The following is a 286,457-nucleotide window of genomic DNA, read 5'->3' as shown; positions in this document are numbered from 1 at the left end:
TATAAAGAAAGATATAGCGACAATGCCCCGCAGAGAACAAAACAGAGTGCTTCAGTGCAACCAGCCGAGCTGATTGTGAGAGTTGCAGAGGAGAGGAGAGCCGAGGTTCATATTGTGGCAATGCTGCCATAAGATTAGGTGGTTGACACTTTGACACTGCTCTGATGGTAGCGATGAGGTCTCAGGGGAATGGGTTAGGCCAAGAGAAGAGAAAAAATAAACACAAATGAAAGGAGAAAAAAATCAGCACAGCACCCACGGTATCTGATGTTGATAGCTGTGGCGAAAGACAGTCTTTGAAAGGCTTGAGGGAAGTGACAATACAGTATGTTTTTTTTCTTGTTGATGCTCTTCCAGGCGGCTAACAAAAATACAAAAAAAAATAAAAGAAGAAAAAAAACTCGTCTGATTGGTCTGAAAAGACTGTCAAATGTCAAGCAGTTATCAAACAGAAGACTTGTTTTCTTTTAAAAAGATACCAGCAGAAGGAAAAGCCTAACCTTTCAGCAAGTGAGTGGAAGTCACTCAACCCATCATGTGCGGTACTCTATACAAGCAAAAGCCCTCGCTCTTTACAAGGCTTACACTTTCCCCTCTGATTCAAATCCATAGCTGCTGACACAAGTTGTCGATGGCTGAAATAAATGGAACTCTAAAAATACCCGGTTCTGGGGAATTATTTATCGGTAGCTCACAACCGAGCAAAAGAAAAAAGAAGCCAAACTAACATTCACGCACAAAAAAGGGTGTTTTCTATAGATGTGGGCACATAAAATTAAGTAATTTTACAGTAAGTAACCCACCCAGAACTCGTGTTTTCCCTCAATTCACGGTCACATTTAGATCTCAGATTTCAAGGTCCTTACTGCAGGTCCTTGCTCTTCCGTCTCATGTTTACATCTCAATAGGGCCCGTGCAGGATTTCACAGCACCGTCGACGACCCAGGCTGACAGAAACAGCTTGCTTAACACTGCACATACAGTTGTATTTCGGTGTTCCAGTTCCTGCAGCTGACGTTGTTCAACTCCCTTCACGCCGAGCCGCTCTTGCGTGAAAAGAGAGATGGGACGTTTTTTTTCTTTTTTTTGTCCTTGATTTTCAAAGCGCTGAGACTTGTTAATGCCCTCGTTTTTATGTAAACCACTGAATCAATCATCACCGCTCCATTGTACCGTTCAAACAAACTTCTGCACAACTTTCACATGAACCTGCGCTTCTGCTCTCATTATTTTTTGATTTTATTCGGAGGAAGTCTGCAGCTTTGTGCTCGCTGCACGGGGAGGTCAGAGATCAGGCTGGAGCTGGCAGCAATTCAGTGTCTTGCTCAAAGACACTCGAGCAGACTGGGTGCTCTGCTACTGTGGGCCCCGAGCTCAGCTACGCTGCCCTGCAACTCCAGCACTGGCAGTTGATATGAATCTCAAAGACTGAATATTTTTATCCTAGACTTTTATTCTTGGGCTGTCTAGAGAGGCAGAGCGTAATCAGTGACTTTTATCTCAGAATAGGAAATTACAACATCCCTAGAAATGCTTAATCTGACCTGCAATTCAGCTACACAACAGCTCGAGTGAGGTAATTACCTAAGAAAGCAAACAGAAGCATCTTGTGTATCTGCCAAGTTTAAAAAAAGAATACTTTTTACTGCCGATAGAAATAGAGGTGAGGAAAATATCGGAGGCTTGTTGTCACACTCTTCTCCATCTATTAACTGGTGCATCACATCAGGTGAAGAGTTTTCTTCCTGAAGATGCTATTGTTAAGAACTGAGTTGACTCATATCCATTATTCCAGTTATCAACACTCTAAAGAAAGAGGATTTTTGTATTCTTCCACCAGATCTTGGCACTATCGAGCTTTTATTTAAAGGGAAAAAAACTACCACAGACAAGGCCACAAGCATCACATCTTCAGTTTCAAACAAAGGTGAGTCCAGGACAAACTGTGTACTTTGGAATTTCTCTGCATTGAAGGGAGGTGAAAATGAACATTAATATGTACAGCTGGCTCTTTATATCACTCGTGCTGTGCTGCCTTTGGTGTCCTGTTGAGAGAGTGTCTAAGCAGTGTACCATCAATAGCAGGGAACAAACCCAGAGAAAATATCAAGTCTTTTTCCACAACTGCCTCCCTGCCTTGCTCTGCCTTAAGATTAATCTAATTTGGTCTTTATTGAGAAATGGGTAAGAGCAGTTTTGTTTTATTTATGTATGTTTTTTTCCCCTCCTCTGCTCCTTTCCTTTGTTGCTTCTCCTCGGCTGCCTCTGACAAAAGACAACCAGCCTGCCAAGCCCGGTGTTGCTCTGGGACGGACCTGTCAATCACTCCTGACGGCACCCTGACAACATGTACGTTAAAATTTCAAACGGGACTCAAAGGCGGCGCGTGACAGCCGAGCCTTTGAAAGTGGCTGTAGCGCTCGGCGACAGCCAGAGGAGTACGGATGGAAAACAAACTAGAAAACAACAGTGCGGAGGGAAAAGAGAAATAGAGTCAGAGACTGAGAGGGAGAGGGGAGAGAGGAAAAAAACAAACCAAAAGTTAAAAGCAAAACAGTGAAGAATGTGGGTCTTGATGATGGGAACTGGCATTAGTTTCTCCCTTAGTGTATCATTGTTTTTTAATTTGGTTGAAACTCCCCTGAGTGGAGCTTTCGGTCTTCCAGGGAATGTGCCGAGGGCCCGTTCTCTCCGCAGTCCAGGGACAGCAGCATCTCTCTCCTGCTCCTCCGAGGCCTCACTCAGATCAAGTCAAGCCTCACGTGCGTCTCGCTGCTACCCTTCAACGCAAAACAACTGTGCACCGATCTTAATAATATTCTTGATTCCACCTCGCATACATGCGCTTCATGGCTGCAATTAATTCCCAGTAGGAAAGGGAAAAACCAGCAGTTTTCACAGAGATAGGTATAGAATTTATAACTCTAAAACCTATAGTCTTCAATACCAAATAGAAAAAGGAGAACTCAATTTGGATTCTTTCCTTGCTATCCCAGAATGACAAAACACTTTTAAAGCAACATATCTGTGAAAAGCCTCTGCGGTTGCCATATGGAGTAAAATGCGCACGCACGAGCTTGAGGATGCACTTTTAAATGATCACCTGCCACAAAACAGAGAGAGAGAGCACCACCAGTCTCTTTACTGTGGCTAAATGAACAGTGTAAATGGTGTACGACACAAAAGGCCTGGGCTGTGCCAGACCCTATGGGAGAACTGCCATCTCTGCAGTCCTGCAGTTTGTGCACTGATCCTTCAGTCAGCATCCACATCTGCAGTTCAAAAACACACAGTGGCTTGAAACTGCTACAAAGCTAACTGTTCATTGTCTATCCGAGACTTTGTTTGACCATGCTGTGTGGGTGTGTGTGCGCATGCAAGTGTGTGCCCGTCTAGTCAAAGTTTGTTTGAAACTAGCATTGTAAAACCAACTCTAGAGCGTGTGTGTTTGTGTGTACAGCGTGTGTGTTTGACTTCTACAAACAAGTGGACAAGCAGTGTGTGCTGAGGGACACAGGTCATGTCAGCCTGTTAGTGATTTTATAAAGTTCTCCCCGGTGGAGCCATGTTGGACCACTGATAGGCGTCAGTACAGACACGAGTCGTGGCACTGACTTACACGGAGCCGTACCACATGAAATTGTGCCATTGTCTAACTCGTGTCTATATACATGTGAGTCCAAGCTTACCTACTAATGTATAGATGCAAGCAAACAAACACACATCGAAGCAGCTCTGAGATATGGCTGTTGTATAAAGGACTTAAAAACAGCCACCAGGCAGCCAGATAATGCTTTAGCTTCCAGTGCCCTCTAGTGCTTGGAGCTGATTGGCAAATATCTTCTGAAACTGGCCAACTATCAAGACAAACTGAGCCCCACTGAAAAGTCCCAGTATAACAGAAAAACAAATCTGTGTGTGTCTATAGATTTAATAGTAAAGTTTGATATTATGTAGTCTTTTAGTGGATTAGAACAAAGAAGCAGCTGTTGGAAATTTCCTAATAAGTACACTGGCATTAATACAGGGAGTAAAGCAGAGTTTTCAAATAACAATAAATATTTGTATAAATATGTTCGCTGTGCAATAATATAAAATCTAATTATCACGTTTCAGGCAAACAACTGATTATTAATAGATTCAGATCATGAAGCAATCAATCGTTTAACTGGTTGTTAGTGTGTAAAATATTCTTAAACTTTAAAATAATCATTTCTTTCTCACTAAATTGCTGCTAATAATAAATATTTGTCTAAAAATTATTTGGAAATTTTAAATCAAAATCAGTTTAAAAAATATACAATGTTATTTAAACGAAAAAAGTCTGTTTCATCTGTTCACTTTGTGATATTGATCTAATTTTTTTAAAAACCACATAGCTTTTAGTTTGTATTTACCTTTCTAAAAGGTCAGATTTGGGGCTTTTTTTTAAATTTGACATTAGAACATAAAATAATCAAAATAAGCTCTCACTTTCTTTTATATGTTAAGGTGGGAAAATCTTGAAATCAAATGAGCCAAAATCTTGTTTAGTTTTTAGTAACTTAGATGCTTCTCAAAGCTGAGATGTAGGGAGTAACATAATAATACACATAAAATAAAAAGGCTTTATTAGCTATAACAGTTTGTTTAAATTGAGTGTAATAGAAGGGAGTCATCTAGGACTTTAGGTTATTTTAAACCATGGGCCCGTAAGTATACGCGTAAGTCGCGACAGAAAATAGACCCTGTTATTATGCTCTTTGTTGTCTATTATTCATGTGCTGTGCGCACACACGCACACGCACACACACACACACACACACACACACACACACACACACACACACACACACACACACACCAAAATACAAAAAAAAAACCTAAAAGAAGATTGGAGTGTCCAAAGATGTAATGTTGTTTGCTTAATCATGAAACTCATAGTTTTATTGTTTTTCTTTATAGCTTTATTATAGAGTTAAATAGTTATAATACACTTAAATCTCACTTTTTGTCTTTAATTTCTTTATTCCTTCAAATGATTGAATTCCCTCACCTTTCCTCATTTTTGACACATTTGACATGTAAATATAGTCAATTATACTAAGGTCAAGTGGGCCAGTCACTTTTCAGCAACTGGATCCTCCACGTGAAGATATTAACGTAGTTTTATATATACTGCCTAATTTAATATAGTAATGACAGGGTTTAGTAAATGATATGCATGTATTTTTGTGCATGCATGACAAAGCTGGCAGAGGTGGGATTTGAGAGGCACCTCAAAGATATGATTATCCTGAGTGTCTCTGCCCAATAATGTTACCTGCTGGGACAGCAGCACTGCTCCTCTAAATAAATTGCAAGTGGCCTTGGGCAATAAGAGGAACCCTCCTTTGATCTGCCTGACTGCCAACGAGGAAAATGTGCAGGCAGTCAATCAAGCTCTTAAGGCTTTGCAACAATGAAGCTGACCCCACTTTATTATTTATTTTCTAAATTGATGTATTTCATTATCACAAGGTGTCTACTTGGTGGGGTAGCGGGGTGGAGGAGAGTGTGTGTGTGTGTGTGTGAGTGTGTGTGTGTGGGGGGGCAACATGATCAATAATTGATATGCGGTGTGAAAAAGCTGATTTGCTGCCTCTCCTCTGGTGCACTTGTCACTAGCTGTTGTCAGAACACATTTGCTTTGATGACAAATTTGAAGAAGTGAACAACAGCATCACATCTTATTATAAATTTAGTGAGTTGGTGAAAGGCACGGGGCCCTTCTCGCTGAGGCTCTGTTTGTTCAGGGCGCTCTGGAGGAATGACTACCAAGCTCTGAGGTGAGTTACAGTCTTGTAAGCAAAGAGATGAGAGGGGGGTTGAACTTTTTTGTCATGTGTCAGTAAACAGCGTGACTTGTTTGAAAGGCACCTGGATTACAGGGTGAAAAGTTGCTCTTTAAACCTTTAAAGCTCTGGGATACGGGAGACACGCCACGTCAAAAACAAAGTGTGAAGATGAGGAGTGAGAGCAACTAAAAGCCATCACTCCCCAAAGTGCGTCTGCTGAGAGACGAAGGAGTCGTCCTGCTTTTCACAGAGTTTGGGTCATGGCGGAGCATCTCAAACTGATCACGTCAAATAAAGAAAGATGCTCGGTTCATTCGATCGACACAGATTTGTAAAAAAAACAAACACACAAAAAACAAATATACAGATAAGGGAAATCAAACACTGAAGAGTGCTGCGAGTAACCTCTAAGCTTAAATTTAATGTGTAAGCACAACGCAGAAAGGAAGACCTGACATAAAGGTTGGAAAGTGTGGCCCAGGTATGAGAAAACTGCCACCTCAGATACAACAGAGGTCATAAAAAAGTCATAAAAAGGTATAAACCAACATTAACAGTTGTATCTTTCAAATCACCTGTGGGCCATCAGCATCGCACTAAAACAAAATCTTTATGGTGATTTCATTGCTAAGAGAAGTTCTTAATTAGCCTACATATATTTTTTTTAATTACATGTAGAGTCTGAAGATTTACTGCAAACTTTAAAACTAAATCCTGATGGAGAACAGTTCAACACAAAATCTCAGAGAAAGGAAAACAAACATATCAACAATTCAACATAATTGACAGCTGCATCCATTTGCTCATTCCAAGCCCCCGGCCCCTCCCTCCTCTCCTGCTTTTCCACTCTGTTCTTCCAACACCATTTCCTCTTTTAATTATCCCCCAGCAAAAAAGATGGAGCACATCAGACGCATCGCGGTAAATCCTGGCCCTGGCACGGGCTCACAGTGGCTCCTGCGTCTGGCAATCCCGATAGAGCCTGTGCGCTGGCAGTGACAAGACAGGGAGGATGCCTGGAGATTTTCTGACAGAAAGAATGGAGAGGATGATCTCTCAGCAAAAGAGAGGTCCTCATTCTACTCCCGGCGTGGGAGGCTTTTTGGCAAGCGCTTTCCCATCATACCACATTTTCAGCACCAGATTAGCCAGTTCTCAGGAGCAAAACTCACATAGAACCCTTGTTTACACCTCAGTACATAGTGTTTTTGTAATGACTGCACACTGCACACAAGCACGGCTGCTCTCCTATCTCCACCAGCAACATTTTAGGGGTGACACTTATTGTATGTATCAGGGTCAGAGAGACTATGGTCTGGATTAAGGGAATAGGATTTGTTTCATACTGAAAGAAGTCTCCTCTGACCAAAAAAACTGTGTTTTACTGACTGAATTGCTCATTCAGATTCTAATTAGGTATCAGCAACACGAATGGGTTTTGCTTTGGGAAGCCGGATAGATGAAAAAGGTTGCAAGTTAACTAGTGTTGGGCTGCTATCTGTCAGAGTTTCTCCTCTATTCGTGGAGTGTGCATCAATCACTGACGTCCCCAACTGACAGTCGTTCTGTGGGCTAATAGTGTCGTCATCTCCCATGCGATTACACAGATTGCGCAACGAGATCCTCGGACACAATGGAGCAGCGAATACAGCCCCCCCGTCTCCACCCCCATTCTGTTCCCCTCTACTTTCCTTTTCTTCCATCATTCTAAGATGAAGAGTGGAAAGCTCCGCAGCGGGTAGCTTTCTTCTCCTCCGGGGGGAACTAAGAAAGCAGGCAAGGGTCTCTGTGATGTTAGTTTCCCTTCAGGGTGGGGAGGAGATGTCTTGTAGCACAGCTAAAGATGATCATTTGAGAGCCCGTGAAACAAGGTGCCAAAGAGACATGGCGAGGTCCCGACTAATGAGTTAGGGTTAGCTGATGTTCCTCAATGATGAAAATGAGAACAATGACAGTAATGACAGTGGCAATCACTTTTTTCCCTCAGTTTAGACACTGTATTGCACCACAGTTACACGCTTCTCTCTGCAAATAGGTCAGGGGTCAGGCTTAGCTGTAGCCCAACTCAAAGACACCTCAGCACAAAAAAAGAATAAATTCTAGCAAATGCATCACGGTCTTAAAGCTTAAACGAGCGTTTGACGGAGTACAATTTCTTGCCCTCTTGAAGCTAAAAAGGCTTTACGTTTAATTAGCGTGATGAAAGAAATGATTAATCTGTGAACATATGAGAAAAATCTAAACATGTTTCTTATGCATTCCGATAAAAACCTTTCTCCCAAAGTAAACATTTGCTCCAGAAACTCACAAAACAAAACAACATCCCATCTGATAATCCGCCACAATTACGCTACACAGCATGATGAAAGGATATCAATGGTCTACTTATGTCACAGAAAAAGAGAGGAGCTTCAAACATGAAACCTATTGAAGCCTATGAGAGTTTCGAGTCGATCAGTGATCAAAGGAGCAAAAGCTTATCAGTGCCGTTTCTTAGCATTGAAATAGTGTCATGTGGCTTTGGATATACTACCAGGGTAGGAGTGTTTATGCCTAAAAACATAATGGCTATTGTGTTTTCTGAAAACATTAGCCCTTTTTTTTCCAGAGTTAAAGCTGTAAAAAGCATACAGAGTGGAGAGGGGGCACGAGCTCTTTATCCCCATGAAAGGCTAAAGGATGGAACTGACCTTTCTGGCATCAGCTGGGCTTTGGGAGCACAATACATGGCGGCAACTCTTTCTGGCCTTTTCCCCTTCGGCTCTGGGCTATGCTTACAAGCCAAAGACTCAAGTCCAAACATCTATCATTTTATACAAAGACTCAAACGCACACATGCCCCGAACCCCTTCTTTTATATCATAAAAACACACACACACATACAAAAACAGACACACACTGAGCAGTCCTGTCTGTTCATCTGCAAACAGACCAGTCCCGTCTGACATCACAGTACAACTGCAGGCTATGGAAGCAAAAAGAGACAACAAATCACTTTAGATTACATCAACTCAAAAGCCCAACTCAGTATCAACATCAACTCCCTTTAATGGAAACTGAGCAACAGTTAAATTAGAACCTAAACCTCGTCGGTAATGCCCCGATCTAAACTTGAGCTGGGACCGGATGAAAAGCAACCGTTACAATGTGACATCCAAGCAAGACAAAATGAAAAGCATGACCTCATTGAGTACAACTTCAGCGAGTGCTCCGCAAAAATGACCTGAGCTGCTGTACACTTTAGACGCTTTGTTGTCAGGGGGGCCTCACACCCAAAGAGCCTTTGTGTTATATTTGAAAAGGCTACATCACAAGGTCATGGCGGAACAGGGGTCACGCAAATACAGAATAGCACTTGTGTGGTGGTCATTTTTGTGAGCGAGGGGGGGTTGCCAATTCTATAGGTAAACTCTAGCAGTTTGGAGATAAGTTACCCATAGGATATGAGACAAAAGAGAACAGTAGCTGGCATCTGAAAAGGTAAAGATAGTAGTCCCCAATGTGTCAGAGGCCTCATGGTCAGCAGGAGAGTATAAAAGGACCTGTAAGTGTGTCTAACTCTACGGTGCGCAAACATCCACAGTCCTACAACCATGGGAAAGGTATGAGCTCACCTGCAGTAAGGCAACAGCTTTGGACAGGTGGTGAAGGAGAAAATAGCATTAATTGAAAACATGCAGTCATGTATAGGAAGGAGTTTCAGTGAAGGAGAAGACAGGGCAGCAGAAATACTCTTTTGTCTTTGTTTTGATGTGTTTGGATGGGACAAGCAGACACCCCCCCCCCCCCCCCCCTTCCAGCTCAAACAGTGGTTTTAGTTACCTTGATTTTCATCTGTTAAGCAGTGCAAATAAATGTGTAAAGAAGAGAGGGTTGGTAAAGAGAGCCTATTCACGAGTCTATGAGATAGCATTTCTTTATGCCGAACATAAACTGTATTCTCTCTCTCTCCCTTCTCTCCTCGAGATCGTCTTCTACGAGGGCCGCAACTTCCAGGGCCGCCACTGGGAGTGCAGCAGTGACTGCATGGACACCTTTAGGCACTTCAACTACTGCAACTCCCTCCGTGTCAGCGGCGGCCACTGCGTGCTCTACGAGAAACCTCACTATATGGGATACCAGTATATTCTCAGCCCTGGCGAGTACCCTGACTACCACTGGTGGATGGGCTTCAACAACTGCATCCGCTCCTGCCAGATGTTCCCTCCTGTAAGTCAATCAAACAGACAGATAGAATTGGTAGCACCCTCCCACCCTCCCACCCCCCGTTACACTCACCTTGTACATCAAAAGCTGCTTTGGATATGGATGTCAATCACTGGCTTTTTGATGTCATTTACAGATACGCACACAGGTCATAGCATAAAAGTCTCTGCTGCAAGGCCCACAAAGGAGACCGAGTCAGCCTTTAAAAAGAATATGACATACCCCCCATAAGACTTGGTGCCTTCACTCTAATTCTGTTTGTCACATTGAGTGTTTCTGGCAGTTCAGGGAGGAGGAAAAAAAAATCTAATTCTGTCATGCTCCGAAAGAGTTGTTGCTCAATCTCGTTTGTAGTTAAAGAAACCGAGTAGTGCGAGTACTGAATTAAAAAGTTAGCTCGTTGTGGAAAGAGTTCTCTAGAGATTACACCTATTGAAAATAACATAATAGTCATGATTACCCTGTTTTCTTTCACAATGCAGTATAGGGGATCCTACAGGATGAGGATCTACAACAGGCCAGACATGATGGGACACTCAATGGAGTTTATGGATGACTGCCCCAACGTGTATGACCGCTTCCGCTACCGTGATATTTTCTCCTGCAACATCATGGAGGGTTACTGGATCTTCTACGAGCACCCCAACTACAGGGGACGCCAGTATTTCCTTCGCCCTGGAGAGTACAGGGCCTGTGGCGACTGGGGCTGCCACAATCCCATGGTGGGCTCATTCAGGAGAATGAGGACTCTCATGTAAACTGCACCCGTGTGCATCTCAAATGAACATTAAACACAAAACTTTAAAATAATGATGTCCTTTGTGAGCTTTCTTTTTTGAACGTAGACATGAATGCAACGTGCAGTGACACTCTAGCAAGGCAGCATATTTGCTTCCTGATTATATTCAACCAACAAAGGCTGCTGCTTGAATGGGTTTAAAATACAAGTCAGATCTCAGACTGTTTGCTGCTCTGTCTAGCTTCACAGTCTGCATGCAGGTTTCAAACATTCATGCCATTAAAGGCAGATGTTTGCAACTCTTATTGTAGGCCTTTGAGAAAATGCAGTTGGACAGTATTTTCCATAGACAGACAGAGCTTTGACAGAGACAAAGCGGCTGCGGTGGCTCAACAGTGCCATAGTGTTGTGCAGTCTATAGAGCGCACTGTGCTGACACGACAAAGCTTTGTTTCACTATTGCAAAGCCCTGATCTAAGCAGGGTCTATAAAGAGGTCTGGGAGAGCCCCGCATCTGGTCTGGTCTGAACTTAACGCAGTTACAATGGGCAAGGTAAGGAAGAAATTTAACAAATGTAATGTTTCACTGATATTTGATGTGCGGTATACCGATTTGTGTAGTAAATATAGTGCTTTACAAATTTGTTAGATCACCTGTTATATATATATATATATATATATATATATATATATATATATATGTAAAAGAAAACACAAATATTTAAAAAGCATATTTTTATTTATTAGGAAATACCAAACTAAATTCACTTTTTCCCACTGGACTTCAAGCATAACATTTAACCACTAAAACAAAAGTTTCTTTTCAGGAATGCAAGTAAATACCTACAATTTGGTAAAAAAATAAGACGTAATTTGGCTTTTTAGTAAGACTGTAGATTTAAAAATTAATGGAGAATAACAATAACTATATTTGAGCATAAAAATATAATTTTATCATTACCAAAACTGCCAATTTAGGGTAGCTGTGACAAAAAACTTACTTTGAGTCGTGATCTAATATATCTGTTAAGCACTATAGATAAATAATTAAGTTGAACTAATATATTCTGATAACGAGCAGTAAAAATATATACATTTTTTGGTCATATGAAACGTAAAAGACCTTTAAAGAGTAACAACGTATCGCTCTCTGGGTTAAACATACCATTAGTTCTTTAGGACTATTTACCATATTTACATAACCTATAAATTAATGTAAGAAATGCTAAAAGTGCAGGGAAATGTAATTCTTCTCTCAAGGATAGTAGAAGCCTCAAATATTTAATTGATCTTATAGTCCTATTTCCTGTGAAAACAGACAAAGAACTTGTGAAAAGTATTACACAGTTCATTCATTAAAATGTACCAAATGCTATACTTTATTTTATTCGGCTTTGCTTCTAGCACATCTTTTGGGACTTTTTTGTACTCCCTTAAGCTTATCTTTTTTTCAAATTTCTCCACTTACAAATTTTCTACTCAGAAACTTTTGTTAGATAAAACTAACTTTAAAAGTCTGGCTCAGAATACTGAACAGTGAACACTAAGCGTTCATGTTATTAGTGTTTAAGAGCCTGAAAACCTGACAGGTAACTACACGGTTACATTTCTGCTGTGGTCTTTGGAACATCTCTGTGGTGATACACTAATGCTGAGCCATCTGTTCTGTGCAGATTATCTTCTATGAAGACAGGAACTTCCAGGGTCGTCACTACGAGTGCAGTACTGACTGCCCTGAGATGCAAAACTACTTCAGCCGCTGTAACTCGATAAGAGTTGAGAGCGGTTGCTGGGTGGCCTACGAAAAGCCAAATTATGGCGGCTACCAGTACATGCTGCACAAGGGAGAGTACCCCGACTACCAGCGCTGGGCAGGCTTCAATGACTGTATCCGCTCCTGTCGTATGGTGCCTCCTGTGAGTTTAAACTCATTTTCTCTTCAGGATCATTTGGTTCTTATGTCTACTGCTGTTACTTGAAGCATCAATGCCAGTAGCCAGGATTATTTTAACACATGTAGTGTAGACTGGGTAACTAGTCAGGATAATTTATCCTGGCTGACTGCAACAAAAAAGACATTTTTACCTTAATTTGTGGTATTATCTTATTCTCTTATTTCTTCCCTAGTATAATGGGAACTACAGGATGAAGATCTTCGAGCGATCTGACTTTGGCGGTCAAAACATGGAGCTAATGGAAGACTGCCCAGACCTGCACGAGCGTTTCCACACCCGTGATATCTCCTCCGTCAATGTCATGGAGGGCTACTGGATGCTGCACGAACACCCCAACTATAGGGGACGCCAGTACTTCTTGCGTCCTGGAGAATACAGGAGGCACAGCGAGTGGGGAAGCGCCAGTCCCACCATTGGCTCTCTGAGACGTGTCACTGAGCTCAACTGATTCCCATTACTTTTATTTTTAACCCTTATTTAATCCCATCATTAAGAATACCTCCCTCTTGTTCCCTTAATGGCTGTACTGTTTCAGTGTGGTCTCAACACTGTGATGTTCAAACCTGAAATCATACATTTTAATGATGCGGGTTTGGATGCGTCGGATGTTGGGGTTCCCGTTTTGTTGTGTTGCTTTGCATTGTTGGGTAAAATTACTACCCAACTTAGTGCTCAGGCAATGCTTTGGTCGTTCCATAGCAGAATGTTTTGCCTCGCCGGTCCCTAACCTCCTGTCCTCCTGGAATCACAATAAATGAAAACTTGATGAAAGTCAACTAAAGGAAGCCTTTGTTAATTTTCTATTGACTGCTACAGCTGTCACTGTCAAAAGATCAGGGGGATATAGCTTGTCATAAATCTGAGGGGTATTTTTCTCTTTAATATGGTGATTGAACTTTAGTTTCATCAGGCCACAGAGTTAGACACTAGTGGAATCACTGAGGTCCTAACAATACCAAGAGTTTCTACAGTTTTTTATGATATTACAGATCCACATACACAAAGAAAAATTATCAAGGAAACAGAAGCTTATTCTTTGAAGTTCACTATTAAAGACCATAAAAAAGGGTATCTGAGGATGGGCATGTTGGAGTCTTTATGAGATCACATGGTACAGAGTAAGCGCTTTGGGTCCATGAAAGATGCCCATATTAGATCCACATCACAAGGCCAGTGCCAACTCAAAGAGTTGGAGTCAAAGTGGCCTGGTATTAGCCCCGAGCATCAAGCTCTCTCAGAACAAAAAACAAAACCCAGTCCATATCCCTGCTCATGCATTTTTCATCAGCCCAAGATACTGAACCCTTTCAGAAATAAATATCAATTATTGAAATTGTTAATTAGACACAACGTAATTGGCGAAGATACACATGAATAAATAACACTGACCATTAATTATTGATTCAAAAAAAAATTGAACCCCAGCAGAGAGTGCATTTGAGAATCTCTTAAGATCAAGCACAACAAGAAATATGAGTTTTGGCCTTGAGTAATGTCCAATTAAAGGACTGTCAGCTTTGCTGTTCAAGTCCAGTGATTTGCCCTTATCACATTTTTTTTATATCTGTGGACAACAATGCCCAGCAGACAACACAACATCAACAGAGTGCAACATGGGATCAGATCACCCGGGGTCTCAGGGCAAAGCCAGATAAGAGATGAGAGGAAATCTTACAGGCTGCCTAGCCTGACACATAACTGGAAGTTAATCCAAGGTCAAAAGGAACATCGACATCAGATATTTACAAAATTCAGTAAGGAAAGCATTTCAGGCATACACAGAACTACAGAAATAGCTCTGCATATAATGTTGCAGTTAAAAAAAAGGGTGCATGCTAACCCCCCCCCCCCCCCTCCCCAAAACAAACAAACCCAAAACAATCATGCAAACAAACAAACAAAAAATACTGAAAATGATCTTGCATAATATTCCATATAGTAAATTTTACTTCACTGTCCACTTTTAACATAACTGAAAAATCTACTTGGTAGATAAGGACAAAAGTTACAATACTTTTTCTATTTTTCCATATTTTCATCCATCCTTTTTCTTCCACTTTTCCAGTTCGGCGATATCACAGTATTTTCATTGTTGGTCATCCCAATATTTCTTCCTTTGAAAGCTTCAACCAAGTCAAAGCTTGAATTCAAAAACAAACCGTACTGTGGAAACATTTCAACCAGGTATCTGTAAAGGGCAAAGTTTTATCCATCCATGCATTCTTTGCCATTTATTTGGGTTTGGGTCGTAGGGGCAGCAGTCAAACTAGAGATTTATGCTTCAGTGGGAAATCTAAACCGTAGGTATGTTATAACGGCAAACCCTCTGGGCACCCTACTGCCTGATTTAAACTCCTGGGGTGAATCTTTGCAGAATCTACGATGTAACCTACACATAGTCAGGCTGACCAACCTAATCAGACCTTTTCTACAGCCTGACAGCTCCTTTGACTTCCAGTGTGACTGGAATTACTGCTACAATTGGCACCAGTGATCTTGCAGTTGCAGCTCCTGATGACACGATCACAAAACTCAATTACTGACTTGCACCTTAGCGTGTCTTGCTGCAACGTGCACTAATTGACATCTTATGCTTGATCAGTAATGGAAGGCAGTAACTCCCAATCATACCCTGAAGTCAATCAGCAAGACAACGAAATTGTATCATATCTATCTAATAGACTCCAGTTTGTGCATGTAAATGGAGAGTCCTCTTCACACACTGAGGTTAATTATGGAGTTCCACAGGGTTCAGTGCTAGGACCAATTCTGTTTACATTATACATGCTTCCCCTAGGCAGCATCATTAGAAGACATAGCATACATTTTCACTGCTATGCAGATGACACCCAGCTCTATCTGTCCATGAAGCCAGATAACACACACCAATTAGTTAAACTGCAGGAATGTCTTAAAGACATAAAGACCTGGATGGCCACTAACTTTCTGCTTCTTAACTCAGATAAAACTGAGGTCATTGTACTCGGCGCTGAAAAGCTTAGAAATATGGTATCTAACCAGATTCTTACTCTGGATGGCATTACCTTGGCCTCCAGTAACACTGTGAGGAACCTTGGAGTCATTTTTGACCAGGATATGTCCTTCAACGCACATATTAAACAAATATGTAAGACTGCGTTCTTCCATTTGCGCAACATCTCTAAAATTAGAAATATCCTGTCTCAGAGTGACGCTGAAAAACTAGTTCATGCATTTATTACTTCCAGGCTGGACTACTGCAATTCATTATTATCAGGATGTCCAAAAAACTCACTGAAAAACCTTCAGTTAATCCAAAATGCTGCAGCAAGAGTACTGACAGGGACTAGAAAGAGAGAGCATATTTCTCCTGTTTTGGCTTCCCTTCATTGGCTTCCTGTTAAATCCAGAATTGAATTCAAAATCCTGCTCCTCACATACAAGGTCTTAAATAATCAGGCCCCATCTTATCTTAATGACCTTGTAGTACCATATCACCCTATTAGAGCACTTCGCTCCCGCTCTGCAGGCCTACTTGTTGTTCCTAGAGTATTTAAAAGTAGAATGGGAGGGAGAGTCTTCAGTTTTCAGGCCCCTCTTCTGTGGAACCAGCTTCCAGTTTGGATTCGGGAGACAGACACTATCTCTACTTTTAAGATTAGGCTTAAAACTTTCCTTTTTGCTAAGGCATATAGTTAGGGCTGGACCAGGTGACCCTGAATCCTCCCTTAGTTATGCTGCAATAGATGTAGGCTGCCGGGGGATTCCCATGATGCATTGAGTTTTTCCTTTCCAGTCACCTTTCTCACTCACTATGTGTTAATAGACCTCTCTGTATTGAATCGTATCTGTTATTAATCTCTGTCTCTCTTCCACAGCATGTCTTTCATCCTGTCTTCCTTCTCTCACCCCAACCGGTCGCAGCAGATGGCCGCCCCTCCCTGAGCCTGGTTCTGCCGGAGGTTTCTTCCTGTTAAAAGGGAGTTTTTCCTTCCCACTGTCGCCAAAGTGCTTGCTCATAGGGGGTCATATGATTGTTGGGTTTTTCTCTGTATCTATGAAGCGCCTTGAGGCGACTTTTGTTGTGATTTGGCGCTATATAAATAAAATTGAATTGAATTGAATTGAATTGAAATCCCCACATTAAACACTCTGACACCCCACCAAAGCTGGGTACTCTGAACTGTCATTTGGTAGGTACACAAGAAAAACAATCAGGACCAGTCCTCTGACCTGAAGGTACAGGGAAGCAACCATCTTGTCCACTGGAAAAAATCTTAATGTGCTGGCACCAAATTGGGGGGATACAAGTATACTCTGCCAGTCGAATTACGCTTGGAGCAAGTCCAACCCCTCTCCACAAAACTGATTCCAGAGCCTAAATTGTGCGTTGAGCCAATATTGGATTAATATTGAATTAATATCCCTCAACCTCACGTACTGCACCAGGGAAGTGACATTGCATGCGTCACAATCCTGCCCTCCTGTAGGTAGTGGGCCCACAGGAGGGCAGACCCATATAGCTGCTTCAGGCTAAGGCCCAGCAACCAGACGTCTCTCCCATGTTAACCCTGTCTCAGGAAGGGTAAACTGGTCCTGCAAAGGTTTATGTCAATGCAAAATGGAAATTATATTTAAAATAGCAGTTTCAGTTAGTAACCTCCCTGGTTCATAATAAAAACACTCCTCGGTGTTCCGTTACGTAGAAAACTCCTGTTACTACGTGAACTAGATGCACACACCTGCACTTCAATAGCTACTGTAACAAACAACTCTTTACACTTAAGAGATGGTAAAATACAATTCTATCAAACATTATGTATCAAAGAAGCAATACTGAATGTCCCTAGATTGTTCCTTCTCTACCTCCAGTCATTTAGATGATATTTTCAATCGCTCCACACATAACAAGGACAAAAGAGTGAGATCCGAGTTTTGTCTCCCTCTTCATCTCTGAACCCTTTGGACTTGATGATGGGAAGCTGATTGAAGGGTAAGTAGTGCGTTTTGGAGAATGAATTCTTTAGATGATAGAAAAGAAAAAAGGAAAAAAAGAAGAAACGGAGAAACCCAGAACATAAGACTGTGATTCCATTATTAGTCTCAGTTCTCCTTTTCTCCCTTTTCATTTCTGATGGCTGGATAATTAAACCTCTATAGTATTGTCTTCCATGTTACTTGCCCCACTTCCAGCAATGCGAATTCCCCTATGGGCAACTTTAAAAAGGGCCTTTTTAGACATCTGTTTTTCAGATCAGTATGACTTTTTTCCCCATTAATTTGTGTTCTTTGTGAAAGTAGAAAGACTAGTGCCAGGACAGAGATGAACATACATGTGAAAATGCTCAACATTTCATCTGCCAAAAAAAAGAAAAAAGACAAAAGAAAGAAAAATATCCAAATATTCTTTTTCAACTTTTTATTCCACAATACTGCTATTAAATAACCCGAACTAATCCTTAAGTGTGCATTGCAAGACATCTGATAGCAGCTCAGAGGCTGGAATGTTACAAAGCTTAATTTAAAGGCAGTCGCATTCTCCCCTCCAGCTTGAAGGAGGCAGCTTGTCAATTACGATTCCCGCTCTGACAGAAGCTTTGGGCGCTAAAAGGAACAAGCAGGAAAGCAACAAAGCATGGAAAAATGAACACAACATGCAACAATAATCAAATAAATAAAAAAAATATGGGAATAAATGGATGCATGTAAATTGGAGTGTATTTAAGTGTCATTATTGCAGAGAAAATCTCATTTTCTGATGTCCTAGAATTGCATATTTTTAATCCTATTAGGTAAGATTTTACGAATACATTTACAAGCTGCATGTCTGATAATGTCACGGGTATTTTCAAAAGACAATATATCAGAAACATACAGAAAGTTCATCCCAGAATTAAAGCGGGGGGGTACAGATATTGTTTGAACAAAGAAAGCACTTACAGTACAGTCAGTGTGAACCTCGTGGGTAATGAACCGATGTAATCCACTGAGCCCTTAGTCACTGAGAGGTTACAATATTAAATGTAAATTTAATTTTGATCAAACTGAAAAATCATGTTTTGTGATTGTTTAAAACACACTGCTAGGGGTTCTTTTTGATATATCAATTATAGCAATGAAGTGTTTTTCATAGGTTATTAGAGTAATGTGTAACTGTGAAGGTACTTAGAGTCCATTACTAATGTGTGCTTAGAAAGATTCTTAGTTTGCACAGTTACTGTCAGAGTAATTAAACAGGGGCTCTGGCTTCTTGGTACCAGACATATGTTAGCTAATCAGAGTCACTGCAGACAGATGCATGCTAGTTATCTGTAATCAGCATACAGCCACACTTTTCATATAGAGAGAGACAGGGACCATATGACCTGTCAGCTTAACCTCCTAAGACCCGAACTCTTCCACGACATGCATTTTTAATTTCTCTTTGATATATGGACATATTGGGGCCCGATGAATGTAAAAACAAAGAATTACCAGATTTTTTTTAACCTTATTTTATTTCTAAGAAAAATAAGAGCCACATATAAGGATATTCGTTTAAAATTTTGATATAACAGTGGCAGTATAATGTCCTCATAAGTGGATATCAGGCCCATGTAGAGCAAAATTGAGTATTTTGGTCTAAGTAACCCAAAATGTGATGTCCACATATGTGGACGCCAGGTCCTAGGAGGTTAAAGTGGGAGAATAGTCAGACAACCATTATTAAAGTGAGATATTACCAGGAAATAAAGGAAAAAGAAATGACATCAAGCAAGGAATTTAAAGTTATTAAATAGATGTGTAAATAAATGAGCAGTTTTAATATTGTTTTCTACCAAAATCTTTAAAAAAATAAATAAAGTAATTTAATTAAAAGATACCATTACTAAAATTAGTTTGCCCAGTACAAATTCAAATGAGAAAATAATGACGAATCTCAATCTGTGTGAAGTATTTTTTTTTGCATGGTTTAAACACCATTTGGGGTTTTTGCATAGTTTAATATTGGGACTTATTGACTTACCCAACCTAAGCTGAGGTAGAATATTTTCAGACTCTTAGTCCTTAAATAGGAACATCTTTTTAAATGTAGTAATAAAACGAACCATTGCTGTTTTGAGCAGCTATGTGCTTCAAAGGTTGAAGATAGTGAAAACAATCAACCATCATCTTGAGAAAAATCCGAGGGAGCTTCTGGATGGTGATGCAAACAACGTTCGTAATAAGGCCAAAGGAATGCTGTCAGACTCTCTGGCCTAGTTGCTGTCTCTCTGTCCAGCTAAAGGCTGCCCAGCAGGCAGGTTTTCATGCAGGTACTTCATGGTACCATGCTCCGAGAAGTCGGCTACTGTGTGTCCATCACCTCTCAGGACCCACTTGGTTGTGAGCAGGCCCTCCAGGCCTACAGGGCCTCGGGCATGTATACGAGCTGTGCTGATACCTACCTCTGCTCCTAGAGAAAAGTACAGAAAGAGTGCAAATAATGAGGACTACATGAAGAGAACATATCAGTGAAATATGAATAAAAATACTCAGGCAGGTTTAGAGAAAACAACACAGAGGATGTCAACACAAGACCACCACATACCCAGTCCAAAGCGGTAGCCATCTGCAAAACGTGAACTAGCGTTCCAGAAAACACAGGCGCTGTCCAGCTGCTGAAGAAACTTCTCTGCTGTGTCCTCTGACAGAACAAAACATCTCATTAGTGCTATTGTGTCTGTAAACACTTTTGGGGCTTAATTTAAAGAAATGAGAATAGAAACTGAGCTAAACTGACACATTAATGCACTGAATGAGACTGAAAGCTTATATAAAACCTAAACCTATCATTTAAAGCAGGGGTGGAGAACTCCAGGGCTCAAGGTGTCCTGCAGGTTTTAAATATCACCTTGTGTCAGCACACCTGAATCAAATGATTACTTCATTGCCATGCCGCTGGAGAACTTCAAGACATGTTGAGGAGGTAATTTAGCCATTTAAATCACCTGCGTTGGATCAAGGACACATTTAAAACCTGCAGGACACCGGCCCTTGAGGCCTGGAGTTCCCCCATCTCTGATTTAAAGGCTTTCCTGAAAACAAAGATATGTCCTCTGACATAATCTTTGAAATTCACGTGAACTGTGCACATCCATCCAAAAATATATCTACAAGCAGGTTAATGAAGACAGCGTATTCACCATTTTTATCAATCTTCCTCTCTTATAATATCCGACTTTGATACAAACCGATTAGTCCGGAATTCACTGAGGTTCCTTCTGTAGTCACTAGATGGCAGCAACACATCCTCCACTGCACGTGAGATCATCCTCAAGGTGGAAATCTTACCAGTAAACACTTTGCTTTATTTTTTAAAAGTTAATTCTGACTGCCAGAATAAAAGCACATAATGTTTTTAATATTTATATTTTCAAAGGAACGTGAACCTGAGTTTCTTTGCCTTACTGAAAAACTTAAGCTCCCACCATTCAAACGATACTCATAAAATAGTGTCCACGTGTGAATAGAAAATTGTAAAATATATGAGACATCAGTTTTGTCCACATGGTAATGACCACAGCCTTAAAGTGAGAGAACACACTGGAAACTGCACAGGATAGCTTCTTTCAAAATGAGTTAAGGACACACAGCATGACGGCTCACTTCAAAGACAGAAGTGTGTCTGAGCATGTTTCAAAGTTATGAGAAGTCTTTTAAACTGTTAATCAGCTGCTCTACATTTTAAATGGGCTCCGTCCACAATCTAGAGTCACAAAGGGAGGATGTGCACTCATCCTGACAACACCTTGTCACTGCTCATTAATCGCTGTGGCAGAAAGTGAGACGTAAGGTGGACTGAATCCAACAGAGAGAGAAGGAAAACTTGATGAATATTAAGACATGGAACAAAAAAAGAATGACCAAACTGACAGGTGCTACTCAGTCATGGTGTGACAGAAATTGTGAAACTACAAGGCAAAGGAATTAAAAAGCAAATTGGCAGAATGTATTTAAAAAGAGGGAGAGAGAAAGAGACTGGGCAAGAACAAAGTACTAACAGCAAGATATTGCATCACCTACCATTTTCCGTGATTATAACATCTGTGTGGGAGCTGCCATACTTATGTATGTGCTCTACGGCCTCCTGCATGCTGTCCACCACCTCCATGCAGCACTCCAGCTCACCATACTCTGTCCGCATAGACTTTGCCTCTGAGGGGCTGAAGGTCAGGTAGGAGGCAAACCGAGGGCCTGCGTGAATCTTCACCTAGTCACATCAGACAGAAATAAATTTCTAACTTTAATATATTATGACAAAAAACGTTTTCATTTTGTTGGATGACTGGTGATGTATCTAAAAATGAGTAACATTGAAAGTCAGCCGCAGTTTTCCTTAATTTATCAATCAGAATATTGACTTAGTGCGTGTATTTGGCATTTTACCCGTTCAGTGCGAAGCATGTCGATAATTTGGTCGAACATAGGGGTCCTGAGGATGTCCCGGTGAATCAGCAGAGTTTCCATAGCATTACATGCAGCTGGGTAGTCACACTTGGAGTCTCTCACTAGAAGAGGAAAGCATTAGTCAGTCACTGGCATGTTATGACTGACAGGCATTTATATGGGGGGGAACTGTTCTAACGGACCGATTTTTATGACTTTGTCAATGCTGGCTTCTGAGTCCACATAGACGTGACAGATTCCCTCGCTGTGACCCAGCACAGGAATGCCCTTGGCCGCTCGCTGAATGTCCCGCACCAGCTGGGATGAACCTCGGGGGACGATCAAGTCTATCATCTTATCCAGTCGGCAGAGATCCTCCACTTCCTCACGGGTGCTCACCTGGGAAGAAATACGGGTTTGTGAATCACATCAGATAGAAGAGTGTACTGTAAAGTGCTATAAAGATGACACAAGGTTCTCACTGCTTTTTAATAAATATATAGGAAATCAGTTTTACCATCTGCACAGCCTCCTTGACTCCATGCATGGAAAGAGCTTCCTGGGTGAGCTGGTGGAGGACATGGTTGGTGTTGGCTGCCTCTTTTCCTCCTTTCAGCAGGAGGGCATTGCCACTGGCTATTGCCAGTGTTGATACCTAGTTATTACAGGTGTTCCAAGAAAGTGACAAAGTACATTTATAAAAATGGAAACCAAAAAGTTAGCTAAGCATATAAACCACAGAATGTGTTATGGTAAGTTCTGCAGAAATACAAGGTGTTATTATTTATTCATATGTTAATCTCCTATTCATAGTAACTTCCCCAAATATCCATTAACCTCTAACATTTTAGTTTTATCCCAGTCTAATACATGTGTGTGATGAAATACAAGGACATTAAGAGGTCAAATATCAGCCTTGTCTTGATATTGTCCCATATGTAATTTTTTTCAACAATGTTCAAGTGATTTATATGTTTTTGTTAAGATTTAAGTTCTTCTGCAGCAATACCTGCGGCAGGCAGTCAGGTCGGGCCTCAAATATGACCAGAAGCAACCCGATGGGTACAGTAATCTGCTCCAGCTCTAAATTATGAGCCACTCTGGTCCTGCGCAGCACTCGACCCACACTGTCCTGGGCGGCCATGGCTATCTGGCGGAGACCTACTGCCAAGCTGTTAAGTTTGGCCGGTGACAGACTGAGACGCTTCAGCATGGCTGGAGGCAAATGGCCTACAGAAAGAAGGCATAGCAGAGTTACACTTTGATAGCAGGTAGTGAGGTATAAAACTCATATGTACAGAAAGGGAAAGTCGCCCTCTGGTGGCAACACACGAGAATGTCATCCCTTAGGTTCAATGTTGAAGTTATTGTAGCAATATACATGCAAAAGCTGCTGAAGTCTGGAGATCAGTTACATACATGGCACATGAATTTATTATCCTTGTTTTTTTAAGAGAATGTGAAAGCACTAGCACTACAATAGCAACATAAAACATCAAACAAAGAAAATGTCTCTGCAAGTCTAGTTTATATTTCAAAAACCAGACAGACTTGATGTGGTGTCCTGTTACCTGCACTGACAGCCAGGTCCATATCCATCTTGTTTGCAGCCAGAATCTCTTCCTTCCTTTCAGTCAGCAGATCTGCTAGATGGCAGATGATCTCACTCCTCTGACAAGTAAACAAAATAATTCAGGTTTTCTCTTTAAGTGATAAAGCACCCAAAGAGCTGTTTACATTTTTAATGTTTATAAAAGATATTGCCCGAGTCCTTTATCTAAAAACACTGTGTCACCTGGACTGGATGCAGAGATGCAAGGGTTCTTCCAGAACGGCGCGCTATTTCTGTCTGTTCCTCCACAGATGGGCCTGAAGGAGAGTCAGGACAGAATTAAACATCAGAGCCTGCAGATGCAGTTTTACAGCAATAAAAAAAAAAGATTCAGCTCAGGTAAACTCACCGGCAGGTTTAAATTCAGAGAAGAAGGTTCCTACTTTCTTGCCCTCCACAATGTCAGTGATGACATGGCCTGTTACTTTGGGGTTGGTGCCATTTGCAATAACCACTGAGGTGCCACCATGCAAGGCCCAAAGGGCAGCTTTGACCTGCAGCCAAGCAGAGATTAAAAAAAATATTTTGTATAAGATTTACTTAATTTTAATACTCAATCCAATCAAACGTACAATCTTTTATATGACATGCAAGCATTATCATATTGGAAGACACCATCTGAGAGTTGGGTGATTCCAACACGTTACATGTAATAACAAGCACAATCTGACCTCTTATTGTTCATCTTATTTTATATATCACCACTCATACTTTAAGGATTTTTGCCCCCAGTCTGTGATAGCTGCCCTGAGTTTTGTTGGTTGCTTGTATTTCTCATTTAGGTTTATGTAAAAGAATTTTCTGAAGAAAACTGATGCAAAAAAAAAAGAAGAAGAAATGTACAGGAAAAGCCTGAACTTTTCCTTATTGTAATGAGTTGATGGGCAACTTCACCAACCTTGGCCTCCATGCCTCCGATCCCAACTCTAGACTTTGTACCATAGGTGATGGACTGCTGGTCTCCAGGGTAGAAGATGTCAATGAGCTTGGCATCATCTGTTCCAGGGGGGCTGTTGTATAGTCCTACAATATAAACATTACGGATATGACTTATTTGTTCGAGATGAAAATAACCAGCGTTTACACATCAGCCTAAATTGTTCCCACATCCATTTTATTGCTAATGTTACTAAAGCCATAAACAAAGCTGGTGAATATAGTTTAGTTAGCAACAACAAAGCAAAGGTTGCATCCTCAGAAACATCCCAAACACGTAATAATACAGATATAGAAAGAAACTGCAAGATCTCTGTTGATAAGAAAGCCCTATGATGATTGAAAGGTACTATTTTTGCACAAGTCAACCCCTTTTAAAAGGAAAATCCTGGATAGTACCCTTTTATTGTGCATAATCATATGATAATTTACTATGATCACTCTTCTCTGCTGAAGTTTTGTTTTATTTAATATTCTAAAAGCCATCCAGATGATGCTGAATGACTACAGCCGTGATTCTGTGTGCGCATGGACGCCATGTGTCACCTCCATCAGCATTAGTTTCAAACACGAAGGCAGAAGGTGTGTGTTTGTCTTTCTCATATGGCTCTCCATTGACCCTGAGAGGGATGTTTTTTTCCCCCGTCAGCAAAGTGAGCAGACAGATGGTGTTGTTACCTAACAGCTGACCCAGAGTGTTGTTGCAGTGACACACATACCCTCCACATCAGAGAGTGCGATGAGCAGGTCAGCCTTCATCTCTACAGCTAGCCGTGCTGCCAGGCTGTCGTTGTCCTTAATGCTGATCACCTGCAGAAACAGAAAATTGCTCATGTAAGCTCCTGAAGGCAGAAAAGCGGCAGCAGAGAGTAACCCATAAGCTTATTTTTTAAAGACAGAACTAAGCAGATAAACTGAAACACAAATATGTTAATACATATGACTCTGCAACACTGTTGGCAGCAACATCTGGAAAATGTTAAACAGAGCTGATCAACTCAGAGATAAGCTTGTGAAGAGCTGTTTGATGCTTGAGGTTTGGCCTTTTTTGTTGTTTTTTTCCATCAGATGTGACTGTATTTGGACAGAGCTGTGAAGTTAACACTGACTCCTTTCAGGACAACCTAAAGTTAAACGATACAAAAGTAGGTGTGGCCACTCTAATAGCTGATTTAGACATTGGAGAGGAATCTTTGTAGAGATTTTGGAAATCTCCCACCAGAAAATTTGTGTCCTTACATTGATGCTAAGATTATTATTCCTTACACTGAGGTAATGATTGTTATTTTCTCACTGATAAATTCAAAAACTGCAGCGGAAATGTAACGAAAAATGCACAAAATGAATCACAAGCACTGAACAGGCCAAACATTGTGATTACTAGGGAGGTGCACGCCAGGTTTCAATGTAAGATTTGTAGTTGTGGCATACATAGAGTGTAGATTTCTCACCACGGCATAAATTTAAGCAGATAAATTACATAAAATAGGTAGTTATTTTTATTAAAATATCGATTTTGCTAGAAAGTTTTTTTTTCCGAAACAACTGTTTTCTGTTAATTAAAAAAAACCTAAAGTTATACCACTGACTTATAAGTAGTAGTCTTCTAGCTGCCTAAGTCAATAATTAGTAATATTAATAATACAAATTCAACGCAGTAGAAAGTGAAGCTAAATAATCTGATAAAAAGAGGTAAGTTATCCTCACAGGATGCCCGGTGATCACACGCACTGCTGTCTATCCCCTCCCTGCATACACATGCCTTTATGGTTGATTGCAGAGCTGACAAGGTAAGGTAGGGTGGCAGAGGTGTTTCAGCGTGCGTGTGTGTGTGTAAGATAGAAAATGTTGTAGTTAATGAATAGTGGATGTTAAAAAAAAACAACAACACCGTCTGCCACCCCTGCTGCCACCATCACTACAACCAGTGGTGCCCCCATGCTGTCTGTACCCACATTTACCCCCTGCAGGTCGCTGTTGGGCTCCGGAGGGGGCACCACAGCATCATTGGTGTTGATGATTGGCACGATGTTCATGTGCAGCAGCTCCCGCAGTGTGCTGTTCAGGTTCTGCCTCTTTTGGTCATCGTGGAAATCCAGATTTGTCACCAGGACCTGACGGCACAAAATCAGAAAATGTAGTGAGGGAGAAATTTAAACAGTAGTAATTAATTAAGCAAGAATTTTGCAAAGCACCTGTGCTGTACAAGTGCTGTACTGGGTGAACATGGCTTCATACAGGGCCATCAGGCCGCTCTGTCCAGCTGCAGCACAGGCTCGGGCCTCCAGCACCGGTAAAGACTGAAACACAAACAAACACAAAGACAAATTACACCACACCGACCAAGTGCAATTTATAAGCTAGACAGAAAGGTGTGACCTACAAACTCTTTACACAAAGAAGAATAAATGTAAGCTAGTGCAACATATGATAGTATTTGCACTGAAGTGCACGTGTTTGTTCAAGTGAACTGTGTGATAAAGCTAACTTATTGTGGGATTATATTGGGGTGATATTTCATTGTATTTTCACACTGAAGAAATTTCTAAAGCATTTGGTGAAGACTTGACTTACCTTGTCAGCAAAGTTTTCAGCTAACATCAGCATCTTGATTTTCTGAGATACCCTAAGTTCCCATCTTTTCTCACCATGTCATTGAGTTGACTGTGTCCAGAGTGCAGCGCCTGCCGAACACTCTGGGACAGCAGGATCTCATGTCTCAGTCTTTGCTTGCCGAAGGCCACAGCTCCACTGGTGACAATCATCATCTCCCTGCCTTGATTCTGCAACATAGCCACCTGCGCAACAACGGACCCATTTAGTTTCACTGCTGGGGCTATTTTCTTCCTCTTCAGGCTCACTAATGATTTTGATTTAAAGCTCAGTTTTAACCAATTATGAACCCATACATTCTGTAACTTGGTGATAAATGTCCATTTGTACTATCTGTAGCAAGTACTACAGTACATGTGTCTACAGATAGATAGAAAATGAGTTGAAGCAAAGGAAAAAGGGACATTAAAACATCATCAGTAGATGGGAAACATCATGAAAACCCACAGATTGGTTTACACGTCACTGAATTTTAAAACAGTTAGGTCAAAGCTTGTGTTACCTGATTTTTTCCCCCCGTGTCAAGAATATTCTACACAATAATCTCTAAAATGTATAGAGTGCATCATTTTATTTGGTTTTTCACCTGCTCCACAATCGAGGCCAGCCTCCCAAGAGCCAAGCCACACTCATCTCCACGTGTAACGACGGCACTGCCGAGCTTAACTACGATCCTCTTGGCCTGCCGCAGCTCACTGCGGTGTGCGAAGGAGCTGCTATGGGCCCTGCCCTGGCCACCTGGAAGATATTTTTCTGATTATTAATCACACTTAACTTTTCAGTACTGTGCTTAATAAGAGCCAGCTTCCAACATAATGTTCATGATGCTGCCCACTAGACTAAATACTAAGATGATCTCATAACACCTGATTACATTCACTCAGCATTCACTTTGCAAGGTACAGCTAGCAAAATGCAGTTACCTAATCAGCCAGTCACATGGCAGCAACTAAATGCATTTAGGCATATAGACATGGTCATGATGACCTGCTGGAGTTTAAAGTGAATATCAGGTGATTAAAGTGGCTTTCAATGTTGCATAGTTGTTGGCGATGGATGAGCTGGTTTGAGTATTTCAAAAACTGCTGATCTAGTTGACAGAGAATGGTCAGAAAAAGAGAAAATATCCGGTGAGTGGCGAGTTGCCTGGGAAAAAAAATCTCTTGTTAATGTCAGAGATCAGAGCAGAATATCCAGACAGATTTGAGCTGAAAGGAAGGCATGCAGAAGAGCATCATGAATGTGGAGCGGACAAATCTGCAGCAATTGCATGATGCTATCTATGCCACAAAGAATTAAGGCAGATCTGAAGGTAAGGAGTCCAACTCAGTAGAAGCACGGTGTAACAAATATGTGGCAAGTGAGTGTACATCTCTTTACTTATTGTAGTTTAAAAATGTCTCCCTTCCACATTTGCTGATGTAACACTATCTGGGTAAATATTTTTCCTTTAACTGACCACTTCAAACAACCATTTTTTTTTTTTTGCTGGGTTTCCGTTTCATTGATTACATGAATGAAGCAAACAGTGTGAGGCCCTTCCACACATCCATTTGCAACCTGGGAAACAGATAATCACAGCCTTCAAACTGCCACATCAGCAGGACACTCAGAGAAAGCCTGTGCTGACATTACACATCTCTGTGGAGCAATCAGGCGCGTGAGAGAGGTGGGCAGAGAGAGTACATCAAAAAGAAAAAAGAAAAGAAAGAAAAAGGAGGGAAAAAAAAGGAGAAAGAGAGCAGCCGGTGACATCTTTTACAGAGTAGAGCAGGTCAGAAACTGCCCTGACCTACAAAAGCACATCGTTTAATGTTTGAGCATGTGACCAATACACTATAAAAACTTTTTATCTTGCTAAGATCACTTTAATTATCATTTCATTGGTGATTATTTGTTTAATTCTGGATCAATCGCTGGTCTATATGTGTGATGATTAACCGAAACAACAGTCACAATATATAGTTATTGTCTTTAAAATGTCTGTTTTCGTAACCAATTCTTAGACAGTCCTCTGGGAAAAAAGGTTTGCATGAAGAATTATTATTTTGAAGTGATTTACCACATATCAAAAAGTTTCTGTCCTGGGATTAATTAAAACAATTGGCATATTACATTTACTTGCTGGTGTTCGACTGCCAAAAAGAGATTTTTAATGTTTCTGTGTGTTTTCTATGTGTAACAGCTTTGCTTATATTAGTAAATAGATAGTCAACAGGTTTTACAGAGGGGTTATAAATAAAATGAGGAAAACTATTTGTTATACAAGTTTTTTTCATGACTCTGTGTTATTGTACCTTCATTATAATCAATCCAGTCCTTTTTGGTCACTTAAAATATCTTTATAGCACTGTGATGGTATATCTGATGTCATTTGCCCTGTTTTTATGGATGGATTTCCATTGAAAAAATACATTTTATATGTCAATTTACACGTTTTACCCCCCAAAATAAAGGATATATAAAAGTGACTTTGCCAAAAACCAGTTGAGGCTTCTATATTGAGACAAAAATGTTCTTTCTGGCTCAAAATGCTTTTCATCATTCATTAGAGATAAATATGTTTCACATATGTTTGATAGATTACAGACCATCAAGACACAAGTTTAAATTTGTTTTGGTTTTTTGGGGGGCAAATACCAGAAATAACTTTTTTGATACAGCCCAGACTGCCACAATATTATCATAACACATAGAATAATCTATTCCTTTAACTGTCCCACAAGGGGAAATTTGGTTAAGGCACACAAAGCACTGGATTACTTGCCTTGTGTCAGTTTTCTGGAGAGCAGCTGGCTTAAGTGTCTTGGTGAATCCGGGGGGATCTTTGAACACAGGGTGAGCCTCAGCAGCAGCATGGTCATTTTTATGGTCTTTAATAGAGACAGAAACACCAGTGCACATTAGGACAAATACATCAACTTTTTCCATCCACCTAAGACGTCTTCTTGCATAGCAGCATGAAACCTGATTCCTTGCATCCTTGCAAAATATAAATAAACCTCCTGCTCCATGCATATTAACATGTTTCTTCTTACTTAACCTCCTGAAGTCCCGGTATATGTTGTCCTGCGTGCGAACCAGCCCCTGTCTTCTGTTAATTCTTGTTCACCTCCTTCTTCTTCTTTAAGCTTTGATTCCTTCATTTATCACAGCAGTGCTCTGAACACAGACGGACACGGCTCCTCCCCTAAGTGATGAAACTTTTGCTGCAGCTTTCAGCAAAGAGAATGAACACGGAGCGTTTCGCTAACGTTTAAAAAATATTCGTTAAAAATATTATACTGATAACTACAATAAACTAACAACTCTCACTCTGTAGTCTAATATTTAAAAATAAAAACCGACGCCTTGTACATTGGCTGTGAAGTGGTAGGAGATGACGTCAGGCCGGCCGGCGAAATGCGGAAGAAGAACGGAAGACGGTAATTTTTTTCACTTTTCAAAATAAACCCCTGCCACCCGACAGTCATGCTCTCGTACAATGCTGTTAGTCACTACTGTAATACTGACAGTGCTCTACTCCAGTGGCATTGGTGGAGGAGCACCAGAGGTAAGGGGTGATGAATAGGTGAGAGTTTCTAGTAAAACAAAAGAGATCATAAAAAAATTGTGTTGTTTAATAAAAATCCTGACTTGTGTGTTGATGGTTACTTAAGGAATCTATATATTCTAAATGCTTTTCCAACCCATAACCTCACATTAGGACATGTAATGATACAGAGGGCCACAGCAGTTTGAAACAAAAATATTTTTCATTAAATGCTTCCTTTATTATTCACATTTAGTCAATTTAAAAGTAACTGGAAGTGGTGGATGCAGAAATCATGTCCTGCACTTCTATAATTACCTTGTCACCTATGTTTCAGTTACTCCATATAGTTAAAAAATATCAAAACATGACTTTATTTTGCTTTTGTATTTTTGTAATTACACTATCGTGCTCCGACAAAATAGAGTAACCCAGAGGAGACTTGACTCACACTGTTGAACCCCCACTGCCCCTGGGACTATAGATAACAAAATTGACTCCTGTTGTTCTGGCTAAGTGTTTATTATTCCATTATACCTGACCTGTTCTTTTCTCTGTTGTCTGTTTTATCCCTTTTATCTGTTCTTCCATGTTCCTCCTCTCCTTTGCTCTATTATCTGTCTATCTGACTCAGGGGAAGGAACTGACCCTTACCGTACTCCTGCCTGCACTAATCCACAATTAGTTCTTCACAATGATTTCATGGAATTATTAGGACATACACATTCACGTCTCCCTCTTGATAACTACTAGGGTATATCAACCTCAGGTGTACTTTGTGTTCAGTTCTTGTTAGAAGTGTTAGCATCGTGAAATATTTAACAGTTTTGAGCAGACTGCACATTATACCTGCATAACATCAATGTGTTTTTATTTGAACTGTGAGCAGTGTACCGATATTCACATTTACCTCTAAACATTGAGTACAGCCCGAGTAAAAGTACACAGTGACATGGTTGAATCTTGTCATGTTCAGAATACAAAGCAATAGACCCTCTCCTCCAAAACTTATACAGACATATACAGTGGTGTTAGTGAATAAACACTGGTCAAAAAAATTAAAGAACACATTTTAATCAGTGATCAGTGTAGCATCAACTCTGTGTTTCCATCTGTCTGACACCAACAGGTGGCATTAAAAAAAAAGCCTGGTACATCTTATTTTCACTTTGTTTTTCAAGCTATCTTTTAACTAGGATAATCATTTTTATTTCCTTTAAACGTCTTAACACGTTACCCAGTCCATATCTGTACATGTGAAAGACTTTACTTTTTGAATCTTTGACTTCCTATGTGAGGCATACGTAAAGAGGCAGTCTTCCCCACCTTTACTTTGCAACCACTTGATATTCCTTATCTCTGCAGCTCAGTACCAAAATCACAAAGTGAAATGGCCAACGAAGACAGACACAAACTTGTTTGTCTTTGAGACAGACCTGTTTGTATTTTCGAAAGGGGTTGCTTAAGAACAAACCTGCTCAGTGCCATTTAACTCCAAAAGGCCCTTTAGAATGATTGTGTAGATATGAGAGGCTTTTGAAAGGTGGGCGAAGGAGCTAAAAGCCATATGAGGAGTCCATTATTGGGTCTAGTGTTGGAGGAAGCCCCCTGATCTGATGGTATCAGTGCCTTAGGGCAGGGAAAGTGAACGGAACAAATGCTATCAGGCAGCATCGACTAAAAAAAGAGGATCTCTATCTCTGCCCATGAAACTCAGAGTAGCCCAAAGCAAAAGCACACGCATAATACCACAGATACACCCACACAGAGACACACAGACACAAGTATATAATTCAGCTCAAGGGGTTTCAGCAGCTTACCTGAAGACTGACCAGCCAAAACAGACGTGCAAGGTATCGCAGCAGAGAAAGCAGGATGATGGAAGAAAAAGGAAGAGAGAATGGAGTGGCAGCCATGAAAGCCTGCTACCGGAGATTTGATCCTGCTGCTTATCTGCAGTACAACTACACTCCACCACGGGCTGACTTCACAAGAAAAGACAGTATTGTGCCGTGGAAACTGGCATGCCTGCACAGAGCTTTTACTGAAGGTAAGGAAGTTCTGGTGTATTTTGTTTCTGAAATGCAATAAAAATTTGCTTCATCACTCATTTGCTTTTTCATCTCCCCATTTTTCCTTCTCCTAGTTTGTAGCAGAAAACAAATAGAGCCTTGGGTGGGTCCAAGCACCGCTGAAGAGCTTTTCCCTAATAAAAATAATAGTTTTTAAAAAGGCAACTAAACCTCTTTTTCTTTTCCTGCAAGGCTACTTAATGAATGATCACTTTTATTTTACTGAGTGATTCGGAGTCAGGATCTTTACATCTAATATGATAATGTTTTAACCAAGAAAACTTTCCTTCATGATCTCACTTTGCTCTTTTTTTTCTCCCCTCTTCCCAGGTGATATGAGTGGTGAGCTCCTCGTGGACATAGGTTCAGGTCCCACCTTGTACCAGGTGATGAGTGGCTGTGAGGTTTTTAGTAAAGTGCTCCTGACAGACTTCCTGGAGGTGAACCGGCAGGAGCTGAGGCGCTGGCTGCAGGATGAGGGACAATGCAGTCTTGACTGGACACCATACCTACAGCACGTCTGCAAACTGGAGGGACGACGGTATGGAAAAGATCACTTTGAACTATAGCTAAAGACTTGGTACAGCTTAAAATGATGGTTACTAAGATTCAGTGAACGTTAGATACCTGGTATATTGTATGGCTAACCAAAGACAGAGAGAGAGAGAAAAACAAGATCACATAGATCACATATTTTCCTCTTTCTTTTTGATTTTCTTGAAGCAACACTCTTTTCTTGCACAGTCCTCAGAATGAAGTTGCCTTCTGTGTCATAACAATTTATTTTGGGTTCTATCATGGAGCGTTCTTCTTAATAACAAGACAAGAAAAAAGTGTCTAAGTTAGAATAAAATACTCGCCAGTTTAATGATAATGATAAAAAAATCATGCACTGATTAGAATATGGTGCCAGTCTGAAAGAGCTGTTTTATACAGTTTGATGATTCACTCAAACAGGCCCTCAGCGTGGACTGAGAAAGCTGCAAAGCTACGTCAGGTCGTCGCGGACATCCTCCCCATTGACGTGCACTGCTCTCAGCCCCTGGCTCCTGATGCCCTTCCTTCGGCAGGGGCCGACTGTCTGGTGTCCTGCTTCTGCCTGGAGAGTGTCAGCCCTGACCTCGCTGCCTTCACCAGGGCCCTTGGCCACATTGGGAAGCTCCTGCGCCCTGGTGGGCACCTCATGCTCATCGGAGCCCTCGGGGAGAGTTATTATTTTGCGGGGCCTGGGGTGAGGATCCCAGTGGTCCCGCTGAATGAGGCCCAGGTCTGTACTAGTTTGAAGGAGAGTGGATACACTCTGATCCGACTTGAGGTTTACACACTGACTCAGGATATGAGGGTGGGGGTTGATGATGTGACTGGAGTGTTTTTTGTAAAGGCAAAGAAGGATTAACAAGGGAGAAAGTAAACAAGTGAGAGAAAAGCAAAGAAGGCAGATAAAAAAAAATCTCAAAGAAGAAATTAAATAAGTCACTATTCAGACTGAAATAATATAGATTAAGCCTGGGTAAATGTGTCAGCCCTGACCTCGCTGGGTAAATGTGTAGCAGTTATTTAGAAAGTGGATTGCTGATAATGCTGAGAATAAAATGCACACATATTTCTGTTTTGAGTTAGAGCCTGTGCTTTAGTCATTTTAAGGTATTCCAGTTTCCACACAAATGACATGTTTCACTTTATTCCACTGCATTTTCATCATGTTACTCTGGACCTCTGCCTGTCTTTCTAAGAGGGAAAGTAAATGAGAGACTATTTTGCTGCAGAAGCACTTATTGGTTTAGTAAAGGCAGCCACCTCCTGCAGTTCCTACAGCATCAAGAATGTAAACATTAGTACTACAGTAGGCATATCACATAAAATCCCCACAGGAATTACCCAGCTGTATGTAAACAGCATGTGCTTATCTTCGTTCAGCTGCTAATTACTCAAAAGGTTGAGATGATTTTTGATTGTATGAATAAAAATTCAATGCTTATTTATTAATTTTTTCCTTGGTACTATGTGCTATTTTAAGGAATCATTTTATATTGCCATCTAGAAACGTCTTTGTGTAATTAGCAGGATTGAACACAAGGTGTCGCTACTTGATCATCTTGAGTTGCTCCTCAAATCTCATCACGGGCCTTAACACATCTCTTTAGTAAAGAGATATCATTGTTGTTGTTATTATTATTATCATTATTCTTGCTGCAAAACGGTTACTAATTGTACTCTAAATTAATTACAATGTGTAAAGACACTATTAACAGCTTATTTTGTGTTCCCCTAACATTAAAAAAAGCTTGACAAAACTAACTTGTTGCCTTGGGTAATATGTATTACACTCACATGTTCATTTTGCCTTGAGAACTGTTTTAATTTGTCATAGTAAAGATTCAACAGGATGCTGGAAACATTCTTCAGAGATTTTGGTTTTATGTGTGAGGCAAATCTTCTGTTTTAACATATACACAGGACCTAACACAGAACTCTGGGCCCTATACACCACATTTAATAATAATCTAGGATATATATATATATATATATATATATATATATATATATATATATATATATATATATATATATGCAGTTTGAAATCTCCATCTTCAACCCTTGTTTCTCAGCAAATTCTGTTGTTTGCATCACATTGTCACTATCAGCAACAAAATAAGTGTCCAAACTTATTTGTGTTTATGAAACACTAAATTAGAGGCACCTTAGTTGAGAGCAACTAATAATAGTAATTAATTTTATGAAAATACACTTAAAAGTCCAAAGTTCTGGGCCCTGGCCTTAAGTTTGATACCCTTGTTTTAAATGTTATCACAACACAAATGTTAGTGATGCCATATAGTAGCAGTAACATTTATAATCCAGAAATTCAATTTGCCCCTTTGGGCAGCTTTCAGATAAACAGAACCACAACAATAAAAATGTCACAGTTACAAACATCACAGATATTAACAAGATGGACCTGCAACATCTCCCAGAATCAAAGCACAGCTATGTGCAAATGACACTCTCGACGTTACACCTGGATTTATTCAACAATTACACTGCAAAGCATAAAAAACTTCTGGCACAAGAAGTTTGCAGAGGTGGAACCCCATACATTTGTCTTGATGGTAGGAAGTTATACTCACTATAAAAAAAGTGCGTCACTGAGGATGTCTCTCCACGTTTATACCTCTTAGGACTCACTAACTTTTGTCATACCGTGTTGCTACTGACTTGCAATCGGACTGCCCATGTTCACAATGTTATTGAATTTGCTCTTGTTGACTATAGAGTGAAGAATGCTAGACAATATAGCAGAAATTAGAATTACTCTCCACCACTGAATAATAAAGACAAACCAGAATGTGTCAAAAGTCAAAAGCATATAAATCAAAAAGGGACAAATGTGCACATTTTGGTACATTTATCCACTTTTGAAATATTATGCAGGGATCTGCTGCACTGTAATGCTGCCCCTACTATTTGAAGTTTAATAAATGATACCTTGGCGATTAGAAGATATAACTGACTACCTACAACCTTTTCTTTCCGTTTAATTCATAAGAAGTGTCATTTTAGTATTTTAAAATGCTGTTTTATCAGCATGAAACGCGGTGGCTTCCTTAAAATACCTCACAGTTAAGAACTGGTGGTCCAACATACAGTAAAGCGTAGTGCTAAGCTTTTGGTTGAGACTGCACTCGATATAGATGAGAACACAAGCTCCCACTGCTTCACTTTTTGGCTGTTCCTGGAATTAAGGACCTTGAGTTTCCTGGAGTTAAGTTGTTTTTAACAACTGCTAATAGCTAAACCATTCTTAACCCATTAGTTATGGTCTGGTCACACCTGTTTTGAAAGAGCTGGCTTCCTTCAGCTTGTTTGTAAGTGACGAACGTTTGAGGAATCAAAGTTCATTCACCTAACTAATTTATTCAAGCAATTTAATTGTAGCACATATTTATTAGGGGCAAAAAATTGCAAGCAAAAGCTTTTCATTCTGGGTTTACACGCTCTCTTCTACTACTGGGGCTCTGTGTAGTCGGTACCACTTTTCCTCCCACATCTGGTGACTGTCGAGATTATTTTAGTACAGGAAACTCATTGTCATGTCAACAAACCAGGCTTGGAATATTTGAGCTTTGTGACATGACACTTTATCCTACTGAAAGGAGCCAGATGATGGGTACACTGTGGGTACACAGAAAAGGATGGATATAGTCAAAAACATTATTCAGGTAGGCTCTGGCTTTAAACAAGGATTCATTGATACTAAAGTGGCAAGAAATATGACCCATACTATTACACCACCACACCAGCCTGAACCATCAACAGGTTGGATACAGGCTTGTTTACACTAAAATATGAAAAATCAGTACTCATCAGATCAGACAGCATTTTTCCATGGTGAGCAAATTTTTGCCTCAGTTTCTTGTTCTTAGCTGACAGTAACAGCACAGGTGTGGTCTTCTGCTGCTGTAAGCCATCTGATTCAAGTTTTAACCTGTTGTGCACTCAGAGATGTTCTTCTATAAACTTTGTTTGACAACAACAAGGCATTTTCACCCAGAGCTGCAGGTCAGTGAATATTTTCTCTTTTTCAGACCATGACTGTATCCTCTTGAGATGGTTGCATGGGACAGTTCCAGTAGATCAGCAGTTTATGAAATATCCAGATTCACTTATAATCAACCATCTTTCCTCCTCATTGATGCTCAGTTTGAACTTCAGCAGGTCTTCGCGATTATGTCTACATGCCTAAATGTATTTAGTTACTGCATTGTGATTGGCTAGTCAGATATTTGCATTAATAAGCAGTTGAGCAGGTGAACGCAATAAACTGGCAGGGGAGTGTGTACTGATAAAGAACACAAATACTCTTGGTTAAATCCCACAAACATTAAAAAAAAATGTTTGAGCTTAAGCTACATATGACCTAAATATGGTGACATGGTTTGGTTTGAATAAAAATCAAATGAAATATGTCTTTCAAGGAAAAGAAATGTTTGAAGCATTAGGCATACACAAATACACAAACACCAACAGCCTCATAAATGATTTATTATCAACCGGCACGAAACAGTGTTTATGTACAGGGTCATGAATGAACCTTCATATGTGATGTTTCTGAAAATCAGGTAATTTTATTTCAGTATCAAGCTAACATGCGTGGCATCCCAAACATATCATGTCTGCTAATCTCCATGTTACAAAAAAACCCAGTTTAAAATATCTAGCCTGAAACAGTTTGCTGCATTATCGTGATTAGTTGGATTAATCTGTTAGGATATAATCTGGTCTACTGTGACTGCGCTGAATTCGTCTGTAATCCTCCGTCTTTTGATTTCTTGACCTTGCAGACAAATGTCTGAAAGACTGAGGAAAGCACTTCAGAGATGGACATAACTTTGAAAGCAGTGTCACAGTTTCTGAGCTAAATTCCAGTTGAAACTGGCTATGGTCATCGCACTGCAGTCTGTTACTGTCTGCACTGATACTACATACAAAATATAATCTTGTGCATTTGTACAACACACACGTTAGCTGCAGATGTATCTTGTGTATCCTTTGGCATTTGATTTTTTTATGTACTTCTTTTGCTTCTAATCGGACATGAACTGTAAATTTAGCACCCGTGTCACTTCAGCTCATGCCCCTTTTACATGATGTCAACAAAGGCTATTTAAATTCTAATTCTTCAAACTCAGATGTCTCACAGTATTCCCAGACCTTCAAAGTGAATAAAACAAAACAAAAACAAAACACCTTTTTGAACTAATGAATGCTTTGTGAAAATACGAGAGTTCTGAGCTATTCTTATATTTCATGCGCAGCGTCCTTGGCTGATTGGAATTTAGCCCTCGTTTCTTTGGCTGACGGAGACGCAGTTTCCTTCACAAGTCTCCAGCTAAAGATTTCCTCCGTCAGCTCAATGATATTCTGACCTTCATCATATAATCTCTGTTGTGTTTCTCTTTTTTCCCCACATTCCTCTTTTACACTGTATGTTTCCACAAACCCACAGACCCAATTAATACACACTCATACACATATCCATACACGCATATGTACGGCACACACATGTGCTATGCATATTGATTCATCATAAAACTGTCTCGATTCAGGGCTCTCTTCATTTGTCATTCTGCATTTCCTTCCTCTCTTTCTTTGGCATCCTCTTTGTCTTTGTGGCGATGACCTTCTGTCAGACTGTCCAGGAGACCACGCTGATCCCTCTGTGCCTTGCTTTCTTCTTTTAGATCCAACATGAAAAGAAATTTCCAAAGTGTAAGTGTCCATACTTGGTATAGGTGCCAGCGAAAATCCAAAAATGGGAATGCCTATCCTAGCTTACCCACCTGAGGCTTTCTGCTGCCTTTCCTCATCATGTTGCTCCTCTTCTTCCCCTGAAGAGGACTCTGTGTCTACAGACTTCATGTCAAGTGAGGACAAATGGGCCTGTGCCATCTTCTGGACAGCTGAAAATACAAATCAGTTATGATGAATGAAGTTACACTGCAAACATTTTACTAACAAAAATACCAATTTTTCCAATCATCTGTCCATTGTCCTCTAGAGGACAAAGAATAGGTTGATAAAAGAGATTATTGTGTTTGGATTTGTATATCTAGAGTTGTAATGTTACACATCAACTGTGTGCAATGCGTGTGAAATCTAACACTTGCTCTTTACTAATTTTGGCTTTGATTGATTGACTTAACAAATGATATCCCCTTTGCTCTATTACCACTATAACAGGATCCTTTGCTTATTTTGATATGAAACTGGGTGAACAGAACCAGCCATGTGGACCTCATTTAGTTGAGCAGGGTGTGTGTTGTAATTCTACTAAGGGGAAGAGGCTGGGGTTTTGGTATTCCAGTGGTATATAGGGAGTCACAGAGTCATTTTGATGACTACCACTGTTTAGTTAATATTTCTGGATGAACTTCCAAAACTAAATCATCTATCAGTTGCCTTAACCTCCCATCTACAATAAGACCTGTACCATGTTTAAATGAAATACCCTCTCTGATTTTTATTGGGTTAGTTGATGAGGAAGAAGATCTCATGATGTTTTGTCTCCAGATGCAGATTCAGACTTTGAAGATCCATTATCCAGTAGTTCATTTGTCCTCCAGTTATTCACTAAGCCAGAGTTTAATGATTTAGTAAGAGATTTGGATATGCCAAAGGACGCACTTGAGTTGTTTGTGTCTATGCTTTTTCTTTTAATAAGAATCATGAAAAGGATCCTATTCGATTCTTTGAAATGTTCTTTAGATAGAAATAGAATAGCCATTCATTGCAAATGTATGAGAAATTCTGGAAAATGTGCTTTGGCAGCGGTGGGATTTGAACCCACGCCCCCGAAGAGACTGGAGCCTTAATCCAGCGCCTTAGACCACTCGGCCATGCTACCACTGCTGTCTGAGTGGAGGCTATTCATTGACAGCTCGAAACAGAACCTATAATGTGTCCACGGGTGATCGTGGCTCAAGAGTTGGGAGTTCGCCTTGTAATCGGAAGGTTGCTGGTTCGAGCCCCAGTTTGGACAGTCTTGGTCGTTGTGTCCTTGGACAGACACTTCACCCGTTCCCTACTGGTAGTGGTGCAATGTAGCTTGCCATCATCAGTGTGTGAATGGGTGGATGACTGGTTGTGTAAAGTGCCTTGGGGTCCTTAGGGACTAGTAAAGCGCTAAACAAATACAGACCATTTAGTGCATGCATGCCAAATGGCTGTTTCTTGTTAAAAGAAACATATGAAAATTTGCAAAATGTTTTGGAGAAGCAGAAATACAATTAGCACAAATGGACCAAATGTGAAAAAAGGTGACAAAAAAGATTTATTATTTAAACGGATATTTTTGAACTCAGCATCACTGATCAGGTCAGAATTGTTTTTAATTTTTTTATACGGGTTAGTATAATCATTTTGGAGTTAGGTTTCTAATCGCCTGTCTGGTCATTTATCTAATAATCAATATCCACAGGAAAGCACTATGTCATCTGCATATAGAGACAACAAGTTAATGCCAAGGTAAAGATAAATAATGTTCTATGAAGCAATGAGAATATAACAAACTCATGAAGCTGTTGAGCTATTAAAATAAAGTAAAAATCAATCTTAAAATTTTGTTACATTTTTTTAATGTGGATTTTCAATTTTAAAATATACATGCATGTCTTATGAAAGGAAATTTTTTTTGTTATATAAAATTATAAATGCTAAACATCACTCAAATAAAATGAGCAAAACCCAGTTAATATTATGAGTGGCAACTGTCATGACTGCAGGTGCCAAAGCCACAATTTCCACAAAATAGAAGACGCATAAAAACGTATGTTGTATAGATATTTATAACAACATAGTTGGTTTTTTTGTGTGTATTTAAGTCTGTGTGACTCTGGTTGCATCTGATAGTGTGTGTGCATGTGTCAGCGAGTGGGTGAGACCATGTTACAGCTGTGCAGCCATTCTATAATCCAGGATGATCCAGAACAGACTCACAGCTGCCACTGCTCCTAATCTTACATGACACACACACACACACTCTCATTGTGGTTTTTGGATATGTGCGTAGTCCAGACAGATAGAGACCACATGGTGGTTGCCACAGCAGAATTAGGTCTCCCAAATTCTTTCATTTGGTGTCATTTGTTATATAAACAAGAAAAACCAGTGTGTGGGTACAAGGGAAAAACACACACAAAATGATTTGAGTCAGGGTTCATTTACCTTTAAGAGATGGCGGCTGGTAGGTTGACATGTGAACCAGTTTGGCTTTCAAAGCTCCATTTTCCCCAAGAACCCACTGCTGAAATAAAAAAAATGCAAACCAGGGTTTAAAGCTAAAAGTGTACGCAACACTTTTTTGTCTTATTGTTGCCTCAAACAAATGATACAATATAAGAAATCTAATAATCGCTCCTTTCCAGTTGCAAGGATTAGAGCAGAAAGGCAGTAATGCACAATGTGCAGGTTTGTCAGCAAAAGTCAATGAAAAGATAAAACAAAATGTTAAAGCACTTTCATACTTGTAACAGGTAAATTATGGAGTAAAACATAAATAAAAACGTCATCACTTATTCACATATTTGTTGCGTTATTAAGTGAAGTTGCAGAATTAGTTGTCACTGTAATGTACATAATGTAAATAATCGAATTTGACATTTCCTATGAAAGCTTTTCTGCAGCTGTTTTAGAAACAGCTTGAAAATGTAGAAGCTGGTTTTAAAACAGAAAAAAAATATTTTTCCTCATCAATAAGTCAAAATTTCAAGTTATTATTTCAATTTAATAACTTGGAAATTAAAGTTATTTTTTCAGTCTCTAATTCTTTTCTCAGACGTTTGAGTTAGGAAGTGACATGTTTGAGATACCTATCTGGAAATTTTGATATAATAACCTGAAACTTTGACTTAAATAGCAAAATGTGGGCTTAATGATAACAAAAAAAACTAAAGAGACATTCAAATTGCACATAGAAAGTCAAAACACCACCTTTCCAATTATTTCATGATTGCATTGTACTGTGGTCTTTTGGAACTTATGACGACTGTATCGTTGAAATTTGATTCAAACCTTTTACTTCTGGATCTTTAACTTGTATAATTCACATGCATATCTACCTGATGTGGGCTGCTGTCTTCTTCTGGTGATGGTGGGTCCGTCAATCTGAACAGCGTGGCAGGTGTCGGCCTCCGACGACGAATCTGCAGAAAGAGAGAGATACAAGAGGTTTTTTTCTTTAGGGCTTCACTGCTTCAATAATCAGCATTCATTTATTCTAAACTGTGGTTTATGGCATGTATGCAGAGGACTTGTTCTTTGAAAGTTAGATGCATTAAAAAATAAATGCATATCATTATGCAACAACATTCAAGAGACTGTCCAGCTTGTTTGTGAATGAGGATTACGTTTTATGATAGAAGGCAGAAGGATTATTTAAATTATAAATAAATTTAAATAAGGATTATTTAAATGTATTTCCTTTTCTGCTACAAGTTCCTATCGCGTGGATGACATCATTTTGATTTTTCTAGTTCTTTTGTAACATGTTTACAGTATGTCTCCATCATACAAAGCAGCCGGTACTTCTTCATCTCCTTGTCTTTTATGTGTGAAGCAGAGAGAGTCAAAGTAGCCACAAAACACACAAAACATTAAATATACACCCAACTGCCAAATTGTTAGGCACACCTGTTCAACTGCTAGTTAATGCAAATATTTAATCAGGAAATCACATGACAGCGCATTTATGCATAAAAGCATACATAAAAAAAGTTCAAGCCTTTCTTTACGTTTCTTGAAGAAAGATGATTTAATTTACTATGAATGCAGCATGGTTGTTTGTTAGGAAGTCTGGTCTAAGTATCTCAGAAACTGCTGACCTACTGTGATTTTCCTACACAGCTATCAATAGAGTTTACAGAGAATATGAAAAGAAAATCAGGTCAGAGCAGAATAGTCAGACTGCCTTGAGCTGAAAGGAATGCAGCAGTAACTCAAGTGAAAACTTGCTACAACCAAGGCAGCATTGAAGAGCAGAAGAAGAACATGTTGAACCTCGAAGCAGATCGGCTGCAGCAGCAGACCACACCAGGTGCCACTCCTGTCAGCTAAGAACAGGAAACTGAGGCTACAGTTTGCACAGGCTCACCAAAATTGGACAACAGAAGTTTGGAAAAATGTAGCCTAATCTGGTCGGTCTTAATTTTAGCAGCAGCAACATGAAGCTGCTTTTCTAAGTTTACCTTTTTGTGTTTGAGTCCTGCATTTGGGCCCACTTCCTACCTGCCACAGCAGTCATGACACTGCTGGAGTGTAATGGTGGGGGAATATTTTCTTGGCACACTTTGGGCACTTTAGTACCAACTGAGTATTGTTCAAACACCAGTGTGTCTGTCCCTTTATGACCACATGTGTTTTCCAGCACCTTGTAGGGTCTATTCAATGAAAAATGAAGGCAGTTCTGAAGGTATAAGAGGGCCCAACTCAGTACTAGCAAGTGTCCGATGAGTGTTTATCTACAGCATATCCCGACCTGTCACATTCCTCTGATAGTTGGGCATGGCAAAACTAAGCCTGTCAGTAATATGACTTGTAAACGAACTCTCTAACTTTTAATTCGGTTCAAAAAGAGGCAATTTGAGGCCACGGGGCAAAATTTTGCTGTATTCGTCACCTCCTGTGACACGTGAATACATTGTATTAGTAATGCTCTTGTATTCTTGGACCTTCAGTTTATATTTTACTTTCCCATAACATTTCAAAGTGAAATAATGTACTTTTTCATGCACTATTTCTGGATAGTTTTCAGATTAAGATTTTAAAGCAGAGTTGTTAAGGTCATTTCCAGGTTTCAAAGTCCCAAAAGCAAAATACATAACAACTGGGTAAATAAATTACTGAATGAAAATACCATATTTACAAATCAATTAATTTCCTCCACACTAAATAAAGTAGGCACAATTAAGAATTTATTTTATAAAAACAGCAAAAATCCAATAATATAACACTGTTACGATCCTTATTGTGTCCTTTCATAGAATTTTTACTTTTATTAGATTGATTACATTTTCTCACCATTATTTTTATAACTTGTTATTTATGGAAAACACACACTATACTCATCGCCGGCTCTATTTTGTGATGTGTGATGGTGATAACATTGTTATGAGATACAAGTGGCTGCCAAGCCAATCACAGCGAAGAGTGTAGGCATTGAAATGTGTGGGCAGCTTTCACTCTGGAGTAACTCTCACATCTTCTGCTTCCCTTTGTGCACTGCATTCATCCATATTCATGAGTCACACACTAGAATTAAATATGCAGCCCCTTTTTGGGGGGAGCATCCTATTAGAGGTTAAAGATGTGTTAACATGAAAATATGAGTGTGGCAATCCAATAAACACATGAAACATGTGCACACAGCACTCAGGAGGGGAAAAAAGGCATGTGGGGCCAAAGGACCAAACCACATTTTGAGCACCTGTCTGAGAGCCTCTTCAGACATAGTGGCCTGTGTTTTGTTAACACTGTAGCCGGAAGGTCAAGCACCTGCAGAGAACATATTTTATTTTCATCAGATCCTTGTTGTGCATGTCTGAAATTCCTGTAAATACCACTGATTGCTCAGTGTGGCTGCAGTGGAAGTTTGATTTCACTGGAAACAAATTAATGTTTCATAGTTCCTCCTCACATGCTGGGCTTATTGTGTTTGTTATTTTAGAATAATAAATAAATAAATAATTTTAACATTGTATTTTATAATATGGACCTTATTATTTAGGTGATATTCTATTCTTCAGGTTTTTAAAAACTGTATTACCCAAAGCGTTTTTTGAAAATGCATTTTATTGGTCCAATAATGTCTCAAACCAGTGAGGTCTAAGTTATCATGTTATCATTGATGATAAGAAGTAACCTTAACCCTAAAAAATGTAAAGTTTGTTTTTGACATCGGCTGTTGGTTTTACTATATTTATCTTTTATCCCCTGATTGCTTTTTGAGACTTCTGAGGAGATTTTTCAGGGGACAAAGTCCCTCTGCCATGTTCTGATAGCATAGGGTTAAGGCTGAGGATTAGGATACTGATAGAGGGACAATAAAGATAGCAACACACAAAACTGAGTGAGGGGTCTGAGAAAAATTTGGAAAACAAAAAGCAGGAGAGTTCTTTAAAGAAGTTTGGGCTATTGTTTAAAACATAACAGAAACCTCTCTAAATGAATTATGTCTAACATTTCCTTTTAATAGCTAACTCTTTACTCTGTACTTATCAATATCCAGAAAGGTCAACTTATTGATCATATTTTACCATCCACTTAGAAATGTAATGTGTTTTAAATGTTACTGGAACTCGTTGATCGATGCTTTGGGGTTATAAGAAGCCATGCAAAATAGCTCTTTTTATGTTGCAGCTACCATCAAAACACAGACACGTCTAGAAAGGCAAATTTAAGCAGCAGCATGGGTTCTAAGTTTAGTGGTCATGTAGTAAATCATTAATCCCACACCCCATTTTTTTGTAGGTCAGATGACCTTTAGTTGCATAACATTCAACTCCAATGCGTCATACTGGATGTTTAAATGAACAATGACAACACTGGGTGGGGGGTAGTGACCTAAAAAGCCTTTTACGCAAAAATAACTTATGTGCTTAATGATTAAATGCATGCAGTAAAAGTATAAAACTGTGTACACAAAACACTTTTCAGGGAATAATCCTTTGCAGAACTTGATTTGACCACAACATGACTCATGACTCATGACTTCGGACTTTTGACCTGTTTTTCTTTTTTTTCTTTCTTTCTTTGTAAATAAACTTTAAATGCTGTAATCTTGGTGTAGCGTTGGCCTGGATAGTGGAGAACAGGAGCTTAACCCACACAAATTAAAGGAAACATAATTAATGCACTTGAAAATAGAAACTTCTCATTGGAAGACTGGAACTGTCTTGTTTATTTTATTCTCCTGCTACCACCTCCCTTTGTCAGCTACAGTCACTTCATCTAGGTCTGAAGATTTACCAATATTAAGCCATCAGCCCACTCTGTAAATAGCATTAATGATTAACAGGGGTGCGTATGCTGAGTTTGTAAGAATAAGACCCTATTAGACTTTAGAGCTTTTTATTTATGCTCTTGGCAATAGCTGTCCTCGCCCTTGATTCATTCCTCAGTCATCCACAGCTAATCTCTTTCTTTTTAATCAGTCGTCTCCTTGGCTGATGATTTTCCTCCTTTTGCTTGTCTTGTTCGGCTTCCGTCAGCTATCTTTGTCTCTTTTCTTCTGCCGTTTTTCCCTTTCCAGCTCAATGTGTTCCATTTATTCCTGCCTTTATTTTGATTTATTCTAGACGTTTCAGCCGCTATCGGTGGGCGGCATTTCTCAAGGACCACAAAAGGACAAGAAACTCTTGATGAGACCTCACAAGACAGTAAGAGAAGGTGGCTATCAAAAGTGAAAACAACCTTCTGGAACCTAAAACCTCAGTAAACCGAAATTTCAAGGACAGAAAAGAAAAAATACATTTCAGCACTGCTCCTGCAGCTCTCCACTTGTTTTTTGAAGCAAATTCCACCACTGGACGGAAACAGAAGTATTACAAGACAGATCGTATTAATTAGTCATGCTGTTGCACTCACACATGCATACAGTAGAGGCTCAAGACTGTTTGGTGGCAGCTCATCTACTTGTTATAGTAGAAAGATTTAGGTAAGCAAGCTGATATTGTCCATAACATGAATTAGCATGGTGTGCGTGCTCTGATGTGCTCTGTTGGCACACTGGAAGAGCTGTTAATGATGCCAAAATATCATGTGACTTTGTGCATTTGTAGCTCAGGTGTAACTTATAATCAAAACCCTTTTAAAATCAAAGTAAGCACAATTTATTTTTAAGCATTAAAAAAAGAAATCAGCTCTGACTGCTTATTATGCTCTTGCAATTTTTATGTGCCGAGAACTATTGGATTTAAAGTTATTACTCTCTCCTCTTTCACTCATGGGACCGTAAAAAAAACCTGCCAAAATAACTGTCTGAGTCATTACTAGGATCGCTGCCAGGGTACAAGACTTCCTTACAGAGGAAATTTGCTGAATATAAGTCATTGCTGAGGTCTGGCCTCACAGGATTTGAATCTCCTTTTTTTCTACTTGTTGTTGTGCCACTTTTACTGTATGTATGAATTTGAAATCACTTCCTTTTACGTGTGTGTACACTGATGCCGAAGATGGTCATTTCTAGTTGGGCTTTTTAAAAAGTGATCAAGAAATTCAGCCGATGAGGTGCTATCAAGGTCTTTCGAGCTAGGAACCCATTCCCAGAAGGACTTGCTACATGTTGGGTTAAGTTATCGATGAGAGTTGTGGTTTTAAGCATTCCTACAAGTCTCGTTCCACATGATATGACCACAGGGCATTTTTGGTCAGTTAGAAAGAAGAAATTCGAAGATCATGATACAGTTTTCCAAAACTATAGATCACAAAGATCTTTTTGCAGGTGAATATTTATCTCCTCAGACTGTTTCCTTGTATCTCTTGTACATTGCAGGACTTCCTTAGTTTGATCCCGTCCCTCTTATTTTCATCAACAGATGCCTGAGGATTATTATTTTGTGCACACTGTTCCAGCAGACTTATGGTCACTTTGGTGACGTGATGGCTTCAGAAACACAAAAAATGAAGCCCTGTAACCTTATGTAGCTCCTACTTTGAAGGAAATGTGCTTCTTCAGGGTCCTCCTGATATATAATGTCTCTGGCTTCTTGCAGTCTTATTTAATCAGTGGAGGAAGATTGCCATAATCTTACTAAGATCTGAGCTGATAAAACTGCCAGAGCATCTTATAGACAAAACGAGTGAAGAAGTGAACAAGTCTATCAGGTAGAGTATAGCAACTAATTAGCATCAGACTGTATTTAAATTAAAATATCGCTCAGAATTGTGCCATTCTAATCAGTTAAATGCATGGGTTTGCTTAGAAAAGCAAATAAATGATCCCTTCTGTACTGGACAGGATATGAATCAAGCAAACAGAAAACCCAGAGACCAAGAGTGGGCTGTAAACAGCAGATGCAGCAGAAAATATCTGCCCAGAACTTATTGATTTATTAGGCTGAAACAAGCTTTCCAAACAGATGCCATTTGAAATTTTTCCAAATCTCCTACTAAGAACATTTCTTACTCTGCACCTGGTCTCCAGTGAAACTTCCCTTAAGGGAGCGACTGAAGAGATGAACATCTCCTGCAGAAGGAATAGATAAGCCTGTCATTTGCTGCTTTTTATGTCCAAATATTACCTCATTGGCAACTTTGTGACCTTTATGGGCTCTTGTCTTTAACACCACCAATAGCATATGCACATCTCTGCTCATACTGTACAGCATAATACCTTCCCTCTTCACCCTGCCCTGCACTGTTTGCATTGACCAGCGCTCGCTTTAGGATGATTCAGCATAAGCAACAGATAACAGATCTGACTTTACATAATATGCTCACCACCTCCACGAGTGTATGAGTAATACCTTCTACATTTTGCTTCTTGTGTGTGGTAAAGGATTTATTACTCAGGCGCAACTAATTTTTAATGCCACAAATGGTGCTTTATCCCTCACTTCCTCCTCCTCCTCTTCCTCCTCCATTCAGATAGAAGGGCAAAGATATCTCATCAACTTTAAGGACTCCAAAAAAATCTGTAGCTGCAGAGCTCTGCTTAATTCCAGCACTGCCCATACCCTGCTGCCCACAGAGTAACATACAAACATCCAAACATAGTTTTGCAAAGTCTTGCTAGAGCAGTCTGTCAGCCTCCGTGTTAAGCACTGATGCCCCTGAAGAAGCATTAATGATGGAGCTAAAGGCCAGCATGTCTTAGATATTTACTTTTAAAATGTATAGATGCAGTTACCCAGCCTGAGCTTAACAATCCTTCCACACACTCACTCCATCTCCACAACCACTGTCATCATCCGTGTAGGCTACAGCCACACTCCCTCAGATCTCACCATCTCCACCTGTCGCGGGTCCAGCTGGGTGGGCACGGAGGAAGGCACGGAAAATTGGATCTTCCTCCTTGCATCCGCGTCTGCCTCTCGGTCCATCACCTCCGTCTCTGCGGGGAACAGCACCAGCAGCAGCAGCAACGAGTCCCGCCTGTCGCCTCCGCAGCCGAGCGCACAAACCTAGAGTCCAGACGAGGTCAGCTTCAGTGGAACCGCCTGTGGAAAAACTGCAGTAAAGTGCTTATACTTGACAAAAACTCGCCGTTAGTGAGTAAACAGCGGCATCTCTCTCTGTCCCGGCGATCCTCTGGTCTCTGGAGTTCCGTTTAACAGCAGCGTTCAGCTCCTCTTCCCCGCCTCCCCGCCAGTCTCCCCTCCCTCTCACACTTTGTCCGCTGACCTTAATGCGTGAGGAGGAAAGAAGAGCAGTGAAGGTTTTGTTGCCTTTACTGGAGCTGGAAACTTTGCGTATTTGCATTTTGAAGTTGCCCGATAAAGAAATCTACCCGAATGAAGGGGAAATTGAAAAAAAAAAAAAAAAGCAGAGATGACGAGGATGTTACACAACTTCAAAGAATTTCACAAACTAATAAACAACTAAAGTCAGCAAGGAGTCATAGTGAACTAAAAGAAACGAATATTAAGATATTAAGAAGATGCCACTCACTGCTATCTTAGCAAAAATGTGCTGAATCCTGGTTGGGAAGAAATCGATTTTTTTTTATTTTAATGAATTAACGAATTAATTAATTTTAGGTAGGCACTTAAGGTCGTATTTTATTGCACTGACGTTGTGTGTGCAAATTTGCGTGCTCACTTTGAGGACGAGCAACAAACTGGAAATATAAATAAATAAAGATCTAATCGCTCCCCCCTTCCACAGGCAAAAGTATTAACCTCTGCTTTCGCCGGTGCCCACCTTGGCTTTACCATATGCACAGCGAATATATGCGAGGCACACAGTTGCCATGACAACAGCTTTTCTTCTTAGAGAGCTGGCAGTGCAGGAAGTGTGTTGGAGTGTGTGCTTCGGCGTAAGTTCGAGGAGAGGAGAGGCAGGGCAAGAGAGGACAAATGCATTTGTCAGCGCGCAACACAATCAGCGGCCAAGCTGTCACGAACTGTCATTTATTTGTAAGTGGGATCTCCCCGAGCATGTATGCTATTTCAGGCGGAAGTGTCCTATTTTTCATGTGTCATACAATTCGAAAAGAAGTGGAAAAAGGAAAACTTTCACCCCAATCATTATGTTTTCCTAAAACTCAAATAACAGAATACATTTGGTGACTAAATATAACCAAAAGGAGATTGAAAAACAAACTTTTCTAAAAGCTTTCTCCTTGTGGTGTATATTGTGTGTATATTGGAAAACGAGCCAGATGCCCCTGTAAGCAGAGGGCCCCATGCTTGTTCCCACTTGCCACAAGCCCAAGGGTTCACCCTCTACTGAAGTACTGGACTTGAGAAAAGCTCTGGACATCTGCCAGCTTCAGAAAGAGTTGCTAATGACAGCAAACTCAGGCCTGCTGGGCGAGGTCCGCAGATAAAAGAGCTCGCCACCTTGGACATTTTAAAAGAGCCCATCTGTGGCTCAGCTCCGTTTCAGTTCGTCTGTCGTCCTTGAAAACATAATGTATGTTTGCGAGCACTTTCAACAACACGTGACAGCAAGCAACACTGGGATGACAAGTCAGCACCATCTTATGGCCAAAAGTAAAGAAATCACTTCACTGAGGGGAGGTTTGAATGCAAGTAAATATATGATAGTCCAAACTCACGACACAGCACAAAAATGAGCAGAGCTGAAGGTGAAATATTTATAAGATTATTGTGTTATTATAAATGTAAAGTAGAATCCACTACAGATCATATATGTAAGCGTTCCTGTGTGGCACTGTGTAGTTCCTAAAACCACCAGAAGGTGGCGACAAACTGCTAAGAAAAAGCAGCCATTTCTAATTTCTTATGACTGACATTTGCACACAGCAATATTTAAATTTTTAAGTATTGAAATAACAAGAATATTTATTTACAATATTTAAAAATATGAATATTTTAATATATTTCACAAAACCTCAAAGCAATAAAACATGATGCAAATATCCAAAGAAGACTGATGTTTTTACTTCTGCTGAAGAAGGTAATTACTTGGCTGTGTTTATTTACAACACACTCTAAATTAAAAACGTCATTCCATCCTCTTTTGGAAAAGCTGAAAATGCGTAATTTTATTTTATTTTACCGAGGACGTCGTGTATTTGCTTTCTATTTCCAGCAGGTGTCACCCACACATAACTGTGGAAAGAGTAGTAACTGAGAATTTCAGTGATATGTGAACCGAGCCGTAAAATATAGATGTTTATAAGATTGATAAAACCAAAGGCTTAGCAGTTCAGGACATATGAGGCCAAATTAACTTAAAAGCTTCTCCTAATCTCTTCATTTTCCTCTTTAAATATAATAACTCAAGGCAGATATAGAATAAACAATACTTTACAATACTCTTCTCCAGGTTTTAAACCTTTTCAATCATAGCAGAGGGGAAAATGCATTTATTTGTTCATTTAGTTCTTACTTTTAATCTGAGCTGTGACATGACGCCTTTGGTGACTCCTGAAACCGAGAATTTCGAACTCTCCTTTTGCCTGTAGGATAATGTAATGATATGATGATATACATGACATGTCTTCATTATTTAAATGTCCATTTGATGTAAGTGTATGTTTGGCATTTAATAGTGAAAGAAAAATAGCATGAAATTGTTCTTATTGGGTTTGAGCTTTTGTTACGAACCTAAAGGACTCCTGAAAATGGCACATAATATCTCTCATTAACCTCCATTCACATCTGTGCCCGTGTATGACTTTTATCAGAGATTTAAATGTGTGAAACAATAAAAAATAAAGATACTTGTCTGTCAGGCACTTTGGTTTTTTCCACTGAGAATGCACAAATTACACAGCGGTCAGTCGAGTGAGGCTCAATAGCATGATGATGATGATGATGATGATGCTGATAAGCCTCCCCATCACCCACCCCGCCTTTCGTTTTTAGTTGCTTCTAAAAACGAAAGCCTCTTGCCTTGCCCCATCTTCTGGCCCCTCTCTGCAATCTGTGCCTTCGCCACCTTTGGCGTCAGTCCGGCCGCTGGCACCTGTGCCGGTCCTGGCAACCCAAACCAAGACGCCTTGCTAAGCTCAGTTCAACTGATTCGTTTAGGCAATTGCACTCTGACTCTGATCTGTATGAACGGCAACTTACTCATCCCAGACCTTTGTGTGGGGTGTGGACACGCTGGTTTGCTCAAGTTTCTGTTGTTGGAATCGGGGATGAGTTCAGTTGCTGTTTGTTTCTTTGGGCCAATATACTGTTTCACTGAAATACTTCCAAAATTTTCCCATATGTGGATGATTTCCATCATCATGATTTTCTTATCCTATACAGTTAGCTCATTTTAGATCTCCGCGCTGGGGATATTTGTTGTGGCGTAGCCAACTATATGAATGCTATTACATATATATTACAATTAATGCTATAAGGGGATTTTCCTACATCTTCTATACGAGATTTACCCAATTTTCCCCATAGATGGAGGTTAAGAGAAGCAGCCTGAATCCTACGTTTCTTTTTTTTTTTGTGCCATCCTCTCCTTATTCCATTTTCTCTTTCAGCTCAGTGACAGATGGCGAGTCCCTCTCCCCCAGGGGAAGCCAGTCTCTGTGAATGCGGCCGCATGTCAATCACCGGCTCTCATGTGATGGCTCTTGCCAATGACGTGCCAGCCATATGGGCCTGGCATCAGAGCTGGTATGTAACCCACCCAGTCCTGCCTCTGAGGTGCCACACGGCTCCCTCCTCGCGTTTGGGCTGAGGATAGCAGCAGCAGACAGAGTAGGGTGGCAGGAGAGGAGAGAGAGGTGTGAGAGCAGAACGCAGCGCCTTGCTCGCACAAGCATCCGTGCAGGGCGTGTGGATGTGATGCCCACCCGGAGAGAGATGGTGTAAACAAACCCGCTTTGCCCCGTCACTGAGCTCCACCACGGAGGTAGGTTGCACAATTCTAGTCAGTAGACTATCAGATAATGATCCAGATTTGTTTTTGTCTTTGTGCTGATGTCTCTTACAGCCACGGTTAGGGGAGGGTAATTTGGGTTTCGATGCCAGATTGAGATAATGTAATGCTTTAAACCTGTTTTGGAAGAAGGGTGCAGTTTTCCTGGCTCTTTTTGATCATTTTATCGCAAGCGATATGATCAGATTGGGCTTGTAATCTTTTTTAAGGCTTTTTAATTTTTGTTATATATATATATTAATGTTTTTATTACCGGAGGACATCGATCATTCTGTGTTTCATAGATTTCGTTTAAATAAATCCACACTGACCTCAAGAGATAGGTTCTACTTGTCACTTTTGCATTCATAATTTGCATTTTATTGTCTTAGAAAATGAGCAGCATGTGTGTGTGTGTGTGTGTGTGTTTGTGTGTGCTCTTGCATGATTCACGTCAGAGCACTGTGGGGGTAGTATTCTCCACAGAGATACATAGGCTAATTGACAAGGTATTGGTAGGCATTAATTACATTGTGCTTACAAGATTAGATAAAAATACGCCCTTGGACACCAAACGCACAGCTGAGCTCAGGGTAGTGAGAATCTGAGGAGATCTGTGGATGTGGCAGCTTTTATAATATCTTTAAATTTAATTTTAGCACAGAACTTGTCTATTTAACCCGTGTCGTCGGTGAATGTGGTGACATGAATTCGAAGAGGATTTACATTTTGACTAAGTTGGTTTCAGAAAAAAAAAAGATTATGAGGAGAAATTTAATTAAAAGCTAGATTTGTGTAACTTAACAAGAGCTTTGATCGGGCTGGAATCTCTGACGGAAAAGAAAGGTATTGATGGAATTATTTAAAAAACAAACAGTCAAGGTCAGTATGAAGACATACTCTAATTTTCGCTCACAAATCTATTATTTATTTATTTATTAAGTCCAGACAACCTAAAGTCCTCAGATGAGGATTTATCTGTGGCCTGCGTGATCTGTGCCAAACAGGGTTCATGAACCCGCAGAGTTTACTGAGGTTCTGGTGCATTTCATTTTTACACTATCTGGATGTTATAAGTTAGACGCATATATCTGATTTTTTTTCACGATTAAGAAAAAAAATAGAAAAAGGTGTATTTTAAAAATGTAAATTTTAACAAAAATCTGTTTGCTCTCTTGGTCCTGTGTGCGGCCTGTGTGTAATGGAATTCCTCCAAGTTGGTAATTTATTGGACAGAGGAGGGACCCGCACCCCAGTGAGCCCCTTGGGGGTTCAGCTGAATCAGGCCAGTCTGCGCCGTGCTGCTGGAGGGAACAGATCGAAGCGCATGCTGAGGCCGAACAGTGGCCTACACTGTTACTTCATGCCTGAAGAAAAAAAACAAATGCATCTGATTTTCTTGAAAAAAAGAAAGTACTAAATTATAAAGTTTTTATTAAGAGAATGTCCCATAAATATGTTTTTGCTATATATTTTTTAAAAGGTGGGAACATTAAGTGCATTAAGAGCAATTTTATACGACCAATTTGGTTAAGCACAATATGAAACTAAATTGATTCAAATTGAACTAAATATTAAATTAAATATGTTTTACACAAAAGATGACCGGGTTTTTTTGTTTTTAGCAATTGAACAATATTTCATGGCATATAGATAACCTGACTTGTAGAATTTTGAACCCTAGGTGATGGGATAATTTTACAAACTCTAGGTTGTCTCATGCGACTATTTTTCAAACAAAGATGTAACCCACTGTGGAACAGCTGGGATACCCTGCTTGGTGGATTTCAGTCTGAAGAAGTCTTGACGTTCAACGCATAACTCGGTGATATAAGCCACAGGGCACTCTCACTGCTTATAAAATAATTAGCGAATAATAACTGGGTTTTTTTTGTTTCTTTCTGAAGATTAGGGACGTCTATAAGCTACGACCCTATGAGGGCTCACCGGAGATTTTTTGCAATGCGTGCTTGTGGGTGCGTAAAAAGCAGGGCGTCCAACAGCCAGGCTGAAGCGCTGTTTGTCTGTCTTGCAGGTTGCATGCCACAATGTTGAGCCGTCTGTTCAGCGAGGTGCTGCCAGACGTCCAGAGGCTCGCAGCCGACTGGGTGGAGGACAATGAGGTCGAGGACGGCAAAGCCAAGGAAGATGACCACGAGCCCTGCCACCTCGAGGAGGATGAGCTGGACGAGCCACAGGAAGGCAGCAGTCGAGCTGAGTCTGAGATGGCCGGCGACGATGATGAGGACGAGGAGGCCGAGGAAGAGGAGTGTGGGGATGAGAACAGCGAGGACAAACCCAAGAAGCGCGGCCCAAAGAAACGTAAGATGACGGCAGCTCGCGTGGAGCGCTCCAAGATGCGTCGGGTAAAGGCAAACGCTCGGGAGCGCATGCGCATGCACGACTTGAATTCCGCGCTGGACAACCTGCGCAAGGTGGTGCCCTGCTATTCAAAAACCCAAAAACTCTCCAAGATCGAGACTCTGAGGCTGGCCAAGAATTACATATTAGCCCTCGGGGAGATTTTACGCAACGGAAAGCGTCCAGATGTGGTGACCTACGTGCAGATGTTGTGCAAAGGCCTGTCCCAGCCCACCACCAATCTGGTGGCAGGCTGCCTGCAGCTCAACACCAGGAACTTCCTAACTGAACAGTGTTCAGACGGAGCCCGATTCCACATGCCGAGTTCTCCTTTCTCGGTCCATCCCTACTCGTACCGGTGTTCGCGCCTCTCCAGCCCTCATTACCAGCCCGGAACCGGTGCTCTCAACTTGCGAAGCCACTCCTACGGCTCTGGATACGAGGCCGTGTACCCGCCTGGAGGCACGTCCCCTGACTACAGCAGCCCGGACTACGAAGGCCAGCACAGCCCTCCCGTGTGCCTGAACGGCGGACTCTCCGGGAGGCAGCAGGAGTCCTCTGAGACTGACAGGAACTATCATTACTCTGTGCACTACTCTGGACTGACCACTTCTCGACCCAGCCACAGCATACCCTTTGGGCCCTCGGGTACGCGCAGTGGTGGTGCGCACTCAGAAAACATTCCACCATTCCACGACGTACACTTGCACCACGACAGGGCGCCCCCATACGAGGATCTCAATGCCTTTTTCCACAATTGATTCCATACTACGGTCCAATCAGGCTTATTGACATTCTAATGACAATCCTATAATGTTTAATATTGTTTGGGAAACAAGAAGAGTCTCTAAAGGGAGGTGATGGAGGTGGCAGAAAGAGTCTTTTGATTATCTTCTGTATTCTACTGATGTCATCCCTATACTGTTGTACATCATATCAAAGTGTGTCCAGTATTATCCTGTATGCAGAATGAGTGCAACTGACATAAACAATGTATAGGCCAACATGAAACATGTTATGACTCAAACGACTTAAAATAAAAAAGTGTTTTCTAATCGTCTGAAATGAGCGAACAAATCTTCTTTCTTCACTAGGGGAGCTTTCATTCAGTTACTGCAATATATCATGAAAATAATTCATAAAAAAATGTTCCTTGAAAATAAAAAACATAAAAAATAGCACTTAACGGTTGTAATTCAGTAATATTTTTTAATATAACTGGGTGCAAATTTTCCCTGTGGTCAGCAGTCGTGACTAAACACATTCTTGCTGTAAACAACACATTAAAGTCGCTTTTTGCAGGATACACACGTCCTACAGCTCACTCGCTCTCAGGGCAGTGAAAGATTTACAGTAGACAGATTAGAGCAGTAGGCTAAAAGCCTTTTATCTCTGCTCAATGCCAATATGTACTTGATCTCTGCTTTATGAATTAAAAATTTATGTACGTTGCTAGACAACAGCTTATTAGAATCAAACGCAGAAAGGAAAATCATTAAATTTTGGAGTGAAGTCTGTGACCCTGGCTTTTAGGTCCCAAAATATCCAACGAACAAAAACATTTTGAACACAGCTGATAGTTAGAAAATCTGGACTGCTGAAGGCGTGGGTTAATTAGGTTAACAACCACTTGTAACAGCCTCTACGCATGCGCACTGTAAAGTAAAGGCTACGATAAACAAGTATAGAAATCAAACAAACCTGTTACACAAACTGAAACAGCACTTTGAGTAAAAAGAAAAAGAAATTGGGCTGTATTTCACTGTGCCATAATGTGCACTCATTAAAGGCACATTCTCCTGCTTCCTAGCAGGATGCATCCTTGAACTTTGAAGAGGCCTGGAACAGAATTATCATCCATAAGGAGTGATGTACCCTGCTAAATGGCAAGTATGTAATGCTAAATCTGAGGCCAATTCTTTGAGGCGATATGTAACCCAGCCACAGGGGAGGGGGGCACAAGCCAGTGTAATCCTAGTGCCGCTCACAAGCCCAGAAAACGGGGAGAGTTGCGCTAGGAAAAGACGTCGTTGCCAAATCAAATATGCGGATAATATACTTGCGATGTGTTGCTTTTAAAACACATTTTATTTTAATTTATTTTTAGCAGTTCGCACGGCAACCTTAACGAAACCCTCAAGTGTTTGGCGATAAAATCGTGCCATATCTTTTTTGGCTTCCATCTTTTTATTTTGTGGGTTGCGTTTTTTCCTCCTTATTCTTCTTTTTTTAACTCCACGGTTTTAAATTCTCAACAATGGAATGCATGAGATCCGTTCAAGATGGGTATAGTTTAAAGGCCCCTGAATGCAGAGCGTAGGAGGAAGAACAAGTGGTCTGCAGAAGCTGGGCGCCTGGCATTCAGATTCAGATTCTCTTTTCCAGCACACCGCGCATGGATCTGGGCCCTGTCACGCCACCGTGGTTTGATTCTCAGGTGAGTGTATTTGTCCAACAGCTTAAATAATAGAATGACCTCATTAAAGATTCACAACACTTACTTAATGCAAAACAATAATATTAATATTAACACTGACCACAAATAAGTTATTGGTAAAGTTTTTAATGCTCGCTTTAAACCACGTTTTGGCAAGAGCTGAAGTTAAACTCCTCCTTTTGAGCGAATAGTTCACAGTTTAATCATGTGTGGTCGAGATCGTATTTTTGGTGATTTCTCATATCACTGGAGAAAGCAGCCACCATCTTTGGACCAGTGCCCTGGGTCCCATATGTTGCTCTGGACATCCAGGGGAAATCAGTACCGGGCACCGCAGGGTGGAAACGGTCCCATCCAAGCACTAACACAAGCAAAAAAGAAAAAAATGTCAGCAAAAATGTACGTAAAAAAGATTTGCACTGCAAAAACATCGATTCGGTACTGTAAGAATTTTATTTTTGCATTTTAATTTAATTACATTTTACCATTAAAAAAAAGCCCATCTGACGCCCTAAAACGGTGAAAGAGATGTGCAGGTGCAAAATCAGGTGAGTCAGTGGCCCGTTCCCCTGAAGATCAAGTCCGTGCCAGAATAGACATGCACGCACACCTGCACCGTAAAGTCTAAACCACCAACATAAATGATACATAGTAGTAACATATATCCTGTATAAATACAGAAAATGCACAGTTTTGAAAGGTTTTGGCAGGGCCGCAGTTTTGGTGATCGTGGAAGGGCAGACAAGCAAACATGGGTTAAAAGGCCATTTTTGGTCCGAGAAAGTTCTCAGATAACGAGCTTGATGTCTTTTAGGAATTTAAATGATTAATTTATTGTAATTTATTTTACTTTAATATTTACTAAACGGATCTAACCCTTAAACATAATTTTATTTTTTCATTTATTTATTTCTACTTTTGAAGGGAAAATCACGCAGTTTTGTATTATGCGTGCACTCAACTATAAACTGACTTAACCTAAACATGGTTAAAAGCATTTGCACGCTAAGAAATATTTGATATTAAAGTGATTTTAAAAAATCGTAATTTGGGGTTTACATCTTTTCTTTTGCATCCGGCGTCTAATATTTATTATGTGGTGTTGCCCACGAGTGCGTAAAAAAACCGCAAAAACAATTTCCAGAAAACAATTTTGATTAATTCAAGTAACGAAAAGCTTCTTAATTTTGGAAACTCTTAGATTATATATTAATTAGCCAGCATTAGAAAGAAAAGGAAAACTTTATGTCCCTTGAACGCTTGTATCCTACAAGTGGCTGTATGCCTGAAAGCGAGTGTGGCCACACAGACGTATATTTTTAACGTTTTGCATAAGATAAAATTAGGTTGCATAAAACAATCTTGGGAAAATAAAGTGATCACCACCTGATATTTCCGGTATCCCCTCTCACCAGGCCACTATTCTGTCCCGGGTGAAGGGCAGGTCTCAGAGGGCAAGGTGAGAGGGTACATTTTTCACTTTATTTTCCGCTGTAACCTGACAGTTCGGTGGTGGACTTCTTTTAGCGAGGAGGGTGCCGGTTGGCAGTGGATTTGATGGCTGAGCTCAGTGCCAAGTCGCTAAATGTCTGAGCACCAGTAAAGCCAGAGACTACTAGAGCCCACCATCACCAACCCGGGTGCCAGCTGCGCCACGTGGCAGCCAGGCGGCCCCTGCCAAAGTGGCCCTTGTGGGAGGGACCCAGTATTTCTTTCCTAATTCACTCAGCATCTGTTCATTATTCTCCGCCGTTAAAGGAGGCTGTGTGCCCCGGCCCCGCGCAGAAAGGGACCCTTTTTCCCCCGGTCGTGCACTTTTGAAGGAGACTGCAGAGAGACCGAGCGTGAAACTAATCGGACACTGAACTGGGTTAAAGAGGTGTCCGTTTCACCTCCCGTTAGTCCCTCCTGCAGCACTCTTTTAAATGGTGCATGACTTTTAACCCTTTAAACTCACCTGTGGGTCCAGGGGCATTCAGAAAATAAAAACAAATAATAATAATATTATTATTATAATCATTATAAATGTCAAATTAGCCCTTGAACAGTGTTCCACTGACACCCATACGTCTATGGGCCTCGGTCTAAAACAATTACCCGATTAATTATTTATCATTACGGGTTTCAAGTTAGATTTGCCAGATCTTAATAAAATATATATTTACATCTTACATTATCGTAGCTACACGTGGTATTTCTGGATATCTATGACAAATCGGGTTAAGTGACATTACTAATGACCAAAAAAAAACAATTTCTCTGGTATCGCGTTTAGGCGTAATTGTTCAAATGAGTGTTTATAAAATACCGTGCAATTACTGTAATTAAATAATCCAGCTCAGAGCTACAATTTGGCGATTCGCTAAAGTCGCCGGACACCACACAACACTCGCGACACTGCAAACAGGTCACAAGGTAGTCACAGGCTTACGGGAGCCTACACAGATCTCCATCTGGACCGCTTTACTCCCATTTATCAGATTAGGTAAACATTTGCCGGATTAATTGTATTGGGATTAATCTCGAAAATGTATTTAATGGTTTAATGGGACTAATCAGTGTCATAGCATAGAGTGTTTGTGCGTTAGAGGAGAGAGAGAGAGAGAGACAGGCGGAAGGCACAAATAAATCAGGCTTAAAATAACTTAGTGCTATTAAAAGAAGAGTGACAAAGTCCCAATGCAGCACCAGGATCACTCACTGGAGAGCTTCTGTGGGGCCCAGTGTGTGTGTGTGTGTGTGACACATAGAGAGAGAGCTCTATATAATATGCAACATGTTTTGTCACTTACTCCCCAACAGTTGAAGAGAAGGCACAAGAACAAAAAAAATTTGTCTTTTAATTTTTCATCCTTGATCTTTTTATTCCTGGCTAAATTCTGCACTCACCTCCACTGCAGTGGGCACTGCATCATATTTAGCCACCGTGCCCCCTCCCACCATTACCACCCTGCCAGCCTGAGCGCCACGCCCAGCTCTGTGAAAAGAGATGAAGCTGGCATGGGGTGAAATTCCACTGCATCTGCAGAACAATAGTGTTGTGTGCAAGTCTGTGTGATTGGGTACAGTCACACAGACATGTGCATGGCTGACTGTCTTTGTGTGTTGCAGGGTTATTACATTTATTATTTTTCTTTTTAAAATGCAAGTGTAAAAGTATCAGACCTCAAAAAAAAAGATGCACACACAACTCAAACACACTGATACCCACCACTCACACACTTGATGGTGAGTATGAAAGCACACAGAGCCCATCAGTGAGGATTTGTCATGTTTGATGTGTGTGTTTGCCCCAAGTGCCTGTGTGTGTGTGTGTCTGTGTGTGCAGTGTACAGTCTGTGTTGTGCATGGTAGGCTATAGAGGTTGTTGTCACTCTGCACAGATGGTGGGAGTGTTTTTTATTTATTTTTTGGGGGAGTGTGAGGAAATGAGAAGGGGAGGAGGGGGGCAGAGGAAGAGGGAAAGGAGAGGCGAGGAGGAGGGTTGCGTCTCTGATGCTGCCATGCCACGGTCACACGGGCAGCAGTAATTGGCCTCCATATTGAGGGGTTTTGCGGTGCTGCAGGGTGGGCAAACTCCCAGCTGGACCTGTCAGATGGTATTCAATCCAGCTCATTGCCCTCGCTCCTCTGCTCCTTTCTCCTCTCTTTCCCTCCATCTCCTCTCCTACTCTGGCATGTTCACTTCTTTTTGTTCTTCTCCTCTCCTCCCTGCCTTTTTACCCATCTTTACTTCATCCCACACACAAACTTACACAAACTCTCCCTCACAGCTCCTATTTTCTTTAATCACACACTCATCGCATATTTCTTTCTCTCTCTCCTTTTTTTTCTTCCACACAGCACTTTCTCCTCCCGGCATATCACTTTTTTCCTCACCTTTCTCTTCTCTTTACTTTTTTTCGCCTCGGTTTTTCGCACTAATGGCACATGGTCACTTCTATCTAACACGTTCAGTATCTAAAAGTACATCACACCCTTGCCTATCTCCTCCGTCACTGGTCACCCACATTCACAAACACACGCACACATGCAAAGTCGTGTTTTCATAACTTCGGAGGACATTACAACTCACAGCGAGCACTCACTTCCAGAAGATTTACCCTAAATTGAACCAGAACTCCTACTTGCCGAACAACGTGTGAATGCAAATTTATGTCCCCACAACATGAACAACACAAGTACACTTTTTCATACATGTACACACCTCATGCAAGCATTCCTTCTAAGATACTCAATATAGTTCCCACCCTCACAGTTGTGTCTCTCTTGCTAAACATTGACTTTCTATTAAAGAAGTCCTTTCTTGAAATTTTATCAGATGCTGATGCAGCCAATAGTGTCTAAAAATTTAGAGCTAGGCAGCTTCATTTAACGGTGTAGTAATAACTAGCAATTTTAAGTGAGAGGACATCAGGGCTGCTTTACAGGACATAGAGAGTGACATGACAGGAGTATGAAGTAGCTACCCATACACTGTACTGGATTTGTTGAGTTTAATATTCACATTATAATTTCCAGGCTTTCTGCTGAGGTTAAAGTGAGACAATCAACCATATGGATGATGCTTTACGCAGGTTCAGTTCTAAAGAGGTGATAGACTTAAGATTAGAGGTCAAATCTCTTCCCAGCTGAGGAAATCTGGGCCTGGATCCAACAAATAGCATCCAAGTGTCCTAACTTAACCGACCTCTGCAGTTTGTCTTTGTGGCTCCTGCCTCTCCCACATAATAACATGATATTCAGGAAGATTAATTGTATTATTATGATCAATATTATAATAAACAGCAGAATTTGGATAAATGGAAATCACAAATTATATTTAATGTTAAATATCCACAACATGTAAAACGATGTAAGATGTAAATTTCCTCTATTCTGAAATGTTTTGAGCATTTAATTCAATTACAAATGATAATGTGGTTGTATTGTAGCTGTTAGCTGTCAGTGTGGCTAAATCATCTGTGTATGGTGAGGTCACAGTGACAGTGCTTGGGTGTCTCTGTGCACATGTGTGTGTGTTTTATATTTCCATATTACACAGACTAATATTTTAATATTTAACCGTAACATCAGTGTATCGCTGATTTTATAAAACCTGAAATATGCTGCACAAACTGTCATTAACACAGACAAAAAAAATCCAGTGTCTTTAGTGGATTCCTATATATTAAAATGTGTAAATGCAACTACCAAAGACCTGATTTTAGATACAGTAAGACGAGAATCTGCCAGGTGTGCAGATTTCATTTAAAGTTCAGTGAAATAGACCCGTGCTGGCCGCTGTCCATATGTTTCTGCATTCTCCCACTCACACATTAGACATCCCCCAGATGTACACGCAGCATAACACAGCAAACACACCATAACAGAAGGAAAACTATTTGCATGTCCACAGGAGAAGCTCAGACACTCAGCACTCGCTCACGAGGATGCAATTAGGTAGGGGGTCAATTTTTTAAATAAAACATACGTTTGTTGTATGCATGCATTTGAAACACTGATGCATTAAGAATTACACCTTTTATTTCAAAAGAAGCAGTTTCAACTATTATTAAATGCTCTTTTTTTAAGTGAAGGGTGATTAGGTTACAAAAAAGGGAAAAAGGGAAATTAAAATAACACCAATGGAGATTGTTATCAGTGAGTAATATTATGGTGGCCTGAAAAAATCAATCAAGATAAAAATGAAGACAAAGAAAAGATAGAAGGAAAAGAAAATTAAAGAAGAAGCTTTAATATTTACCTAAAATTTAGATTTGTCAAAAACAGCAATGTATAAAATTTCCCTCTTTTAATACATAAACCTGTATGAAATATAACGCCAGAGGAAAGACAGGTATCATAAGAACACACACACACAACAACAATTAAGATGTATGTATATGAAATGTGGCCCGTCCTTCCTGTTGTGTCTTTCTGCTTGTATGTGCTGCTTCGAGGAATCAGCAGTGTGGGGTTGTAATGGACTAATGAACAGCTGTCACTGAATTTAAACACTCTCTCACACATACTGAGACTACCACAGTGTCTCTCATGCATGCAGATGCTCACAACACACACACACACACGCACATACACATATGTGCAGACATGTATACACACACAACCTCTTCTCTCTCTTTAGTCGCTGGCCTTGACTTAGCAGCCACCCACAGGTTTCGACTTTGTGTGGCTCTGACCTCTAAGTGTGCATTTGTACCTGAGTTTATTGCTTGATGTGCATATAAAACACTTGTTTTCCCCTGGTTTGAAAAAAAAAGCCTTTGATCAGAACAGCCCAGATGTTAAATTTGAAAGAGTCCTCTGTCTTGTTGTAGACCTGCTCCTGATTTTATTTTACTGTAAATACGAGGCTTAGATTTACAGGGAAATCATGCTGTGTACAATGATTTCAAAATCAGCGGTATGATGAGCTGTCTTTACATATTCTTATGTCCTCAGAATCACATTTAAAGGAATGCATATTTCAGAATTTTGAATTTTTTTACATGCTGTCAGCACTTTTACCATTAGCATCAGTAATCAGTTTCAGTGTAGTATTTGGCAAAAAGAAAAATATACAGTAAAGAAATGTCAAAATCTAGCTTTGGTGGGTTGGAACATACTGAAATTATTAACATTAAGTTAAAAATGTTCAGACTCAAAACAACAGATTTACACAACACAATCAGATATTAAGACAGTAAAAACACATTCAGTTATTTCCAACAAACAACGTGCTTTCAATCCCTTTTGAGAAAACAATAGCTTTTAATTAAATATCTACTATGTTCCACCGAACAAGAGATTTATAATCCCACTTGTTGTGATAAAGAGGAAAATTCAAGACAGTTTCTACCTTTAATTTTAAATGCTATACTTCTTTTTCGTCAAACATAAAGACACATAACAGCCCAATGAAGCAAAGAGTGTATTTGTTCACATTGTTAAGGAAAGAAACAAGAGTTTAGTATTTGGATCAACATAAGCGGGTTTTTTGTGAACTTACTGAAGATTAATAAAGGTTTCTGCTCTTGGTCCTCAGAAAAATGTACATAGTAATATCACATTGATACATGACTGGAAATACTTACTGAGCTGACACAACATACAGATGCTTTGATTTACAGTTTCACTATTTTGTGTGTTAAGGTAATTGGTAATTTAGTTTCACATTGCACCCAGAGTTATGTAAGATCCACAGTGTTTATTGTGTTTACTTGGTGTAGCAGCTTACCATGTGTGAAATGTCAAGAGTGTGAAGTGTTGCATGTTCTGGCTTTGCATGAAACAGTTGCATTTCGCTCTATCCTTGTTTTGATTTTATGATCCTCCATATAGACATGGAGCACTCTGAGGTAAGTGCTCTTCACTTTCATGCTGATTATGATGAGTTTGCCAAAGCTTTATAATTTGAGCTGTTCGGCATTATGTAAAGCAACAACTGGCAATCATGTCCTGATAATTACTGTGTATTGTTGACCTTTATTAACATAATCTCAAATCTCTCAGGCTGTTTTGCACAAGTCAAATACCACGATTTGAGGCTGAAGCCAGTGCAGAAGTGCAGTGCAACCAACACTCGCTGGGTGCTGGATTCAAATAAAATCTCAATCTGATTTAAAAAGTGTAAAATTTTCAAACCAATTAGTCATTTCGACAGTCGGTTTCATTGTGGTTTCAACAGCTAAATTTAGAGCTTTGATTAATGTGCTGGTGATCATATAATATTGACTTCTTGCAAATGAGCAAAATGACAGACTTCATTACGCTCTTCGGCTTTTACAATGTGTTTGATTTCATTAGGAAGATGGCATCAGCTAGCACTTTCTAGGAAATGAATGCAATGGATTCCAGCAGTAGCTGGAGTTTGTAAGGGTGCCATTTGTGAGTAGCTAATATCCACCGAAGGGATGTTCGACTAATGCCACTCTCCAGTGATATGTGGCGAGTGCTACGCTGTGGGCTCTTGCTGAATGAAGCTAGGACAGCCACTGATGTTTCTTCATTAGTGACAGTTTTCTTGCGTCCACATTTTGGCAAATCCAACACTGAACCAGTTTCACGAAACTTAGCAAGCAGTTTGCTAACTGTAGCATGGGAGATGGGTGGTCTTGTAGGGTGTCTTGCATTGAAATCTGCTGCAATGACCCGGTTACTGCGTTCACCAGATACACAATTTCGATCCGCTCCTCACGTGTTAACCTCTTCGACATGTCAATGGCTGTGAACAAAGAGAAACTTGTAAATAACTCATGAAAGAATAAAGTTACGTTGAAACCAAGCACACCATTGTTTTTCTTGTGACATTACCAATAAGTTTGATGAGTCACATGGCCCTCTTCCTATCGAAAAAAAAAAGTTGTATCCAAGATGGCCGACTTCTAAATGGCCACCATGGTCACCACCCATCTTGAGGAGTTTGCCCCCTCACATATACTAATGTGCCACAAACAGGACTTTGATATCACCAACCATTCCCATGTTATTACGGTGTATCCATATAAATGTCCCACCCTGTACAATAGGATTGACGTGGTGTTCATGATAGTGGCTGTTTTGTGTTGCTCCCTGTTGTAGTTCACCTAGCTACACCAGCAGATTCCTCTTTATTACCCCTGAAAGGCTGACAATGAACACTTTTCAACTTATTAGAAAATGCTAACATGCTAATCTGCCTTTTGGAGTTCCAGATACGGCATCGGTTTGTGTCCATTATGACACATGTTGCAAGATAAAGTTGTCATGTCAGTTGTCATGCACGACACCCATTTTTGTTTCTGACCCCAACCAAACCTCTTTGTCATCTTGAATCTAGCCTTTACTGGGATAATTTCTACGGAAGCGTAGAGCTGCCACCCAGGCAAAAGAAAAATACAAGTGTATCACGTTATAACGTGAAAAGTTTATTGTTCTAACAAGATACTTTTCCTGTTTGTACAATATACTATCATGTTTGTACAATATACCTTTCATGTTTGAACAACATAATATCACGTTATTACAATATACATAATTATCACGTTCGTACAATATAATTATCACGTTCGTACAATATAATTATCACGTTCGTACAATATAATTATCACGTTCGTACAATATAAATATATTGTACGAACGTGATAATTATGTATATTAGAATAACGTGATATTATGTTGTTCAAACGTGAAAAGTATATTGTACAAACATGATAGTATATTGTACAAACAGGAAAAGTATCTTGTTAGAACAATAAACTTTTCACGTTATAACGTGATACACTTGTATTTTTCTTTTGCCTGGGTGGCAGCTCTACGCTTCCGTAAATTTCAAGACGTTGGCGTGATAAAAATCTCTTTGGGAGTCTTCCTGTTCAGGCTAACAAGCTAATATGCTTTGTCTCAGGCTTTTGAAACTTTTTGTGGTTGATGTGTGATTTTTTTCACTTTCACTTTCACTTAAGTAAAGCAGTTGAATTTTTTTAACACTAGTTTTTGTACTTAAGTATAGAATATATTGGCCACCTCTGCTTAAGAGAAGGCAGCAGCAGGGAGAATTTCATGGTTTGATTTAGGAGTTGAAGCTGTATCACGACTGTTTTAGTGCATAGTTCAGGAGGTTAGATTGAGTTGGGACTACATCTGAGGAGGCAGAGAAATCATTTCAGAGAGCTGATTGACCTGGAGCAGTATCTGTCTCTTACTACTATTTTAATATTTCCATATCAATGTATATCCAGCAGCTGTGCACATTTGGAGCTTTTAGTGCACTTGTTGCCAAATGCAGTGGTCTGATTGGTCAGATCTGTTTATCGAGTTTGGTTTGAAAAGAATAAATGACGCAAATTCATCCAAACTCATGCAAAATGATGTGGCCTATCTGAACAGCTATGTAGAAAACAGTCTGAAAAATATTTTAACGCACTTAATATTGGCACGGATTTTATGGTTCTGGTGTGTAAAGGCCTCTCGTGCAGTAGCTGACTGTGATATTATTATTATTATTATTATTATTATTATTATTATTATTATTATTATTATTATTATTATTATTATTATTATTACTAAGAATTCCTCATGTTAGTGTTTCCATTTGAGCTAGGGGTAACTCTAAACTTTGATAGTTAGGAATGTTTTTTTGTGGAGGGTGAAGGGTAAAACCTCAGGTGGAAATTCATGGTTTCAAACAGATGAGACCAGCACCAGCTGAAAACTGAGCCCATCTGGCTCCAATGTAAACCAATCCATTAGGTTACACCTTGTTACAGCCATCTTTCCTCTACATGTGTACATAGACTATGGCACTGACATGGCCTCTCTGAATATTTGCAACCATCTCTCATAGGTCAATGTCACCTTTCTCTGCTCTTCCCTCTAGTTCTATATCTCTTTTCTTTTTCTGTTGATCCATAGCCCCCATTCCCTCATCCTTCATTCTCTCCCCACATGCTAAAAACAAGATGGAGTGCGTATCCCAGTGGAAGCCTTGAGACAAGGTAATGCCATAGCCATCCATGCTTTTTCAGATTAAAAGAGATTATGAGGAGAGGAATGAACAGATTAGCTCTCACGTCACATCACAGCATGTGGGAAGGGGTGTGGGTGAGGGGCTCGATGGGGAATTCCATTGAATAAAAGAAAGACATGAGGGTCGCAATGAGACATGCTGGTATTAAACACATGTCCATGCATATGCACACATGGATGCATACTAAATGTAAACAATAGCACAGACCTTACATTAAATTCAATTGCGAGTGACGTATCAATTTCAACTAAAATATGGGTTTATCTCTGCTGTGTATATTAATGCGTCTTTTCACTACATCTATTCTCATGCTAGGAAGTGGTATTAACAAAAGGTAATAAGTGCTTCCTATCAAAACTACAGATGAAAGACTTGTGTTGAGCACCTGGAAAAAATACACATTTATAAAGCCGCTTTGTTAAAAAGAAGATTTCAGTGTGCAACAGCTGTTTGTGAAATGATGAATATTAAAATCTTTGAAGGGCAGTACCCCCCACCACCACAACTTTTTTTTTACACCATGTGTCACTCAGTCCCAACTCAGTTAATTCCCATAAATGATAGTGAATATAATTTAAACATTATGTAAATTGTATGTTTTTAGTTGACTGTTTCGAGTGCAAATTAGTATACATTTGATGCTCCAGTGAGCATTTATTGCAGATTTATGGCAGGAGAAGAGCAGAAATCTCACTCGATTAAGCAAGTGCATCAAATAATATTTCTTTAGGCTCAGACAAACAAAATGAGGAGATGGAGTTGTGGCGTGATAAATAGTTACGGGGGAGTTTGGGGCGCAAGCATGGGTCAACAAAACATCTGACTTTTTCACAGGGGTCTTCTGCTTGCTTCCTATTTTCTACTTATCAAAATATTTGGTTTTGAAATGTTTTTTTCTTCTTATCTGTGTTTTGTAATGGTTTATGACTGCAGTGAAAGAAGCGCTGAGAATGAGATTTCACATCGAATGAGATTTCACATCGAATGAGATTTCACATCGAATGAGACATGTCTATGTGTCATTCTTAGGCTGCGACTGCAGGGAATGAAAAAATGAAGCTAATATGGAAGTAATAAAAGCTTACATTTTATAAATGGCTCCAAAAATGAGCCATTCCTCATGGATTTCCACTTTACAGCAGAAATAAGTATGCTTGCAGCCTGCAACTTCATGACAACTGCATTCTAATCCTCCTGTTTAAAAGGTATTAACTCTTACAGGCATGCATTATTAGGAAGCTCGCTTATGTGATTAATAAGTAGTAATAGTAGATGTCTGCAAGCCTCACCTAATTTGACTTATTGAATGTCCTTGTGGTTTTGGTGCATTTTGGAGCATTTTAAATCTAACAATCTAATAACTAGCAGGTCACCTGTGCTTAAGTTCTTTGTTTGTGCTTTGTACCTAAATAGGCTAGATCAGGGGTTTCAAACATGTGTCCCCAGGGCCAGAACTGGCCTGCTGAAAAGTCCAGTTTGACCCCACTGGTAGGCTTTTCATAGTGTGAAAATTGCAGTGAAATCACCAGTTACTCCATATGTGGATTGACCTGAAAGCAGGCCTGCCTCAGCTAAGCATGACAGAACCTGACATTGTTCCCCAAAATGACAGGTCATGCCAATAGCTCTGAATAGATCTTCTGTTATACATGATGATACTAACCCCACGGTACTACGATGGTTGCTCACTGGCCAGTGAAACTCTAACCTCCCTTTATTGAGCAATTTGAAACCTGCTTCATCCACAAAAATACATTATAATGGTTTTCACCAGCATCCAAAAAGGACATGTTAGCAAGAGAAACACTGATTACAGTACAATGATAAGGACTCTCACAAACAGGTTTCTTGAAAATGAACATACCTGTGCAGTTGTTTTACTCTGTCTACAGTTTTTTAAAAAAATGCACACTGCGTAGCTGTTTTAGGGGCATTTGTTGTATTTTAAGGATCTGTGCAGTGGGTGGCAAACCTATTGTTTCCACATTGTTAAAGATGTCTTTATTGAATCCTCCTGTAGTTACGCTGCAGTAAGTCTAGGCTGCAGGGGGCTTCCCGTGACGCGGAGCGATTCTTCTTCACTCACTATGTGTTTATTCACCACTCTGCATTTAATCATTAGTTATTATTAATCTCTGGCTCTCTTCCACAGTGGGCCTATTGTCCTGTCTTCCTCCCCTCACCCTCAACCAGTCATGGCAGATGGCTGCCCCTCGTTGAACCTGGTCCTGCCAGATGTTTCTTCCTGTTTAAAGGGAGTTTTTCCTTGCCACTGTCGCCAAAGTGCTTGCTGACAGGGGAGTCATGTGATTGTTGGCTTTTTCTCTGTATTATTGTAGGGTCTTTATCTTACAATATAAAGCACCTTGAGGAGACAGTAGTTGTGATTTGATAAATAAATAAAATTTCACTGAAAAATTGAATTGAAATGTCAGGGACATAAAAGGTAAGGATTTTGCTAAATTGAATCATAAAGTGTAAAATAAGTAAAAACTTGACGTGTGAAGGTTTTGTGTTTTTGATGAACCACTGTGACGCGCTAGTCACATATCACATAGAACATAATGCTTATGCTGGACTTTTTTTTAAAAACATATCTCAGGCTGTTCATCATCTGATTTGGAAATGTGGTGGTTCATTAAAAGAGAATGTTTGCTTGCACATCTTTAAATTAAAAAGATATGATTATTATGCAACTCTTTCACTATTTCAGCTCACTTGAGATCAGATTGGACTCAAGTAAGGCCCAGTAACTTAAGTGAGTTTGACACTCCTGGTCTAGCTGCACCATGCTCACAGCTTCACAACAACCTTCAACGACTGTTGCCATCTTTTATATACATACATGTTGCAGTATATATGGGGATTTTTTTAAAATGGCACATTATGAAGAATTAGCAGGTTGGCATATTTTATACTGGCTTAACATAAAATACAGTGACCATGTGCTTTGTAATGAAATAAGACATCATCCAGCTTAAAGGTGACATATGAATGTGTTTGTTTCTCCAACAAGAGAGCTCAACTGCTATAAAGAGCAACTCTTTGATCTGTTGGCTTAAAAAATGCGATGATTACAAGACACACTGAAAATATCATTAGACTTAGCCTTTGTCTTATCTGATGATGAAGGTGGAAAAGCCCATCAGCAGGCCCAGCAGCCACGTTTCAGCTGTGGTACGGTTGAAAAATCAAAACCAGTCAGAAAATGGGCAGCCATCAGAGCTGAACATCAGAGCGAATGAGGAAGTGCATCAGTAGCCACAAGGATGAATAAATCAACACTTTCCCCTAAATTAATCTCTCTCAAGTTGAAATTTTATTATAGGCGAGCTTGGACATCTCCATGGTAACAGGAATTCCACCGCCATTCCCAAGTGGATTCACAATCAGCACGTACGGACTGACAGCGTGACATGCTGTGCACACTGCGTACGCTGTACACCTGTGCACAGAAAAGGAGGCAAAAGGCACGCAAACTCACAAATGATCACACACGCGCACAGTTCCATCTCCCATCAAACTGTACAAGACGTCAGAGCCGTTGTTACGTCGCTTGAAAGTAAAAATCAATTCTTCAGTTTTACAAAACTTATTGCTTCAAAAAACTGACAGTATAAGTTTTCTGCAGGTAGAAACAAATGCACGCACACACTCTCCCAGACAGCACACAAAGAAAGAGTGCACTTTGAGTCTGCTGTTTTCTTAGTCTTTCCAGTTGGCGGCGGCCAGACGCGGCAGAGTTGGCACAGCCAGAGTCAGAGTGCCAGGGGGAATGGAGCGCCACATGGCATGTTCATGGCAGGGCCAGCTGGGGGGAGGGAAAGTGAGGGTTGTGTGTGTGTGTATATATACATGCATGTGTGAGTTGCATGGGGGGTGATGGAGGGGTGGTTTTGCATCTTAAATTCCACAACATCTGTTCAATAGGCAGAGCCATATATACCACTGAAGCTGGTGTGCTCACAGGCAACCATTGTAATTGGGGGGTTGGTGTGTACATGTGTGTGGGCATGTGCGCCTTCTGTGCTTGCCTAGGTGTTGTAGAAGAGGGGAGATGAGGATGGGAGAAAGAGATGATGGGTAGGGATGCAGAATATTGAGGGTAAGTTTCAATTGTTCTCTTCTTGGCTCAGCAGCTTTCAATGAAATAAAGGCTGGCCCAACAAAAAAAAAAGGAAAAAGCACAAAAATCAAACGAGCGCTATTAAATTCCCCTCACATATGGCCGTTTTGCTCGAGGCTGATTTATGGTGTCTGACGTGAGGATCACAATTTGTAGTTCATCACAACAACTGGGTTACGAGTAATTTCAGCATCTTCTTCATCCAGCCTTGATGCCAGCAAGCTAGCTGTGTACTGGCACGTGGGGAGTCATCACTCTTCTCCAACGCTGGAAGTCCACAGACAGACACTGAGTGGGCACAAGGCACTGGGGCAGTGGCTCCTCACCCAGCTCGATGAGAAGCGGGAGTCTGAATATGGCCCTTGCTTCACACATGCAAGGCGGGCACACACATGGAGACGCAGGCACACTCGTACAAGCACGCTAACATACATCTAGTCCCCCTCCTCGTCATCCCTGCTGGCACTTTGGGGAAAAAGTACCTCCTCCCACTCCCATTTATCTGCCCCCACTCCACACCCCCACCCCCACCCGTGGCAGCCGACGTCCCTCGCAGCGTGGCGTACCATCTGTTGCCCCCCCTCCACCCCGCCCACCCCCAATATCTCCCTCCAACACCATCCCAACCTACTCCCCCAAACTTCCTCCGCCTTCCTGCGCCATCTTAGCCGTACGACACCTCTCTAGACCGGATCTGGGAACCACCAAAACAGGAGGACTTTTACTATACGCATGTATGGATGCACCACGACTGAGGAAACACCTTCATGTACTATGTTTCAAAAGGCAAATAATTACAAAGTCATTGCATAAAAAGAGTGCACACGCCACCCAGGCGGATAATTCAGCGACATAAACCTTGACATGCAACACTATATTGCAAACTACAGATGAAGTTGTACAGCAGGAGAGAACACATAGGGTTTCCTGATTGCTCTCATGAATGTTTAATCGGTGAGGCTCTAATAGGGATGAAGTCTGTAAAACCTCCTCCAGCACCTCCAGGCGAAAAGTGAAGCCATGCCAAAAGCCTAATTAAATGTTTTTTAAACCTTTCCCCTTGGAGAGGACACAGAGTAGTTTCACCCCAGAGTGTGCCTGTGCTTCAAAGAGGTGGGTTAGTATGGGCTGTATGTAGCCTACCAACTACATAAGGGCAGTCTGTGGTAAGCTTGTGCACCCAGGGTGAGACCAACACTCACAAAAACATTTTAAGAGTCAGTCTTTCTATAATGCACCAGAACTAAACTTGTATTCATGACATTGAATTCCACTGTGTCTGAAGGGTATTGATCACATGACAAACGTGTTGGCATTTTGCCTCTCTTGCCTTTTTAACAGAGTGCAGAACACACAAAATATTAAATGCAGTTACTGTTATAACTGCTGATATCCTACTATCCTAACCACAAGGTCACCTAATGTCCTAACAGCATTAATTTACAGTATTATTTGATTAATTCTCCCTAACCAAAATAATTAAAAATGAAAATTCATGTAATTTTGTTAGCACCTAATGCATTGCAATGAAAGTTAAATGAAAAAATCAGTTAAAACCTTCCACTTTGTGGTATAATTTCCACAGTGTAAAGAGCTCTGGTTATCTCTGGTAAAATGCTGGCACTCGGGCTAAGGGTCATTCCAGCTGATTCCACAGATTAACGCAACAAATTCAAATTTATACGCCACATTTGCCAAATCAGAAAGTGGCATGACTCCTGACCTCAGTGACCAGTCCACCCTATTTCTACGAGAGCTGGAAAAATGGGCTGGAATTTAATATGCATGTTTCGGTAAACCATTTAGATTGACATACTGATTTGGCACAGATCTGATATTGGCTTTTTAACATACACATTCCAGTCAGTGTGCTAACATGCTGTGTTGCAGGTTCTTTGAAAGCTTTGTATGAACAATTTCTACAATGTCTGTTTTTTTTTTTTTAAATAAATAAAACAAAAATCCAACTGTTACATTTCTTGCACTTTTGAATTATTTTCATCATTCCAGCAACAAGCTTGGCAAACACACAAGTATTGTCTTCTCGAGTCTATAATTAGACATTCATTTTGAAAAACCAATATCTGAAAAGCCCTTTGCATGGGCGGATGCAGGGGACAAGTGTGGACAGCAGAAGGTACCTAAACAGAGGAAGATGGATAGACGAGGAAAGAGCCACTGCTGTTTGTCCATTCATCTCAGGTGTATGTAGAAGAACTCAACTATGACAACTCATCCATCAGCCACAGGGAGACTACTGAGCCTCCTGGAACGGAACCAAAAACCACCTCTATCCATCATGCTTCTCTTCTCTTCTCTTCTCTTCTCTTCTCTTCTCTTCTCTTCTAAAAAACAAAATCAGGTTATTTTTACTTTTGACTGAGATTGTGTCCGGTGCTGAACAAGCGGCCAAAGCGCAGCTCTCGTGTGGGGTGAAAAGATTAAATATGGAAGGGGAGCCAGAGAGACAGGGCAACAAAAAGTGACAGGCCAGGAGGACATGTACAAAACAATGACTAAGGAAAAAGCCTTTGAGCATAAAGAGTGAAATAAAAAGGAGAATGACAATAAGAGTGTGAAAAACGTGTGTACATATACGAGGAAAGGAGAACGCGGGAGCAAGGTAAGCAGCTAAACAGCAGCTGTCGACCTAATTCCTTCTTAACGCAGTGCTTGTGCTCTGATTAAGAAAGCGATCTGGCCTTTAATTTTCTCCTGACACTGGCTAATGCTCTGTATCTCAATTGCCCATCCTGGCTCTCCCTCTCACAACTATATGAACACAACAGCTTGCACCGCTTGTCGGCATCCTCCAAGCTGACTTAAAAAGTGTAAGAGATATTTTACAAAAAGAAATCTAAAACTCTCTTGCAACTGTGTTCAATCTTTAATCAAAAGGGAGTAATTGTATTATATCAAGATAATGTTTTCCCCCAGAGAGTTATAATGCACAAAATGAAGAAACATAACTTAACTATATGCCCCAGCAAAAAAAATATCTGTGTGTGGTATCAGCTCCAGTAAAAGACATATAGCATAGAGTAAACAACAACAGAGATAACTGCACGCGTTGCTCTATGCAGGAGAAACCCAACACAAAGCAGCAAAATTTAAACAATGTCAAAAACAAGTAAATATGACACAAGCAAAATAAAAATAAATAAATGGAAATGTTTCCTCAGTCAGAGGACGTCATCCGTGACGCTTTGCATATGAACAGAGCACTGAAGTGACTGAGAGTACTGAAAATTAAAAGGTGGAAATAAACCCTAAATTTCTGTCAACACAAAAGAATAGATCTACCGTTATGACACACATATTAATTTGATTAATTACATGCTTCACAGAGAGACATGTTAGAGTGTTCGAATACAAGAAAGAAACTTGTCAGCTTCCAAAACAATCCCAAATGGAACTAGGAGCTTTCTAAATTTATGTGTACGCACATTTGTGCATGCTCATATAAATGCTAAGGAGAGCAGACGGAAGAGAAGCCAGAGAATTACATGCAAGCAGCATCAGAGCATAATGTGGCGAATACAAAAAAATAAAACTGACAATAAATAAATAAAGTAAAATCCCACAAATTTTGTGGAAAAGTAGTTTGTTGCATGTTGCAATCTAACAGTGATGCGTCATGTGATATCAGACACTGATTTCTCCTCAGTGTCTGATGTGAAATCAGGTGCTTTAGATTTGTTTGAAGTGAAATCACACAGAAACGTGAAACTCCTCTTAACGGTCTCTGTTACCATAAGAAGTGACTGAGTGACAAATCAATTTCCAAGTACACAAAATTAATGTGCTGGAGGTGAAAAAAAAACCTGAATAACATTTTAAAAAGACTAAAAAAGGCTAAGTTTAGGATGAAGCTGTAAACAGTAAAGCATCATGCAACCTGTAGAAATGTCAGTAAGTCATCATGATTAAAAATATTATGCTATTGAAAAGGTAAAATGATTGTAATCATTGAGAAGTAATAGAGTTGTCTCACATGATTTAGTAAAGAACACTGTTCAAGACGGCATGTGCTTAAAACAAGCTCAATGATTCCAAACCGGCAGCCAATCAGAAGTCGAGAGAGAAAGAGGGTTTATTGAAATTGACATTTTTAATTTTGTTTTCTTTTGAAGTGGCAGAATAAACAGTGAGCTTTCACACTGTGGACAAAGGATTTACGATACGACAAACAAACATAAGAGCGGCGATAAACCTTCGTCAAACACGAGGTGTGTGTGTGCGTGCTTGGTGCAAACACACATGCCAATCGGACTGCCATGTGGAGTGTATGCGAGAGAGGTGGCGTTGCTAGGAGCACCAGGTTGTGTGCAGACAGTGGTAGCAGAGTAGAGACGGCAGCAGCAGCCTGGCAGTGGAGAAGAAAGGAGTGGAGCAATGCCAAGAAGATTCCCCCAGAGAGACCGTAGCAAGGAGAGAATGAGGCAGACAGAGAGGAAGAGAGGCACGGAGAGGGCATGCTGATATGATCATGTGTTTCCACCGAATGACGGACGAGCAGTTCACTATCAGCAGATAAACATCTGAACCCTAGTATTAGTGTACTTTGACTTCACTATGAGGCTAAGAGGGTCATTAAAAAGCAAAAGCGCACTCGCTGCAGCTTTGAGGAGATATAATGTTAAGGCATTGATGCTAGGAAGTGGTGATGATAAAACAGCAGGAGAGGGAAGCTACAAGGTTGACTGGAGGGATGAGAAAGCCCCTTCATCTGGGCTCATTTTTGTCACCGCTCCTCATGTCACCTATCAGTCAAAATATAAATGTTTGCCTATTTCCAACCAGGCTGCATCGCTGCCTCACCTCTGTGTGTTACCCTGCTGAGCCTCTCCCTTGTTTTCTACGTGTCATCTCCTTTTCCAGTTTCTCTCTTCCTTCTTCCTCCCGCGCTCTTCCTTTCCTTATTTTGTCTTTAAACGGAGAGTCGTGTGAACAGGCTATGCAAATGAGATGGTTATTACCCCACTGCTCATCAAGCCGCACAGAGGAGACATTAATAGGCTGATGAATATGCATGTGAATTTGTTAATTAAGTTAATTATTCTGCTGAAAATGCATTCGTCTTCCAAGGACATCTTCCCCAGGATTTCAACCTGCTCCACTCATTAGTCATGCGATATTTCATACACAGAGTGAGAATGAGAGAGAGGGAGGCAGACAGTGGGAGGGAGAATGAAGGGGAGAGGAGACAATGCTGTTTTTGGAAAGTGGGTGCCATTAACATGTGGGGTTATAAAAGTATGGGGTAAAAATAATGTATTTTAATGTCATCAGCGCTCACAATGGGATGCGTCATAACTACCCATACTAGCAAACCACATCCTGCTTTCCAGATATGGCACATTATTCCCAAAAAGACCTAGTTGGAAGTTTATACATTTAGAGTTTTTTACGTCTATTTTTTGCGCTTGCTTCTACCTCACTGGTTACTTCTCCCTAATTGCTTATTAAAACCCTCTTAAATGAACTTTTTGTGCCAACTTTCCAACACATTAATTAATTGTTGTAGCCAATTAAGTGCCGTTGTGCAAATGAGCCTCATCACAAATGGTCCTATAGGGCTAACCCCTCCTTTCTCTCTCCCGCTCCTTGTCTCTTACTCTTCCCTCACCACCCTCCCCCCTCCAGTCTTCCCAGCTGCCCGAGCACTTCAAGGCACTCGGTGCCAAAGAAGCAGAAACTGTGTCCTGATAATGCTTCACTGTTTTCTGGACTGCTTCCAGCCTTCAGGCTCACTGATCTCAAACTTGTACGATAGGTGGAAAGCAAAAAGCTCAGTTGATTCCTTTTTTGTCTGGCACATTTGTACAAGAGCATCTTAATAAGGCCACTTCTAAACCCACCGCCAAACCATATAGAAAGTGCGCTGAATGCATTGTATGCTTAATTTGTCTGGTGGCTATGAATTTTCAAGAAGGCATGCATGCATCAAATAATTTATCTTTATTCATTGCAGGTAATATGAGAGTTCACCAAGAGAGGCTGTGGGGAAAAAAAGAAGGAGGGTAGTTAACTTCAAAGCGCTCAATAAGGTTGCCAAGCTGTTCACACATCTTCATCCCCTGTGTTAAAGCTGGAATCATGCAGAGGAAATCAAATACATGTGTATAAGGAGATGTTCTACACAACAACACTGTGAAAATATACAAAATGTAAAAACACTGAAAATTAGTGGTTGACGCAAGCAAAATATGTATATGTATGGTGTATATGTTCACCACCCCACACATACAGCTTATATATGTAGGTGTATGCATACATATAATGTGTATATTATATGTATGCACACACACATATTATGCAAATATTTTGTGTACTGGATGTAAAATCAGGTTTCTTTTAAAATAATGACACATCTTTGCACCGAATGCAGAAAGCAGAAAAAAGCTGAATCGGATCAATGGGTATGTCTAACATTTGCCTTTAAGCATGTGCCAAGGTAAGTATCTTCTGTTGATTTAGGCTGTCTCATTAGCTTCTGCTTCTTTATTCAGTTCCACCCTGACTCAGTGATGTTGAGACCAGTGTTTTGTGGAGGTCATACCATCTGTTGCAGGACTCCTTGTTTGTCTTGCTGAAAAAAGTTCTTCGTGACTTTGGTTGTATATTCTGTGTAGTTGTCAAGCTGCGAAATGATTTTGGGGCTCTGTTAGGCTACACCCTAATGGTGCCATATGATGAACGAGCATCTAAACATTTAAAGTGTGTAGAAATGTTGCATAGCAGTGCACTTGGAGCGTATATATGTGTTCACATGTGTGTGTGTGTGTATGTTTTATCTATTCATAAAATAATAAAATGTGATAATAAATGGATCGGAGGACTCAAGATGTGCAAAGAAGCAATGTAAATTTGGCCTAAATGTAAAATTTGTAATGTGTAATAATGCGTCAAAAATGTACTGCCAATAATGCCTCATGAGATAATACCTTTTCTGATTAATGTGACAGTTCTTAGATTATTATTATTTTTTTACTGCTGTTGTTGTTGTTTTACTTTGGGTTTTTTTTAGCCACTGTGGCATTCATTTTGTAGTTGAGACAATGCGAACATTTTTCCATCATGTTAACAACATGCAGAGAAGCGTTTCTCAGCACAGGGGTTGAACTTTCTCTTTTTTTCTCATGCCTGACTCTGCCCACTCTGCTGCCATTCGAACGTGGCACTGATACACCCACCAGGAGGATTAGGGAAGGTTTAACACCGGTGCCAGCCTCACTCCCTGTGCCACGCCATCCCTCGGCACAGAGGGGGGTCCCGCTTGGCATGGCAAGGTGAACTAGCCTCTGATTGATGGGCATGGTTTCAGCCTGCTACTGTGCTCCCTAAGGCCCGTGCCTCCTTTTCCTTTTTCCTACTGCTGTCTTGGCAGCAGTGCCCAACTCCTCTTCCATGCCAGGCAGCCAGCTAAAGCTCCTGGTGGGCACATCAATTACATAGCGGCACCTCCCCTCTTTTCTCATGTCTATCTGTGGGTCTGTCTACTGTCTCAGACGATGCCAATCTGGTCCCACTCCATTTCCACTGCTGTCTATAGCTATCTCCTGTGTTTGTGTGCGTACTGCTTTATAGCCTACCCATGTTCACAAATACATCTTTGCATATGCACAAATGCACATGAATCCTATTCATGCACACACCCCGTGCTTTCCTCTTAGGCAGGTCATAATGGTTGGTGGGAAAATCCTCCCTAGAGAGCACTCTGCCACAGGCTCAGCTGTACAATAGGCTCAGGTGTGTGCCTGTAGTATGTGCTTGTGTGTGCAAGGCATGGATGCTTTTGCTCTTTAATCTTTTTTTTTTTTTTTAATCTACTGCTTGATTAAACAGCCTATTTCTCTGACTGCTTTATAGTAGAGGGCATAAAACAGTAGAAAAAACAAACAAACAAAAAACATTAGTAATGTAGTGCATTATTTACATGATTATTTCAACCTTCCTTTGGATTTTGCCTGTTAGTTGCTGTTGGCAAATCATGAATCATTTACTCACAGCGACCGTACGCCATCTGCAGTATTAATTTTGCCACTGTCTTACTATAAGCTGAAAAGGCTTTTATTTTTGAAGCGATAAAGGCAACTGTTTCGTTTCTCCTGGAAACGTTGTGATAAATAACCCAAAGTAATTGTTACAACGTGCAAAATGGTAAGTCGGAACCTTAAAATGTTTATACTATTTTAAATGTGCTCGTGTATGTTATATATACACACAAGCATGCAAAAAAAAATTGATACATAAAATTAAAAAAAAAAAAAATAGTCTGGAGAATACACACAAATAGAGAAAGGACTCACCCAGGAGAAAAAAAATCGCTGTCCCTCGCTTGCTATGACGAGTTTATAGTAGTACGGAAGCCCGGAAGGGATGCTGGGAACCTGAAGCGGGGAAGTCGAAGTGCACCAGGGGGGTACAATGGCGGCGGGGCCTGGTGTTTCTATGCAGAGCTGCAGCCCTGCGAGGGAACTTTCTGTTTCAGTTCAGCAGGGAGGAAATCAGACTCATGGTGATCGAGTTAAAACCGAAGAAGTAACGGGTAAGAACGCGACTCGTGCTTTATTTTTCGTTGCTTTACTGATAATTTATTTTGGGACTTGGGCTATCAATGGCTAACTGCTAAATCAGCCCACTATGTTGGCGAGTACTGCTGCTTTTTGTGTATGTTTTATAGATTTGAAATCCATCTGTGGGTAACATATACAAACAATAGCTCTAGATTGATAAATGCGGCTTATCTGTACAAGGATTGGTGTTATTTTTTGGTGCGCTTAAAGTCACGTTAGTTGCTGATCTGTAATCAGCTAACGGCTAACTTTAGCAACTTGCTAACGTCAACTTTCTGCAAACACTGATGATAGGTAGGTCGTGCAAAACAAGGCTCTGAAAATATAAACACCACAGAAGTTTTGCTTACTTATTCAGTGTGTAGAGCAAAAAATGCCAGTCTGTCCATCAGTTTGGCAAACTGTGTAATAAGCTGCAACATTGTAATAGCTCATTATCGACATGTTTTGACAACACTAGACATCCTAGACTAACAGCCTGGTAAAAGGATCCCAACACTTTTATTAAAAGTTGTTTTTTTTTTTTTTTTGTTTTATTTGTTATTTTTCCAAAGAGCTGACAAATCCTACCACCCAGCTAATGTATAAAAATCATGCCAGTCGCCTACCTACGTGAGACATCTGCCTGGAACACAAATAGTACAAGTGGGAGATAGATGATGATAATGATGTTGTTGTCATGCTCTCAGGTCACTCTTGAAAATATCGAGGAAAGAAAGTATTTTTATACTTATATTTGTTACAGTACACATTTGGCTTCCAGTTTGTTTGGAATACGTAAATGATGATAAGACCTACAACACTATTAGACCTCGGGCCACCAGGATCGGCTGAGCTATATCTATCTATCTATCTATCTATCTATCTATCTATCATTGATCAATGGTCTTTGATTAGTGGTCATGTTATTAAACAAATGTACTATTTGTAAGGTTGAGGAACCCTGCAGTCAGCTGAGACTGAAGAAGTCAATTGTGACAAACTGTTTCTCCCGCTGAAAACGCTACATTCAGAACAGAATCCACTTTTTGGGATTCCTGCTGATCTACATTCAAAAACACACACAAAACTTTTTTTTCTCATAGTGTTACACTAAAAAATGTGTTTGTGCGTGTTAAGTTGATATTTTATTTCTTTAAGTTTTGTTTTGTTGTTTTTATTGCCTTAAAACATTGAAGTTACCACATGTAGCTTTACAATGTTTACCACTTCTTAGACAAATGCCACATAGAAGTTTGAACGGGAAGTTTTTGTATAGCCTTTTGACACAGGTGTTGATTAACCTAAATTATTTCTAAACAGTATAGTTTGTGGTTGTGTTTTTCTCAGAATAACAAGGATAATAGAAACGCCCATAAAGATATACAATATAGCTTAACAGCAACTCAAACTGCAGCTGTTAAACTGACAAAAAAATGTGTTTGTTTGATGAAATTAGTTTTTGCTTAGAGGAATAGTAAAAACTTTGTCTTGTTCTAGTTTAAGTACTTTTATTACATAAATATGGTTATTCTGGGTGGCAAAAAAGATCATAAACCTCTCCTTTAAAATGCAGAACAGAATAAGTGTATGAAATTTGCTTAAAAGTTATCTAAATGCATGTATTTCTTTTTTATTTAGAAGCAGAGAAGCAGAGTCGCATGGCTGCTCTGCTGGAGAGGCTTCATGCCAAACACAATGCTTCCCGGCCATGGCAGGAGACCTGCAAGGTTGTTCGTCAGGCTATGGTGAGAGAGAGAGACCTTTCTATAAGTGATTTGTACAAATTTCAAAAGCATTATTTTACATCAGTAAAGGCAGGAAAGAGGCATCTGCAGCAAGGCCCTTATGATAAAATCTGTGGTGCCTTTGTGAATAGAAAGCCAAAAACATCCTCAACTCCATTTCTTGAAACAGTAAGAGGCACCACCTTGTGGTGCAGTTTAGCTCTGCAGAAAAACCAAGACTTAGAAAGACTTTAAGGGGAAAGTCATACAATATATTCTCTACAGTTGTGTAATATACCAGTTTTAGAAGGCCTTAACAACATTATAGACACACACAATACCCATCATGACCCATCTGTTTACTTAACAATCCCACATCAGGTCACAATGTAACAAGTATTCACAACAGAGAACACATTTAATGTCATTAAACATATAATTGCATAAAAGGTATTTTCTTCAGTAACTTAGCTTCTGGATAAGTAAAGCTGTAATGGTGGTGGAATTTACATTCTTGAACCCAGTGGAGCAGGTGGAAAACAAATTTTAGATCTTGTTGATTAAGCACATGTTTTGTTTTATGAACTGTTTCTCTTTCTTTCCACATAATGTGTCCCAGGAGAAACGTGGTGTGATGAATGCAGCAGGTCACCAGCTCCTGCTCAACTGTCTGGAGACCCTGCAGAGAGCTTTGAAAGGTGAGGACGTCAGTTGATTGAAACACAAGGGAGAGCGAGTTGACCTTTTTGTTTAGTAAAACAAACTGCTTTCTTTTTCAGTCTCATCACTTCCCTCCATGACAGATCGTCTGGAATCCATTGCTCGACAAAACATGTGAGTCTCTTACGGTTACAGAGGTTACATGAGAATGAGCTTCTTCATTGGTTGGGAGGGCTACATACAACACATTGCATGATGTTCTTTATTTTACAGTTTTGATGGCATTTATCCATTGTGAACGTAGTCAGCAACAATATTTACATTTTTGCCAATATACTAAAACTGTTTTTAGCTAAAGCACAACAGGAAATTGAGTATAGAAACGTGATAGCATTATTTTGTCAATTTTTTCGCCTTGTTTGTGCAGGCTGGGTTCCCACCTGAGTCCCTCTGGAACAGAGTGTTACATCACAATGGACATGTTTTACGTGGAGGTGCAGCTAGACACCAGTGGCCAGCTAGTGGATGTTAAAGTGGCTCATCAAGGAGAAAGCCCCACGGTCAGTCTAATCACTATGTAGTTGCATAAATTAGTAATAGAAGGCCTTGGTGACACAGGCCTAGAGACCATTCAGTGCACCTTTGCAACCTCCACCTGCTGGGAAAAAAACTAACCAATCACAAGGAGGTTTCCAATAAAGCGCAGTACCAGGAATCTTTGGCAACCGTTTGGAATACACGTATTTTCCCTTACAACCAGTGGTTGCCGGGGGTTGCCAACTGGTCTCTAGGCTTGTGTGACTGGGAGAGGCAAATTACATTAATCTAATTCCACTAGTGAAGATTCAGTAATCTTTTTTTGTATTTAATTCTTGGTCACAGAGTTGTCCTGAGCTTTTTCAGCATTTAAGGTGAGTAGAAAGCACATGTGTAATTGAAACTCTTGTGGATGATAAGAGACAAACCTGTAGTGCATGGTGTTTCATTTCTGTTAATGATTAAAAGTTAAAATTGCAGTTACCTGTTAGAGATTCCTGTTTAATTGCTGATTGAGCCACTTTTGTTTTCTTTTTAACAGGGAAAAGAACTTTGAAGAGTTTTCTAAACATCTCAAGGGACTTGTTGATTTATACAAGCTTCCTGGAGACAAGTAAGTAGGCTTGCAGGCTTTGACGTTTGGTTTAGGCTTATCTAAAAGCACGAGTAGATATTTCGTTCCACGTATAAAATTGAATTTACACGTGCTGTCTTACAGATTATGAAAAATTATCTTTTATTAAATTGTTGAGTTATAAATATGTAATGTATTACTTGGTTTAGGCTTTTTAACTGCTGAGAGACAGGAGAGCTGAAAAGAAAGCAATCAAAGACTAGATTAGTGATATTATTTTTTTATAAGATGCATATGCCATACATCTCTGAATATTGTTTTCATATGTCTAATAATATTTCATTTCTGTGTATTAGTAAACTGAAAACCAAGATGTACATAGCACTCCAGTCTTTGGAGCTAGATCTTACAAAGATGATGCACATGTTTAGGTAAGTTCAATAAGTCTTTGATTTACTGTTCAAGTTGCCTTTGGGATCTTTGGACTTTTCATATTCATCACATTTCTGAGGACTTTGGTTGTATGCTATATGTATGTGCTTCTAGAAAATGTCAAAGCATGTTAAATAATAAATCCCTGAAGATTTAATCAGTTTGAATCTGAATTTGATCATCTCTATTTTAATGCAGTCTTCTTTGTTTTTATGTTTTCTAGGTTAGCTACCAATGCTAATACAGTAGAAACTATTCTGCATGGGAGTGTGGGCTTGCTGACAGCCAGAAGTGGTGGTCACCTTGTTTCTCTCCAGTGCTATGTGTCCCCTTATGACATATTTGAAGAGGGAACAGGCACACAGGTCAACCTAATGGACAACAATGGCAAGTGCATGCAGGACATTGATGACCTTATCAAGAATCATCTACCAGTCACGACCTATGTAACTTACTGGATGCTTGTTGTTACAGTGCCGCGCTCTCTGGGTGTCAGTGTCTCTGTTACAATTGAAGGAACCTCCTCTGTCTATAAGCTTCCAATTGCTCCACTGATCACAGGATCCCACCCTGTTGACAACAAGGGGTAAGAACATGTTCACCAGTGTTTACAAAGTCCTCCAGTGAGCAACACTAATCTGTGTAAAACCTGCAATTATGCTATACTGGGAATTGTTTACAAATTCACCACTCTTGCAAATATTTGGCAGTTATCATGGGTAATTGATTTATTTCTCTTTATTTTAGGACACCATCCTTTTCAACTGTGACCAACTCCAACTGTGTGGACCTGCCAGCTTGTTTTTTCCTTAAGATGAACCAACCCACGCCCTTTTCACTCTCTTTTATCCAGAGGATGGGCAATGCTACTTGTGAGTTTACCTAATGCATGTTGTATTCACTATTCATTAACACACATGGAAAATATCATTCTTTATTTGAAAGGTTTAACCTTAATCTCTGTCAATTTTTTCCCAGCCATCCCAGTGTTTGAGACCCCACCCACCTTGTCACCTCTCTACCAGTTAATTGTCCAGAGCCAGCTCCAACGTCTTGAGGAGGGCAGCTCCCAGCCTCCACCCCCACACAACATGCACTTTTATTCTGTGAGCAGACATTACGTGCCTCCACAAATATCAGCGATGTGTTGTAAATCTCTATAATCTTTTAACTTGCACGTTATTTGGTTTAGTTAAAGGTCTGTCCACCTTCGGTGGTTACCCCCAACCTCTTCTTTTGGCTTTAGAATTGTCTCCGTTACTTGTATTTATATATCACAATTATCACAATTTCTGTCATTGGAAGTATCTGAAAACTTCTATTTTGCTGTCTAAGGTGTTACCTGATCAGCAGCACTGTTACTTCCTGAATGGCGATGCTCCAGTGCAAGATGGTCGATCTCTTCAAGGAGCACTGGTGTCCAAGATCCCCTTCCGCCACCCGGCACAAGTACCATTCTTGTTGGATATCATTCGGCATCAGGCAGCCTATAACACCTTGATTGGCAGCTGTGTGAAGCGGACTTCTATCAAAGAAGGTAGATGGCTTCTGATTTCCTGTATTTATTTCCTGTTATTAACATGTGCTCTGTTTTCTATCATATTACATTACTTATAATAAGTGTCATTGTTATTTCAGACAGTGCAGGCCTGCTGCAGTTTGAGGTGTGTCCTCTTACCGACTCAAGTTTCAGCGTTTCTTTCCAGCATCCAGTGAATGAGTCCCTGGTCTGTGGTAAGCACATACTTTTGCTCTTTTTTTCTGGGAGGTTTTGGGGAATAAAGTTGTTTCACTAAAATAGATACATTTAAAAAACCTCACAGCAAACATGATGTTTTGTAACAAGTGGATTTGACACAAATGTCTTTATACAACTTTTTTTTTCTCCCCAGTAGTCACTTGCTACAAATACTTGAAATCCTGATAGAGAGCTTGACGTTGAACTTTAATTTGTTTATATTTCATATATTCATTTTTAAGTCAGAGGTTCTGACTACTGAAATTGATGTGACACTGTTGGAGTGGTTGATATTAATTAATTATGTGGGAAATTGGTCTTCTCTGATTGTATAGTGGTTTTACAGAGAACTGTTTTTTTACATGGTAAATTATCTTAGGTTGAGTATTTAAAGGTTTCCCCAACTCATTGCCCAGAAACACAAAACCAACAATTGCAAAGTTTTTATAAAATTGCCATTGGGTTAAAGTTCAGCTAAACTGGTATTTATTATTTTAACTGGGGGACTCAACACATGACTGCAGCATGTTGAACCTTTATCTCAAACCTATGTTTGCTGTCTGTCTTTTCACTGTTGGCTGATATAAAATGTTGACTGAAAAAAAAAACATCCTTGCAGTCACTTCACGGTTGATTAGCAGGCAGCCACTTTGCACTTTTAGCTTTGGAGTAGATTGCAGTCTACAGGGGTTCATGGGTTAATCTGCTGGAATATCTTTTGTTTTTTGTGTAACTCTATTCTATGTGGTCTTTTTCCTTTAGTGGTGATGGAGGTGATTGACTCCAGACAGGTATCCTGCAAGCTATATAAAGGAGTGTCAGATGCTCTAATCTGCACTGATGAATTCATCACCAAAGTGGTCCAGAGGTGAGATACTCACCATAACACCATAACTGTGTGGTTATGCACGGTTTAGTACATGGTTGGTAATTGTTTCCTTCCTCTTGTAGATGCATGTCCATCCCTGTAACCATGAGGGCAATTCGAAGGAAAGCAGAAACCATTCAAGCAGACACTCCAGCCCTTTCACTAATTGCACAAACCGTGGAGACTATGGTGAAAAACAACCTTCCACCCTCTGGTAGTCCCACCTATAACATGGTAACAGCTGATGGATCTAATCCCATGGGACTGCCTGGGCTTACAGGGGGCAACACACCTACTGGAGGAGGGCCCAATTTTACAGGTCCAATCACTTCTCTGTATGGGATGTCCCGAACTGACAGGCAAGCTCAAGGAGGAGAGTGCCTAACCCCAGGAGCTGTGGCTAGCCAGCAACAGATGCAGCAACAACAGCAGCAAGGTCAAGGCCATTCAGATGACTATAGCAAAGTCACACAAAATCCCATACTAACAAGTCTGTTACAGATAACTGGAAGTGTGGGTTCTAGTCCCAGCTCCCAGAATGCACCACAGCCCCACCAAACTCCACCTCCAACATCTTCCCCTGCCAGCAACACCAAGAATCACCCCATGCTGATGAACTTGTTGAAAGACAATCCCACTCAAGATTTTGCTTCCCTGTATGGGTCTAGTCCATTAGAGAGACAGAATTCTTCTGGTTCTCCACGGACAGAAGGCATGGGCGGAACCTGCCCTGGAGGTAACACGAAGGGAAAAAAGAAGCGCCCACGGGGGAATGAAAAGGGTGGCATGCTGCCTGGAACAGCTGCTGGTGTTGGAGGCGGTAGCTTAGGCATGAAATCTCAACAGTCATCTTCCATGCCACAGCACCACCAGCACCATCAAGTCACTCACGAGGATGATTTCCACCGTGAGCTCCTCTCTATGGATGTGGACGCATCTCAGAATTCTATCTATGATGTTAACCTGACTAGTGATGGCTTAGACACGCCCCATAGCATTACTCCTGCACCAAGCCAGTGTGGAACACCACCATCTGGTCCCAGCATGCCTTATTCACAGTCTCATGTCCAGTCTCAGCAACAGCAGCCACCAGGTACCGTACCACCTCGTATGGTCCGTCTCTCCAGCTCTGATAGTATTGGACCTGATATCACAGAAATCTTGTCAGATTTACCTGAACAAACTGGCAAAGGCAGTGGTGGGAGCCATGGGCAGCATCCAATGGGCAGCGGTGGGGAGGATGGAGGCGCACTAGGTACCCCTATCCGTGACTCTTCGAGTTCAGGTCAGGGTAGTGCAGTGTTTGACTCAGCAGATATATTCAATACCAACAGCAATGAGAATCCCTTCACAGACCCCGCTGACCTGATTGCTGAGGCGGCCGGAACTGTTACCACTCCCACCAGTGACTCTTCTTCTACCAACTTCTTCCCTGATGCCGCGGACTTTAACCCTGACCTTCTTACCTCAGGCCATGGTTTCTCCCAGAGTTACTTTGATGACAGTTCTCCAAGTGCTGATGGAGACATGGACCTTGTCAAGGGTTTTGGGGGAGGTAGCCAGCAGAATACCCCATCAGGAACGCCTCAAAATCCTACTCCACATGGACAGAGCACTCCAGAGCCTTCACTAAAGGACCCTTTTGATATTGGGATGGTGTTTGGAGGCAACAGTGGTAGTGGTAAACCACTTCTGGGACAAGCTCCTGATTTAGGAGACACACATGGTGGAGGGTCCCAGAGCCCCCTTTTGAGCATGGGCCTTGGAGGAGCATCTGGTGAACCAAAAGTTAAACAACAACAGGTTCTCATGCGGCCAAAAGATGAGAATGGGGGCAGCGGTGGGAGCAGTTCTGGGATGGGAATGGGGAGCAGCTCAACAGAGGGAAAACAGGTGAAGCGTAGCAGGACGCCATCCAGTGAGGGAAAATCTAAAGATAAACCTCCCAAACGCAAAAAGCTCGATCCTGATGGAAAATCCCCTTCTCACAGCTCAGGGGGACGACCTTATACACCACCTAGTGGTGGCTCAGGCTCTGGTAGCAGCATAAGTGGAGGCGGTTCCAAGTCTCCTGGTAGCTCAGGACGGTCACAAACCCCCCCTGGAGGTGCCACACCTCCAATTCCCAAAATCACTATTCAGATCCCCAAAGGGACCATAACTGGGGGCAAAACCTCTTCCCATAGTGGATACACCTCCAGCAGTTCAGCCACAAGCAGCACAGGAGGAACTGGAGGAACCAGCAGCAGCAAAAGCCATCATTCACACTCCTCGTCCTCTGGAAAGATCAAATCCAAGGAAGGCTCCATGACACAAGGCAACAGCTCCAAACCAGGGAGTGGAGGAAGTGGGCCATCCCAGTCTAAAGGCTCCTCCCAAGGGATGGGTGTTGGCAAGCCAGGATCTTCACCAATCACCAAACATGGCCTGTCTGGGCCTGGTACTGGCGGAGGAATAGGAAGTGGTAATAAAGTTAAGCCTCAGGGGGGCAAGCCTCCTGGTTCACTTATGAATCCCAACATAAAGCCCAACATTTCACCTTCCCATTCTCGTTCCAGTAGCTCTGGTGAAAAATTATCCTCCCCTATGAAGATGCAGCAGTCCCAGGTTCCAGGAACTCCACCTTCTTCCAAGGCCAAATCCCCCATGGGCTCAGGAGGTGGCAGCTCCGGAGGGTCCAAGTCTTCTTCCGGTGGAGGCATGAGCTCACAGAAACCAGCTGGGGGAAGCTCTTCATCTGGTTCTTCATCTTCTTCATCATCCTCCAGTTCCTCGTCATCTTCAGGTTCAGTTGGCTTCTCAGGAGGCTCTCAGTCTCAGTATGGCAGTGGTGGAGGGGGAAGTGGTGGAGGTGGTGGAGGAGGCAGTGCAAGTGGGGGTGGAGGTGGCAGTGGTGGAGGGGCTGGCCAGAATAATGCAAATAACCCAAACGCCAAAGGAAAGTCTCCTAGCCGTAACAAGAAACCCTCTCTAATAGCAGTCATAGACAAGCTGAAGAGTGTTGGAGGAGGAGGAGTAGGGGAGGATGGTTGTGAGGTAGGGCCACCAGTAGGGGGAACTGGTTTGTCATCTACTCCTGGCGGTGGGTCTGGAAATGTTCCCAGTGGGCCTTCAAACATGGCACCGTCCAAGCATGTCTCATCCTCTCAAAGTAGTGACTATAAGCGGGAAAAGTCTGATAAAGAGGCAAAGGCAAAAGTGTCAGTGTCGGGGGGGAGCAGTGGGGATAAAAAGTTGATGGACCCAAAAACAGGTGGGGTAGGTTCGACTGCTTTGGCCAAGATTATAATTAGCAAACCAGACGGTGGCTCTCCAAGTATCAAGGCTAAAGTGACCCTACAGAAAGCAGGAGAAGGATCTAGTGACAATATGCGTCCTCAGATTTCTAGCCTGAAAGCTTCTCCACTCTTCAGTGGCTCGACTCCCAAACATGACCGCTCCTCCCCCAGTCACAGCCGCTCACCAGGATACACCCCACTTAACCAAGATAGTGAGAGTGAGTCAGGAAGCAGCTCAGTGGCTGAAAAGTCTCACCAGAACAGCCCCAGCTCGGACGATGACCAGACCATGCGCCCACTTCCTCCCCAGGACTACATGAGCTCTATTCCCCTTAGCTCAGGTGAGAAACATAAGAAACACAAGAAGGAGAAAAAGAAGCAGAAGGAGAGGGAACGGGAGAGGGACAGAGACCGAGAACGGGACAGGGACAAAGAGAAAAAGAAATCTATGTCCATGGGGCCGTCTTCTCATCCAATAAAATCGGACAGTTGGTCAAGGTCTCCCATCTCAGCTTCAGATTCATCTTTGTCCATGTTAAGTTCAGATCGGCCTTCCCGGCCGAGCCCAATGTATATGAGAAATGAAGATGATGACCTCATGGACTCAGCCCTCACCGGCAACCTTTAATTTGATGTAGAAAGTGCTTTGATTTTACTCATTTGTTGTCAAATTTTAACCCATTCCTTTTAAAACGTAAAGTAAACTTCTATTTATTTTAATCAAGCTGCAGATTAGAGCTGGATATAGGAATATTAAAGCTCTGTAGCTGATCATTGAACTGTTAAAGCTGTATTTTAGTTTTGTATTTTACTGTATGAATACCGATGTATGATGTCGGGGAGGTTAGGATGCCAGGTGTATGTGAATGTGAACACTACACATAAAAAGCCACCTCCGAATTGAGAAGTTAACCATTTTTGTCTTTCCTGTGATGTCAGATGTTTTTATTTTTTTTTAGTACATGTTTCCCCATTTCTTTATCCATGTAATCCATCTACATTCTGCTTCTGTCATAAAAAACAATGTGTTGCTATTATACAGTATGACATCTATTGGAAGTTATTGTAAAGACCGAAGGGTACAGCATTTACTTGCCTTGTTTTTCACAAAACCTTCAAATTTGTAGATTTTTGATACATTTTAAATTGTTAACGAGTAAATTAGTGAAGGTAAAAAGACTGTAACTGATAATGATGATGATGCCGATGGTGGAGTAAAAGAGACATGCAGTTATTTTTTATAACTGGAATTGTTTTTGAAGGTTGGAATAAAAATTTTACATGTGAACCAATTTCCTCATATTAATGTGTTTTGGGAGATTTGATTACTATAAGTTTCTGTCAAACAAAAACACCAGTCGCAACCATTTAGAGAAAGCGAGGAAAGTGTCCGTGGCACTAGATGGCAGCAGTGTATCAGGCTCTATTTCTGGCTGCAGAATTACAGGGTGCGTTATAATGAGTCATTTTCCCAAAGGTGTTGAGGTTAAATGGATTTTCACATCTTTATTCACAGGTATTATAAAGGATGATTTGTAGATTCAGAGTGCAACTAAAGGGTTTTTCTTTGCTCACAATGGGCTCATTTTGAGCCTCCAAATTGACAGAACTAAGAGATGTTTATACTGTCATGTTTAATATCAGCAAAATACTTGTGTTGAGGCAATCTTTCTAGGAAACTAACCGGCATTAAGACCTAACAGTACAGATATACCAGAATGAGTTTGTGTAGTTTTTTGGTTTGGTGCTTTAAAGAAGTATGACTTTGTAGCACCAGATACATACCTTTAAATCAAAGCAACGTCTGTGTATCACTGTATGCACATGGCCACTGTGCGTTCTTTTTTCCGTCATTGCATTTTCTGCATTGTCTTTGTGAAATGATTGGATGTAAGACATACAGTCTTTAACAAGCAGCTGAGGTGTACTTAGTAAAGCAAATATCTAATCAACCAATAAGATGACAGCTCAACTCCATGAACTTATGCATGTAGATGCCCTGCTGAAGTTCAAACTGAGCATCAGAATGAGGAAGAATAGTGACTGAAGGGACTTTGAATGTGGCACAGTTGTTGGTCTCGAGGGTTTAAAGTGAATGGTCTGAAAAAGAGGGTGGTGTAATGGTGTGGGAAATATTTTCTTGGCACACTTTGGGCCCCTTATTATCAACTGAGCATTACTTAAACACAGCCTAGCTGAGTATTGTTGCTGACCATGTCTGTCTCTTTATAATCACAATGTACCCATTTTCTGATGGAGTCATGATGGAGCTACACATAAAGCAAGGTGATCACCCAAGAAGACTAAAGTTGTGGTCAGACCAACATCACCATCCATAGTAGCAAACTTCCAGCACAGCTCAAAAATGTGTTCGCTAAATTAGACTTTAAAAAATGGGGCAGTCTGAAATGTTGGGTTGCTGAGTACTCTGTAATAAAATTTGAAATTGTCAGGACTTTAAATTTGTATCTACATTGCAAGGAAGAATGGGATTATTCATGCCAAAGTAATCAATTAATAGAGGAGAAATATAAATAAATATTATGTGTCACGTGACCAGTTCTAAACTTTCCAGTAACACTGCAGTCAAAGGAGCTTGGAAAAACTGACTGAGAACCTTCACAGAGATATTCCAGTAACATCACACGGACCTTTAGTCAACATCAGGCTTGTGCCCGAGAGACGATAAAAGACTTTGCACAGAATGAGAGGATTATGGGAAGAAAAGGAAATATGTGGGTATATTCCAAGCAGTCAGAAAGTGTGAGTGACAGGGTCAACAATAGAGAAATTAGCTGTGCTGGAGAAAAAAGGCAGATCAGCAGTTTCAAAAGGTTGGCAGGGAATATAAAGTCAAAGAGCCACAAAGGGAGGAATGGAGAGAAGCTCGCAGCTGGAGGATGGCGAAAAGATGGCCTGGTAGAAATGAGAATATTGATTATAAAAACTTTGGCTGAAAATGCCACTTTAGAGGCTCAAAAAGGAGTTCAGCTCTGGGCTACTGTCCCCATAATGAGGGCACACATTCAACATATCGTTTTAGGATGCTGTTTTTTTGGTGTAAATGCTATGATTTACATTGATTCCCATGACTAAATATATCAACTGTGTTTAAGGCTATCAGCAAACTGTCTCTACAACATGTCTCTACATATACTGAATTAAATAACGTGAAAATAAATGCATCTCACAGTTTTGTTTAGTTTTGAAGCCAAAATGTAAAAAAAAAACCCACAAGTCAAATTCCTAGCAGTCATGAAGAAAAGATGCAAATAGGTGCTTCTGAAAGCTGAGACAGAAGAGGAACAGACTGTGCTGCAGCTCAATAGCAGAAAGACTTGATTCCTTTATTATTCACAAGGACATGATAAACCACAATGGCAGTAATGACATTCAAGCAACCTCCTGCTGTGGTGGCGTAGGGTACTTAGCTGCATATGACACTCTGCATTTATCCTTTGCAAATATACAGTACAAAGGATCAGATGACTTCGCTTTGGGGCCCTTCAGATGGGGCACTGGGGACATAGACAGGAATGTGAAGCCAATCAAGGTGCACATGGTTGACAATGGCGTTTTTTCTTATTCTTTTTCTAAATCATTTTTTTAAATCATAAAATAACCCTATTAATTTGTGGAAGCTATAAAGTTTAGCACTGGCTTCTGGGGGGAAAAAACCCTTCAAAAAACAGCCAAGTCAGCAAACCCAAGGAAAAGTGAGGTAATGTTTCAGAGGATCAGCTTGCTAAAAGGTTTGTATCAAAACTTGGTTTCATGTGTTGTCATTTGAGACATGAGAGGAGGCAAAGGTTAAAAAGATATTTTTTCCATCCATACAGGAATATGTCTCATTGATTTTGTAGAATATCAGCAAAATGATGAAGTGATTTGATTCATCAAAGTGCTGAAACTTACTGAAACTTACTGCAGATTTGTTGGCTGCACATCTGTGATGTGAATCTCCTATTCACCACATCCCAAAGGTGATCTATTGGATTGAGATCTGGTGACTGTGGAGGTCATTTGAGTACATTGAACTCATAGTCATGTTCAAGAAACCAGTTTGAGATTATTTGAGCTTTGTGACATGGTGTGTTACCCTGCTGAAGATCGGTACAGAGTGGTCATAAAGGGACAGACGCGGTCAGCAACAATACTCAGATAGACTGTGGTGTTTAACAAATGCTTAATCGTGACAAGATTAAGCATTTGTTAATTGTGACAAGAAACTATCCACCACACCATCAAAACACCTGGAGCCTGAACCACTGATACAAACTAGAATGGATCCACGCTTTCATCTTGTTAACACTAGATTCTTACCCTACCGACTAAATATTAGACACTGAGGTAGACCAGGCAATGTTTTTCCAGTCTTTTGTTCTTAAATTTGGTGAGGCTTCAATATGCATACCATTCTTTCTCCTTTGAGATTATTATGTGGAAAAATCTCAGCAGCAGTTTCTGAAAAATTAAACCATGCTACATTTAACATCACTAAAATCACCCTTTTTTATCCATTTTGATGCTCAGTTTGAACTTCAGCAGGTTATCCTGACCGAATCTATATGCTAAAAGGCTCATTTACACCACTGAACCCTGCTCTCAAAAACTGACATAGACATAACACTAACTTTCACCACTTATTTCTCAAATCCAGATACACAACGTTTTAAAAACATGTTTAGTGACTTCTTCTGTAAGTTTGGAACTTTACGTCACCGTCTTGGTTGGTTGGTTGCGGTCAATAGACTTAGCTAGCTTCTGTTACCTACCTAGTAACAGAACCAATAACTTGGGGGAATATAAGGACACTAAAACTAAAAATCAGCTTAAGGGGATCACTTTTGTGCTGTCCCTGGCTGCAACAATGAGTTTTATATATAACCAAGGTTAAATATAACCTTGGTTATATATAACCTTGGTGTCCACTTTGACACTCTGTCTCCTAAGCAGTAAGTGTTGTTTCGTTGTTTGGCTAGATGCACTGACGGGAAAATTCACCTGGATGATTAGATACTATTTTGTGTCCCCTGGAGCTTTATTCTTTTACTCTGCAGCACCACCAGCCAAAAGCTTAATGACAAGATACAAATTACCTGCCAATTGTTAGCATCTGATGTTGTTGTTAAGCTAGTGCCACTGTAGCTGATTGCAGCCTGGGGTGCTAAGAATCTTTGCAGCCCAGAAAGGATGCTGGCCAGATTTCATGTTCTGCTGATTCTCTTCACTATGATCCTGTAGTACTCATAATTAATTTCATTTCTAATTCCACCATTATTCTGTTCTACATAATATGATTAAGAATTCACTCTCCTCTCCTTTAGAGTTCCCATGTCTGTTTTGTTTCTTCCTGTAGCTCATCCTACACCATCCCTCTCTCCTTCAGTGGCTCTACTTTTGGTTTCTTTTGGACTCCTTGCCTGTCTTCGTGTGCTGCAGTCAGGCTCATCTGTCTCACTTGCTGTTATGCAGCACTGTGCATCATTTTCTTTCCTTCCCAGTTGTAGCAGATTCCTTCAATTTCAGGTGTGTAAGACACACAAGGTGCAGCTAGGGAGATGACTTCAGCAAACTGCGGTTTACCCTCGAGCACACAAGGAAGAGCTGCAGTTCACGACTGTTGATGAGCTGTATAGCATGGAAATAACCTCCCAGCTTATCCTGTAGATAAGCAAGCAAGAGGGAAGCAGTCATTTGCCAGTTAGTTAAGCTTTATAGCTGCACACAGTCAGCTTTTGGAGGCAATGGAGGAGGAGAAGGGGTTAGAAGAGGGTGAAAAGAAGTAAGAAGTCAAAGGAAAGATGGAGGAGAAGAGAGAGATTTATTTATGCTGCATCCTTAACTTGGGATGTTATTATAGCACAATAAGAGCTGCAGACAAAGTCCAGATTATACTGTTTGGAGTATGCAGCAGCTTATAGGCTGAATCATTTTATCAGTACTGAGCGTAACCCGCCAAAAAAAAGAGTTTTATATTTATCAAGAATATTTTTAATTTTTCTCCATGTTGCTGTGGTTTCACTGTGCCAGTAATTAACATATTTGTGTGTGCAGACATGTAGATCAGCATCACTGAATATTAATTGTTCTGTTGAGAAATGGTAACTGAATGGGCTGCAAGTGAAATTGAATTTAACCGCTTTTCTTAGGCAAGTTGCTGCAACTGAAGCATGAAAGCTGTGGATTAATTTGTTGATGCGAATTCCATTATTCAAACCGCTTATGCAAGTTCATCAGCAGTTTGCAATTTCATTTTCCGTCCGATAGTAAAGTAATCATTCTTGCTTTAACCGAAAAACAACGGCGAGCAGAATCACGTTTCCTTCATGGCATAACATGCTTTGAGGGAAAAATTTATGGTTGTGTAGCTTTGCAGGTCTTTTTAAAATGCTGTGCTGAGGAAATTTTCCCTAACTGCATCAAGTTTTCAAGTAATGCTGAGGCAAACTGAAGCAAGCGGCTGTAAAACTGTGTCGCTTGTGAAACATCAGCAAAAAGGAAGGAAGTGAAGGTACATCTACAGTTCATAGCCACCGTGTCACTATGCATTTCACTGTGTGCTTTCCCTTTTTAAGAGCTGTTTACTGTGAGAAATCAGAATGAAATATGCACATGACTCAGTTAAGTGACTGTAATACTAGTCTATACTGTCATGAGTGGCAGAAGAGGACCTAAATGTAGACTTCTGAGGCAAAAAGAAATAAACAAACAAACAAAACCAACATTTATTTAGCTGGACTATTGAGTCCATAGCAGAAAATTAATTGCAGAATCCAAAGAAGCCTGACAAACAATAAGACAAAGGCAGACAACTCTGCAGACACAGAATAGCAATTGGGGCAGAGTGGAGACATCTGAGAGACACAGCTGAACTAAATCAGATAAGACGTGGTGAGGTAAAACTAAAACATGGCACCGGAGACAAATGACTATCAAAACAAAAACAGGAAGTAACAAGACAGAAAAACACCACACGGAGACTCTAAGACTTCACAGGGAACAGAGCGCAGGTAAAACACAATGTAGCCTCAAGGACTTAAATCTATCTTATGATAACACAAAAAACCCCCAAAATGGATAATCCAGAAACACAATTACACAAATCACAAATAAGAAAACTCTTAACAAAGGACTAAAAACAGCCCAAAAACCCAAAGCGCTGAGTCAAAGAACCCAGGACCACATAAACACACAGAATCATTAACAAGCTCTAAGAGTCAGACTCATTATACTTTTTCTCTTGTATAGTGCTTAACAAATTTGTTTGACCACCACACAGTGGAAGGCTTATATCACATCGGCCCCAAATGAAAATTTGAATGATTCTGTGATGGTTAATCCTATACTATGTGCTGAGCACATACTAATGCACTAATACTAAAATCTAATAATTAGCCGTAACCACAAATGTTCAAATTTACTGTTTTACAAAATCCTAAAAAATGGTAAAGCACATTATTTTTTTTAGTAAGATACTTGCATTTCTGAATAGATGAACTAGTTCTACTGGCTAAATGTTGTGCTTGAAGTCCAGTGTGCTGTCTCAAATTTGGGAATCAACACGTGAATTCAGATTGTTTTTTATTTAATAAATAGCAATATGTGTCTTAGTTCTGAACACAAATGTTCAGAAACCTCTGCAAATGTTTGCATTTCCCGTTTTTATTACAGGTGGTCTAATAAATGAATTAAGCAAATGTATATATGCAGCATTATATCTCTCTATCTCTATCTCTTTCTCAAAACCTAAAGAGCTGTGGGCACCTGTTTAAACTAAAAGGCAGGTATTTGTGTCAGAGCGGGTCACTTGGCCCTTACACCACTTGTTTGGGAGTCTATTGTCTCTATACTCCCAGTGAGGCTGGGGTGTGAGTCAGCAAGTGGCAGTGCCAACCCTTTTTGGCATGTTGAACACAAATCTCAGTGTCATTCTGGCCAGCTGCCTATCCTCTCCACCTAGTCTTTTCTTTAGCCATCTCATCCCTGACTCGCTCACAGAATCACTGCTGCTGACAATCTGGTTTTTCTTTCAGTTACTCTATTGCTGTGTACTGCAGACGCATAATGTACTGTGTCCTGCTCCAGAGTGAGTTCGATCGACTTTACAAGAAGACATCTTTTGAAAGTCTATCATATTAGTTATATTTTGCTCTCATGAGAAAGAAAATATTGCTAAATTGTAAAGATATATTAAAGACTCTCTCCACTTAAAATTAAGTTTATAACTTTTCACTAACATAGTGATACCAAAAGCTTGTGTTACCTACAGTTAGCGGTGCTTTTTAGGTACACAGCAAGTATATCATGTATTTTAAAAAGCTGTTGTGATTGCATCTCATAATGTCTTCTGCCAGCATTTATCAGACTCATGGCTAAAATGATAAAGATTCCTACCTTCCACTGCCAACATCACCTCAAAACGCAAAAAGGAGTTTGCATCATTATCCAAAGTAAGAAACCGAGTGGGTGTAATTGTGGACGTGACAAATTTTCACTTAGTTATGACCTTACTCAGTATGAGCAAATGACATTTTGTTACTGTTGACACACACACACACACACACACTGTAAACACTTTCATTCCACATCTCTAAAATGTTTTCTTGAACCCTCAGCCTTAAAGCTGTAATGACCAAACAAAATAGCTTTCATACTGGGCTGGATCTCACAGGGAAAGAAAAACACATGTAATCATTGGCACAGAGTAAATTGAGTAAATCTTTAGGCAACAGCAGTCTGTGAAGAGACACTGTTTGGCACAGTAGAACTGCCTGTGAAGCTAAATATAGCTGCCACAATTATTCCTATGCAGCATCAGCAATCGAATCTAGTTTTGTATGTCACATCTTCTTCTTCTTCTTCTCCCCCCTTTAGGGATCACCACCATGGATGATCTGCCTCTGTCTCACTCTGTCTCTCTGTCTCACTCTGCATATCCTCCTTCAGTCCATCCATGAACCTTCTCTGATTTTTTCATCTCTCCGCTGCTCCATATTCAATCTATCCTTTGTCCAGTATATCCACTACCCCTCTTCTGCACATGTCCAAACCATCTTAACCTTGTCTTCAAACTAGTCAACCTGAGCTGTCCCTCTGAAATATTGATTTGTAAACTTGTCCATCCTGATCACTACCAATAACAATCTGAGCATCTTCAGCTCTGCCACCTTTAGCTCCAAACTCCTGTCTTGTTAGCGCCACCGTCACTAAACCATACATCCAAGCAGGGCTGAATTGGGTTTGAATTATATTTGATCCCCTGTCTTTTCACCACTATCAACACCATTAGGTCAAATTGTAGATAATATAAGTTATTGACAATAAATACTTTACTGTATGTTTATCTCGCAGCCATCATGTAATGGCAGTTCATTTCTTTTTCATGTCCTGCTCCCTGAGCTTGTAGTGAGCTGTTACTCAGCAGGTAATATGCTTTCTTGCTCCAATTAGGTCAGAATCATTTTCACATAATCAGATTATAGTCAGACAATTTAATTTCTTGTTGTTAATAACTTCTAAAATTGTTATTAAATTATACCGTAGTTAAAGACAGGTCTGCGTTTGCTCCACATGTCACCGTGTCTGTTTGCTTCTGCCTCGTAACACAAGAAAGGATGAGTGTGAGTCTTTGATTCATCTTACAGTCAGTTACCTGAATAGTGTCGCACTGATGTTCACAACAGCTTTTTACTGCAGGGAAAATGACACATTCCTTGTGACTTCATGACAGTTGCGGTGTATAAATAAATCATACTGTTTTTAGCAAAGTTTGACATCTTTTTTTTTATATTTATATTAAAATTTTTTTTTAGAGGACCGCATCTACAGTGTGATCATTCTGAATGAAATAAGATTTCATTCTCTACACTTGAGTTGGTTCCTTCTCTCATTTCACCATCGCTACTCTCTCACCCCGAAAGTCTCACTTGGATCCTTTTTTTTCATGATAGCTCACACTTATATATTTCATAGTTCACACCTGACCTGGTAGAGCAAACACTGGGGACTCTGTGTTTTCACATTGTCATTAAATACTGTCACTTTGTGAATAGAATGAAAATAGAGAACCACACATGAAGTTGGACTAAAAGAAAGGAAATAGATCCGCTACAAGGCAAAGAAAATTTAAAAAATAAAATAAAATCCACACAGAAAAAGTGGGCCATGTATTCCATGTGGATCAAGCTAGCAATGAAAAACTCTTCAAAGTGATAAATAAAAAAAACAAGGCTGTTTCACACATGAGCAAACGTTTGCTTGTTATATCATGAAAGAGATTTGTCTCCTATCAAGAATTAGTAGGTTAACATTTGACCCAGATACAGCAGAGATCTGAGGTTGTTCATTACATCAAAGACTTTAAATTAAGCTTTCTCATTTAAATAGAAAATGATCTTTAAAATAACACACTTTTTCACTGAGTGGCTTTAAGGCTGAGTTGGCCTCATGAGACAACTGAAATATGCAGCTATTCAGATTCTTAATAATCTTCCTAAGCTTGTTGCACTTGGCAACTTTTTGTGCTACAGTGTCCAGCATTGTTATTTCCGTCTCTTCATAGAGAACCTTTAGAACTGTATGACATGTTTTTATTCTGTGAGCAGTTTTCTAAAGATACCAAATCCTACATACTCCCCATTACACAAAACCATTTAAAACTACAGCATCTCTTAGAGATTAGTTTAGTTTCCAAGAAGTAAGTTTGTGTTGTGATAGCTATTTCTGCTCTCAGGCTGTGTTGGCAGCAAAGAGATTTGCACTGTGTGCAGCACACGAGATAACATGTGACTGTCCTTAGTGACCTGCACAGGCTGGCAGATACTCTCAGACTTTGCTATGTAACTGCTGAAAGTGTCTGTTAATCTATGCTTAGTCTGATCAACGAATTTAGCATTTCAATCCTACTGTCATCGCTTTTATAATTGTCACACTCACAGTGGTAAGGTTTTATTTAAAGGAACAAGCAGACCCAAAGGAACTAGAGATACTTTCTTTCTATATTTATATTAGGGCCACAAGGCGATGCAGTGGTTAGTACTGCCATTTCACAGCAAGAAGGTCCTGGATTTGAATCCAGCCTTGAGCCTTTCTGTGAGGAGTTTGCATGTTCTCCCCGTGTCTGGGTTGTCTCCAGGTACTCTGGCTTTGTCCTACAATCCAAAGTAATGCATGGGGTTATCTAAACCGGCTAAAGGTATTAATGTGGATTTAAATATTTGTCTGTCTCTATGTGTTAGCCTTGTGACAGATTGGGATAGTGATCATTGGGTTACAAAAGAAATCTGATAAAAAATCCCTGCAGTCAGTCACCAGCCAGTGGTTTTTTGTGGTCCCTCACAGTTGTTGACATATTTTTTTTCCTTCTGTGACTGGGACCTAAATGGGATGCTTATTTGAGACAATCGGTCAGGTTTTCTGTTGCATCATTTAAGGTTTTTTTAAAGGCTTTATACAGATTTTCCTTTTTTACATATGCAATACACTTTTGCTGCTGAGAATACGAATAAATAGACTTCAGTATGAATGAAGTGCAGCTGAACAAATACATAATGTAGTTCAATCATATTATTTATTCTTATAATCATATTTGATTTCTTTAATATGACATGGATGAGGCAGAGTGATAAAATAGATATTGGTGTTGCATTTATCTTGTGTGATTCCTTGGTTTTGAAGATAGAAGCAGCGTTTAAAAACTGTGGGTGTATAATGGATGCAAGTGGGTGACAATGATAATTAATCTTTTGGTCTACACTGACATGCACAGCTGCTGTAGATTCATGATGTGTTTGAACTTCACCAGGTTATCTCGACCATGTGTACATGAAAGAATGGTGAATGAACTGGTACTTTTACAACACATTTTAAGTCAGGTAAGCAATCAAAGCACCTTCTACTACAAGTTTAATTCACCCAATCACTCATATATTCATACAGACCTTTGTGACTTTTATGTCTTTGAAAAGCACTATATAAATAAACCTTACTTACTTGAGCCACAGCTGACCCATACATTGATGCATCCAGTGGCTGGTTGGATATTTGCATTATCAAGCAGTACTTAATATAGAGGCCGGTAAGTGTATATCACTTTTTCAAAATGTAAGTTCTTTTTGCTTCTGAGACCAATAAAAATGTTTTAGCTGACAAGGTCAGCAGATGACTAATGCATTCATTACAACTCAATGTTACCCAGATGAATTCTGGGGTATAATGCTTGTTTAATGCTTAATAAAATCTGTTGGCCACATACAGAGAAACCCCCCCGGCCTGAGCAATGTGTGCATTCTTTTGAAGTCGAGGGTCTAATGATAGAAAGATAAAACTTGCATCAGGAAGGTCATATGCAGCATAATCTTCCACTAATGGCATATAAGGACAATGACTAAAGAATTTTGATTGTGCTTTACAATGACAGCAACCCAGCAAACTTACAGTAATCCTCCTGAGGATTATGATAATGTTGACATTATTATCCATGAGTTGAATAAAGTCCATAAAGTGGATTGAAGAGCAGATAAAAACACAAGGTTGAGTGGTAGGTGTTACAAGAAAAAGTGCTTTAACTGAAAACATACCTAACAAATCTTTAATCTAAAACAGGGAGCTAGCAATGACCTGATAAAGACAGAGGGAGAAGAAAAGGCTAAATACAGATTAACACAAAGTCAGTGATAGAGAGAATGAGAACCCCGACTAAAACCAATCCAGTTCTTCATCTGTTTCTTACTATATGGAATAAATTGTACTTATTGGTGGCTGAATGTCACCACAAGCTCTGGAGGCAACGAACACAGCCCAAGCAGAGCCCAACTGAAGCATTTCAGAGCAAAACCAAAACTGTCTGGCCACCCAGTGCTGGGAAGCAGCTGAAGTCAGCTGTCTCTCCAGACTGTCTGCTGGGAAAATACAGTTTTTCTCCTGGAAACAGATGAGAATCAAAGTTGGCATAGATGACAAATGATAATTTGGAAATGAGAGGGAGCGTGCGGATTGACAGATTTAAAAATGGGAGAGGAGAAGGAAGGAGGCTAGATAGAGGGGAAGCAAAAGAGAAAATAGGGTTATGCTAATTTGAATGGATGGGGAGATTAAATAGAGGCATATCAGGTCATGTGCCTTCTAGAGACAGGGCCCTAATCCCCTTCTCCTGCTTCTTGCAGCTCTACTTCGCAAACATACAGTACAAATGCACACACTCACACATATTCACATACACAAGATGACGTAAAAAGACTGGTGCACTGTGCAGAGCATTTTAGATGACAGTCGTGAAAATGGAGTAAGACATCTGGAACTGCAGGGAAAAGAAGAAAGAGTGAAGAAACAACGTGTAAAATATTTTATTTTACTTATTTCTTCTGTTACCAATGCACGCTGTCAGTCCTACTGGAATATTTACTTTGAGCAAACTTCACATGTGATAAGGATTTTTTATTTTTTTTTATTTTTTGCAAAGTCAAGGCTTGTAATCAAACACATATTTACCTTTAAACCTGAATTAGACATCAAAAATACACACTGAGAGACAGAGAATCAGTAAGCATATAGAAGATAAGATAAGTAGAGTGAAAAAGTACTTCCTTAAGCAAATATTAAAAGATGATGCTCCAAAATAGATATCAGCAAGAATCCTGCCATGACATGACCGCAAAGGACATCAACTTTCTCTAATAATAATTATTTGGCAACCAAGTGTTTTCAGTGGCTAATAAATGTAGCAAAAATATGCATACAAATGTGGACATTCAGTTGTACATACTTATCTGATGCTCAGCTGATGATATTTGCAAAGCAAGAAATAGATAAAAAGCACAGATGAGTTCTGTGACATGTAAAAGGGCAAAAAAATTGTAATCATCGGGAAAGGATTACATATACCTATGCAGTATCAAAATGTATGCACGAAGGTCATAACCTCACTCTGTTCATTTCTAGAGCCGATACTAGCTCACACACACAGTTACGCAGAGGAGCCCTTAAGAGTCCTTATCAGCTTTTTCATGCATTTAAGATAAGATAATATGGTCTTCAATTTACATAATTTCCTGCTCCAAAATAACACAACATTGTAGCAGAAATTGACAAAGGCAGGCTCTGTCAGTATGCTGTTAAACTGCTCAAGGCCAGCTATGATTATTTCAGACAACTGCCACTAAAAAAACTGGGACATGGTGTACAAACATCATCTGCCTCAGATAGAATATTTTGGTGAAGATAGATAAATGGGTAAAAAATGTTGTATAAAAACATTTCATTGTGTATATTTTTAAATGTGCACATAAATAAAACTAGACAGGGCAGCATCACAGCGTGATATGTTTCCCCTATGCTCATTGTCAAAGTGTTTAGTTTTCAGTACAGTATCTAAATATTAATGAATCATTAGCAGTCGGTGCCACTGCTTTGTTCTGAGTCCTTTCTATAATTAGCTTGTTTTTATGGAATACATTACACGCTGTATACAGGTTGTTGCAACAAACACAAACGACCTTGCATGATAAGAGAAGTTCTATTATTGGAATGAAAAGAACTTGTCAACTATAAAACCAGCCAGTTTCACGTGTAAGGCAGATAATAAGTGACAGACACACACACATAGAGGCAGGCAAGAGAGGGGAGGAGCTGTCCTTGGTGCTGAATCAGCCACCTGTGCTTTGCTGCTGGTGCTCTTTGTGAACTGTCTACGCATATAGTATTGTATTGTTTTAAAATATACTCTTATTTTCTTCTTGTTCATTTCAATTTTTTTAATTAGACTTAATTTTAAATACATAAGATAAAATTTATAAAATCAAATACTTGTACATATTTATGAGAAATAACTTGGTATAAGAATAGTATGCAAGTACAAGATAAATCAGTCCTGGATATGCATCAGATAATTTGCTGATTTGTATCCATACACATGTGCAGACACCTGCTCACAAAATTTAGAAGTACAAACCTTTTATAAACACGGTTGTATTTGCCTCCATACCTCCACTATACTACTTAAGTGTCCATTTAGCTTTAACCGTTGTTCTTGTGGTGTACAAATAAACATTGTACTGCACGAAATTCAGCCTTATTGCCTTTCATTTTTCACCAACCCCTGCATATTGCCCCAGTAGTGAATGCAGTCTTGCTTTCAGGAAACTGAATGAGATCATATTGTACGCAAATGTTTTCAGTGGGGGAAGAAGTTTAATTTCACTAATGAAGTAATAATATTTGCAGGCTTGCTACCAATATCCTGTGCATCAGGAGAAGTGTATTAGCATCGCACCGCACTTAAACATCAACAACATAATCATGCTATTTTTATATGCGATATATTGGAATTTTCTACCTGGTGCAATATTGTGGAGGTAATCTACTGTTTGCTTGAGCAAATTTAAACAAATCAAAGTGAACAAAGTTTAATTCCAAATAATAAAACCACTTTTTATAAACACAGTTAGCTAAGAAATCTTTCACTGAAGTAAAATAAGCTGTCGAAACACATCATTACAATGTTGACCGACCATTCGAAACGTTTTGTTTTATTTATTTATTTTATTGGCCCTTACTCTCCACTGTAGGCAAAGCGTAACAACAACATAGACGCTGAATATCTAAATACGATGCTTATAAGGAGAATTCAACAGCTCTCACCCGAATCTGGTACTGCCCCTTCATCATCATCATTTTCCAGCCTATACAATTCAGCTCCTCTGCTGCTTTTGGCGTAGTTTCGTTGGTCTTGACCAATCAGGACGAGCGGAGCACTTGTGACGGTGAAATCAAAGTTGTTGTAGGAGCGCGTGTGCGAGTGAGCGAGCGAGCGGAGAAAAACTGGCCGGTGTGAAAGAGAGGAGAGAGGCGGCGGAGGAAAGTGGACGAACCGGCTGGCTGCAGGTGTTGGATATTTTTCCCACCGTGTTTTTAGAGCGAAAAAAAGGACGGAGACAGCTTTAAAGCGTATTCCTAGATGGCTGCTGTCGACAAGTTAGCAGTCAGAATTGGTCCAGGGTCGCTGCACGAGAGACCGTAGGGATGCTTGCACCTCTGCATGCGTAGTTTCCAGATTCCTCTGTCGCTGTGGACTTGCCAGTTTGGTTGAGTTTTCCTGAGGAAGGAAGATTTTTTTAAACAGAAAATGACAGAAATAAGCGAAAAGGAGAACGAACCTCAAAACCGGGACCTTCACCGACCACAGGCTACTGTGCCTAGTCAACAAGAATCAAAGGTAACGGAACACACCTGTGTAAAAACTGCAGGATTTTTTTTTTTTAAAAGCAATAATCTGTAACTGATAGAGGAATGTTTTTTATATCCTTTTCTTTACTGTTTTATTTAGCGGTCTTTCAGTTTAAGATAAATAATTTTTAATATGTAAATTGGGACTAAGTGCGAGTATTTACTTTCCCACGAGGCTAATTCTGTGGCGGCTTGCATAACAACCCTAACCCGCTTTAATTCAGGTAATTAGCTTGGTCTCAGAGTTGGAGAGCAGAGATTACACAGAGGGGTGTAAGCTTTGTCTGGTATGTGTGCACAAAATATCAAAAGCTGCAAGTAAACAAAGAAGAAAGGTTCTTATTGCTTGTTTAGCTTAGGTCAGAGAAGGATGTCCACAGTCGTTTTGTGTACATGCTGTAAATATTAGAAGTACAGTGTCCCAGAAGAGGAGTCCTCCCTGCTGCCAAACATGGAATCCAGTCGCCCTTTTATAACGCCTCGTGTCTAGTTAAATGGATGTGCCAACACTTCTTCTGTGCTTTATCTGCTAATGTTGGCAGTTAGTTGATTAAGTACATTAATTTAGGCATTGGCAGTTTGCAGACATATGCGATTACTAGACGTACAGTGCATTAGTTATCACTAATGTACACATGGAGGCTGGGAAGAGAGACTGCAGCAGCCAGCTTTAACAGTCTGCAAATAGAATTAAACAAGTCTCCCCTTGTAGTAGGTTTAATTTTGGTTCCACTCATTTGTGCTCCAGTTCTTTCACTTAAATATATGCCCTGAGAATACCTGAACAAGGTTTGGATGCTAATGCTTGTTTTCAGGGACCCTGCTTGTTTTGAGGTTAAATTGATGAGTCCAATATCCTTGGCTAAATTCAGAACCATTGTCATTGCCATTACTACTGCTCCTGCGATTAGCCTTATTTTAATCTTGTAATATGCGTTAATTGTAGTTCATTCTGACATAGTGTTTTGGTTTTCAGCCTTGTATACTGCCATCTTGGCTAAACTTCCAACCTCAGTAGGATTTTCCCAAATAAGTGGGAAAAAAGTGAAAATAGAAAATTTAAGGTCAGCCTTTTATGGCAAATGGCCTTTCGGATGCAACCCTGAAGGCTTGTGTGTCCTCCAGGGTAATAATATTAATATTAATATTAATATTGATATTGATATTGATATTGATATTAATATCAATAATAATAATTATAATAATAATAGTAACTAAGAACAACTAATTTTTTTTTTTGATAAAGGTCATGGAAAACCCTCTTTAAAATAGGACCAAATGATCTGGAAAACAGAGTGGTGCTCACATCAAGGCATCGAAAGCATGGAGGAGACAAACATCTGATGACATGAAGACTCTAGTGACACTTAAAGTACAGGGTGGGCCATTTATATGGATACACCGTAATAAAATGGGAATGGTTGGTGATATTAAAATCCTGTTTGTGGCACATTAGTATATGTGAGGGGGCAAACTCCTCCAGATAGGTGGTGACCATGGTGGCCATTTAGAAATCGGCCATCTTGGATACAACTTTTGTTTTTTCAATAGGAAGAGGGCCATGTGACACATCAAACTTATTGGTAATGTCACAAGGAAAACAATGGTGTGCTTGGTTTCAATGTAACTTTATTCTTTCATGAGTTATTTACAAGTTTCTGACCACTTATAAAATGTGTTCAATGTGCTGCCCATTGTGTTGGATTGTCAATGCAACCCTCTTCTCCCACTCTTCACACACTGATAGCAACACCACAGGAAAAATGCCAGCACAGGCATCCAGTATCCGTAGTTTCAGGTGCTGCACATCTCGTATCTTCACACCATAGACAATTGCCTTCAGATGACCCCAAAGATAAAAGTCTATGGGGGTCAGATCGGGAGACCTTGGGGGCCAATTAACTGGCTCACGATGACCAGTCCACTTTCCAGGAAACTGTTCATCTAGGAATGCTCGGACCTTTCACCCATAATGTGGTGGTGCACCATCTTGCTGGAAAAACTCAGGGAACGTGCCAGCTTCAGTGCATGAAGAGGGAAACACATCATCATGTAGCAATTTCAAATATCCAGTGGCCTTGAGGTTTCCATTGATGAAGAATGGACCCACTATCGTTGTACCCCATATACCACACCAAACCATCACTTTTGTTGTTCCAACAGTCTTGGAGGGATCCATCCAATGTGGGTTAGTGTCAGACCAATAGCGGTGGTTTTGTTTGTTAACTTCACCATCACATAAAAGTTTGCCTCATCACTGAACAAAATCTTCTGCGTGAACTGAGGGTCCTGTTCCAATTTTTGTTTTGCCCATTCTGCAAATTCTGTGCGCCGATCTGGGTCATTCTCGTTGAGATGCTGCAGTAGCTGGAGTTTGTAAGGGTGCCATTTGTGAGTAGCTAATATCTGCCGAAGGGATGTTTCACTAATGCCACTCTGCAGTGACGTGCGGCAAGTGCTACGCTGTGGGCTCTTGCTGAATGAAGCTAGGACAGCCACTGATGTTTCTTCATTAGTGACAGACTAGTTGGCAAATCCAACTCTAAACCAGTTTCATGAAACTTAGCAAGCAGTTTGCTAACTGTAGCATGGGAGATCTGTGGTCTCGTAGGGTGTCTTGCATTGAAATCTGCTGCAATGACCCTCTTCGACATGGCCCATCCTGTATTATAGAACAACTTTATTACGCACATCTATTTACACATCAAGGCATCTGCCATTTTTCATTTTTCACTAACTAGACTTCAACCAAATTTGCTCTGACTAGTATTTCTTAAACCTTTGCCCTGGAGTGCTAATGTATACTTACCTACAACATTAAAATCTAGTTTATGGTCTCTGCACTGGTAATGTCACACCAAACGTGACATTACTACAGCACCGTATCCATATATGCTGGTGCTTGAGGCACTGGACTTGCTGCAGTCTTAAAATGAAGGTGTTACCATTCAGAAGAAAGCTCTGCACCAGCTCTGGTGCAGGAGTAAAAGTTGGGAGGCAAGTTTTCCCTAGAAAGTCTTTTTAAGCTGTATACAGGGTAACAACAGCGAGCATAAACTAGGTGTCATGCTTCTGCCTGCCTTGCTCTGCAGTTTTGTAACCAAAGTTGTGTCGTTGTGAGGTGTAGTTACATTTTTTTTCATGTAAGGTAAAGTGGAGGGTTTCAGAAGAGTTTGTTGTGTTTGCTTGTGTTGTACCTCTTGTTTAGATTTAACAGAGGGTTGTTGCCTGCTTTGTAACTCCAAAATTTTATTTTATTTTTAAATGGACTTGCCAATCCGTTTTTCTCTGAATTGAATCTGAGTAAATTTCCAGTGACTAAACCAGCTTAAACCCCTCACCAACATGGATCTAAATCTCCAACAACAGCTTTAATTGCAGCAAATATCACAATAACAAATCACATTATACTCGTCTTTTATTGGTCATCACCACAAGGACCTGAAACAGGCCTGGCAGGAAGGGCTCTTTGTTGTTGTTACTTGACTACAGACGGCACAATGGATGGTGGGCAGTGAGGTGCGGCGTGAATTTATGAGACAATCAGCTAGCATATGTTTGCTGTGTCCTGCTAGTGGCTGGGTCATAATTCATGCGAATGCTTGTCCAGACAAAACAGAAATGGGAGGAAACAATCCTCTGAGCTACGTCAGCCATGTCGCCCCGTTGTTTGCAAAACCAGCTGCTGGCACCGTGACCTATTCCCATCTCACAGAAGAATAAGGAAGAGGAAAGGGGAGGGGAAAGATTAAATATGTGTTACAACTGGGGTCTCTTTAAGAGTAATCTACTTGAGAGTATCTCTAGAGATTTACTTGCTTTTTTTCTTCTGTCACTCTGAATATTTTTACTTAAATCTTTTAATTTCATAACAGTTTCTTCCTTCTGCTCTCGCCCTGTTTCCCCCGTTCTGACTTCTAACAACCAATCTTTGTATTCTTTCTCATCTCTTTAGCAGCTCTCCCTTATGTCTCACTCATTTCCCCCTCTCTCGCTCTCTCTCTCCTCACTGTCCCTCAGCTCTCAGAGTATTTATTGCACCGCTAAGTGGGCCCACTGGCTTTCTTGAGTGCTTCTAATAGAGCTAGTGACAGAGAATGAGTAGTTATTCCACCTCCTCCACCTACGGGCAAGGTGATTGCTCCAAAAATATTATTATTCCTCTCTACTCACTTGGAGCACATGTTGTACAAGTTTATTCAATATTGTATTTGCTTTTGCTTTTGGCTTGTTGTGTCATGTAAATGCACTTTACATTAAGCTTAGTTTAAAATTAAGACTAAAAACAGGGAACTCTACATCCTGGCGCTGTCCAGAAGCAGCAAAATCAATCCTTCTAGCACCTCTAGGAAGACCAACAACTCAACAATTATGGCACACAACAGTCTCATCGCGGCACTAGTTGTTAAAAACTGTAGTTTATCATGTCTGTAAGGTTGCACGTAGTTATAAGGCTCCAGGCATTTTTTGCCAACCTTTGTATAAAAGGCACCTTTAAGGTTTTCCACTCCTGTTTTGTAGCATCACAGATTCTGGAAGCAGCTGAATTTAACAACCAATTTAGTAACCTTTTAACAAAAGTACGCTAGCAATTTGCTCCATATTTAGTTATTGTGCTCATTCTATAGCACATTTGATCATGCACACACAGGTATGGAGAGGTCCAAAAGTTGAAGTCCATCCCAGTGTGTAAATGTCTTCCCAATAACAGGAAAATCCTTAATGTTAGCATATAGCTCATAATCTAAAATTCTAATCTGATTATTATCTGATATTCCCATGTAGTATCATTATGTAGTGTTGGCTTTGGCCCATCAGCTGACCCGTCCATTCATCCATCCATGGTGGCCATAGCTCAGTAGGTAGAGCAGGTTGTCTATTAATCGGAAGGTTGATTGACTGGCTGTTCTAGTCTGCATGCCAAAGTATTCTTGTGCAAGATGCTGACCCTCAAGTTGCTCTGCAATGTGTTCATTGGAGTGTGAATGTGTGACTGTTAAATAGAAGGTGCATAGGAAGAAAAAAGCTGCTTGTATGAATGGGTGAATGAGGCATGTTGTATAAAGCGCTTTGTACTCAAGTAGAATAGAAACGTGCTCTTTAAGCACCAGTCCATTATTGTTATGACTGCTTATTACCTCTTATTTGAATCCAGGTTACTGGGGCAGCAGTTTAAGCAGAGATGTCCAGACCTCCCTCTCCTTGGACACTTCCTCTAGATTTCTGGGGAAGCACTGAGGTCTTCCAACACTAGCTGAAAAATAATTTCCCTGGCTTGTTCTAGGACTGCCCCGGGACCCCTCCCTGTAGGACATGCTGAAAATGCCTCATGCAGGACATACTTAGGAGGCATCCTTGTCAGATGCCTGAACCAATTCAGTTGGCTCCTTTCAATGTGGAGTAGTGGCTCTATTCTGAGCTGTAATGAACTCCTCACCCTTTCTTAGCCCAGAATACTCTACAGAGGAAGCTTGATTCTGCGATTGTAACCATGATCTTTCAGTATCTACCCTCTGCTTGTGACTATTAAATGTTAAATACCTAACTACAAACCATAAATTATAAATGCCAGTTGAATATGTAATGATTTACACAAAGTGGGTGTCGTGCAGTATTGTGCATCTGCAGTTGAGACTTATTATTATTATAATTATTATTATCATTATTATTATATTAACTTCATGCAGACTTCTGTCACTCTTTGTAGTTTTTTCTTTTTTGCACTTTTTACTGGACTTTTTGGATGTGGGGGGGGGGCTTAAAATATCACAGGAGAGAAAAACGGTGTCACAAGTACAATATGAAAAAAAGAATGTATTTTTTTAATATCAGAGCATGTAAACCTATTGCTGTAGAAAAATAACATTTAAAACATGTAACTGTTCATAATATGGGTTCTTTAAAACACCACTTTTGTTAAGTAGTGGATAAAATGAGAGCTGTGCTCAGAATCAGCTGCTACATAAAGTTTAATATTCACATTAGACTTTGCGTGTAAATGCTGACAGTGCTAGGTGCCCCGGTCCATAGGGAGTTACACAGACCACCAAATTTTCAGCCAACACAGAAGACATTTTTATGGAGGTAAAGTTATAGCGCAATTTCTGTCTGACTTTGCCCTTCAGTCACTTCTCAGAGCTCTCCTCCTTCTGCTGTTCCTCTCACTAACTTGCTTATCAGCTTTTTTCCCTCCTCTTTAACTAATTAATTCTTTGCTTTCATCTTAGAATATCACTTTTCTTTCTCTTTCCTAATTACTCTGGGCAATTTAAATAAACTTGTAGTTGAAGTTCATCTGTATATCTTTCTCTTTTAGCGTTTCCTGTGCCATAGCTCCCTATTTCTGTACATGGTGACTTTTTCCAAAGTTCAGAGTGGGTAGATAGATAGTTATGGGTGGTTGGAAGGATAAAGATGAATTAGGGACTGGATTTCAAGCCAGAGTTAGCAGAATTGACTGAACAAGAGGAAAAGCAAAAAAGAGAAGCGTGACAGTGATCATCATATTATCAATAGCCAGAATTTAGATGGTTAAACTAAACTATAGGTTGCACTTATTTTTGATCAAGACTTTCTTTAAAGTGTTCATTAGAAACATGAATTTTAAGATTAGCAATATTTCCACTTCATGAAACAAACCGCACATAAATGTACTGCAGCAAATTGGATAATGATGATCTTCTTCAATAACATTTTGTATAACTAAACTCCTTTTAATGAGCACTCAGTTCATACAGCCTGATTATACTGTGTAGATGATGTTTCTGGACAAAGTGTATTCCGTCTCCTTGTGTTTGTTTCAGCTGCATTGCTGCTGGAACTATCATTCAATTAAAAGTGAGTGAATGATGCATCTTCCTCCTGACAGTATGTGATGTGTTGTTTTTTGTCTGTAAGATAGATGGATTTGTCCTTCTGACCTTGGAAAATAACTAGAGAAAAGCTTGCAGGGAAGGCAGATAAATGGTTGGGAGACACAGATATTTACAACAGCAGGATTCTCCACAAACTGCAAACTAATAAAACAACTTCTCATTCTTTACAGCCTCACTGTTGTACTTATGTATCTCGCATTGTTTTGATTGATGATGAAGTCAGTAAATTACTGTCCTTGATTGAGTTCAGAAATGCTGCTGATTCAGCAGAGTCCTGTGTACAATGTCAGGGTGGAGCCAGCGAGGAATAAGCAGGGACTTTGTTTAGTACTGACCTTAGGTTATTGCTTTAGGGATAGGGAACTTCTAGGTTATTTTCTCTTTTCAAATATAAAGCTAATGTAATGTTAATGTAATGAGATGGAAGAATTGAAAGTTCATAATGGATAGTTTTCATCTTCAGCTCTAAATGGCAGACTTGCCATGACCAAATGTGGGGACAAAAAGTACATGTGTGATGTAAAATAAGATGAATTTATAACAATTACTTATCCTTAAGTTGCTTGTGTTGCTTGGCAACTATGATGTAACTTAGTCATCTACCGAAGAGGGTACTTCTAGTACTGCATTGACATTAAATTAATAAAAATACAGCCTTGACTTTTTCTCCAAGACTGAGACAAGTTTATCAGAGTAGGATGTTTCTCTTTCCATGTACAACCCCAATTCCAATAAAGTTGATGCTGTGTAAACAAAAACAGAATTCAATGATTTGCAAATCCCATAAACTTGCATTTGGTCAAATTAGAACATATGAAATTTATCAAAGGCTTAAACTTTGAAATTTCACTATTACATGCCAAACAGTTTGACTCAGTTTAAATTTAATGCAGCAACATATCTTAGGACATAATTAGGACAGGGGCAACAAAAGGCTGCAAATATGGTGGCCCTGAGAGGTCAAGTGCACTGCAGCCTAAGAAAACGCCAACAAATAGAAAAATACCGCAAAGGCACACAAAGCACAATCCAAGTTGAATAAAACACAACAGAAGTAGAAAATATCAAAACCTCACAAAATATATGGAAGTAATTTAGGGGAAATGATGTGTTGATAAGAAGTGGAGGCCTCGTTGGTGTTCAGCAATCCACACAAAACTGGATCTTGGAGATTCTAGAGCAACTTTTAAAGCAAGTGGGCAATAATTTGTTGACAGGTGTATATGCAGCTATTTTGGCTGCAACCCCAAAATTATAACGACTAGATCCTGATGGGCTCTTTCTTTCATGATCCTTGTTATGAATATTGATCTTGTACAACAAGCTAATGGAACAGGACTGTAGAGGCTTCAAAACGTGACTTTGAATCCTTTAAGATTTCTTTAGCATTAAAGCAATCCAGCGCTAGTTGTCAATACTTCCACATGTACACAGAAAAAAAACTTTTAATGGTTCATTCAGCTTTTTTATCTTCCAGTAGCTTATGTTGCTATCACAGTATAACTTGGTTTACCACATTCAGATGAACCTGTCAGTCACAGAGGTTGTGTGTGCACTGAATCTGACAAATCACTTTAGGGCCCCTTCTTTCTTTGGACTTTGCTCTCCTAAACTGTCAAAAGTCTGAGTAATTTGTGTAAACAGAATTCAGCTTTCAAAGCAGAGCTGCCTGCGAGAGCACGAATCTGCTGCAGCGTTAACCAAGCAGAAGCTCTCACCAGCGTGATGGCTATTTTGTGTGCTTGGGCTGCTGAGTTCTACATGTGCAGAACTTAACTACGTAAGTGGCGACGAAAACCTGTACCCGTGTAATTAAATTATTTGCTCATGATTACATTTAATCTTACGTGGGACTTTTGACACAATATAACTCCACAGTCTGCAAAGAAGATGAACAGAAATGTAGAAAATACAGGTTTTCCAAGATCCCATCAGCCTTACTTTCCATCTAGCTGGTTTAAAAAGGCTGAATAATAGCAGAGAGGTGGTTAGACTGCATATTAATTATTGCTTTAACCAATTAGTTCTTCTTGTGGTTACTGTTTATTTAATGAACTAATTGTGCATATGCCCACCTACAGTGGTGGCTTAGTGTTAAGAGGCTTATGTTTGGCCTTTTTCTTTTTTTTTGCACATAAATACTGTCACACGCGATGTACCTCAGTGAAATGATAGGAAAGTATTGGAGAAAAGTAATGAACATATAATTATAAATATAATTGTAAAGAAAACTGCGTGACTTCATTGTCAGAAATGGTGTAATTTTAAAATGAAGCATCTTTTGGAAACCTGTGCTTTGGATTTGACAAGTGTCAAGAAAAGTGCAGTTTTGTATTGACGTTACATCAAAGTAACACCTTGCGATAAGTGTTTTTCTTTAGCATTGTGTGAACATCAAAGAGCCATTGTGATTGTCACCTCATACTAACTACAAAGCTGCTTGTGCAGTTAAGCCCTTTAAATGGCTGGATTTGGAGATGCAAGCTGCTTTTGCTGCACAGTTTGGCAGACAGGCTTGTGGGCTCGTGGAGTCTGCTTGCATGGATTGCTAAAACATAGGACTTCAAACAATAGCCAGATATTTTGAAGCCACACACAGAGCTGTGAATGTCACGAAAATGAAAAGACGGGAGAATTTGCCTTGAGTCTGGCCTATTTCTAATCTTTACTGTCTTATTTCTTATTAGTTGATCGACACAGCCAAATGCCTAATACAGTCAAAATAACTTGAGTAATGTCTGGAAAACTTATAAGCCCTCCAATTTTAACAACTTTCTTTTCTTTCCCATGATTTCCTCTTTTTTTGTGGATGTGTGAGTGTGTGTCTTTCTCCAATTTTGGCAGGTCAGCTACATAACCCTTTTACTACCACTTATAGGGTGATAATGCGGATCAGGGCAGATTACTTATCGGATTATAACCACTCTTTTAAAAAAGAAAATAATTACTAGGATGGATTCAACACCTAGCCCTGGAAACAGGTTTGATCTGTAAGCTTATTATAAAGGTCATTTTAGGGAACTTTAAATTTATCTGCGTCTGACTCAAAATTATATCATGATTCTTCAAGAAAATTTGTAATACTATTTCTGACATTATAGCTAAAAAAATAATGAGCTTTTAGTTGATGCTTGCTCGCAGCAGCATTTATAAATGTAAGTAAATGAAGGGAATTTTCCATCCTCCTTTTTCAGTGAGATTCTGTCACTGATGACACGCTCCCTAATTAGAAGTGTGAATCTACCCAAACAAGGTGCCAGCACCAGCATTATAGTGCAATAGTAGTGACACAGCATGAGTCAAATGTAAGCACAAAAGTCACCTATGTTGTGTTTTCCTTGGGTATTTTAACTGAAAGTATGAAATGACTTCTTCATGCTTTAATTTAACAATGACTAATGTAAATTAATCTTTCAGTTCTACAGGAGCTGAACAATATTATCACATAATAAAACTGAAAACTATTTTCTACCTGGGATGTTGCATCTTGGGTTGAGCTTTTTAAACCAGCTGCATACAGCTCTTCTTTTCCATCATGCAGCTGCATCAGTCACTTCCATTCATCGTTTGCTCTTCCTGTCATGTGGAGTGTAACTGCTCTACCAATGCTCAGTGGAGTCATTTGGTTACTTTTGGGTGGCACGTCATCGGCTGCTAGTATCTCCGCTTCATAGTCTGGCTATGCTTGTTTTATGATTGTTGTTGTTGATGTTTTTGTTTTATTTTTTCCATTTTTAGCAGGTACTAAAGGTACCAAATCATTATTGGAAGCTGACATGCCGATCTTGCTCTCAGACATTTCCAACCTTTTCTGGTTGTGTGCACTAGAGAATGTAAGCAATGATAGCAATTATCTTGCAAGATGACACTAAAAATAAAAAATCTATACTGTTACTACTGTGAGCAATATGTCATGGTACTGCCATACTACATACATTTTGTGATGCATCACACTGAACTGTGAAAGGTGGGAAAGTTTAAGGTCCTATGGCAGGCAGGTTGAAAATTGCAGCCCTGGTATAAATGTGAATGTGTGAGGGGAAGTGAGGGTCTCCACTGATGTCAAAAGGAGTCAGGTAGGGAGAAATAAGCAGGACACAGGCAATAATTTATGACACATTGAGATAAAAGTAAATGCTGTTTCATCTAAATAGGACTCTTGATTATAAACAATGGGCATCAACAACAAAACCGACAATTTTACCTCTCGGGGTGTTTTTTGAATAAAGTGACAGAACTTTAACTGAAGGCTCCTTACACATATACACATGGAAAAACTAGAGTTTGGACTTGTTTGCGAAGTTTGTTCTAATCAATGTGACCTGTGCTGTGGTTTGTTCTGGGAGGCATTTCCATTTGCACAAAAGGTTGTTTGAGTAGATGCATTTTTCCCTAATAAGGGCCAACTAATGGAGTGCCTAATGAGGTCACCTTTAATTCACATCTCAGGTCACTGCAAGAGCGCCAAACATCAGACCCCACTGTGTTTAATGAGACTTTGAGAATCACAAGCAGGCAGAGATCTCCTGAGAACAACACTGCAGTGGGCTTGAGATGCGCAAAGGCTACAAGACACTACAACTGTACTCGTTTGTACAGACAGAAACGATACCAGACCACATTAAACAAGCATTTCTACATAAATAAAATGGTGTGCAGTTATAAAGTGTGACTACTGAAAATTGTATGTTTGTCAAGATAACAAGAAGACTAAAGACCGGGGAATGAATTGCTTATCATAATGTAATTGAGCTACTTGGGGTTCAGTCATTAGTCAGCTGTTAGCGAGAAAGAGAAAGAATTTAATAACCAAACCAGGCTCATAAACCTGATCTAATAAATGCCTATGGATATATTTAGGACCAAATCACATAGTTTTATGTATTTGCACCCAGTTCACACTGGGACAGCTTCTTGTCAGAGGAGACCAGCCAGATTTAAGGCAGCTAAAACTGAATGGGCGGATGTACTGAAATGCTTTCATCTACTTTCTTAGTAAAATAAATATCAGCTTTATACATGCTAGATGACCTGGGGCATATTATGTAATCTGCCACCAGCTGCTGGTTCAGTTGAATAATCTGTTACTAGAAGTTTTTTACAAACAAATGATGACACCCAGCAGGGATTTTGTCTTCAAAAAAAGCTATCAAAGTTATTTTGAGGCATTACATATACCTAGCTTAAATTTCAATGTCAATAAAAACAGTTTTAAAAACTGTCATATAATGTATCCCAATCATTTCAGATTTTAAAAAAGTGCATAAAAGTTCTGCTTGTTTTCTGCAAAATAAGAATTTAAGAGCCTTTTTCCCCCTTTATTAATAATTATTCTGCCGTCTTCGTTGGTGCGTGAGTAATAAATACATTTAACTTTATATTTGACTAAATATTCACTTGATGCTGTGTTGCGGGGGTAATTAACTGACAGTCATAGACTTTGCATCAGGATTGGAGGACAAGCTTATAGACAGATGCAGATGCTCTTTGTAACTATAAAAATGGAATTTAAGCTAACATCTTACCTACCAGTCTTCCCAGATGAATAGATGTCCCCACAAAAAATGTAAAGTATAAAAAGAAAAAGAAAAATCAGACACTGCCTCAGTGTGTGTGCAAATGCAATATAAGGTCAGCAAGTGCAAACAGCTTCATACAGAACAATGAAATTGTGAAACTGTTTGCAGCTGATGCAGAAAAAGTCGAGGAATAAGATTTAAAGTTGCATTTAATTATTTATTTATAGCACTCATCATCTAGGAAATGCAGAGACTTTAAATGCTGAAAAATGTCTTAGTGTTTTTCACAAACTTTAGACGCTCTTACACTCTGAACAAAGGTTCAGAGGATATTCCAGGAATGGCGCTATTTTCCAGAGAACTTACTGGTCAGTAGGTAGTAATTTCATACCTGTTTATCTGTAATCTAGAATCAATAGGTAATGTGTCCAAAACATTTTTAGCTGTTTGCCAGTAAGTTAAAGCTTATCTCAATTATGATAAACCTTTCTCTCTGAAGTTGATTGGTGTCAGATTTAGGACCACGGTCATAAAATTCACATTAAAATACCATGTTTTTGTAAGGAACCAAGATAAATGATTTATGATTTTTTTTTTCACCTTTGTGACCTTTAACCTGCACAATGAAACTGACAAAACAAAAATAAATGTAACTAATATCCTGTAACTAATAGGTAATTTCAGAATTAACCCAACCTAAACAGTAGTCAGTACACACCTGTCATCGGTTAAAGTGACTCTGTTTAAAGTTAAATGAATTCCAGTTGTTCTAGTTGGACTTTGACATTTATTTAGCTGCATCTTACAATTTCAAATGGATCTCACGTTTAAAACGTATCAGTGAGGAGGAGGGTACAAAAGAAGGTTAGATAAAGTCTTTTAAAGTAACTGTGATCCAGGGAATCAGGTGATGGCAACTTTTTGAAAAGAATCAGGAGACTCTTTGCTGTTATTGTGCCAGATTTCAGTTTTTTACCGTAAGGTATAGCAGAGGAAGAAAAGCATTGCATAAGAAAAGGTTGAAATATTGTTCCTTTTCTGCTCAGCCCCACAAAAAGCGCAGGAGCATCAACTCCATCTTGGTGGCAGCAGGATGACTTTACCTCACACAGGCATCTTGTCTGAACGCCCACACCTCCCTTCTTAATAATTAATTTATCCAAGTATTCCCTACAACAGCCTATTTATAGAAGGCTTCACCAAACATCTCTGTGCTCATTTTCAAAGTGCAGCTGAAATACAAAGCAGAGTCTAAGTGGTGGTGCAATATTTTCTTCTCTTAACATGTTCTTTCCTCCATTTCTTGCTTCTGTTTCACTCATTCTTTCAGTTTCTTTGACTACACACATAGTTTACATGTGTTCTTTCACAGACCGCAGCCTGTTCTAATACACTACATCATAAATGCTGTGATAAAGTAATTGCTGTCAGCTGTGTAGTGTGATAGCTTTCCAGTTCTGTGATCTAAAAATAGACTTTTCACCACCTTACGGAGAGTAATTACAGAGAGTAACTGTAATTAATAGGATATTGCTTTTGAATTGTTCTTTCAGAGGGTTGTTATAAGATGTATAAAATCTGTAAAACAGCAGCTGTTCTAACATTATTCAATAATAGATAATAAGAGTTATAAAGGAGATCATGAGGATAGTGGTGCATATCCAGCAGAATGCACTGCAGACCCCTAATTTCAGAGGGTTAGGCAGCTGTAATTTTTTAAAATTACTTGATGTATAGATACATTCATTAAATAATTATTTATACTAATTTAATCAGTCTTTTTGTCAGCATGCTTGAATATTCACAGAGCATGATCAATGCCCCCTGACATGTATTATAAAATCAGCAGAGCTTAAATCAGACTGAACCCAGTGTGCATCTCAGGTAATGATTGTTCACACTGTGTGGCTGTGGTGCATAAATACACACTGCCCATGTGCATGTGGACTGAATATTTATGGACCAGCACTGACCTGGGCCTTGAAAGTCAGTTTGATATATTCGAGTATGTGGAGAACCAAATATTAAATGCATATGTGATTAGTGTGCTGGTTTCACAGCCTCCACTCTTCAGATGGCTTTTGACAAGATTTTATAACCTTGCTGCCAAAATGCGATTAGTGAGGTCAGCCCCTGATGTTTGACAATAGGGTCATACCTTGATGGGATTTAAGTCAGGCCAGTAAAATTTCTCTTCAGCAAACTGGAAAAAACATTTTGTTATGGGCTTTGCTTAAACCGTGAGGACACTGAAGCAGGAGAAAGTATTCCTCAAACCGTTGCTGTATGTCATAGTGTTTACATTTCCCTTAGCCGCAAGGGTAAATTTGTTGTATTTGTAATGATTTGACTTGTTATTTCAATGAAATACGTGTTTGAGGGAGTTATAAGTAGCTTCTTTCATGTGAAAGAACAGAAGGATTAAATCTTGAGTGTCTGTTTTAATCATGTGCAATCAAAAAAAATGCAGAAAAATGGATGTGTTGACAACTAGATCAGCAAATGTGGAACATGCAGTCTTTATCATTTCTTAGATAAAAGATAATCACATTTTTTTCAGGCCACATAATGTATTGCCATTTTTTTAGATGTGAAATTGATAAGACAATGGAATTGAAATTTGGATGAACAACATTATGATTTTTCTTTTTTGTTTTATTCAGGCAGATCTATAACCAGACTCTTGTCAATATGCTGTTGTAATTTGGAGTACTAATGCCCAGATTTCATGATTATTCAACCATGTAAAGCTACGTACCAGATATGTTTGGCAGTCAACTAGCTATTCTTTCACTTTTTAAAATTGGCTCTGAATCCCAGCTTTTGTCTGTTTTTATTTAATCTCTTTAAAAGCTTGGGGAGATAAATAAAGCCATTGATTATCGGACATATGTTGTCTAGTTTGTGCTCGAAGAAGTTGTTGCTTTTCCTTGGATGTGAAGCAAAGACAGGCATTCACTACAAAGAAGATTAACAAAGTCAGACAAGTTAAAAATCTAATAGAGAGGAACATCCATTACTGAATGGGCCACCAGTCATGCCAAGAAAAGGCCATTAAGGAAAGCATGGACTCAGCTCCCTGTAGAAAACATTTGCGAGAGGAGCTCAGTAATGGGTCAACAGAGAGGACTGTTTTCATCACTCAAACTAATTGGCATCTGTGAATCTGTAGCTTGAAGAAGGAAAAAAGGAACATGCTCAATGATATTGATTGGGTTTTCTGTGAAGGAGTGCAGCTGGATGATTTCAAAGCTCAGAGATGCAATAAACCTGATGAAGAGCCTCTCCACATATGAACATAAAGAGGTCCAGTGAAGCTGCAATGCTGGTCTTACTGGCTTTGAAGAAATGTCTCGCCTTTTGCTGGAAATGGTTACACAGGAAGAAAACTAATGCTTAGAAGTAACAAGAATCCAGAATTTAATATAAATCTGGATAGGCTTCAAGTTTGAGGCACTGCTCTGTATATCACAATGGTATCTTCAACCAAGTCACAAACACAGACCGCTAATGAGCTCTGTGCAAATTGAGGAGGTCTCACGGATCCATTATGTCCTTGCTCCCATTCTCCAGGCCGTTCTCTGTATGAATCCATATCAGTTATTATTTTCCATAAATTGAGTTCCATCACTCCCAAGTCCCTGTAATTATTTGTCATTCTCAGTTCCACTTTATTGTGGCCAAAAGCGCTGGATGGCAAGCATGCAAGAAATTGAGGAAAGTGAAGCCAAAGATGAATACAGTGCTTGCCATGCATCACTGACTGCATCAAATGCATAGCTGCAGTCTGCTCAATAAAACTAATCAAACATGAATTTTAAAGGGTATTGACTTGGGTGGATTTGCAAGGGAAAGCATATTTGCCATCTAAGGAAAAGAGAATAGCGGAGTGGGGTGGGCTGAATATGGAAGATCAGAAGTCAGCCTAGCAGTGCAAGGACAGAAAGGGTACAACTATTTTTAACAGACTAATATTTAAACAAGGCACATACACTTTAGCTGGTTGCCTGTTTGTTGTATCAAAACCCACTGCTATTGTTCCTACTTTAAATCTGCTGCCACCGCACAACATACACGATCCTCAATTAAATACAAGGTGGGTGTTTTAACATTTGAAGTTGCAGTCATTGTTCTAAAAGCCCTTGGAAAAAGTATAATAGTCCTTACCTAATCTTTAGTAAGGACATAGAAGTCCATATTAAAGAAGAAATGATTGAAATTATGAATACATTCAAAGATGAAATGGATTGCATTTACATTTTGAAAGAAGTTGTGTTGTTAGCAAATCTCAGCTCTAGGCATCTTTTTAGGATGTTTTAGCTCACTGTTTTTGGTCCATCGTGTTACTGTTTTGGTTCCACACTGCTCACCACCGACCAGCAAACGACCACCAAAAGCCTAGTGGATGCTAGTGACTGCATGATCAGTATAGGACATTAGCATTACAGGCACAAATATATACATATACATTAAACCCCACAAATATTTGGTTAAATGTCACTTAGCAAGTTGCACCTCAACCAGACACTTTTGGTAGTCATCAGCAAGCTTCTGAAAGGATTCTGTCTGGATATTTGGCCACTCTTCTTTTCAGAATTGAGTAGGGTCGTAGGGTTTCCTTTCTTTGTTGGTAGCCCCTTAGTCCATGGTGATTTAAAACTCCCTTCATTGTGGACAATGATGCTGGTTTTCCAGCACTCCCAGTTCATAGCAGGCTTGAACCTTGGGGGTTTCCTGGGTTGTTCCTAAACATCCTAACCAATTTCCTCAATCATGATAACTAATGAACCTAACAGAGAGTGGCCTTGTCAAATTAAAACACTGTATAATCTTCAGAATCACTTACTAAATGATGTTAAGTGCATGAATGTCTATATTTGAGACGTGTATGATTTTGACCCCATGTGGATTATCGAAAAATTTAGATTGTGTACTCAGTTCTTGTTTTAGCATGTATGCTGTGCAGTCATTCCACTCTGGGCCTTTTAGTACTTTTGTCGCTTGCTTTCTCAGTTTTCTTGAAAACAGTTATAATTTTTCGTGCTGTTGAAGCCTGACTAAATATCTTTAATGTTTTTTGTTCTAGCTGCAGCGGCTGAAACGCTCCCTCTCCTTCAAATCGGTCATACGCAGCAAGAGTGTGGACAACTTTTTCCAGCGCAGCAACGGTGAATCACAGCCACCTTTATGCCTAACTGCCACACCGGCACCACCGGCATCTCCTCCCCCCATGTCTGAGTCCCCCCTGGCCTATGAACACTCTCCCTCTCTCTCTCCATCTATCAGTCCTAACCCTTCGTTGTCATCACACTCTCCGTCTGTCAGTCCTTCAATATATGGGACTTCCAACATCCAGCCAAAGTGTCAGGCCCAGCCAGTGCAGCCAGTCAAGACCCACTGTTTCCAGGAGCATGTCTTCCGTAGGCCTACCAGCTGCCAGCGATGCAAACATACAATCCAAGGTAGGTCAGTTGTTCCACTTCAAGAACATCGTATTCCCAGCAAAAAGATGCAACCATGTTGGCTCAGGGTGTAGGAATTAGATTGTTATCAATCTGTTTTCTGATGTTTACCTTGATTTATAATGTTAGGGGCTTTTTTTTTTTTTTTTTTTTTTTTGTTATTTGTATCTGTCCATGGTGGAAATAAACGTGACAAAGAAAAAAGGCAAATGCCACTTGAAATTCAAAGACAAACTGATATTCTTGAGTGTTAGAATTTGAATTGTAGAATTTCTTTACCGTCCCTGTCATGATAATTCATAAAATATCTGAATGATCTGTTTCAACAGATATTCTACCTTTGTGTCAATGTGTGTGAGCAAATATTCCTAAAATGGTCATCTCAGACACAAGCCACACTCAGGACAGGCAGCCAGTCGTAAGAAAGCTGGATTAAAGTCAGGAGACTGAGAGTTAAAGTGGCTTGTTTTAGACAGAGTATGATGTGGAGGAGTGCCAGGATAAATAAGGATTAGTTTGAACTGCTATCATGCAAAGTTATCTGTCTAGATATAAAAACATGAAACTGGGAATGAGCATAATAGGTACCCTGTAATGGACTATAGCTCATTTCTTATTATTGCCCAGTCACTGTGGGCAGTTTGCAGTCTATTTGCTCATTGGTCCCAATGAAACCATCCGACAGCAGGCTTTATGGACCTCTGTACATGCTTCCACTGGGAGTTGTTTTGCCTTCTTGTTCTGTTGGCATGCTGACCTTTCTCAGCAGTGCTGTTTGTGTAAAATGGGATTACCAGTAACATCCACCAAACTGGTGTCTTTGTGTCCCTTTGTCTTTGGATGGTCATCAGTGTAGACCAATTTAAAACCATGTCAGTTTATGCACAAAGGCCATTTCTGAAGGTGGATATACTAACTGTGCCTAATATGTAACATTAGTTTTCTGTAATATTTTGCACACAAACTACAATGTATGTGAGTGACAGAGCTGGTTTATTTTATACTTGATACAGGAACCACAAATGAGGCACACATCTGGCACACCTCATCTTTGCTACCATTAGAATACCATCGCTAGCTAAGGATCGATTTAAAGCTACAGAAATATTTCCTGACAGGCTTATGGTAACACATGTAATGTTTGGTGTTAATGCAGGAAACTCCAAGCAGGGCCTACGTTGTAAATCTTGCAAGATGGCCACCCACCTCTGGTGCTCCTCCGAGCTCTCCCAGCAGCCCTGTAATGGCAAGGTAAGGCTCTTTGCACCTTCATCAGATTGTTACACTTTAAGGATTGATTGAATGATAGCATACAATTTCAGTGGAAGTGTCTGAAATACCAAGATTTAAATATTTCACAGTTATAAAGCACTACTCAGTTTGTTGGCTTTGTCTGAATATTAATTTCAGTGTACCTTAGTTGCTTTGCTTTTTACTGCCATCATCTCCCAACAGCTCTGCTTGATGTGGCCAAAAATTCTTGTCACTTAGTTAATTACCTTTCTATATGATGTGTTCTTGCATAGAGAATTTACTGAAAACGAGCACGTTCTCTGTAGAATGGAGACTAACACAGATTGCATTGTGCCAGCAGCTTTAAACAGCATCTGGATGCTGTAATTGTCTCTGTCACCTGGCATAGTGTTTTGTCTTGGTAATATGCCTCAGATCCCTCCGTCTTGTTAAAAGAGGATAAAAGCCTTTTTCAAGCCAAACCACCAAAGACAAAAAGGTATGGGTTATAATTGGAATCTTTATTGATGATGTTTTCACAGTAGACTGAGACTAAGTGTGAAGCCCGAGGGGAATAAAAGCTGTGGATGACACCTAGAATATACATGGCCAGGTCCAAATATTTTTCACTCTGCCTCTTTGCCCTTCCTCACACATGTGCTGCTCTTCTCACATGACGTCCTCTTCTCTCCCTCTCTCTTGTCTGGATGCTACATTTCCTTCCTCCCTTCTCAACTCAGTTGGAAAATCAATATCTCTCTGTACCAGCTGGTCTGGCTAATTCAGTGTGAAATTCAGTGTGTTTGAGGCATACAATCCCTTGAGGATATGACACGGTAGGCTTTCGCCAAGCCTTCGGCAGTGTCCTTTTCGATCACTGCGCGGTCATCAAATCGGGGATTAGGCATTTTACTGAAACTGAATGGAGTTCAAGGCTACATCGACATACATTAAGGGGTTCACTGACTCCGAACCAAAGCATGCCACCCAAAAGTTTTGTGTACAAAACATACTCTTCAATGTAAATTGCAGTTGGATTACAATTACTGTGTGTCAATTTCTCAGGTACAATTCATAAATGATTTAAAATTGGAGAAAAAATGTAAAGGGAACAAATTAAAGTCGGAAAAACTTACATGTGTGGCAATTCATGTAAAGTAGCCAGGTTTCCAATTTTGTATACATGTTACTAAAGTTAAGTCCCCAAAAACAGGAGCTCTAGTGCAATCATAAGTCCTCCCAGGCTTGAACTCCACTGTCTTTTAAGGACATTTAAAATAATAAATCTGTTTAAAAAAATCACTTAACATATTCTGTGTTTTGGGTTTGTTTGTTTTTTTTAATTCATTTTTACACTTTAAAATGTTTCATTTATATTTATGCCCAAGTCTTCAGTGTGTTTATCTGTTCTAGGGCAGCAGCCAGAACAGTAATAACTAACAGAGTCTAACGATACCACCATGGAAATTTATAGTTACTGCTTTTTAATCCTTCTTGACTGGAAATGAATCATAAGTGATCCCAGAAGTATTATTTTTTTATTTGTTTATTTTTTTTGTATGAGCCTCTGTCAGATTATATTCAGGTTATATACTTTTTTTTACTCTTATAACAATGTCATATGATTGTTATAAGAGTTACGTGACCCAGAAGAAGAAAGGAAAAAAATTCAAATCTTAACAAATGAACAGTATATTTTTTTCCTTTGAAATTTATTCTCTTGGGTTTGAGTAATGAAAAAAAATCTTAAACAAGCATTATTACATGAGGAGAATGGTCAAACAAAAAAATCTGAGTGGCTTAGAACTTAGAAAGCACAAGAGAGATATTGATGACTGCGCTCTTCTTGGCTCACTCTCAACCCATTTGCTGAGTGCACCGATATATGACCAATTACTTTAAAACGTCTCCAGAATCAAGCAGCTTTAAATTGGCTTGGAATCATGACAATTTTTTGCTAATCAATGCTAATTTGAATTAAAGATGAATTACAGTATTATTAGAACTAGGCCTGCTGCATTGCACAAAATCGTTGCTTCTGTGTGAAGTCTTTATACAGTTCAGAAATCTGAATCCAGTTTTGATCTTAAATAAGTGTGAACTTTCAGCTTGTCTGCTCCCCTAAAGACTAAGCCATTCCAGTAATACTGTCACAATAGTAAGATATTGTGATACTTAAACAAAAACCTGTTTTCAGTTAAAAGAAAATATGATAAGGGTTAAATACAAATAAATAAAGGCTGGGTAAAAATTTAAAACATCTGGGGTTGACAGCTGTCCTTGTCTTAGAGACAGTAGGTATGTGTAAAGTGATGGCCTGCTTGCTTTTGAAATAAGGAGAACTGCATAGAAATTTAAGCTACTGAGTGATCCGGGTTCTGGATAAATAAAGTTACCACTCACTCTTTAATGTGAAAGAAAGGTTTGTGTGCTTAAGAACATTTTCTACCTACAGTTTTGAGCACAGTTTATTTTAATTGGCATTTGCTGAATAGTTGAGCCCAGTTGTCTCTCAATAATTAGCAAAAGTGTGAGAGTGAAGCATTTGCTATATTTATTTACTGAGTTGTGTGTGTGTGTGTGTGAGTGTGTGTGTGTGTGTGTGTGTGTGTGTGTGTGTGTGTGTGTGTATCCAAAATCCTGTAAAGAACCTTGTGATAAACAGATTAAAAAAAGGATGGTATTTAAAATATTCAGTGAAAAAAGACAGCATTAATACCAGGACTTGGCTTTAGTTGCTTATCTGTGTCTCTATGCTAAAGGTACAACAATGCATAAAAAGAAGATTAATGGCATAGACTTAAAAAAACAAATTGTGAAATGAATAATTTAGGCAGTTTATGGAGGAGATGGCGCGCAGATTAATTAATAATAAAAATACAAAAAGTACAAATGTAACGCTTTTATTGAGAACTTATGACTTAGCCTTATTAAAGCACATAAGGACAGAGATAATCTGTTAACCTGTATTTAGTACTAGCAACAGGAAGTACTAATAAGTACTACAAATGATATAATTCTGGGAGTAAAACTATATATTATTGTTGTTAATAAGGAGGTTTGGTAATAATTTTTTTTTCATCAGTCTATGATCATCTGATCTATAGAAGTCTATAGGAGACTATCCAGGGTAAGCTCATTAGCTAATGAGCAATTCAATGAGCAGTTTCACATTCAGATGTGAATCCGACCCAGATTCAAAACAAAACACTGGGTGACATCATGGTAGCTACATCCATCTTTTATCCTGTCTATGGTGCACTTTTATGCTGAATACAGCACGAGTCTATGACTAATAGCAGGGCATAGTGGACGAAGTCACCTCACCGAGAAGGTGTGCATCCGCAGCATTCTGCTCCTTTTTTGTTCCTGTAACGTCTGATCAACTTTCAGAAAGTGCAGTAATGATCATTGTTTAGTTTTGTAGACGCACCGATAGCTGTGCACACTGTCAAACAGGTTTCATTTCGTTATAAAAGTCAACTAATATTTTGCCAGTCAAATGCCATCAATGGCCGTAGTGTTAAAATACAGTGAGAGTAAACATTTGATTTGCATCCCCCCCCCCCGTAACTGTTACCACATGCATTCAGTCTGTAATACTTCAAATACACAAACTGCAGTACTCTCATTAGTGGGTTTGATTAGGCAGATACAGTGGGGCAAAAAAGTATTTAGTCAGCCACCGATTGTGCAAGTTCCCCCACTTAAAATGATGACAGAGGTCAGTAATTTGCACCAGAGGTACACTTCAACTGTGAGAGACAGAATGTGAAAAAAAAATCCATGAATTCACATGGTAGGATTTGTAAAGAATTTATTCGTAAATCAGGGTGGAAAATAAGTATTTGGTCAATAACAAAAATACAACTCAATACTTTCTAACATAACCTTTGTTGGCAATAACAGAGGTCAAACGTTTACTATAGGCTCTTTACCAGGTTTGCACACACAGTAGCTGGTATTTTGGCCCATTCCTCCATGCAGATCTTCTCAAGAGCAGTGATGTTTTGGGGCTGTCGCCGAGCAACACGGACTTTCAACTCCCGCCACAGATTTTCTATGGGGTTGAGGTCTGGAGACTGGCTAGGCCACTCCAGGACTTTCAAATGCTTCTTACGGAGCCACTCCTTTGTTGCCCGGGCGGTGTGTTTTGGATCATTGTCATGTTGGAAGACCCAGCCTCGTTTCATCTTCAAAGTTCTCACTGATGGAAGGAGGTTTTGGCTCAAAATCTCACGATACTTGGCCCCATTCATTCTGTCCTTAACACGGATCAGTCGTCCTGTCCCCTTGGCAGAAAAACAGCCCCATAGCATGATGTTTCCACCCCCATGCTTCACAGTAGGTATGGTGTTCTTGGGATGCAACTCAGTATTCTTCTTCCTCCAAACACGACGAGTTGAGTTTATACCAAAAAGTTCTACTTTGGTTTCATCTGACCACATGACATTCTCCCAATCCTCTGCTGTATCATCCATGTGCTCTCTGGCAAACTTCAGACGGGCCTGGACATGCACTGGCTTCAGCAGCGGAACACGTCTGGCACTGCGGGATTTGATTCCCTGCCGTTGTAGTGTGTTACTGATGGTGACCTTTGTTACTTTGGTCCCAGCTCTCTGCAGGTCATTCACCAGGTCCCCCCGTGTGGTTCTGGGATCTTTGCTCACCGTTCTCATGATCATTTTGACCCCACGGGATGAGATCTTGCGTGGAGCCCCAGATCGAGGGAGATTATCAGTGGTCTTGTATGTCTTCCATTTTCTGATGATTGCTCCCACAGTTGATTTTTTCACACCAAGCTGCTTGCCTATTGTAGATTCACTCTTCCCAGTCTGGTGCAGGTCTACAATTCTTTTCCTGGTGTCCTTCGAAAGCTCTTTGGTCTTGGCCATGGCGGAGTTTGGAGTCTGACTGGTTGAGGCTGTGGACAGGTGTCTTTTATACAGATGATGAGGTCAAACAGGTGCCATTCATACAGGTAACGAGTGGGGGACAGAAAAGCTTCTTACAGAAGACGTTTCAGGTCTGTGAGAGCCAGGGATTTTCCTGGTTTGAGGTGACCAAATACTTATTTTCCACCCTGATTTACGAATAAATTCTTTACAAATCCTACCATGTGAATTCATGGATTTTTTTTTCACATTCTGTCTCTCACAGTTGAAGTGTACCTCTGGTGCAAATTACTGACCTCTGTCATCATTTTAAGTGGGGGAACTTGTACAATCGGTGGCTGACTAAATACTTTTTTGCCCCACTGTATGTTCAGATATTCATATCAAGATATATGTTATCTGAATGTGTATTTCTGATATTGTCCCTTTTAACAAAAAGCTTCACTGTTCAGTTTTATGCAGTCATTTCTGTCTAGATGTGAAGGTTATTTTCTGGAACAAGCAGATTAAAAAAGACATCTTGTCTGTCTGGCCTGAAAATAGCCATCATCTCCTTCTGTACCTTAAAACAGCATTTCACTTTTGAATGATTTCTGTACTTTTTAGATGATCTACAATCAGATATATTAGATAATCACAGCTGCCAGTTTCTTTTATTATTTTTAAAATTGTAGGTCCTGGAATAAATCATTTGGTGATCATTGGGGTTGGTAGATGGCAATTGTTTATCAGTAATTTCTGGTATGGTTTGCTTTGACCTTGTGAAATATTTTTGTATAGAAAAACATCTCATGAATTTTCATGAGATTGTTTTAATCTAAAAATAAAACACAACCTTGAAAGTGTTGTTTTTTTTTTTTTAAGTACAACTGTACTAAAAGTAATTCAGAGATTAAAGCCCTTTACCTGATATGTTATTTTCAGCATATATCACAAAAAGATGAAAGAAGAAAACAATCTAAGAGCTTAAATAAAGCTGAGATTCTTTAGAAACTGTTTCTATTTTGCGTCCCTTTCATGAAAAACAAGGCTTTGGAATTTATCTCTGAGTCACGTCCTGTAGCTAAACATGTTTCTCTTACTAAATAAAGAAACACAATCAGATATCAAAGGAGTACAGTATCAGATCTGTACTGGCGAGCTTCAGTTTGACAGTGACAAACCTTTGTGGCGAATTAATGCAGACACCACGTGATTAAATCTTCCTGAAGGCAGGCATATAAAAGGTACAGCAGTGTTTTTGGACATTTCTCCAACAAATCATCTAATGCTTAGTGTAGCGCTAACACACTTTGCTTGTAAACATCATGCTAACAAAAGTTAACACCTTGTCAGATGTTGACTGCCACTGGTTACTCAAGGGGGGGTCAGTACTGAACCACTGCCTGCTCATTCATCAGGAATGCATTCCTTCATGCTACAATCCATAAAATTAAAGCCTCTGATGGAAAAATATGGACAATATTTTGCATTTATTGCGTTCAAGACACATGAACTACCTTAGTATGTGCTTTGATAAATATCCCTTCATTTTTGCCATATTTTAAGGTGCACCTTTATAGTCTGATGTTGTCTCACATCCCAGCAGTAATATTTTGCCTGTGTTACTTTGGACCACTATGCTTTCAGTCACCAGATATGTGTGCATATCTCTGTGATGCTAGTGTCATCTGACAGAAGAGTTGTATTTGATTGCCTGGATGCAAATGTGCTGCAGCAGCAGAAGAAGACCACAGCCAGTGCCACTAGAGGGGTTCACCAAAATTGAACAATAGAGGACTGGAAGACATTGTCTGTTCTGTTGAGCACAAACAACATGAAAGCATGGAGCTATCCTGCCTTCAGCTTTTGGTGGTTTATGAAGATGGCGGTGATGGTGTGGGGGAAGTTTTCTTGGCACATTTGGGCCCCTCAGTACAAAGTGAGCATCATTTAAACCCCACAGCCTGCCTGAGTATTGGTGCTGACCGTGTCCATCCCTATTAAGACCATAGTGTACGCATCTTTTGATGGCTGCTTCCAGCAGGATGACACACCATCTCACAAAGCTCAAATAATGTCAAAGTGGTTCCCTGAATATGACAATGACTTTGGTCTGCGTAAATCGCTTCCAGAGCCACCACATCTGAATCCAATAGAGCACCTCTGGGATGTCGTGTAACAAGAGATTTGTATCACAGATGAGCAGCAACTGTGGGAGGCTGTCATGTCAATATAGACCAAAATCTCTGAGGAATGTTTCCAGCACCTTGTTGAATCTAAGCCTTGAAGCGCTTCTGAAGGCTAAAGGGGTCTCGTAGGTGTAATAAAACACGTTTTGCGTTTTATTTACTGCAGTATGTTTTAGTATTTTTCACATGGGTAAAAATTAGTTTTATTTAATTTGAATAAAACTCAAAGGAAATATATAATTTGCAGTTTTGAAAAACACAAACAAGATTATTTTGAGTGCATTCACATTTGAACCTTTTCAATTACTCAGAGTTCATGAGTATTTTCTGTAAGTATGTATAAGTATGTTCTGCTTTTCCTTACAAAAGCATTTTTCCTCTTCACGTAACATTCCTCCCTTTCTCTTTCCTTCTCTGCTGTCTCTCTCCTGGTATGTCAGACAGGAGCTTTTAAAAGAAACTTCAGCTCTCCTCTTCTTACCACTGATCCACTGGGTGTGGTTAGAGAGGCTCCTGCTGCGCAGGGTGAGTGATGGAAGCACAGACTGATTTATCTCAGCAGCAAATAACTAGACTCCGAGGATGACTAATCACCATGTCTGCGGCCTTTAATGCTTTATACATGAGAGGCGTGCGTGCGTGCGTGTGTGTGTCTCAGTATAGTATCATCTATAAAACTGCACATATGATGATCTTTTCCTTTTTGTCTGGTCATATGTAGAAGCAGATAATAGCACTGTTGATCCTGTGTATGAGGCCTTGCGCTACGGCATGACACTGGCTCAGTTGAGTCAATCCAGCTTCAGCAGTATCTCAGAATCACCCTGTCATGAGGTATAAATGCACACAGGCAGACACACACACATAAAATACACTGACAACCCTCATCATTCAGAAAAATCTATGTTGATATAATTTTTTGCAAGAATATTGTTCTTCCTGTCTTTATCATAGGAAGAAAAACTGCAAGACAAACTAGAAAACCAGCCTATAGCTGAAGAGGATCACATCCCAGGAAGTAAGTCAAATATTTTCTTGAATACAGGAAATGCATTTTGTTATGTTGTCATGCTAAAATTCCTTGAGGATTATTCTTAACATAACATCAGATCTCAATAGAGGAAAACAATCATGCTGGGAATCTGTTTTAATTGTAATGAAAAGTATCAACTTACAGAGGACTTGATTCAAAAACACACTGAAAATCAAAGTGAAAAAAATGATGTTCATTTTGCCAAAATTTAATTTCAGCAACTAATTTAATTGTATAGCCTCCTCAACATTGTCAGGCATGCTTCTAATGAGATAATGGATGGTGTTCTGGAGGTTCTCCTCCCAGATCTGGACCAGGACATCACTGAGCTCCTGGACAGTCTGAGTCAGGGTGCTGTTGCCTGGGCTGTATACGTTTGTGCCTCCCTCTCAAACCATCACTGACCCACCACCAAAACTGATCATGCTGCATTATGTGTTACAGGCAGCACAACATTCTCCATCTCTTCTCCAGATCTTTTGACATCTCTCACGTGTGCTCAGTATGAACATGCTTATTTCTTTGAAAACCACAAGGCAGTGGACCTGCTTTTATTCTATGGCAAATGCCGGTCGAGCTCCGTAGGTAATGAGCACAGGGCAACTAGGATACTGGGTTCTCAGGAACAGACTTAATGAGGGTGGCCTGACTGTTTGGTCAGAAGCATTCACACCAGCGTCCTGCTGGAGGTCATTTTTTTTAGCTCTGGCATCATGCTGTTCCTCTTTGCACAAAGGAACAGATACCGGTCTTTCTGATGGGTTAAGGACCTTCTACCACCCTGTCCAGCTCTCCTAACTGCCAGTCTCCTGGAATCTCTTCCAAGCTCTTGAGACTGCGCTGGGAGACACGGTGAACCTCCTGGAAAATGGTGCATATTAATGTGCCATCCTAGTGGAGTTGGACTACCTGTGCATACTCTGTAGGATGCAGGTATTGTCTCATGCTACCAGTAGTTTCTTATTCAGTAACAATTTCCCTTTAAAAAAAAAGACTTGGTAAACTCTCATGCTGGACAGATATAGACATTAGTTGAGTATTTGTTCATCACTGTTGGGTAACTGGTCCAGAGTCCAGGGACATCACTGTGCTTAGCCAAGAAATAGTCCCTTGCATAACCCACCTTCTTTTCTTTTAAAGCTATTTTTAATTTCAAGCTAACACTAAACAAATGAGACAGAGCATGTCCATGTGTGAGCTTTAGAGCTTCTGGTAAATGTAGTTTACTCTTTTTTTTTTGTTTGTTTTAAGGTTTGACATTTTTCCTTGCTTCTGGCAGCTGGGCTCTAGTTTCAGATTGCGTTGCTTCAGACTCATACTGATTGTTTACAAAAACAAACAAAAAAAACCCAAAGTATTCCTTGTGTAGGGTCTTTATGTAACATTTTCTGACTACATACTGACAAAAGAAAAAACATGCACCAGTACATTGGTCCTGAAAGTGATACTGTACAGGTATTGATTAATCTAGAATTTGTCATTAAAACAACTTTATAGAATATCTGAATACTGAGTGAAAAAATGTGTAATGCATAAAAAACACTTTTTGAAACAATACGTTACACAGTTTGAGTATTTAAAGAACAAATGTTCAGCTCTAATACATTGTGATATGTTTCTGGTAAAGGACAATTGCTAAATAAATGTCAAAGAGTTAAAGGACCACATTAACATAATATACAGTACAGTGTAGAGGTGGTAGTGTGTGTCTTCTGCACTTTTCCTCTTTGACTTTAGTCCCAGGAGAAGAGATCATCTCTGTTTGTACTGCTGCCACTTTATAGTGAATGACCTTCCCTTCTGCCTTACTTGTTTGCCACAAAGTGACAAGAGCTCTCCCTCTTCCTATGTCTTGTCTGTTCTTTCTTTCTCTTACACCACCACTCTTTCTTGATTTTTTTCCTTTTTTTCTATGTGACCTTTCTTTGTCTCATGTATATTATCTGTCTTTGGTTTCTGTGTCTGTCTCTCCAGTGCTCACCCCTCCTGAAAGCGAGAAGGCTGATTCAGAAGAACGGGTCAGTCTAAAGGTGTGTAGTCAGCATTGCTCTGTTATTTCAGCTTCTTTTTTTTTTAATTAGTACAAATGCATTCTGTCAAAAAATATTTTTATGTTTGATGATTCCACAAGAGAAGCATGCAAAAAAGCAATCTTGATTTTCCATCTGGTTTTTGTTTTGTTAGACTCCAAAACGAATGGAGGTTCGCTCTATTCACACGTATGTGGCGCTCTACAAGTTTCTGCCTCAGGAGAAGAACGATTTGGAGCTGCAGTTAGTAAAATTCCTTTGTTTATGGTTTGTTTGTGTGTCATTTGTTGTCAATATTGTTCAGTTCCGAGAGATGAGAAAGTGTGTACCTGGACAAAATTTTACTGACATTCACCCACCATCTGCTTCCCCAGCAGGATGATTGTAGGGGGTTGCATGGTTCGGTTGGAAAGGGAGAGCATGCTGGGAGGTCAGGAAGGACAAACAGCTGCACTGTGTGTTAAAAAAGGAGTGTTTGTATGTCAGTAGGTGCAGGAATCTTCTGAGTGTAGAATTACACCCAACAGTAATCTGGAGGATAATTCTGTGCAAGAAGACAGCACATCAGGAATTTCTTTACATGGACAACAGTCCACTAAGAAAGCTCAGTAATGTTATAAGTGTTCAGACATAGCTGGATTCATCAGTCTGGTACATTTATGGCATTCACTTACATTTCACTTAAATGTTATGTTTCTTATGGCTTTATATAGACAAAGTGGTTTTGTTTCTATTAATGAATATTATCTGAATAAACTCTAATTAACTGCACTTTTCTTGGGATTTCAGCACACATGTCTATATTTGTACTGTACTGCATCAGCCACTCACAGAAAAAGCTCAGACAAACCGATATCTCTACTAGGTTGGGAATACCAGAACTATATGATAGACAAGTATTCTAATCTTTTTTTAAAAATAGCAACAGTTTATTAGACATCAGAGACTGCTGACTGTGCTGTTGTAATTTTATTTGATAAGTGTGCAGACACTTATCACAAGTGTGCAGACACTTGTGATAAGTAAATGTTGGTTCGGAATAAAATAGCCCTTTATTGTTATTGTATATGTAAGGTGAAATTATGGGTGCTTAGTGCCAACTGTGCCGGAGTTTAAAAAAAATCAGGAATAAATGGCAAACAGAAGAAATATATACAAACTAGAAGAATACATATACAAAACAAGAGAAAGGCACACTTTGGAGAGCAAAGTGTTTGGAAGCAGTGAAAAGGACTGTCTGAGTATAGAGTCTGTGTGTGAGCGGCCTGAGTGATGAGGGTTACTCAGACCATGGCTCAGATTAATGAGATGGGTGGGCAGGGGTGGGGTGTGGGGGGTTAGTGTTTTTTAACAGTCTGAATGACCCAGGGGAAGAAGCTGTTGGTGAGTCTGGAGGTGTGGGACCTGATTGACCTGAGGCGCCAACCAGAGGGCAGCAGGTCAAACAGGTGGTGGGCGGGGTCACCTGTGATGGCCCTGGGTGTTCTGAGACAGAAGGATCTGGCGATGGCCTCCAGGGGTGGCAGAGAGCAGTCAATGATTTTTTTAGGGGGGGGGCCTTGTTAATTACCCTATGTGCAGCCTTCCTGTTCTCATTTGTGGCCTCTGCGTACCAAACACCAAGGCAGTAGTAGAGCACACTCTCCACTGAGGAGCCAGTAGAAGGCCAGCAGCATCTTCTGGTCCAGGTTATTCTTTCTAAGGACACGGAGGAAGTTTAGCCACTGTTGGGCCTTAATAAGGTCAGCTCATTAAAGTTAGGTCAGCCTATTAAGATTGCTGTTGTGACTTTAATGGAAAACTGACCAAAGTACACAGTCCAGCATGAAGCCAGCTATTTCAGTTGCCTTCAGACTAATGGAAAGAAGCGTCTCAGGCTGCTGTGATATTTACAGGATTATACATAATAGAAGAGGGAACAAATACATAGTGAAGTCCATTTTCGTTATGTAGCACATTAAAAAAAACCCACCAAGACACAAATGGTTGATCAAGTGTTCCAGTTCAGGCAAACCCCTTAACACACACACTAGCCTGAAAATGGTCAGTGTTATTCTGCTGCTGTATACTTACTGCCATTATTAGTATTTTAAATGACATTTGAAAAACTCTAAATGGTTTACATCAATGTAAAAATACCACCTCCACAGTTCTTACTTTGTAATAAGGGTTGATAGACAGCAGAAGTATTGTATCTTGTATTTCCTGTTGTCTATAGGTGCAAATATGCGTCGAATTAGTTTTCACTGTATGCCTCTGTGTGTTGGCCCTGCGACAGACTGGTGACCTGTCCAGGGTGTACCCAACCTCTCGCCCTATGACAGCTGGGATAGGCTCCAGCACCCCCCGCGACCCTAAAAAGGATAAGCGGAAGCGAATGGATTGATGGATGGATGTATATCTAACACTGCCAACTGTTTAGTCTTTTTTTTTTTTTTTTTTTTTTTTGGTAAAAATAGAATAAAATTACAAGGGAACATCAAACCTGACACTATTGCTTTTAAAGTGGTAAAAATCCTCTTCAAAGGATACTCAGCTCACTGCACTCTGGTCTATATTCTGTTTTCTCTGCAGGCCTGGTGACAGAATTCAAGTGACAGATGATTCTAATGAAGACTGGTGGAAGGTAGGCTTTATAAAACAGACTTTATATTTAAATGCACCGAAGTGTTATCTATTCACTAAGTCATTCGGAAGCATTACATTTTCTTTCTTTTTAACTGAGCCAGTGCTTTTGTAAATAACATATTTACTTATCCAGGACCCTCAGCTCGACATCTGAACTTCCTTTCAAAGCAGGGCTGTTTGGTCACAGTAACAGAGTTGATAGTTGAGCCCTGAAGTAAGGCAGGTATGACTGTTAGCAGAGCTAGTTAACATGAAGAGGAAGAGGACAGATTGCTATCTGTGTTTTAATGAGACAGCAGGCGATTTTAACCTTGACCAGCAGAAGGACAGACGAGTCTTCACATAACAAAACATCAGGGAAAAGTAAAAGCTTGTCTTACCCGACACGGTGGCAGCAAAGGAACTATTTTTCTGCAGCTAATTTTAGTTAACGAAGAAGCCTCAATTAAATGAATGAAAAGATCATCAAGGGGCTCATTTAAAATTGACTGTAAATAAATATTTTTGTTGAATTTTTCTATTTTCCTTCTTAAAGAGTACAAACCAAATTACTTCAGAAAACAATATTTGTGACTTGATTTCAACGCAGTACAATTCTTCATTCAGAATGTGTTTAAAGTGATGAAGGACAGTCTAGTGACTTCAGCTACAAATGCACAAACAGTGCTACTGTTATTTCAACAAAAATAACAAAAAAACATACAAACCACCTTCCAAAAGAGATACTTACACTCTGCAGAAATCTGCTGTTTCCCTTTTATATATTCTTTCAGTTTAAGCAAGGACTCAGCCAAGCCAGCAAAATGGGTAAATTTTGAGTTGTGCAACTCCAGCATTCCTGGGTTTTGTATGCTTGTGTGCCAGAGTCTCTGAAGAGAATAGCAGGGGATTAGGGCTTCACAAATACAAAAATGCTTTTTGGTCTAGTGGCTGTGTTGCTAATTAGGGAACAAAAACTCAGAAATCTCTTTTTAATTCCAGATTTCTTGCTAATTGTGACGGTTCATTCTCATTCATTTCTCTTATTGTGGTACAAATGTGATGCTTATTTGAGGGCTGCAGAGGAAGCATACTCATGTTGGAACATAAGCGGACATGATATGAAATAATTTACCTTAAGCGAGTGAGCAAAGTTGAGTGAAAACCCAGTGAGTGAGATCTATTTTTATACTACAACCAGTGCAGACCTTTTTTTCCTCTCTGTTTAGACTAACGGGCTAAATGTTTGTGTATGTGTGTGTCCTTGGTTGGGTGTGTTTGCCAGGGGAAAAGCAGAAACAAGGTGGGATTTTTTCCAGCCAACTTTGTGCAGCGTATCCGCCCTGGTGAGAGGGTGTGGAAGGTCACTACTGGTTTCCACGGCAACCGAGACAAAGGCCAGATGACTGTGAAAGAGTCCCAGGTGAGACTGTAAAATACACACAGTTTCTCTTGCACGCTGAAAGCCTTTTCAAAATCTATGCAAAGGAATGCAAAAAGCTGCTGTGATTACCGAGGACTGCATGTTATGACTGTTTTTTGTTTTTTTTACCTCAGTCCAGAAAGTCACATATTTATTTTTTTTATTTCACTTGCCCTTCCACCTGCTCCATTGTCCTCTCTTCTTGCCTTTCCTCACCGTCTGACTCTCCCTCTGCAGATCTGTATCGGGAAGAACGAGGAGATTGACGGCTTCCTCCGGCTGAGCAGCGGGAAGAAGAGGGGCCTGGTTCCTGTGAAGTGTCTGCTAGAAATATGACGGCGCTGCTTTCGCCTTGACCCTCATTTTGTTACAGTGATGGAGGAATACTCAGGAGTGTTTAGCCAACACCTCACTGACCACCAACCACCCGCCTCCATCTCAAAAATGTGGCAGTGAAAGCAGTGTGAGTGGAAGATAACTCACAACTTTGCTTTTTACCGCAGTTTAAGACCTAAAGGATGCAGGGGCTTCCTTGCAATTATTTAGAGCTACTTTTCTTGTAGCACAGCTTTCCTTTTTTATACCCTCACAAATGAAATGTAGCATTATGTGGAAGAGGATAAGTGTGCAGGAAGTCTGGCTACCTCAATAGCCATCTCCATTGGCCATCTGTTTGTGAGAAAGAAGAGAGGACTTTTTAATTATGATGTCGAGGCTTGTCCAAGCCTAAAGAGATATTGTAAGCAAACTGTCTTAATGTCATTGTTTTTGTAGAGGAAACGAGACATTGTGAAAGTCTGTAGCTGTTTATTGTGATGCGTTGTGCAAACACACTGTCTGGCTGTTTGTTTGAAACCCTGTTAAACCGCCTGGATTTGATAGATTTAGCTGAGAATTTAAACCATATTTGGATGTCCGCACTGCAGCTCTATATGAGCACATTTTACATCATGATATGAATTGATGATATGGATATGTGTCACTCCTGCTCCGAGTAGAAAAAGATTCAGGTATTACATAATATATAAAAGTAAGTCTTCTCGGCTACATCTTTTATTAATGACACACACAGATGCTGAGGTTTTTACATTTCAGACTGCTCTCCGGTGATTGGAATATCGTAGATTTGTGCTCTTCACAGCTCTGATGTGACAAATGCTTTGCGTGCACCTCGGGGAGTTTCTTTGTCAGTGTGCCCTTCAGTCGCACTTTCTTTACACACACAGATTTCATAATTCACTCTGTTCAGTGTAGCATTAAAAACCATCCACTAGAATCTGCTTTCTTCATCAAATAAACACCAAGCCATGTCTATCTGTATGTAATGTCCTGTAATATTCGCGGTCATATCTAGTTGTGTACTTCAGCATGAGGATGGTGTCAATGTTAGGACTTTTTGATGTGCTTGCTTTTCCTCCTGGACAGAGCAGAGCAAAGAAATAATCCAGGATGATTTATTAAACTCTTCCAACTTTTAGTCTCTCAGACACTCAAAAGTTTATGTTATTTTAAATCAATGGCAAGTTTCTCCCAGCACACATAAGTGATAAGTATTAAAGAGAGACCAGGGTTAGGAAAAAGACTAAATCACCTCACGACACTTGGTTTATTGCTCTGTCATTTGAAAACAATAAGGCAGTCATGGGCTGCCTTTGTTGTGGCAATAACTGTAAATACAATTATGACAGTATTTGTAAATAGCCTTAAAAATATTGTATATAGCGGCTCTGAATAGCACTCTGGTTAAGAGGTTTGCAGCTATCCAGGACCCAACTAAGGGCATTAATTTCACAGTTACAACTTACAGGAAATTACTATTTATTGTCTTACTTACCTATGTATGCATCTCTTTGCTCAATTAACAACTACCCCTGTCAGCACAAGTCTTTTCAGATACTATGCACAACAGTTCTAGTCACTCACCTTATTTTATACTCGGCTTATTTCCAGTGTATCCACACGTGTGTCGGTGTGCTTTTGCAAGGATTTGAATTTGGACTTGCTTTTACATCTTGAATTAGTCTGTACCATGCTACTCTTAAACATTATCCTCACTGACTAGAACCAAAATTGGCTCAGGATCAGTATTACCAGGTGAATCTCAAATCTAAATGCGCACTACCAGGCTAGTTCTCTGCATGGCTAGCTGCTCTGTGATCTTCACAGCTCTCAATAAAGTTAAATGAACTCTAAAATGCTGTCTTTTTGTCTTTGTTATCCAATTTTGTGCTTTCAGTTTGAAGTCAGCAATAGTTGTGGAGAGTAAAGATTTAGTAGTATAACCTATTTCTCTGCGACTCTTTGGTTTTATCACTAAAGGTGGAAAATTGCTGCTTTAATTTAGTGCTTTTAAAAACCAAACCAAAATTTTGAGTCTTCTCATTGCACTTATATTTATCACTAAATATCAGGGACCCTTATGTTGACATAAAGATTAAATCTAGCTGTTTTTTTAACTCATAAATGTTCACTTTTACAAGAGGGCTAGTGCTTTAGGAAGGATTTGGGTCATTTCCTGAAGAAGTAGCATGGACTGCACATGAAAAATTGATTCAGCGCTGTTGCAAAGAGGCATCAACATCACAGGCGTGTTGGACTGGTCCTCTTCCTTGTCTTGAATTTCTGGAATGTAAGTGTAGCTCATCTGACTGTGTTGTTCAATAATTTATAAATAATCGAATGAATATTAGCTAAAGGTTTATAGTAAACTGTAATTGTCTTTGCTAGCAGCTCTGTGAGGCCTTGAGCAACGATTTTAAGAAAATGCTAACAAGCTTGTGTTTATAATGGATAGCCTTAGCATGCTACATTAGCTAATTTCTACAAAGCTAAAGCCAGTGGGAATGCTGCCAATTTTGAAGAAATTTTGTAAAAAATTCAAGAACTGGACAGTTTTGCCTGTCGAAGCTGCTACGGCTGCTATTAGGAGAAGAAGGCAGGAGTAAATCCCTTTTTCTAAGTAACACTCCTATAAAATATAAGAGTGTTACTTAGAAAAAGCAACCTAACAGTCATTAGATTAGCTTACATGCTCTGGTGACCACAAGTACTTGCTGAGATATTTCACTCAAGCCATCTACAAAGACAATATTACTAAAAAAGAGAGAAGAAAAAATGTCTATGCTGCTGTTTAATATATAGCATTTATTTAAAGCTGAAAGTATTCGCTATAACTTTATATATACTGAGTAATCTTGCACATAAAATTGATACCATTCACCCAAATAGAATGTCTCCATTCATGGCCACATCACTGAAGTACATTGAGAGCTTTGATTTAAAGTGACGACTGCTTGTTCTTAAAGACCATGAATGATGTGATTAACTCCCAATAAAATTAATTGGTGACGGAGGGGCTGCTGGCCAACTATATACTAAGCAGGCATAGAGAGTGTTGTGTGTCTATGAATGTGTTACGGTTGTGCGTGTGTCCCTGCTGTAGAGCCAGGAACATTTCTCAAACCATGACCCAGTTCTGTTATCAAACTGGATCAAATGTGATTTTCATCTCTGCAGAGAAGGAGACTGAAAAGTGTGCGACTGGCAGTACATCAAGCCGCACATACATTTCATAAAAATTGCTGACTGTGGTGCTCCGACACTGCTCTCCGCTTACTGTACTGCTCTGCTCTCTCTCTTTCATTATAATGAGCTGAGGAAGTTGAAGCCTTTTTTAAAATTCTCTTTGTGTGGCTCAAGCAGCAACAACAAACAGCTTAGTGGCCGTGTCTTCCTTAACAAATCATTTTCACTCTGCTTTCACGCAACATCCATCAACATCAATGCTGAAGTGTTCAGTTTGGGCGGCCATAATTCTACACCATGTACATAAAAGAGGCTGCTCCTAGCCCCAGAAAATGATATGAAATGGCTCATTAAATGTGTGATAGGTTATACAATCATGTCTCATCCTGTAGATTTCACACTTACTTCTATGCATCTTTAAAAAATGAGCAGCAGCAGCTGGGCAGATGCACAGCAGGGGCAATGAACACAGCACACGGGGCGTTGACGGGAAGAAGGAATATAACACTCATGCCAATTTTAGAAGAAAATCCAAGCTCAAAATAGCAATTGATAATAAAGGCAGGCAGGAGAAAAGGAATGCACTGTCAGTGGAAAATAAAGCTTTCTGGCGCTTCCTGACACCTTACAAACCCCTGCATCAAAAACACAAAATAAAAATAATCTCCAATCCCTCACTTCCACTAAGTCTACAGGCGAGGATATTAACATATGAATCTGTGGAAGGTTTGCACCATGAAATTATCACTTCAGTTTATGAATTACACATTTTAACAGCCCACCTTGTGGATGTAGTTCAGCCAGTCAGCTCAAATGGTGCAGATATATTATGTAAAAATTACACAAAGTGGTTTCTTGAGCTGGGGATCAAGTGCTGAGCATCACTGGCAGCGTAGCACAGAAACAAAGTGGCCAAAGTGCTCACACCTATATTCCCTTAAAAAAGAAAGTTTCTGGAAAGCTCTATGTACAGAACTGTGAAAAAGTAAGTACACCCCATGATCCATGATTCAGTAGCTTGTAGAACCACCTTTAGCAGCAATAATGTAAAGTAGTTGTTTTCTGTATGACTTCATCAGTCTCTCACTTTGCTGTAGAGGAATTTTGGCCCATTCGTCTTTGCAGCATTGCTGCAGTTCATTGAGATGTATGGAGATGCATCATGCACAGCACCGCAGCATTTCAGTTGGGTTAATGTCTGGACTTTGACTCGGCCATTGCACTGCCTTGGTTCTGCTGTAGATTTGCTTGTTTGCTTAGGATCATTGTCCCGTTGTGTGACCCAATTTGCTTCAGTTGTCCAGCACATGGCTTCGCATTTGATTCTGTAAATACTTTGATATACAGAGGAAATCCAGTGATCGGAAAGTGCCCAGGTCATGTGGCTAGAAAACAAACCCAAATCATCACCCCTCCACCACCGTACTTGACAGTTGATATTGGCCAGAAATCTCCACTTTGGTCTCGTCTGTCCAAAGGATGTTGTTCCTGAGGTATTGCTGTTTGTTAAGATGCAGCTTTGCAAACTTGATCCATGCTTCCATGTTTTTCAGAGAGAAGAGGATTACTCCTGACAGCAGTTCTAAATAAGCTATACTTTTTCTGTCTTCTTCTAATTCTGTCTTGAACTTTAATATTTAACAGGCTAACTCAGGCCTGTATAGACTGAGGTGTAGCTCTTTTTTTTCTGAGCATTGTACTCTTTGACCTTCGGATTAATTTGTTGGGAATTCTTTTTTAGAGGATGCAAGACACTTGCTCATGATCGGTTAATCATATACATTTGATTAGGAGGGTCTGGCTGTTACCCTCTTTAATTCCTATGGAAGCAGTAAAGGTGTACTTAATGTTTCATATAACTGCACAGAGTTTAGTATCCACTGAGCAAACGCTACATGTATGTTTGCAACTAGTAGGAGTAGCCTGTTTTTGACTGTTATCAGCTTTAGACTAGGATGTTGACTAGGAAGACATTGGAACCTCCTTCACATAAACCTTTTTAGCAGTTTACAGACAGCAAAAAGAGTTAGCTTACTGTATGAACCTTTAAATTAGTGTGTGAAACGCCTTCACAAACAGTGGCTTACGTTATAATTTGATCACTATTTATACTCACTAATGCACTGTGGTTACAAGTGATGGCATCTCTCGTATTTGGCTTTGCTAGGAATACAGTGTGCACCAAGTTCTGAGGAATTTCCATTTAAACATCTGCAACTGCAAAGTTGGTGATCTTTGTTTTCTGATAGCTTGCCATTAAAAGCAGTGTGCTTGTAGTTATGTGAATAACAAAATAAGCTGCAGAATATAGCAATTTTAAATAAAAGGAGAACTATCCTTGGTTTAAGCATGTGCTTAAATCTCAACTCATCCTTTATCATAAAACTTCTTGTTCTCAAAGAAGTACACAAAATAAAAATATGTACAGCAGTCTTACAAATCATTAAAAATGTAATAACAGCATGTCTGTCGTGTGTGTTATGTTTCTCTCCTCCTGTCTGTCATATGCAGTCAACACCCCATTGTTAAAATCGTGTTTACATTCAGACCCACAGCCAACTGCACCATTAAAAATGGAGGAGATACACGGAGGCTGCATGTTTAATGCATGGTCTCATCTCCTGGCACTGAGGCTACCTCCGCTTTTTCGGGATGCTGCTTGCACAAACACACTTTTAGTGACAGGAATAAGCATCACATGGCAAAGTCCTGAGGTAAAAGATGGCACAATGAGTTCAAGGGCTTTAAGTCTAGTCGAAAGTCTCGGAGTAGATCTCAGAGGTTGAACAGGACAGACAACGTAGGCCTGGGGGGTGACACATGAAAGCTGTCTTTGAAGCACGCTACACTGGGAATGGTAGATTTAAGGAATCACATATGCCTCTTTGCCTCTATTGACGAACTATTTCAGGGAGGCCCTGGGTGATTTACTCGTTATTCTTGTACATAATAAAAAGGAGATCAAGCAAGTTTTATGTATGAGGAATGGATTAAGCATTAAACCAACGCACTGTGAACAGTTTCCATAATGGTCCACGGCATATAATCCCGAAATGACCGCCTACCAGCCCCTCACAGCCAGACTACATGAATGATTATATTTATAGTTACATCGTTTAAATGTAATGATAATAAGGAATGCATAAGCTGTTTAAACTAAAAGAATTTACTATTGAAAAAATATTTTCTGGTTGTAGGTGTGGTTACCTATCTCCCCCAGTCCTGTGAGCTGGGGTAAATATCTACGCCGGATGCCGGTTTGTATTCCAGATGGCTGTTTCTTTGCCTATGACAGATGTTTCTCTGAATTAAGCCCATGACACCAAATGAAAACACAACACCGTGTTCCACTCTTGCAGATCCACCCCACCTCCACACCTGCTCTCAGGCTCTTGCTCCACACTGTCACTCCACAGCTGCATGGTGTAAGAGGATTAAACTCCACAGCACTTCACCCAATGCACTCTTTAATCAGCGATGACAATCTCTTTTTTCTCTCCCTCTCTTACCTCTCTGTGTTTAGCCTTCAGGCTGTAATTTAGCTTTGATATGACTGATGGCTTCATGACTTGTATAGAAAAGGAAAATCTTGGGAGGTCAAGCAGGGCATGAGGACATGGACTGGAAGGACAGTGTTTTTATTTATCAATTTCTTTTGATCAAAAAGGTTATATTCCAACACTACAGCAGCAGCTCTGCATTCGTTACTCATTCATTTAAAATTGAGTTTCCATCTCCATAATCACTGTGTAAACACACTTTTTGTCACTTAAGTGTCCTGTTTTCCCAGTTACTTATTTCTATCCAGTTACAAAATTCTGCATTTATTTAACCATTGACATTCTGCTGTATAACATAACTATCAAAAAGCAAAAAGTGTCTCAGTGTAATCATATTTATCCCAAATCTAAAAAGGCAGGCTATTCAGTAAATTTAGAAAGTTTGACATTTAAACCAACAGAGTGGTGCCTTGAAATAAAAACCTTTTTAAATACATATTTCTGCACAACTACATTGGAGGAAATAATCATTTGATCTCTTGCCAAATTTGTTTAGTCACATTTAATAGATACAGAAAATCAACTACAAATCCAGAAAAAACGCATTTCATAAAAGTTATAAATTGAATTGTGTGTCATTGAGTGAAATAAATATTTAATAGTCCATTAAAGGGAAACTACCATAAAAAAATAGAGACTCACAAATTCAGGAGGGAATCAAATCATTATTTCCCCTCACTGTATGACCTAAAACAAAACTAGATTTTAACATAGATAGACAAAGAGAAACCAGTTAAACCAGAGTGACAAAAAAATTGTACTTTCATTCATTTATTTGGGAAAATATTTCAAAACATTGATTTTATTCTGGTTTGCATAATTTTTTGTTATTAGTAGAAACATGGCCTACTTTTAAAATTATGGAAATTTGTTTTTTAATTTCTTGACATAATTTAAAATAAATTGTTCCTGTAATTATGACAGCTCAGATGCAGTAAATGCTGAAAGCATCTCTTTTGGTCTCAACAACAACGACTTGGACAGGAAGCGGCGTTCTTTCTCCTTACAGTCCTGCACAAACACCGTTGTTGATTAGTGTTCCTGTGATTGTAAAACTCATAAACATGAACATTAACCAATGTGAGAAAGAAACTCAGGTGTTTCTATGTGTTCCTTTGTGACATCCCAGACTGTTATACCGCTCACTCTTAGCGTGTTCTTTGTTGGTCGACCACTTCTGTGGAGAATCAATGCATTGAATTTCTGCATTTCAGTCTGTCTGACTGTGAACTGACAGAGATCGAACTTTTTAGAGAACAAAATAAAAAAAATGTTTGGAGATGGTTCTGTAAAGCCAACAACCCTTTTTCTGAAGACTGACTTGTGTTAAAGTGGGATTTTTGTGTTTATGCAGCAAACTTCCATCCACCACTAAAAACTTAATTTTAATTTAATTTTACACTATTTATTCAAACAGTCATAAAGACATGATAAAAAAAATAAATAAAGGAAACCCTCTGTTGAATTTCAAGTTTTCACCACCGTGTCTTAAAATATAATAAATAAAATAATCTTAAAATTAAGTAAAATTAAGTAAATAGAGCTGCCAATAAACAGCAAGACATGACATATTACATTTATTCTCCAAAAGTGGAGATTTTTGTCCATAATGCATAGAAGCATGTTTGGAGTAAACCAAATGCAGCGTATCAGCACAAGCACCTTCACCAACTGTGAAGCACGTTGGTGGAGGGGTCATGATTTGGGTGACAGTCACTGAATTGAACATGAATTCCTCTGTATATCCTAGAGTCAGATGTGAGACCATCTGTCTGACAACTAAAGTTTGGTCAAAATTGGGTCATGCAACAGGACAATCATCCCAGTCACAGCATCAAACCTACAGCAGAAATCCATAAATGAACACCAGCAAACCTCAATGACTTGAAGGAATGTTGTAGGCGTATTAGGTTACCAGGTGCTACTTCTTCCTCTTCACTGTGTCTATATTTCGCTACTACTAAATTTATGTTATATCACAAAGTGGAGCACTGACATTGTTGATTTACAGTTTACAGCCCTTGAAACCCACAAGCTGTCTGTTGTGGGTTTCAAGGGCTGGATTAGAGTAGAAACTGTTTCCTTTATGTATTTATTTATTTAGTTTTTGATTAATTAACTGTTGCTCTGTAATTTTATATGCTGTTCGTAGCTATTAAAGGTTTCCAAGGCATATGAATCTTTTATGTGATAAAACATGTCAGGGTTTGGGTTTAACCAGTTGCTGTGCTGTGCTTGCAGCACTACGACTTAAGAGCCTTTTGATCTAAGATGTTTCCTGCAGTCTTGTCATCTCAGCTGGACAGCTGTAATGTTTCTCTCAGCCAAACATGAGTGCGTTGCCACAGGTCCTCTTTATACCTCAAGTCCTAACCTCAGCCCTCTCTGCCTTTAAATGTTTTCCTAATCCAGCATGCTCTGAAATCTTAAAAGCATACTTCAAAATCCATTAAGTCGCTGAGAAAAGGATTTGAAATCCACAGGACGAGTTTTCTTTGTGCTTTCCCTCTCCATGCTCTCACTCACAGTGCATTTGTGCATCTGAAAATATAAATTTTTTATCTACTCCGCCTCAGCGCTTTCCTGTGCCTATATATATATATATATATATATATATATATATATATATATATATATATATATATATATATGTGTGTGTGTGTGTGTGTGTGTGTGTGTGTGTGTGTGTATATATATATATATATATATATATTTATATGGCATTCTGTAACGTTTGTCTGGGTCTATACTTTCATCTGAAAATATAGACCCAGACAAACGTCACAGAAACATCTATTGTTTACGTTACAACAGGCTTATTACAGTCAAACACTCAGTTTATTGCTGTTCCCACAAAAGATGCTGTAAAATGTTCGGTCCTGCTACAAATAGGATAGAAAAATTTATTCCATTCAGTTTAATGTGTGTCACAGACTTTGGGGTGTGTAGCATCACAGAGCAGGGATGAGAGGATAAGTGGGACTGCTCTGTTTTGTTAATGATGCTTTGCTTGCTATCTGTTGCAGCTTTTTCCCTCTCCTTATCCAAGTCAAAAACTCTGTTATGACAAACAGAAAGACGAAAAAGGAGAAGCTATTCAGCAGGCTGAAGAATCAGCTATACGGGGAAAGAGCTGGAGATAGGGCTAGCCTTACCTGGTATGTGTTTGGAAAGCTTCTAAGAAACAAGAGGACAGGAATGACAAATAAGGATCTAGTGAGAGGGCAAAGCAGGAATGCCAGGAGAAAAGCTAACTAGATTCAAACCATAAAAGACTCAGAACTCTTTGACTTTCATCAGTCATCACTTCCAAACAAACTCTTTCCTGAACTGCAGTCATCACTTTCAAATGAATGACTAAGCTGTGCTCACTTCCATGAGTTGACATGTTCTCTAATGACTAAAACCGATTTTCTCCAGCATTCAGATTTATAAAATTTACTTTACTAATGTTCCCCGGCTGGTGTTTTCTGAGTCAGCTTGCTTTGCGTTCTTATGTTTTTTCTTCTTCTTTTTCTAATGAGTCCATCTGGCCCTACAGCTCATGAACACAAATGATTTTCATACTTGGAAAAATTTGCTCAAAAATGATTTTGATGCTTTAAGTTTTTTTGTGTGTGAATCTCATCATTTGATCTTTTCTGCAGCAAACCTTATTCGCTCATCTGAGCCAGTGTTGTCACTGGCCTGTTGTTCACCTCATGATTTTAACCAGTTCCCACTTCAAAGACTTCTTTTCTTCCCATCCTTAATTGCGTTTATTCCTAAAGTGTAACACGTAACATATGTTTCTTCTGTAGATACTGTATCTCCTCTGGGGGCTCCAGGTACATATTGCTAAATGGGTTTAGGGCAGCAACAAATCCCTGTTAACAGTTTTGTGTTTTTAACTAAACACCGAATTCATTAAATTGCACAGATTTCTTGCCAAATGTGAGAAGATGAATCATCTGAACACTCAGCAGAAAACAGTTCCATTTTGCATTTTAATCAGTTATTGATAAATGACTTTATCTGACTCATTTATCATCAAATGAAGCTTTTAGTTTACTGCAGCTCAGATTCATTTTCCTCAGTTTTGCTATTAAGCTCTGTTTTTACTTAACCTGTCCATGTTTTTTTTTCCAGATTATAATTGACAATTATATTTGTGCCTGATTGAGTCCTAAGAAGAGACTGACTCCTAAGGGCTAGTAGGGGAGCTGCAGGGGAATGACATAAAAGCATACACTCAGTGACCACTTTATTAGGTATACTTTGTTATGCTAGTGTAAGGTTGGACCCATTTTTGTCATCAGAATTGCCTTAAATCTCCAAGGAATAGATTCAGCAAGATACTACAAATATTCCTTAGAGACTTTGGTTCATGTTGACATGCAAAGCAATAAGAAAATATCCCTCGCACCATTATACCAACAGTAGCCTGACCTGTTGATATAAGGCAGGATGGAGCCATGCTTTCACGTAGAACAGGAAACATTTTTCCATTCTTCTGCTGTCCGATCTTGTAGCCTCAGATTCCTGTTCTTAGCTAACAAGAGTGACAACCGGTGCAATCCTCTGCTGCTGTAGCCCATCAGCTTCAAAGTCATAGATGCACTTCTGCATCTCTTTGTTATAACCACTGCTTATTTAAGTTACTGTCACCTTCCTATCAGTTTGATGCAGTCTAGCCTTAATTCTCCTCAACAAGGCTTTTCTCCCCAAAGAAGTGCAGCTCACTGGATATTTTCTCATTCTTGGACCATTCACTGTAAACCCTAGATATGGTTATTTGGGGGAAATCCCAGCAGAATAGCAGTTTCTGAAATAACATCCTGATCCTTGGTTTGAACTTCAGCAGGTTGTGCTTCAAAAAGATGAGCTGATTAGATATTTGCATCAACAAGCATTTGAACAGCTGTACCTAAAAACGTGGCCGGTGAGTGTATAATATAATGTATATGTTTTTCTTGTAGACTAGCATTTGACTTTAATCCAGGTTTTCCACAAGATAAGAAACATACAAGGAATAAAAACAGAGAAGAAGAGTGTAAGTGTGTAAGAACTAAGAAAAGGGCAGCTAATGGTTTTGTCACAACAGCAGTGGTGTCAGTTAACACCACTGAGATTTCTCTCTCATATTTGAATCTAATTTCTTATCAAATTACAGACTGCAGCCTACAGTCTGCTTGATATGATGTACCCTGACCTCTAACTGGACACCTGAGAACCCAGTCTCCGTATGTAATCCCACACTTTGGTTCACAGAGCAAGAAAACCAATAGATTAGTTAGAAGGCAAATAGAGGACATCCTCAGGTTAAAACAACTACAGTGTTCAAGGTGAGTCAGATGCCAGAGCAGTAAAATTATATAAAGGTTTTAGTAAAAGTTTTCTTGCACACAAATTAAATACAGCCTCTGTTTTTAAAGGTAAGCATGCTGGCGTTCCTGTTTCTGAAAACTGAAGAAAATAAATCATGATCTCTCCGTTGTTTGCAGGTCTGCCCTTGGTCTGATTGCGCCTAAGACATTTGGAAGTGTTTGATTAGAGCGGTCATAGATTTGAGTCTTCACACAGAAATAATTTAGAGGAGACATGAGCTGTCATATATCTGGTGTAAACGAAACAACAGAACACTTGTGATGATGCCGCCTGGCACACACCAAAAAATTAAAGGCAAACTTTTCAACCTGTTCTTTTCAGGAGCAGCATTTGACTGCTTTCTAGTAGTACTGCTAATTTGTACACACAGGATCCCAGTGGATCATCAGCACAATCACTCTCATCATATTATATTGCAATTTCTTTGATTCCTAGTACATTTTGATATTGAGCTTTGACTGGATGTCACTAAATGAGTGTGCGGCAGTGTGAAAGCGTAAAAGAGCAACCCCTGGTGTTAAGAAGACAGGCCTGAGGCGTATCTGTATAAGATCAGAGCGACTGCCTGTCTGATTGATCTATATCAGTGAGCACTGTTACAGTAATCCCTCCTATCAGTCAGCGAACGAGAATGAGAGAATTAGAGTTCCTGAATTCTTCCCTCGTGCTTTGTGTCTCTGTCAGTCTATAAGCCAGAGTGATTAGGTAATAGAGTCCACTGAACATGTGGGAAGAGAAAATAAAAAATAATGTTGGAAAGGATTAAAAAGATTGACAGAGGACGATGACTCGAACATTTTATATGTGACAGTGTTAATGTGTGGACTAACAGTCATTGTCTATGTGATACAGAGGCTGACCAACAGTTTAGTACGCAGCAAAGAAGAGAACCAGTCCTACAGACGGTGGAAAGAGGGTAATCAAACAGGCGAAAGCAAAGTAATTTGTTTAGTCGTTACATAACTGTTTTTATATTTAAAAATAATCTTACTTTAATCACTTTCATCTCCTCACTTCATTTGTTATGAAAGCCCTCCTGAACTCTTGAGTGTGCTCCATTTGTTTTGCCTGGGTTGAAGGCCAACTGTAATAAAGAGTGCTGCTTGGTTTCAGCTCATATTCCTCTCCTTATCTAATCCCATTAAGGCTCACGCTTCAGGAAATAGGAGTGCCTCCTGGTAATGAAGAAATACATTAACGGAGCTGCAAAATGGCCTCGCTGTACAAAGGCTGTTTTCTCCTTCAGTAATCCCTGCGACATATTCCTGCAGAGCTCTCGTTTATTTATAAAGATCGTTTTGACTGTGCGGAGCAATTTGGTAATGACCGCATACAGCTGAAGTGCATTTTAAGCGAAAGTGTTGTGCATAACGCTGCTTTGTGAGAAAATTAAATCAGGATATCAAGGTAAGCAAGTGAATTATGCTGTATAAACCTTTATTCCAGCTACTCAAGGCCTTTGAAACCCAGACTGTAGATGTGAGGGCTCTTCACTGCCAGCTTCAAAAGCTTGAGTGTCCCATTGTTTATGCATGACTGTCAGTCACAGACATAGCAGCTTAAGAATAAGGAGGAGGTGGCAGAAAATTTTAAGTGACGAGTTTACACTCCAATAAAGTGTACAGGGATTATTTCTTGTTTTCCAGATTGCTGTATTTACAATGATCTGAAATGCTGAATGTGCTTTGGATAGTAAAAACTCCCCTTTCTCTCATGCACACACACTTGCACAGCACAGCAGCAGCCTGTCTGTCCCAGTTACCACTGGATGCATCTGCACACACCTGTCACACCTTCTTCTGCATGCATGAAAAATGAAATCCTTCAAGGCTCAAGCAAGAAATAAGTGGATGTCTGGAGTGTCAGTAGCACAGGTTTAATGGGGCTAACGGTGGTTGTCTGAGCTTCTGCTACTTTGGTGCCTGCTTTCAGGAAAAACGAAGCAGGGAAAATAATTCAAAATAAGAAGCTTTTACGGAGCAGAAAATTGAGCATTTAATAATGCATGACGTGCACAAGTTGCTTTACAAAATTAATAGACTTTGTTATAGAATTACAGCCAGTTAATGCAAACACATTCCTTACAGACCATCTTCAGAAAAATCCTGTATGGTGAGGGCTTCCTGTTGCGTAACACTCCTCCGATCAGCTGAGTCTGCATGGAATCCAACCCAAACTTCAGATGCCCATACTCTAAGGACGAATATTACCTAGATGGTACATCCGTTTGTTTCATTTTGATTACTTGTTTTTGTTTATTTGTGTTCTTATAGGTTGTTTTATATTACGTTCCTTATTTTAAAAATGTATTTTCTTTGTTTCTGGGAAATTCTTTAAAAATAAATAAATAAATCAAATGAATATGACTTGAGAACATTTGCCTCAGCAAGGAAGTTACTATTATATTTATAGATGTTTCAGGAGTTGCCTTATAAAATATGTAATTCAACACAGGCTAAATTGTTGCTACTTCTACCTTCCTAAGTGCTTTTGCTGAATGAACACAAATTGAACTGTAAGCTGTATGTGGAAAAAGTGAAAGATCTTTATGTTTGTTGTTACTAAGTTGCTTATCTACCATTTTTAATAATACCAGTCAGGAATACTGCGCTGCATGATCAAGTTGCTGATTGAAAATAACTATTTTTACCAAACAGTTCTCTTTCTAGTTTAATTTCCTCTGGCTAAAATGAGTAGACATACACATAGATGTATTTGGCACTCTGCTGCCACCTGTTGTAGTGTTCAGAACATTACCTCAGAAGTATAGTTTGCTGTCTTTTCATAGCCATATTACAATATCTATGGCCATGTTAAAAGAAGAAAAGGGCTTCTCTCACCTCTGTTTATTCAGGTATATACAAATCATAATCAAAATGAAATGTTTTCCAAAGTATTCTTTTCATGTCAAATCATTTTTAATATCAAGGCAAGAACATTACTGATGATATTTTCTCTTATCCACATTTATTCACAACCAAAAGCTGATCCTAACAAGATTTTAATACATTTTAGATTCACTTTTTTGTAGTTTCCTCCTCCTTTGATAAGTTCTTGATGATCTCTTCTTTCTTGGCCTGGAGACGCTCTTCTCTGCGTTTGCGGGCTTCTCTTGTCTTTGTGCGCCGGGCCTCGGCCTGGTCACTGCAGGACAGAAACAAATTAATTTCAGTGTATAAATGTTGCTGCGCTTGGAGTGAAATAATACAGGAAAAGAAGAAGTGGAGACGTACGCCAGGAGCTTCTTGCGAGCCTTGTCAGCCTTTAATTTGTGGATGTGCTCCATCAGGATGCGTTTGTTTTTGAAGACATTACCCTTGGCTCTTAGGTAGAGACTGTGGTACCTGGAGGACACAAAACATTACTCATCTATCAATGAAACTGACATAAAACCTTATTCATGATCAGTGAGTACATCAGTGATGACATTCACTCTTACATGTGCCTGTCAATTTTTTTGGACTCCCTGTAGCGACGAAGAAGACGTCGCAGAATTCTCATGCGCCGCATCCATGACAACTTCTCCGGCATACGAGCATTGGCTGTGCCCTTTCTCTTACCTGGAAAGAAAATTATATTACTGAAATAAAACTCTTATCTTACTCCAAGTTCATACTGAAACCACCACTACTTGCAGTTTCTATAAGCAGTCGTTAACATTTACACACCGCTTGATTTTCTTTTCCCAAATAAGCAATTATTAGCCACATTATTAGTGAAGGAAAATTTGGGGAAAGATAACGATAACCTAACTACTCACCATAACCCGTGTGACGTCCCTTGCGGCGTGCCAGTGTGTTCTTTCGGCAGCGTGCACGGGAATGAACAGTCACAGGTTTTCTGATGATCAGTCCATCCTTTACCAGTTTTCGTATCTGCTGGCCTGTAGCCCAAATAAAATTCATTTAAATAAAAGCGTAAATTTAAGGAGCCCAGAGCCTACTACATAAATCCACAAAGGAAACAACTCACGAGAGTTTGCGTTGGCAATTTCATTGGTCTCGTTGGGGTCCAGCCACACTTTCTTTTTACCACAGCGCAAGACACTGGAGGCCAAGCGCTTCTGGAGCCTGAGCATGCTGGAAGAGCAAAATCATTATATAAGTACTATAGGAAATAGTTTTTATTAAACTAAATTAAAAACAAACAAACAAACAAACAAAACCCCCAATATTACAGCAACAAGAAGTGTATCATTTGATTTAGTTTAATCTAGTTTAGTCCAGTGTGGATATAATTTAGTAATAGAAATTATAATTATATTACTAATTCACCCTGGCAGTTACACATACATGAAAAAAATGTCACATTCTACGTTTCTGTAGTACAATCTTATTTGTTAGGATGGAATAAACTTTGCCTACCCATCACCATTCAATTAAAAAGCACTCTCGATTGTGTTCATAAGCCATTTTTACTTCATACCTAATTTTTTATGCCTATACAAGAAGGTGTGACCTTGACCAGTTGAGCGCCTAACGCCAATATATCATTTAAATTATTTTCTTCGAGTGTCATAAACTAACTGTTACATAAATGGACAAATCAGCTACTGAACTCCCATTTGAGTGTTTTTTGATGAAAGGCTGTAAAGATTGAAACGTCAATGACGTTTGCTGACTTTTAGATGTGCAGTAAACTTGTTTGCTTACTGGTTGGTTTTCCACTTGGGAGAAGGAGACTGTAGCCCAAGTACCAAAACACATGACAACAAGTAACACCTCTACTTTGCCGAGATAATTGACTTTCATTATTAAATCTGTTTTATTTCACTCAATCCATTCGTCAGCTTGTTGAAAAAAAGTCAAAACACTGCAGTCTTTACAGCTGATGCCTGGCTCAATAGACGGGCTGTCTTCTAACATGTTGTGACATGTCTCACTATATTAGCACGGTGTGCTTACCAACAAAGGCCATAAACGCTTTCTAGTAGAAATGGGCGAATTCACTCAAAGTCATCTAGACAGTTCTCCCCGGTGTTTTAAATAAAAAAAAATCTCTAACACTTCCGACACTCTGCTTGGAAATGAAAAGCTTAATTAAATTGCAAATATACAGCTTACCTCATGGCTGCCGCTAGCTTGACAGAAACGAAGGAAATAGAATGTTTGTGACACTACCATTATAGCCATTGCCATGGGTGAGACAACTGTGGCTGTAATATATAGAAATGTAAATACAGCCAATGTTTATGAAGTGACAGAATAGTTAAATAATTAACTAATAATTAATAACATATAATTAATAATCTTAATCTTTTGGCTTTGGTTTACTGCGCCTTAAAATAAGTCACAGTAACCCTATTGATGCAGCACAGTGGTACGGTCCGATAAAATGCTTGTATCAATCCGCCCACTGGAGGGCGCGTTAACCCAATGTTTCAAAGACTGCATTTTAAAAACAGCTTAAAAAAAAAAAAAAAAAAAAAAAAAAGCTTTGTCAAGATGATACATTTCCACATCAAATAAAAAATGGACCAAAAAAAAAAAATAGAAATACTAACGCACCTTTATATTAAGTGTTTAATGTTGTCAAATTGCAACGCAAAGTGGTCAAAGTGGCGTCGTGCTGCCCTCTTCTGGCTGGTGGCAGATCGGCGCCGCTGCTTGTACCAAAACAAAACCACCGCAAGTGGTCCTCCCTCCTGTCACACATCCCCGAGTGTCAGAGCTGTGTTGTCCGGTGTACCAAGGACAGTGGAGCTAGTGTGTTACAAAAGAAGCGCACCGAAATACTCAGCGGCCGGCTGTTTGTCGATAAGCTTACATTTTAGATATGACTCAGCGTAACACTGTTGTCAAGGTAAGTGAGAGTCCATTCTCGCGAGCGTGGCTGGAGAGCTAATGCTAACAGCTACATCGTTGCATTATTAGTAACTGTTACTAACGCCGGTCCTGTCCTGTCATAGAAACAGTAACTGTGTCGTTAATATGGACTTGTTGACACGGTTGTGAGAGATAATTACTTATCATTTAGAGCCGTTTTTCACAGTAAAACACGATATAGTCGGTCAACTTTACACTGACATTGAGTTCGAGACGACCCCCGACAATGTGGGATTTGACATTTTTTCATGTCTCACCCGCACTGAGGTAAACCGGGCTAATGCTCATCATTTAAGATTCAGACTAGATTAAGACATCGAGTGGAGGACAGGTTAAAGTCACCCCTGTCTTGGAGACCATCGTGAGTACCGGCGTTAGCTGTAAGATGAGATGTGCCTCATGAAGCTCGGAAGCATGCCATGCAGCGTGCCACAGACGGTCACGGAAGCTGCTCACATCACGTTTTATCAACTTTACGCAACACCATCAAATTGCACAAACTGGAGACTTTTTAATAATGTGTTTCTAGGAGGTGTCGGCTGTACCTGAACAGTACCGCGTTTCCGTGGCCAAGCTAGACATGGGCATGGCTGGTTGGTGCTATTGTTGTCTGATCAGCTAGTTATCTGAACTGACCATCTGTCACAAAGAGATCTCTCCTGTTTGACCTGCTTATTGCAAGGCAGGTCTGAGCCTGTCTACCGGATTAACCCAGTGGTTTTCAGTGTGCATGAACAGGCATGATTTTGCTAAAGGTAAATAAAACGTGATTGTGTGGCAGATGGCCCGGGCTATACTTTGCCAGTGTATTTCGATAGTAGCGCCTCAGCGTGTTGTTTTTTTTAAATAATTTCTTGATGATACTTAATTTTGAAATTACTGATTGAATCAAATATTTAACAACGTTATAACAGATAGTGGAAGTTGCTACAAACTAATGTAGATATATCCCATGAAAATTATTCAAATTAGTTTATAGGATTTGCATACGTTGAATTGTATTATCCGTGTACTCATTAAACTTTAATGCAGTGTAAGGGCTACCTTCACCTGTTATCTAATCCCTCTAGCTCCTCATTCTTGGAGGTCTTTGTTTTTCTGGAGTACTCTCGGCCGTTGACCCCTTTGAAATCTCTGCTTCCCTCATCTGTGTGCACATCACCCACTACAACCATGACACCACAGGAGGACAATGTCACAATGTTCATTCATTCATTGAAGCTTGTTAGGCAGGGACATTTTTGTGAAGAGGACAGTCTGCTGACAGTCAGACGTATTATTCAGAGAAAGATGGAGCGACAGTGTCCTTAACTGACACACGTACTGTACAGTCTGTGTAAGCATTCATTCATAAATTGACTCATTTCCAGGCTAATCAGAGACATTCTCTTAATTACCTTTGTGCGTTCTCTTCACATCTTCTCTCTTTCCTCACTGATGTCTAGCTATCCCCTTACTGATGTCTAGCTATCCCCTTACCTTGTTTCTTCAGGAAGGTTTAGTGGTTATGCTATGTTTGGTTCATTGTAAAATCCTCCAGCATTGTGTGTTTACTGTAAATTTTGACTTTGTTTCAGGACGCTTACCAGTGTTATGCAGGACAACTGGTGTGTAACAAAAGCAAAGTGTCATTTGAGGCACATTAGACAAATTATGTTTAAAATGCCAAACAAAAGCTTCCCACTATGTTATTTTTAGATTTCTATTTTGTATAGTGACTATTTCTACATAGTGACTGATAGGGACGCTCCAGTTGTGTAACTGCAAATGAAACTCATGTTATAATGTCAGTTTGGGCAATACTGGCGTTTTACTTTTGTTTGTTTTGTTGTTGTTTGCCAATGGGCAAGAGCAGTGTAGTTTGGCTGCATATATCTGAGTTTGTGCATTTAATTTAAGGTTCTTGTCAGCTGGAGTTGAGTACGACAGCTGTGTCTTGAGGGCAGATGATGATCTTAATTAACATCTTTAGAAGTGCATTGTTTGGTGTTTGAAAATGTTTTTGTTTTCTAAAATGAGGAAGTCTTTGCCCTATCTGTGGTCACAGTGCTATTTAAAATGGCTTACTCGCATATCAGTTAAAGAAGTAAAACTTCGACTTCTCTGTTAACTAGTCCCACCAGACTGCATTCAGTCTGAGATGTTAGGGTGATTAATATACATTATTATCTGCTGCATCTTGTTGGTTTTTCCAGTATGACTTCCGACTTTTCTTAGAAAATCAGGTCTAACAGCATGCCAGCGTTGACTGAATCTGAATAGCACAGCGATGCCTCATGTGGGAGGTGCTGACTTTTGGCTTTAAAGTTGAAAGGAAGCTGTTAACATCTGGTTGTTCACCATCATTGCTCATGCAGTCAAAATGCTGAGCAGAGGCAGCTTGTGAAGGCGATATAAGCTATGTCGCCCACTGTAGCTTAATACATTGCTGCAGTGAGTGTTGTATTTTTCCACCAGCTGGATTTAAACGCTGTGCATTTTCTTTGTGCTACTCACTAATATTCATTGATCACTTAAATTAAAAAATATAACTGTATTGTATTTGTGTGTGCTGTCAGCTTGCCAGCTAGTGGTGTGTGACCAGGAGGGAGAGGAAGGAGACAGCAGAGAGCATGGAGCTGTCAGATGGCTTGCTGCTGCAGGTCAGCAATGGAGAGCAGTGGTGTAACCGCTGGAAACATCCCAATGAAGACTCGGTAAGCCACAATTAATTTGTTTTCTTTTTGTTGTTGTTGTTTTTTTCATTGTACATTCAGAACAGCTCCATGCATCCCCCCAAGATCAAAGGCGATAAATCTCATCTCAGCACACACGGTCCTTTCATGTGATGCTTTTGCTTCATCCTAATCAATCTTTTTTTTTATGCATTTCAAGGACCGCAGCACCAGCCCTTCAGTCCTGCGTAATGTCGCCAGCACGTGGAAGGAGGGTCTGCTGAACAGAAAGAGGCCCTTTGTGGGGCGCTGCTGTCACTCCTGTACACCACAGAGCTGGGTAAAATTACATCACGGCTAATTAACTGTGGCTTGAGTTCATTTGCTGATTTCTGGTTTTTGTAAAGAAATTGGCCAGCATGGAATCGAATAGTTCCTGCTAACTCAATCTATCCTGGCTGTTCGAAAAAACAAGCAGTCCTCTTAAAAAAATCATAATTAAAATTAATTTGAAATAAGTCATTATTATTCATATAATACATTCAAATCTAATTTGATTATTTAATTTGCTAATGTGGGATCTCAGGTTGTCTTCCTGTGTTTATATGATAAGGGTGAAAATCTGAAAAGTGGTTGCAAGGAATTTTCAAGGAATGTTTTTTTAGACCTAAAGCAATTCTTAAAACACCTCATTATTGAGTTTAGTGCAGTAATATAAAAATTAGCTGTTAAAAGGTTCAATTCTATTTAAATTTATTTTCTTATCGAGAATTAAAGCATAACAAGCTGTAAAGTAACACGAAACAAAACTGATTCGAGTTACTTTCTCATTTTTTATCTTTTTTGTTCCTTACAGGAGAGACTGTTCAATCCCAGTATTCCATCTCTGGGTCTGCGAAACGTCATCTACATAAACGAGACCCACACTAGGTAAACAGAGCTTTTCACTTCCCTTCCACTTTAGGAACATTCTTCAACTGAAACTTCACGTCGTGCTTTGGCAGAACAGGAAAGTCTCTACTTGCCTTGTCAGTCCTCTGATTTCCAATCAGTCCCATTGAATGCAGTTCAGATTAAGGGTGAAATTCTTAACAACCAGTGTAAAATAACTGGATTTAAGTCAAGAGGATGACTCTCTGAAATTGTGGAAAGGTCGACAGATGAATAATTTACAGTGTTTGTCAGTGGACACCAGACACATGCACCCAGTGGTTGGCTTTTGTTGACAATACTCAGTAAGATATATGCCACCATGCTCCAAACTGAATGGGGAAAAACAGAAATAAGTTAATATCTAGTTCTATGAGCATGGAAACAGAGATGGTGATGTACCGTACTCAGCATGGTTGGGTTAGCATCGTTTGCTTTGTCCTGACACAGTCAGTATTATGTTACTTGAAAGCTCATCAAGGTATAGCAAACCTGACCTGTAACACAGCTGTTGATGATGAAGCTGTGTGTTTGGGTTATGCAGATGCATTGTTCTGCAGTTCCTGGAAATGTGATATTACCATGAAAAGTCGTCCAAGTATTCCTGACTGTCCCTTATCTGGATGTTGATTCATATCTTTAATTTATGTATTTTTGTGCGAAAAGCAAGGCTCATGTTTATAACACAGCTTACAGCATATATCTGAGTATATTTGAGAATCTCTTCTCGTATGTAAATATGTATCGTTTATGTGGTTTTATGCAAGCGTTTTTCTGTGTGTGCTCATCTAGACAGCGGGGCTGGCTGGCACGCAGACTGAGTTATGTGCTTTTCGTTGTGGAGAGAGATGTCCACAAGGACATGTTCACCAGGAACGTGGTGGATAACGTACTCAACAACAGCAGGTAAAAGTCAGGATACAGGGAATTCAGCCCACATCAAACTTTATTGTCCAATCATAGCTAAATTTGTGATATGGTGGACATAAAGAAACCATTTTATTAGAGAAATGGAGACAATGCGTTGAATGTTAGAAGAGGCAGCTTTATGTTTGTGTTCTTCTTTTGTTGATTGCAGGGTGGAGGATGCTATTGTGACAGTAGCAACAGACTTGGATGCTGCAGCCAGCCAGCCTGGCCAGGAGCACAAAGCTGTCAGCAAAGTAAAGCAGAAAGCCAGGGCCTTCCTTCAAGAGATGGTTGCTAACATTTCCCCAGCCTTCATTAGGTATTTATACTTTTTAGTTTATGACAATATTGTAATGCCTTAAGCAATCCCGCTATGTTGTGTTCTGTTCTACATCTTAATTTTTCTTTTGGATCAGGCTAACTGGTTGGGTGCTTTTGAGGCTGTTTAATGGCTTCTTCTGGAGCATCCAGATCCACAAAGGACAACTGGAAATGGTGAAGAAAGCTGCTACAGAGGTGAGGGGCAAAGACACACATGAGAAACTGTCTCAGCACAATCTGCTACCCAAAATGAGTAAGACTGTTTTTTCCATTAATATTGAAATCTTGTTTGTGATTGCTGAAAACGGTAACAGCTAAACCGATAAAGCTGATGTAGTATTTCATGTACCTAGTCTTCTTCACTGATTGCTGTGTCTCGATTAACTAGCGAAACTTCAGTACTGCTTTAATTCTCTGTGGCACAGATTCAGATTTTGTGTTGACATGATAACATCATGCTGCAGATTTTTTGGCTGCACATCTGAGATACAAATCTGTCGTTCCACGACTCTGTAAAGGTGCTTCACTTGATTGAGATTTGGTGACTGTTGAGGCCATCTGAGTATAGTGAACTTGCTGTCATGTTCAGGAAACCAGTTTGAGATCATTTAAGCTTTGTTACATGGCGTGATATTCACACTGGAAGATGGGTACAGTGTGGCAATAAAGGGATGAGTAGCAATACTCGAAGCTAGGTTCTAGTGTTTAAATGATGCTCAGTTTCTACTATGGGATCTTAAGTTTGCTACGGAAATTTGCCCCACCACCACCATTAGCCCGAACAATGCAGGATGGATCCCTACCTTATGTTGTTTATGTCTGATTTTGACCTTACCATCCAAATCTTGCAGCCGTAATCAAGTGTTCAGTTCAACTCAAAGCAGTCTGCTCATTTTTCTCTGGCCTCTGACATCACCAAGGTATTCTCACTCAAAGAACTGCTGGATGTTTTCTCCTTTACAGGAAAGTCCCAGTAGATCAGCAGTGTCTGAAATACTTAGATCAGCTTATCTGGCACCAACACTCAAGCCACATTCAAAATCACTTAAATGACCTTTCTTCCCCATTCTGATGCTCGGTTTAAACCTCAGCAGTTCATCATGGCTGTGTTTACACACCTAAATGCATTCAGGTCCTGGGCTGTTATTGGGATTGGCTGATTAGACTTGTGAGTTAACAAGCAGTTGAACAAGTGTACCTAATAAACTGGCTGTTTAGTTTCTTGCTTGTAATATTTACAAGGTGTTTTCTGTCATTGTACATTTCTTATTGATAATAAAAGTGCTCAACATTGATCACATACAGAGTTCTTAAAAACGTGTTAGGAGAAATTGCTTATTTCTCTTTTCTTTGCAGCAAAATGTGCCGATGGTCTTCCTCCCAGTTCACAAATCCCACATCGACTACCTACTCATCACATTGATTCTGTTCTGTCATAACATCAAAGCCCCGCACATCGCTGCTGGAAACAACTTAAGCATCCCCATCCTCAGGTAAACATGAGGCCTTGTGTGAAGATTGATCTGGAAATAAGGTGTACTTATGTTTAACTCAAACAATAAAGAATTCCCTGGAAATATGTTCGATAGTTAAATCTTTTTTTTATCCTGCTTCAAGTAGCATTTGATGGTTCAGCACTGATCCTTTTGTACTACATGGGTATTTACAACATGGGTCCCTGAAGTGTCAGGATGAGTCATCATTATATTTTAAGTGCTTCGGTATCAAACTGTCCTCCTTTTTCATCATAGTCACACCTTAATCCAAATTAGTACCTTGAGGAAATTACTGATTAAAACTGTATTTGCTGACAGCTGTGGAGTTTGTGCTCGCTGTTGCTGCCCATTGAAAAGCTTGGAAACTACTTCATAAAGCTTTTTTGTTTTCAGCACCCTGATCCGTAAACTTGGAGGTTTCTTCATACGACGAAGAATGGAAGAGTCTGCAGATGGAAAGAAAGACATTTTGTACCGATCGCTTTTGCACGCAGTAAGTCTGCAGAGCGGGTTTTCTTCATGTTTTCTGCTCTGTGTGTTCTTTTCTATTGAATAATGAGAGAGTGAAATGTTTTTGTTATTCAAGCCTTGTCTTTGTTTCCAGTTTTACTTTGTAATTAGCATTATATCTCCCAAAGAACTTATTTTGACTCTGCTACAGTCCTGTCATTTATAAAAGCCCAAACTAAATGTTTGGGTAGATATGCTCCTTTCCTTTATTGTAGTGACCCATGTGTCATCGGTTTTGCTCTCTAAGCATATTGGGTCGGCTTATACCTCATCTAACCTTTTATTTACCGGTTGTAACCCAGTATTAGTGATTATAGGTTTTTCTGTATCACATGACGAGTAGATGTTCAGGCTTGTGTTGCAGATTCATAGGTTTTTGTTAGTGTTTCGCCATCAAAAACTACTTGGAAGATTTTCAGTGTGTTTTCTACAAAATAGCGTGGAAACTTAGGTGGTTTATTTAATTGCATGGGTTGATGTGAGTGGCAGATTTTCTTTGTATCTTCAGAAGGGGTTGGCAATAAGTAACAGTGTATTGTGCTTGTAAGATAGGTTTGTATTGTGTCCTTAAGATAAGAATTATCAGCCCAACACATGAGCAGCTAGTAGAAATGATGAGCTGAAATTCAATCCTGTTATACAAACCATATTTTACCTCTTTTTCTTAAGATAAGATAACCTTTATTAGTCCCACACGTGGGAAATTTGTTTTGTCACAGCAGGAAGTGGACAGTGCAAAAGTTATGAAGCAAAATTTAGAATACAATAAGAATAAATACAGTACACAACTGTACAGAATAGAATAAAATAAAATACTATATACAGTAGAATAAAATAGAATAAAATATACAATAGGATAAAAATAGAATACAAATGCTGTATACAACTGAGTAAAAATACAACGATGCCAGAAAAGAGTATTGCACTTAGTGTTATTGCACATGTCAAAGAGTGCACAAGTTGCAGCTGTAATTATTCAAAGTGGTCAAAGTAATTTAATTTGCTAAAAAGTGAGATTTTAATCTGGCACGCATGTGTCACTTGCCAGAATGGAATTAGCTTTCACAGGCAAGCTGTAGAAAAAGGTCACATGCTGCTCTAACTCCAGTTGCTCCCATGAAAACTGAACCTAGACGTCCCGGCTTACTTTGAATGCCACGGCGTGGAGTTTATTTCAGGACAAAGCTTCTATTCTCAAAAGTGTCTGCATAGCTAAGACAGCTGTGTACACACTGTACTCAGGAGGATATCATTATACAGCAAAGTTACCTCAGCATGCACCCGATTTCCTACACTTTGAGTCTCATGTTTAACCTGCATACTACAGTACTGGCATGGCCTTGACTTTACTCGACTGTCAGCTTGTAATTAAGTGAATTTCCTGCTTCAGGACGTCAGCAAATTACATTTTCACCAAAAATACTGCGACCTTTACATGCAGTATTTTCTCATTTGTCTGACACACACCTTTCTGTATTCACCTGATCATTTCCCTGTTTCGTCATTGTCGTAGTACACAGAGGAATTGTTGCGGCAGCAGCAGTTTTTGGAGGTCTTTCTGGAGGGGACCCGGTCGCGCAGTGGTAAGCCATCTCCAGCACGTGCAGGCATGCTGTCTATCGTGGTTGACACAATGTGCACGGGGGCCATCGGAGACGTGCTGGTGGTGCCAGTTGGCATCTCCTATGACCGCATTATTGAGGGAAACTACAATAGTGAGCAGCTGGTGAGTGTCTGGATGACGTCGGTGGCAACAAAGGTGTTTTTTGTTGTTGTTTTTTTTAATCATGCACAGAAAAAGAAAAATACATAGAAAAATTAATTACTTGGATTTTGAATTTGTGACTGAAGAAAATTATTTGTATTCCTGGTGGTAGAGCCAAGCATGTTTTGACACAAACTGCTTCAGCTGTGTCCTTATAGCTATATTTTTGGTAACTTTCAAATCTGTCTTGTTCTAGGGAAAGCCGAAGAAGAACGAAAGCTGGTGGGGAATAGCATGTGGTGTGTTCAGGATGTTGAGGAAGAACTACGGTTGTGTCCGTGTTGATTTCAACCAGCCCTTCTCCCTGAAGGTGATTAGTCACACTAAAAAGAGCTGAAAATCTTCCATGTTTGTTTTTTATATTGAATATGTATTTATGAGTACATATGTCCCATTTATGTCAATTATAGGAGTACTTGGACACCCAGAGAAGCCGTCATAGTCCACCACCTGTATCTCTGGAACATGCTTTGATGCCCACCATTATTTCTGCAGAGTTAGTACAAATATACACACACGCTCACTCCATAGTCTCACATGTCATGACCTTCCTGGACAATCTTCATGTCCAAGCTCTATACCTCCCTCCTGCTACTTCATGGCAGGCTCTGTGACATTTGAGAACGGGTCGTTAGTTAGCCCTGGCAGGGGTCAGATCAGTTCAAAGCTGTCTCTTCATAGTAAAAACGAGTGATAAAGCACTGTCACTGGGATGATTGCAGTCTGCCCCAGCTGGTCTACAGTCAGTTTCAAAACTTGTGCCAACAGTGGTGATTAACAACCTTCTCAACTCTTTGGAGACAAATATTATGGAAGACTCTTTTCAACACTCTCGTGAAATAGTGGCATATCACGTTTTGCTAATGGCACGGATGGATGAGACATGCAATGACTTTGGTAAAAGCCAAAGTAAACGAGTAAGATAACCACCCTGAGGTCATGTTAGATAAATGATGACAAATAATTGGTAAACTATTAACTTGAGATCTTGAACTTGAGTACTTTTTAACAGCAGGCGCAGATTGTTTGTAGAGAAGTCAGACACAGGGCACTCTCATGCCACTTTGTTCCTCTTTTGTCTGTTTATTCATCTATGTTTATTTTGGTTTTAAATACTGTATCCCTGTGTAGTGGTTGTATATTCTAATGTGTATTACATTTTACAGTACCTAATATTATTATATTCTAACATTATTGGGGGTTACACTGCAAGCTCCCAAGAAAGGAGTGAAAGATGAGCTGGTGTGTGTTTGGACGTGACAACTGCCATCTTAAATTATGCATACTGTGTGTTACACAGTAAAAACACATTGGCTTGTTGTTATTATCCTTCCAGGCCTGATGCTCAGCTGTTTGATGGACAGGAGGAAGAGCAGGTGAACAGAGAGCTGCCCGAGGACATCTCTAGACGACAACTTATCAACAACCTGGCCAAGCACGTTCTCTTTAGTAAGAAAATCACAACCCGCAGATGGTGGGTTTACTACATGCATGATGACTAGGAATCATAATTGAAAGTCTTCAGTAAGCCCCCTGTCCCTTAAATAAGCACATAAGTCTCCTTTTCATCCTGTGCTAAAGGTGCACCTGCTCACAAAGGCAGCACTCATGAAATACAGCACAGCATCAGTCCATCCGCTTTACATCACTCGGGGTGTTTTGCCCTGGGATAGCACTCCAGAAACCGGTTCTCCCCAGCTCATTCAGCTGCATTCTCCTACACTAGCTTTTTTTTTTTTTTTTTAAACCAACAGCCTATCACAGAACCACCAGCTGGATGGCATGTTGTTTTTAGCCAATAAGGTGAAGGGGAGGATGGAAGCACAGGGGAGGGGGAAGAATGCAGTACCAGCTTAGCTGTTCATAAATGTCCTGCACCTCTAGGCTTGATTACTACTTTAGGTGATCTGTAGTAACCCTTGTCTTTACACACTCCCTCACATACTCTTTCTTTCTGCCTTTGAGTGCTATCAATATAATCAGCTCTTTTGGGCCTATTTAATATTTTATTTTTAGTAAGTCAAACTCTGATGAATTAATTAAAATTATATATAACAAAACACAGGTATATAGCTTTTTTTTAACATCCTTTCTTCCCAGCCTATTAAATCAGACAGCCACCCACCTTGAGTTGGGTTCTGTCTGAGGTTTCTTTATGTTAGAAGACTTTTTTTTTTTTTTGTCCACACTTAATCACACTCAAGGTTGAATCATCTCTGTAATACTCTGTAAACTTTCCTGACTTGATATCTGCTATGATTGGATGCTATACATATATACACATATATACATATATAAAAAGGAACTGAACACAGCTTAGTTTGGGGCTTACAGCACTGTAGTCTTGCTTTAAGGGTGTCTCAATGAATTACAAGTACTTCTGCTACTTCTGCTTTTTTTTGTTCTCTTTCTGTTGTGTGTTGCTCATTATACCCTTTTGTATCTCCTCCTCATAGCGGCCAATAAATCGTCAGCAATCATGTCGACCCACATTGTGGCCTGTCTACTGCTGTATAGACACAGACAGGTATGTGTAGCTGTTGCCTCCTCTTTCCTCGTGTTCTGTCACTGCCAGATACACCAGCTCACATTTTTTAAAATCCTGCTATTATTACCCCGTCTGGTATGTTTTTTCCCCTTGTTCCTCTTCCGTTTAGCAGGTATGCACCTTCCTGGGCATGACACTTAAGTCATTAGACTCCATACTTGAAATGTGCAATTCACTTGTATTTTTTTTTTTTTTTTTTTATTCCTATTTATTCTATTTATCCCCTTTGTATATTTTATCTATATATGTCTTTGTATTTATATATGTGTATATATATATATATATATAGATATAGATATAGATATATATAGATATAGATATAGATATAGATAGATATAGATATAGATATATAGATATAGATATATAGATATATATAGATATAGATATAGATATATAGATATATAGATATATAGATATAGATATATAGATATATAGATATATATATATATATATATATATATATATATATATATATAATATTCTTAACTCTGTAACTTCTGTCGGTGCTGTGCTTTTTGGAAAACAAATTTCCCAGAGGAACCTACCCGAGGGATTAATAAAGTTTTATCTAATCTAATAAATATAGGAATAGATAACTCTGTTGGAAAATTGTATTTCTTCCTGCATTCTCTTTCATCGCCTCTTGCATTAATTGTGAGACTCTGCCCTCTACAGACACACTAATGTCATGACAACTGCTCAGTGCTGCATGCAACCCCAAAAGCCCTTTTGTAGTTTTTTTCTTCGTTTCTTGACTTTTATTATTTTGAAGTGGGCTTATTAAAATTCACCAATATACTTTTTTTTTTTTTTTTTAAGTTTCTGATGTTGTTGTTTGTTTTTTCTGCTCATTTTGTGTCAGGGGGTGGTGTTGTCCAAGCTAGTGGAAGACTTCTTCAACATGAAGGAGGAGATCCTGTCACGGGACTTTGACTTGGGCTTTTCGGGGAACTCAGAGGACGTGGTCATGCGTGCTCTCCACCTCCTGGGGAACTGCCTCAATGTGACCAGCAGTTCTAATCGCAATGGAGAGTTTACCATCGCACCTAGTCAAACTGTACCTGCTCTTTTTGAGCTCAACTTCTACAGCAACGGCCTTTTCCATGTATTCATTTCTGATGCAATCATTGGTAAGTTATGCCAACAGTATTATGTGCTGTTTTGGTTCATCATTGTGGTTATTATTTAAGAAAATATACTGAACATGTAAGCTTGAATAATACATTTTTTTTAAAATAGTTAGTTTAAATTGCTGTTTGAAGTTAAACAAGTGACAGTAAATCTAAGTTCAGCAGTCCTAAACACACAGGTTTTCCTCTACCTCTCCAGCCTGTAGTGTCCTGTCGCTGCAGCGAGAGCTGGTCATGGAATCAGAGTCTGCTCGCCAGCCTGGCAATCCCAGTAGTCATCTTCTAAGTCAAGAGAGACTCATCCGCAAGGCCGCTGGTCTCTCCCACTTCCTTATCAATGAGGTGGCTGTAGCACCAGTAAGTCCTGCATATTCCATCTTTATCACTCCAAATGTCTGCACATATTTTACATACGCGTCTATGATATTATGACTACTGCTGTCATCCATCTCATGTCCACTGCCCCATTTCTTCAGCAGTGGACATGTTTACAGTCAGAGTCCTTTTTTATTCCCCAGACATTGTTTTGTGCAATTGTAACAAGATAATTAACCTTGACTTCATCTCTGTGTGATCATAGTCTCATTGTTCATCTGAATATATGACATTCCTGTCACCGTAATTAGTAACTCTAAACTAGGCTGTAAATGAAGATTTTTTACAATGTTTGCATATTAGTTTACACTAGTAATGATGGAACAAGTTTGTTGACAAGTAGTTGTTTATAAAATTACATTTTCAACTCCTATGTGGTTTCATGTTTTAGCATGTCTACATCTCTCCTGTCTGTCCCACAGCCTTGCCAGACTATTTACCAGGTTTTCCATGACACAGTAACCAGGCTGATCCAGTATGGAGTTCTTTATGTGGCAGAGGTGAGTTTACAGGCCGTCAGCCACTGGACAAAAATAACAGATCATGGCGGTTAATGTCAGAAGTTTAATGTTTTGGGAAGGACTCTTAGCGATAGTTGCTATTGGGTAATGAAACTTTCAGATCCTCTGATCTGTTTTTGTACGTCAGGAGGACCAGGAGGAACTGAGCCCAAGCCCCACAGATGAGCCATGGCCCAAAAAGTTTGCTGAGCCCCTTTCCTGGAGAAGTGACGAAGAGGATGAGGACAGCGATTTTGGAGAGGAGCAGAGAGATCGCTACCTTAAGGTATACTTGGACCATTTGGAATTTTGCAGCCAACACAATCGCCACAACATTCACATCCAAACATCCACTGTTCACCATCAAAAATGACTTTATTTGACTTTTGGTCTGTTTGTGTTGTCTTTCAGGTGAGTGTTTCTGCAGAGCACCAGGAGTTCTTTGTCTTCCTTCAGCGGCTGCTCAGCCCGGTGCTGGAGGCCTACAGCGGGGCTGCGATCTTCGTCCACAGTCTGAGCCAGCCCATGGTCGAGTCCGACTACACCCAGAGGCTCTTCAGATACCTGCTCACACGCACAGAAAGAGGAGTGGCTGGTTATGGTAATATCCTAATATCGCCCACATACTGCATAATGTATTTAAAAAATAATTTAAAACTTCTCTAGTGTTACATCGCACTTGGAATTGAGAAAATTGCTAAAAATGAGAAAATGGTTTTTCCAGTCATGATTTTTTTTAGGTGCTTGGAATAAAGTCCAAAAGTATAAGTAGTATTCACAAGAAAAATAAGAAATTACCATCAGATTAAAGAAGGATTTAGCTAGTGAAAATTTTTAAAAGTAAGATCCTGTCTCTGTTTTATGTATTTCAAGCACTTCTCTTTTCATTCAGGTGAAAGTGCAACTCATTATCTGGTTAAGAACACCGTGAGGACATTCAAGGAGCTCGGGGTAAGCATGTGTGCATTTGTATGTGTGTATTTGGGTGATGTGCAGAGTCCTCCAGCTGAACCTCCTGTTTTCTGTTTATTCTCCAGGTCCTAAAGGAAAGGAGAGAAAACAAGGTGACAACTCTGGAGCTAAGCAGCACCTTTCTACCTCAGGAAAATCGGAACAAACTCCTGCAGTACATCTTAGGTTTCACTCTGCTGTGACCGCGACGCGCGTCACCCAGCTCGGACCCCAGGCTCCTTCCAATAAAGGGCTTCTACTGGTTACTTCTAAACAGTCCCAGGTGCTACTCTGTGGAAAGCTTTACCAGGAAGTGCCTTCACGTAAAAGCAGCTAACTATCAGCTGTTAGTCGGAAGAGACTTGAAGCCAGTCTTCCCTTTCTTCTTCTTTTTTTTTTTTTTGGTTTCAGTCTCTGACTTCCTGTGTTAGAACCGCGCAGTTGATTTAACACGTGTATTGAAGGGGTCCCTCTAGGAATCATTCGTTGTGAACTTTGCAGGAGAAGTCAAAAGGTTTTAATATAGGAAAAAAAATTTAACCGTGCAGTCTGAACAAAGCAAAGCTGCCTTTTGTCTATACAAGTGAACAAGTAAAATATGCATATAAAATAACTGTAAACATAACCAACAACAGAGGCATTTTTATGTTAACTCTTTGTGCTTGTTTATAAAGTTGCCGTATTCTCTCCAGTGCACTCTAATATCTTACAGTTTAAAATGTGTTGCCTGTACATAGAGCGTAGAACAACTTCGTTTATAGTGCACTGAAATTATTACACTCTGGTGTAATTAAAGAGAAGAGTTCGCTGTACTCCGAGAGATACAGTGCACCTGCAAATTGTGTACATATCCAAGGTTTCAGTGGCAAAATGTATGAATTTAAATCTCCATACAGTGAAGGTCAGTTATTTCTAGTTGCTGGTTTTTTTTTTTTTTTAGATAAAAACAATCAGTGTGCAGTTTGGCCCATGAACAATATTTACTTAGCGAATGCAATACGTACCTGTTGAAAGTCTGGCGTAGTCAAGGCCTAAAACAATGTCCACCTACAGTTAAGTGCTTTCAAACCACTAATATCTAAGTGCATTCACTTACACTTTTCATATGAAAAGTGACTTTGATCTCTTTTCTTTTTGCAGAGCACCTCACTTTTCGATGAATGTTACACAGCACAGCACTTAAAGTAATGAATACCAGCCATCACACCCACTTTTATTCTAATAACAACACGCTCAGACACTCTGTGACATGCCTTTCAGGGAAAGCAGATATTTGGGATTTCCACCTTTTTTTCCTTCTTCTTCTTCTATCATAAACACGCTGTATAGCCTTTATAGCATTGCTGCTGAAAGAGCAATAGTTGGGCATTTGTGAGTTAAAATTGCTGCATAGTGTGGTAAAATAGTGCAGTTCTTTTGAACAGTTGGCTAATTATGAGTGCAGTATAGTGTTCTCTTTACAGACCTCTGCAAGGTCAAAAACAAACAGGAAACAGAAAAAATGCAGTCATCCAAAACTTCCGGGTTAAATTATTATTTTTTCATGTTAGATATAGCAATGGAATTTTAAATTCCATCATTAGTTACATTCTTTAATAAAATCAATCTTACACTGACTTACATTATGATAGAGTTTAGGCTACTAGTAACTAGATATTACCTATTCTTCTTCTTCTTCTCATTATTATTGTTATAGTTGCATTTACACATTTAAGTGTTTCAGTGTTGGAATCAAAAAGTCAGATTATGTCTGACTGTGAAATTTTAAAAACATGAACAAAAAGCGAAGTGGCTGAAGTTAAAGTACAATGGTGAAACAACACAGCATTGTGCATTTGGCTGCGAGTTTCTAATTCTGTTGTAAAGTAACTTGATAACACAAAGTCGATCAAGTCAATATTTAGTGTGTCTTTCAGTTTCAGTTTGCAGTGAACATGAATATAAACGTACACCGCTCCTCTTCTTGATGGAAAAAAAAGAGGAAGCAGCAAGTTTGAAACGAAGTGTAATGAATTGCCATCATTATTGAATGATCGTGAGGACATTGTTGATGCGTCAGGGCAATACAAGAATTGGGACCTTTAAATAAATATTTCTATTGGGAAATACGTGTGATAATTCAACACTTCTTGTTACAGGTCATTGTAATGTTTATTTTTCATATTTTTCTAAACTTGTAAATGAAAAAAAAGTTACATTTTGGTGAAAGACACCTAAAGCATGTGGAAGAACAGAAGAGTATGTTACTGAAACAAGAATGTGCTCTGAGAGTGTCACGAGCTTTCTAGCATTTCTGAGCCCTCGGTCTGTACAAGTCTCCTCACCAGGGGACCCATCTGCCATGATCCAACCACTATACGTACTGTACTGCATGTTTCCTCTGGTCGCCTTTAATCATCGGCACTTCAATGTGAACTCTGCTCAACCTGATAATAATGGTCTTTTACAGCCTTACCGCTGTGTATGTCGTGTAAGTTGTGTTGATGAAAGCGAGCTGTATGTGTAGAAGATTAATTGTGTTACCTCTTGAATGTTATCTAAAAAGGTCATTGTGGTATTGTCAAATACTCGATGGACGTGGTACAGATTTATAGTTTTTAATGAACTGCTTGTGGGATACTGAAGCTGCATTAACCACATCCCACTACTCTGTATAATGTAGGATAAATGCCTGTATCTGGGAAGCAGGTGCCTTTTTAATGCACTGTAGTATTCTTTTGTTGTTTGTTTTTCTTGTTGTTTTTTTTTGTGCATGTTAATAATTTTGGGAATCCAAAAGAACACTGTAGATGGTAACTTGGAAAAAAAAAATACACAAGTTGAGAGAAGTTAGGATCACCAGCTACTAAAAATATGTCACTTTTCTTTTTGCTTTATTGAAGCAAAGCACAATTGGCATTGTTAGATTTTGTTTTTAAATAAATTAATGATAGATTAGTGATGGTGTTGCCTTTTTATTTCTTCTATCTAAAAAGCATTTTGTGAGTGGATTATTTTTCTGGTGTGTGAAAGGGGCAAAAGGTTATTATAGTTAACTAATGCTTAAATAAAAGTGAGTTAGGAATGGTAACTTATCAGTAACTGCAATGAAAAATTAAATAAGAATAAACTATAGTCGTGTTAAAGAGAGAATACACCATATTTTAGTTTCAAAGTTCAACAGGTCAATTATTTAAATACAACCTCAGATGAACAACAGTGTGACTTATTACACTGTGCATGAAACACTAAGTACATCCCATCACTCAGTAGCTTGTAGAACAAACTATTATTACCAGGACAGATTTTAAAAAGCTGACTATATTCAGTACATACGGGAACATAAACCCAAAGATAAACAAGCAGACACAGTTAACTGTAGGTGGTAGAATATTGTTCATTACTGTACTTCTAACAGCTGCTTCTGACATGACAATTTCTCTCTGCAAAACATTAATATCTTTCAGTTTTCTGTAGTATTTGGACTGAAAATAACTCACAGTATGTCCAAAAGAAGTAAAAGGCGATCAAATGATGCAAACACATTATTAGCACATTAGAGCTAATTTTGTTTATTTATTTCTAAAGAGATCAAACTGCTAACTAAATAAATAAATACATTAAATTCTCTGGTTGCAGATCTGGTAATGTGGCAACTTTTGATGCATCTGTCTGTTTGTACAGACGACATTATGTGTCAGGCTGAAGAAGGAGGGAGGCTTGCTTTGTTAGGCCCATGGGAGGATGCGAGGAGGATATATAGTGGATCGAGACCATGCGAAGCCTTAGTGGCAATGAGGACCAAACAGAGGCGACAGGTGTGCATTCTTCTACCGAACAAGCAGCACCTGGATTGTGCTGTCACGGTGAGTGACCACAGGTCCTTTCTGTAGCATATTTTCTTGTTTGGTATTTTACTGTGACACGTCACATGGACACACAGAAACCTAAATTACATTCATGTTAAGATTGCATTGATCTGTCAGTAGGGTATATTTATTTTTAAAACAGTGGAAGAGCTAAAACTGTATTTTATTAGAAAAAAACATTTGCAAGAAAGCCAAAACACTGAAAGCCCGGACTCTCAGTATGTTTTATGTTTTCTTTCTTCTTCCTGTGTGTTTATAGGTAAAAGCCAGAGGCCGTGAGGTGTTGAACAGTGTGTTGAAGCATCTTGGTGTCAGTGATCTCCAAGTGTTTGGTCTAGCTGTTATGAAAGGTCAGTTAGTTTCTGCGCGGGAGTTCAGGAGCAAATGTTTTTTATTCATTAACTGTGGAACGCTGAGATTCTGGGAGGCTGCTGATAGTGAGTGAACCTGCTGTAAGATATGATAAATGGAAAGCCATCTCCTATCAGCCATAAACAACATTACTGAGGGATAACACGTGTTAAATGGACTCATTGTGTCGATTTCATGCAGCGCCGTCAAGCATATGGTTTGCAGGACAAATATGGCCAAAACTGAGTTACTTTACTTGAGCGTGCAAGTTATGTCGAATTTTTTCTTCCTATTTTTTCACTCTTTCCTGTACAGCATGAAGTGTTGTGTCAGGAGCTAACCTACCTCAACTGTTAATTTTGCCGCCCTACCGAGAAGTGTGAAATATGGTCGGTTTCATGGCTGTTCATAGATGCGGTTCTTTGATTAAGACAGTTGCAGTTCTTTTTAAGGACAGCAGATTTATTGAATGTGGAAAAACTGAGACATATTGTTCAAATTGCACTCACTATCTAAGACACACCAGCTAGTTTGTGATCCCATAAGTGTGAATGTTTTAAAAATGTATTTGTTCTTCTTCAGAGCAAACGCAATGGAAACAATAGGCCTTAGTACTGCTAGGTTGTTAGTCAATATTTTTACTTTTCTGGGCCACATGGTGCGAAACTGAGCTGTATGTAGACCCTAAAGTGAGCCTGACATCTCTGATTGAATGTGTGCTTTTTTTTCCTTTTTTTAAGATAATGATTACCTGTTTCTTGATTTGGATCAAAAGCTGAGCAAGTACTTTGGGAAACGATGGAACAAAGGATCTTTAATGGTTAGTTTTCCATTTCTTTTTTTGGTGTAGTGTTTGCACTGTTGAAACAGAAATCACCAGATCTACAAACATCTCCATGCTGTAATGGGAACACTCTAAAAGCTGAATTTAGTGATCTCACTTAAAACTTCATGTTTTCCTGGTTTAATTGGCAGTTATGATGATTTGCATATCAATGATCTCAAGTAGATCTTGTGGCTCATTGTTATGCACTGGTGCTGATTTCAGTAGTTGTGCAACTTTGCTGTTTACAAGACTGGGGAAACCTGCAACAGATAAGACTGAAGGTGTTGCTTGTATGAGTACTAAGATGTTTCTCCCAGTGAAAACACTGTATCCAGATAAAGTCCACCAATGGACTAGAAAGATCTGGCTTATTTTAAAAATTATTTTCATGTTCATGTTTTTTGTTTGTTTTAATGATTTATCATATTGGTCAAATATTAACTAGACTGTGTAATAGCAGAAACGATAAACTGAGTACTCTCTTTACTCATTCCACCTTTCCAGGTCCCGTTTATCTTATTTCTAAGAGTCCAGTATTATGTAGAAAGTGGGCTGCTGATTTTGTAAGTTTGTTTTCCATTACCTTCTTTTTCCAAGATTAATAATTTCCACTATAAGTGTTGTTAAAGTTTATGAAAATATTTGTGGAAAATCTGACTCAACCTGACAGACTTCATAACAGGAAAAGAAAACCTCCCTGTTTCTTGCAGGAGCACCACAATGCAGCAGCTCTACTACACTGAGCTGAGGCAGAAGGTGCTGCGTTCACAGAGCCACCATCAGGAGGCTTTGTTCTTCCAGCTGGCAGCCTCTGCCCTCCAAGCTGACATTGGCGATCTGGCACAGGGAGAGGAGACTGAGGAAGATGGAGAAGAGAAGAAGCAGGAGAGAAAACACAGATGCTACTTTCTCCCTGAAGATTACTTCCCCTCATGGGTAAAAAAAGAAAAGAAAGAAAAAGAAGTGTAGTCTAACCTTGACAGAAATACTATTATATATATATCTGTGTGTTCATCTTCTCAGCTCATAAAGCGCAGAGGGAGAGAGTACTTACTTCAGCACAGCCCAGTGCTGCATGGTGAGCTGAGGGGGGTGTCCCGCAGGCAAGCCATCCTGCACTTTATAAAGGAAGCCAACGGGCTGCAGGATGGACCTGTCACATTCTACAGGATGAGAGAGGTCAGACAGTGTTACAGTTAAACAAGGACGAACTCTGTGTGAGGATGTCTGTTTCTTAATTAGTTTAAGAGAGACTGACTAAGAAACTTCTGTCCTGAGATGTTGAATATGGAGCTACCAGGCAGTTAAAAGGAAAAGGAAAAGAGGTCACATATATCAGACACTCCATAAACGTGTACATTTCAGAAAATCTTCAGAAAAATATCCTACAGGGTGTGAAAACTGTTACAGATCTCGTAAAAAGCCCCAGTAATAATCCTTTGGCATGCTCTTGTATTATTTGTCTCCCTTGGTCATTTTAGAGAACTCTTTTTGAGTCATGTTTGTTATATGAGCCCATGGCTTAAAAAACAACAACAAAAAAACTGCTTTATCAACTATTATTTTACACACAGGAGGACAAACAGCCGAGGAGTTTAATCCTCCTCGGTGTGACAGTGAAAGGAGTCCATATTTGCCAGGTGAGTCGTTTTCAATGACAGTCTCACACATAATTTTAAATAAAGTTTATGAACTTATTTTCACATGTACATATAGATTCTTGATCTGAATTTGTGTTTTTTAAGGAGGTGGAAGAGAAACAATCTTTGTTGTACGATTTCTCCTGGACAGGTATTGATCGCTTCACCTTTCAGGTTAGGTTCTAAAGACTGGACTATAATCAAAATATACATACAATAAAGGTCACATTGACCTGCATGTAGCTTTAACCGTAACACACGAGATCATCCTCTTTATGTATGCCTCTTACTTTTCAGGGCAACAGGTTTGAAATCACTGCTGTGGGCTCTTTGTGCCTTCCTAAACTGGTTTATTACACTAAATCAGCTTTCCACTCTAAACACATCCTGAGGCACCTCCGTGACAGTCACCAACTCCACATGAACATCAGAAATGCAGTCAGTTACATCCAACAGCTGGAAAACATGGGTAGTACGTAAGGCTTTACTTTACCACAACCTATCTAAGACACGACTGAGTCAGTTGTCTTGGTCTGAAACCAATATCATGTAATAGTAATAACAATAAGTCTTTTAAGTGATTTTAAAAGATTTCACACTCCGAAGGTGTTCTCTTTTCTGTCTTTCTTCAGCCAAAGAAGCCTACATCTGCGACACAGCGTGCCTAAGAAAGAGTCTCCAGTGCAGCAACCTCACATCTTCAATGTCCAATTGCAGTGATGCACTGGAAACAGCTACTGCCTGGTTTAAAGAGGAAAAGGAAGAGGACGGAGGCTCTACAACAGGTCTGCTTTTGGGAGGAAATGTTTGTGTAGATGGTGCAACATTTGCCTCTCAAACAAATTGTGCATTTATGTTTGGAAACTGGTAAAAATACGTTTAATTCTACCCAGCAATGGTTGACAGCAGTAGGTCTGCAGACCTAATTAAGGAAGAAAACAGCTGATGTTGCTGAAGTGGCAGAGAGGGAAAGTTTAAAAGCTCATTAGGCAAATGAAAGCAGAACTGCTTTCTTAACTTACCTGTCGTACCGTTGCCTTGAACTCAAAATCAGTTGTTTGTTTGCACTGATGCCAGAGTCTGAGCTGTGGTTGGATGAATCAGAGGAGTTGTTTGTTGATGATCCAGCTGAGGTGTCCTGGCTGGCTGAGCTGCTCCATGGTGTGTCTGTCGACGCTCCTTTGATGTTACCCTCTTTTTGCTGGGCAGGTTAGTCCAAAAACCACTAAGACCATTCTAAAATAACAGTTTAATCATGTGTTAGTTCTGTGTAGCATGTGATATTGTGTCCTCTTTTATCAGCTGTCACCATGGAAATGAAACAGGTGAGCAAACTGCAGGTCTGTCTGTTTGAACATTTCCAGCATGATCCTGCATCAAAGGCAACATCATTCTCTGTGATCTTCAGGTTCTGTGGAAAAAAACGGATGAAGGGATGTCTGTGGACTAATTTAGATTCAGAGGATGCAGGGATTCATCACCCGTTCTTCATCTCAAGACAAGGAGACACCTGTTGGAGTTTGTTGTTATGGAGCTAAAATGCTGAAAGGATACAGCTATATTTTGTTTGCTTAGAGGAAACCTTATTATATGTGCTAAAACAGAAGTCATATAGTGACCTGAGTAGTTATAACTTGCTCTAAACTTTACAGCCTAAAGTTGCAGTAATTACACTTCCGAACGATGTATACAGACTAAATCTTGCCCACAAAGAGGTATAATAGTGTTTTAATGCATATTTACAAAACTAAACTAAATGTATTAAAATATCAATAACATAATAAATACAACACTTGGGACATTTTTGTCATTCTTTGAACAGTGCTATTACAATCAGTGCTGACTTCTGTTCATTTGCCATTATTAATGTTACCATTATAAAAATGTTTAAGTTAATATGTCAGATTTTATTCTTTTTTATGATTCAGGTGAAATTATGTTGTCAGGCTTCCACAGTGTGGTAGTATTTCCAAACAATCAGACCAGAGCCCATGCTATGATGCGAGAGGTCTAAGATGCTGTGTTAAGGGTGCACTCTCCTCTGGAGGTGTGGGTTCAAGGCACACTCCTATTGTTGCGTTAAACCAAACAAATATAAATGAGCTTTTCTGAAAATAAAGTAAAGATCTGTGTACAATATCAGAAGGTTGGTAGCAAAATCGGAGAGCAATGCACTGTGTAGGACACATGGAAGTACAGTGCTGAGGACTGATCTCCTTCAAAAACACAATGATAAAACCCTAATACTAAGCACTCAGAAGATTGTTTCACTGTCAGTGTTGACAGCTCTGCACATTGGCTGCTGGGTGAATCCTGTCTAGGGCTCTCCTTGGCTCTCTTTTAGTTGGGTGTCACGATTGCCCCTGCGGTGATCCTCCTGGGCCTCTCGTGCTCTGGGGGGCCTCTTGATATTTGGGGCCCAGGTCTCCTCCATGCCTGCTTCATGTCCTTGGGGGCAAGCTGTGGCTCCCCACACCTACCTGTTAAATAGTTAAATTGAGTAACCTTATGAACACAAGTGTGCTCACACACACAAGTGTACAAACAGGTATCCACAGACACACTATCTTGGTCGGCTGCTGCCTCTAAACATGTATCATTAATACCGTGTGCTGCTCAGTGTTTTTTTCTCTCTCTTCTTTTCTATTTTTATCTCCCTCTTCTTCTGTTAACTTTCTCCTCAACTCCACTCCCCTCTTTCTTTCTTCTCCCCTGTTCCCCCCATCTTGTCTGTTCTGAGTCTACTAACTCAAAATAAAAAAAAAATCCTAATCAAATTCTAATAAAATATGACTATAAAGTGGACCAGTATAACAAAAGCTGTAATGGTCCACTTGGCAAATCTGTTGGGCCTTTTGTTTTGCCTTCTGACAATATTTCTGATTGCTACATTGAAAAAAAGAAAAAAATACAACAAAAATACTATATCAGCATTTTACCATTAAAATATATTTTAATCACTTGTTAAAACTAGAGTGTTTTAGTTTGCTTTCATCCAAAGCATCTTACAGTGTTATGCAGAATTTCATTTGATGAGATCACATTGTGTGGCTTCCAAAATCTGTCTGTAAACCGTTTATGGTGTGGGTGTAATCATTAGCACTCTGGACTTTGAATCGAGTGATCTGAGTTCAAGTCTCGGTGGGACCTCGTGCTTGTTATTTGTTAACTTTCCTTTCCTTCTTCACATCACCTGCTACATGTTCAGTGGCAGTTGATTCATTTAGGTGGTGAGAGGATCCACTTGTTAGTACCTTAAAACATCCAATGACAGTTCTATTCTAGTCCTGAGCGCACAGGAGGCACACATGTTGTCAGGAGTGCAGTTTTGTCAGCATTTGTAAAGAACTGAGGATAATACTACAGAGTATGTGTTCATTACATACCCAACATGGATTCCAGTACCCAACACTCCTGGATACGCTAGTATTCACTGACAGCAGTTGTATAGAGGTATTTTAGCATGAGTATGAGTATTACATGTCATTCAAACACTTACTGTCATAAAATAAAACGGTTTCCTCTACAATATCTTGAACAAAGGTGACATCTTAACTAACTGTTGGCTGTTACCTTCTCGACTTAAGCTGTTTTGTGAATCGTTCAGTCTTAGGCATCAGCTCATTCAAATGCTTTTTTTTTTTTGTTTAGTTAGGATGGCCAAGTGTTCTAAGGCACTGTGTTAAAGTTGGAGTTCAACTCCAACTCCTGACAGTTGGATTTTATCTTCGATAAAGAAAAGTTTTCATCCAAATCTGCTTCCAAAATCTGTCTGTAAACCCTTTCCTTCGTGGGTCCCATGGCGTAATGACTAGCACTCTGGACATGGAATCCAATAATCCAAGTTCAAATCTCGGTGGGACCTCATGCATGTTATTTGTCAACTACTAAATGTTCAGTGGTAGTTGATTCATTTAGGTGGTGAAGGGATCCACTTGTTAGTTAAATAAAATTACCAATTTTAACAACAGTTGTCTTCTTGTCCTGAGCACACAGGAAGCACACATAATATAAACATTGAACTGAAACTTATTTCTGACTGGTATACAGCAGTGACAATTGCTCAACACAAAGAAACAAAGTACAAAACTAGAAATAATGGGTTCTCCAAGGAAACCCACTGAAGAACAGTAACACTAAGAAACAACAGAAAGCTGAAAGCCATCCTGACACATTTTCGCTTGTTGATACAGAATCCACATGACAGGCTAGCAGATCAAGACACCTTTACAACTGATCAGATTGGCAGACTATAGCTGTGTCCCAATTCAGGGTCTGCACGCTTGAAGTACGCATTTTAAGTGCGATTACGTCACCGCCATGCGACGACGGCTGTCCCAATTCGAAGTGTACTTCAAATGCATACTCCAAATGCGCCGTCGATTTCCCCAAATATCAAGCGTGGTCCGGTGCACGCTTCGTGGTCCCATATATCCCACAATTCATAGCGCGGCTGTAGGTGTGGATAATTTTGCCGCAAAATGCGGAAGAAGGGAGCGGCCAAGAGTGAACTGTCAAAAGTAAGTACTGAATATGACAACACTTATTCATGTGCAAATGTTTAATAATGAAGAACATTAAAACATTGCTGTTGGCCACATGTCGGCAAAGTTTTGTGACACTAGTGATGTTTGTACTTTCAGCATTAGCTTGGTTTTAAAGCCTCTACTTCTAAATATATATATAGTCGACCCTTAATCTTAAAGAGAATCTGATGACTTTATGGATAATTAAACCCATGCCTCCAGGAGAGACTGGTAGCAACTCCTTTATTGAAGGAAGACATCACATAACATTTCAGTCTTGAGTTTAATAAGCAAGGGATGTCAGGAGTGGGATTTGAACCCACGCCTCCAGGAGAGACTGCGACCTGAACGCAGCGCCTTAGACCGCTCGGCCATCCTGACACATTTTCCCTTGTTGATACAGAATCCACATGACAGACTACCAGATCAAGACACCTTTACAACTCATCAGATTGGCAGACTATTACACCTCTGCTTTACCAACACATATTGAGCTGAGATTCAAGAAGTCACTTGGATGAGTGATGAGACATTTCTTCAACTATGTGATAAATGAATGTGACCAAGTTGCCGTACAGAAAGGAACTGACTTCTACTTCACATCTAAAGCACATTTGTGAGATTTGAGGTTTAGAGCTATGGATTTTTGCAGGCTGAGATCCAGTTGGTGAAGGAACCTGTAATGGATGTCTGTGAAGGTTCTCAGTCATCCAGGTCATTGTAGTCTAAGGAGCTTGGAAACTTTTTTAAACTTCTTTAAGTTGCTGGAAGACGTTTCACCTCTCATCCGAGAAACTTCTTCAGTTCTAGGGTCAAATGGTGGAGTGTCCCAGATTTAAGGCCTGTGGGAGTGTCCGCCCAAGAGGGACTATGGACCCTCTAATGATCCTCTCCCTAATGACACGAGCCAAGCTGTGAAAACGGGTGTAGGTCACAAGCAACCAAGGATTTGGGTGAGCTCATTGTGAAACCTAGCCCAAACCTATCATGTGATTTCCTGAGGTCAAATGGCCCAGGATGAGAGTGGGCGTTAAGGCTTCTGGGAAGGTATCTCATTACTGGATTATAGATGTCAGACAGTTGGTGCCCTATGCCACCACCTCTGTTCAAAGATGGTCATTCACAGTGGACATAGATGTAACGGAGCAGTCTGTATCTGCAGTGAATTTGGCTGTGTGGAACAATTGATTTTGCAAAACATTCGGACTCCGGTAGACGCATGAGAGAGGTACTTGAGGTCAGTATCTTGCACAAGGATATTTGGCATGTAGATTAAAGCATCCCATCACCAACCTGGTAGGTGACCTGCACTACAGCACCCCCTACACTAACTAAACCAGATTTCAAGTTCATAACTTATCAAAGCAGTTGCCATTTGGTGGCAACTCCTTTATTGAAGGAAGACATGACATAACATTTCAGTCTTGAGTTTAATAAGCAAGGGATGTCAGGAGTGGGATTTGAACCCACGCCTCCAGGAGAGACTGCGACCTGAACGCAGCGCCTTAGACCGCTCGGCCATCCTGACACATTTTCCCTTGTTGATACAGAATCCACATGACAGACTACCAGATCAAGACACCTTTACAACTCATCAGATTGGCAGACTATTACACCTCTGCTTTACCAGCACATATTGAGCTGAGATTCAAGAAGTCACTTGGATGAGTGATGAGACATTTCTTCAACTATGTGATAAGTGAATGTGACCAAGTTGCCGTACAGAAAGGAACTGACTTCTACTTCACATCTAAAACACATTTGTGAGATTTGAGGTTTAGAGCTATGGATTTTTGCAGGCTGAGATCCAGTTGGTGAAGGAACCTGTAATGGATGTCTGTGAAGGTTCTCAGTCATCCAGGTCATTGTAGTCTAAGGAGCTTGGAAACTTCTTTAAACTTCTTTAAGTTGCTAGAAGACGTTTCACCTCTCATCCGAGAAGCTTCTTCAGTTCTAGGGTCAAATGGTGGAGTGTCCCAGATTAAAGGCCTGTGGGAGTGTCCGCCCAAGAGGGACTATGGACCCTCTAATGATCCTCTCCCTAATGACACGAGCCAAGCTGTGAAAACGGGTGTAGGTCACAAGCAACCAAGGATTCGGGTGAGCTCATTGTGAAACCTAGCCCAAACCTATCATGTGATTTCCTGAGGTCAAATGGCCCAGGATGAGAGTGGGCGTTAAGGCTTCTGGGAAGGTATCTCAACGCTGGATTATAGATGTCAGACAGTTGGTGCCCTATGCCACCACCTCTGTTCAAAGATGGTCATTCACAGTGGACATAGATGTAACGGAGCAGTCTGTATCTGCAGTGAATTTGGCTGTCTGGTATCTCAACAACATTCAGACTCCGATAGACGCATGAGAGAGGTACTTGAGGTCAGTATATTACACAAGGATATTTGGCATGTCGATTAAAGCATACAATGACCAAGCAGGTAGGTGACACCCCCGACACTAAGTAAACCAGATTTCAAGTTCATAACTTATCAAAGCAGTTGCCATCTAGTGGCAACTTCTTTATTGAAGGAAGACATCACATAACATTTCAGTCTCATGTTTAATAAGCAAGTGATGTCAGGAGTGGGATTGGAACCCACGCCTCCAGTCAGCTTGGCGCAAATGCCCACCTTGTGTCCACCTATGGGCCCCCGGCACGACCCAACACAATCCGCATCTTAACCCATCTACACAACTGGGCCACCGCTCCAGAGAGCAGGTGGCAAAACCGCTGTCGTTGGTTCTGTCACACATTAGGCACTGGGTTTTTCTGTCAACTTTCAAAAGAACTTGCTAATCCTGAATCAGCATATTTCTTTTCATTGGTTTAGAAATATGCTCGTTTTCAAGCTGCGAACGTTTGTTTGAGCACAGAGGGGCAGCATTTCATCGCTGCCTTGTTCAGTTTCAGCTGGGATCCAGATTGCATTTCCAAATGATATGATGATGCTTGTCAGGCATGATGGCAACTATGATCATTGTAGTGCCACTAGGACTTTCAAATTTCACAAGGTTACATTCACACAAAGTTGTTATTTTTTTCATATTACTATTTATTAGCTATGCATCCCATTTTGCCTTTGAATACATTTTAGATTTTCATATACATCTATATTTTGTTTTGTTTTTACAACTAGAGCAATGTCACAGGCACACCGAATGACAACCCTGAATTCCAAAAGTTTCCAGAGGAAAAACAAAAATATACTCAACTGTTCAAGCTAGAAGTGGCTTATAATCACTAACTGTATATAAAAAGAGACTGATGTCATCCATTAGTTCAGTTCTATTTAGAAATCTTAAGCTGAGCAGTTCCACAGTTGCCCTGACCTCTTTATCACCCAAAGCCTCTTTGCAACCACAGTAGTTGCCTCCTTATGGTCAGCAATTCTGCCAAACGACCGAATCAATATCTATTGTAGTCATATACACATCAAGGTCTTTCTTTTTTTTTTACACATTTATGTTGTCATGTTTTTATCTCTTTAGCATCTCCTTCCACTATCTCTATAAATCACAATTAAAGTAATTTATTTGATTTTTGTGTGTTTTTAACATAGTGTAAGCTGATGAACTTTCTCTGCAAGAAGTTGTCATAATTTATGTTAACAGTACATTACATTCACTGCCCTGGAAAATGAAATAAAACCCCACATCATGCATTGTCTCTGCAGTACGGTGTACATTTTTAGGACATCCTAAGGTCTCAGACAAAAAAATGTCAGATCTCAGGTCTCAGACTAAAAGTCGTCAGGTCTCAGGTCTCATAAATTCAGGTGTCAGGTCTCAGAACACAAGCTATCAGACAGAGAGAAGCCTCCTTCAGGTGGCGCTGTTGTCAGGTTCCAGCCAATGACTGTAGCAAACATGGACGACGCGACAGTGTCACTAGTTTCCCGGATATCTGATGAACTTGGGTGTTTACACAAAAGCTGAATTCTTTACAAAGGACTTGTTACTAAGAATTAGAGAATTGCAAATTTTCTATTTTTATTGCAAGAAGTCAGATCAAACGATTCTAAGTACAAAATATTATAACTGTTTTAAATTAAAACAGCTTGCACAGTTTACTCTATAATAAATGTTTTTTTGTTGTTCTTAAAAAGAACTTCTTTATTGAACATTACCGTAACAATTCACACACAATTTCTGGTGATGTCAATAAGAAATATAACTGCATCTTTAAATGTTGCATAGTTATGATGAACCACATTTTTGGTACAGTGACCACAAATTAAAATGAGACCCAAACTCAGTTTCAGTCCACCGTTTGGGTTCTGAGGCCTAATTTTGGAATAGAGCCTTTCACAAAAGCATAATTCTAAAACTGCAGTCTTTTTGCAAAGCTGATCCTACAAGTCAGTCCTAATACAAGTCAGCTGCAGCAGCACCAGTGGGGAAAAGAACCTCGGGGATTTTTATAGGGCCCGCCCATTAATCAGTTCATTTGGTATTCCTTTTCATTCAAGACACAAAAGCGTTTTTAAAGAAGTAACAAATGCATGACTTACAATTTACCTATTTAAATATGAGTATCATGTATAATGAAGTATAGAGATTGAAAATGTGACGCCATTCAGGGGTAAAACCGCAAAGGATTCTGGGAACCCGTGGCAAGAGGTACTAGCGCACCCAGGCTTGAAATCAGTTACACAGCAATAAAAAGAAACACAAAAAATGGCAATAAGCTGTTGTATTATTAACTGCAATAGCCGGTCGCATGACAGCCACAGGAAGCCGACGGGTAAAGAGATTGGTTGTTATCGGATTACGTCGTTGAAGAGAAATTGTTCGAGCCATGTTTCCGAAGTAACAAAGAGCCGACGGATGGCCTGGATTGCAGCCATTCAAAGACCAAATATAACTTCCCAGTCTGCTCCAAGCATTCCCAAAAAGGTCAGTGTTTTGTAGTAGTTGATACGTCATTTTTCATAACATAATTGGTGATATGGGTTACAAGCAATTCTGGCGCTGAACAGAAATTGTCGCGCTATGCTCCTTTGTTTATTGTGTATAAATAATGAATTGTCCTGACAGAATATTGCGTTTCGCTTCTGTTATTACCATGGTACATTGACAAAAACATACTTTTATTCACAGGATAAAACAGGTTTTTTTTGTATCACTAATTGCCCAGTACGATTACAACATACAATATTATTGTCACTGCTACATTTCTGTAAGGCCTACCAGAAATTATTTCCACTACTAATTAATTACCAAAGGTCCTGTTAATAAACGGTTAACATATGTGTATTTATGAAGACGATTTGTGAGGTAAATCTTTGTTCGTACGATGGTCTTTCGTTCTACACGGTGCATTTCAAGGTCCTGTACCCATCCGTCGGTAAACTGTACCCGGGCTTGTGTATGTGTATGTACTCACTCCAAGAACCGTATAATTATAAATATGAGCGTGGTGAAAGTTGGGCAGCACGCTAACGTTTTTTGTCCACTCTGTGTGCTCGTAAGGGTCTAACACTCCTCCTCCTCTTGTATCTTTTCTTTGCCTTTTCGTCGAGTCTGTCTTTGTACGGTCCGGCATTATTCTCTTTAGTTTTGGGGGGGCAAAGAAAAACCAAGAGGGTATTGGAACGGGAGAATGAACATTTTGCGGTGCTGCAAATGCTTGCGTTTGATGCGGTACTTGGATTGTTTTGACGTGGGTTCCCGGCATGCAATGCGCGAAAGTCACGTGGTCTGTCAATCTGTATAACAGTCCAATTAGGCTTCGCCTCACATGGGATTTTTTTCCCACTGGTTTTGTTTTATTCACCAAAAATAAGATAACATGCCAAAGACCACCCTATAAAAAAACTGTAGAAATCACATGTCCTGACTAGTTAATCTTTGAGTATTTGCTACCTCGCTATTGACGGTCTCATCAATAAAATATGAATCATAGAAAAGACATGATAGATGACATAATAGGATGTTAAGAACAAAATGTATTGTCCCTTAATAATCCTATTTAATCTGATCAGCATTTAGCATTTGACAAGGAAGTTGCTGATGAATGTAAACCTTGAGTAAAAGGACCTCTAGTGGTCAATCCCTGTACAGGTAAACGCTGCATTTGTGTTAATGACCAGTAAGAGCTTTAAATTTATTTTTAAAATCAGAGCAACCCATAAAAATAGATCCAAGACTTAAAAATAAACTTTAAAGTAAATTATCACAGAAAAAGAAGACCAAACCAGTGTCTTCTAATCACAGATGTTACTTAAGTGCAATCTTTGTCCTGAATGTACTTCTTCATGACACTAAAATCAAGAAGTTTTATCCTGTGCGCAATGCCACGGCCACTCAGCACATGTCCGTATACCATGTTAATGTCCAAACATAAACTTCTCAAACTTGAACAACTTAACTTTTGTCGTAGGTTTTGTCATAACATCTGCTACCATCTCTTCTGTTGAACAATAATCCAGAGTTATTTTTCCTGCACTCACAGTTGACCTTACAAAGTGGTACTTTATGTCAACATGTTTACATCTCTCTCTCGTCACAGGATTCTTCGCCAACACAATTGCACCCTGATTATCTTCATAAACCTTTGGCGGTGCATATTTTTGTCCATCGATACCTTGTAACAGTTGCATTAGGTACAAAACCTCTTGTAGGGTTGCAGCTAAAGCCATGTACTCAGCTTCACAGGTAGATAATGCAACAGTAGGTTGCCTTTTGGTTTTCCATGTAATTAAAGGACCATCTACAGACAAGCTTATGCAATAACCAGTTGTACTCCGTCTGTCTTTTACATCAGCTGCCCAATCAGCATCACTGTATGCCCACAGCCTCAGTTCTTTGTTGTCACATTTCCTGTAACACAGTTCTTTCTCGGTTGTCCCTTTCAGATATCTCAGTACATGTTTTACTGTAGTCCATTGGTCTTCAGTTGGCTCAGTAAAATACTGTGAAAGTTTACTGACTATAAATCTCAAGTCTGGTCTTGTGCATGTAGCCAAATAGATCAGACTACCAACTGCTTCTCTGTACCTTTTGACATCACTCATCTTTTCTGCATCATCACCATAGTTCAGTTTTTGCTCACAAGGTGTCAGTCTTTCTTTACAATCCTGCATGTTGAACCTTTCAAGTATTTTTTCCACATATTGTTTTTGTGACATTTTTACACAGTTATCATCATATATTTCACCTTATAACCCTCAGGTTGTTCCATGAATACCTCACAATCTATTGGTGCGTGAAGATACACTTCACAATGCAAGACAGATTTATCTGTTTTCCCTTTTATTGCCATACCATCAACAACACCCTTTAATTTCTGAATGTCATCATAATGACAGTGCCCAAGAATTTCATGCCATAGCTACCCTTACACTGGTCTTTACCTTCAGTGTTTACTGTTTGCAGGTAGTACAGTCTGTTGTATTCATATATTGGGAACCATGTGCCGTCTTTGTGTCGCAGAGTGTCTTTTCCTTGCTTGAAGATCACAGTTGCTTCCTTGGAGGTAGCTGCTTTTACAGAGAAGATGTCTTATGGATATGATGGAATGTACAGTGCCTGTTTCAAGGTTGTTTTGTGACACTGCCCCCTGCTGTCCATCAAGCAAAACTCTGCCTCCCCTCTTTGCTCTGCAACTCCAGTGCACTTAGTGCCGTCAGCCAACTCTACGTAGTGTGTCTTGGGTTGGAAGCTGTCGTCGAATTTTCTGAACTTCATAATATCTGCAACAATATGCAAAGTTGCCCCTGTGTCCACCATTAGACCCTTTTTGTTGACGCCATGCTCTGACTGGAACTCTGCATCCTCGCTGCTTATCCGTTGATATCATTAAAGTCACTGCTATCCATCCTCCTGCTGGTGAGGAGACGTACCTTTCGGGCCTTCAACACCTGTCATCCTGCTGGTGCTTCTGAGAGGAGCAACCAACTGCTGCCACAATCTCTGCTGGATGATTAAGTGTTTGGATCAAAGTACTCAGACACTTTACACATAGAGCTCTATATGGATACACTTTTGTTTGTTTGCTGGTCAGCTTCTCCAATTTAATTTTAAGGACTGTTTAGAGACATTTTCCTTGCAATTTGTTTTTAACATTATAGTTTTGTTCTCAGTAACTGAAGTGGAATATGCATGTGGCCCAGGATTAAGCACAAATGGGTTGTAACGCATCATCAGTGGGAGTGTTGTAACTGATACAAACATTTCTTTCCATTTCAGTTCTATTCATAAGTTAAAGTGGGAAGAAATTCAGACTTCAACATATGAGCACACCCTGTTCTCAGCAAGATCCTTCCAAAGGTTAGTTGTTCAATATTCAACCTGTCTTTACTAGTACAATATTTTTACAACCATACATGGAGTGTTGTTTTGTTTTTAATAATCTGCTTTAACAGGTTGGTACACATTGCCGAAATAGTGATTGATAAGCTCAGCATTTACAAAACAGTCATCATTGGCTTTTTGGAAGTGGGAGCTGCCGTGGGGACCTCGCCCGTGCCAAAGCACTCACAGGCGGCCGTCCTAATGCAGCAGTCGCCCCCAGCTGCTACCTCGCTTTCGACGGTCTCATCAATAAAATATGAATCATAGAAAAGACATTATAGATTAAATAATATGATATTAAGAAGAGAATGTATTGTCCCTTGATAATCCTATTTAATCTGATCAGCATTTAGCATTTGACACGGAAGTTGCTGATGAATGTAAACCTTGAGTTAAAGGACCTCTAGTGGTCAATCCCTGTACAAGTAAATGCTGCATTTGTGTTAATGACCAGTAAGAGCTTTAAATTTGTTTTTAAAACCAGAGCGACCCATAAAAATAAATCCAAGACTTAAAAATAAACTATAAAATAAACTAATCAGGAAAAAAAGAAGACTAAAACACTGGCTTCCAATCACCAATATCACTTAAGTGCGCACAGTGCCACGGCCACTCAGCACAGTCACATTTGAAACAACAATAATCTTTTAAAAGCTACATAAATTATAACCCACTAAGTTTTAGCGCTTACCCTGGTATAGAAAAATGAAACAAACACACACACCATTATTTATTGATTTATTTATTTTTATTAAGTAATGTTTTTTCAGTTGAAGCCATTTAAAGTCTATTTAATAATGCTGTGTTAGAACAGGCACTTTAAAGCTCTTTGTACTGTAAGGTTAAAACCCCACAGTATTAGAGAGAAAACCCCAGCGATCAAATGATCCCCTATGAGCAAGCACTAAGGCGACGGTGGGAAGGAAAAACTCCCGTTAATAGGAAGAAACCTCCAGCAGAACCAGACTCAGGGAGGGGCAGCCTTCTGCTGTGACTGGCTGGGGGCATAACTGTGATGTCATTTTATGCTAAGGATACTGAATTTCATGTTTGTTTGTTAGAATTAGTGAATTACCATGATGACTATTTTAAGTATGATTATAAGTAAAACTAAAAGTGCAAGTGCACCAATTACTGAAGTCATCCAAGAAATTACATCTAACCATCTTCTGATTGTAGGAATCAGGTCTGAATTAGCTCTGTGGGGAATGGGAAACATACGCTGAATAATTGCTGAAAAATGATTGAACAATAAGGTAAATGGTGCTCCACAAATATTAAGGATGTGCCTGGTGACAAAAATGACTCCTTGGCCCGCAAGCACAACTGGAGCTGTAATAAGGGAATTAAAACCTGAAAGATTTCGGTGAAGTCTGGAAACAGTAGGGTCTCTGTCCTCTCTTTGAAGAGTTCCTTGGACAATATTTGGTTCATTCTCTGAAGATGCAGGGAGACCAACATTGAATAAATCAATGCTGTAACTCTCACTGGTGGGAGAATCTTCATGTCCAAAGTTGTTTATAGAAACAGTGGTTTTAAGAACCTTAGCTGTTTCAGAAGTCTCACTAGTGGGTGTGGTAACTGAGGTAAATGGTGCTCGACCCATATTAAGGATGTGCCTGGTGATGAAATCTTCTCTAAGGCCCACAGGCACATCTGGAACTCTACAAGAGGAATAGAGATTTGGAATATTTGAGGTAAATGGTGCTCGACCAATATTAAGGAGGTGCCTGGTGATGAAATCTTCTCTAAGGCCCACAGGCACATCTGGAACTCTACAAGAGGAATAGAGATTTGGAATATTTGAGGTAAATGGTGCTCGACCAATATTAAGGAGGTGCCTGGTGATGAATTCTTCTCTAAGGCCCACAGGCACATCTGGAACTCTACAAGAGGAATAGAGATTTGGAATATTTGAGGTAAATGGTGCTCGACCAATATTAAGGAGGTGCCTGGTGATGAAATCTTCTCTAAGGCCCACAGGCACATCTGGAACTCTACAAGAGGAATAGAGATTTGGAATATTTGAGTTAAATGGTGCTAGACCCATATTAAGGAGGAGCCTGGTGATGAAAGCTTGTCTAAGGCCCACAGGCACATCTGGAACTCTACAAGAGGAATAAAGATTTGGAACATTTGTTTGAACTCCAGAAGAAATAGTTTCTTCTTCCTTTGTTTGAAGACTGCCTGGGACAACATTTTGTTCATTATCTTCGGGTCCGTTATCTGAAGGTTCAGGAAGAATGGCATTTAATAAATCAGTATTGTAACTCTCGCTGGCTGAAGACTTTTCATCTTCAGCGTTGTTCATATTAACACTGGTTGTAGGAATCTTAGTTGTTTCACTGGAGGGTGACTGTTCGTATTCAAAGTTGTTTACAGAAACACTCGGTGAAGGAACCTCAGTTGTTTCACAGGTGGGTGACTTTTCCGTTTCACTAATGGGTGAGGTAAATGGTGCTCGACCAATAAAAATGTGCCTGGTGACAAAAATGACTCCTCGCCCAACTGACTCAACTGGAGCTGTAATAATGGAAGACAGAGCTGAAAGATTTGTTTGAACTCTGGGAAAAAAAGTTTCTTTGTCCTCTCTTTGAAAACTTCCTTGGTCAGCGTTTTGTTCCTTCTCTTCAGATTTGTTCATATCTGAAGGTTTGGGGAGGACACCATTGAATAAATCAGTGCTGTAATTCTCACTGGTGGGAGACTCTTCATTTTCAAAGTTGTTTATACTGGTTTTAGGAGCCTCATCTATTTCAGAGGTGGTTGCCTGTTCATTTTCATATGTGTTTACAGAAACACTGGTTTTAGGAACCTCAGACTGTTCATCTCTAGAAATAGATATTGGTAAGAAGAACCCATCAGGCTCTAAATAATATCTATCAAGCTCCTCAAAGCCATCAGTGTCTGAAGAATTTTTATGACTGAAGACTGAGCGCCACATATTTGCAGACGACTATCGATTCAGCGTTAATTTAGTTAAAATGTGTTTTCAACACTAGGTGCAGTAAAGTAGAGTGCCTTACCTTGGGGGTATTTATGAGCTCGCGTTCACAGGCTTCAAAGGCACACGTGCCGTGACGTCACAGTACACTTACTCTTTGAAATTCATTCGGTCACAAAACGTCTTGAACCTTCACCTCCCTGTAGTGATGTGACGTTCTGTATCGAGGCTTCGAAGCTTGTGTCGAGTAATGGAGGGGGCGTTTCCGCGATGCGCGTATCGAGGCTTGCTTCATTTATGGGAGGAGCTGAAAATGATGACGTTCGAAGCCTCGCTGCCCGGCTGTACCACGTGACTGGTTCATGAAGCGGTTCGAACTTTGCCGCGAGCTATGACAGCGATACAAACCCCTCAGACTTCATTCAAAAATGTAGGTGTTTGATGGAGAGTTGCAGTTAGTGAGAGTTTGGAGACAGTTTGGAGGTTTAGGAGAGTGAGGAGAGAATATCAGGAGAGAATGGAGCCAGCTAAGAAGAGGAGGATGTCCTCCCCTGTGTGGGAACATTTTGATTTTATTCCTCCCAACAAGGTATGTAAATTTCTACAGAAGATGTATTTTCATAATAGTGATGGTGCAATATAATTTATGTTAAGCTGTCTTTACTTTTGTACAAGGTGAAGTGTTTGCTATGTGCCAGGGAGCTGGGATATAACAACAACACCTTATCCATGCTTAGGCACTACAGAGCTTTGCATGAGAATAGGGGAACACCGATTGTGGAGCAAGACCAGGTGAACCATCAAATGCCATGATAATATAGCATGCAGTAATGTAACTAAATGATATAACAATATTATACAGTTGTAATAAGTTACGTGTGTGATATTTATATTTGTGCTTTGTTTTTATTGTCTTTCCTCAGGAGAACAATCTCAAATAGATGAAGACCTGGTTAGCATGGTGATCGAGGACTCCCAGCCATTTAGCATTGTGAAGGACAAAGGATTTAAAAGATTTGTTAAATCATTCAATCCTAGCTATGTTCTCCCCACTAAAAGGTCATAAAAGCAGTGAAATTTTAGTTTTTACAGAATAAAATGTGAACAGGCAGGACTGAGGCCTCAGTGTGTAGCTGTCCATACCTCAACGTTACAAAAGCACAACCACTGTCCACACCCCAACCTCACCTCACAGTAAATGATCATTTCCATTTTAAGCATTTCCAAATGATCATTTTCCATACTACAATATATACACAAAGTATATATACAAAGTATACTGCCATCAATACAATATAGATGTTTTACACACTCCTTTTGTTGTTGACATTTACAGGCTGTGTGCAAAAGGCCACACTCTTCAAATTCATGCCATCTAATATTTTTACGTCCAGTAGGTGTCCTACTAGAGCAAATGAAGCTTCAAGAAGCTTTGCGCTGGGGTGAACCAATTGGATGAAAAGCTTCAGTGCTTCATGAAGCTTCATCTGCCCATCACTACCTCCCTGAACGTTAGTATTAACCATTAAGCTAACCTTAATATTAACCTGCTGTTGGCGGGGAATGGCAACCCAGACAGGAAAAAACCCGGGGTGCATCCGCCCTTGACGATTACGCCCCCGCGGTCTCACCGTCGATTAACAAACAACACACTCCCCTTTTTTAATTATTTACTTTTTGTGTTCAAGTTTTACGGCTTGCTCTCACATAGAAAGCTCTGGAAAGCTCTGTTAACGTGGAGTGAAATTATACTGGTCGGAGGTATTAAAGGTAACTTCTTTGTGTTTTTATTCAGAAATGTGAGATTGTGGAAGCCGAGTTAGCTTAAAGCACATTGGCTACTAGCATATTAGCTAAATAAATAACGAAGGCTTGTATTTTTGTATATATTTCTATGGTGCTGTAAGCCAGTGTTAATTTACTTGTTTAGCTAAATAAATAACGGAGGACTTAACGGCAGCGACTTTGTCGCTATATCTAGCGAGTTTTCAGACGCCCTTATTGACTTTTTTTTCTAAAAAGCGACAAATCTGGTGACTTTTTTCTGGTATTATTGGAGTGTTATTACGAGTTTTTGACGTGAAAGCACGTATCGCTCTTACAAGCAGCGGGAGCTGCTGTGGGGACCTCGCCCGTGCCAAAGCACTCACAGGCGGCCGTCCTAATGCAGCAGTCGCCCCCAGCTGCTGTCAGAGCAGGAGCTGTTTACACCTACGCGTCCAAACTGCAAATGAATTGCACATGAGCGAAGCCGCTGCTCCCGCTCTGACTATAACGCAGGTCGGGAGAAGCGGTAGAAGTATATTGATTTATTTTAAACAAAGAACAATGTACTAAAATACACCATTCCAATCATTGCTAACTTAGAAATCGGATGTCCTTGCAGAGCCTTAACTCTATCTTCTACATCCAATTTCGACTGAAGCTGTCTGGTGATGCTTGCTATGTCCATTAATGTAGTTTGTTAACAACATTATGGTTAAAAATGTTCGTCTTTTACTCTTGCTTTTTTGTGGATCCCAAGGTTTAAAACTCTTTAAAAGACACACAAAGACACATAAACAAAAAAGTAACTGCCAGAGTGCCTATTTCGGGTCAGTTTTCCCGGTCACAAGTCCGGATAAAGGAGGAGGGTTGGAATTGTGACATTAACAAAAACAATAATTGCTAAAAGAAATCAAATTTGTGGTTCTAAATATATATTAAATGCTTTCAGGGTGTTTCTATTGACTTTATGTCTCTTTCATGACGTTATTTTTCTCTCCTACAGGGTCCTTTATAATTACATGACCAATTATGCAAATTAGGCTATGACGTCATCTAGCGACTTTGTCCTCCAGCTTCACTGTTTATATTATGCTAACATAGCTGTGTCGCTAGCGGTCACGTAGCGCATCATTATATACCAGCTAGCCAAACTTCAGTAACCCTACAAACCTCACTGCTGTTTACTTTCCTGTCTTCATTTATTTGGGAAGTAATAGCAAAGCTGTACGTCTTAATTTGTTTCAGAAATCCCTCAGTCAGAACATGGTACATTATGTTTAGGTGGAAACTAGCGAGCTAACTTGCTGCTAACTTCTAACTCCGTTAAATTTCATAAATTTTGTTTTCATGGATGCCTGGATATTAAATGTAATTGTTACATCTGGTAGAGCAACCACACTGATCATTTTATTACAGATGAAAGAATTTAGACAGTTTTTCAACTCTCGGTAATGCTGCAGTGATCGTTTGACTAAGAGACCTGCAGCGGAGTTTGGGCCCAGACATGGCTAATGACGTCAGACTTAAAGAGCGGATAGCGATTTCCCTTACTTAGGAGTTGGCAACACTGCTTTACAGTATGGTGCTGTAACCCAGTGTTAATTTACTTTTAATTTACGCTGTACAGCTACATTCAATTTTTTACATTTTGCTCCACAGTTGCGTTTAAGTAATATGATGTTTCTTAATTTACGACTGTATCACGACAGTCAACTTCGTAGCCAAATCTGGTGGGAGGGGCTATGAGCACATGGCCTGTATCTTTGGCAGAGCAATGTTGTGTGAGCCTGCTGACATCTATACACGTGACATCCTTAAAGTCACTGTTATCCATCCTCCAGCTGGTGAGGAGATGTTTCTTTCGGGCCTTCAACACGGACCTGTCCTGTTTCAGTGCCACTGAAAAGAGCGAGCATCAGCTGGCTGCTACAATCTCTGCTGGGTGATTAAGTATTTGGATCAAAGTACTCACACACGCACACAGATCTCTATATGCATACATGTTTTTGTTTGTTTGCTGGCCAGCTTCTCCAGTTTAATTTTAAGGACTATTTAGAGACATTTTCCAGCAATTTCTTTTGGACATTATAGTTTTGTTTTCATATACATAGAGAGGACTCAATAACTGAAGTGGAATATGTATGTGGCCCAGGATGAAGCACAAATGGGTTGCAACACATCATCAGTGGAAGTGTTGTAACTGATGCAAACATTTTTCCTATTTCAGTTCTATTCATAAGTTAAAGTGGGCAGAAATTCAGACTTCAACATATGAGCTCAGCCTGTTCTCAGCAAGATCCTTTCAAAGGTTAGTTGTTCAATATTCAATCTGTCTTTACTAGTACAATCTTTTTACAACCATAGATGGAGTGTTTTGTTGTTTTTGTTGTTGTTTTTAATAATCTGCTTTGTTAACAGGTTGGTACACATTGCCGAAATAGTGATTGATAAGCTCAGCATTTACAAAAAAGTCATCATTGGCTTTTTGGAAGCTGAAGGCAATGTTGATGGACTAACATAGAAGATGAAGGGTCGCTTGGGCTGTGATGAGGCGATTACCCTGACAGACAGCCAAGGAAATGAAATACTATCTTAATTTCCCCTTGGGGATAAATAAAGTCTCTCTGACTCTGATACTGGACTTCACAAGAAGTAAGCTGTGTGATCAAAACCTGTTTCCTGTTTAAGTTTTGCCATTAAAGTTATTCAATACTTTAAATAAATATATTAAATGCCCTTTCCTTAGGTTCCCATTAGTGGAAACAAGTCCAGAAAAATCTTTCCTGTCTCTCAAGATGACTTTGCGGAGTTCCAGGAGAAATGCTAAAGCAAGGTAATTTATGTAAAGTCAAAATCACGCTCTCTCTCTCTTCCTCTTACGCTACACACATGCATAAAGTTCAAAAATACATTAAGACGTTTGAAAGTCTCCAAGTAGGGGTGGGCAGTATAAACGGTATACGGTAGAAACGATATAAATTTGGCCAACGGTAGAGATTTTGACTGTACCGCTCTACCACAATAGCGCATGTTGATGGTGTCATCAAGCTGCGCCTGTTTTGGTCAAAAGCATTGCAGCGGCTGCAAACAACATCTGCAAATTATGCCGGGTGATAGTATAGCAAAGAGACGAATCACTTTTGGAATATGGGGAAAGGCAAAAACTGCGCTTCCTCCACTTCCATACCACTGATTCATTAATGCTGAATTCTCTCGCAGCTGCTCTATTCCCATGTTGTTGCAGTATATTAATGACTAACCTCGTATTGTGGATGGATTATCTTAGTTTTTCTCTTAATGTCACGCTGGACGGAGGCCAGCAACTTGAACAGAACCCAAGCGCAGACACACAGAGCAGAGGCAAGAGGGCGTTTTAACACAATTTATTGGTGAATATATAATATGGGTGAAAACACAATAACGTGGCAAACTGCGGTGTGGAAACGTAGCCGTGGAACTATTAGCGTGGCATGAACGTGAGGACAACTGGATCTAGGCAGGTAAGTATTGGTCACACTGGGGAGAGAGGAGAGCGGAGTTAGAGCTGGGTTGAAGTGGATTACCAGAGAGGGTAATTATGAGAGTCTCTTCAGCTTACTTGCAGGAGGTGGAGGTGTGGTATCGAGGGGGAGATGAAACGGCTGACCTGGGGTTTGTTGGATCCAAAGTGGTGAGTGAGCAGGAGGGCAGGCAGGTGAGGCTTGGAGATATTTCCCAGTGAGGTGGAAAGGAGCTGAGATCCAAGTAGTGAGCAGCAGTCGACACTGGAGAATAGGTCCTGAAGCACAAGAAACAGCGTGAGTCAAACAACTTGAGATTAGCAACATGAACGTGGGAGCCGGTTACCAACATCAGGTAGTTGACGAACTGGCAGGGAGAAGATGACAGCGCAGAGCTTAAATCCCTCTTTGGCCTGATTGCCTCAATTAGCTCCAGATGCATGAAGCTGAGGAAGTCCTGCCCACTGGCAGAGCCAAGGGTGCTCTGGCACTGATGGAAAATCCCAGCTGCTCACCCAGACCATGACACTTAACTGAAGTTTGGTCAGTTTATAGCATCCTGCCATGCAATTGCATTTGTCCCTAACCACCAGAAACCCTCATGTTAACTTTTATCGAGTGGGGAAAAGTTAGCGTTCATCCTTCAGCTTCACTGTGCTAATGTTATGCTAATGTAGCTGTTATGCTAGCGATCACGTAGGACATTATTATATACCAGCTAGCCAAACTTCAGTAACCCTACAAAAGTCACTGCTGTTTAGTTTTCTGTCTTTATTTATGTTGGAAGTGATAGATAGCAGAGCTGTACGTTTTAATTTTTCCAGAAATCTCTCAGTCAGAACATGCTTCTATCATGTTTAGGTGGAAACTAGCGAGCTAACTTCCTGCTAATTTCTAACTCTGTTAAATTTAATAAATTCTGTTTTCATGGATGCCTGGATGTTAAACTTAATTGTTACACCTAGTAAAGCAGCAACGCTGATCATTTTATTAAAGATGAAAGAATTTAGAGAGTTTTTAACTCTCAGTGATGCCGCAGTGTTCATTTGACTTTGGAACCTGATTACTCCGCAAGGTTCCTGACTACGGTAGCCATATTGCTCCGGCAATCCATCAAGTGGTGTGCCTTCATAGCTTACCAAAGTCGTACTAAAACATTTTTTGACAGATTTCTGCGTGCCGTGTACCACATAAAATCGGTTGGAGGTCAGTAAGCACAACCAGAATTCATACAAAGACACACTGTCGATTTTTTGAGAAAATTAAAGTATTTTAAGTGTGCCTCATAGCATGTAAAATACGTTATACAGAAGAAAATAATATATCGCAATATATATTGTTACCGCACATGCTTCAAATTATACCATGAGATGGATTTTAGGCCATATCGCCCAACCCTACCTCCAAGACATCACTTTGACCGTAAATCTGAAACTGCAAAGACCGCACACACATTCTGTAAAGGATGCCTTCATCTGCCTCATTTGCAAATGGTACAGCAAGTTCAAAAGTTTGTCTTTAGTTAAATTTCTTAGTTTACAGTTGAAGTAACTAATATATGTTTCTTCTTCTTTTTTTTCAACCTTGTAGCTCTTATGGAGAAGCCCAGTTTTCCACATGTTGCAAGTCTCTAGTCGGATGCTGATGCTGGATGTGTGGAGCAGTGTGGCTGTTAACTGCAGATCATGGTCTGAAATGCAGAGAAGAATTTGATTGTAAGGTACACTAGGTTAAGAGTCCCCATGCTGTTCTGACTCTCTTTAAAGAGACATAAATGTGTAATTCATTTAACATTGTTTGAATAGGAATGGGCAAATGTGTTACTAGAAAGCTACAGAGGCTGCAAAGTTGGAATTTCATATCACCACCACAGCACTTGGTTTAATTGATTTGTCCTGAGGTTTTAATCTTGTTTGATGTTTATTACAAGGTTTGGAGCAGTAGCTTCGAACTGCAATTTAACACTTCATTATAGAATTATTAAAATTAATTGTTGCATTGTTTCCCAGATATCTGATGAACTTGGGTGTTTACACAAAAGTTGAATTCTTTACAAAAGACCTGTTACAAAGAATTAGAGAATTGCAAATTGTCTCTGTTTATTGCAAGAAATCAGATCAAACAAAATATTGTAACTGTTCTAAATTAAAGCAGCTTTCACAGTTTACTCTATAGTAAATGGCTTTTTGTTATTCTTAAAAAATTATACTTCTTTATTGAACACTACCGTAACAAGTCTCACACAATTTCTGGTGATGTCAATAAGAAACATAACTGCATCTTTAGATGTTCCATAGTTATGATGAACCACATTTTTGGTACAGTGACCACAAATCAAAATGAGACCCAAACAGTTTCAGTCCACTGTTTGGCTTCTTCAGAGGGGAAAGGCCCCAAACCAAAAATTGCAGTCTCTTTGCAAGTGATCCCACCTCTTGTTGATAGAAATCAGCTGCAGCAGCACCAGTGGGCAGAAGAACCTCAGGAATTTTTACAGGCCACGTGAAAGGCTCTTTCACATGGGATTTTTTTTCACTGGTTTTGTTTTGTTCACCAAAAATAAGATAACATGCCAAAGACCACCCTGTAAAAAAACTGTATAAATGTAGAAATCACATGTCCTGACTAGTTAATCTTTGAGTATTTGCTACCTCGCTTTCGACGGTCTCATCAATAAAATATGAATCATAGAAAAGACATTATAGTTGAAATAATATGATATTAAGAAGAGAATGTATTGTCCCTTGATAATCCTATTTAATCTGATCAACATTTAGCATTTGACAAGGAAGTTGCTAAAAAATGTAAACCTTGAGTTAAAGGACCTCTAGTGGTCAATCCCTGTACAAGTAAATGCTGCATTTGTGTTAATGACCAGTAAGAGCTTTAAATTTGTTTTTAAAACCAGAGCGACCCATAAAAATAGATCCAAGACTTAAAAATAAACTATAAAATAAACTAATCAGGAAAAAAAGAAGACTAAAACACTGGCTTCCAATCACCAATATCACTTAAGTGCGCACAGTGCCACGGCCACTCAGCACAGTCACATTTGAAACAACAATAATCTGTTAAAAGCTACATAAATTATAACCCACTAAGTTTTAGCGCTTACCCTGGTATAGAAAAATGAAACAAACACACACCATTATTTATTGATTTATTTATTTTTATTAAGTAATGTTTTTTCAGTTGAAGCCATTTAAAGTCTATTTAATAATGCTGTGTTAGAACAGGCACTTTAAAGCTCTTTGTACTGTAAGGTTAAAACCCCACAGTATTAGAGAGAAAACCCCAGCGATCAAATGATCCCCTATGAGCAAGCACTAAGGCGACGGTGGGAAGGAAAAACTCCCTTTTAATAGGAAGAAACCTCCGGCAGAACCAGACTCAGGGAGGGGCAGCCTTCTGCTGTGACTGGCTGGGGGCATAATTGTGATGTCATTTTATGCTAAGGATACTGAATTTCATGTTTGTTTGTTAGAATTAGTGAATTACCATGATGACTATTTTAAGTATGATAATAAGTAACACTAAAAGTGCAAGTGCACCAATTACTGACGTCATCCAAGAAATTACATCTAACCATCTTCTGATTGTAGGAATCAGGTCTGAATTAGCTCTGTGGGGAATGGGAAACATACGCTGAATAATTGCTGAAAAATGATTGAACAATAAGGTAAATGGTGCTCCACAAATATTAAGGATGTGCCTGGTGACAAAAATGACTCCTTGGCCCGCAAGCACAACTGGAGCTGTAATAAGGGAATTAAAACCTGAAAGATTTCGGTAAAGTCTGGAAACAGCAGGGTCTCTGTCCTCTCTTTGAAGAGTTCCTTGGACAATATTTGGTTCATTCTCTGAAGATGCAGGGAGACCAACATTGAATAAATCAATGCTGTAACTCTCACTGGTGGGAGAATCTTCATGTCCAAAGTTGTTTATAGAAACAGTGGTTTTAAGAACCTTAGCTGTTTCAGAAGTCTCACTAGTGGGTGTGGTAACTGAGGTAAATGGTGCTCGACCCATATTAAGGAGGTGCCTGGTGATGAAATCTTCTCTAAGGCCCACAGGCACATCTGGAACTCTACAAGAGGAATAGAAATTTGGAATATTTGAGGTAAATGGTGCTCGACCAATATTAAGGAGGTGCCTGGTGATGAAATCTTCTCTAAGGCCCACAGGCACATCTGGAACTCTACAAGAGGAATAGAGATTTGGAATATTTGAGTTAAATGGTGCTAGACCCATATTAAGGAGGAGCCTGGTGATGAAAGCTTGTCTAAGGCCCACAGGCACATCTGGAACTCTACAAGAGGAATGAAGATTTGGAACATTTGTTTGAACTCCAGAAGAAATAGTTTCTTCTTCCTTTGTTTGAAGACTGCCTGGGACAACATTTTGTTCATTATCTTCGGGTCCGTTATCTGAAGGTTCAGGAAGAATGGCATTTAATAAATCAGTATTGTAACTCTCGCTGGCTGAAGACTTTTCATCTTCAGCGTTGTTCATATTAACACTGGTTGTAGGAATCTTAGTTGTTTCACTGGAGGGTGACTGTTCGTATTCAAAGTTGTTTACAGAAACACTCGGTGAAGAAACCTCAGTTGTTTCACAGGTGGGTGACTTTTCCGTTTCACTAATGGGTGAGGTAAATGGTGCTCGACCAATATTAAAAATGTGCCTGGTGACAAAAATGACTCCTCGCCCAACTGACTCAACTGGAGCTGTAATAATGGAAGACAGAGCTGAAAGATTTGTTTGAACTCTGGAAAAAAAAGTTTCTTTGTCCTCTCTTTGAAAACTTCCTTGGTCAGCGTTTTGTTCATTCTCTTCAGATTTGTTCATATCTGAAGGTTTGGGGAGGATGCCATTGAATAAATCAGTGCTGTAATTCTCACTGGTGGGAGACTCTTCATGTTCAAAGTTGTTTATACTGGTTTTAGGAGCCTCATCTATTTCAGAGGTGGTTGCCTGTTCATTTTCATAGGCGTTTACAGAAACACTGGTTTTAGGAACCTCAGACTGTTCATCTCTAGAAATAGATATTGGTAAGAAGAACCCATCAGGCTCTAAATAATATCTGTCAAGCTCCTCAAAGCCATCAGTGTCTGAAGAATTTTTATGACTGAAGACTGAGCGCCACATATTTGCAGACGACTATCGATTCAGCGTTAATTTAGTTAAAATGTGTTTTCAACACTAGGTGCAGTAAAGTAGAGTGCCTTACCTTACGGGTACGGGTATTTATGAGCTCGCGTTCACAGACTTCAAAGGCACACGTGCCGTGACGTCACAGTACACTTACTCTTTGAAATTCATTCGGTCACAAAACGTCTTGAACCTTCACCTCCCTGAACGTTAGTATTAACCATTAAGCTAACCTTAATATTAACCTGCTGTTGGCGGGGAATGGTAACCCAGACAGGAAAAAACCCGGGGTGCATCCGCCCTTGACGATTACGCCCAAGCTGTCTCACCGTCGATTAACAAACAACACACTCCCCTTTTTTAATTATTTACTTTTTGTGTTCAAGTTTTACGGCTTGCTCTCACATAGAAAGCTCTGGAAAGCTCTGTTAACGTGGAGTGAAATTATACTGGTCGGAGGTATTAAAGGTAACTTCTTTGTGTTTTTATTCAGAAATGTAAGATTGTGGAAGCCGAGTTAGCTTAAAGCACATTGGCTACTAGCATATTAGCTAAATAAATAACGGAGGCTTGTATTTTTGTATATATTTCTATGGTGCTGTAAGCCAGTGTTAATTTACTTGTTTAGCTAAATAAATAACGGAGGACTTAACGGCAGCGACTTAGTCGCTACATCTAGCGAGTTTTCAGACGCCCTTATTGACTTTTTTTTCTAAAAAGCGACAAATTTGGTGACTTTTTCTGGTATTATTGGAGTGTTATTACGACTTTTGACGTGAAAGCACGTATCGCTCTTACAAGCAGCGGGAGCTGCCGTGGGCACCTCGCCCGTGCCGAAGCACTCACAGGCGGCGGTCCTAACGCAGCAGTCGCCCCCAGCTGCTGTCAGAGCAGTCGCTGTTTACACCTACGCGTCCAAACTGCAAATGAATTGCACATGAGCGAAGCCGCTGCTCCCGCTCTGACTATAACGCAGGTCGGGAGAAGCGGTAGAAGTATATTGTTCTTTGTTTAAAATAAATCAATGCACTAAAATACACCATTCCAATCATCTGTTCAACCTGAGCCTGTCACTGGGGAAAGTTCCACAGCTGTGGTACCGGTACCAAAGACCTCCCATCCCAAGGACCTCAGCAGCTTCAGGTAGGTGGCCCTGACATCACATCTGATGAAGACCCTCCAGAGGTTTCTTCTAAGCCATCTGCACCCCCTGGTGAGGTCTTCATTGGATCCGCTACAGTTTGCTTACCAGCCTGGCATTGGGGTGGAGGATGCCATCATCTACCTCCTGCACCGAGCCCTGACTTACCTGGAGAATCCTGGAAGCACTGTAAGGATTGTGTTCTTTGATTTCTCCAGTGCTTTCAACACCAGCCAGCCACGACTTCTGAGGGACAAGCTGGAGCTATCGGGAGTGGACCACCACATGTCCCAGTGGATACTGGACTACCTCACAGAACGCCCACAGTATGTGAGGACACAGGGCTGTGTCTCTTATACGCTGGTCTGCAGTACGAGGGCCCTACAGGGAACTGTGCTGGCACCGTTCCTCTTCACTCTCTACACTGCAGACTTCTCCATCAACTCCCCACGCTGCCACTTACAGAAGTTCTCTGACAACTGCCATAGCTGGCCTCATCACAGGTGAGGACGACTCAGAGTACAGACAGTAGACTCTGGACTTTGTGGACTGGTGCCAGCAGAACCACCTGCTGATCAATGCCAGGAAAACCAAGGAGTTGGTGGTGGACTTCCGGAGACGCAGATCCATCACACTGACACCTTCTATGACTCTGTGGTGGCATCTGTCATTTTTTACAGTGTTGTATGTTGGAGCAGCAGTTTATCGGCAGCTGAGAGGAAGAGGTTGGATAAACTCATTAGGAAGGCCAGCTCTGTTCTGGGACCCAGTGCAGTTGGTGGGAGACAGAAGGACTCTGGCCAAAATAACATCAGAGTCTCCCACCCCATGCATGTAAATGTTGCTGAACTGCAGAGCTCCTTCAGTGATAGACTGCTACATCCTAGATGCATGAAGGAGCATTTCCGCAGGTCCTTCCTCCCTGCAGCTGTCAGACTGTACAATCAAAACTGCTCCCAACAAACAGAGTTTTACATCAGCGCTGTAACTTGCACTATTTTATCAACCCATTCACACTATAACCAGGGTTTGCCTCTTATCTGTATTTAATTTTATTTAATTTAATAACGGTACAGTACTCTTTTTTTTGTAACCCTTGTCCTTGATGTAAATATGTAAAAATTGTGTATGTTTCTGTTTTGTGTCTTGTGTACTGTTTGTTTGTATATGTGTCTTTCTTGCTGCTGTTACACCCAAATTTCCCCTTGTGGGACAATTAAAGGATTATTCTATTCTATTCTATTGCTAACTTAGAAATCGGATGTCCTTGCAGAGCCTTACCTTCATCTTCTACATCCAATTTCGACTGAAGCTGTCTGGTGATGCTTGCTATGTCCATTTTTGATTAATGTAGTTTGTTAATAACGTTATGGTTAAAAATGTTCTTCTTTTACTCTTACTTTTTTGTGGATCACAAGGTTTAAAATTCTTTAAAAGACACACACAGACACGTAAACAAAAAAGTAACTGCCAGAGTGCCTATTTCGGGTCAGTTTTCCCGGTCACAAGTCCGGATAAAGGAGGAGGGTTGGAATTGTGACATTAAAAAAAACAATAATTGCTAAAAGAAATTTAATGTGTGGTTTTTAATATATAATAAATGGTTTTAGGGTGTTTTTACTGACTTTATGTTTCTTCCATGATGTTATTTCTCTCTCCTACAGGGTCCTTTATAATTACATGACCAATTATGCAAATTAGGCGATGACGTCATCTAGCGACTTCGTCCTCCAGCTTCACTGTGTATATATTATGCTAACATAGCTGTGTCGCTAGCGATCACATAGCACATCATTATATACCAGCTAGCCAAACTTCAGTAACCCCACAAACCTCACTGCTGTTTACTTTCCTGTACGACGTCGGGCACAGGAACCAGCAGGAGGCAGACACCTGACTTCGGGGTGTCGTCCCAGGGTCCTTTTTTTGTAAATTTTTTGTGTAACATATCTGACATAGATAAGTACGTTAGACTGAAAGATGCAGAATCCTGACAGTCAGAAAATGCTGTTTTATGCTAAAGCACAGATAAGACATTTTTGAAAATCATGGACTTCTTCACAGTTTTCTGAAACAATTTTACAGTGTGTAGGTGTGCCCCCCTCCCCCATGTGACTTTTTCAGGGACTGAAACAGTGGTGGCTGTTTGTAAGAATCTAAAATATAAAACACTTTTTTGTTTACTACATAATTCTGTATGTGTTCATTCATAGTTTGATGCCTTAAGTGAGAATCTACAATGTAAATAGCTATGAAAATAAAGAAAAACATTAAATGAGGTGTGGTCAAACTTTTGACTAGTAGTATATATGTCCACAAACCCTCACACTCCCGTGTTTTATGTAAGAAATATTTAATAAGAATCTAACTTGCAGATTGATTTTCTTTGTTGTGCAATCACAACCACGGACTCTATAGCATTATCCAGGCAGTGGTGCTACATTTAAAGCAAAAACAGATAAATAAAATATAAGGGTTTTTTTGTTTTTTTGTTTTAGTTGGTATTTCCAGGTTTATTACGTCATGATTTAGTCAAACCAATCAGCGTCTAGTTCTGACCCAAATACGGAAGCAGCACAGACAGCGGCGAAAGTAAAAGTTGACACGCTTTTTTGGGCGTGGAAATGCAGTCCAAAGGCTTTTTATAGACATTAATTATTATAACCACAGGGACATCACATCTTATTTAATGCTCAAGATGTCTTCCTCTTGGTTTCGCGTTGCACTTCCGCTTTGTTTTGCGGTTTTATCGGTCGCCCTGGCCATCAGCGGACAGATTCCCGGTAAGCGGTGAATGAGTGCGCGAAATAGCGAAATTAAAACTATCCTGTCTCGATAGGATTGCGTACTTTCACGGTAGACTGCGTACGCTTGTTTGTAGATGAGAAGAAAGGTAACGGTCTAATGCTGACTAACAGCGCCCCCACCTGGCTCCTCTGTGTTTTTGTGTGTCTTGTGTAACAGCCATGCCGACCCCTCTCCCCGCTGTCATCGGTTTGTGCTCTGTGGCCGGGATGGCACTAATCTTGAAGATAAAGGTTGAAAACCGGACGTTAAGCAGCCTTCTGAGCCAGCATGTAGCGGTGAAGGTTGTAGGCTGGCTGGGCAGGCGGCAGAGAAGGAAACTTGAAGCAGACACACTCAAAGTCAAAGAAGTCCAACAGGAGACGCTGCTGAAGCGCTTGCGTAAAAACGGAGATACGTATTATGGAAGACAGTATGACTTCAGCTCAATAAAAGGTAAGCAGTGAAGTAGATGGCGTTAGTTTAGCAAGCAGGTAGTGTGAAGACATTTGTGCTTATTCAGTGTTAACGCTGGGGAAGACCGGGGTGACACATTAAAGGAAAAAACTCGTGCCACCAGCTGCCACCAGAGTCCTTAAAGAACGGCAACAAATCACAACTTCATATTGATTTGATTCCTATTTTAAACGTGTTGCTATCCAAAAATAATTAAAGCTGCATCTATCTGTTCACAATTTTTATTGTTTTGTGAGCAAGTCAAGCTTTTTTAAAATGTCTTTTTATTTTGTTTTAAACATGTGTCATCAAATTTATTGTTTTCAATGAACAAATGTCCCCGAGACATTTTCAGCGTACAGGTGACTGAAACAGCATTTCATGCATTGAGTGGAATTTGGCTTGTTTTGCAGACTTAACTCCATGTGCTGATTTGTTATTTAGTTGTGCCAAAGGGTTTCCAAATGAATTAATTTTATGTTATTACAGTAATATTTGTAGGAAATATTGGAGGGAAGAGGAATAATGCTGTAAGTCAAAATCAGTTTATTTTTCTCATTTTTTGTCAGATAATTGACACTGAAAACACATGTAGCCTGTACACCTGTAGCCAGATGAAATCAAATACAACTACCATCATTTATGTTTATATGTGTATTATTAACGTTACAGTCATATTTTTTTTTTTAGTATCACTCTTTTCATTCCTGTACTACAACACCCTTAGTATTGATTTAAAAAGTACTACACTATTTCTATGATCATCTGAGATGAAAATTATCCTGATTACCACAGAGTTAAGATGCCTACTTGTGACTTTCTCTTTTTCTTCCCCTCCACAATTTCATTGCTTCACTTAAATAGTTTTGATATAGAAGCTGCTGCGTGCTGTGTGTCTTGCTGGAGTCGGAATTTACTTGTGTCCATGGTTCACCTGCCTATGCCCTGTGCACATATAGCAGCAGTATCATATAGTCTGTGGATGAGAGTGTGGTTTCTGAGAGGACCACCAACTCATTTCTGCTTGTTGTAATGTTGCTGTTTAAACTGTTCACAGCAGGCCAGGGTATTAAATGACCCTGAGTATACTGGGAAATGTCCCAGTGTTCCCGATGGGCACGGACAATGCAGCAGGTCCTGAGAATTGCGATGCTGAAATTGGGGACTGTTTGATACTTGTGCTTAAATGATGAAAGATAAATTAGAGGTGTCAATACAGTTTTGATTTAAATAATGAAATCTGTTTATTTTCTAGATATTAAAGAATTTCAGGCATGCCATCCTATTACTGCATACACACACTATCAAGACCTAATCAACCGCATCGCAGCTGGAGAAGAGAAGCTCATCATTGCAGAGAAGCCATTAATTCTGGCCATGACCTCCGGGACATCAGGATCCAGTGCCATGCTGCTCAGCACTAAGGACACCAACACTGAGTTCTTCCTGCAGGTGAAGTCACTCCTTGATGATGATGATGACGGTGTAGCCCATGCGCTGCGCAAGGAAATTTTACTAATAATACTCGCTGTGTGTTTCCATCAGGGAGTGACTGTGTGCTTAGATGCCATGCAGCAGGCATTCCCTGAGACCAAGAGCCTTCAACGCACCACCAAGTTCTTTTACACTCCTACTTTTCGGCAGTCTGAGGCTGGAATTCCCATCGGACCAAACTCCTCGACACCAGCCTCCTCACGCCACATCCTAAACCTGTACACGACTCCAGCACCTGCCTTCAAGGTACAATCAGCAAGCCTAACAAGTGGTCAGCCTTTGTATGACCGATTCGGTAATAAAATCTTATGTTTCTTCAGGTTCCCAGTGAGAAGGACACACTCTATTTGCATCTTCTTTTTGCGCTGAAAGATCCTAATGTGGGAACTCTGGAGTCCAACTTCGCCTCCACAGTTTTCTATGCCTTCAGTGCCCTACAGGTACCCAGTTGTTTGTCTGAAATGAGTTACTTTTGTTGTTTTTGTGTTTTTCTTTCTTTTTTATGTGAGTAGAGGCATAAAAACAGGACTTAATGGGAAACCGTAAAGTATGTAAAGTAATTCATCCATTCCATCCTTCAAAGAAAAGCATCGGCAATGTTATTTCTTGTCTATTTTAAGAGACAACGTTTCATTGAGCAGTAGCAGGCTGTTGTTGTCCTTCACATGTGCCTCATTTCGTTCTCACTGGGACATCATCTAGTAAAACAAGATGAAATCTTGAGTCAGGTGTTTAGCTCCCACTGACTGATTAAAACATTTGTGTTAATTGCTTTATGAATAAAGGCTTGGGCAAGTCATTTCTCCCTAATATGCTCTCGATCTCATAGGAGCGTTGGCAGGAACTTGTGGAGGACATTGAACGGGGGAAAATCAGCACTGCTCTGTCTCCGGAGCCCAAAGTGAGGGCCAAGCTTGAAGCACTAATGAAGCCAGACCCACAGAGAGCTGCCCAGCTCCGGGCCCACTTCCAGGACGGCTTCAGGGGGATTGCCAAGCGCCTGTGGCCTCATCTGAACCTGGTCCTGGCAGTGGACTCAGGCTCTAATCAGATCTACGGTGAAATGTTGAGGGAGAGTTACTGCAAAGGAGTGCCTTTCTACTCGCCCTTCTATGCTGCTACTGAAGGTAATAGCCTTCATTTACATTTTTAAGCTGTTTAATTAAAAACCGTTGCAGTTGGGCATTTGTAGGGTTTCTATATGTGGATGAGGTCAGCATTTGCTCTCATTATCTGTGCCCCTGCAGGTTTAATTGGGGTGAACCTGTGGCCTCAGGAGTCAGAAAGACGTTACTTGCTGTGCCCTCGCTCAATGTTCTGCGAGTTCCTCCCAGAGAGCAGCTTGGATGAGGAGGCCCCTCACACTCTGCTGATGGAGGAGGTGAAGGAGGGAGAAAACTATGAGCTGCTTGTCACAAATGCTTCAGGACTTTACAGGTTTGATTTCATCTACAAACAAATATAAATAACTGCAGCTGTATGTTTACGTCCTCATGATTGTGATGGGTCACACTGCATTTTAACATGTTCTAAATCTGTTTAAGAATCAAATGGAAGTGTTCATGTTTAATATGTAACACTTTATTAGGTACACTTCACTACTTTTAGGTTGGACATCCTTTTTTCTTAATTCTTCACAGCAAAGATTCAACACGGTACTGGAAACATTCCAGAGAGAATTTGGTCAGTGTTGACATGATGGGAATCTCCCGTTCCACAAATGCTCTGTTGGAATGAGACTTTTGTGACTATGGAGGTCATCTGAGTACAATGAACTCAAGAAACTATTTTGAGACTTGATTGAGCTTTGTGACATGGTGTGGTATCTTACCGGAAGCAACCATCAGAAGATGGGTACACTGTGGTCATAAAGGGATGGACATGGTCAGCGTCACTATTCAGTTGGAGGCTGTGGAGTTTAAAAGGATTTTGGTACCAAGGAGACAAAGAAAATATCCCTGACACCATTATGCTACCACCACCATCTGCCTGAACGATTGTTACAACAAGGCTTTCATGTTGTTTATGCCAAATTCTGACCCTCTCTCCAAATGGTGGAGCAAAAAATGAAACTCTAGGCAACTTTTTCCAATCTTGTCCAAATTTGGTGACCCTATGTGAATAATAGCCTCAGTTTCCTGTTCTTCAGAATCAGATTACTTGTGGGAATAAATGTGGATTACAGTTGCTCCAAGTCAGTAACAGTAACAGACTAAACTATTTAAACAATACAGTATGTTACAGATTTTACAAATTTAAGAAACGGCACTAATATATACAAATCACTCAATTATAAATATCAAGAGGTGATTCTAAATAAATATCAAGAATATTGCAGAGTACGAGTGGCAGCTGATGTGGTCTTCTGCTGCTGTACCCATCTGCTTCATAGTTCAATGTACTGTGATTATAGAAATGCTCTTCTTGATAATTTGGTTGCAACAAGTCATTATCTGAGTTTCTGTTGCCTTCCTATAGGCTCAACTCAGTCTGGCCACCCTCCTTTGAGCTCTGACATCAGCAAAGCATTTCTACCAGAGATCTGCCGCTCACTGGATATTTTCTCTTTTCCGTGCCATTCTCTGGAAACCCTAGACATGATTGTGTGGTGAAATCCCTGCAGACACCAACAACCATGCCACATTTAGTCACTTAGATCAACTTTCTGACCCATTTTAACACCTGGTATGAACTTCAGTGGGTTATCTTGACCATGGCTACATCTCTGTGTGCACCAAATTTCTAAATGGCTCATTAGATATTTGTGTTAATGAGTAGTTGAACAGGTGTACTTAACAAAGTTGCTGATGAGTGTAAAATCAGATTTGTCCGGTGGCTCTGTATGACCATCACGGCAATTAAAATGTGATATTACAACTATATCAAACTCTCATATTTACCTGTATATTTCCCTTGTTACAGATATCGCATCGGAGACATTGTAAAAGTTGTTGGATTTCACAACCAGTGTCCCATCGTAGAGTTTCAGTACAGGTACAGCACTGGACAGCCGTACAGTTTTTCTTATGCTGTGTGTGTGTATATATATAAAGCATGACACGATACTTTCTCCTTGCTTCCATGCTCCATTAGACGAGGTCAAATGCTGAATGTTCGAGGAGAGAAAGTGTCAGAAGCGTTGTTCCTCAGTGCTTTGAAGAAGGCCGTCGCTCAGTGGCCAGGAGCTCAGCTGGTTGACTACTGCTGTGCTGAGAGCGGCATCCTGGGTAATATTTGTTCTTGTTTATACACTTAAATCATAGAAGAAGTTGGAATATGATGCGAAAACTATTGAAGCCTTTGCACCATATTTTATTTTATTTATTGTGGCATTGCAGGAGATACAATTGGTGGCTCGGACCCTCACTACCAGGTGTTCTTAGAGCTGAAAGGTGTGAGGAGGCTTACAGAGGAACAACGACATAAGGTAAGAGAAATCCTAATGAAGGTTCACCAACAGGCAGCATGTTTACAGTCTGTCATTAAATCACTCTACCTTGTCTTTCTGTTTGGTGTTTCCTTTCTTGCTTCCCAGCTGGACATTTCTCTCCAGCAGGATTCGGCCGTCTACAAATCCTTCCGTATCAAAGGCAGCATCGGGCCAATGAGAGTGCAGCTGGTGGCAGAGGGAGCGTTTAACAAACTTAGTAAGCAGATGATGGCGTACTCGAGCACCTCACCCAATACGTTCAAAATGCAGCGGGTGCTGCGCAGGAAAGAATATGCTGAATTCCTTCTGGGCAAAACGATTTCCTGAGGTCACTTACAGACTGATGATATTGGATGTTTTTTTCCCGGTTTAGTTTATTTATGACTGACTTAATGAAGTGTGCCTGTGGGAGATGTTAACCACGATGCATTAACTCTGATTTTTAAACAATAAAAATGCACTTTTCACTGTTTTTATTTTCTCAACTATATCTCTGAACTAGTGCCAAAATATCCCAGAAGTCTCATCTGTACAAAACCCCCAATTTAGAAGTTTCCCGAATTTTTCCAGTGGGAATTTTCTGGTGACACAAGCACCAAAAAAGCTGTATTTAAATGTAAGCTTCAGTTGCCATTCCTCAATAAATTTCACTTCACTTTTCTCCAATGTTTTTTTTTTCTGGGCAGTTAAAGGAAAAGCAAAATAACATGCTGTTAATATCTTGCATTTTTTAATGGAGTTGCTTAAGCTTTTATTTTATACCATCTGTTACTAAATATTGCACCATCTAATGATCCCATTTTGTGAAATTACCTGTGATGACTAAAGCAGCATTTGGCAATATTTAAATCTAGTACGCTACTGTTATGTGGCTGAATTTTGTGTTTTTGGTCCCTTTAGTATTGTTAGACAGCAGTTACAGTATGTGCTGGTGAAGGTAATTATGCTATTTTTAGCTTAGTTAATTATCTGACATCATGTGGTTGTTGGTGGAAGTCGTGTTTTTTTTAGGTGGTTCTCTTTCAGATTGTGCAGATTTGGCCAGCTTCTAGTTTCATCTTAGAGTCAAGTGGATCTATCAGACCAGAAGAGCTGATTACTGGTAAGCATCCTTGGCCTCTAGACTGTAACTGATGATGCTTATGAAATCAAGAAAGTCTTCAGTATATGCCTGCTCGCATTGTTCACCAGCTGTACAGCTTATTTCTTCAGTTACATCATAAACAATAGTGCAATAGGAGTGTCATGACTTTGTTGTTACCACCAGAGGGAGCTAGTCTAAAATTTAAGACATGCAGCATAATGCTGTCTCCCACAGGTCCAGCATTTAACTACTTGTCAGCCTTAACTGAAGCAGTGAATTCTTGTTGATAGCTCTGACTGTGAGTGCTCTCATCTGAATTAATATCATCTTCTTATAAATAATCAAGATTTTGGAAAAAAGGGGAGCAGACAAAGAAGACGGAGAAAGCGCATATTTATATGTATGTTGACTAGACTAATCCTCACATCCTTATTTGATTCTGTGAGATTTTCTTGTTGCCATCTTTAGCCTCAAAGAAAGTCTGAGTGTGAATAAGCCCCGGTCTGAGCCGACTGCTTCTCTCCTGCAGGTCGATTCGTTCACAAAGTGGGCTAATATTTTTAGAAACGCCCCATTTCAGCAGAGATTTGACATCGTTCTCGCTTTATTTTGGCTTCATAATGCCTCAACTGTATATACAAGTGTTACATTTTGGCTTAAGAAAGCTGGCAAACAGCACTGCATGGAAGAACTTAAAACAATATGGCACTAGTTTGATTTCAGGCCTTTTTCTTAAGTATCCACCTAAAAAAAAAAGGTTAGTTTGTTTTTATTTCACAGTTGTGTATATGAACAGCATTATTGGGGTGGTTTCACATTAAAATGTATTTCTTGGCAGGTACTTTCATTCTTCCCTTTGCTGTTTATTCATTCCAGATTGCCTTCTATCTCTTCTTGGTTGTTTAGTTAGATGGCTTGTGTCTTCCTCTGCCTGCCGTCCTCATACACCCAGAGGATTTACAGACACACAAACGCTCAGAGCCCGCGATCACACATCTGTTCTCTCACAAGTTAATTCATTGTAAACAGACAGATTTGAGAAAGGCAGGCTTGACTTCTCAATGGGATGCAGGCGGGAAGTATGTTGAAGTGAGAGAAGGGATGCTGCGGGATATGTGAATCGGCCTGGCTGCTGAGTTTATCTGGCATACAATTTAAATCAGGATTAGGTTTGTGGATTTTCATTCAAGTTTAGTAAATTACAGTCAGTTCAGTCAGCAGAATATTCAAGGAATTGATTTTCAGATGTTATTATGTGCATAATTAAGGGGCCAAAGTGAATTTTACAAGCGCGCCAGCAGTTCCCTTAAAACTGAGAACTATGGGAAATGTAGTTGGGGATAATATTTCACCTGACCCTGTGTGCGTCACACTGTCACATTAGACCGAGGAGATGATCGTGAGCATGTTTAATGTATTAGCCTCTTTATTAGTGACAAGCAGCGACGGATGAACTACAAGAAGAAGGGACAATGAGATGTCATTAAAAATAGAAAACAGTGAATGGCTGCCAAGGCTTGAATAGGATCCGAGAGAGGAAACAATCCTCTCTTAAAAGCCTCCAAGCTTCTCTTTTACTTTCACTGTCTTTTTTTTCTCCACCTTTTTTGTTTCTCCTCCAAATCCAGCTCACCTCTGCTCCCAGCAATTAACATTTAATGTGTTTGTGGTTTTGTTTAATTATCCCCTAAAATACCCACCTTCGGTGGACGTAACAGCTTCCATCTCTTCTCTGATGTGGCTATTCTCAGAAGTCTGCAGCTGCTTTCAGAAATGTTAGTCAAGACAAAAACAAATGCACTTTTTTTTTCACTGAGAAGATTAAAAATGCAATTTCTGGTGAGAGGAAAACACCCACACTGCTGCTGAATCTGCTAAATCTTTCCAAGATTACCAACCCCCACAAGAAATTTCTATTATATTTCTTTCCTCATCATTTTTGTTTACTTGACTCCCAATCTGCATAGAGACACATTTGATGGATGGAGCAGAAAATATGTAGCGAAGATCTCATTCTTTTTATCTTATTTTGCTATATTAGTGGGTATTATCGTGTATGTTGTAAGTCTTTTGAGTCACAAAACAGCCATAATAAAACATTCTTGAGGCCTATTGACTTCTAATTGGAATATGGAGGATTGTAGGATTTATTCTAGGTCTTTCTCTTACTTCTTGACAAAACAAAGCAACTGTAGGTTTTCATTCAGCACCTCATACATATACCAGTGATTTAAAATGTACTTAAGAATGTGCTAGTTAAGTAAAAATGCTGAAAACCTCCTTCTAAATTAATAACATACTGATCAAAATACAATAATACAGGCCTATAATATTATCTGCATGACCCACCAAATAACCCCTAATATTAGGTTTCAGGTTCAACATTTAATATTGATCACATTAATTAATAGCAATGGATCGTCTTTCCCCGATTACTACAATTTTAATGAGATTGATTTTGACAGGATTCTTCGAACACGAAGGGGAGATGATTTATCTTCCCGATGAGAACGTTCACTGTCTAGAGGTATTTCCCCTCGTTGGCTAAGCCGTATTGCTTTCTTGGGTCAAAGTGAGTTAGGTTTGGGGGTTTTGGCATCGCTTTGTCACGAAAAACATCTCCAGGCTTATCCTTTTAATCCGCTCTTAGCGGCTTTTATCCCAGAGTCTTAACTCGCTCATGGATACTCCACAGGGGGTGACAGGGCAAAGGCAACCAGCCTCATTTTTAATAGTCAAGATGGAAATTAACAAAAAAAAAAAACCCTCTAGGAACGGTGTTTTGAAGCTGTGCCTCCTTTACTCTGCAACTTGGATAAAATAAATAAATTAGAGGACTTTGACAGTCACCCTTTTGCCAGGCTCCTTTGACAATACAGCACACAGATAGAATACAAAAGGCTTCGTTAACCGATGTGCAGGTAATCCATCTTTCCTTGCTTTGCAGACATGCTCACAAAAGCCATGTGCTGATAGTACCACTGCTGGGTGTCTGAGGCTCCCAAAGCCTCACCCCTCCCTCTTTCCTCTACCTCTCTCTTTCTTCCCTTACTCTCTTTCTCCCCCTCTCTCTCTCTATACCCCCACCACAGATGAAAACAGGTCCCTAAAGAGGATGTCTGTATCTCATTGGCTGATATATCACCGGAGCGGATGGGAGCAGGAGTGAGGGAGAGGGAGAGTAGCGAGGAGGGGAGAACGCTCAAGAAGATGCAACTACTCCCCCACAGCATCCTGACACATCACTGAGCATCACTGAAAAGAGGTGTAGACACATGCTGTTATTTTTCGTCGCACAGATTTGCAGTCCTCTTTTAAATGGAAAGCGTAGCGCACTTGGAGGATAACTTCCTCCACACTGCTGCCGGGATCGGCGCTCCGACTGAAAGGTGCAGACAAGCAACAGCTGGGCTCACTGTTTTGAAGCTCTTCGGATCTCAGAGTCAGTTGCACTTGATCCCTTCTTCAGCTGCTCGTGACCGTGACTCTTAATTTCTCCTTTTCGAGACTGCACCCAAACCTCTGCATTGTTGGAGTGAGCTATTTTAGTCTTCCCAAAGCCACGCTGTTGATTTACTGAGAAGGCATCGCTCGGGCAAGGGTGGCAGCATTTACTGTAAATGTGCATCCCTGCGGCTGGTGCCAGAGAGTCACCCTCAAAGTCTCACGCACCTGCTGAGACTCCCTGGAAGCTACCTGCTGTACCTTTGGGATGGTGTGACCTCAAGCTAGCAGGTGACCTTCCTAAATCGGGGTCAAGATGCCGGTGATGAAGGGCCTCCTGGCCCCACAGAACACCTTTCTAGACACCATCGCCACACGCTTCGATGGCACACGTAAGTGTCCTGTGAGGCTGAGCTTCTCTGATAAATGCTCACTCTGTGACCTGGTGGTTTAGGTTGCCGACTTGGACTTTGCCTCATTTAAATCTATTGTGTGGTCATTTGTCTCCTCTTTTCTTGTCAGTTTTTAAAATACAGCTAATAAACTAAAGTAATGGAAGTTTTGTAGCTGGCATCAAATCAAATACAGACTCCTGTGCTGTGTTTTCACTGTGAGAGACCCCACTGCCTGAATTAAAATTTGTTTCTCTTCATCCTCTGCTTTAAACTTGGGCATAACTTGGATTCAGCTCTTCTCAGGTCATCACAATCAGTACAAACGCTCTGACTAAAATAGCATCTGCTGCTGGTTCCACTTGAATAAAAGAAAAAAGAAAAAGTTTGCTTGCACTCACAATGTGCGCTCACATTTGTTTCACACATTTAGCTTCACAGTAGCCGAGCAGCCATTAGGCAGCACTGCCATTTTTGCTTAGCTCGTGCCTCTTGTTTTGTACCTTGTGCCCTTCTCAGGGGAGGCTGCGGCTCGTTGTAAATAAATGCCACGGGGACGTCTGTGTTTTGTTTGTTTGTCGATTCAGCCTGTCCTCCCTCGCCTGGTTTCAGCAGCCAGATTGAACGGATGGCTCGCTGTGATTCTTAGAGCTCGATCTCCGTTCCACTTGGGGAAATATAAACACAGTGAAATGGGAGACATTACCGTGTAAGTGATGTGCAGGGTATGCAATTATAACTTCAATTTGTGAGCCGGGTATTCTAATGAGATATCTCAATTTCTTAAAGCACACTTGCACTCGCCCCATCGGGAATTGTTCTCGTATCTGGGCACTAAAGGAGCTGAAAATACAAAACTGGAGTTTTGTGAGCCGAGAGGATTCACACTCAGTCTAGAGATGATGTGACTACTGCACAGTTCAGCTGGAGGGCCAGGAGGTCAGACAGGCCCCTGTTTGCCCTTGAGCTAAACATTTCAATGTTGACAGTAATGTTGAGAAACATTCAGTGCTCTTTAGGGTGTTTCAGGGTGTCATAGGACTCTTCCACATCTACTTGTTGTATTTTGATCGTGCAGCCATTAGATCTGGAGCCGAGCCCACTTCTAAAACTTCCGAATAAAATACAAATTACAGTAAACAGGTGACAAATTAAAGGAAAAATATTGTCTTAGTAAGATGGTGGACCCCTTAGTGCCCTCAGATCAACCTCATTGTTCATTAGCTTTAATTCTACAAGTCTTACAGTCTCCCTATAGATTTTTCTCATTTAATAGATATTTCCTTACTTGCTGAGAGTACAACAACTTTGTATTGATTTGACACTTCTTTCTAAGTCAGCAGCCACATACAGCTCATTTTGATCTTAAGTGGGCTGGATCAGTGAAACTTCCCTTTCTGTGAGCGTGAAGAAGTTTAGCTACAACTTTAATCCCTGAGATGTATAAAAATAAGAAAAAGAAGTGCAATTTCCACAGCACGTCTCTTATTTACTTTAAAATAGTATGAATAGCCATAGGAAAGGACTTTATCAGTAGCCAGAGCTGTGAAATGTATAAAAATATATTTAAAAGCCCAAACTTTATGCACTTCACATTTTCCAAAGCCATCCAGTGAACCAGAATGAAGTCTGTGTTGGGCTGAATCTAATCCCCAGGCCTTATTTTTGACCACCTTTCCTCTAAGTGAACCCAAACCACACAAGAAGATACCTCCCATGGGTTAACTAACCCACCAGATGCCTTTGCTGTTAGTTAAGTGTTCAGGTTTTCCTTTAATTTGTCATTTGTTTATATATATACTGTAGTGCCGGTTTTGAGTGTGTAACGTTCATTCAGAATAAAAGATAAATCAATAAAAACATGTAGCCATTAGCGAGACGTGCATCTAAATTTTTTCCCCCCAACTAATTCTCATCCCTGCCATAAGGCTGTGGCTCCTACAGGAGTGGCAGAGTGCCCACTGCTCAAAATAGCTTCCTTCCTGTTGCCCGGGTGACAGGGTCCTGCCACTTGACATGGATGATGCTCGAACACTTTGGACTCGGAGAAAAAGATGGTCGACTAAAGAGAAAACACTTGAACTTGCTTTCTAATTAAGGACTTGTAAGCAGCTGGTCTCTTGTTCCAGAAAAGAGCATCTTAAAACAAGTGGCATTGTGGGTCGTGCACCTGCAGTCTCTCTTCTGTGTCGCCCCCAACTGCCGTCGGTCTGGTGCATGCAGCATTCATTAGAGTGTTTGTTTTTGTGGGTTTCACTTGAATGTTTGAGCTTCACTGGATAGAATTTAGACACAGGGAGCCTGCATTCATATTTTCAGGATGGAAAAAAAAAATAGTCTGATTTGTGATACTCCAGTTCGCTTTGTTGAAAAATCAGTATTAGGAGTCCTAAAATATGCCTGGAGAAGATTCTTAATTATTTTTACAAGACTTATTTTAATGTTAAATTACTCAAAATTAATTGTATTAATTAAAAAAATTAAGTCAAGTCAAACTCAAGATTCAGTTAAATTTGAAAATGAATCTTCATACACATGAAACATGTAAAAAGTAGCAGGTCTCAGTTTAAATCAGCCAACACATCATCACTAAATGTGCAGTTACACAAGACAACAGACCATCAATTAAACATGAAGCCTGCTACATCATTTACTAACTGTACAATATTGAAAATAAAGTCAAAGAAGTTCAATTAGATCAGAAAAAAAATACTCTTCATGAAAACATAACCCTTGGCTTGACTCACCAATTACAGTTTATATTAGCTCATCAGCTACTTCAATAGGTACACTTTGCTAGTTCCAGGTTGGACTCCCTGCTGCTGGAAACCTTGTTTGAATATTTTGGTCCATATTGATGTGGCAGCTGCGCATCCATGATGAGAATCTGATGTTCTATGGCATCCCACAGGTGCTCATTTGACTGCGATCTGATGACTGTGGAGACCCTCTGAGTACAGTGAACTCATTGTCATGTTCAAGAAGCCAATTAGAGAGTCGTAAGATGGTGCGTTATCCTCTGGAAGAAGAAAGTCAGAAGATGGGTATGCTGTGGTCATAAAGAAATAGACATGGTCAGCATCAATAATCAGGTAGATTGTGGAGTTCAAATTATGCTCAGGTAGTATTAAGGGACCAAACTATGCCAAGAAAATATTCCCCACACCATTACATCACCACTGCCAGCCTGAAACATTGATACAAGGCAGGATGGATCCATGTTTTCATGTCGTTTACGTCAAAGTCTGACCCTACCATCTGAATGCTCCAGCAGAATCAGCACTCATCAGACCAGGAAGTGTTTTTCCAGTCTTATGTTGTCCAGTTTTTGTGACCCTGTGTGAAGTGCAGCCTTAGTTTCCTGTTTTTAGCTGACAGAGGTGGCACCAGGTGTGGTCTTCTGCTGCTACAGCTCATCTGCTTTGAGGTTCATTTAGAGATGCTCTTCTGCCCTGGTTACAGCGAGTGGTTTTTAAGTTTCTGTTGCCTTCCTATCAGCTCAAACCACTCTGGCCATTCTTCTCATTTCCTTTAGAGAACTACTGCACAATGGATACTTTCTCTTTTTCACACCATTATCTGTAAACCTGTAAAGATGAATTTCTGAACAATTCAGATCAGCCCGTCTTTCACCAGCACCACGTCATATTCAAAGTCCCCTTTCATCTCTATTCTGATGCTCAGTTTAACCTTCAGCAGGTTGTCTTGAACATGTCTGCACAAAATGCTTTGAGTTGCTGCTAATGAATTGGCTGGCTAGATATTTGCCCTAACAAGCAGTTGAACAGTTATGTTTAATGATGTGACTGATTGTATTATGTATTATTTATGCATTATTTACGCAAGCAAAATTATTTGTAGATTTCTATATGAAACCTGTGCAATCTTTTACTTTTACAATTTCTATTATGTTAAATAAGTTGGTAGTATCACATCATTGTACACTGAACACCAGTTTCTTCTCTAATCTAATATTTTTTACAAGCAATATGCAGTGCAGTTTAAAACATAAACTGATGACGAGGTAAAAGTTTCTTACTGCAAAAATGGCTAAGTCCATCAGTCTGAGTAAAGAATGTATTTAGATCAGCGGAACCAAAAGAAGCTCCCCTGCTGAGTGAGCAGCCTCACAGTCAAACATTGTCCAAAAATTTTATTTAATGTGCCACTCCAACTAAGCCCCTGCCTTGACTGCCATATATAATAAGAGCAGCATCTGAGACAGTTATTTCATCATTATGTTCCTGCATGTCCATGTAATTATTTCCACTATGCAAAACAAGGCTACGTTGTGCTTTTGTGCATCTTTTTGCTCTGACGGACCAAATATTACATTATCTTAAAAGCCCCAAATCTTACAGTCATTATCTATTGTGCAGCTTCGTGTTGAGCATTTTTCGGGTGTTTCAGGGTAATTTCTCCACAGAGAGTTTTTTTTTTTGTGTGTTTATCCTCATAAATATTGATGTGGCTGTGCTTGACCTTAGGAATAACAGTTATTAAAGCGAAAGCAATTTTAAGTTGCTTATAATTTAACGGTTCCTGGTCTGAGACAATTACCCAGCTGAACCGCCCTGCAGTAAGCAAAATGTCAGGGCAGGTTAGGTCGGATAACCTTTGACACACACAGCACAGTATTTGGCTCACAGCAATGTCAGCGTCCATGTTTCCCAAAAGGAGATGTCTCCCTGTGTGTATCTGAGTGCCTGTGCTCAAGGCAACAAAACCACATCACGCTCTTTAAAAAAAAAAATCTCTTTGTTGGTTTGAATAGTCTATCTTTTTTTATTATTATTATTTCTGAAGGGCATTTATAAAGGATCAAAGGTCAGGGTGAAGTTACAATTGCAGTTCTGACTGTAGATTTGTTTTGCACGTCAGCAGTCTGGATGCTCATCGTCAACACTGGCTAAAACCAGAGTTTCCATTATCCTGGTGGCACTGTGCTCTGCCTGTGTGTGTTACAGTATAGATGCCCATCCTTTATACCCAACTCCACCTCCCCGAGCTCTTTTACACGACCTCCCCAGCAGCATTTTTACACTGACAGCAGTACTCACCCTGCAGGGCAGCGTAACCACGGGGCAGCTGCCAGCAAAGATAAGAAGTGGGTTTATTTTCCCCCTAAACACTTTTCTGATAAAAGGCAGCTAAAGAACCAAAGAGGAGCCAGGAAAGAATGTCAGGCTGACGCTTACGGAGCTCATTGTTACCCAGCTGATGAGCGGGTCTTAATAGGCAGCTGCAGAAACCAACACCAAATAGAAGCCAGATAATAGCTGAGACTCTTTTGTGGCTGTATCCTTTGCTGCTCTTTTTGTTTTGTTTTTTTAAAAATCAGTGGTAACAGGTGGCAAAGTTTGATCTGTACATTTGGAATAGGCTCTGCTGTAATTGTTCAGGTTGGTGGTTGAGTCCCCAGGTGGCTTACTCCATGTATGTCGGTGTTTTCAAGCAAGACACCGAAATAAATCTGCTTCTAATGTGCAGGTCTGCACCTTACATTGCAGCTCCGCCTCCATCGGTGTGTGAATTTAGGTGTGAGTGGGTGTGAGGCTTTGTAAAGCACTTTGCACTGTTCTTGATATAAAGGCGCTACGGAGCTGCAGTCTTTTTACCTTTAACGGGAGTTAGATCACGACTGCACAGATACTTTTTTTCTGTCTTTGCGTTTAATTCAAACATCTTTATCAATCGTTGACATCAAAGTGACTGATTTTCCCACGTGCCTCTTTGTCAAACCAGTGACCCTTTCCCCCTGCAAGCCCACTCCTTCTTGTGCTCTCACCCATCTGCCCCAATAAGTAATTACATGCTACTGAGTGGTAATTAGCTTCTGAGGAAGTGGCCAGGCCTCTTGGGCTTCATCAGTCTTTTATGCACAGAAGAACTCTTATATGGACACGAGGCCGGCTGCTTGATGTTAGCAGTAGCATGTAGTGTCATCATGTCAGATTACAGTTGTAGCGAGTCAGCACAGATGTGTAATTAAGGAAGCCGGAGCAGCTGAGCGGCTACTGGAAGCAATATCCCTCAGAGGATTACAGACTAAGAATTGAGGCATTGTCACAGCCACACACACATATGCACACAAACGCATGCACAGACAAAACTGTTTACAGTGCGGTTCATGTGGTTGCTGTATAGCTTAACTTATTAATGAAGAAATAAATATGCAAATAGAACTGAAATAAATAAGGTGAAAGGTCTTTATTCAGGAAATAAAATGGTTATCATTGACCAAAAGCCAGTAGGACTTTGGATTAATTTGCATAAAATAATCTCTGTGGGAAATAAAAGTTTATGAGACTTGCACATGTTACTCAGCAAGTTAGTCTTTTTTACCTGCAGTAACAAAATAATTTCCCAAATTTAGGATAAATAAAGCATATATTTTCTTAATGAAGGTGACAGCGCCTCATTTAAAAATAATTTAAAACATCTTTGATTCTGTAAATATTTAAAGCCTTTTACCACATGACTACTCTGCAGTGAGTTATTTATGATTATTTGACATTTTAAATGACAAGAACGCCATATTTTTATTTTGTTTGGTTAGGTTTTTTGCATTTGTGAAATAACTATTTTTTAAATTACAAACAAAACTGGACAATAATGAAGTGGAGGAAAAACTATCCAATAGCATGCAAGTATACAACTACTTAGCAAAGCAGCTTTGAAGCTCTGCACCTCTCAGAGCCTACTTTGATAATAAAATAAAACAATTAGCCGCCTATTAGCTTTATACAGTGAAAGTAAACAAAAAATAGGAAAGTTTCAATTTGATTTTGACAAATGTCCAGCAGCAGATCAAACATACCAGGAAGCCAGCAGCGTTGGTGGTGAAAGCAAACAAATCTGTCCACACGCTGTTAAATTCTCCATTTTCTTCTGTGTTTTTAATTTTTAAAAATTTTGAAATCCATAACTAGATACTGTATTTTTTTTTGTTCTATATCACTGCATACCACCTTAACTGAGGTTCACAGGGAGTCAGTAGAGATGGGCAAAAGCCACAGGTTCAACACCCCTTATCTCACACCACCAGCAACCAGCAACAACAACTGCTGGACTTAATCATCAATTAGTTAATGAATACAAAAACCTACATGATGACTGAAAGAGTGGAACGTGAAATAAAATGCTAACTCATTTAAAAGTTTTAGTACACTTTAAGAAAACCTTTCCATTTAACCATCCATAAAACTTTGCATACCTCCAAACACAGCATAAAAGTTTTTCCCTTCATGGCCCGTTGGTTCTAATGTTTCCTTATAAAGTGATTAATGACTACCCCTGCCCTTGACCTATTTAGAGGACCGATTTAGGGATGCTGAGTAGAGATGTACCTATTCTTAGGTAAACATTACATAAACCAGAGATGAATGCGGTTGCTCTCTGACACTTGCTGGCTCACTGAGTTAGAGTGTTAGGAATTTATAGAACATGAAAAAGAGGCCATGTTTCTTTTTTTCCTGCTGGATAGGCAATCATATTTTGTTCCGCCATTGTTTCTCGGGTGAAGGGGTTTTTTTTTTAGCTGTGAAACCGGGGGTGTGGGGGGGGAAGGACAATTCTATTCAGAATTGTGACTTTACCTGCAGAAAAAAAAGAATATACAGTATCATAAAAAATAACAGGTGTGAATCTTTGTTCACAAAGATCTGCAGCAGAATATGGAACAGAAATAGTACAATTTCTCCTTGCTGAACACCATCAAGCCATAGCATAGACTGGCATAAAACTTCCTCTGCCTGCTGATGGATCAGACTAATGCCTGTCTCCTTCTATAATTCCACAGTGACAGTTTAGTTGCTGCTCGCTGCACACCCAAGAAAGGTTGTCACCGCTCAGAAAAGACATCCCCTGTGGACTGCTTTCTGTTCAGCCCGGCCAATTAAAGTGCTAGATTGTGGAAAGTGCAGCAGCAGCTGTTTAATACTCCTTCTTAGACTTTCTCTCTGTGGAATCGTGAACATACAGAGCAGTCTATCGGTCTGTCTGTCTGTGTGCTGCCTCTTACTCTCTGGGCACAAAATCTGCAGTCTGATGTTTTCAATTTGACAGCAGAGACAAGTCAGTTACTTTGCTGAGGCCTCAATAGTAACTTGTTCAAAGAAATAATGAGCAAATATGCATAAATACTTCCTGGATTATTACAGCAAATTCAGTATAAAGATGAATGACCTTTTCAGTAAAGCAGATTTCAAACCACAAATATTTTTACATACCCTTAAAGTCAAAGTAGTGTGTTTTCTAACATCTGAAGCATCTATTCTATGAGATCCACGCTGTATCTACTGCTTATACAACATAATGCAATCTGAAGTAGTAAAGCCATACTTTTTGTGCTGACAGGTTCAGCTACAGTATCTGTTAATGTTTCTAGCTTCAGGCTGTTTATTTTGTCATTTTCTACTAGACTATGTTTCAATCACCACATTCTGCCTGGAAGCCTGTAGGTGAGGAGTCACAAATCTAGTGTAAGCTGGTGGTTGTTTGACACTCGCTGAGCATTTGTAAGGACACAAAAACTGGAGACTGATGATTGTTTTCTCTTCTTTGTTGCAAAGTTGTGAAAACAGACTGAAATATGGGTTTGACTGTGTGTCCTAAAGAGGAAATGAATCAGGAAAACAAAGTGGTAATATCAGCTCAGTGACTGAAAATACCCAGCACTGTAATGCAACACACTAAAAACAACCTAAGTCATTCTGGTATACACATAACCAAAATGTTTGCCAAACAAATGAGCCTCACTGCAGCAAGGTCACATGCTTGTAGCAAGCGAGGGAACATGTGACATCAAACTCTATCCTGTCATCAAGATTAACATATGTAGATATGCAGAACAAATGTAGAGCCTTTGAATACTACAGCCTTGAGTTACTGTGATAAGATCTCAGACCGATGAACGTGCTTTGTGTCTTTATGTCCTGCAGAAATAACTAAACAAGAGCTGTCCGTGGTGCTGAAATGGACCCAAAGCAAAGCTGTTTTGTTGCAGAATTAAACGAGTGCAGAGGCAATAACCACATCATACGATCCACATGTAAACTAAAGCAAATATTCCACCACGTCAATGTCACATTTACATGCTTAGATTTTCTGCAGCTTTCACTGAAGTACACTGTATTTTCTAATCTGCAGCTCCATAAATGTGGCATCACATCAGTCAAACATAGAACAAACAGGTGAATGAACCTGTTCAGTCAAATTAAACTGAGTCACTCACTCTGGCACCTTATGAGATGAAATTGAAAAGGTGAAATTGAGTGTGGCTTTATACTGGTCATTCTTAAAGCATTTGCTTTCTTTCTCCAGTCATACTTCATATTTATGTTTATATTCCACTGGCACATTTCCATTTTCCTCCATCTCTCTATTATCCACTCGATTTTTAAATTGAAGAGTCAAGACTCTTCTCGGTTCATATCATCAAATTAGCAGTAAGCCTAAAGCCCAGTGGGAAAATCGGTCACTAACCTTTGTGGTACTCATAAACCCCAGTCGACTGTTTTATGTCATTCTGTCTGCAGTGCATGATGCCAGTTTCTTTCAGGATCATTCAACATTAATAATAACCACCATCAAAGATTCGAAATGCACTGATGAAGGCTTGGGGAAATTAATTTCGGCTGAAATTGAATCCACACTAAACTCTGATTCATGTTTTTTTTGAAAAGCTTTGACGTAAATTCAAAGAACTAACTGGACTTTGATTCCCTGTGTGAAGAAGAGATAATGTATTAAACACCAGGCTAAACATGATGCATGAAGCTCGGCCTTGCTTGTTACTGACATTCATATCAAAAACCTCTCTGTTTCACAAACACATGTAAAAAAAAATCTACCTCTGCTTCTATACTTCTAACACATCTTTACCTTCTCATGTTCCCCATCACAGACAGTAATTTCCTGCTGGGTAATGCCCAGGGTCACCGTGGGTACCCCATTGTGTACTGCTCAGATGGCTTCTGCGAATTGACGGGCTTTACAAGAACTGAGGTGATGCAGAAGAACTGCAGCTGCCGCTTCCTGTACGGGGCCGACACCAGCGAGCAAGTGGCCCAACAGATGGAGAAGGCTCTGGAGAGCCGAGAAGAGTACCAGGCTGAGGTCCACTTTTACAAGAAGAATGGTGGGTGCATACCGCAGAAGCTGTAGAAATAAAGTAGATCCCAGCTGCTCCAATATTATTAACTACATTATTTTCTTTTGATCAACCAGCAGCCTGATCAAAATGAAAAAAACATTTTTTCAACATTATGAAGAGTGCATGTATTTTTAGATGAGAGCTGAATGTTCTGGTTGAATTATGAATGCAGAATTTAAAAGAGAGGTTAAGCAGTGCCCTACGTGCTTTTTAGAGAGTTGGTGTTCCTCAATTTTTATTATAATTAATACAAAACAATAAGATTAGGGCAGAGTAAGAGGCTCTGAGAGGAGCTGTGTACCCTATTTCCACAGCTAAATGCGCTTTCCTAATGCAGGATAAGGTACTGTACGTAGTGTCTTGAATTACCTCCTTCCTTCTAACTTCTGGCTAATCCTTCTGACTCAGAATATGATGTCATGCATTAGGAGAGAACATACAACACTGTTTAAGCCTCCTTGATTGGCACGCAGGATTATACTCATTCGACAGAGGCTCAAACCTGCTTCTTCAGGGTGTGTGAACTGCTTATTATACAATTGGATTGTCAAATCTGGACTTTAACAAAAACACGACTGCTTTTAATCTTTTTATTTCTTATTTTTTTAGAGTAAAGCAAGTAAAAGTAAGGCAGTGCTGCTAAAACAGATTTTTAATTCACCACAGTTAATAAAAAGTAGACACCAAAAAAGCAGACGGCTAGAACAAAGACTGTGAAAGTTAAAAAGGAAAAGGCAGTTTTAAAGCTAGAATCTCACTTGGCAAATGTTCACGACTGGTAGAGTATATAAAGAAGTCTGTCACCGAAGGAATTCACTACACGTAAACTCCTCTAGTGTGTACAATTTGCAAGCACAAACACTCACAAATGGCTTGCTGCCTGTTGTATTTACACCGACAGGCTTGCACTAAAACACCACCATCTACAATGTTTTCTTCCCCTTTCTTTCCTCCCTGTCTGTGTTTGACACACGAACAAGCACACTAGAGACACTAAAGAAGATGTGAAACATCTGTTTGGTGGCAGAGCACAATTTCTACAGACTCTGCTAATGAGCATACTGGTTTCTGGTGGGGTCTTGGATCTGTGCTGTTCCTTCCCTCTCTTACTTGTTATATCCAACCCTCTAACTTTCTCTTTCACTTTGTGTTCTATCCTGCATTTCACTGTCCACATCTAATTTAGGGCATATTTATAGAAAGGCTATGCCATATGCCAAGAATATGGCAAGTAGCCACAGTTCAACGATGAGGACATGATGTGAAATTGCACAACCTTGGCTTGAGAAACTGATGCCATTAAGGAGATACATTAACAGAGGCGATGGGGTGCACAAGACCCCAGTGAATTTGATTGCCAATCAGGACCTCTAGACCACAAAGGTTTGGCGTAATTAAATTCAAATCAACCAGAGAATCACCACAAAACAACCAAAAGGATACAAAGGGATCGCAAATATAAAAAAAAAAAAACAGTGTGATGAGCCATAAAGAAATTTTAAAGAAAGACAGGAAGAATGCACACTTTCCAAAATAAATAAATAAATACCAAGGACACAGTGACTAAATAAGGCCCCAAATACACAGAAAACAATCAGTTGTGAGCCTCACTGAGACTGAAAACAAGTACAAAGAGAAAGTCCACAGAGAGTCTAACCACACAAATGCCACAAAGTAAAGACAACCAGCAAAAACAACTCAACTGATCTCAGGGAATACAACATATAAAGAGTATGCCAGCACCTTTCAGTTTACCAATGGGACTCAAACTGATATCTGGTCTGGATTAAAGTCATCAAAAGGTGGAAGGAGTCTGGGTCAGCTACACAATAGGCTGTACGACATTAAATCAATAAAGAGAACAAAAACTAAACAAGCAAAGCTTCAATAAACAGGACAACTATCCCCCCCCCCCCCCCCAAAAATAAATAAATAAAATAAATAAATAAATAAATAAATAAAAGAGTAGCAGGGACGCGAGGATGCAAGGAAGGAGAGAGGATGGAGCAGAACAAAGAAGGAAGCAGGAAAGAGGAATTAAAGGCAAACAGCCAAACAAACTCTCCAACTAAATGTTGTACCTCTTCCATCTCTTTTCTCCAGTGGGCACATTGTTTCATAAAGTTTATTTGGAGGTACAAATAGTTTTTTTTAATTAATATGCCATCATATTATTCAAATCCCTTTTTTTATGCTACACCAGCTTTTCTTTAAAGCTCTACACAGCACAGGATGAGCATTTGTCTCCACTCTTCAAATGAGGTGAAAGGAAAACTATTACTAAATGATCATTTCTGCTTCTGTTGCAGATGTGGCCTTCTGGTGTCTGTTGGACATTGTGCCCATAAAAAACGAGAAGGGCGAAATGGTTCTCTTTCTCTTCTCATTCAAAGACATCACTGACACCTACGAAAAGGGCCGCCTCAACAGCAAGAAGGAACGTAAGTTGAAAGGTTTGTTTATAGGGGGAGAAAAACTGCTTTTATTTGCTTACTAAGAGCATGATTTACGAGCGGGTCAAGCTCGGGCCCCTAGCTTTCATTTTCTCTGTGTGTTCTTGTTCATCACTGTCACATCCTACACAGCAGTTTTGTTTGGGCTGGCAGTTGTTCATTGAACTCAGACAGTTGTTTCCAATTGGGAGTTTGATTCAAGCCGCAATGTGTCTTCAAGTGGAACCTGAACACAGTCTGCCACAAATACCAATGCCAGGGGAAATACGCTCTTGTTTTGGCAACATGCATTTGGATAAGAGTCTTAGGATAGTGGAGCTTGTGTTTTTGTATCTTAGTTGTGTAACTACACCAGAGAAAAACTTCAGATATTGAGTTGGAAGGCACTGTTTTTTTTTCTCATATATTGCCATCTCACAACAAAGTTTACAGCCTTGCGACTTAACTGACTCTGTGTGACAGTTTCAGAAGACAAGATGCACAGGGGGAAGAGTAATTCTCACTTCAGTGAGGCCAGGAAGCGTGGACACACCATGCTGTACCAGCTGACCAGCCAATTCTCCAGTGGAGGCAAAGGAGAGGTCAACCTGGGTGGAGTGAGTATACCTCTATCACTCATATTTGACTGGATGTGATGGGTTTTTTTCTATTTTTCCCTACATGTCATCTAAAAATGCAGCACCTTCACACCTGAGTTTAAATTATTAATTCTGATATCTAAAACATGAGATTTTAAGAGGACATTATCAAGGAAGTCTTGGTCCAGATTCCAAGAGTGTGGCCTATCTCTGTTAAAATTAAACTTATGACTTTGCTATTTTTGGTGCTGTTTTAATCCTACTTTTTTGTATGCAAGCTGTTGTTTGGTGGATTTAAATGGACAAAGAGCAAGGTCAGTGCGGCAACTGTGGTTGCTTGCAAGATGGCTCTCACTGCTGGTGAGGGGCTATTGGTCATAGATTAAGCTGAATGCATCGTTCTAATCATTTTTTAAAAACATGCCGACACCTCCCAAACCTTTGGGTTATAGGTTATTATGGCAAAGGCCTGTTCTCATAAATAACCTCTACTCTCAGCTTCAAATAAGGCTGCTCTGTGTAACACTAAAGTATCATACAGAGTCCTGGGAAAGTGATTTTCACATTTATTTAACTACCTAAAGTTGGGTACCTTTAATTTATTTATTAGTAGGTTCTAGCAATGCACAGTCAACTGTATTCTCACCTGTAGTCTTTTTAGTCGCTCACCTGAAAGTTTGTTGTGCGTCCCATCCTCTTCACATCACCAGCAGTTACTTTCACTCATTTTTGCTTCACGTCACCAGATATAATTCACTTTCAAAGGTTTCACGTTGCCACAAATCACTTTCATGATTTTCCCCTTCCTTTTATTTCTCATAATATCAAGTGGACAAAATTATACAATTCTATCTGAATTTATGTTTTTTGTTTTGTTTTTTTTTTAAAAACTTTGGTTTCTTTATTCGAAGTAATCTGTCAGTTGAAAGCAGCATCAGGAAAGGCACTTTATACCTTCTCTGTTCTCCAAAGCATTAAATAAATGAAAAATAGCTACATAACAATTACATAAAGGTTAAGCTTCATACATTTATACAATACTGGAAATAAATAATTCGTTAAAAATAGTCAAAAAATGTCTGCAGGTTGAAAATCTTTAACAGTTTAGTGGTTAGACAGCAAGCTAGCTATTATGTCTAAGATACTAACAAGCTTAGCAAAAGCCACAACTTTTAATTTTCCTGGTTCCAGTTTGTGTCATACTTTTCACACTTACACTCCACCTACATTAGCTGCCAGTAGTTTGTAGATTAGTCCATCACTTCCAGGAAAATACAGTTAGCAGTATTATCTGCCAACATTAGCCATTAGAAATATGGCGATCACTGACTGGTCACTAGGGCTGTGTGACTAAGGCCTTATTCACTTGATTCTTTCATTGTCACCATGATTGTGACGTACAAAATGTCACTTGACTGAAAAACCTTAATGTGGGTGAGTGTTCACCAAGCTGACCAGCTAAGCTAGGTTAGAATTAGAATAGCTGCATTCACAAACTGTACAGGTGCACTGCACATACCCACAAATGAAGGCTACGTATTGCACAAATTTGTTGGACAACAAGCCATAATATTATCAGGTAATCCATTAAAAATGCTTCAGTATGCTCCAACAGGATCCAGAATAAGGCCCAGCAGATCACTGTGGGCTTCAGCTGCCTGTTCACGACACCTGTCAATCAATGTGGCACAGCCTAATTCAGCTGGATAAAAAAATCCCCCCAGTCAGAGTTTGGTTGGCCAGATCCCAGTAAACTAAATGTGGGCCAAACACTGTCTTTCTGTATGACAAAACAGGCCATGTCAACAACAGTGAGAGGCTGAATTCAAATTTTTATATGTAACTTAAAGATAAAAATACAACAAATTATTAATGTTCTCTGATTTTCATTTAGCATGCACATCCCAAATATATTACTTGTCCAATTCTCAGTCTAAACAAATAAGGATTAAAGGATGCTTAAGTTTGCTTCGTTAGCTTAATTTTTGGTGATTTCACAGTGCCTACATCCATTTTTAATTTAAAGTCTATGGAGGCTGCTATACACCAGCATGCATTCACTTAAATTGCAACTAGGCCATTAATGTAATCTATAAATTTAAATAGAATGTAAATGGATTAGAAGAGCAACCTGGCTGATATGTTAATGTAACTAAATAAATCCCCTGTTTTCTGTTTTAGGATAATTTTGGATCATTTGGATATCAAATGTTTGGCCAGCCCTTTGTAGATAGGAATACCACTATTTTGTCTTTTTTTTTCACGTGTATGTGTGTGTTTCAAGGGCCTTTAGAGACCTTTAGCTGTGGTTATTATTTCTACATAAAAAAGGCTTTTATAGGCTTGAATAAAAAGTCATGCCTCGCGCCATGCTGTGATATTCATGAGAACAAGCTTCTGTTTTACCTTTAGATCCAAACGGGAGCAGTTTTTCTGACAGAGCACCATTTTGAGATAATCCCACTCATTCCCCACAGAGGTTCGGTTACTGACCGAGTCTGCACTCAAACCTGTCCTTCAAATATGTGTTTGATCACAAGGGACTAAAAGCAATTCAAAACTTTTCAGGGATAAAGGTTTTGTTTTTTTCGAGTGAACCTGTGAGACATCTGCGTCTGGTTCAGGCAGAAAACATTCAAAATATATTTTTTGAATAAAAAGTGGTGCGTGTTTTTAGAGGATCATTTAGCTGTTAAGTGCCTGAAACCAAAGCACTTGTTAATTTTAGTCCAGAAATTGAGTGGCCCAGTAAAATTTTACAGCTGAATATATTATTTTTAAAGTGTTTCTGCCATTTTTACACTATGTCGCTCACCTGACACTGAATTTTAAGCTCCCACAGCAGTGACACACGGCCAACCTTTAAAAGAAACGAGAATCTCACACAGAAATGCCCTTTTTTAATTTCACCGCACATAATTTTGCAGGTATATACTGCTCAAATATAAGAAGTTACAGTAAAAGTCAGAATAACTGACTACTGAAAGCTCATTTATATTAGAAAATAAAATAAACTGTTACTAAGAACCGAAGAGACAAGATATTTACTTCACATTGCAGGTAGTAGTGTCGACTTTTAAATCATTATGACCAATCAGAGCGTGGATAAGACAATGCCAGCACCAGTCACATTGGTATTTAATTGAGAAATCAACCATGTTTACACTCAGTTGAAACAGCACCAAAACTGCAGGCTTTAAGAAAAATAGGAAAAAACAAAGTGATAATACTCTGCTGCATGCAGCTGACCCGCATCTTGTTAATACTTCCAAAATCAAAAACTCGACTGCTGCTTTCAAACCTGACCTCCGGGTGCCTTCATTGGAATTGGTGTGCTACACCTCCCTCCATCTGCCAAGCCTCCTGCTGCACTCCTTTTCCACCTACTTACAGATGCCAGTGCTGACACCATACGCGCACTGAACACACACACATTTGAAAGTGCACACACATTTCACAAAAACATCCAAACAAAGGACGAGAGCAACATATGACCATAAAATCAACATTCAGATTCTATGCCAACTCTCGAGGATGTATTTTTAAGCTATTTCTCAGGGATATTAATACAAAGTCAACACATTTCTGTCTCTCATGTCCTCCCCTTCTCACACATGCACACACTTTTTACAAACCTCCGTTATTCCCCTACTCCACCTCTACTACCAGAATAATCATTTTAAAGTGTTGAGCAAATTCCCAGAGAGATTAGATTATTCTTTTCCTATGAACACCAAGCCAAGGGCATCTTCGCTAGGGACAAAATAGTTGCAGAGAAACAATCGATAGCTCACGATCTGATATGTAACTCCTATTGCAGCGAAGGGAAGACAGGTGTGTATGAAAAGTAGCACATCAGCAGACCAGTGAATGCAACACAATCAAAATCCACAGCAAAGCCAAAGACAGAGGCTGAATTTTTTTAAAACTTTTGAGTTAAAATGTGACTTCAGTGCACAATAAAAGCCCACACAAGCCAGTGCTCTTGCCTAATTTATTCATGACCTCAGGGACTAATAGTTGCATAAAAAGCACCTATGAAGCGCCTTGAGGCGACTTTTGTTGTGATTTGGCGCTATATAAATAAAATTGAATTGAATTGAATTGAATAAAAAGGCAATTTCCAGCAGCATCATATCTTTCTGAGCCAACATGTGATGATGCAGTCTTATAAACGCGGAGGCAACGAGCATGTGTTGATGCAAAGCAGAGACATCTGCTGTTTAGAATAAAAGCGACATTTTATTTCTTTAGGCTATTGTTTTGTGTTTCTCTGACAGCTCATTGGATGGTGTCTGTGCGAGTCTTTCAGTCACTTTTATCTTTCAGACATCACCAGTGTCAAAAACAAAGCAAAAAAGCAGTTTGTAAAGGGATTATTTTCAAAGCAGTAATAATAAAATGCAACAGACAAGATGAAATGTGTCTGCTTGTTTATTTGCATGAGCAGACATTTTTCATTTCAGCATTGAGTGCATGTTCGGTTAATTTTATTTGGGTTTTGCACAGTTTGGCACATATTGTATTTGTATGTAAGTTTTATTAATTGACTGGCTTCACAAACAGACTTTATAACTACAATTTTGTAGGCACTGGGGTTCATTTTAGAGATCTGTTAATGCACCCGCCTGTACATTTACATAACACTGCTGCACATTAACTATCGTTTTAATAAGTGAATGTGCTTCTCTGAATGGCATCTATCTATCTATCTATCTATCTATCTATCTATCTATCTATCTATCTATCTATCTATCTATCTATCTATCTAGCTAGCTATCTAGCTATCTATCTTAAATATATTTTTTATATATATTTTTTGGAGGCAGTGTTTTTGGCCTCAGCTACATTTGAATATGTGCTAAAAGGAAAAAATGGAAAAGGTGGGAAACAAAATCCAAAACATAACCACTGATGAGTACAGTTAACTCTACATTTGTGCAGATGTTAGGTGAAAATTCAGGCACCATAGCAAAAGTACTTACAGTTTTTTTTTTTATTGGTTTGGCGCAGTTTTCACAAGCAATTGGTACATTTTCAAAACTCTTAGTACTTATATCACAACAGATCATCAAAAGTGCACCTTTTTCAAACATTTCAGCATATTTTCAATTGTGTTAGTACAATACACATAATGACAAAATATCCTTTTCACTACACAAAATAACTGTTTCATCTAAATAAATGTTTCGTTCACAGTTACTGCCTTTCATAATGTTATCACTATAAAATTTTTGATTTGCATCTCTTATTATTTAATACATTTTTCTGTCATTTAATTCAACTGATCTTAATGTTTAATCAATGAATCATTCATTATGTCCATGGATTTTCAACTTGACTGATTGTTGTCTGGTCATTTGTAAGTTCCTTTTGAGAGGAACAATGTCTGGGTGAAACAACTGCGTTCAGAATATATTCAGGTACAACACTAAACTGGCATGCAATTACTGTAACAGAAGGTGATGGAGCTGGACGCTGCTGTGAATCATCACAAGTATATTTTTGTTGATGAGGCCGGTTTCAATCTGGCAAAAACTAGACACAGAGGACGTAACCTTATTGGACAAAGGGCTACCATCCAAGTCCCTGGACAACGCGGGGGGAACATCTCAATGTGTGCAGCTATATCTGAAGATGGTGTGGTAGGCTGTAGACCAGTTCTAGGGTCATACAACACTGAACACCTGATCGTTTTTTTTTAAATGAACTGGAGCAGGCCTGTCAGGGAGAAGACATTGTCTATGTTGTTGTGTGGGACAATGTCAGCTTCCACCATGCACAGCTGGTTCAGGAATGGTTTCAAACACACCATATTCCCCTTTCCTCAACCCAATTGAGGAATTCTTCTCTACATGGAGGTGGAAGGTGTATGATCGCCATCCCCATGAGCATGTCTTCCTTCTTCAAGCCATGTGTGAAGCTTGTGGTGATATAACTGCTGAGCAATGTCAAGCCTGGATTCGTCATGCCAGGAGATTTTTCCCACGGTGCCTGAACAACGAAGACATCCACTGTGATGTTGATGAAAACTTATGGCCCAATGTTAATGACCGGCTTGATTAATTGTGTAAAAGTGATAAAAAATATATTTTGCTTAGGTAAATGACTTGTTTTTTTTCTCCCTTTTTCGTGTGTGTGTGTGTCTGTATATATATATATATATATATATATATATGTATAATTTTTTTTATGTCTGAACATAAGTGTAATATTTGCTGTGTAACGTTTTACAGTTCAGTTACACTCATTCAGCACCAAGGACAATTTGAAACGCTTACCTTGTATTATTTGCTCCTGAATGAAATGATTGGTAAAAGTACTAAGTTGAAAAAAGATCTTACTGTTTTGTTTGGGTGATTAAAGCAAATGTTCTCAAAATATATCACAATGATCATGTGTTCTGAAACAATGATTAAGTGGAATGAAAATATGTGCAAATACAATGAAATCATGACATCAGATTTGAAAGAATGACTAGTGGTGTTACAAATGTGATCAAATGTGAGTTTTGTACTGAGAGATTTGAAAATGCACACTTTAGTTATGAAAATAGTACCAAACCAATTTAAAAAAAACTGTAAGGGCAGTGAACTCACTATAAAAGAAAAAAGTTTTAAAAAAATGAAGACACTGAAACCAGTTTTGCTTGACTTGAAAAAGTCAACATAACATAGCCGTGTGAACTACATCGGTTCATTTATATTGAATAAGTGGATCAAATGCTACACGAGCCTGATGTCTACAGCAAACATTTGAGAAATTGCTTAGTGTGTATCTGTTAAATTTATAAACTGCTGTTTATGAGGAAATTACAGTGCCTGTCTATTCACGTCTTACCCCAAACCATCACCCATCCTACTCCCCCTTCTTTTTTAGCTTTAACCACCGTTCTCTGCACTTCTTCTTCCTCTCCATCTGTCACTCTAACCCATGCTCTAACCTCATCTTGTTTTGGCTTCATCCTGCTGTCTTTCTGCATATACTCCTATTTTCTTCTACTTAAATTGTCTCGCCCTTCTTTGCTAGTGCAGCTTACATATTGAACTGTGCTTTTAAAACTTTTTTTATGTAATGCTTACATTTTGAGTATGTACACTTAACTCAAACACTTCCATTTTCTGTGAGGTTAGCAGCAGTTTGAAGGGCAATAGTCCAGAATGATACAACAGCTGAAATAACAGAAAAATGTGATTTATAATACTAATAAAGTCTAATAATAATAAGATATGTTTTTTTGATATTGGCTCCTTTTTCACTAATTTTCAGCCCAGCTCTTGTACTGGACCATTTTTAGAGTAATGTTAACATTTACCTTTAGCTCATTCAAGCATCAAAAAGGCACTGAAACCAAGGGATACACCAGTGTTGTGAGTACAGCTAACAAACAACTTAGCAAACAAACAATTTTAAATTGAATTCTTAGGAATTCTTTATTAGAAAACACATTTAAAAAATTTCATTTTAATTTGTTTAGTCAAATCTATGAAAAGGACCAAATGTAGCACAGGCATAAAACAGTTTTTCTGCTCTATCAAGATTAGCTATTAGCCAAAAGAGTTGGCGTTTTTCAGAATACATGAGGAAACCGGACAAGTGCCAGGACTTCAGTTGATCCATCTACTATTCACTAAGGCTTAATCAAAAAAGCCATTCTTAAGGAAGAGAAATGAGGAGAAAAGACTGAGGTGTGCTAAATTACACTAGAAGTAAACAACAGCTCTTATAGAGTAATGGATCCAAATGTGAAATTCTGGGTTCAAAGGACTTCAGGAAAGTAAAGGAACCATCTTTAATACACAGTGGAGACTCTGTCATGGTTTGGGTCTGCATTTCAGCCAGTGGTGTTGGGGATCTGATGAAATGATGAATGCAAAAAACCCACATCCCAAACACACTGCCAATGCAGTAAAAGCATAGCTGGATCGAAAAACACACACAGTGGAACACAATCAGTCATGGATTGGCCTCCCCAGAGTTCAGACCTCAATATTATTGAAGCAGTGTGAGATCATCTTGACAGAGAACAGAACAAAAGGTCGCCAGCATCCACAGAAGAGCTTTGAATGTCCTTCAAGAAGCCTGGATAACTATTCCTGAAGACTACTTAAAGAAATTACAAGAAAGCTTGACTAAGAAAGTCGAGTATGTGTAGAAGAATAACTAATAATAATTCCATGTGTGTTTGCACATTTCACCAAACAAAGCTTAAAGAAATGAGGAGTGGGTCAAGACTTTTGCACCGTCCTGTATTTCTGCGTATGGTACTGTTGATCCTTAAGGCATGTTGATACTTTTCATATTTTGAATGCAGGGCTTACTTATTGTGATATTGATGTTTCTCCTTAAGTAAAGAATCAATATCCTTCCTCCACTGCTTTACTCTGACTATTAATACATTTTATTTTTTTTCCTCCTTCACTGTCTGTATCTTAGTAGCTGTTAGCTAACAATGGTGCGCTCTGCCTCCACATCAAGCCAGCCATATCTATTTTGACTAGATCTCTATTTGTAGCTCATCGACCTGTCAGGCAAGGATCCGTAGCTTTGCTCAAACACATGTAGACACACTCCAGATCTTTAAATGGGACCACAGCCAGAAAGCCGAAGCAGAGGTGGCAACTTGCTGCTTAAAGATTTGTGATTTTGAAACAGAAAGTTTACAAATCTGTTATATTAGTAGTGTGTAATAAAACTGAAGCACACTGACAAGCAAATCAGGCTTGATTTCAGGCAGCTCCACGTCCCAGGGGAGAGATGTTGCCGCTTTTCACATAATTGGAAAAATAGTGCCGTCTGGAGCCTCATGAAGTTGTGAAGCAAACACAAAAGCTGACCTGAGCTTTCACATCTTACTTTCTCTCTTTCTTTTTTTACTTATTATTTCTTCTCTACACTCACTCACCGTGAATGTTTATCTCCAGTCTCTTGTTGTTACACAGTTAAGTAGACGACACCTTGATTGCTGATTTTGCCAAGCTGAACATAATATTGCAAAGTCCAGGATTTGCACAATAAGTTCTGACTCATAATCTAGACAGTATAATGCCCTGTTGTGATATTTGAATTATGTTTGTGGCCATTTCAACACTAAGTTTGCTATGTAGTAGTTTGTGGTTGAGGGTGAAGGGGGTTGCATATTAAGCCATGTGTATCTCCTAAGCCCAAAGACCGCTGGGAGATGTAGTTGGAACAGTAGCCCCAACGGCTACAGTTTGAGTTAATGATGTGTGAAGACCAGCTGTAGCTGTGTGACATGCTCTCCCATGCGTGCCTGCAAGTGCTAGGCTTTTCTTTCCTAATCACTGCGATGTGGCTCGACTCCCTGCATCGAGAACCAAAAGTCTGGTGGGCTTTTGCGACCTCTGTGATGTAAGGCAAACGAAAAAAAAGAAAAAAGGAAACAGTCAGGGTTTCGCTGACATTGCTTGAACTGTCATCAGAGTGGACACAGCTGTTGATGATAGAAAAGGATTTAGACAGAGACCAGAAAACCCACTGATAGTATGATAATACAATCTTTTGTACAATCTTTTAATACGTGGTTTCTGAGGGAACACTTGGATCATCCTTTTTTTCCTTGGAAACACTGGAGTATGTCATCTCTCTGATGTTTCTCCTTTTTTTTAAGTAAACGTTGCCTGTTGTCTTCCAATTACTCAAATAGAATCTGTCATTGTCCTCTGAGGTGCCCAGGCAGCATCAGGGCCCAAACACGAAATCTCACGTTAAGCCTTAATTAACCAGCTTCTTGTTTTTGGGTTCACCTGTTCCCAAAGTGCTCACACTGTTTTTAGATGGGATTACTGCTCATTTATCTCGCCTTTCCTTTCCCCTCTCACCGCTGTCATAGGTAACAGCTTCTCCTCATGTCTCCCAAACACGGTTAAGGCTATTATGTGGCAAGTGCATGGCCCCATTTGGAGAGTTCCAGTCTCATTATGCTTTGAATGGCTTCCCATTTCATCTGTAATACTTTTCACCACTGGATTTTCAAAACGTGAGAAAAGATAACTGCAATGCACGGTCAATCTAGTTGTATGCCGCGCTTTTCTCATGACAACATAACTACCACGGCACTTGGATACCTGAGATTTGAAGCATGAATGACATTTGGAAGTGTGAAGCCGAGCCACGTGTGAAATTATAGACACTCACTGTGTTGTTACTGCCCAGACATTGTAGAGGTCTTATCACTGGGTACAGGAGAAGAGATAACCAGCAGCATTACCATATCTGTTTCACTTGAGTTGCCTACCACAGTGAATCATCAGCGGTCAGCGCACAAGAGAGGGTGTTGACATTTATATTGTCTGTTTCTGCTAAATCTTGGCACCGTGGTGTCCATCATAATACTCCACCTCGTGACCATCTGGTTTTCCAGTTATTCATTTATGCAGCTCCTCAAGTGCACTTTGTGTGTTTTGGTTATTTATCAAGTAAAGCTTCAAATTCAAGAGGCTGTGGTTTCCCTTTATCGTACATGTTTGAAGGAATATTAAAGGTTGTGCTTGAAAGTTTGAAACTTTATTCGCCTGTTTGTTTACAGAGCATGATGGACAAGCCTGCAATACCGGAGTACAAGGTGGCAGCGGTGCAGAAGTCACGCTTCATCCTGCTCCACTACAGTGTTTCAAAAGCGCTGTGGGACTGGCTCATTCTGCTGGCTACCTTCTACGTGGCTGTCACCGTGCCCTACAATGTCAGCTTCACGCCACACGATGACGCCATCACAGCTGCACGCTCCACTATTGTCAGTGACATTGCAGTGGAAATGCTTTTTATTATAGGTAAGTTTTTAAAGAAGTAATTGGGAAAGATGATTAGATTAAAAACATATCAATTATGAAACTCTAGAGAAATTCCAGTGTAACAATTTGGTCAATATCTAATGTCAGTATTGATGTTTTTTTTGTTTTGTTATTGTTTACTCTCCTTTTCTTCCAGGAAAACAAAGAAATATTCTTTATTAAACATAACTAACATGTTTTAAAGGCTTTTAGGTATTCTTAACACTGTTTTTCAACATTTACCCAATGCAAAATTGATGTGACACAACAAATATTGGTCCGTAACACTGGTTTGTCAAAATTTGACTTTATCAGTATTCCAAAGATGTCCCCGTATCCCTGCTCAAGATAAAACATGATCACATTTCGGTGTTTTCGAAGCATTTTTCAACATGCTGACGTAAGGTTTTACTCCAACATCTATCCATTTGTGCCATCTATGGCACCATGGAAACCAGAACAATCCAAGCAGCCTTTTCTTAGAAATGTCCCCTCTTATTCAGGTTACCTGGGTTTAGGAGTCCCTTCAGGATGTACTTGGTCTCTTTGAGGGACTCTTCTTAGTTCAATAAAGCACCCAAGGGATAAAATAAGGTGGCTGACTTGCAACACGCTCCTCTGAGCATGGGTTTGGAGTTTATGTCAGATTCCTGATGCCATCAACTTGGCACAAACGGGCATGAGATTGCTTGTTTCTGAAAGCTCATTTACTTAGTCTACCCATTTCTAGTTAAATGAATAATTAATGAATTCCATATTAAAGCTGAAAGGGGCATGAAAGGGGCTCAATTCGCTCCAGGAACACGGTGTAATGAAACATCTTTTTAATGCTGATGTGTTTGTATGTGTTTTTTTAAATTATTTCATTATTTATTGTTTTCCCATAAATGCTAAATATTCAATGAAAAATAAAATGTGCATCCAACGATGAGCTTTCATCTCAGTAAAAATACATAGTTTGTAGGACAACTGAGGTGTTGCTAATTCAAATAGTTTGCATGTTACATGCTTGCCACGTGGTGACGTCAAGGTTATATGTTTCTTGCATACAGACCCTGAAATTGTAAAGTAACTATGAAGCATCCCAGATGTTTAATAATTTTCCCACCGTTTCATTTAGACCTGCCTTAATTCTTTGTGGCATAGATTAAACAAGGAACTTTAGACATTCCTGAGAGATTTCGCTCAACATTGACATGATAGGATCACAGTTACTGCAGATTTGTTCCACCAGGTAGGTTGTCAAGGCCTTTTACGTTCCAAACACCAAAAAAGAAAGGTTCAAGAAAAGGCCGTGGGTGGCAACGGGAGGTTTGTATCTGAACGCACTTTGATTCCATTGTCTTAAATCATATGTCGGTTATTTCGTGCAAAGTTATGAACAAAAATCAACCAAATAACTTCTTAAAACCTAAAATTAAACGAATGGTAACTTAATTTGCTTCAACTACTTCAAAAGTGTTCAAAAAATCATCGTTTTTTTGTCAGAACGCCAAGTTTCGCTCTGCGTTTTTTAATCAAATTAAAAAGCTCTCTTTCTTGTTCCTCCATTTTAACCACAAAAGTCGTTTCACACGGTCCAAAAGATAATTGTTCAATACAAATGCTTCATGTTGCAGCTCAGCATCTCGGCTCTTCCAAACAAAGTTTCATATTTACTCACGAACTTTGCGTCATTTTTTCAGTCCATTCTGCGAAGATGCAATCTTCCAAGTCCAATCTTGCAAGTTTCTCCCAGATTCCAAGTTGATATCCAAGCGAATCAAATGATTTTTTGACTTAAATGTCAAGGCCTTTTACGTTCCAAACACCAAAAAAGAAAGGTTCAAGAAAAGGCCGTGGGTGGCAACGGGAGGTTTGTTTTTGAACGCACTTTGATTCCATTGTCTTAAATCATATGTCGTTTATTTCGTGCAAAGTTATGAACAAAAATCAACCAAATAACTTCTTAAAACTTAAAATTAAACGAATGTTAACTTAATTTGCTTCAACTACTTCAAAAGTGTTCAAAAAATCATTTCCTCACCCTCCCGACACCCCAGCAGACATTTGGCAAACAAAAAGTATCCTTACCACACCCTTCCAGGGTGCTCTTAATCCCATGATTAATGGGAGGGTCCATAAGCCATTAAACCAATCACTTTCCAATAAAATGAATTACAAATTTACATAAACAAAACTAGGTCAACATATTCTTACAACTTTAAAGAAAAAACAAAAATTAATACAAATTGCATTTTATAAACATTCAACAAAAATGGCCACAACATAGGTTCTCTGTTGGATTGAGATCTTAGGACTGTGGAGGCCATTTGAGCACATGTTCAAGAAATCAATTTGTGATGATTCCAGTTTTGAGACATGGTGTGTTATTGTATCAGAAGATGGGTACATTGTGGTCATACGGGGACCGACATGGTCAGCAGCAATGTTCACGTAGGCTGTGGTGCTTGACTTTTTACCCCTTGAAAGGTTTCTAGTGGCAATCCTCGAAGCTCTTTATGAACTGAGTGTTTTCTGTCATATTTCAGGCCAGCTTATTTGTTTGATTTTATTTTTTTTATAATTACATATTTTCAGACATCATCATGAACTTTCGCACCACCTATGTGAGCCAGTCAGGCCAGGTGGTGTATGAACCACGCTCTATTTGCATCCACTACGCCACCACCTGGTTCTTTGTGGATCTGGTGGCTGCCCTGCCCTTTGACCTGCTGTACGCATTCAATATCACAGTGGTGAGTACTACTGGACAATCATATGTCCAACCTTCTTTTTTGTCCCCGCATCCATCTGTGGCTGTCAGCATTACCATCAAACTGATAACTTGCTGCCCTGTTGTTGCAGTTTGGCTGCCTGTGTGACAAGTAAACCATATGTACTACATTTCACAAACAATACAAAGTGTTTGAGTGTTGATATTTTGATATTTAGCTTTCTTTCCTTTCTCTCCTTTTCTCTGTCACCTCTCCTCCCATATTTGCCTCAGACCTCCTTAGTCCACCTGCTTAAGACAGTACGCCTCCTGCGCCTCCTTCGTCTGCTCCAGAAGCTTGACCGCTACTCCCAGTACAGCGCCATGGTGCTAACCTTGCTGATGTCTGTGTTTGCACTGCTGGCTCACTGGATGGCCTGCATCTGGTACATGATTGGACGCAAAGAACTAGAGACCAATAATAATTGGGACATAGGTGAGTCTAGTTGTGGCCTTGCTGAAGTCCGATCTGTTGAATTTTTGGTGTTTCATCTAGCAAGGGCGAGACATTAAGACATTTCACCATTTTCTCAGAACATAAGCAAAGCCTGTTCTGATTTGATTCAGTTTTAATAGGTGTGTAAGTCGGCTGTTTCCTGCAAAAACTGAGTAGGCATTTGTTTTGTCCCTACTATGCTATAAATAGTAATTGCTTACTTATTGGGTGTCTAGCTCTGCTCTGTGGTGAGACAGTACTCCGCTGCTCTGATAAGAACAGCCTGAAACCAGATCAAAAGCTTTTACAAAAAAATGGTTGGTAGCAAGCAGCACACTGATGTGTCAATGAATGATGCATGCTTTTGTATGTACATTTTGGCTGAAGGGAGGTGAAGTCACAGCTGCTAATTAAGGCTTAGCACTATTTATCCCTGGAGGAGTAGGTCTAATTCTAGTCTGTTCCAAACCAACATACCTGGCTCCTGACGCTGTTGATCATCTCTTTCTAATACACAGAAAGACACCCACATGCAGGCACAAACATACATTTCTGTATTTCTCTCACATTGCAATAAAAATAAAAATAACAAGAGGTTAAACTTCTGGACGTTGCTCTCTCAACGCTACTCTCTAACCTTCTCTTTCAAGGGTGGCTCCATGAGCTGGGCAAACGTCTGGAGACGCCCTACGTTAACAGCACAGTGGGCGGCCCAACAGTGCACAGCTCCTACATCGCTGCCCTCTATTTTACCCTCAGCAGCCTGACCAGTGTGGGCTTTGGCAACGTCTGTGCCAACACCGATGCTGAGAAGATCTTCTCCATCTGCATCATGCTCATCGGCGGTACGTCTGACACCGGGGTACATTCTCCCTCTGGCGTCCTGGCATAACGCTGCTTCTGTTTGGCATGCGAGTACAACAAATTCAGCAGGAATCGAGTTGAATGGCTTGGCTGGCCTTTAAGACACAGCTTGCTGTCGTCTTCATAACACAGAAACAGCTGAAATGGCAATTATTAGTGCAGCATATCAGAAGATAGATAATAAGTGTTTGTTTTACTGCTTTTCTGATCGGTGATGAAAGCAGAATTGTAACTTGTGGCTTCTTTGTGGATCAAAAGTAGATCATGACTGGGCAGTGAGCCATATAATATACACTTTATGAGAAAAAAACAAAGTATTGAACCACATGTTTTTATCCTTGAATTCAGTTTTTTCAGCCTCATTGCCACAGGTGTATAAAATCAAGCATGTAGTCATGCAGTCTGCCTTTACAAATGTATGAAAGAATGGGGATCATGGAATATTAGATGTGTAAAAGTCACCAATGCTCTGCAAACCTCTTCGTCTGGCATTAACATCAACACAAAACTGTGCATCGGGAGCTTCATTGCATGGGTGTCCATGACCAAGAAACTCCTGTAGGTGTAATGTGTAGGTAACCCAGTGCTTTTATCCACTTAATGTATTTCAATATGTTAAAAAACAACAATTTTATAAAGGAACAATAGACTTAAATCTTTCATTTCTTTGGTTTTTATTTAATATTGTTAACCTTTTTTTGTAATCAGGAGGTAAAACTTAAGAATTTAAGAATATCTTTGGGCCCACACTTCAAAATAGGATTTGAAATTGTAATATGTTACATATTTACACATCCCACCTTTATATTTACACCTTTGTTTCTGTCCTTATTACAGCACTGATGCATGCGCTGGTCTTTGGTAATGTTACCGCCATCATCCAGCGTATGTACTCGCGCCGCTCTCTCTACCACACACGTATGAAGGACCTGAAGGACTTTATTCGTGTCCACCGTCTGTCCCAGCAGCTTAAACAGCGCATGCTGGAGTACTTCCAGACCACATGGTCTGTCAACAATGGTATAGATGCCAACGAGGTAGGAGTCCCTTTCTTGTTGCTGTCATGTAATATCTTTGTACATGCTGTTATCTGCCTTCTAGGAACTTCACAGCACTGTTTTCGATGGCAATTGAACAATGAACTCTGCTCTAAAATTCATTGCCAGCCCTTTGAAGCTGTAATTGTTTGTGCACAGGACATGGTTCCCTATACTCCATCAATTGATATCCTATTGAAATTCAAAAGAGGGTGACTGGTGGCAACACAGTCCATTCACTAATTACTTATCAGTGTCACACCTCATTACATCTGTCACAAATCCCCAGCTCCTGCATGACTTCCCTGATGAGCTGCGGGCCGATATCGCCATGCATCTGAATAAGGACATCCTCCAGCTGCCGGTCTTTAAGGGGGCCAGCCGCGGCTGCCTGCGCTCACTCTCTCTTCATATAAAAACCTCATTCTGTGTCCCGGGAGAGTACCTCATCCGTCAGGGTGATGCGCTGCATGCCAACTACTTCGTCTGCTCTGGCTCTCTAGAGGTGCTGAAGGATGGCATGGTGCTGGCTATATTAGGTCTGTATTGTTGTCAGATTGCATTTTTTGCATCATGTTTTTTGTATTTATTTTATATTTTTTGTACTTTAAAGTGTAACAGGGAATTTATCATCTTTTGGATTTTAGGGAAAGGAGACTTGATTGGCTCCGACCTGCCTGGAACAGACCAGGTAATCAAAACCAATGCTGATGTGAAGGCGCTTACCTACTGCGATCTCCAGTACATCAGTGTGCGTGGCCTGAAGGAGGTGCTGGAACTGTACCCCGAGTATGGCAGCGTGTTTACCTCCGACATCCACAACAACCTCACCTATAACCTTCGTGAAGGCAGCCAGGACGAGGTACCAAATACACACAACATTCTGGTGTTGATTCAGTTCCTTCAAACCTGAAAAACCAGCATGCCTAAATTGGGATGTCATTCTATGCCATGAAGAATTAAGACATTAATGAAGATAAAAGCAGCTACAAGTTGGTACTAGCAAGTAGCAAATGCTGCTATTGCCAATCCACATGGGTTCATATCTTCAGCTGCTATTCTGTAATCGTTTTAACAATCCAAACTTAAGCATTGAACAATTTTAACCTTGAAGAAAAAAGTAATTGGCTTCATTGGATATTTAGTTGAACTCCACAAACAAAACTGATTTAGTTCTTCGTGTGTGACTGACAAAACTGACAAAGATCTCCAAGGACATCTGCAACCTCCCCCTCTCAAGCATTATGTTTTTTGCTTCAAGCATTCCTCTTTTTCGAATCTGGCTTTTCTCGTTGGCTTTAATCATTTCTTTTTCTCTTTTTTCTTAGGTTGATTTGTTTAGTTTGGGATGCGATAGACATCTGTGCTGGTTGTGTTAATTAGCGGATGTCTTTTTGTCAGTCAGGTTCAGGGAAAACAACTTTAATTGTATTAATCAGCACTTCAAAGCAGACTGATTGTGTTTGGTAGACTTGTTCCATGAGGCGACATCAAAGTACCTTTAAGTACTTTAAACCTTTAAGTAACCATTGTATATATTGGTATATATATATATATATATATATATATATATATATATATATATATATATATATATATATATAGCAGAAGTACCTGTGACCTAAGAATGAATGTTTAGTTATGCAGAAACTGTGTATGTGTTTAAACATAAGTTATGTTTACTAAATTAGATAGGCTTCTCTGAAGCATGGCTGATCGTGAGTACTAGCACTTCTCTCACGCCATCTGTTCAGGGTTTTTGCTCAAACACAAAGCCAGGGGACAGCCACCCCCCTGCAAGGATGAAGGAATTATTTTGCTACCTCATTTCCAGACCACACACACACACACTCACAGTTGTACTGGTCTCATCGGCATCCTCACAGTGGGTCTTTTTAAGATGGGAATTCCTCTAGGAAGGGAAGTCCTTTAACTCCTGAGACTAACTTGAGTATTATATACTGACAGCACAGTAATCAGTCAGTCGCAGTGAAACAGTGCCAAAGAAACAGATTGTAGGAATCCTTATTACAATATAAGATATCCACTTTATCTTCTGTAAATGGAGAAAAAGCTGAATGCCAGATGGAAAAAGACTTTTCTTTTTCTGTCAATTCTATAATTTAATTTCAGCTTTTGTTGCTGAGCTGTCAGTGAAATTATTTTTAGCAGTTTGGGGAGAAAATGTAACATTTTTTTACTCAGCAAACCAAGCTGAGTGTCTCAGCTGGAGAAACTAAAAACATCAACTGCAAGTCAGATACACTGAAATTGTAATCATCAGCCAATTATGTAAAGAACACTTTATACTGGTATTATTACAAGTTTGCTATTACATAAATTACTCCAAAGCACTCGCAGTGAACCTGCAGCTCTCACTGGCTTTATGGAGGATTACACTGCGTAGTTACTTTAGTTACTTAAAGCTCATCAGTTATTTGTCCAGCCTGGATCTTGCTTCACTTCATAGCAAATGCTGTGCACTCTACCAACTCAACACCCAATGGCAGACTTACTTTCAAAACATTAACAGTAAAAGTAATGATGTGTCAGAGTTGTCGGATTTAAGGTCAGGTTGAATGATTTGTTGTAATTGGGGTCTAAGACCCAGGAGTGTTGCTTATTTCTTAGGGGAGGTGAGCTTTGAAAGATCAGGGATGACTGCGCTGTCCTGGGCAGAGTGGGAAGGTCACTCCACCACCGGGGATCCAGCAGAGTGTCAAAATTTGTTGGGCTATAATGACCGTGTCGCCACAGGGAGGGTTAAGTAGTCTGTAGTCATGGCGTGTGAAGAACAAGCCGGTCGGTCTGAGTTATGGGGATGTGGCTCCCTTTGGAGCCTCAAATTGACAAAAACAGTTTAACAAAGTTGACAAAGGTACCCGCTGCTGAGCAGTGATGACAGTATACAAAAATGATATTAGTTATATATAGCTACCACAGCTTTATTTGCCACCTGAACTTTGAGTTTTTAGCATGACGATTCTAACCTGGAGAGTGCAGAGCGCAGAGACGACTACTATCTCAGATGACCCGCCCACAGACCACATTAATGTCTCTGGAAGTGCAATCTTCCACTGTGAGAGCTCATAGACAGCTCTATTTGGGATAACTCTGTTTCAACTTGTTGGACCCAGTAGATTCAGTTTGAGATTTTCTAGACTCTAGAAGTAAAAAGAAAAGCTCTTTGCTATGCAAAACCCTCTCTACTTACTTGACAAACAGATACGGTGTGTAATTTTATAAGTCAGTCAGGCATAATTTGCTGCTTCCATCCCTTTTTGTGCAAGATAGCATACTTGTGACTGAAATTCCCAGAATCCCCTGTCCCTGCAAACCTACTTTGCTATGTGGGACACTTGTTGCATTAGTGCTCCTTTAATTGACTTGACATTTAATGTAAGTTGAAACCAAAGTTTCTCACTGGCTGGTTAATCATCCCATTTTGCTCCAGGGTTAGTTTCCTTATGAGGAGTGTTTGCCCCTGTTTTCAACAGATTCATGCACGTTTTCCCTTCGCCTCCCACATAGCACCACTTTTTTTTCTTTTTTTAACCTCAGCATTGTGCTTTAACGAAAGATTAAATGTAATTCACGTCCTCGCTGGTTTCCCTCCTCAAAGTGCATCGCTGGCATGATGTTGCTAGAATGGCAGGCTGTGGCTTGTGCTGTCACATTAGCCATGTTGTCAGAAGCACATTTTTCACACACAAGGGAAGGACTCACGCTACCACAGCTTTATTTGCCACCCAGCTGGTGATTGCTAAGTTACTAAAAATGTCTAGCCATAGACACACACATATACACACATACATACACACACACACACACCAGGGAAAGACAAACTTTCCCTGGAATTCCGGCGCAATCGAGCATAGAAAGAAGATTGAGCGTGTAATTCAGCTCATGTGGCAATGGCTGCATCGCTGGCCAAGTTCATTTAATTAGTGGCACCAGTGGATGAAAGAGAGACTAACAAATTTGAATTTAGACACTTTTGCTACAGAAAAGTAACCAGTGAAATGTATTCATTTTTTGGGATTTCACTGCAACAGTTAATCTAAAATGTTCAGGGTTTGATACACAAGAGGCTGAATGAATAAATTAAGGTATTATGCCTTTCTTTCTTTCTTGTATCTTTCTTTTTTGTCAACGCAGGGCCTCCGAAGATTTTCAAAGTCACCGAGGCTTCCACACGTGAGTTCAGTGCAAATTCAGTATCCTTCTAATCAGGTTTCACATTTTCAGATTTCCTTAACATACTGCTGGTATTGAATTTTAATCTACAGCTGGCAGTGCCTTGGAACAGCTGTTGTCATTACGTGTGCTGTGTATTTTTGAGATTTCATCCACCATTTTTTTCTGGAACTTACTGCAATGCTAGTGAGTACTTTGGGGGGGACTTGTGTAAGGACTTCCCCTACATGAAAGCAGCTCAGTCTCTCAAGCTGGCACACTAACTGGGTCAATAGCTCCTTTAATGGGAACTCTTATGAGCTACTTTGCTTACTGTGTACTGAACTTATCAGTCTGCTTTATTGCTGTATCATTAAAACACTATTTACAGTGCTCACTTTGTCTGTTTTAAACTGCGTAATACAGTTCTGTTGGCAGAAGCACAGCACATTTCTAACATTAGTAAATTAATGATGGAGATAGTGTCAGCTGTAAATACATACTTGTCCTCATCGGCAGCTTTAAACCATATTAGATGTTTTAAACTTGACAGATAGTTTGAACAGAACAGTTTTTAAGATATGTTTTAGTTATTTTTTATTTTTTCATTAAAAAAGATAAAACAAAAAAGTCTTCTTTGGTGTTTGTTATGCATAAATATATAAATAGATAAATATAAGAGCTGAATCTTAAGTCTGGATCTGAATTTATTCTTGCTGTAAATTAAGATGAATTTTCCAAGATATGCACATTTTTTATCTATATTACATACAGTAGAAGCTTTTTTTCCTCTCACTGAGAAAAAAATTCTTATGGGTCTGAAAAAAGTTTTTTTTCCCCATTTGCAAGTTAAAATTTTTAATTATTATCTCAAAATCTGGTAATGTGAAATTTCAAGATTTTTGTCAATTTTTAGTTATTTTCTAACACCACCTGTACCCTGACCCTTACCCTAAACCTACCCCTAAGGTCAAATTATTGACTTGACTTGAAAATAAACTGAAATTTTGACTCGCAAGTAGCAGGTTTTTTTTTTCCAGTTGCAAAAATAAGATCCTATAATCTTTCAATAGTTAGGAAGCCTTCGAAAAAGTTCATGGATCCAGATCCAGATGTGACTCAAACTAAATCAAGACAAAGTCCCATTTCAGTTAAAATTATAATGCGAATCCAAATACACCATCCAAAAGCAAATAGGTCTTCTTACTGATCTTGCTAACAAGCAGAGCTAACTACCACCTCTTTACTGTTTTTATCTTACTATTTTGAGAGTGTACAGTTTAGTTGCTAACTCTCCATACTGTACTTTCTTTTTGTGCAGCAATCCAGGCTTCCTTCTATTGTGGAAACCAAGACTGATGACCCTGACGACTCCTTCCACCTGTCTCCAGCCACGCGCTCCCGCCGCAACCTCCTGCTGCCCAACTTCACCAGCCCCGTTCGTCGCACCTCCCTGGGGAACCTCCTGGGGGACGAGTTACGGCAGTTCAACGCCCTGCGACGCTGCCGTTCGCCGAACCTTAGCCGTGGCTTCCTCGGACAGAGCTCCCCTCAGCCACCTTCAAAAAAAGAGCACACGACTCCTGTCTCAGCCCCGAGCACGGCATCAACCGCAGCTGAGGGAGAGTCAGGAGCTGAGCAAAAGCCTACAAAGCTGCTCATTCCAACTGTCACTTGTTTTGGGCCACCGGATCTTAGTCCCAGGTAATTTAGTTTCAGGCCTCAGCCAGAACATAAGTAAAAAGGCAAAGGCTAAATTAATGTCATACAATTCAATGCGGTTTAATAATAATATGTACTCAGGAACTATAACACTAACTAAAGTACTTTACGGCTGTTCTATGTGTGTTTTGATGATACATAAGGAGCATAATTTTTTTCTTTCTACTTCAAAACAATTTTACACTTTCTTGAATGTTTATATAGTCACCTTGATTTTAATACAGTCATAGTATGTCCAAGAGCATCTGAATGAGGCTTTTCAGTAATGGACTGAGCAGAAAGCTGCAGATGGAGTGTATTTGCATTGCATATTTCAACAGATGTTACTGCATTTCATAACCATCACACCTTATACTCCCGATCCAGCTATCTGTATTCATAATGCATCCCTAAGTCACCCAGTAAGTTCTAGGTATGGGTAAGTGCTGGTTCACAGAGCTCAGGTGTCCGCCCCTCCAGACTTGTGCTGCTGTCTTCATGTTCAAACCCACATAGGCGTCTGCCAGCAGCAGCTCTCGTGGCACATCGCTCGGTCGTCTCTTGGCTCCAGTGATAATTGAAAAAGCTCTACTGTTACATTAACTCCGGTCTCCCTCCTCTTCACCCCTCTCGCCAGGGTTGTAGATGGCATCGAAGACAACGGGAGTACGTTCCATTTCAACGTGGAGCACAGCGGGCCTAATGCCAGCTCAGAGAGCAGCAGCACCCAAGGTAAGTCAAACCACCCACGAGCTGCTAGGGTCACCTGGGTGCCAGATGGCTGGAGGTAAACTCAGGAGTTCAAATAGTGGATACCACGAGGCAGGTCTGCCTGCTTTAGGGGGAATATGAGAGCGCAGCAGAATGAAATGACAGCCAGGTGTCCACAGAGTCAGAGAACATGTTAAAGGACAACTGAGGTCAAAGCAGGGCTCTGGCCATCTGACCTCAATCTCCACGCATGGTTGCTTTCCTCCTAGGATTACTATCAGTTTCAGTTCAGTAGAGATTCAGCTAATTTGCTTATTAAGGGGAGTGCTTTGGTAGCATAGTCTTGCAACTTGCATCTCTTTAGCTCCTCTCTGGCGATCTCCAGTTTCTGTTTTGATTGCAGACAGTTATTCCTGTCTGCCTATCATCATCTGCTTGCTTGTGGACACTATGATACTAGACCAAGGTTATATAGAAAGCCAAAGCACTTTCTACAAAGACTGCAAAACCAGGATAAAGTTAAACACTATGTAACACAGTGCAATGTGCAACTGTATTAGATTGCATAATATAACATTTTTTCCAAATATGTGTTGCATTATGCACTCCAGCAGAACAGCACATTAAACTCTCTATACACCTCACAAATCTGCTGTTACAACTGACACATCCCACCCACCCCAGACAGATAAAATAATGCATGTACAGTGTGTGAATTTTCTGTATTTGTATAAAATTATAGCCTAAAATATCATCCTATCATCCAAAGAAGGACTAAATTAAATGAAAAATAAATCACTTGGTCTCTCTCTCTCTTTTTTTTAGGAAGAATAAGGAAGCGTTAGATACCTGTTGACGGGAAACTGTGTGAACCTCTAAGAACAGTTGGAAATTTGCACGTGAAATTAGAGTGAGGTTCTTTCAGTCAATAGGATGACAATCATGACTCGGCTCCCCTGTAGTATTTTTTAAAAAGAGATTTAGAGCTCTGTCCTCCTCGGTGTTTCAATCTCAACATGGGAACAACGAGGAGCCACTGGTCAGTCGAGTCGAGATCTTTGTCCGGTGTACAGATAGAGGATGCTCACAAAGAAACCATGGGTAACACCTAAGTAGCTGAAGTCTCTTCTAATAATGATGTTCATGTTTATGAGCCCACCATCAAGAGAACAGTGAACAACAACGGTGTGCATGCAGGACTGCAAGGAAAGAGAACGGGGCTGTCTGTCTGCACTACAAAGCTGTTTAAAACTATGTTTTGTGGATGAAAGAAAAGCTTAAATTTCCTCCAGGTAGATTCCTCATCAAAAGTTACCAAAAGCATTGAATTGCAATGACTCCTGGGAGTCAGAGGGTCACACCAGACACTCAAAGCGAAGGATCACTTATTTTTGTCCATCATAAAAAAAAAATGTTTCTATTTTGGGGATTTAAGTGAAATTTGGATGACGTTTCATTTATAGAGAAATTTAAACATACATAGTTACACATGCATGTATAACGTCTATCTGGGGTCATGCAACATAATTTTGCTTTATATTAAAATTGATCAATCCTCCTGGGAGCTAAAACTCCTCCTATTTTTCTTCTCCTCGTTTCCCAAGACACCACACAAAATAATCCTGCTCTGTTCCTGGAGACGGAGGAGGTCAGGCAGAGCATCAGTCAACTCAACCTTCAGGTGAGCTACAGCCCCTTAGCCAAAATTAAAATTGATAGCACCGAGGATAATGTAGCCCTGAGTGTGAATTCTCACAGATCCAGAGCAGTTTGCTCAGTGCTCTCCTTCTTATTATCATACATTCTGTCTTTGGTAGTGACTGAATATGAAACACAGGGGGAATTATTAAGAAACAAAATCCATCTTATTTTATGTTGCATGTAAAAAGCAAAAATTATAGAATCACAAGCTTCACTTTTTTTGTCACACAGATACATTTCTAGCATCTCATCTACTATCGGCCTGCTTGGTGTATGTAAAGGAAAAATATAAAGTGAGATGAAGCGGACTTGATGCCGGCCTATACCTCAGTCTCCCCCTGCTCTCTTAATCTGAATGTAAATAGAGCGAAAGCAGGTGCAGCAGGAGTATCCAGATGGGTGCTGTCTGAAGTCAATATTAATTAATCAGCAGGGCACTTCTGCAATGCAGAGGATGGCTGGTAGTGCTGACTCTGCAATTTAAAAGATAGTTGACAACCTCTCTCTACTTGTGGCCCTTTTGGCCCCCATCTACATTTTGTACATCCTTAGCTTTCTGTCTGCTTTATTCTCTGCTAGGGTCACTTACCTGCTCTTCTTCCTTGATTTCACAAGTGCATTAGAAGACATCTCTTCAAGAGGGGATTTCAACTTTTTTACAGTCCTCGGAAGGTCATCAGAAAGTTATAGCTGGACATCAGCCCGAGAGTAAACTTTAAAGAGAGAAGCTGATTAATTCATTAATTAAGCAGCGATAGAACCTTATCATTTGTTACCTTAATGTTTACCTTGAAAATTTACCTACATTGAATATGTTGGAAGTCTTTAAATGTCACATGTAAACTGTAAGTGCTCTCTACACAGATGGGCACGTTAAACCAGGAAGTCTCTGAGCTCACCAAGAGCCTTCACCACATGATGCACATCCTCCAGGCTCACGTATCTTTTCATCACTACAATGCCTCTTTCCCCTCCCATCCGTGTGGTGTCCAAATGGCGTCCAACTCTCCCAGAGCCTCCAACAGCGGCATGCCTTTTAGTCATAGTTCAACCTTCCACCTCCATAACGTTCCCGGGAGCCACTATTCCCACCAAAGTGCCCCAGCCGCTGGCCACTGGAGCTGCAGTGGAACTGCTGAAACCCCAACAGAGAGCCACCAGCGGCCTCAGTCCTGTAGTCCGCCTGCTAACCACTGTCCAACACTCTCTCCAAAATCTTCTCCTAAATCTGTCCCGTGTCATAGCTCTGAGAGCATGACTGCACATCTGTGGACCAGCCCATCACTTCTTAGCATCAGCCCAGGCTTCCATGGAGGAAGTCCAGGCCTTCCACCTCATGCTGGACATGAAGACAACAGACCCCTCGGTGCTAGCTCAACTACCATCAGTAAGTCCCAGCCCACTTTGTGCCTGCAGCCTCCCAGTGATAATGATGAATACTCTTGCCTTTTGTCCAGTGTCCCTACAGGAATGTCCACACATAGCCTGCTGGACACATCACCCAGTCATTATGCCAACCTTAATCCTTTAAAAGCCTCAAATGAGGCCATGTGTGTCCTGATGTCCACCCCGCCATCTCATCCTCTGATCCAGGATACCTCAGTCTTCCAAATTAAGGATTCAAACTCCTCTCTCCACCCTGTCTCTTCCTCTCCACCCTCATTACCATGCCAGCCTTTTGGGAGTTCTTTGGATTCAGGATCATTACAATCTGATGTTATTGAGCCCCATCTCCCACTAGGTGACCCATCTGCGGTGGAGCACACCAGTCTGGAATGCCTACTGGGAAACACAGGCTCTTTGGAAAGCAGGGACAGTGGAAGTGCATCTTCACGAAGGTCCAGCATCGGCGTTCAGACTCAGAGCACAGAGCAGTCGTGGTGCCTGGACCTCACGGATTAATATTTCCACATCTCAGCAGCAGACTGGAACAAAGCAGAACCCAACACGAAATTTCTAACATGCAACTTCTTCATGCAACAGTGTTTTCTGAGACTCTGGCAGAGACTGTCGATGTGTGCTCTGTTTCCCCACCTTTTACTTCCCATGCTCCCTTATTACTCAAACTCCACGCAATTTACACTATTTCTATGCAAAAGCATGTATTTTGTGCTTCATTTTGGCTTTACTGAAGTGTGTCTAAAAAAGAGAAAAAGCTCACGACAGTGGGTTCCAGTATATATATTGTATATTTTTTCCAACATCTTCAGAACAACTTGCAGTTGATAATACCTGTTACCTCCTTGCATGGTAAAGTAATTTATTCTTTTTCCTACGGAAAAGGTTTCCAAATTAATGTGTAAGCATTCTACATGACAACCAGTTGATTGTGTACACAGGCGCTGTATCTATGTGCAGACAGGTGAGGATGATTTGCTGTTTTAAGAATACAGAGGAACAAAAATGAAACATGCCTCACTTTGCATGTAGAAAGTAGAGTATGTGCATCACACGGCGTAGATTGTTTATTGTTTTTAATTGAATGTCTTTCTCAGTTCAGCCTTCTGGGTTGTTTTGTGAATATTTGGACAATAAGTATCTAATATTTAAACTCCACCAACCAGTACACAGCACTTACTTATGATTTCAGTTATAATTATGTTAATATCTCCTTTTAAAGCAGTCTTAAAACGTCAAAATTTCCTATTTTTTCTCACTAAAGCGTTAAATAGAGCAAAACAATGCAAAAGAAAATCTTCCTCAAGCATTTATAATAAACACCATAGCTGCTCATAATTTAAACATAAATAAAAAGATTTAGCTTCAAAGAAAAAAATAAAGTGGGTCCCATTAAATATTTAAACTGGTCTTAATTTACGAAATAAAAATGCCTCCGAGGGACAAAAAGATGAACTTATGATACTTATAGAATATTCAGAGTATTCAGGAACTTTTGAATGATTTCTCTCTGGCTGACAAAATAAATATGCAGAAAATGTGCAACTGTGTCCTTTGCTGTTGTATCACACTTACCACTGTTTATGCAAATGATATTTCAGAGATAGAAAACATGTCAGGATAACCAGCATACTGTGTGCTATATATGACTGCTTAGTTGCAATAAGCCATCAGCAGTCAGGAGACCGGCATAAGCTTTGGAATTATTTAAGGAGAAAATGCAGTTACCGGTTATTTGTGTCAACGCTTGAAAAAAAAGAAAAAGACAGAAACTGGATTATTTTTCACTGAGGCAAAGCTCAGAATTTTCTTGGATTTGGATTACGATGCTTTGCTGTTATTTGACAGGTTATTTGTGGTTTTCAAATCTCATGGTATTGCTTACATATATCAGTATAAAGACTTTTATATGCCAAGAAAAGTCGTGTTTTTGCGGTTTTTCCTCAAACGTTTCCTGTTTAGTTATTAGGTGATTAGTACTGATGCCTGAAAAAGACCAAAGCTCACAATTATTAGACATCACTGTATTTGTTTAGTTTACTTTATTATTACTCTGGAAATTTGATGATTGTCTTGTCTGATTATTTCTTGATAATTAAGTTAAATTTGCAGCCCCGAGTTTAACAAAATGAGAAACGAGAGGGCTGCAGCAGTTCAGCTTTGAAATAAATGGCTTCATTTTTGATATCTTTGAAGAAAGGATTAAAGAGGAAAAAAATTGTGTCCACAAGTTGAATAAAATTTCAGACGACCACAGAAGAACACAAAGTCAGCACCGTGCTTTCTTAAAAGAAGAGGATTTGCAGCTGCTCTGCGTCTCATTAGGGCCTTTGAAGGCAACGGCGCTGGTTTATCCTCGTCCTTACTCGCCACTCAATCTGATTATATAAGTGAATGTACAATAATTGTGTTTTTCAAAAGAAGCTGTTGATGAAACTTCCCAGACAAGAAAATAAGCAAACAAATGATCTTCTTTGCTGATTGGAACAGAGTAACTCTTCATATCTACATTTTTATGTAAATTTGGTTCATTATTAACTCATTATTTACACTTTCTAACAGAAGCAAAGGTTGTTTAACTGGAAAATCTGTTGGAAAACATCGGAATATGACGCTATTCCTTCAACAGCATATTGTGCATTCCCTGTAAGTTGTGTCAGTGTGTGTTTTCCTAGGACCCACCATGTGGGTGTTCCAGGTGTTCAAGGTAATATTACACTGAGCATGCAAAAGCAATGCAAATATTACACAACAGGTCAGAAGAATTGGTTGATTGCGCTTTATACGTGTCCTCACGTCATGTTGTTACTTTGCGCTGCATATGTTGCTTATACAAACAGAACAATTGGTGTGCAAATATATTTGCACGTTCTCTTGATGAGTCAAGTGGTGTCACGGTGTGTTTTTGCAGCATCACAGTCTCATCTTGATATTTCACTCTGTGTTTGTGCAAAAACCCACATGAAGTTTTGAGTTAATGATACACTAGATTCACATCAATTGCACAACAAGACCAAATAACAGAGGATGAAAACCCAGCTGACACACATTTGAGGAATCACTCAACAGAAGGATCGTTCATCAGGTGGGATGTGTTTGTCTTTCATTGTGTGGATTATGGAGGAGCTTAAAGAGTTTGATCTTCTCACATTTATTCCCTTTTTTCATACAGAGATTGGTGCAGTGAGGCGAGACATCGTGAAGACATGAAGACTGTGATTGTTGCTGTTTTGGTTTTGCTGGTCGTCAGCCAGAGTGAGTGAAGCTGCAGCCTTTTTTATATATGCATCATTTTCCATATCTGTCAATGAGGCACATTTGGGAGACTCTGCTACTGTTCTATTTACTCTATTTAAATCATTGGCTGTGAAAATGCTTTGCTACAGTGATTAAACCTGATTTGTTTCTTTTTTTTTTTGCAGCATCGCAGTCTGATCTTAATCTTTCTCTCTGTGTTTGTGCAAAGATGAAGTTTTGAGTTAATGATACACTGGATTTGCATCAATTTCACAACAAGACCAAATAAAAAAGGAGGAGGATGGAGGATGGAGTTAAGCTGCAGCCCTGTTTAAAAGCTACTTTCTATATCAAACATCTGCCCATGAAACAAGTGAGGCTTGAGAAGCTCTGCAACAGTTCACTTTGAATTAGATATAGTTTTTGGGGTTTTTGGGGTATTTTTAGATTTTAGAGATAAAATTGCAGCTTCCTGAATGCTCTTGTATCAAACCCAGTTGGTTTCTTTGTTTTTTAGGTGAAGCCCTGAAGTGTTACTGTGGAGGTCTGTCGTACTGCCCAAACTCTGTGGAGTTCTGCCATGGCTTTAACAATGTCTGCAGCACTGTCTTCCTTCATGCAAAATCTAGTAAGTCCAAACCCTCATTTGGTTTACTGTGCAGAAAAAAAAAAGAAAAAAATTAAATCAGTTACAACAAATGATTTCATACCACCATGTTTTCCTTGTTTCCACAGCGCCCAGATATTCCAAAGGTTGCATGAAGTCAAATGTCTGCAGGACAGTGACTCGGCCTGGTGTATTATCTATCCATTGCTGCTCAACTGATCTGTGCAACAGATACTAATGCCTGTAAACATGTATACTGTCATGTAGTGTGCATTCTGGTGTTCTCATAATAAAGAGCAGTTTATTTCATCTTTGGTTTTTATATCAGTTCTTATTTGTATTATTTTCTATTCTCTAGAGAATTAATTGGGTTTGTTTTCTTAAATGACAACATCACTTCATTACACTAATGTTTTTGAACTATTAGTTATTTATTGAACACTAACTAGGTTTGTTATGGCCAATTTACAAAGGTGCTCATCATGAAATATGGTTTGTCAGTGGTTTGTTAAAGTAATAATTTCTGATTTTACATACAAAAAGCTGTTATAGGAAACTAACCAAAAAACTGAAACACTGAGGACATTAAAATGTGACTTAAAATTGTCAGTCAGTCAAAAGGTTATGCTTTAGCCAGAAGCAGGAAGCTATATTTAGATTATTATTAATATCCTTTTGTTATTCATTTATTGGGAAAATGCATCAAAGCGTTGTTACATGGGTGTTAGAAAATTGGAAAGACTAAACAAAGAAAATGATCAAAACAGAAATAAACGACACAAACATAAAGAGACTGTTTACAGATGTTTGTATATATATTTTAAAATAAATACATACAAAAAAACCCACTGATATAAAAGATCTGATATTTACAGTGCAACATAATGAGTTGGTATGATGTACTGACCTCAATACTATACCTCATGCACAGTATGTTATATTCCTGAATTGGTCTTATGTGTAAGAAGTATGGTAAAAGTAAGGACACAGGTTATATGTTTGTATTTAATTAGCCAACACTAGAGGATTTCATTTGGTTTCATTACTTGACAGAAATTACATGAGTTAAGTGGGATAGAAATTGCAAAGACCAGACAAGACCAGATGTAAGCTTGTACTTAACGCTCACTATGAACCATAAAAAGGCAGTATACCTAACAGACAACTTACCAAAAAATCAATTTTAAATTGTATCTTTATGCATGTTGTTACCAGCAGCCTGTCACACAAACATAGAATTTGTTCCCATTTCTTTAGTAGAATCTATGAAAAATGCCAAAGTTAATGCAAACTCCCAAAATCCCAAGAGCTATTAGCTGAAAACGTGACATATCTCAGCACGGTGTCCAGTGTGTCCTTAAAATAGAGGGAAATTGGACAAATGGACCGAACAAGTACCAGGCCTAAAAAATATCTATAGCAGGTGAACAGTATCTGAAGATAGAAGTAAGAAAAAATCCAGCAGACCTGACACATACATCTGGCCCTTCAGTTGATCCATCTACTGTTTGCTGAGACCTTGTCAGAAATGGTCCCAGAGGATGGTTGGCTGTCAAAAAGCCTTTCTTATCCAAGGCAAACAGGAAGAACAGGTTGAGGTGTTACATAAGAACTGGACTGAAAATCAACAGATCCAGATGAATCCAAATTACAAATTTTTTGTTCAAATTATCATCACTATACCCAGAGGAGGCCAGGGGAGATGTGTTGTAGTGAGAGTGTCTACAGCAATCTTTAAACCTTTGAAACTCAGTCGAGACTCTGTCATGGTTTGTGGCTGCAATTCAGCCGGTGGTGTTGGGAACGGTATTGTCAGATGTGAATCTATCATGCAGTACTATCTGGAAAACTTCTGGTTGACAATTTTCAGCACGACAATGATCCTAAATCATTTTAACAGAGAAAAGACCAAAAGGCAACCAACATCCAAAGAAGAGCTTTGAATGTCCTTCAAGAAGCCTGGAGAGCTAGACTATTTAAAGAAATTACAAGAACGCTTGCCTAAAAGAGTTCAGAATGTGTTAAAGAATAAAGGTGATCATACCAAATATTGATTTTCAAGCTCGTTAGAATTGTACAAACTCTGTTTTTCCCTTAAATGCTGCATTTGAATTTATCTTTTCAGATGTTTCAATAAATCGCTGCACCAAATTCCAATTTTCCAAGAAAACATAAAGTAATGAGGGGTGACTTGACACTGCTTCTATTTTTCATTTTATATTATGCCAAGACTCAGTAAATAAAAGCTCTGGTGTTTCAGTGACACTAGTCTTTGAGAAGCGGTTTCATGGTGTAATGGTTAGCACTCTGGACTTTGAATCCAGTAATCTGAGTTCAAGTCTCAGTGGAACCTGAGAGCAAATTAAACTCTTTGTAAATGCATACTGGATTTCCATATATGTCTGCATTTATTTCACATTTTCCTGACAAAACATTAACAAAGAGAAGTGACTTGAGACTTTTGCACAGCTCTGTATGTATGCTGAGACCTTTTTGGTTTATGCTGATTGTCTTGTTACAAAGACTCCATGGGCTTATTTGGCAGTTTTCAACTTTGCCAAAATCAAAATCGTGTTTTAAAAGGTCATGTTTTTTTTTTAAAATCTCTTCCCAGTTCTACATTAACACTTTATGATTATTTTTGAGGAATCACTCTCCAGAAGAATCATTCATGAGGTGGGATGTGTTTGTCCTTCGATATGTGGATTATGGAGGAGCTTAAAAAGTTTGATCTTCACACATTTATTCCCTACTTCTACATTAACACTTTATGATTATTTTTGTTATTTTTCAGGGTTTTTTTATTAGTATTCAAAGATTGAAATATTTGTTTTTCAGACATTTGTCATCTGTTTGTTTATGTTGTAAAACAGCTTCACTAGTTGATTGCTTACTGTAAATCTTTAGGGACACACTGATCTGAAAATGTCCCTTATGATTGCACTCTGGTATTTCCAAGATCAATAACAAATCTTCAAACTAAACAATTCTCTGTATTTGAAGAGGTTTTATCATGTTCTGTATACCCTGTTACAATTTGCTCACCTATTTATTTATTTATTTGTAGTGTTGGTCCAAATTGGCTGATTGCACTTTATACGTGTCCTCACATCATGTTGTTACTTTGCGCTGCATATGTTGCTTATACAAACAGAACAATTGGTGTGCAAATATATTTGCACATTCTCTTGATGAGTCAAGTGGTGTCACGGTGTGTTTTTGCAGCATCACAGTCTGATCTTGATATTTCACTCTGCATGCTTGCACAACAAGACCAAATAAAAAAGGAGGATGGAAACCCAGCTGTCACACATTTGAGGAATCACTCTCCAGAAGAATCATTCATCAGGTGGGATGTGTTTGTCCTTCAATATGTGGATTATGGAGGTGCTTAAAAAGTTTAATCTTCTCACATTTATTCCCTTTTTTCATACAGAGATTGGTGCAGTGAGGCGAGACATCGTGAAGACATGAAGACTGTGATTGTTGCTGTTTTGGTTTTGCTGGTCGTCAGCCAGAGTGAGTGAAGCTGCAGCCTTTTTTATATATGCATCATTTTCCATATCTGTCAATGAGGCACATTTGGGAGACTCTGCTACTGTTCTATTTACTGTATTTAAATCATTGGCTGTGAAAATGCTTTGCTACAGTGATTAAACCTGATTAATTCTTTTTCCCAGGTGAAGCTCTGAAGTGTTACTGTGGAGGTCTGCGACACTGCCCAAACTCTGTGGAGACTTGCCATGGCTATAACAATGTCTGCACCAGTGCCATCATTTATGCAGGATCTAGTAAGTCCAAACCCTCATTTGGTTTAGTGTGCAGGAAAAAAAAGAACAAAATTAAATCAGTTACAACAGATGATTTCATACCACCTTGTTTTCCTTGTTTCCACAGCTCCCAGATATTTCAAAGGTTGCATGAAGTCAAATGACTGCAGGATAATGAATCAGCCCGGTGTATCATCTGCCACTTGCTGCTCAGCTGATCTGTGCAACAGATAAATGGCTATCATACACAATATTTTCCAGCGAATAAATAATCCAATCCCACATATTGTGTAATACAATTTTCACAATAAAATCAACTAATTATACACTTACACTGTTTTATGGCCATCATAACTGCAAATCCTTTGTTAGTCTGGTGTTCCTTAGAATAGATTACTTCACTTTATTGTAATACAACTATAATTCAGGGGAGAAAAGAAAGCAAAATCAGACAATAACTTACATTTTCTGCAAAACAAAATACGGTTGTATCTTTGAGTGTGTTCCAAATCCCTCCGAATGTTATTTGCTTTCCAATTGCACCACCATGTGGCATTTAACCATGTGTTGTTTCTGCACAGAGATGACCTTTGTTACTAAAGAGTCACAGGAAAAATGTTTTTGTTTCTCAAAATGTGAGAAAGGTTTTGGAGTCACTGAGTCAAAGTCTGGACATAAATCCGACTGAAATGTTTTGGCATGACTTTAAAGGCCATTCATGCTCAAGAAACTGCCAGTGTAGCTGAATTAAAACAATTCTGCAAAGCAGAGTTGGCCAAAATTTCTCTACGGAGTTGTGAAAGAATCATTACCAGTTATTGCAAAAGCTTGACTGCAATTTGTGCTGCCAAGGGTGGCACAACCAGTTATTAGGAAAGAAGAAAATACTTGGTTAATTGTGTAAATATCTCTGAAAATATAAATAGAATTAACGAATCCCTTGGCTACACAAATGTGTCTTTTAAATCGCATAACATCTAATTGTATTTCTAGCTTACTAAACATCCAGAAGGATATAATAATAACAATAAAAATAATGTCAATTATGTCATGAAAAGTTGGATCAAGTCTTTTTTTGGAGTATGAGTTTTTGAACTTAAACCTTTGTTGCAAATTACCCAAGCACTGCGAAATAATCTTCCTCTAAAAGTCATTGCAAGTGTTTCTGTCATTGATCATTTTAAAAATAGTACAGGACTGAGCTAGCTCCTGCTGACGTTCTGCAATCTCTGTATTTGATTGGCTGTGACATCACATCACATGACAAGCGAATCCAGGAAGTATTTTTGTTACTGAAGGCGGAAGCATATATTCCACAGAAGCTGGAAGTCTTTTAGTGGAACGGGAGAAAACGCTGTTAACGAGAAATAACATCGTTATAAGTCACTCTACACACGGTACAGCGAATCTTGTTTTTCGTTGTCGGTAAGAAAACCAAAACTTCCTGTTAGCCGATTAGCATTATGAACTGATTTGATCGTCGTTAATACAGACGAGCTTTAGCTTCCGAGCTAACTGTCTGACTGATGGTGTTTTTGTCCGTTTAGACGGTCAAAGTTAAACGACTAGCGGGTTCACCCGGTGCTTTTGGACTTGTAACTACAAATACGCACACTTAAATTGTTTGTTAGTGTCCTGTTGACTACAGAAGCATTTTAGCTTGTGAGACAGCATTAAAAACAGAATGGAGCCATTTCTAGGTTGTTTTAGCTTAACTCGTCAGCTGTTACTAACATGCCAGACTAGGTCTTTCAGGCCGATATCGATATCAGTGTTTGAGAGTTCAAGGCTGTATGTGGTGCCCTTTTCCATTTTATAATTTAAGTGTTTATTTTTATTTTTTTAACCAAACAACATTTGCTGCTGCTAACAAATAATTTCAGATAACTATGGCGGAGACCTGCTCAGCTGTACTTTTAGCAGTTAAAAAGTGAACAGACCGCATGTAGATCTATGGTTATGAACTTCACATGACAGCGACTGATGTGAATCTTTTGTGTCAGTTCGGTATTGTCTGATAGAAGAGCTGACAGGCTTTATAACATAATTAACAATAACTTATATGATGGATACTGCGTTGTTTCTACGCTATAATCGGGGATAAACAAACGTTAGTCGAGCAGAGGTATGAGAAAACAAGTGTTATCTACAAGCTAACGTAAAAATCAGTCACTTATAGATATGTATTCCTAAAATGTACCCACAAAAAAGGGTTCAGTTTTTTTTTTTAAATGTTTCAGGCTTGCCTGGATCACCGCTGTTTTTGTCGCCCCGGAGTGTGATTTCTGACCTCGCTCACAATTGGTGCGTGGACTTCCAACCCTTCCCAAACTCCGAGTATTTAGTTTGTTTCCTAACAGTCTCTGTCAATGGCTGGACGTGGTGGTGGAGGAGCAAACAGGCCTAATGGTGCTGCAGCAGCAAATAAAATCTGCCAGTTCAAGCTGGTCCTGCTGGGGGAGTCAGCGGTGGGGAAGTCGAGCTTAGTGCTACGCTTTGTCAAAGGGCAGTTCCACGAATTCCAGGAGAGCACCATTGGAGGTGAGAAACACGTTTCTAAATGAAGGAAACCGATTTTGTTTGGAAGCTGTAGGTGTTTCTTTAGGTAGATTATGTTGCTGTCTGCATGTTAAGTGAATATTGTTTGAAATTTAAGAATCTTAGTGCTGTATCAGGTTTGATAACTCACATGGGTAAATGTGCCTTTCGTATTCCTCTCAAGTATTCCCAAATGTTAAATGTCATTTAAAAACAAGCATCCGTAGAAGAGCTTTCCTTAAATAACATTGCTGAAATTTGGCAAATGTTTCATCAAAAATAAAAGCTGTTCACATAAAGAACATGCATTTACTGGTCAGTATGTTAGGCACATCTTGCTAGTACCAAGTTGGGCCTCGTTTTACCTTCAGAACTGTCTTAGTTCTTCATGGCATAGATTCTACTAGTGCCGAAAACATTACTCTGAGATTTTGGTCCATATTGACATGATAGTATCACACAGGTGATCCATATTTCTCAGCTGCATATGTATGATGCAAATCCCTGTTCAGCCACATCCAGAAGGTGCCCTGTTGAATTCAGATATGTGACTGTGATGACCATTTAAGTACAGTGAACTGATCGTTGAAGAACCAGTTCGAGATGATACGAGTCTTGTGATGTGGCGCGTTATCCTACACAGAGGTCATCCATCTGTAGATGTAGCATTTAGAATTATATCAGGGCTCGCAAAATTTCAAAATCCGTGGTAGCCCTTCGGGCAGGGACTCTTCAGTTTTTGGTAGCCCAAAATAAATTTAAGTAGCCCGAATAAAAAAGAGAGCAATTTTTTGATTGATGTTTTGTTTCCGTTACAATATTATACATTAAAGTATAATATTGTAAAGGAAACAAAACATTAATTGTATAAAAATTACAATCATCAACTCAAATACTTGGTTCTAATTGAACAGAAATTTCTATGAACTTGTAAGAACTGTGTAGGACATGAATCAGTCTGTGTCAGATCCTGAATTTGAAATTTCCACTGAAGTCACGGGTAAGAGGCAAGTGGAACCAAGAGCTAGGCCATTTGCTTTTTGAAGTTTGCAAAGACTGCTAAATTGTACCAGTGGTAGTTCACTCTTTGCAACATAGTACGCTGTTTTAAACTGATTTTTCAGGTTTATTTTTAGTATGTTATTTGCAATTGGTGTTTGTTCTGGGAAAGATATTGCAGACTGAGCAATAATGCATTTCTCATGGGTTCTAATGGGGGCCTTTCTTAAAATTACTGGTCCCAGTAACAAAGGCGCTTGTCGACTCAGAAATCGAGGGAAAACCAACAACACAACCGGCAGAACATTATGTTATTTACATGGCTGCACATAAGTGGTCCACATGTGCGCATTCGCTGTCAAAATAAAAGACGCGCACCAGATAAGAAGTTGCAGCGCGGGTTTGCGTCCATATAAAAGGCTGTTTTTGTCCGCTAGAGTGGGATTTTCACGGCACATTCTGCACCACATCTCTGTGCGTTCATCATTTGTTTGAAGCCAGCTCACCTCCTGCAACCACTTTTCCGAGAATACGCGCTTCTTTTGTGGTTCTGACTCCTTCTGACATTTCTTTGGAGGTGGAGGAAAACCAAAGTAATTGCTTAAAGGAGCTTCTTCGACGTCTTTAAGAGTTCTAAACAAATGTCTGTCCTCCTCCAGAAAATCTTATGTACGCAAACACGCGTTGCAACTTCTTATCTGGTGCGCGTCTTTTATTTTGACAGCGAATGCGCACCTGCAGACCACTTATGTGCAGCCCTGGTTATTTAGCTTGTCATATTGCAGCCACAGAAATTCTTTTGTCCATGAAACCATAAAGCTGCACTTTCTTTTTGCCTTATAGTCTGATTTGTCATAATTTTTCTGTTTTGTGGTAAGCTTTTCTTTGGCTGTCACTTCTTCACCCTGACCTGTCTTATTTGGCTCAGCAGAACTAAAATATATATCCTGCTGCTTTTACACGCGCACTCACATAACGCTCAGCGATTCTCTGCGCGATCAACCTCTCACATGTTTAAGCTTGCTGCGGGAGATTTCACTTGTCATGTTTGCATAGTAAGCTAACGATTGATAAGACGATGTCAGAGGAATTGGTGCGCAAATTATCATCACTCACCAATCAGTGCTGTCGCTCTCTATACACAGTTCGCGCGATTGCAAAGTGAAAGCAAAAAACAAGCGCAAATTCAAACGCGATTTCAATATGTCACATATTGACAGTGGCTCACCGATGCCAATGACATAATTACCCAGCTACATTTCCGAAAGAATGCAAAAGCATTGACATATATTTTTCCTTCCCACGATAGCCCGACGGACAGGGCAGAGATAGATTTTGGTAGCCCGACTGGAAAAATCGCTAGCCCCGGGACGTCGGGCTAGCGATTCTGCGAGCCCTGTATATGAATTTGTGCCCAAGCTAATCTGAAGTGATGCAATGCCTCCTAACTTATCTTCAAATCAGATGTGAACAGGATAGTCTTCTAGGAAGATTGAGTGTTTCATTTATTTATTGTTTACGTTTTCATTCTCCCTGCAGCTGCTTTCCTCACTCAGACTGTCTGCCTTGACGACACCACTGTGAAGTTTGAGATCTGGGACACAGCGGGTCAGGAGCGCTACCACAGCCTGGCTCCAATGTACTACAGAGGGGCTCAAGCAGCCATCGTGGTCTATGACATTACCAACACAGTAGGTTTCACGCACAGGGTAACAGTTACAGTATCTCAGAAAACTGAGTATACCCCTCCAATTTTTGTAAATATTTAGTTATATATTTTCATGGGACAACACTGAAGATATGACACTTTGATACAATGTAGTCCGTGTACAGCTTATACAACAGTGAAAATTTGCTGTCCCCTCTAAATGACTAAACACACAGCCATTATTGCTTAAACCGCTGGCAATAAAAGTGAGTACGCCCCTAAGTGAAAATGTCCAAATTGTGCCCAATTAGCCATTTTCCCTCCCTGGTGTCATGTGACTCATTAGTTTCACAAGGTCTCAGGTGTAAATGGGAAACAGGTTGTTGAATTTGGTGTTATTGTTCTCACATTCTCTCATACTGGTCACTGGAAGTTTATTAGGCACCTCATGGTAAAGAACTGTCTGGAGATCTGAAAAAAAGAATTGTTACTCTACATAAAGATGGCTCAGGCTATAAGAATATTGCCAACACCCTGAAACTGAGCTGCAGCACGGTGGCCAAGACCATCAGTTTAATAGGACAGGTTCCACTCATAACAAACCTCGCCATGGTTGATCAAAGAAGTTGAGTGCTCAACGTCATACCCAGAGGTCTTTTGAAAATAAATGTATGAGTGCTGCCAGAATTGCTGGAGAAATTGAAGGCATTAAGGCCTGTCAGTGCTTAGACCATACGCCTCACACTGCATCAAATGGATGTCCTCACAGAAGGAAGCTTCTTCTTCTTCTAAAGATGATGCATAAGAAAGTCGGCAAACAGTTTGCTGAAGACAAGCAGACTAAGGACATGGATAAGACCAAGATTAAGTTATTTGGTTCAGATTGTGTCAAGGGTGTGTGGCGGCAACCAGGTGAAGAGTACAAAGTTTGTCTTGCCTACAGTCAAGCATGGTGGTGGGAGTGTCATTGTTTGGGGCTGCATCAGTGCTGCTGGCACTGGGGAACGTAATAATTGAGGGAACCCTGAATGCCAACATGTACTGTGACATACTGAAGCAGAGCATGATCCCCTCCCTTCAGAAACTGTCCCACAGGGCAGGATTCCAACATGATAACAAACCCAAACACACCTCCAAAAAGACCACTGCCTTGTTAAATAAACTGAGGGTAAAGCTGCTAAACAGACCTAGCATGTCTCCAGACTTAAACCCTATTGAACATCTGTGGGGCATCCTCTAATGGAAAGTGGAGGAGCGCAAGGTCTCCAACATCCACCTGCTCCATGATGTCATTATGAAGGAGTGGAAGAGGATTCCCATGGCAACCTGTGAAGTTCTAGTGAACTCCACGCTCAATAGAGTTAAGGCAGTGTTGGAAAATAATGGTGGCCACACAAAATATTGACACTTTTGGCACCATTTGGACATTTTCACTTAGGGGTTTACTCATTTTTGTTGCCAGTGGTTTAGGTAATAATGGCAAAAATGTGAGGGGTGTACTCAGTTTCGTGACATACTGTATGATGCTTGCAGATACTGCTTTGTTTAATTCATTTGTTTCATTGTTTTGTTGCTCCCAAGAGTGGAAGAATGCAAAATATGCTGATAATCAGTGATCATTTTTAAAAAATCACTGAAAAAACAGCTACAATTGTTAAGGTGTGTTTTGGCTTTTACTGAAGGATTCAAGATTCTCACTTATTTTTGTTTGTTTTTTTGCAATTAACCTGTAACTATGATTTAGATACAACCTCAGATAAAGAGCAAAACATGATACATTCATTTAACTAAAACTAAGCCAAAATGAAAAAGCAATGTGTGAAAAACTAAGTACATCCTCACTGTTTCCATAGGAATTAAGAGTGTAAATAGCGGCACTTTAGTTTATCATTAGTAAGTGTGAGCCCGTCTGTAAAAGCAGATACTTTTCAATTTTCTGGTCTGGAGCATTCGGGTGTGTGTTTACAATGCCAAGGAGGAAAGACATCAGCGATGATTTTAAAGGATCATAATGTAATTTCCAAATAAATTAAATTTATTATTCTCAGTAAACTAATATTCACATGTGGAAAACATTAAATATAGTTTCTAATCTTCCAGCAAATGCACTGAACAAACCACAAGATGTGTGGACCAATGTCCTTTGAATAGATAAAACCAAAGTGGAGATGCTTGTCCATAATGCACAGCACCACTTTTGTGAAAACCAAACACAGCATATCAGCAGAAACGTCTCATACCAAGTGAGAGCACAGGGGTGGAGGGGTGGTGATTTGGGCTTTTGGCGGCCACAGGAGCTGGACACCTTGCGGTTCTTTATTCAACTATGATCTCATCAGTATACCAAATTATTCTAGAGCAGGGGTCCCCAATCCCAGTCCACGAGGGCCGGTGTCCCTGCAGGTTTTAGGTGTGTCCTTGATCCACCACAGCTGATTTAAATGGATAAATTACCTTCTCAACATGTCTTGAAGTTCTCCAGAGGCCTGTTAATGAACTATCATGTGATTCAGGTGTGTTGACCCAGGGTGAGATCTAAAACCTGCAGGGACACCGGCCCTCGTGGACTGGGATTGGGGAGCCCTGTTCTAGAGTCATATGTGAGGCCATCTGTCTGACAGTTAAAAAATAGCTAAAATTGGGTCATGGAACAGGACAATGATTCCCAGCACAACAGCAGATCTATAATAATGATGTCTGGAAAAAGAAAAGAAGTCAGATGCCTCGATGGCCCAGTCAAAGTAAGGACCTCAACCTCATTGAATGTTGTGGTAGGAGCTTAAAAAGCATTGCATAAACAAAGCAATATAGAGTGGGCCAGAATTCCTTCACAGTGATGTGAGAGACTGATAACATCATAGAGAAAATGAGGTGTGCTTAATTTTATTACACACTGCTTCTGCATTTTAGTTAAATTTTAGTTAAATAAATAATAACATGGCGTAACATGTTGTGTGTTGTTTCTCACCTGCAGTTTAATTAACCTAATATTTAAGATTATTTTTACATACATGACAGAGGGTGTGCTTTGACTCAGTGTAAGTTAATTTTAAACATATGCGTGTGTGTTCGTGTGTGTTCATGGGCTTGTGGGCTTTTTGAGGTCACATCAGCTATGCTAGAATGAAATTAAAAAAAAGAAAACATGTTTAACCAACATTAAAGATAGCTGTAGTGCTAAATACTTTGGGGAAATGCAAATTAAGTTTGTTGGTTTTTCAGGACACTTTTGATCGTGCGAAAAATTGGGTGAAGGAGCTTCAAAGGCAGGCCAGTCCCAACATAGTGATCGCTCTGGCTGGCAACAAAGCGGACATCGCAAACAAAAGAGCTGTCGAGTTTCAGGTATAAAGATGCATATCTTAATATACTTAATATAAGCAAAAAATCTGATATTTAGAGACTTCATTTGAATTTGTTGATTAACTTTTATATCTAAATCATGTTCTCAGGAGGCACAAGCCTATGCCGATGACAACACTCTGCTTTTTATGGAGACCTCAGCCAAGACTGCTATGAATGTCAATGAAATTTTCATGGCTATAGGTAAGTAATGCATTTAGTCACATATTCCAGTTGACCAGTTTGGAATCACAAATTAACCTAACATACGTGATAGATTAAAAAAAAACTGTATTGGTTTATTGTCACCTTTTGGTGATGTTTTGCTGTTTCCTAGCTTTATTTTGAAATATCTGTTCCCCTGTCCCTGTAGCGAAGAAGCTACCGAAGAGCGAGCCCCAGGGTACAGCTGGACAAGGTGGGCGGACAAGGACAGGAGTAGATCTAGAACAAACTAACCCTCAGGGCAGCAGCAGCAGCCGGTGCTGCGGCGGCAACTAAGAAGCAAGAAAAAACGAACTTGGTGAACGAGCCCTGAACATCATTTTAAGGACAGCATGTAGCAAAAAGCCAGAGAGGCAGGAGAGGGCAGAACCACTCGCCACTTCCACACTGAGATTACAGATGAGATTATCTGCATCCCGTTTGATTAAAGGAACTTTTGTAAAGCAAATCATAAGCTAGAGGGAATTCCCAAGATCCCTCACTACTTCTTCTCTGTCTTTCCCTTCTGTGTCTGTCCGCCTCCCTGTTGATCTTTAGCATCTCTCTGATGATCGAATGCTGTTATAAATGAATTTGAAGCATGATGCTGAGGTTGTTGGAATTGTTGGAGTGTGTGTGTGTGTTTGTGTGTGTGTAGAATATGTATATTTATATATGCACACACGTTTTCTACTCCTGTCATTTGCCTATATTCAGTGGGAAAAAAAAGTACCCAAAAATATTAATCCTTAAATTACAAATGGTAGAGCGATTTAATCTTTTTGTCGTAATGCAGCATAAGCACCTGACATTAGCATGTGTAAGTTATCTTGATAGTGACAGGTGGCATTTTGGAGTTAGCTGTTAGCCCTTGTATAAAATCATCTGACCGTGTCCTGACGTTGTCTCTATATGCAGGTTAGTCTGGTTGGTTGGTTAGTTCACAAGTTAAAGATGGATCTTTTATCTTTGCAAGTTGGCCATCTCTGTGTCCAGAAATTAATATTATCCATTTCTGGAAAGAGGAGATAGAAGACTTTGAAGGTTCTGCTTAACATTTCAGTTTCATGATGCGAGCAGGAAGAGGCAGAACTTGAAGGGTAGATGATTTTTTTTTAACTTAATGTTGTTAGGCTGCACTAACTGCATTTACACTAACAGATCTAATCAGAGTGCAAGCCAAGCACCTCTAAATGTGCCCTGGATTGTCTGATTACATACCAATCACAGTGCATAAAATTACACCTGCATTCCTTATACTTTCCCATCATTAAATTATCTAGTTGCAGATCACATTGTAATGCCAGGTGTAGAGGTGGCTTTGGTTATTCTTAATAGGGAGTTGGGTGAGACTGTTATAATAAAAGCTCAAGACTTTGCTTGCTGAGGGTGGTCGTGATTGGAGGGGCTACACTTCTGAAGAGGCTGTACCATAAATGCAGTTGTTTTCTTGCATTGTTTTATTGCTAACTGTAACACCGGAGAGTTGCTAGCCTTTTTTTTTTTTTAAAAAAAAGAAATGTGAAATAACTTGTAAATCTGAAATGAAATAAATAACATACAAGATTCACTTTGTTTTGAGTTGTTTTGTTGTTTTTTTTCCCAATACTTTGTGCCGTGTGACCTGAATAGCACAAGTGGTTAATAAAATGGATCGATTGTGCTGGAGTTACAGTGAAAAGTATTCGCAGCGCTTCACTTGTTCCACATTTGCCTTAATTTTTGTTACATTCTTATTCCAAAAATGGAATAAATGTATTATTTTATCTCAAAACTCCTACACAAAATATATACCATAATAACAAAGTGGGAAAAAAGTTTGATTGAGATTCTTGCAAATGTATTAAAAAGAAAGTTGGTTTGACATAGTTTGGAAAGGCCTATACCTGTCTATATGACCTCCCATAGCAGACAGTCGATATCAGAGCACAACCCAAGACATGAAGTCCAAGGAATTGTCGGTAGACCTCCAAGACAGGATTGTATCAAGGAACAGATTCAGTGGGCAAGAGTACAGAAAAACCTATGCAGACATGAAGGTTCCAAAGACCACAATTGCCTCCATCATCTGTAAATCGAAGAAGTTTAAAACAAACAGGACTCTTCCTACAGCTGGTCATCTGAGCGACTGAGGTAGAAGGGATCAGGGAGGTGATCAACAATAGAGCTCCAGTGTTGCTTTGTGAAGACAGGAGGACCTTCCAGAAGTACAACCAGTTCTGAAGCACTCCACCAATCAGGCCTGTATGGTAAACTAGTGAGATAAAAGAGCACACCTGGGGTTTGCCAAAAGGCAGCTGAAGGACTCTCAGACCATGAGAAACAACATTCTCTGGTCTATTGAAACAAAGATTGAACTCTTTGACCTGAATCCCAAGCGTCATGTCTGGAAGAAACCAGGCACAGCTCATCCATTGGCCAATACTTTCCCTACAGTGAAGCGGGGTGGTGGAAGCATCATCTTGTGGGATGTTCTTCGCCAGCAGGAAGCGATAGATGAGTCAGAGTTGAGGGAAAGATAAATGCAGCAATGCACAAAGACATCCTTGATGATAACCTGCCAAACAGACCAGACCTTGAACTAGGGTGATTGTTCAACTTCCTACATGACACTGACCCTAAGCAAGCAGCCAAGATAACAAAGGAGTGGCTTCGCAACCACGCTGTCAATGTCCTTGAGTGGAGTGGAGTGCCCACTCTGGGTCAGAGACCAGTTACTGACCTAAGTGGAAGAGTGTAAGTATCTAGGTCTTGTTCATGAGTGAGGGGAGAAGGGAGGAGGAGATTGACAGACAGATTGGTGTAGCATCTGCAGTGATGCAGATGCTGTACTTGTCCATCGTGGTGAAGAGAGAGCTGAGCGTAAAAGTGAAGCTCTCAATTTACCGGTCAATCTACATTCCTACCCTCACCAATGGTCACGAGCTTTGGGTAGTGACCAAAAGAACGAGATTGCGGATACAAGCAACAGAAAGGAGCTTTCTCAGAAGGCTGGCTGGCCTCTCCCTTAGAAATAGGTTGAGGGGTTTGGACAACCGGTAGGGGCTCAGAGTGGAGCTGCTGCTCCTCCACATCCCAAGGAGCCAGTTGAGAGGGTTTTGGGCATCTGACAAGGATGCCTCCTGGGTGAGGTGTCCTAGCCATGTCCCACCAGGAGGACGCCCCGGGGCAGAGCCAGGACACAGTGGAAGGATTATATTTCTCAACTGGCCTGGGAATGCCTTGGGCTTCCCCCAACAAGCTGGTGCAGGTGGACACAGAGAGGGAGATCTGGGCTTGTCTGCTTACTCTGCTGCCCCTGTGACCTGGCCCTGGATAGGCAGAAGAAACTGGATTGTTTTTTATTTTTAACAAATTTACAAGAATCTCAAGCAAACTTTTTCTGTTTTGTAATTATGGGGTATTGTATGTAGAATTTCGAGGTGAAACATTTATTTAATCCACTTTGGAATAAGGTTTTAAGAAAGCATATGCAGTATACTTTTTCAGGTTTCAAAACAAATATATAAACCTCCTCATGGGCCACGTTTTGCAATGCAAAGAGAGTTTTAAAAATGATTTGAAGTCTAAAAAATACACCTGTAAAAACGTCACCACAGACATGGCATAGTAAAGATTTCTGAACACTAGATGGCAGCATTGCACTTAAAAAAAGCTCAACTATCTTTAAACAATCAGTCAGAATTAAAGAACTATTGATAAAATCGATTTAATATTAAAGTAATATTTCTTGCAGAGTTACTAAGTTTACATGAAGGAAAGGATGAACTCTCACCTGCTGTTCACAAGGTGAAGAAACTTGCTATTGTCTGCATATTATACAGTATATATATCGGCCATGCAAAAAGCCATTAATGGCAAAGTGAGGAAAAGTCTGTCCTGCAGAGGAAGGGCACAGTATTGGTCTGCTTTATCTGTGTTCACCTCCTTACTCCACAGCTCATTTCAAAGCTTTGGGTTAATGCTGCACTTTGTTGTTATGAGTTCTGCCCTTTAACAGGGGGTGCCTAGTGCTCTTTGAGGTTTTAAAACTATTAGCAAAATATAGATGCAGTAAATGGAACAAGCAGGTCAGAACATATGACACTATAATATCTGATAAAATAAAAAAATTTGTTATTTTTATTTTATCCCAAGAAAGTACTGTCATAGTCTAGAGCCAATATGTACTAAAGCATTGACTGAAATGTTGTGTTCAGTTACTGTCAGCTGAGCACAACACAGTTTTTTTGTTTTTGTTTTTTTAGCTGTAGAGTTTTGATTCTTGGATTCAAAGCTTTTATTTTGATAGGACAGTAGAAAGAGGGCAGGAAAGTCGGGGGAGAGTGAGGAGGAATGACACACAGGAAATGGTCCAGGACACATTTGAACCAGCCCATTCAGCATTTGGGTTACCTGCTCAATCAAGTGAACAATAGCAGTCTACCAATTCAGCTGTACCATACCAACTTTCTTTAAAAACAGTTACAGGAGATTAACAAAAAGTGCTGTACACAAAAATCAACAAATACACTGAAAACAATGGTAAGTAAAAGCACCAATAAAAACAACTATAATGGAATAAAAAGAAAAAGGCAACTATAATGCAATAAACGCAAGTCAGAACAATATCTCATACTGGGTCAAAGGCCAAAACAGTATCATTGAGTTTTAAAATGACTTTTTTAAATGGACAATGTAGGTGACTGTCTAGCATGCAAAGGTAACTCAGACAGTATTGCAGGGGTAAAGCAGCTCAGAGGTAAGGTGGGGTAAGATCATTTCAGGATTTAAAAACAACAAGTGAAGCCAGAATAGGTGTATAATTATAATAAAATGCGTCCTTTCTCAGGTAAATATTTTGAGGGCACTGGCTAGCAGGTGACTTTGTTGGTTTGTACGCTTGGTAGCTAATTAACTATTATTAAAATATATTTTAATAATTCCTGCCTTTTTTCTGCGGTCACCTTTTCAGTTTTTCTAATTATCTTCTAAATATCCTCCTGTCAGCACAGAAATTGTGACGATGGTATCTTTGTTGTCCTCTCACACAATGTTAAACTACAGCTATGTAAAGAATTGTATTGTAAAGTGTCTTTTTTGTTCCCTGACCTGCTATTGTGGTTTTGATGCCAGTGAGAACCTTACATAAAATGTACTTTCAAGCTCATGTGCACGCACACACACACACGCGCGCGCGCAGTCGAGCACTCGCCTGAGCATTTCTGCCAAAAGCAGGCGTCTGCTCTGTTCACAGTAAATGATTTCTCATTTGTTGAGCTGTCAGTCAAAATGTGTCTGTCAAAAAAGAAACTAATTTCATGCCCGGCCTCTGTGAATCATAATGGCCTGAGAGCCGGGCTGAAATTGACTGTGTTTATAGGAGGAGATTCACAGAATAAAGGAAATGTCCCCTGAAAATAAATTTTTCCCCCCTCGTATCTGTTATGTTTGCACAACAAATGAAAACAGGTAATGTGTCCAAAAAGGTGTGGTTGTCATAACAACATTTTTTGGTAGGTCCCCCCCCCCTTTTTTTTTTTTTAAATAATAAAAAAAAAACAGTGCCCCAAATCTATAGCAGAGCCCAGCTTAAAAAAATACAGAAAACATTCACTCTGATGGATCCCCTCTATCTCCGTGGACAGAAAGAAATGTCATTAAATACCAAGGGCACGGGGATGTGGTATCTGGACTGCATTCTGTGGTGAGGTTTGAGATTTTAGGTGATAGTGACAGTGCGTGTGATGTGCTACGATAATTGTGTCTTATCTAAAATGGAGCATCTAGCTGTGTTGCCACTGGAAAGGATGCTAGTGAGGAGATGACTTAGGAAAGCACAGAAAATGTCCTATAAGTGATTTTTAAATGATCTTCATGTTGCATTATTTAGCATGCTGAACATTTTCTCAGTAACACCCATGTATTTTCAGATTACTGCTTTCAAAGTATAAATACAACAATTTCCATTGGGCATTTGATTCCTTATCAGCTAGGAGCTGTGTCTCCCCAATGGTTCCCAACCAAAAAGTAAAGTGTAAATGTAAAGTGTCTTATTTCTTTGTATGGCCAAAACAATCAAGATATACAGTGCTATTTTGTGAGTTCAGGCTGGTGGTTTAGATTGATTTTGTTCCATTTGGATAGAACCAGGTTAGCTGTTTCTCCCTGGTTGTAGTCATTATGCTAAGCTTTGCTAATGGCATGCTGGCTGTAGCTTCAGCCAAGGGACGACCTCCAGGGCTGAAAAATGAAGCCAGTGTGGGAGTGAAAAATCTGAAACTTCCTCTAATGGCCACTTCTCTGCTGGAGTAAGTCCTCATAGAGTCCAGTGTTAAAATGCCCAGCATTACAATGTAAAAAATAAGAATAAAATAAAAACAATTCGGAACAGTGTGGAATTTTTATATTACTCAAGCATTCAAATAGGCTTTAAGAGACCTAAATTTATAGTGGTTAGTTCAGGGTGTTTACATGGCACATGGGTAAAATTTTATAATCTAAAACAGCATAAAGCAGGAGTGGGCAATTAACTACCTAAATAAATAAATAAACTGTAAAAATAAATGCACATTTTTTTAAAAATGCATCTCAAACTTCAATGCTAGTATATCTTTGGTGGCTAGCGTGTTGAGCCGCCATTGTGGTTACAAAAAAGGGAGGGGGGGGAAGAGTCAGTTGGAGTGAACGGAGATGAGGGGACTCTTCCGTTTAATGGTTCTGGCTATGACAAGCCAGAATCAACTTTCCTCTTAAGTTAACAGTAAATTATGACTTGCTAACCAAGCTAGTCCGTAATAGCATTAGCTAACAGCTAATCGTTTTTACCTTTTTCTTCAAATATGGTCTTAAATAGGCCACTTAAAAAAAAATAATAATAATAATCTTGAAATCAATGGATGACATCACTTATCTGAATTAGATATATATGGTTAAATAGCCTTAAGAGTAATTATTTCCTTTTAATAGATCATCCTCACAATTCTCCAGGGATCAGGAGGACAAAGGAAGACGGTATAAAATCATATTGATGCACATATTCTTGGTTCACATTTCTATACTGAGACCTGAAACTTCACAACATTGTCTGTGGTGTTTCCATTAACCATGAAATCAAGATACTAACTTTTGTATTACTCCAGCTGTGAATATCTTGTCTTCTCTTTTGCACTCCTTCAGTAAATCATCACCATCAAGACTCAAGTGGACTTCAGGGACGAGGGCAGTGCGTACAAGAAAAACCAGTCACAAGTGGCAGCCACATGCAGTCAGAGGGTGGGTAAGATTTGCTCTTCTTACCCAGAATGCACCCTGATCTAATTTTCATTGGACTCTTTTCTAAAAGGATTTCATCATCTTTCATTCTCAGTTTAAATTCTCCCTCCTCTCCCTGAAAATGTTTATGTATGATGTGGGAGAGGAGTGAAGCCATGCCTATTAAATTAGCACTGGGACATACATGTCTTTAATGCCTAGATAGGAGGTTTTCAAAGTAAAAGAAGAAAATACAGTAAGTCAAAGTCAAAGAAATGCTTATAATCAAGTGAACTAAATTAATTTCTTCTGATATACATTTTTTAAAGTAAATATATACTGCATGTGAAGTAGCTTTACACTGAAGCCAAGTTTGAAATGACCAGCTTAAGCCTAAATCTACAAAATAAATAAATAAATAAAAAGATTAAGATAAGATTTTAAATAAATAGATCAAAAACCACAAGGGGGAATCGTACATAATAATTCTAAGTTTGGATAATATTGGCTACCCTCCAGCTCAAAGTAAACTCAATACCCACTCTCCTTCCTTTTGTGGGTCATAGTTTTACACACACACCCCAACACACATTCAAATAGGCCATTAATCTATTTGAAAGCGTGATGGATCCTTTCATACTTTTGTAAGATATCAGCAGTGACGATCTCATAAAAAGTCATTTAGGAAGACTTATGTCTTTTTCATTTGTCTCACATTTGTCACATACAGCGAAAAACATGAATAGTTCTTTTTTAGTTTAAATTTATAGCTGGCTTCAGGCCAACAGCTGACATGAATTCATGTTTGAATTTATATTTTCAGTAAGTCACATGCAAAGACAAAAAAAAAATCACTTACATGGTTGGAAAAATGATCAAAACGCTACTTGCTGCAGCTGCAGCATTGGATTAATAACTAGACCCGCTGAGTGTCAAATTGAGTCAGAGGGTGGATATTGTTGTCACGCTCAAATACTCCTCACTGCTGAGGGTTACACTGTGAACTGCAGCCTTTATGTGACTCGAGCCTTCACAATGATGCCATTCTTTTCAATCGCATTTTCCCTCCCATCTTTTTTAAACCAACTACTCACGTCTGTCAATTCCAATATTTCAATGAGACTTTAAAGTCAAAAGACAAAGTCGAGTTATTCTTTTTAAACGCATTGCCATGGTGACCAGGTTCAGCCAAAACATGTGGCTGCGACTTGTGACCGGTTTTTCTCGGTGATTCTGGACGCAGCAGAATGAAAATGTCCTTTAATGAAAGCACTCAAGATAATGATGGAGCTGAGCACTGGCATTAACTTTGATGCTGGGTGCATGTTGATTGGGCTTGAGCTTCATGGAAATCGAGGACCTGAATATAACTTTCTTGTAATCCAACAGGAGGCTGTGTATTGTTTTCCTTTGTATTTGGACGCAGATATGAAGACACGAGAAGCATGATATCTTACACCCTTGTTTCTGCGTCTATGTGCATCAAGCACATGTGCTTCTTTATTTTTAGAGCGGCTGACTTGCGCTGGGGTCAAGCATGGTGTCAAAGGACTTCAGTGAGAAGGACATACCTCGAACTCCAAGTATGTTTCCAGCATGCATCCATCACCCTCCAGCTGACAGCTGATCCGAACGCACACAACGAGGATGGCCACAGCGCACGCAGGCATGTGCCTGTGTCACTGTATGCTCAAATTCATCTGCAGGCATCTGCTTTTGAACAAAGCCCAACTATGTTAATGAAAGGGTCTACAGGGGGTAAGATTGGGGGATGATGCCTGATGATAGGCCCTGCTGCACACAGAGGTAGTGAGGATTTGACATGTCAGAGGGTTACAAGATTTTCCTTTGACCTCTCAAACATTTAATTGTATTATAAGTGGCCATTATGTGGTAGCAGGTTTTTTAATAGAAGTGTTTATGGAAATACATTATCGTTGTTTCAAGACTGTAAAAACACCAGCAGGTGTCTCAGTGTTGCAAAATATGACTTTTGTCTTTTAATTTCATCATACTGAAGCTGCCTTTAGGTAAAATGCACAACATTTAATTAATTTGTCTTTTATGTATGTTGTGCCAAATCACAAAAGCAGTCTTTATGGTAGTTTCTACTCGCATTGACTTTATACTGTAAGGTAAGAAAACCCCAACAATCAGGAGACCCCATATAAGCAAGCAGTTAGCAACTGTGGGAAGGAAAAACTCAATTTTACAGGAAGAAACCCCAGGAGAACCACACTCAGGGAGGTGCAGCCATCTGTTCCAACTGGTTGGAGAGTAAGACATACTCATTCATTGCAGCCTTGAACTTTGACCTTCTTTTCTGCTCTACATATACATGACACAGGATTGAGGGTTAGCATGATCTCCAAAGTATGCTTGGTTGCATGTTACAAATTTCAATGCAATACAATAGGTTATGGTCATGTTTTAACATGCTGCTTTTGAGTGCAGTATATTTGGATATGGTAAATCTTTTTGTGTATTGAAAATGCATCTTTATTTTCAATGTCCTCAATGATGATATAAGATCTTTTATTAATACATTAATTAAAAGAAGCATGGCTGCTTTCAGTTTTCGTGTTTCATGAGGGAAATCCTCATGGAAATGAAGTTGTCCAGTAAGTACTAAACAATTTTGCTGAACGTCTTTATGACACATAAATATCTGTTTTGTATAAAGATTTTTAATGAATTCGTTTTTAATTGTTAGAATGTTAGATGTTTTTGACCCCATTCAGCTTTTACCTTGATCACTCCCCAGTTAGCCTTATATCATATGACAGCCCAGCCCAGTTTTGCTGGTCCCCCACTGTTGGATATGTATGGATATTTTTGGGGTTTTTTTCATAGAAAATTATTTCCTACCCAATTAGACATTTCTGTGGCTTGGTAATATCTATAGCGCACATATTTGATTGTTTTTTAAGGCATTCCCTAGTAATTCTTTTTTATTTATTTATCTTTTTACTCAAGCATTTATTGTATTTCAAGGACTGTCTTGAATGGACTAATGCTGATAGATGCATCTACATGATCCTGATGAAGGCTACAGGCCAAAATGCACTGGTCAAGCAATAAAGCTATTCCTCTTGCTACAAGTCTTACTTTAACCCCTTAGACGTTCACTCTTCTCCAAATACTGCATTGGAAGTAGGTGAAATTGTGCCAGAAGCCTTTACTCTGTGAGTGCACTTCTGTATGACAGTCACACCGGCCTCTGTGAAAATAAAACAAATTAACTTGTAAAAGCAATTTGCAATGCAGAAAATACCACACTAATGAGACATATCATTAGTTTTATTGTCTGCTGTTATTTCCACTTTTATAGAGCAAAGTCTCTGTCACGATTTAAAAGTTACATTTTTGACTACACACTATGATGTAGGCCACATGTATAAGACTATTTTATTTACATTTTATATATAAAGAAGGTGCTTATTCATGTAAATACAACTATTTCTACCACTCTGATATGATTCATAAATCCAACTAAAAGCTCAGGATATGCCCCCTATAAGCTCTTCTCTCTCAGTACACCATTAATCACGACCACTGGACAGGTTGCCAGACTTCTGTAGGCTATGTTAAATAATAAAACAATACAAATACAGCTGTTGGCCCCAAGTTCTGTTATGTAACTGTATACTGCTATAATGTAAGGGTTGTCTAATTGTCCTATGAAGACACATTAAACATCAAGTGTATAGTGTATTACTATGGTGTACCTTCTCTATGGTTGTCTGATGTAAGAGTTACAGTTGTGCACATGTATTTGCTGATGTTTATGTTTACATTTGATTTATTCTTGACTTTGTCTCTTGTAGGACAACTTGAGGAAAGTTTTTGTTGTGGTTGTGTAAAAAGATGGCTATACTGAGTTTGTTTGAATAAGGCCCTATTAAATAAAATCCGTTATCAGTCAATCAGTTAAGCTAATCAGTCACAGAGTAGAATAAGTTGAAATTTCTGGAAAAAAAACGCTCTACACTTTCATTGAAATTCTTTGGGTTGC

General features: G+C 39.7%; 15 protein-coding genes, 1 long non-coding RNA gene, 4 other non-coding genes and 2 pseudogenes across 31 annotated transcripts; 15 read left to right on the top strand and 7 right to left on the bottom strand.

Annotated features, from left to right (window-relative positions):
- Positions 1–9,348: 9,348 nt before the first annotated feature.
- On the top strand, positions 9,349–10,832 carry crygmxl2 (crystallin, gamma MX, like 2). The gene is made up of 3 exons (XM_006791178.3): positions 9,349–9,418; positions 9,783–10,025; positions 10,505–10,832. The coding sequence occupies exons 1-3, from the start codon at positions 9,410–9,412 to the stop codon at positions 10,778–10,780; spliced, it is 528 nt and encodes a 175-aa protein (XP_006791241.1). The 5' UTR covers positions 9,349–9,409; the 3' UTR covers positions 10,781–10,832.
- Positions 10,833–11,278: 446 nt separating this feature from the next.
- On the top strand, positions 11,279–13,497 carry crygmx (crystallin, gamma MX). Its single transcript, XM_006791179.2, has 3 exons — positions 11,279–11,314; positions 12,435–12,677; positions 12,889–13,497. Exons 1-3 carry the CDS (start codon positions 11,306–11,308, stop codon positions 13,162–13,164), a joined length of 528 nt encoding a protein of 175 aa, XP_006791242.1. The 5' UTR covers positions 11,279–11,305; the 3' UTR covers positions 13,165–13,497.
- Positions 13,498–18,123: 4,626 nt separating this feature from the next.
- On the bottom strand, positions 18,124–32,789 carry aldh18a1 (aldehyde dehydrogenase 18 family, member A1). 3 transcript variants are annotated; one of them, XM_087844688.1, is made up of 18 exons: positions 32,617–32,789; positions 30,032–30,137; positions 27,851–28,002; positions 27,300–27,449; positions 26,847–26,951; positions 26,613–26,765; positions 25,371–25,461; positions 24,614–24,738; positions 24,065–24,209; positions 23,899–23,972; positions 23,675–23,774; positions 23,113–23,333; positions 22,621–22,758; positions 22,307–22,502; positions 22,104–22,225; positions 21,741–21,927; positions 20,266–20,361; positions 18,124–20,130 (listed from the first exon to the last, which is right to left on the bottom strand). In XM_087844688.1, the coding sequence occupies exons 1-18, from the start codon at positions 32,710–32,712 to the stop codon at positions 19,934–19,936; spliced, it is 2,454 nt and encodes an 817-aa protein (XP_087700814.1). In that variant the 5' UTR covers positions 32,713–32,789; the 3' UTR covers positions 18,124–19,933. The 3 variants fall into 3 exon arrangements, with proteins under 3 accessions (XP_087700814.1, XP_006791243.1, XP_035763771.1); XM_006791180.3 differs by lacking the exon at positions 32,617–32,789 and adding an exon at positions 30,303–30,520; XM_035907878.2 differs by lacking the exon at positions 32,617–32,789 and adding an exon at positions 30,308–30,520.
- pnmt (phenylethanolamine N-methyltransferase) lies at positions 32,633–35,154 on the top strand. Its single transcript, XM_006791181.3, has 3 exons — positions 32,633–32,846; positions 33,199–33,409; positions 33,826–35,154. Exons 1-3 carry the CDS (start codon positions 32,672–32,674, stop codon positions 34,262–34,264), a joined length of 825 nt encoding a protein of 274 aa, XP_006791244.1. The 5' UTR covers positions 32,633–32,671; the 3' UTR covers positions 34,265–35,154.
- Positions 35,155–37,901: 2,747 nt separating this feature from the next.
- Positions 37,902–49,760, bottom strand: LOC102778889 (protein phosphatase 1 regulatory subunit 1B-like). Of its 2 annotated transcripts, none has more exons than XM_035907895.2 (6): positions 49,627–49,760; positions 49,368–49,544; positions 42,486–42,569; positions 41,593–41,668; positions 39,210–39,329; positions 37,902–39,103 (listed from the first exon to the last, which is right to left on the bottom strand). In XM_035907895.2, exons 2-6 carry the CDS (start codon positions 49,461–49,463, stop codon positions 38,991–38,993), a joined length of 489 nt encoding a protein of 162 aa, XP_035763788.1. In that variant the 5' UTR covers positions 49,464–49,544; positions 49,627–49,760; the 3' UTR covers positions 37,902–38,990. The 2 variants fall into 2 exon arrangements, with proteins under 2 accessions (XP_035763788.1, XP_087700813.1); XM_087844687.1 differs by having other exon boundaries at positions 41,593–41,671; positions 49,627–49,744.
- On the bottom strand, positions 40,192–40,273 carry trnal-aag (transfer RNA leucine (anticodon AAG)). The gene has a single exon. It is a non-coding gene; the product is annotated as a tRNA-Leu (tRNA).
- A 3,414-nt stretch (positions 49,761–53,174) lies between the features above and the next one.
- On the top strand, positions 53,175–56,835 carry LOC102779355 (neurogenic differentiation factor 2 pseudogene; annotated as a pseudogene). The gene is made up of 2 exons (XR_015719388.1): positions 53,175–53,409; positions 55,451–56,835. The product of XR_015719388.1 is annotated as a neurogenic differentiation factor 2 pseudogene (transcript).
- A 24,384-nt stretch (positions 56,836–81,219) lies between these two features.
- med1 (mediator complex subunit 1) lies at positions 81,220–92,488 on the top strand. 2 transcript variants are annotated; one of them, XM_006791186.3, is made up of 16 exons: positions 81,220–81,379; positions 83,028–83,134; positions 83,733–83,811; positions 83,893–83,947; positions 84,201–84,333; positions 84,656–84,684; positions 84,852–84,923; positions 85,241–85,315; positions 85,540–85,703; positions 85,791–85,902; positions 86,064–86,188; positions 86,295–86,422; positions 86,652–86,853; positions 86,955–87,050; positions 87,817–87,922; positions 88,006–92,488. In XM_006791186.3, exons 1-16 carry the CDS (start codon positions 81,259–81,261, stop codon positions 91,826–91,828), a joined length of 5,427 nt encoding a protein of 1,808 aa, XP_006791249.1. In that variant the 5' UTR covers positions 81,220–81,258; the 3' UTR covers positions 91,829–92,488. The 2 variants fall into 2 exon arrangements, with proteins under 2 accessions (XP_006791249.1, XP_087700812.1); XM_087844686.1 differs by lacking the exon at positions 81,220–81,379 and adding an exon at positions 81,678–81,701.
- A 14,546-nt stretch (positions 92,489–107,034) lies between these two features.
- Positions 107,035–142,854, top strand: LOC102780307 (SH3 and cysteine-rich domain-containing protein 2-like). The gene is made up of 11 exons (XM_006791188.2): positions 107,035–107,413; positions 124,905–125,280; positions 126,437–126,531; positions 134,020–134,104; positions 134,301–134,413; positions 134,534–134,597; positions 136,587–136,642; positions 136,797–136,885; positions 139,217–139,268; positions 140,535–140,672; positions 140,910–142,854. The coding sequence occupies exons 1-11, from the start codon at positions 107,324–107,326 to the stop codon at positions 141,006–141,008; spliced, it is 1,257 nt and encodes a 418-aa protein (XP_006791251.2). The 5' UTR covers positions 107,035–107,323; the 3' UTR covers positions 141,009–142,854.
- A 13,101-nt stretch (positions 142,855–155,955) lies between these two features.
- Positions 155,956–158,252, bottom strand: LOC102780598 (large ribosomal subunit protein eL19). The gene is made up of 6 exons (XM_087844685.1): positions 158,188–158,252; positions 157,097–157,203; positions 156,885–157,007; positions 156,564–156,684; positions 156,358–156,468; positions 155,956–156,268 (listed from the first exon to the last, which is right to left on the bottom strand). The coding sequence occupies exons 1-6, from the start codon at positions 158,190–158,192 to the stop codon at positions 156,142–156,144; spliced, it is 594 nt and encodes a 197-aa protein (XP_087700811.1). The 5' UTR covers positions 158,193–158,252; the 3' UTR covers positions 155,956–156,141.
- Positions 158,253–158,697: 445 nt separating this feature from the next.
- On the top strand, positions 158,698–175,975 carry gpam (glycerol-3-phosphate acyltransferase, mitochondrial). Of its 3 annotated transcripts, none has more exons than XM_087844682.1 (21): positions 158,698–158,926; positions 161,508–161,645; positions 161,824–161,943; positions 162,460–162,533; positions 163,326–163,439; positions 163,612–163,761; positions 163,859–163,958; positions 165,120–165,256; positions 165,653–165,752; positions 167,283–167,495; positions 167,731–167,844; positions 167,945–168,030; positions 168,871–168,983; positions 169,991–170,061; positions 170,945–171,212; positions 171,412–171,569; positions 172,010–172,087; positions 172,236–172,373; positions 172,499–172,688; positions 172,980–173,038; positions 173,125–175,975. In XM_087844682.1, the coding sequence occupies exons 2-21, from the start codon at positions 161,562–161,564 to the stop codon at positions 173,239–173,241; spliced, it is 2,484 nt and encodes an 827-aa protein (XP_087700808.1). In that variant the 5' UTR covers positions 158,698–158,926; positions 161,508–161,561; the 3' UTR covers positions 173,242–175,975. The 3 variants fall into 3 exon arrangements, with proteins under 3 accessions (XP_087700808.1, XP_087700809.1, XP_087700810.1); XM_087844683.1 differs by lacking the exon at positions 158,698–158,926 and adding an exon at positions 158,972–159,216; XM_087844684.1 differs by lacking the exon at positions 158,698–158,926 and adding an exon at positions 159,261–159,310.
- A 685-nt stretch (positions 175,976–176,660) lies between these two features.
- LOC102780885 (FERM domain-containing protein 6-like) lies at positions 176,661–181,495 on the top strand. Its single transcript, XM_006791190.2, has 13 exons — positions 176,661–176,883; positions 177,146–177,236; positions 177,978–178,057; positions 178,568–178,626; positions 178,774–178,999; positions 179,087–179,242; positions 179,638–179,703; positions 179,809–179,877; positions 180,001–180,175; positions 180,336–180,488; positions 180,781–180,912; positions 181,006–181,028; positions 181,112–181,495. The coding sequence occupies exons 1-13, from the start codon at positions 176,665–176,667 to the stop codon at positions 181,151–181,153; spliced, it is 1,491 nt and encodes a 496-aa protein (XP_006791253.2). The 5' UTR covers positions 176,661–176,664; the 3' UTR covers positions 181,154–181,495.
- Positions 181,496–184,527: 3,032 nt separating this feature from the next.
- Positions 184,528–184,610, bottom strand: trnal-cag (transfer RNA leucine (anticodon CAG)). Its single transcript has one exon. It is a non-coding gene; the product is annotated as a tRNA-Leu (tRNA).
- Positions 184,611–185,674: 1,064 nt separating this feature from the next.
- Positions 185,675–185,757, bottom strand: trnal-cag (transfer RNA leucine (anticodon CAG)). The gene has a single exon. It is a non-coding gene; the product is annotated as a tRNA-Leu (tRNA).
- A 9,608-nt stretch (positions 185,758–195,365) lies between these two features.
- On the top strand, positions 195,366–201,789 carry LOC102781172 (uncharacterized; annotated as a pseudogene). Its single transcript, XR_015719387.1, has 4 exons — positions 195,366–199,174; positions 199,460–199,540; positions 199,651–199,850; positions 199,979–201,789. The product of XR_015719387.1 is annotated as an uncharacterized LOC102781172 (transcript).
- Positions 201,790–203,880: 2,091 nt separating this feature from the next.
- LOC148101771 (uncharacterized) lies at positions 203,881–205,986 on the bottom strand. The gene has a single exon (XM_087844680.1). The coding sequence runs from the start codon at positions 205,878–205,880 to the stop codon at positions 204,219–204,221; it is 1,662 nt and encodes a 553-aa protein (XP_087700806.1). The 5' UTR covers positions 205,881–205,986; the 3' UTR covers positions 203,881–204,218.
- A 175-nt stretch (positions 205,987–206,161) lies between these two features.
- Positions 206,162–216,083, top strand: ghdc (GH3 domain containing). Of its 2 annotated transcripts, none has more exons than XM_087844679.1 (11): positions 206,162–206,351; positions 209,989–210,264; positions 211,520–211,716; positions 211,810–212,004; positions 212,079–212,198; positions 212,588–212,885; positions 213,006–213,195; positions 214,681–214,752; positions 214,852–214,985; positions 215,097–215,185; positions 215,294–216,083. In XM_087844679.1, the coding sequence occupies exons 2-11, from the start codon at positions 209,991–209,993 to the stop codon at positions 215,513–215,515; spliced, it is 1,791 nt and encodes a 596-aa protein (XP_087700805.1). In that variant the 5' UTR covers positions 206,162–206,351; positions 209,989–209,990; the 3' UTR covers positions 215,516–216,083. The 2 variants fall into 2 exon arrangements, with proteins under 2 accessions (XP_087700805.1, XP_087700804.1); XM_087844678.1 differs by lacking the exon at positions 206,162–206,351 and adding an exon at positions 209,596–209,807.
- A 3,345-nt stretch (positions 216,084–219,428) lies between these two features.
- Positions 219,429–260,547, top strand: kcnh4b (potassium voltage-gated channel, subfamily H (eag-related), member 4b). 2 transcript variants are annotated; one of them, XM_006791192.2, is made up of 16 exons: positions 219,429–220,108; positions 230,016–230,249; positions 232,574–232,705; positions 233,180–233,313; positions 243,845–244,085; positions 246,666–246,823; positions 247,075–247,276; positions 247,927–248,121; positions 248,978–249,177; positions 249,467–249,716; positions 249,825–250,039; positions 253,336–253,374; positions 254,675–255,057; positions 255,692–255,786; positions 257,370–257,446; positions 258,331–260,547. In XM_006791192.2, the coding sequence occupies exons 1-16, from the start codon at positions 220,033–220,035 to the stop codon at positions 259,366–259,368; spliced, it is 3,669 nt and encodes a 1,222-aa protein (XP_006791255.2). In that variant the 5' UTR covers positions 219,429–220,032; the 3' UTR covers positions 259,369–260,547. The 2 variants fall into 2 exon arrangements, with proteins under 2 accessions (XP_006791255.2, XP_035763796.2); XM_035907903.2 differs by having other exon boundaries at positions 232,574–232,717.
- A 1,506-nt stretch (positions 260,548–262,053) lies between these two features.
- Positions 262,054–262,683, top strand: LOC118454179 (uncharacterized). The gene is made up of 3 exons (XR_015719422.1): positions 262,054–262,119; positions 262,287–262,474; positions 262,619–262,683. It is a non-coding gene; the product is annotated as an uncharacterized LOC118454179 (long non-coding RNA).
- A 2,306-nt stretch (positions 262,684–264,989) lies between these two features.
- On the top strand, positions 264,990–265,061 carry trnaq-uug (transfer RNA glutamine (anticodon UUG)). The gene has a single exon. It is a non-coding gene; the product is annotated as a tRNA-Gln (tRNA).
- An 838-nt stretch (positions 265,062–265,899) lies between these two features.
- On the top strand, positions 265,900–266,788 carry LOC102781950 (uncharacterized). Its single transcript, XM_087844677.1, has 4 exons — positions 265,900–266,057; positions 266,145–266,227; positions 266,389–266,499; positions 266,606–266,788. Exons 1-4 carry the CDS (start codon positions 265,900–265,902, stop codon positions 266,710–266,712), a joined length of 459 nt encoding a protein of 152 aa, XP_087700803.1. The 3' UTR covers positions 266,713–266,788.
- A 970-nt stretch (positions 266,789–267,758) lies between these two features.
- On the top strand, positions 267,759–276,783 carry LOC102782245 (ras-related protein Rab-5C-like). 2 transcript variants are annotated; one of them, XM_006791195.3, is made up of 6 exons: positions 267,759–267,875; positions 268,719–269,019; positions 271,555–271,706; positions 274,886–275,008; positions 275,116–275,209; positions 275,379–276,783. In XM_006791195.3, the coding sequence occupies exons 2-6, from the start codon at positions 268,848–268,850 to the stop codon at positions 275,504–275,506; spliced, it is 669 nt and encodes a 222-aa protein (XP_006791258.2). In that variant the 5' UTR covers positions 267,759–267,875; positions 268,719–268,847; the 3' UTR covers positions 275,507–276,783. The 2 variants fall into 2 exon arrangements, with proteins under 2 accessions (XP_006791258.2, XP_006791257.2); XM_006791194.3 differs by having other exon boundaries at positions 267,767–267,903.
- Positions 276,784–286,457: the final 9,674 nt, after the last annotated feature.

Source organism: Neolamprologus brichardi, chromosome 8 (assembly GCF_056152115.1).
Source record: "Neolamprologus brichardi isolate AB-2024 chromosome 8, ASM5615211v1, whole genome shotgun sequence".
Classification (NCBI taxonomy): domain Eukaryota; kingdom Metazoa; phylum Chordata; class Actinopteri; order Cichliformes; family Cichlidae; genus Neolamprologus; species Neolamprologus brichardi.
Note: the sequence above shows the minus strand (reverse complement) of the source record. Positions and strands in the feature narration are given on the sequence as shown.

What these genes read in the sequence shown, in the direction of transcription:
- crygmxl2 (XM_006791178.3), top strand. An exon ending in CCTGCCAGATGTTCCCTCCT is followed by an intron (nt 10,026 to 10,504) that starts GTAAGTCAATCA and finishes TTCACAATGCAG; the next exon opens with TATAGGGGATCCTACAGGAT.
- crygmx (XM_006791179.2), top strand. An exon ending in CCTGTCGTATGGTGCCTCCT is followed by an intron (nt 12,678 to 12,888) that starts GTGAGTTTAAAC and finishes TTTCTTCCCTAG; the next exon opens with TATAATGGGAACTACAGGAT.
- pnmt (XM_006791181.3), top strand. Translation starts at nt 32,672, where the DNA reads ATGATGGAAGAAAAAGGAAGAGAGAATGGAGTGGCAGCCATGAAAGCC. An exon ending in GCACAGAGCTTTTACTGAAG is followed by an intron (nt 32,847 to 33,198) that starts GTAAGGAAGTTC and finishes CCCTCTTCCCAG; the next exon opens with GTGATATGAGTGGTGAGCTC. An exon ending in TGCAAACTGGAGGGACGACG is followed by an intron (nt 33,410 to 33,825) that starts GTATGGAAAAGA and finishes TCACTCAAACAG; the next exon opens with GCCCTCAGCGTGGACTGAGA.
- aldh18a1 (XM_087844688.1), bottom strand. Translation starts at nt 32,712, where the DNA reads ATGGCTGCCACTCCATTCTCTCTTCCTTTTTCTTCCATCATCCTGCTT. An exon ending in TGGCCTCGATTGTGGAGCAG is followed by an intron (nt 27,450 to 27,850) that starts GTGAAAAACCAA and finishes GTTGTTGCGCAG; the next exon opens with GTGGCTATGTTGCAGAATCA. An exon ending in GGACCTGGCTGTCAGTGCAG is followed by an intron (nt 23,334 to 23,674) that starts GTAACAGGACAC and finishes TTCTTTCTGTAG; the next exon opens with GCCATTTGCCTCCAGCCATG.
- LOC102778889 (XM_087844687.1), bottom strand. Translation starts at nt 49,463, where the DNA reads ATGGACCGAGAGGCAGACGCGGATGCAAGGAGGAAGATCCAATTTTCC. An exon ending in ACCCGCGACAGGTGGAGATG is followed by an intron (nt 42,570 to 49,367) that starts GTGAGATCTGAG and finishes CTCTTTCTGCAG; the next exon opens with ATTCGTCGTCGGAGGCCGAC. An exon ending in AAGGCAGCAGAAAGCCTCAG is followed by an intron (nt 39,104 to 39,209) that starts GTGGGTAAGCTA and finishes TGGATCTAAAAG; the next exon opens with AAGAAAGCAAGGCACAGAGG.
- med1 (XM_006791186.3), top strand. Translation starts at nt 81,259, where the DNA reads ATGGCGGCGGGGCCTGGTGTTTCTATGCAGAGCTGCAGCCCTGCGAGG. An exon ending in TCCATTGCTCGACAAAACAT is followed by an intron (nt 83,948 to 84,200) that starts GTGAGTCTCTTA and finishes TTGTTTGTGCAG; the next exon opens with GCTGGGTTCCCACCTGAGTC. An exon ending in ATCACCAAAGTGGTCCAGAG is followed by an intron (nt 87,923 to 88,005) that starts GTGAGATACTCA and finishes TTCCTCTTGTAG; the next exon opens with ATGCATGTCCATCCCTGTAA.
- LOC102780307 (XM_006791188.2), top strand. Translation starts at nt 107,324, where the DNA reads ATGACAGAAATAAGCGAAAAGGAGAACGAACCTCAAAACCGGGACCTT. An exon ending in AGCAGCCCTGTAATGGCAAG is followed by an intron (nt 126,532 to 134,019) that starts GTAAGGCTCTTT and finishes CTGGTATGTCAG; the next exon opens with ACAGGAGCTTTTAAAAGAAA. An exon ending in AGAGGATCACATCCCAGGAA is followed by an intron (nt 134,598 to 136,586) that starts GTAAGTCAAATA and finishes CTGTCTCTCCAG; the next exon opens with TGCTCACCCCTCCTGAAAGC.
- LOC102780598 (XM_087844685.1), bottom strand. An exon ending in AAAAAAATTGACAGGCACAT is followed by an intron (nt 156,469 to 156,563) that starts GTAAGAGTGAAT and finishes TGTGTCCTCCAG; the next exon opens with GTACCACAGTCTCTACCTAA. An exon ending in GCTCGCAAGAAGCTCCTGGC is followed by an intron (nt 156,269 to 156,357) that starts GTACGTCTCCAC and finishes TCTGTCCTGCAG; the next exon opens with TGACCAGGCCGAGGCCCGGC.
- gpam (XM_087844682.1), top strand. Translation starts at nt 161,562, where the DNA reads ATGGAGCTGTCAGATGGCTTGCTGCTGCAGGTCAGCAATGGAGAGCAG. An exon ending in ACCGATCGCTTTTGCACGCA is followed by an intron (nt 165,753 to 167,282) that starts GTAAGTCTGCAG and finishes TCATTGTCGTAG; the next exon opens with TACACAGAGGAATTGTTGCG. An exon ending in AAGAGGAGTGGCTGGTTATG is followed by an intron (nt 172,689 to 172,979) that starts GTAATATCCTAA and finishes CTTTTCATTCAG; the next exon opens with GTGAAAGTGCAACTCATTAT.
- LOC102780885 (XM_006791190.2), top strand. Translation starts at nt 176,665, where the DNA reads ATGTGGCAACTTTTGATGCATCTGTCTGTTTGTACAGACGACATTATG. An exon ending in ACCCTCTTTTTGCTGGGCAG is followed by an intron (nt 180,913 to 181,005) that starts GTTAGTCCAAAA and finishes CTCTTTTATCAG; the next exon opens with CTGTCACCATGGAAATGAAA. An exon ending in TCACCATGGAAATGAAACAG is followed by an intron (nt 181,029 to 181,111) that starts GTGAGCAAACTG and finishes TGTGATCTTCAG; the next exon opens with GTTCTGTGGAAAAAAACGGA.
- LOC148101771 (XM_087844680.1), bottom strand. Translation starts at nt 205,880, where the DNA reads ATGTGGCGCTCAGTCTTCAGTCATAAAAATTCTTCAGACACTGATGGC.
- ghdc (XM_087844678.1), top strand. Translation starts at nt 209,714, where the DNA reads ATGCTCAAGATGTCTTCCTCTTGGTTTCGCGTTGCACTTCCGCTTTGT. An exon ending in CTTCTATGCTGCTACTGAAG is followed by an intron (nt 212,886 to 213,005) that starts GTAATAGCCTTC and finishes GTGCCCCTGCAG; the next exon opens with GTTTAATTGGGGTGAACCTG. An exon ending in AATGCTTCAGGACTTTACAG is followed by an intron (nt 213,196 to 214,680) that starts GTTTGATTTCAT and finishes CCCTTGTTACAG; the next exon opens with ATATCGCATCGGAGACATTG.
- kcnh4b (XM_035907903.2), top strand. Translation starts at nt 220,033, where the DNA reads ATGCCGGTGATGAAGGGCCTCCTGGCCCCACAGAACACCTTTCTAGAC. An exon ending in GTGAAGGCAGCCAGGACGAG is followed by an intron (nt 250,040 to 253,335) that starts GTACCAAATACA and finishes TTGTCAACGCAG; the next exon opens with GGCCTCCGAAGATTTTCAAA. An exon ending in CCACCGGATCTTAGTCCCAG is followed by an intron (nt 255,058 to 255,691) that starts GTAATTTAGTTT and finishes CCCTCTCGCCAG; the next exon opens with GGTTGTAGATGGCATCGAAG.
- LOC102781950 (XM_087844677.1), top strand. Translation starts at nt 265,900, where the DNA reads ATGAGTCAAGTGGTGTCACGGTGTGTTTTTGCAGCATCACAGTCTGAT. An exon ending in CCAGAAGAATCATTCATCAG is followed by an intron (nt 266,058 to 266,144) that starts GTGGGATGTGTT and finishes TTTTTCATACAG; the next exon opens with AGATTGGTGCAGTGAGGCGA. An exon ending in CATCATTTATGCAGGATCTA is followed by an intron (nt 266,500 to 266,605) that starts GTAAGTCCAAAC and finishes TTGTTTCCACAG; the next exon opens with CTCCCAGATATTTCAAAGGT.
- LOC102782245 (XM_006791195.3), top strand. Translation starts at nt 268,848, where the DNA reads ATGGCTGGACGTGGTGGTGGAGGAGCAAACAGGCCTAATGGTGCTGCA. An exon ending in AAAGAGCTGTCGAGTTTCAG is followed by an intron (nt 275,009 to 275,115) that starts GTATAAAGATGC and finishes TCATGTTCTCAG; the next exon opens with GAGGCACAAGCCTATGCCGA. An exon ending in TGAAATTTTCATGGCTATAG is followed by an intron (nt 275,210 to 275,378) that starts GTAAGTAATGCA and finishes CTGTCCCTGTAG; the next exon opens with CGAAGAAGCTACCGAAGAGC.